General features: G+C 42.5%; 1 protein-coding gene and 2 long non-coding RNA genes across 13 annotated transcripts; 1 reads left to right on the top strand and 2 right to left on the bottom strand.

The window, feature by feature from the left end:
• Nucleotides 1-20,069: 20,069 nt before the first annotated feature.
• Nucleotides 20,070-23,185, bottom strand: LOC120249155. Its single transcript, XR_005532784.1, has 3 exons — nt 23,035-23,185; nt 22,262-22,499; nt 20,070-20,241 (listed from the first exon to the last, which is right to left on the bottom strand). It is a non-coding gene; the product is annotated as an uncharacterized LOC120249155 (long non-coding RNA).
• Nucleotides 23,186-24,545: 1,360 nt separating this feature from the next.
• On the bottom strand, nt 24,546-29,885 carry LOC120249158. Its single transcript, XR_005532785.1, has 3 exons — nt 29,825-29,885; nt 28,673-28,744; nt 24,546-24,613 (listed from the first exon to the last, which is right to left on the bottom strand). It is a non-coding gene; the product is annotated as an uncharacterized LOC120249158 (long non-coding RNA).
• Nucleotides 29,886-61,586: 31,701 nt separating this feature from the next.
• Nucleotides 61,587-201,145, top strand: TLE4 (TLE family member 4, transcriptional corepressor). Of its 11 annotated transcripts, none has more exons than XM_039257632.1 (20): nt 61,587-61,887; nt 62,746-62,843; nt 63,948-64,011; nt 65,210-65,254; nt 95,612-95,674; nt 107,246-107,320; nt 130,624-130,828; nt 132,088-132,104; nt 177,821-177,940; nt 179,599-179,652; nt 180,588-180,740; nt 181,994-182,126; nt 182,401-182,594; nt 183,099-183,175; nt 192,742-192,991; nt 194,051-194,298; nt 196,297-196,444; nt 196,817-196,967; nt 197,301-197,377; nt 199,445-201,145. In XM_039257632.1, exons 1-20 carry the CDS (start codon nt 61,843-61,845, stop codon nt 199,550-199,552), a joined length of 2,325 nt encoding a protein of 774 aa, XP_039113563.1. In that variant the 5' UTR covers nt 61,587-61,842; the 3' UTR covers nt 199,553-201,145. The 11 variants fall into 11 exon arrangements, with proteins under 11 accessions (XP_039113563.1, XP_039113564.1, XP_039113569.1 ...); XM_039257633.1 differs by having other exon boundaries at nt 130,627-130,828; XM_039257638.1 differs by lacking the exon at nt 107,246-107,320.
• The last annotated feature ends 87,213 nt before the right edge of the window (nt 201,146-288,358 follow it).

The raw sequence follows: 288,358 nt of genomic DNA on the forward strand, positions 1-288,358 counted from the left end.
TGTTCTCATTGTTTTCTGTCTTCTCTCAACTCCTACGATGCTGTGGACTGGTTGTAGTCCTCCTTCAGGACTTGTGTTTAATAACTGTATGTGAGTAATTCTCTCTTAGCAAGGATATTTTAACCCCCCTCCATAGAACCTAAGTTTCATAAGGCTGGGATCAAGCCCCAACATTTTGCATCTGTTGCCTAGAAAAGTGGCCTGATTATTGCAGGAAACCCAACAAATATCCTGTGGCTGATGCATCATGTCATCTTAATGCTATGCTGGGAAACTAGAAACTTCATCTGGTATCCTTATATGATACGTGCTCATGAGACAAGGATTTTAGCAAAGAACATAGACTATATTGGTTAGGATTAGCTTCGCTGTTAGGATTAACCAGAAACAAACAAGCTAAAGTCATCCCTAAAACAAGACGCAAGTTTACTTTGGTCTTGCACAAAAGCAGACTGGAGATCCATAAGGCAAGGCTGGCATGGTGTTTCCACAGTCAGAGACCCGACTTCTTTCAATGTTTCACTCTGCTATCCTTAGGCACACACATTCCAAATGGCTGCTGGAGATCCAGCCCTCATATCCACATTCCAAGGACCAGAAGAGCAGAAGGGGAAAAAAAAAAGACTTACCCTCTGCCTTTAAGGACAGTTTCCTCCACTTACATCTCATTGACCAGATCTCAAGCATATGGTCACACACAGATGCAAGGGAGACAGACAAATATGGTCTGTATTCAAGAAAGTGTGCCCACCTAAATGTGAGGTTAATTTGAGAGCAAGGTGAAGAATGGGGATTTAATGGGCATGGAGGTGTCTTTGACACAGATCTCTTCTGGCCTCAGACACGAATTCCATTACCACTTTTGACTTTGATGCCTCATTCTGAACGAAACCGGGAAAACAGACAGTAGATGAACCCTTGACCCCCATCGCAACAATTCAAATCTTATTTTTATGTGTTACCTCCTTCCCTCAGCCTCGTTTCGTCCTTTGTCTCCCTTATCCCCTTGTGAACTGTCCAAGCACTTTTACATACCTTTATTGGGTATTCACAATTTTGACCTTGCTTCATGGTTATTTCTGTGAATTCCCCTTCCCCCGGTAGACTGTGGGCATCTTGAGGACAGAGTCACTTATGAGACCTCTGTGGCCTCTGGATGCCTTGCACACAGTAGGAGTTTGCCTACTGGCTTCATAGGGGAAGACTGCCTCACACCTGACACAAGCAGGCAAGCCTTGGAGGGAAATGTTCGCCTTATCTTTAATGATGACAGAGATGATACATTGTGGAGATTACTTCATTGAGTTAAGCGGATCGGGTAAAGGGGAGAAATGAGTTTGTCTGGAGACGACAGGGAGCTTTTTAATATACCTGAAGTGAGAGTCTCAAGCTGTGAGCTAAAAATCCCACCCCAAACTGCTTGCAAAAAACAGCACCTCTGCAAAACTTGGCCATTACTGAATGCATTGGTGTAGGAAGGCCGTTAGTGGAAGCTAATGGCTATACAGATGGCGTAATGAAGAAATGGGAGGTTTAGGCACGGGAAACCACAGCTCCAACAGAAAGAGCTGAAGAGATATAGATAAGATTAGTGACATATGTAAAGGCCCAGATACTGTGTGACAAAGTCTACCCAGCTGAATAGGCTGAAGCCAGAAGTAATAGGAAGGCCATGTTCTCCCTAATCCGCCAAGATAAGCTGTTCCATCCAGAATTATCAGCCAACAATCTTCAGGGTATCAGGCTGAAAATGAAGTTTCAGACTGCTTTGATTCCTCATCCATAAATGAGAAAGTGCCTGAAGGATCTTTATTTATTCTCACTCCCACCGAAACACTCTTCAAAAAGTGCCAATATACTAGCAACAGATGCATAAAGCCGCCCTGCCTTTGATTGACAGAACATGATATAAAGCAACCCTCACTTGACATTTCCGTTTCATAAGTCTCCTAGCAGGGGGAGGGAAAAAAAAAAATCTTGAAAAAAATCCACTAGAAAATAAAGAGGATTTATGCAAATTCACATGAATGTTTTCAGAATCAAATTTAACAGTTTTATTTCTCTCCAGCCCTTACTTGATATTTCGGGTTGCAGATGAATCATTTCAGCAGAAGTAATTTCAGCCATGTGCTTATTAATGTTTATGGCTTATTAAAACAAAGTATTTACATGTTAATGTTTGTTGATTACTGGATGTTTAAGTTGCTTAGCTATAAATAATTGGGATACTCACTCTGGGGAGGAGATATTTAATTTGGTGCCGTGTGTGCTTTAATTTAGATTTCAAAATAAGTAACTGAGTGAGAAAATGTCACCCACACCTATGCATTTCAGTTTTGAAAGGTCATCCCGTGGTTAGTTTGTACATTTAAAAATTCTTGTCACATTGTTCAGTAAGATATTAAAGTCAACTGCACCCCTCTCCATAGTTCTTGCGATTGACATATAAATGTTTTGTTTGAAATAAGAACTAGATTTAATGCCTACATATTTCTTAAGGAAAAAGGGTTGAAAAATCTTCCAGATAAGCCTTTAAGGAAGATACTAATGCTTTTCATTTTATCCAAGGCATTTGCTTTGTATTGAATTCCTCTCTGAGTTTTTGCTGAGGTTATCTGGAACTGGAGTTGTTCATGTTCTGTGGCAACCCACTAGAACCCCAACATGCCAACATCTCCCCCACAAACATCAAAGCACTTTGGATCCCGGGGGAGGGCTGGCTTTACATCACTCAAAGAGCATTTCAAATGGTAATCTTCAGACTGCAGAGAAAACTCTGGGTGAATAAGAACAAGAGAAAGAATATACAGCACCTGACAAACCTTAGCTAGATGGAAGTCAGTTTGATTTCAAACATAATTTACTTACCTGTATCTCTTGCTTTCTCCAGTTGCCAACAAGCTGAACAAAACAGTAGAGAGCAAGCAAGTGTTGCTAAGAATTGTGTTATCACTTTTTGTTGTGCTTTGGACGATATTTGTGGGATAGGTGGCTTAAAATCTTGGTTATTTTGCCATAGGGAAGTGGGAACTTGAGCGAAGCAATTGGGGTAATAATATTCCTATTACGGACTGCATGTTTGTGTCCTGCCAAAATTCGTATGTTGGAGCTTAAGTAAGTACCTATCTAACGTGATGTATTTGAAGACAGGGCTTTGGGAGATGATTCGGTCAGAAGGGTGGAGCCCTCATAATAACATCAGCCCTTATAAGAAGAGACTCTCCCCCATCTCTTCCCCTCCCCCATCTTCTCCCCTACTTCCACCCTCTCTTCTGCTCTCTTCCTGTCCCTTGTGAGGACAGGGCAGAAAGAAGGTGGCCATCTACAAGCCAGGAAGTGGTCCTCATGAGACAGCAGATCTGTCTCACCTTGACCTTGGACTTCCCAGCCTCCAGGACTGTGGGAGATACATATCTGTCACTGAAACTACACAGTCTATGGTGTTTTTGTTATAGCGTCCTGAATGGACTAAAACGTACCTAATGATAGTATTTTTTTGCTGGCATAGAGATGCTCTTAGAGAAGCCAGGAGTAAGTTATTGAATTGCCCACCCCCCACCTTATTTTTTTGATTCGATGATTCTGTAATGTTTCCAGATTTCAAACAACAACCAAGGAAAACAGAAGAATTAGATTGAAAAGACTGAATAGAAAATATACAGATGGAAGTATTTGCATAAATTTAGGAGAATTCATTTTAAATGTAGACTTCTAGGGGTGGGTGACTCAGTCGGTTAAGCGTCTGACTCTTGATTTTGGCTCAGGTCATGATCTCACAGTTCTTGAGTTTGAACCCTATGTTGGGTACTGATAGCCCAGAGCCCAGTTGGGATTCTCTCTCTCCTTGTCCCTGCCCTGATCACTTGCCACCCCCCCCACCACCGCCACCTTCTCTCTCAAAATAAATAAACTTAAAAAACATAGATGCCTACTCCCCCATTCATTTAGGACCCAATATTCACCTTAGACACAATAGCTCAGATGATACATGCAAGTAGATGAAGAACATAGGATGGGATAGATTACTGGGACCCCAGAAAAAGTGATCTGAGTGAATTTTACATGTATGCTCAACCCTGAACCCTAAATCAAAAATAAATTGTTAAATTTTTCAAAATATAAAAATTGGCTCCTAAGAAGTTCCAGGCTTGACTCCCAAAGACATTGATAAGATGTATATTTTGATTAACTATATAGTTCGCAATGCCTGCATCTCCTTTAATCTATTTCATCATTTCACCTGGGTTTAAATATACTGTAGTATGGCACAAAACATCTTCTCTTTTCATTTAAAGTTTATTTGTCTATTTTTGAGAGAGAGAGAGAGAGAGAGGAGACAGAACGCAAGTCGGGGACAGACAGAGAGAGAGAGACACAGAATCTGAAGCAGGCTCCAGGTTCTGAGCTGTCAGCACAGAGCCTGATGTGGGGCTCAAATCCATGAGCTGTGAGATCATGACCTGAGCCCAATTTGGATGCTTAACTGACTGAGCCACCCAAGAGCCTCTCGTTTCTTTTCATTTAAACCTGAGGGGCGCCTGGGTGGCTTAGTCGGTTAAGTGTCCGACTTTCGCTTGGGTCATGATCTCGCAGTTCGTGGGTTCAAGCCCAGCGTCGGGCTCTGTGCTGACTGCCAGCTTGGAGCCTAGAGCCTGTTTCGGAGTCTGTGGCTCCCTCTCTCTATGACCCTCCCCTGCTCACGCTGTCTCTCTCTCTCTCTCTCTCCTAGAAATAAATAAAACATTAAAAAAAAATTTTTTTTTAAAAACCTCACAGAGACACCCAAGATGATACAGGCTAGGAGTCACTATGTGACAACAGAGACTTTCATCTTCTAGAGTAAATGTGAAAATGTCCTACAGCATTTTAGAGGTATTTCATCATAACTGGACCTTAAAGAAACCAAACACTTAAAATCAGCAGACAGTATTAAAATAAATTAGGGTGGCCTAGAAGTTTCTCCTAAAAATTAATAGTTGTTTTTTAAATGCAGATTATGAGACAGAAATTCTGTCTACTTTATCTCATTTAAATTTCCCAATAACCCTGTGAGATGAGTGCTATCAAAACCCCCATTTTACCTAGAAGGAAACTGAGGCTTCCTTTGGAGCCTAACTGGGCACAGTTCAGTCACATGGCCAGGACAGTATGGCTAGTGAACAGCTGAGTCCAGCTTCACCCTCACCTCGGTCTGATGGCAAGCCCAGCCCACATTCATTGCTTTATATTACTAGTTTTGATTCCTGTGGTTGGGAGTTGCTTCGACGCATCTATTACACATACTTTTTAATATTGTAATGATAAAAAAAAAAACACCTATAGTAAAACCCATCTATGTTTTACTTCTAACATCTCTGGAACCTCAGACATGAAAATATTTCAGAATATGCGATGTGTACAGGATTGCCACAATGTATCTATATGGTAACAATCTAGTACAATTGTGTGTGTGTGTGTGTGCGTGTGTGTGTGTGTAGGTATATGTGTGTATTTAAAAGAGTCATTCTGTTATTCTAAAATACGTTTTGCATACATAAGTGTACATCCTTTGCTAAAGGCAGCCTATCAGAATCACACTCACAATTTCGGGGTAAGCTCGAATTAAGTCGGCCACTTAAAGTACAAAAATCTCAGATATACAGACTTGATTCCAAAAATGGCCATTGAACACAGAAGTGTTGAATAATCCATTCCGTGCGATACAGGCAAGTCCTGCATTCAGTTGGCACTGGTACAGGTCACATATAAGCCGATGCATTTTACTATAATTCATGGCCACAATTTATGGTCCACATGTCTTACAAATGTGTAATGTTGCCTATAGGGAGACAAGATAAGAATGTGGATGACTCAATCAAGACTCCCTTACCACGTGTTCTATACAAGTCAGCAATAGATGAAGATTACAAAGACTACACTTTTTAGAAAAGTAAACAGAGAGACACCTGGATGGCTCAGTCAGAAGAGAGGGTCACTCCTGATCTCAGGGTTGGGAATTCAAGTGCCATGTTGGGTGTAGAGATTACTTAAAAGAATAAAATCTTTTAAAAAATGTTAAGTAAATATAGGCATATTCTCATCAGCCCAGGAAATGCATTCCTGTAAATAGGAATGCTAAGTGAATCAGTACCCTCCATGTTCAGTATGGCGTGGCCCTTGTTAAGATGTGGTCCCTAAGTGCCAATTGTTCAACCATTAACAGTGCCTGAAATAGTCCCTGTTCCAGAGCAGACACTCAATAAATATTTGTTGAATGAATGAATGGATGATCCATTCACTTCAGCTTCCCTGAAGTCATCACATACCTCTCAACATTGTTTCTTCTGGGTACGAGCCACACCACTGCCGTCTGTCTCCCTGTCTGCAGGGATGTTTATCTGTCTGAGGGCTTCTGCCCATGCTGGTGTGGTTTGAACTTTACCCTCTATTTTCCCACCTGGGAGCTCGTCCTTTGAAAATATCTCAATCCATTATCAACCTCGAATATGAAAACCCTCCTAAAAGTGCTGCTTGCTCTGTTGCCCCTCCTCTGGCACGTTTACAAATACATTTATTATTCGCTATTCTGAGTCAAAGTTGTTCAGCTAAATACGAAGCAACAGCAGAATTAGATACTCAAGAGAATCAACAAATTGCCTCACAAACACCATTCAAACTGAGCCAAGTATCTCATGGTTTGCTACCAGTCTTTGACAGAGCCTGGCTTCCTCATGCTCTCTTCTGTACCAGCTACCCTGTCATAAGAAAAGTAGCTATTAATTACATTATTCGCTATCTACATATTTAGCAAAAGTACTTCTGAGACAGAATAAAACAGCAAGTCAGTAGGATAGGAGGGAATCCCAAATGTATGCCTCCAGTCTTGTTAAAAAACAACAGATTTGTTTTGTTTTACTCCTCTATTACAGTGTAGCATACATACCAGAAAGTGTACAAATCTAAAGTATGCACTGTAATGAATTTTGCAAAAGAAACATAACCACCCCACAACCCTGATGAAAATCATTACCAGCAAATCAGAAGCCTCACTCATACTTTCTTCTAGCGACTACTTACCTCGTTCCCATCTCATGGCAAAGGAACTCTGAGCTCTATTACCAAAGGTCCATTTGTCCATGTTTTACTTCTTACAGATGTGTTAATACAGTGTAGACTCATCGGTGTCTGTCTTCTTTCACTCAGTCTTTTGTCTGTGAGATTCACTCACATTGTTGGTGGCCAGAATTCATTCATTCTTGTTGCTGTATGGTATTTCATTGTATTAGTATATCACATTTTATTTATCCATTCATTTTTATCCATTCATTTTTAATGGACATTTGAGTCTCCATCTGGGGCTGTTATGAAGATTCTTGTGCGTGTTTTTGGTGCACATATGTACCCTTTCTGTTGGGTATATAACTAGGAAGGAAATTATCAGGTTATAGGAAAAGTGCATTTTTGATTTTTAGGAAGTACTCCCATACCATTTCCCAAATGAGTTTCAGTCACTCTGCACACATAAAACACTTGATATATACTGGAGTGTTTTGGTTTGGGTTTATTTTAGTCATCCTTGTGAAGGGGTGGTATTGCTTCCGTGTGGTTCTCTTTGCATTTCCCAAATACCTACCAATGTTGAACATCTTTCCATATATATATATTTTTTATCATTTAGATATCTTTTTTGATACAATGCTTTTTCAAGTTATTGCTCATTTATATTGTGTTATCTATTTTTTCTTATTGATGCACATAGTTTTACATACGTAAACACATATATACATATATAAACATATATAATGTATACAATAATAATATACATGTGTGTATGTATATATGCATATAAAGAGAGAAAGATGGGGGGAGAGAAATTTTTTGTTGGACATACATTAATAGCAATTATCTTTGTCCACCATCTCCTGGTCTTTTTTACTGTCTGGATGATGTCATTTCATAAGTTATGATTCTGAATCGCAATACAGTCCAACTAATCCATCTTTCCTTTTATGGCTAGTGTTCTTTAAATTCTATTTAAGAAAACTGCCTAACTCAAGGTACAGAACCAAATCTGTATCTTCTAAGAAGCTATATGATTTTAACTTGTTCCTTTAGTTTCCGTGATGCTTGATTTTTGTGTATGGTGTGAGTTAATGGTCAAGAATCAGGTATTCTTTTAATAGGGATATCAAATTGATTTAGTACTGTTTTTTGAAAATACTTTGTTCTACATTACATTGAAGTGGCACATTTCTTATAAATCTTATTGTGTGAATTTATGTATGGACTCTTCTTTCCAGTGACCTCTTTGTCCATCTTTGTGTCAATACTATTTTCGTTAATTTAGTCTTAGTAAATACCTATACAAGACCTCTTTCTGCTTCTTCAAAATCATCTTTGCTAATTTGGGCCATTTGCACTTCATATAAATTTTAGAATCAGTTGTCAGATTCCACAAAAAAATATCTGGGATTTTGATCGGGATTTCATTGAATCTCTAGATAATTTTAGGGAGAATTCACATTTTAACAATAGTCAGTCTTGTAATATTTAAAAATGGCATGTCCTTTCATTTATATAGGTATTTAAATTTTTGTCTCAAAGAATTTTTTTAGCATCTATACAGAAATTTTTTGTTAAATTTCTTTGTTTATCTTTGTTAAATATATCCCTCAGTATTTGTTATTTTTCATGCTATTGTACATGTGCTTTTAAAAATTTTAATAACTAATCATTTATTGCTAACATATAGATATGCGATAGTTTCTTATTGAGCATGTTTTCAGATTTTCTATGGAACACAATCAGATCATCTGCAAATAAGATGGTTGCCTCCTCTTTTCAATCCTTCTACCTTCTTGTTGTTGTTGTTGGCTGACTAGGACCTCTGGTGCAATGCTGAATAAAAGAAATGATAACTGACATCTTTATGCTTTTCCCAAACTCAGGGTTAAAGATTTTAATATTTTAACCTTAGCGATTATTGGTTGCATGTTTTTGAAGATACCTATAATCAGGCCAAGGAAGTTCTTTTCTATTCCATGTTTACTGAGCTTTTATTATGAATCAATATTGAATTTTTATCAAATCTTAACACATCTATTGAGAAGATCATGTTCTTTTTCTCACTTATCATATAAATGAAGTAAGTGAATTTCACTGATTGATTTCTCAAATGTTAAACTGAACTTGTATTACTGGAAAACTCTAACTTTTAGAGTTAAGAAAAACAAAACTATTGCTAATTTGTTCATCAATCAAGTCAGCAAATAATTCTTGAATTCTGGGTTAGGCAAAATGCTAGATGTGAGGGATACAGCAGTAGGTAAGACAGGAAAACTGAAGAAGTTTATAGTCTAGTGAGGGAGAAGTCAGGTTAATATAAAGGGATAAATTACAAATTATTTGGTGGGTTAAGTTTCATAAAGAAAAACAAACAAAACAAAAGAGAGTTACTAAACTCCAGAACACTGAGAGCAGGGAATGCTTTACCTCAGAGAGAGTGTCAGGGAAAGCCTTTTAGGTGGTGACAATTGAAGAATGAGGAACCAGTGTCTACCCTTATTTAGTCTGAACCAGGGTACTTAATTTGATCATAATTTTATTCAGGTTTTTACAAATTTTTTAATGTTTTATTTATTTTTGAGAAAGAGAGAGAGAGAGAGAGCGTGAGCAGGGGAGGGTCAGAAAGAGAGGGAGACACAGAATCCGAAGACAGGCTCCAGGCTCTGAGCTAGCTGTTAGCACAAAGCCCGATGCGGGGCTCGAACCCACAAACCCATGAGATCATGACCTGAGTTGAAGTTGGACGCCTAACTGACTGAGCCACCCAGGCGCTCCAATTCAGGTTTTTTTTCAATGTTGGCAATTCTCAAAGAGGTGTCCAGAGATCAATAGGCCCCTCACTTTCAGAGGAGCTCTAAGGTCAAAACTGATACTAAGATCATAATACTTAAATTATCTTACCTCTTTCACTGTTAGTATTTCATGAGTTTACGTGGAGATTTCCGGAGACTACATGACATGTGATGTCACAATAGATTGAACAAAAAAACCTGTCTTTTATTAAATCAGACAGCACCTGGGAGGCTTAGTTGGTTAAGAGCCTGACTCTTGATTTTGGCTCAAGTCAAGATCTCATGGTTTGTGAGTTCAAACCACCATCAGGCTCTGCGCTGACAGTGTGGAGCCTGCTTCAGATTCTCTCTCTCCCTCTCTCTCTGCCCCTTTCCTGCTTGCACACTATCTCTCTCTCTCTCAAAATACATGAATAAACTTTTAAAAAATGTATAACAATACTACTTTTCTATGTTTCCAAACATTTTTATTTTAGACAATGTTGGTTTGTCGATTAAAATATGTGTTATTTATGTCACCCTGTAATGGGCTTATTATTACTGCTTTGTGATCATTTAATAAGTGCTTTTAAAACTTGAGAGTTTTAATTTCTAATATTGATAGCTAAAACCCACACACATAAGAGCTTTTTCAAGTTTGCAAACATTTTTCAGAGTATAAAGGGGTCTTGAGACCAAAATGTTTTGGAACTGCTGGTTTAAGCGTAAAAGTACATCAATAAAAGAAATATGATCAATAGATGAAATGAAGATACCCAATATGATATGTATCAAATGATCACTGCTAGCTTCCCCTCGTCCCCACAGGCAGCTCAGTACATTAAGCGTCTGACTCTTGATTTAAGCTCAGCTCATTATCTCAGTTTGTGAGACCCAGTCCCACATCAGGCTCTGCACTGATAGCTCAGAGCCCACTTGGGATTCCCTCTCTCCCACTCTCTGGCCCTCCCCCACTTGAATGCTCATGTGTTCTCTCTCTCTCTCTTTCTCCCAAAATAAATAAATCCACATTTTTAAAAATATTTTTTTAATTTATTTCTGAGAGAGAGAGAGAGAGAGAAACAGCGTGAACAGGGGAGGGTCAGAGAGAGAGGGAGACACAGAATCGGAAGCAGGCTCCAGGCTCTGAGATAGCTGTCAGCACAGAGCCCGATGCCGGGCTGGAACCCACAAACCATGTGATCATGACCTGAGCCGAAGTCGGACGCTCAACCGACTGAGCCACCCAGGCGCCCCTAAATCCACATTTTTTAAAAACAATCCCTGCTAACCTTCAACTTTGGACACAAAGGACAACATCTGCCTGAAAACTGTAGCATTCAGGCATCTCCAATGTTCCTAAAAGCCCAGTATTTAGCAGGTTATGAACAAAACATTTGGGATATTTGAGTGAATGTGGGCAGGACTCCACCGTGAGGAGGATTCTCACTCAATTATTTGGTGCCTCATAAACTCAGCCTGAGCATTTCCTATTCAATTGGGAAATTTTGCAGTCTCTTGTTTATAGCACAAGGGATAGGAAACCAGGCATCCTTAAGTGAAATAAAAATAGAACCAACTCCTCATTTGAAACTTGTGGAATCTTTTCCTAGAAATGCAGCCTCCAGGTCTCTCCCACCCAATTAGCTCTACCAAGACGGCTCAGTCACTGTCCAAGATGATCAAGCCCGACTCCATAAAATATTCAATCATGCTGTGTCTCCACCTGCGCCCCGGGCACTGTGGCACAGTCCCTCCATCATACTTTAATCTGATTTTCACTTTCTCTGGCAAAACAAAGAGTAATGAAACCGCCAACCATAAGAGATCAGTTATAGAGGAAACATTTCTTCGACGCTCACTAGAAAACAAACCAAACAAACAACAAATTAAACCCTCCCAAACATAATTTCAGTCTTTTGTCATTGCTAAGAAAAACTATATATTTCTCTTTGTAAAAGTCTTATACACTTCAACACTGTATCTGAAATTCCAACTGGAAGTCAATAGAACAAAGTACACCACCAAGGAAGGAAGGAAGGAAGGAAGGAAGGAAGGAAGGAAGGAAGGAAGGAAGGAAAGAAGGAAAAGAAGAAAAAAGTAGCAGAAATATTTTAAATCGGCAAACTTTTTTTTGCTATTCTTAGAGCCTTGTTCAATGTGCTATACCCTAAGAAACATTTATATCTGTACCAGATTTATAAGCAGAAATTATCATATTCTTCTGAAGATCCTTCTGTTTGAATTTAACCTTTCTAAGGTTCTGACTTTTCCTGTTGTAAATATGCAGACTTGCAGACTTATACAAAGTGATATATGAAATGTACATTACACTACAATGATATATATACTTATGTATTGGATTCCTACTGCAAGTAAAGAAAGCAAAATAGAAGTTATTGACACTATTCTATCTAATCCCCTCCACTGATCACTAAGAGTGTCTTTGTGCATCCAATGTGTCTTGTTTCATGACTAATGGAACATTTCTAGACTGACCCTTTCAAGTGTATGTGCCATCAAGTAATCAATCTGTAATCTGGAGCCCTCTTTCTTTAAAGATCTCCAAGTCTTTCCTGGATACTAATTAATTGATTCTTGAGAGAGTCTCTATTAGCTAAATTCTATAATATGCACTCCCTTATGTACCTGAATACTGAAACAAAATAATGATTTGTAAATGTTACGATAGGTGAAGACCAAACCATACCATTATCTTTATAATTACATACACAGATTTCTTTGAGTGCATTGGCACCTTCTCCAGAGCTAGATTTTCCAATTCAGAGAACTAAGAGGTTCTCAGAATATTAGGGGTAAAAATAAGATGAAAAAAATCAAGCATTAGAATAACAAACTCATGATAGTTGTCATTCCTGTTGTGAGGACTCAATTTATTTGAACAGATTTGACTAGAAAAATAGTATTCAGTGAATGTGAGGATGTGGGATCATTATTGTATTTCCCTGAAATCATTAATAATTGTTAAAAAGACATCATGACACTGTAAGATGAAACTACTTCCATGTAATTATTCTGCTGTTAAGGACTACGAACACATGAATACCAATTTTGTCAACAGAATTTTATAAAATCTTCCATAAAGTGATCATTTACTCTGAGGCCTTCAGTCATCGTATCACTTTAATGTTCTCTAGCTTTTTGGCATGCTATGACTATGATTTGGAAGGGGTGGATCTCCAGAAAATATTTACCTCACAGATTTTCTGGTGTGTGATATAATTCTTTATTTATCGAAGTTTCTATATACCATCTTTGTTTCCCTGTTAGTGTCACTCTAAAATGAAGAAAAGGGAAGGAAAAGATTGAAAATGCATTTTCTTCTTGAGTCTTCCACCATCCTTAGCAAAAACTGTGAGTAAGTGAGAGCCTCAACCCCAGTTATAAAAGAGAGAAACGCACCGAGCATATTTTGGAAGGTCCTAAAGAGATGCCACCTATTCTTAAGCACACCGCATGCTTTGAAAGAAAGACACCTTTGTGGGATTTTTGTTGTTTGCTTTGTTTTAATTGTTTTTTAATGTTTATTTATCTCCGAGAGAGAGATAGAGAGAGAGAGCAAAGAGAGACAGGGAGACACAGAAGCCAAAGCAGGCTCCAGGTTCTGAGCTGTCAGCACAGAGCCCAATGCAGGGCTGCAACTCATGAACCATGAGATCATGACCTGAGCTGAAGTTGGACACTTAACTGACTGAGCCACCAAGGTGCCCCAAGAAAGACACCTTTGTAAGGAGAGAAAAAAAAAAAGACACAAGGGTAGAATTTCAAGTTTCAGCTTTATGGTGTTAAGTATCTTTCCTTCAGAGGAGAAGGAAGAAGCAGGCAACTTTGACAGTTCTTACATATTTCTGGAAGGCAGTGAGATGCCCTACATTGCCCAGCATTCATAATCACTTACAACTCTGAAATCATAGTTTTTGCCCCCAAATAAGTCCATATGTCAATCATACATGAAAAAAAAATTGGATTGTAAAATTATTAGAATGAATTTAAATGTGTTTAAGTTGCCATTTATACTGCTAATGGAGATTACCTAAGTGTAGACTAGATCCAAAGCCTATATAACAAGGAAAATATCATGCTTTGCATAAATCAGGCAAAATATTTGGTTTAATATTTGATGCATCTGAACATTTTTTATTGGCATTTAGGCTTTTCTTCCTTTATCATCTTTCTACGTAAAGATATTAATGAATAATGTGGAAGGTATAAAGTTTCCAATCTCCCTTCCTGTTCTCCTTGGTTGGAGCTGAGCAATTACTTGGTGCATTCAGTGGGGCCGGGTTGGTTGTCATGGTAAGGGCCAAGGGAGAAGCCTATGAGATCAGAATATTGGCTATCTAGGGGTACTGACCAGATATATAAATAAATGAACTGAGGATAAAATGAACAGATTTCCCACTGTTGAAGAAGGGAATTGCCAATATAGCAAGGAAGAATGCTAGTGATAACACTGTAGTCCTAAACTGGAATTAGAATATTGGTGTGGACTCATGATTTTTAAATATACATAAATCAAAATAGATATAACTGTACATGGACGTGTGTGGGTGTGTGTAGACATACATACATCCCTTAGTTCGGTCTGCTAAAAGGGCCTAGATGCAATGACACCCTCGTAACAACAGCACGTAAGGTACTCAGATCTTGACTCCTAAGTAGCTTTCTCTACTTTAAAAGAAACCAAGGGTCCTGGGAGTTGGCTGTCTGTAAGGCTAGGACACGGAAACACAATGGGTATGGACTCTCTTATGCCAGAAAGTAAAATAACGTCCAAAAACTTATGTCCAAAGGACATAGGAGCCATATTGAAGGGGATTTTGTTGGCTAAGACAGACAATTTGATCATCAAGATATACTACTACTACTACTAATAATAATAATTAGTAATAATAAGAAGTGTAAAACATTGAGTAAAATGAGATTCTGAGTCAAACCTGGTATAGATAGTAGGTAGGGAGAGAGATGATAGATAGATAGATAGATAGATAGATAGATAGATAGATAGATAGATAGATAAATGATAGATCAATACAGATAAGTTGATTGATCTAGCTTTTATAGTGAAAGGAAAACTCTATCATACGTAGAATGACATACATGTTTTAAAAGAACAAATTTACAATGTCACCATCTGCTAGTCATTATAGAAATAATTGATTCAACAAGATTTATCAAGGATGCTAAACCTGATGGATACAGATTTGATGAGGAGCAAGATATTTACATGGTCTCAAACTTTTCTCCATGAATTACTTAATTACTTATCAATTAATAGGTACAAGACACATCTTAAGTGTTTCCACGGAGAAATCTGGAAGAAATCATCTAAGGCAAATGGTAAGAGTTCATAGCACTAAGAGTGGGGCATGGGAATCATGTACCTGCAGAAATGATGCACTGAGAAAACACTTCACGTCTATGCTGCCTCTGCCCAAAAGGTGTAAATCACAAGAAAACATAAGATAAACTGTGATTGTGGGATCTTCTACAAAACTTGGCTTGTGCTCTTCAAGCTTTTCAAGGTCATGAAAGATAAGTTAAGACTAAAGAGCTGTTACAGATAACAGAAGAAATATAAGGGCGCCTGAGTGGCTTAGTCCGTTAAGCGTCCGACTTTCGCTTAGGTCATGATCTCGCGGTTCGTGGGTTTGAGCCCCGCACCGGGCTCTGTGCTGACTGCCAGCTCAGAGCCTGGAGCCTATTTCAGAGTCTGTATCTCCCTCTCTCTCTGACCCTCCCCTGCTCACACTGTCTCTCTCTCCTAGAAATAAATAAAAACAAAGAAAGAAAGAAAGAAATATAACTAAATACAACATGTGATCTTAGATCAGGCTTTGTAGTTTATAAAGGAACTTAAGAGAGTTGGCAAAATTTGAATGGGCCTGCGGATTAGATGGTAATATTTTATCAATTTCAATTTCCTGATTTTAAAAGTTGGACTGTGATGATATGAGAGTATCCTCACTTTTAGAAAACATACGTTGAAGTAGTTTTTTAATGTTTATTCATTTGGTGGGGGGAAGGGGAGGAACAGAGAGAGAAACACACACACAGAATCATGAAGCAGGCTCCAGGCTCTGAGCTGTCAGCACAGAGCCCAGTGTGGGGCCCAAATGCATGAACCGTGAGATCATGACCTGAGCTGAAGTCAGACACCCAACAACTGAGCCTCCCAGGCGCCCTACATTGAAGTATTAAAGGGTAATGGGGTAACGTCTGAAACTTAATCTCAAATGCTACAGAAAAATATACAGTAATGTGCACATATATGTATAGTGCGTGTGTAAGAGAGAGAGAAAGGATGACAAAGTAAACACACTAAAATGTAAATATCTGGGAACTTGACTGAAGGGTATACCAGAGATCTTTGTACTGGTTTACACCTTTTCTGTAATTTTAAAATGATTTCAAAATGAAAAGTTAAGGAAAAAAACTCAGTTCTCTTGACTTCTCAATAAAAGGACATGAAACCATGACTTTAAAAAGCAAAACAAAACACATACACATATAAATACAAGTAGCAATGGTCCAAGAAAGCCTACAAAAAAATAATTCAGGGTTGTATTAAACTATGAAAACATAACAAGGAAAACCAGTTGTGTATTTTACCCAGTTCTGTCTCCAAGGAGATGTATGTCAAAATTTGGGTTCCAAATTTATGTTCACTTTTCTGTATCTCAATTTATTGATTTCTAGAATCTCAGAGAATCATTTTGGCAGTCTGAATCCCTTTCCAATATTTCTCAGTGAGGCTACCTTCCAAAAATCCATCTAAAGTTTTATAAATGTTCTCAATATGACCACACATCATATCTGTCCCCTCTAGGAAAACAGAAATTTTTTAATTCCTAGAAAATACCTACTATTTTAATTTGAGACACTGCACCTAAAAATTAGCTTTCCTCCCCTAGAGTTTGGACTTAAAGAAGGAGCCCTTAGATGGTAGGCAGAAGAGAGGAATTATATCAGAAGTGTCTCTTGTCAGCTTTGGAGTTTTGTAATACAGCCAGCTTCATGTTTTTCTATGATTTTCTCTAATTCTATATATTGATTTTCATGATTAAAGTTTAAGACTGTCTTTAAGTATGATTTTTTTAAGAGGGAATCTTGGTAAATTCCAATAACTTATTTGAGTTATAAACTATCATAAGCAATACTTTTTCTGTGTCACATTCTTTTAAGTTTTCAAATTCTTGATTAATTTGTAATTTTGTTTAAAGTTAAAAAAACCACTGGGCACCTAGGTGGCTCAGTTGGATAAGAGTCCAACTCTTGATATCATCTCAGGTTGTGATCTCCTGGCCATGAGATTGAGCCCCGGGTCGGGCTCTGTGCTAAGATTGGAGCCTGTTTGGGACCCTCTCTCTGTCTCTCTCTGCCCTTCTCCAACTCATACTGTCTGCCTCTTCAAAATAAATAAATAAACTTAAAAGAAGAGAGATATTAATAAAGTTAAAAACTTCTCTCCCAAAAGAAACTAAATAATGTTCTTGCTGTGTTGGGAAGATAAAGTAATTGAGTTTGGATAGAAATCTACGGTTACAGAAGTCAAGCTAGATCCAAAATGATGATGATGATGATGATGGTGGTGGTGGTGATGGTGGTGGTGGTGGTAATGATGATGATCATGGTGATTATGATGGTGAAAGTGGTGATGATGATGATGGTGATGATGATGGTGGGGAGGATTTTTCTTTTGGAATAATAAATAATACAAAGCTGCTTGAGAGACACGCTTTACATAATACTTAAAGGTGCAATGACATTTTATAATGAGAAGGCAAAAATGTGAGGATAAAAGCCAGCTTTCAAGAATGAGAAGCATGAAAAACCAAGCTCCAGCTGACATTGGCAGCCAGGTGGCATGAAAGCCCAGCTCTCAGCCACCAAGAGGGCCAGGCTGAGCAAGAAGTACAACCAAGCCGAGAAGAGAAGCAGGAAATGGTGTGCATTTCACACGAGCTCATCTTTCTTAGAAGCCTGAACTGAGACCCAAGACCACAGAAGGACTGAGTTTCTGTCTTTGAGGGGCAGAGGATCTTGAGTCCTGTAACTTAGGAATGAAGTCTTAAAGTGACTCATCCTCAGAGTCACACACTCTTGGCACCTGGGGCATCTGAGTTAACACTACTTTTTTTTTTTTTTTTAATTATTTCTAAGAGAGAGAGAGAGACAGCGTGAGCAGGGGAGGGGCAGAGAGAGAGGGAGACACAGAATCTGAAACAGGCCCCAGGCTCTGAGCTGTCAGCACAGAGCCCGACGCGGGGCTCAAACCCACGAGTCGTGAGATCATGACCTGAGCTGAAGCCAGTCGCTTAAACGACTGAGCCACCCAGGCGCCCCGAGTTAATACTACTGTGGAAGATACCACTCTGTTAGATCTGCTTTCTATCGTTAGGTTCTTAAAATCCCCACTTTTACTTTGTAACTTTCTGTTACAAAAGATGAAGTAGGAACAAACAAACAAATAAAATTCTGTGTATTTTCCTGACAACCTGTCCAGCCATCCGAATGTGAAAAACTGATGATTTGCTTTTACCTTTCACACTGCCCTTCCCAAATACTTAAAAGCTTGTTTGGACATTTTGGGGAGCCTGGGTGGCTTAGTCCGTTGAGCATCCGAGTTTTGCCTGGGTCATGATCTCGCGGTTCGTGGGTTCGAGACCCGCATCGGGCTCTGTGCTGACTGCCAGCTCAGAGCCTGGAGCCTGTTTCACAGTCTGTGTCTCCCTCTCTCTCTGACCCTCCCCTGCTCATGCTGTCTCTCTCTCTCTCCTGGAAATAAATAAAACATTAAAAAAAAAAAGCTTGTTTGGACATTTAGATGGATCTGGTACACTGCCATGACTTCATTCATTCACTTCTTCAGCAAACACCTGTTGAGTGCTTACTCTCTACCAAGTAGTTGATACATACAGTGAGCAGTGTTTAGAGTGGGGGGGGGAGAGATCAGTGCACAATTAATAAGTTAATGATTGGGGATGTTAGAAGACACAAGCATTATGGAGAAGGGAAGGAGAGTAGACTAAAGGGATCAGGGATGGCAGACAGGGGAAGAGAAGGAAGGTTTTTGTATTAACTGATATGCATAAGTTTAATGTTTAGCAATGGGAACAAGTCAGAATTGTTTAGTCTGACCCATTCCTAGGCTGCCTTCCAAATGTACTGCCAATAGTTGTCCAGATGAGACTTTTCAGTTGGAATAATTTAACTAGAATACTTTAAATTATTAAGTTTAATACTGTAACTCTGTATATGATGATATAATTGAATGATACATCATAGACTTGTATAGTTTTAGATTGGGGGGCGCCTGGGTAGTTCAGTCTGTGAAGCATCAGACTCTTGATTTTGGCTCAGGTCGTGATCTCACAGTTTGTGGAATCGAGCCCCAAGAGTCGGGCTCTGAGCTGCCAGCACAGAGCCTGCCTGGGATTCTCTTTCTCTCTCTCTCTCTCTACCTCTCCCCCATTAGCACTCTCTCTCTCTCAAAATAAATAATATTTTTAAGTATTTTTTGGAAACACAATTTTCAAATTTCCCATAACTTGGTTGTTCTTCTATTTCTTGTTTCTTTTTATCCTAATTCCCACATCATTCCCAATCTACCCTACCCCTCCCTGCCTTTCCCGTTGGTTATGTGGTCCTGTGCGTGTGCATCCTTTAGGTGCCTCTTTACATAAGTACACAAAATATATGAATACATTATTTAACCTCTTTTAAACACAAAAGTGTAACAGATAGACACTGACTCTGTACTTGCATTGACTTTATTGCTTTTTTAAAGAGATTCCCTTACCTAGTCCCCTAAATTCTCCAGTTCCTATCTTACACTGAAGGATATAATAGTAGCAGTTATCTTTTTTTTTTTTTTTTTTTAAAGAAGGGATTGGGACTATAGAACAGAGCTCTTTAATCAGTGTTTCAGTTAGAAAGGCTACAGTTTGCAGATAACAGAAACCTGATTTACAGAGACTCAAACACATAGGCATTTTATTCTTCTCTTTAACAAGAACCCCCAAGGTAGATGGTTGCTGGCATTGAGTCAGCAGTTCAACAATGAATCCGGGACCTGGATCTTGTTTTTTCATGGTTCCAATCTTGAAAGCTGGCTTTTATCCTCGCGCTGACGCCTTGCCGTTGTAGAAGGCCATTGCGCATTTCGATTGTATCTAAAGCTTGCCTCTCAAATAGCCTTGTATTATTTATTATTCAGAAAGGAAAATCCTCCGCGGCTGTCCCCCCGCTACACCCCATTGGCCAGAACCAAGTCACATGCCCATTCCCGAACGAATCACAGGCCAGGGGGAATATGGTTACTTGGCCCAAATAAACCAATCAGCTCTAGGGGATGAGGTAGGCTTCCATCCTCCCGGAGATCCAGGGATTTTTAATGCTGTACCTGAACCAAAAAAAAGGTTTTTTAGCAAGAAAGAAGGGCATCAGGAGTGATTGGTACATGGGTAACAGCCAACTGACACGCTAGGAACATGAGAAAGAGTGACCACCATGTGCAATATTAGGAAATCGTATATTCTGAGAAGTGTGAGGGTTCAGTTAGCTTTTCAGAGTACATCCCGGCTTCTCACATCCCCCCCCCCCCATTGTTTCATTGTGTGCCTTTGCTATAATACATTCTTTCAGGGACATGGATTTTAAAAAATAATAATAAAGGAAAATTCACATGAGAATAAGAAAATGAAAGAAGGAAGGGAGAGGGAACTAACTTCTGAGATACCACACAGAAAGAGAGGAGAGGAGACAGGGCCTCCATGCCTGGGTAGATAGAGGTTATGTTAGAATAAAAGACCTGTGCTCTGTTAAGGCTATCCCAAACTACACAATAAATAGAGATGTAAATATGCATTACAAATCCTAGCTCTATGCTTCTTAATGTTTACTAATTACAAAGGAAAAAATAACTTTACAGCAGAGAAATCTGACATTCATCACCTTAACCAAGGGATCAAAGTCAACATCACCAGTAATGAGATAAATTGAAACCCTGTGACACCTCATAGGAATGAATCACATGCCAAACATGTATAACTTATACCTAATCATGGGGAAGCATCAGGCAAGCCCAAATCAGGATATTCTACACAATGACTGGGCTGCAATCATCCAAGCTGTCAAGGCCAAAAAATTGAGAAGAGACAGAGAGGAACAGTTCTAAAATGAGAAAAGTGACTAAAGTGTCAACCTGTGATTGTGGACCGGATCCTTTTGCAACAAAGGACCTTCTTAGGACAATTAACAAAAACGGAAAGAAGCCTGAAGAGTAGATGTTGGGGACACACTGATGTTAAGTCCTGAGTTTGATGTTTATATTTGTAGTATGCTGAAATATTTGGAAGTGATGGAGGATGATGTCAGCAACTTACGCAGAAAAGACTCAGGAAACAAAAGATTTTTGTATTATCTATGGAAGCTTTCCATAACTTTGACTTTGTTTCAAAATAAAAACACATTTCTACTGTTTTCAGGTACTGATACAAGAGAGATGGCAACTCAGGGCATGGACGTTCCTACTTTTCTATTGACAGACACTTAGATTGTTTCAATCTTAGACTATAACACCCGATGCTGCAGTGAATATTTCTTAGAATTTTTCACATGTTCCATTTTATCTGTAAAATAAATATCTAGAGATGCCTGGATAATCCAGTCAGTTAAGTGTTCGAATCTTGATCTTGCTTGGGTCACGATCTCACGGTTTGTGGGTTTGAGCCTTGCGTCGGGCTCTGTGCTGACAACTCAGAACCTGGAGCCTGTTTCAGATTCTGTGTCTCCCTCTCTCTCTGCCCCTCCCCCACTCGTGCTGTGTTTCTCTCTGTCTCAATAATAATAAACATTAACAAATAAATAAAATGTTTCTATTTAAAAAATAAAATAAAATTTTAAAAAATATTGTATCTATTAATATTATCTTTGTTATGGTGATTTTGACTAAGCCCAGTTGGCAGTTTGACACACTGAGTCCTCTGGTTTTTTTCCTACATTTTAAGGTCTCACCGACCTTCCTTGCATGTCAACCATCTCCTGAGAGATGGAGAGTGATGGCCGGCCCATCTCTGCAAGAATGAAATACTACTCCCAAGGTTGTTTTTCCCACATATTTTCAAAAAAGAATTTAGAAGTAAGTGCATTCATAAAAAGTTTTCAAATATAAGTGGAGCCCACTAAAGACTTGCACTCCAGAAAATTGACACTTAACAGGACTGACAAATTGCATAAATGGCCTTTTATGGATATTGATACCAGCTGTGCAGACACAGGAGGCTCTCCATCAAAAATGTATCGAGGAGATTCCCCAAAATAAAGCACAGTGCAAATCCCAGAATATTTGTGGACAGCCTTGTTAAGGAATAAATAATAACAAACAATTAAGACTCTAATTTACGAGGAAATAGAGCTCTTACGGTCGAAAGAGTAATTCCTCTACATTGAGGACCTCCGTGACAAGGTTTGGATTTGGAGCTAGAGGTTTGTCCAAATTGGAAGTCAGCCTGTGGTTTTTAAAGGGCCGGGCAGAGCCCTGCATGTAGAACAGTGCAGTGGTCGGGAGCCTTGTGATGCTCGGGAGCGTACCCTCAGTATTTATAGAGTGAGAATTCCGTGGGTTGGTGATTTATCTTCTCTGAGTCTCAGCTTCTTTCGCTGTTTAGGGAGATAATAACACTTCTTACCCACGGCCGAAACCAAAGTAATCTAAGTCCAGCTAGCACTCTGTCTGCAACGCGTTGAAATTTGAGTGTGAGCATGCATGACTTTTGTTGGGCGTCTGAGTTAGCATGTGATTAAAGAGACACCCCAAGCCTGCTTTTCCAGCCTCACCTGTCTTCATACCTCCCCTCATAAATTACACTTTAGAAATAATCCCCATAATGCCACATTCCGGTTTCCCATGCTGTTGCACATGTCTGTTCTTTTAGCCTAGAATATTTTCTCTGCCTCTCATGGTGAGCTCAAGGGTAGAATCATTCAGGAAGCCTCTTCTTATCACTGGCTTTCCCACTTGGCCAAGTCCGGCATGTGTACCTGTGCCTGTACATGATGAAGAGGACTTGGGGTGGGGGGCGGGGACAGAGAGAGAGAGAGTGGACAGGAAGCGAGAGATGCATGGGGCTGAGGAGGTCCTTTGGGGCCAGACTGGGAAGGGCCTTACACGTTACACTCAAGAGTCTGGGCTTACCTTAAAGTCAAAATCTTATAGATGCTACAGAACGTTTGCCGGGAGGAGTGACATGATCAGATATCTTTGATTTAGGAAGATGATCTAGCTGCAGTGATGAGGACAGACTGGAGACGGAGGCAGTGTCACAAATCCACATGGGGTCTGCTGGAGGGTGAGAACAAGTCCCCTGGAAGCTTCTTTCTCCTCTCCTTCGAGGTTTCAGAGTTGGTTGGTTGGTGTATGAACCCAGAGTGGGTGACATTTGACGGGAGTCCCGGAGACTTACAGAGCATCAGAGGGTATCAGGGTCCCCAAGGTATGTGTCTGATTGTGGCAGCCCAGCCTTTCCCCACGTTCTGCTCTCAGCCCTCCTTTCCTTATAACAGAGAAAACCCAAGGTGGCACGAATATCTTCTAACAAGGAAAACTAGTTCCCACTTTAGCAAAGGAGCACTGGGCCGGGAGTATTTCCTAGTCAGTGGTTCTCAAAGCATTGTAATCACCTAGAGGGCTCATTAAGCCATAGAATCAGCAATTCTGATTCCACAGGGCTGGGATGGGGCCAGTAATCTGCAAGTCTACCAAGACCCCAGGCAAGGCTGATGCCATTGGTCCAGGTACCACACTTAGAGAATCGCTGGTCCTTTGTTATCTCCTTTGTTCCTCTCAAAAACGTGTTAAGATGGTATTGGTTCAACAGAAGAAACCGCTATTGGAGGACTTTGTAACCTGTCCCCTGCCCTAGGTCAACTAGTCAGTAGAAAACAAAGCTTTGGGCCCAGCTTGTGGTCAGCTCAAAAGCCCCTGTTTTTCGAGGCGCTGGGTGGCTCAGTCGGTTAAGCATCGGACTTCGGCTCAGGTCATGATCTCACGGTTCGTGGGTTCGAGCCCCACGTCGGGCTCTGTGCTGACAGCTAGCTCAGAGCCTGGAGCCTGCTTCGGATTCTGTGTCTCCCTCTCTCTCTGACCCTCCCCTGCTCACACTGTCTCTATCTCTCTCTGAAAAAAATAAAAAGCCCTGTTTTTTCTCACCTCAGCCCCCTTTCCCCCACAGCTGACTGTAAGCAAAAGAGGTAGCACTCCCAAGTGATTTTCTTCCTATCAGGGTCCTAAGTGCCCACAGCCCTCAAGTGTGAGGGTGACATTTAAAGGAACACGTGGTATGTCTGAGCACTTCTTTTTCTACAAAAACCGTTTTACCTCCTTAGGCTATGGTTCCCCACTCTGGCTCGAGCGGTGATACGGAGCGATTGCCTGTGCAGTGGCCCACGGAACATGTTCTTTGAGAGAGGTACAAAATGAACATCCATCTGTTCCACACACAGCATAATGCCTGGAAGTCTGCGATCTGCCCACATACATCTTGCCTTTGATGCCTTTTCCAGTAAGTTCCAGCCTCCCCCAGAACTTACATTATTAACCCTTAGCACAGCCACAACCGAGGGGTTTTATATGGAATTGCTCCCTGGGCTCTCTGCACGTCTTCGCTTTTTTTTTTTTTTTTTCCCCAATGTTTCTCCATGCTATGGATGTCGCATCAAACCCTGTTTCTGACTTCAGGTCATTTGCTTGAGCATCTTCACTTGCTGGTTGTCCACTATGAGCCAGAAAACAAGCAAAAACAAACACTCAGGGTAAGCATTCCCTTTGAATATACCTGCGCTTTGGAATTAAGTATTTTATCTATGGGTAATATGGGAAAAGCCAAGATGCCTGTTTTTGGCCAAAGGAAACATTTTAACCTGGTGTTTCATTGTTGCTGGGTTTTGGTTTTTTTAAGATTTCATTTTTTTTAAGTAACCTCTACACCCAACATGGGGTTCAAATCTACAACTCTGAGATCAAGAGTCAGATTGCCTTCGTTTTAGCTCAGGTCATGCCCTACAGCAGGCTCTATGCTGACAGTGTGGAGCCTGCTTGGGATTCTCTCTCCTCTCTCTCTCTCTGCTCCTCCCCAGTTCATTCACACTTTCTCTCAAAAAATAAATAAATAAACTTAAAAAAAAAAAGAGTCACATGCTTCCACTGACTGAGCCAGCCAGATGCCCCTTTATTGCTGTTTTATTTTTTAATGTTTTATTTATTTTTGAGAGCTAGAGAGACAGTGTACAAGAGGGGGAGGGGCAGAGAGAGAGACAGACTCCAAGGCAGACTCTAGGCTTCATGCTGTCAGCACAGAGCCCCATGTTGGGCTCGAACAGGTGATCTAGGAGATCATGACCTGAGCCAAAGTCAGACGCTTAATGACTGAGCCACCCAGGGCCCCATATTGTTACTTTTTTTAAACATAATATTCAGCCTATAAAGTAGCAAGTTTTGCTTGAGGAATTTGATAAATTCTTTCTTTCTATATTACTTACAAGGCACATGTTCCTTTACTGCAATAATCAAAAGAAGGCTATGGAGCACCTGGGTGGCTCAGTTGGTTGAGCATCTCACTTAGGCTCTGGTCATGATCTCACAGTTCGTGAGTTCAAGCCCTACACAGGGCTCCATGCTGATGGTGTGGAATCTGCTTGGGATTCTCTCTCTGTCTCTCTCTGTCTCTCTCTCTCCCTCTGTTCCTCTCCCTCTTGTGTGCTCTCTCTCTCTCTCCCTCAAAATAGATTTAAAAAAAAAAAAAGGCTAATTGCTCTGAGATTTCTTTTTCTGCATAAGACTTTTTTTTTTCCTAAGAGGTTGAAAGCACTAACAATAAATTTTGCCCACCTAATTTTGTACAAAGTAGGCCTTGATAATCCTCTTGAACTTTCAAATATACCTCATTGGTATAATTCTTGTTGACCTCATTAACTTAGTATTAGTCGATGTAGGATTAACACAGCTTTGTATTTCTTGACTGTAGGTAGCATTTTTGTTGATATGGGTTTTGTTTTTTAAAATTTTTAACGTTTTTTATTTATTTCTGAGAGAGATAGACAGCGTGAGCAGGGGAGGGTCAGAGAAAGAGGGAGACACAGAATCGGAAGCAGGCTCCAGGCTCTGAGCTAGCTGTCAGCACAGAGCCCGACATGGGGCTCGAACCCATGAACCGTGAGATCATGACCTGAGCCGAAGTCACCCACCCAACCAACTGAGCCACCCAGGTGCCCCTTTTAATTTTTTGTAACGTTTTTTATTTATTTCTGAGAGAGAGAGAGACAATGTGAGAAGGGGAGGGTCAGAGAGAGGGAGACACTGGGTTTTGTTTTTAAATCATTAGACTTTGAATAGTTTAGGCAAGTGAAAAACTTATTTTCATAAATGTAAATTTTCAAAGTTTAATATAGTCTTCCCTTTTTTTCTCTTGTCTCTTTTTCTTTTCCAGCTTCCCTTTTTCCCCTTTTCCTTCCTTTCCTTTCTCCTCCCTTTCTTTCCCAACAGTTCAGCCCAAAAGCTATTAGTTAGTGGGGGGAGGAGACAATCAACAAAAGGTGTTACAACTCCAGTGAAGTGAGGCAGGTTCTACACTGGGGGCTGGTTGTGCTGGGTGACCCAGCATGTGAGGTGGCCAAATTTAGCAAATAAAATTATGAGAAGCCTAGTTAGGCTTGAATTTCAGTGAAATACTGAATGTTTTTCTTTTAGTATAAGTATATCCCAACTATTGTATGGGATATACTTACACAATTTTTTTTTGTTTGTTTATCTGAAATTCAAATTTAACTGAATGTACTGTATTTTATCTGCCAACACTACCAGTGGGGGATGTCAGAACCTACGTAGATGAAGAGGGCATCCACATGGGGAAGGGGCAAGGGAACACAGGGTGTCAGAGCTAAGCAAAATAACATGGACATCCCTAAACTAGAGGGATGATGGCCCAAGGGATCATACATTTACAAGGTAGTTGTACAGGGAAATAGATTGAGGATAATGTTGGAGATGGGAAGTAAAATTTGGAGAAGGAGAAAACTAGAATGAGCCATGTCTTACGGGGTTAGGATTGGAGATATCAGTGTGAACTCATCGTTGATAATGTGCCAATGGTATATATACTTGCTTTGTTTCACAGACTGTCCTTAAAATATGCACGAGAGAGTCGTAAGGGTTTTTACCTATAGGGAGCACAACTGAGTGCCTGGGGCATGAAAGGGAAAAACAACTGTTCCTTATATTTCCTTTTGCTACTTTCTACATTTTGTGCCACAGACTCACATTACCTGCACTAGAGTATATTTTTTAAACACTGAAGAAATAGAATTGGCTCTATTTCAAAGCAGAATATTAGAGGTAGCAGGGACCTTAGAGGTTTTTCTGGGCCAAATTCCTGAATTTAAGATGTTATAACAGAAGATTAGTGACTTTAAGTGACCTTCAAGGTCAGAGGACCAACTAGAGTGTTACAATGGGAAGAAAGAGCTCTGGATTAAATCGTGATTCTATCCCATGGCGGCATGGTGCCCTTGGGCAAGTCACGCATCTCTCCGAACCTCAGATCCCCCCACAGTACAGAGCACAAAGTAAGGGCTCAAGCTCAGCTCGCTCAGGAATAGGTCCTGCTCAGTTTCACTTGTCACAGTGAATGATCTTGAGCAAGTCGACTGGCCTCTATAAACTGCAGAATCTTCATTTCTTACGATTGTATTAGCTTTACTTTATCAAATCTAAGAAACTTTAGATTGTTTAAAATGAGCCATTATTTTATGTTCCACAAAGAAAGTTTAAAAGTGCTGCAGTTAATTGTAAGATGACAATCTTACACTGTGAGATGCATGCTGATTTTAAAATATTAAAATGTGAAAAAAGTATACATCTTAGAATCAGCATAATATGATGGGGGAAAGGGAAAAAATTTATAATATAAAAAGTGGTCCAGTGGTAGATGAGAAATAAATGGATATAAGTGAAGAAAATCAGGTTGGCATTTAAAAATATTATGAGGATGGAAGAAAACAGAAAAAATAGTAAAGATACCATGGGAAGTAAATACTTCAATGTTTATACAATTTTTTTAAGTTTATTTACTTTGAAAGAGAGAGAACGAGCAGGGTAGAGGCAAAGTGAGAGGGAGAGAATCACAAGCAGGATCGCACTGTCAGCATGGAGCCCAACACGGGGCTTGAACTCACAAACTGCAAGATCACGACCTGAGCCGAAACCAAGGGTTGATGCTTACTGGACTGAGCACCTGGGTGAAGTCATAAGAGCAACATGGTTGGGTTCAGGCCCCGCGTCGGGCTCTGTGCTGACTGCCAGTTCAGAGCCTGGAGCCTGTTTCAGATTCTGTGTCTCCCTCTCTCTCTGACCCTCCCCTGCTCACGCTGCCTCTCTCTCTCTCTCTCTCTCTCTGAAATAAATAAAATATTTTTTAAAAGAAAGCAACAAGGTAAGAAAGGGATCTTGTGAGGTCTGTAAAATATATAAAAGCATGAATATCTAAATGTGAATGCTTGAGAACTTTGGAGAAACTGTGGACCTGTCTTATTGACCCTGGTAAGATCCAGAAATTGAAAAATAATGTGATTATTATCTTGGTTGCCTCACTCACCTCACCAACTAACCAGTACCACGTACTGGATCCGAGTCCCAGAAGGAGGGAGCCATGTGGGGGAAGGAGCAGAGGCTCACTGTAGAGCCTCCGTCTGGGATCAGTTGGTCAGGTCAGTCTGACCTTATAATCCCCCAGGAGGATGAGGTTGGAAAGTAGGGTGTTGAAGGGGAAGTAAACACTTACCTCATGAGGGTGTTACATGATTTCAATGACATTACCACATCTGGCACGTGGTAAGGGCTCAGTAACTGTTAGCTATTGTTAAATGGAAAAGAAAAAAGGTTTTGCAACCAGAAAATGCTATACAAATATTTATATCACTTAGATTTTTTACAAATATTTATATCACTTAGATTTTTTAAAGCACCATCAGGATCAGATCTTGATTCTTGAGGCTCACAATCTAGACCTCTTTGCAACATGCCACATTATACTTATTTCATGCATTATTACTTTAAATTGAACCCTTTCTCAATAAGCTGCATTACATACACTTGTTCATAAACAATAGTCGTGTGCATGGGGTGCTGTATATCTTTCAGATATTTCCATAATACATACACATGATGTAACATAGAAACATAGATTTTCCTTTTAAAGAGCAAAGCTTCAGCAGTTTCTCTTGAATTTTATTCTGTCATTTGACTACATTATATTTCTGATGTTCAATTTGCACTGAGTACATTATGGACTTCTCTAGGGAACAGAAAGAAATTTCTTTAAGTAAACATAAAATGCTTTGATAAATCAAAACATGTGACTGAAATTTCTGTTAGAAATGTTCCAATCTGTTTTGAGACTTAAAATAAACCTCTGTCTTTAACATACTAAAACCTGTTAACCCAAAGGCAACAACAAAGTAATAATAACTTGCTATAGGAGTAATGCATTAGGCTTATTTTAAAAGATTAGTTGTTATGGGGGCACCTGTGTGGCTCAGTCGGTTAAGCGATCGACTTCGGCTCAGGTCATGATCTCACAGTTTGTGGGTTCGAGCCCCACGTCTGGCTCTGTGATGACTGCTGGGAGCCTGGAGCTTGCTTCAGATTCTGTGTCTCCCTCTCTCTCTGCCCCTCCCCCACTTACAGTCTGCCTCTCTCTCTCTCTCAAAAATAAATAAACATTACAAAAAAGATTAGTTATTACATAAAATACAAAAGGAAATCTTGCTATAAATTAATTGTAATGAAACTTAAAAGCTGTAAAGTCTCTGTTTTCTGATTTGTGCTGGCAATAAGTGTTATACCCGAATCGCGAGTCCCCAGAGACCTCCAACGAGCCGGCACTGATGCAAGAACAAAAGGGTGTTTATTACAACCTCGAGCAGGGGCTCACCTGTCTCCCGGTGCAGCAGCAGCAAGGTGGGGCCCCGAACAGTGGCAAACAGGGTTTTTATGGGGGAAGGGCAGGGGTGTTACTGTGCACATGTTGTACGTTTTGCATCATTACATAAGCACCAATCATAATTGTATAATGCCCATAGTAACAGCATAGTAACAGTTTTCAGTTTCTGTGAGGTGTCCGTTACATTTGGCGGGACCAATCATGACCTTTGAGAGTCTTTTAAAAGGACCAATTATCATCAACGGATGAATGGATCCAGAAGATGTGGTTTATCTATACCATGGAATACTACATGGCAATGAGAAACAATGAAATCTGGCCATGTGTAGCAACATGGATGGACCTTGAGGGTGTTATGCTTAGTGAAATAAGTCAGGCAGAGAAGGGCAAATATCATATGTTTGCATGTATAGGAGGATTAGGAGGAACTTAACGGAGGACCATGGGGGAGAAGAAGGTGGGAAATGGTGGGGGAAAGGGAGAGAGGCAAACCATGAGAGACTCTTGAATGCTGAGAAACAAACTGAGGACTGATGGATGTGGGGGGGAGGGGGGAGATGGGCATAGAGGAGGGCACTTGTGGGGATGAGCACTGGGTGTTATATGGAAACCAATTTGACAATAAACTATTTGTAAAAAATAAAAAATAAAAATAAATAAATAAGTAAATAAAAATAAAAAAAATAAAATGACCAATTATGAGGTGGGTTCAGAGAATCTATGTGGGGCTTCTGCAAGCTGTGATTGATTGGCAAGTTTGTACAAAGTAACTACCTGCAGTTCCCAGTCCTGACTTGTCTCCAAGACTACAGGAATGTTACACATTTCTTTTGATTGGCAGATCCGAGGGCGGTCCGAGGGTGGCTTCACCTGAGGCTTTTCCTAGAACCTGGACTACATGCAGCCTGAGGTTGTTTCTAATGGAGGACTTAATTTCAGGCTCCTCATAAGAAGTATACATTGTTTGGAATCCATACATAACAGCTTATATCATAAATTAGTCATAATGCATCTCATACTGAAAAGTCAGCCATATTTTAAGCCATGGAGTATCACTCCAATAATAGTTCTGTGAGAATGAGACACCACCCACCCCTGCCCCCTGGCTCATCACAACAGGATTCTCAGTATTTAGAACAATGTCTATCTAGAATAGGGCCCAATAAACAGTTATTGAATGAATAAATGAAGGAACAGTTCAGGTAGACATTCAGTGATCTTATTTTAAGTGTATTTATTTATTCTGAGAGGGAGAGAGAGAGAGAGAGAGAGAGAGAGAATTCTAAGCAGGCTCCGCATTGTCAGGGCGGAGCTTGAGTTGGTGCTCAAACTCATGAAAACCATGTGACCTGAGCTGAATCAAGAGTCTGATGCTCAACCAACTGAACCACCCAGGTGCCCCATACATTCAGTGGTTTTAGAGATCTCAATAAACAAAATTCTAAATATATAAACCAAGTAATTGGGGAATTATAATTTAAAAAACCCCCCAAAAGGTGCTATGAGCTTGCCAGGTTGGTACAAATGAAAGGGCTGTAGAATAGAGATCTGAAAATCTTAGCTCAGCTAACGAGCTATATTTAGTAAGTCACATAGCTAAGACATTTAACTTCTGAGTTTCAGTTGCTTCACTCCTAAAGTGAAGGGGGGAGGCGTGGCTAGAAGAAATGATTCTAAAGGACCTTCCAATTTTAAGATTCAGTGATGCTGGAAATGCAAAGTCCCAGCCCCAGGAATGTTTGCTCATCTTTACTTGAGATAAAAATAGAGAAGCTTGTAGCTAAATCACTATCAAAATTGAATATGTAGAAGAGACTTCTGGGTAGCCTCCAAAACCCGCTCTCCCTTGCTCCTGGAGTGAGGCTACGTATCTCAAAGTTAGGCTACATATCTCAGAATTAAGCTACATATCTCGTCCTCTGCCGCAATGAGGCACGGCCATGTGTCCAAGTCCTAGTGATGGAACATTAAGAAGGAGTGTACGCCACTATGGACCTTACCTCATACCCCCCTCCCATGCATGCTCCTCCAAACCCCTCTCCTTCCAGCTGTCTGGGATGGTGGCATCCTCATTCGCTAGAGGAACTTTAGAGGCCACATACTGAACATAGCCAAGTCACCATCAGTCTGGATTTCTGAATACCTTTGTGCCGTACAACCCTTACCCCCTCCCTTTCCCCAGGAATGTTGGGTGGCAATTCTTGGGTCGCTCATGTTTCTGAAAGTCCTGTGAGCAGAGGCACTGGGTCTCTTTGTTTCAGACTATCTTTCCAAGGACGTCGGTATGGTGAATACAGCCTTGGAATATAGAGAGAGCATCTCCCTGAAGCAAAGGGCAGGTTTTTCTTTGTTGTCCGGTATGATAAAGGTCACATCTTCCCATGGGGGAAAGGGCAGTTTTGCTTGTAGCTCATTATAAAAAAGCCAGGCTCCCTAAGCTCAAGGACCCTTAGCTTTGACTCAAACTTGTTTTATATGCAGCGTTCACCCTGGACACTCCACGGCCTCCGGTGAGACTTGAAGGACATGGAGAAATGACATAAATGTGAAGCTCAGGCCACTTTATGTGGCATGAGTGATCAAGTCATTTGTCCAACCCACAAGTTGTGTCTTCTGCCAGCTTTCATGAAACTGGGGTAGACCAGCTAACCCACAAGCTTGTGAGTGGGGTAAGAGCTCAGATATTCACAGTTTTTGATACCCACTCTCTCTCTCATGCCACAAAAACCCTGTACTCTTATGTGAGCGAGCCATTAGTTTCAGGTCTCTTTCTTAGAGCTATAACTGATAGAATAGAAGTCACATTCCCATTGAAAAATCAATAAGAAATTAGAGTCACTTACCTTACCTTTGCCAAATAAGATGACGAAAAAAAAGAATATGAGTCTGTTACTCTAGGGGATTGAATTAGATAAATGTTTTCAAAATTATCAGGGCACACACTAGCGCTGTATCTGGTGAAAATAATGTTCCGTACTCAAATATGTAGACGATACAACTCACTGCATAAATCTTATTCACCCTCCCTCCCTAGAGAGTCACAAGGCACATAAGTTTATTAAAGACGTCGAGAAATCCTGTGGTAAAGAAAATTATTTGCATTATTTAACCAGCAGCATTTCCTAACTTTTTTCAGCATAACCTCTATTGACACTTTATGAAATGAGTGTTCCAGGAAATAAATACACAGGGGGGAAATGTAGAGCTAGATCATTTCTAACATCCCTGTATGCATCCACGATTCCACTGTCTGAAACTAAGTAAGAAACATATTTATTCATTTATTAGACTAATGTGAGTACACCCAGTGCTTCTTAAACTTTAATGCACACCTGGGAATCTTGCTAAACTACAGGTTTTGATTCTGTATGTTGATGAAGGACCCGATACCCTGCGTTTCTAATGAGTTGCCAGGTGACAGCAGACCACTGTTTGAGTAGCAGGGGTCTAGACAATACAAGATCTACAGAAAGATAATCACTCTATGATGATTGTGTTAAGGCTTGTAGCAAATTGGTAGGTAAGGATTTGTTACTGCAAATAAGTTTTTATTACATATTTAGGGACAAAAAATGATCCAAACTTCATATTGGACAACTTAGGGGTGATTTCAGAATTTTTCAGCATTAGCTGAATTTAGGGGCATGTTTACTAACCAGAAAAATGAATGGATATCAGTTTGGGGACTCTGTCTCATACAGCCTATTCCCAATTTAGAAGTCTAAACACAAGAGTCGGAATCTTCAATAAGAACACTGACAAATAGTTTGTGATTCAACCCAGCGAAAGGTATTAATCTGGCCAGATTGTTACCTATCCACTCTAGATTAAATATGGCTAAACTTATTTCTCTCCAGAAAAAAGGTTTTCTTTCTTTTGTTTCCTCCTAGCTCAAATGTGAACTTCTTTGGCTAATTTCTCGAGAAATAATTTTCCCCACTCTATCCTAACGGTTCTATAGCATAATTTTTCAACAAAGTATAAAGGCATGTGAGATCAGGTAGAAAGGTTGTAAGGAGATGAGCTTACGGGGGCATGAAAACTTAATATCACTGAAGTTACTTCCAACAATGAAAATAAGAGAAAGTTTGGCATGTGCTAATTAAGGAATTTGATATGTGTGAATTTGTTTCCAATTATGAGATCTGAATCCAATAATGAATTCTTTGAACCTGTTTCCAAAGTAACATATTTGGTTCTATAATAAAATCTCATAGCAATCCCTAAGTAAAAATAATTTGCAACCTTCGTGCTGGTGAGGAGAAATGTCAAAGAAGGCACACCACATGCTTTCAATTGATAAATAATTTTAAAAGACATTTAGCATTGTCATAATCTGAGAGAAATTCATGATATAGCCTTATGTGAATAAAAGAATATAAGAATATAAGAAAGTATATCTTTTCTATAAGTAGAAAATAAGGAAATAAAAGCAGTTTAGCAGGTGGGATGATAGAATCATGAATGCATTTTTTCCCTTGTTTTCACTTCTGTTAACATTGTATTTCCACTATCGGTAGACGTTATGAGATTGAAGATAAGTATTTGAAGATAGCTCATGCTGAGGGGTCTGTGGAAACAGTAGTAATTATGTCCACAAGAATTAGAAAAATATTTGTTTGGGTAATTCTTTTTTTAACCTGTTGGTGTGGGAGAGATATTGCTCGATCAGAACTCTCTGTCAATGGAATATATAAATCTAAGCAACACATAGGGAACAGGGGAGCGTCTCAGCAGAAAACAGATGGCAAACCCAACGTGAACCATTGAGAAGAGTTTAATAGACTATTTACAGAGGCGAGGGCAGGGCTTTTGCAGTCCAGGGGAGGAATAGCAGAGAAGGAGCCACTGTCATCGTTGGGTCTGAAGAAACAAGGACCTAGTAGTCACAGGGCCCCAGATTGGGCAGCTGAAGGGAAACGGCTACTGAAGGAGACAGACAACTAAACACAGCATCCTGGTGGGGAAGCCCGAGACAGAGACACCTTGACTTCACATTCCTCCTGCCCATCTCACCTCCTGCACCTGAATCCTGATCGCCTGCCCAGATGGATCGCAGCCACAGGACAAGGGAGCTAGTTGGTGCAGGTCAGCTTCCCAGGCCCAGAGTGGGACTAGAGAGGTGCGGACCGTTGATCTGGAGGGAGAAGTGGAAGAGAAGCTGAAGGAAGGGCCCGTAGCAGTGCAGAAAACACGATCTGCGTGTTTACACAAGGGGGCACAAGTAAGGGTTCGTGCTAAGTGCTTCAGGCTAACGCTAATGAAGAAAAATACGGCCAAAACCATTTCTGAAAACCTGGGGCATTGCATAAACATGTTTATTTCTCCTTATGGGCTATGGAGCACATGCTGTGTTTGCTTGGCTGAAATAAAATGTTCCATGGCTCCTGAGCTCTCCTTTGCATTAACAGCAAGAGCTAATGGAGCTTAAAACAAGAAGAATCTCAGACCTTTGTTTAAAAATATCTCCGAATCAGCTTTTCTATAATATACATTATATAAATTTCATAAATCACTATTATTCTCTCATTGAGCTCTCTTCCAAATTTCTCCCAGAATGATACCTTTTTTTTTTTTTTTTTTTTTGCTAGAAGTGTAAATTAGCGGGGATGGTAATGATTGTGATGGTGATGATGATAGCTCTCACTGAATGTTTACTAGGTGCCCAAGTACCTGGGCTATTATTGTCTCTGTTTATGGGGGAAGAATGATGGCTCAAGGAAGATCATTAACTTCTTCTGGTCACAACATCAGAAATAAATGACTAGGGTTTTGGAGACACCCAGACTACAGAGCCCAAATTTTAAACACTTTATTGTCTCCTGTCCAGAAACACTGTGTTACACAATTTTTTTTAATATTGGAAAAGATGATTGATGTTTTTAAAACTATTGCTTGAAAGGGCACTTGGGTGGCTCAGTTGGTTAAACGTCCAGCTCTTGACTTTGGCTCAGGTCATGATCTCACGGTTTGTGAGTTCAAGTCCCACATCGGACTCCACGCTGACAGTGCAGAGCCTGCTTGGGATTTTCTCATTCTCTCTCCCTCTCTCTCTTCCCCTCCCCTACCTGTGCTCTCTTTCTCTCTCAAGATAAATAAATAAACTTTAAAAAAACTTTTGCTTGAAAGCTAAGCAAATAAAATGCAAGATGGTAAAGAGGGAGGAAGAACTAAAGAAAAGGCATCAGAGGCAGAGTGAGCTGAGGGGAAATGTCAACTGAGGAAAGTTCTACACAGACCTCAGTCTACTTGCTGGCTCCTGCCATTCATGAATGTTCTCTTCTGCACCTTTCCATCTCAACTGGAATGTCTGTCCTTGCCTTTCCTAAATGGTCGCTTTGGACACTTGGGAGCTGAATTTGATCATTTTGTTGAATCTGTATTAAGGTCCTACATACAAAAGAATGGTTTTGCCATTGGCCTTAAACTTATCCCATGTCAGCTTTGTTCAGTGGAATTCTGAGAATCGTCATGAAATTGTGGAATGTGCATACAGCCACATTGCATCTATCAGTTTGAACAGCGTCACTACCATATTAAGCTGCTTTTGTAAAAGCATTCTGAGCAACCAACCCACGTGGATAACCAAATATAGACAACCAATGGCTATCCGTATTACTTCATAGGCTTCAATGCTCAAAACATTAAAACATTATAAAGAAATAAACAATTCTCATTCTACTTTGGAATATCAAGAGATAAATAGGCAATTATAGATTACTAAGGCTAGATCGTTCTCCATCTCTGCACAGCTTGTCTCATTTTTCTATTGATTGGATGATAGTCCTGAAAAATATGTAAAAATGGAACCCTTCCGTAAGTTAATTTAATGACTTGTTAACAGCTTTGACACAAAGGTTGGTGATGACATTAGAATATTTATGGAAGATGACATATTGAGGTTAACAGTAGGATTCAATTGTCCATGATCTCCGTTAGCATGGAAGGCTAATAAGTTGCTATAAATTTCCTAAAGCTTGGACTGCCCCATCGCACTGCAACTATATTCAGCAGAAAAGATGAGAAGGAAGTCATTGGCTCCAAACTGATCTGATTTGCCTGTGGCTGTGTGCCAGTAGGTACTAGTGTAGATGTGTAAATTGTAGGCTGCTGAAGATGGTCCGGTGATACTTCATGTCTTTGCTACATACTAGAAAAGACGATTTGGGCCAGACCTGGACTTCTGAAGTAGTTTCCTGTCATGGCCACTTGTTATTTTTGCCGTTCTGGTGTCTGTGTTCTTTTTCTCCATGTTACAATATTTCAGATTTCCTTTGGGAAGCTACTCCATCCCCAAACTCAGATCAAGTGGTTTGAGACAGATCACATGACTCAGCACTCAGTTTCCCTAGCCATACTAATTGGTTCAGATGTGGGCTCTTGAACCAGACCTGTGCTAGCAACAGAATTACATCCCTCTGGCACATTGACTGGTTTAGAGATAGGCATAAATGCAACTTGATCCAATCATAGTTAATTAGGAGTTTTGAGAAGGTATACCAGAAAAGTCTTTTCTGCTCAAATGACTAGCCAAACAATGATACAATCCTAGAACTATAGGGCATCTTCATGGAATTCAAGAATGAAGCCCATGAATTCAGAAAAAGCCAAGAAACTGACCCTTGATAAAGCCATTTGAGCCCCTAGATCAAACCATGCCTAAAAATATGAGTACTGAACTTCCAATAATATTAGTTAATTTATCCTTCTTTTTGCATAAATGAGTTTAAGCCAGATTTCTGTCACATGCAACAAGGGTGTTCTAAATAATATATCTTTTATCTACAATGATTCTCATCTTCTAGTTCTAGAAAAATCCTGCTATTGATCTTTCTTTTGATCTAGCACTCTCTTATTCAAGAACATTTAACAATGAGTCTTCAGTGCTTAGCCTAACAGCACAATCTGGTCTCTGCCTAACCTTGACCGGCTCAGGCACGTGGTTTAGCTGCATGAGGCCAGTTGAAAGGAAGAACAAACAGGTCTTAGTGGGAAGTGGTCAGAGGGCCAAGGTCTGCTTGGGAAAGGACAGTGTGGTGTCTGGGAGCAGTGCCCTGTGGTCATTTCTAGAATCCTGAGTCAAATAAATATGGACAATTGGAGACATAAAACAAATATTTCAGAGACATCATTCTGGGAAATGTGGCTCATCAAAAGGAGTAACGGTGACACTACAGCTCAAAGGCTAAGTGAACCAGTTTCCCCCAGTCCTTTGGCAGGCAGATGACTAGCCATTTGGTTGGGCCACCACAGCTTACTCTGGAGAGCAACCACGGTAAGCCGGGGAACACAGGTCACTACCAAATGCACTCACCTTGTCGATATTCACTCAAGAAGTCTGATGGGCCTGAGCCTGGCACATTAGCACTTCAGTACCTTTTACCTTCAGCTGGAGAAAATAGAGGCAGGGAAGACGGTGGCTGTCAACAGGTGCAACCAATAGATTCCAGCCCCGGACTGGGGTTGTAAGCATGGGCCTCGGCTTAAGTCCCAGAGCTACGCTAGTTGTGTGGCCTTAAGCAAGTGTATACATTGTCTATGCCTCAGTCTTCTCATCCACAAAATAATTCTTTCCCTCAGAAGGTGATTGTGAGGATTAATTGGGAAAGGAGTATAAAATGTTTTGAACAAGAGTAAATACTCAATAAACGCTGTCTCTCTTTACACTCCGATACAACTGATAAGCTGAATGTACCACGTACCATTTCTTATACATAGCCAGTGCTCCCCTCTGCCCACATTCCATTTTCTTCCCTGTGCTTCCCTACCGACATTCTGCCCATCCATTAAGATTTAATTCAAAAGTCATCACTTTCATGAAGGCTTCCTTCCAACTAGATGGGATCTTTCCTTTGGCTTTAGCTCTTTGTGACAGATAGAAACTACGTATAGGACAGTAGTTCTTAATCCTGGTTGCACATTAAAACCACTTGGAAATCTATTAAAAATATTGATGCCTGGGCCCCTATCCCAGAAATTCTGATTTAATTGGTCTGGGGTGAGGCTCAAGCATCGATATGTTTAAAAAGCTCCCTAGGTGACTCTAATGTGCAGCCAAGATTTAAAACTGATGGTTGAATGAGTATGTTCTTAAATAATGTTTATCAATGAATTCAAGCTAAGATATTAATGGCTTAAAGTTTTAATAGACTAACCTTTAGAAGACTTGCATTTTTATTAAAAGCAATGCAAAAATGCAAAGGTAAATAAGAGTTTTAAATAACATTTAGCCTAAAGAAAGGAATCATAATTTAACTAGGGATATGCCTATGGCACTATAAGCATAGAATATGATATATGAGTGCTATTCTAGAAATATATCTAAACTATTTGGGGAGCACAAACGGGAAATGTCCACTAATTTGGAATGGCAGCAAAAGAGGAAAAGAAGCTTTAAAATGTGGGCAGCATTGAGCTGAGTGTTGAAATGTGAAAACAGGTTTGCAAGGTAAGCCTTTCCAGGCCATATATGGAGGTGTCAAAGTGCATGGCTCATTATGGTTTATACACTTTCCTAACCCAAAGAATGAATTGTGAGCAAAGAAAATGCAACTCTGTCTGCCTAGGTCTTAGTTGTGAGGGGGTAAAAGAATGTTTCGGGGTAGAAGTATTTCCTAAATTACACCTATAGTAGACTACTCTGGTTGTAACGGACCAACTTCTAACTTGAGTTATTAAAAAACAAACCAAAACAAAAGAGTGGTCTTCCAAAGCCAACTCATAGGAAAGGTAAATATGATAGGGTGCAGGGATAACTGTACCAGGAACTGGAAAGCCCCCGACACTTCATTCTCCTCCTTTCCTTTCTGCTTCTTCCTGAATGTCAATTGCATTGCCACAGGCTTAATGTTTTCATGTTGCCATGGCTGACGTCACAGGTTCCTACATTCATAGGTGTTCAGCTCTCCCACCTGTGGAAGCATTTTGAGTAGCCTGAGTTAGGCCTTGTCCACAACTAGACCAAGCACTAAGGCAAGATACCGCATACTCTGATTAACCCAATTTGGAACAGGTGCCCAGCTCTGCCTAATCACTATGGCCAAGGAAGCAGGGTCAGTAGGAAGATGTCTGCATTCTCTTAAGTAAGTCTTATGGTTACAACAAGCATTTCTTTTTTTTTTTTTTAATTTTTTAATGTTTATTTATTCTTGAGAGAGAGAGAGAGAGAGAAACAGAGGGTGGGTAGGGGAAGGGCAGAGAGAGGAGACACAGGATCTGAAGCAGGCTCCAGGCTCTGAGCTGTCAGCACAGAGCCCGATGCAGAGCTCGAACTCATGAAACATGAGATAGTGACCTGAACCAAAATGGAAGGCTTAAGTGACTGAGCCACCTAGGTACCGCCCCTTTTTTTAAATGTTTATTTTATTTTTGAGACAGAGAAAGCCTGTGGGTGCACATGTGTATGCAAGTGGGGGAGAGGCAGAGACAGAGGGAGACAGAGGATCCCATGTGGGCTCTGCACTGACGCAGAGAGGCTGATGTGGGGCTCAAACCCAAGAACCAAGCCATGAGATCATGACCTGAGCTGGAGCTGGATGCTTAACTGACTGAGCCACCAAGGGGCCACAAAACAATTATTTCTTAGGAGACAAGAGGTGCAAGAACAGAAGAATGCTAGGCAGATCTTAGATACGAATTACTACCGACCACTGTCCATCTGGGCACCTAGCTTTCTCATATACTTTCTTCTTTCTATTTAAATAATTTCCTGCATAGCCTCTTTGGTTGACTGATTGCAAGCATGGCTCCCTTTGCCCTCTATCCACACTCTGCAGCAGCTTTCATCAGTAGGTGGGGTCTATTTCCCCATCCTTTGAACCCGAGCTGGCCCGTGACTTGCTCTGGCCAATAAAATAGGACAAGAGGTACAGTGGGTTAGTTCTGACTGTGGGCTTGAAAAGGCCCCATGTGTTTATGTTCTTTGTATTAGAACCTTCCACCAACAGGAAAGCAAGCCCCAGCTAGTCTGATGGAAGATGACAGACTTTGGAGGCAGAGCCAGATCATTGTAGGTGAGGACAGTTTAGACCAGGCATCCCCTGGCCAATCCACCAGCTGAGTCACAGACACAGGGGTAACCTCAGCCAAGGTCAGTCAAGCCTAGCCAAGACTGAAGAACTGCCCAACCTACAAACTCATAAACTAAATAAAACGGTTGTTGTTTTTAGCCACTGAATTTTGTGGCTTCATGTTAACAGATTTTTTGTGGAGATAGATAACCAATATAGCCTCTGGTTTACAAAGGCAGTAATCCCACATATAAACACAGATGTATTCGGCCCACCTCAATGCAAATAGCTGAATGTCCAGTATCACAAGGTGATGATGTGTCTGTTCTTATTTACTAAGTATAAATGTGACTTTTCTGATATCAATATTTAATGCTGGCAGAAAATTAAGATACTGCTAATCAAAACTTTCCACTTAGTGGATATAGAAACAACATGCAGGGGCAAATGCTACCTAGCATTGAGTGTTGCTATTGATCCTTGCCCAGAGTGCTCTAATTTCCTTTGGGAATTGCTCTCGGTCATTGTATGCATGTGGCCTTGGCAGGAGAGTGTTTCTAGCATTTTCATCCATATATATATATATATATATATATATATATCTCCTGCTGGTCAGGCATAATAAGGTAAGTGATGACTTCAGGAGGCCTCACTGGCATCTATGTGTTGCATCATTTCCCTGGCAGTATATTGAGTTCTTTAATTGGCCAATCTGATACCTCAGGTTCTGCCAGCTAAATAATTTCCCCCTTCCATCTTTGGCAGCAGGAACCCCAAGAGAGGGGAGAGAGGTTTGGGGGAGTTTGGACACCTCAACCATCTACCTCCCCTACAACTGGTACCCACCTAGAGGTGTAAGGATTTCTTGGTGCTTAGGCGATCACTGGCTTCTGCGTCCAGATTTGAAATTTGTCTGGCAACATCACAATGGCCCAGTCACCAAAGCCAGAACTGTGGTCCAGCCTGATAGTTGAACTAAACATCACCATCACTTTCTCCCCCTAGCCTCTGTCTGCCTAGATCTTAGTTTGAAGAGTTAGATCTCGGCCTCTGTCCTGTGGTCGGGAAGAGTGAGCAGAGAGGGGAGGCAAAAACTGTTTTCTCCCCTAACTTTAGCTAATGCTGGGGAGGGGCCTGGGAGATCAGATTCCTGGTTCCCCTGGGTTTTCATCAGTACCCCACTTTAGCTTAGGCTGAGAAACAGAATTTTGCAATGTATCAGTGTGTGAATACCAGACCTTCAGCAGTTATAGGCCTTCTGCTGAGGACAGAAAGGGATTCGCTTAGCAAAACCGTTTTGTTCTCGTGCTGCTCTGTCTTTAACAGGGGCAGAGCGTGTCTTTGCCGTGCCGAGTGCCATAAGAGGAAGCCCCACACTCCACTCTCATGACATCCTCTACCACATCCTCCAAAACTTTAGTCTTGATGGAGATGGGTTTCGAATTCCAAGAGACCACAGGCTGCAGTCTAACCAAACCTTCAAATCTGTGTGAAAGCCCAGGATTTGAATCACATACTTGGAAGACTTTTTTAGAGGAAGAAGTGTGCTCTTCCCAGAACATCAGTATTCTGGGCAAACAAAAGAAATCTCTACAACTCCATTTTGAATCCTGCTCCCATAGGGGATTGGTTGGTAGGTTGATTGGTAGAGACTGGTTTCAGGGCCAAGTTGAAAGGAATTCTGAGACCCTGCCTTGACTCTATGAGAGCAAATGCCATCATTAATTAGTTATGTCTGCGAAGGTCAAGAGATAGGAGAATAACAAGACATATGTCATGATTTGCCATCCTTGGTCTACACCACTTAAGTGTAAGATTAGGTCCGCCATGTGGCTTTGTCTTTACAAGATAAGAATTTGAGAATTTGATAAGCATTTGAGATAAACTTTGAGAAGAGTCTAATATGAAAAATAATTGCCTTAACTTCCAAAAAGAAGACCTTCACTTTTCAGAAAACTAGTTCAATTGTATATATAAATCAACCCTGTCGACGGAAGATTTTGTTTGCGCTCTAAATATGCTAAAGTCATCCGCAGTTGAAACTGTCACATACTTAAGGTTACACGTCTCTTTCTTTTAAAATAAATGTCAGATAATAACTGAACCCCTTATACTCTATAAAAACAATCTCATCTTTTCGAAGCTCAGATACAATGCCTGTTCTGCCTGCATCTCGGTCTTGTGAAGATCAGATGTACTTTGAAAACCTTAAAATAAGTGTATGAGAGCTATTTTTACTGTTTTCCACTTTGGAGACTATAAGACTCTACGTATATTATTTTTACCATCGTAAGCCTTTTTATTTTGGCTACCTGGCTTTGATCTTTCCTTCCAGTGTCCCAGGCTCCTTTGGGAGTTGCCTCCAGGCACTGTGAGTGTGGCCTCTTGCTGGAGGGTGATTCTAGTACTAATTGTCCACAAACAATAGGACAAGAGTGGGGGCATTGGATCCTGCTTCCACTCGTTTCTGAAATGGCCAGTGCGCAGGCATGTGAGAAAGCTCGGCAGAACCTGATGCTTGCTCCTGAGAAACTGGCTCTAGAATACAGGCAGAAGTCAGCAGCTCTGGTAGATGTGGTGACAATCTTAGTGGGGACTGTGAAGGTGACCACGCCTTGATTATGACTTGATCACTCCTGGGGACGACCGTGGCTGTGCCTCCTGATGCCCAGCCTCCCTCCTTGTCTTCTGTCCATTTTCCAAGTCACATTTTCCAGTCTTCCAGTGAAACTCTCGTTATCTAGTATTTTCTATGAATCCCCTCCACCATTTTATCTTATATTCTAAAGTATTTATTGCAATAAATCTATTGCAAACAGAAGCCATGGGTGATGCAATACCTGATCGAAGTCATGAATGAGGACCACAGACACGTGTCCGTGTCTTGTGCATCGAGCCTGAAGCATAGCAGGGACACAATAAATAATTGTTGAGGAAATGCAGGTATGGAATCCAACTGACCTCTGACCTCTGTGCTCTAATCAGCCACTAGAGATCCCAGTGCAGCTCCAGACAGCATGTCAAGAGTTCAAAGCTGAAAGAGCCATGCCCACAGTGTCTGTCCTCTTTGATGAGGTGGGTAATCTTTCTCAGAAGCCATTGTCCCAATATCTCCTGCTTCCTTCTCTTTCACCACCGCCCGCAGGGGCCATGGAGACAACCAGTGATGTCTGCCGGCAAGAAATCTAATACACACGAGCCTCGCGCCCCATGGTCCGTTCCCTCTGCCCCAGGCCAAGCAAGATATGCCTACAGAGGGTGTGCTAAGTCTGAAGATGGGGGGCTACTTTCAGACCCAAACATGGAAACTCTGTCTGGAGACGTGGACTCCTTTCTTCCGAGGAACCAGAATTACTATAGCGAATCGAGGTCTTCGAAGCCTGAAGGTTTCTACCTGGATGGCTCTAAGATGCCCAGAATGAAGGCACCCACCTGTGACGTGTCTTTCGGGATGCGACTATTCTGGTCAAACGCCGTGTGTTGTCAACAACCCTGCTGGACCCTTTCTGACAGCCTCACACGGGCTGCTGCAGACTCCTGACCCCACCCTGACCTGCCCCTTTAGGACAGATGGTCCCGGGGGACCCCACTAACCCAGCAATGACCCCTGCCACTCTGACCTCTCCTGGAGCCCTCCGCCTCTGACCGCAAGAACTAAACAGCCCCATAACTACACCCTGCGGAGGCCACAAACACTGGGCCCATGGAGTAGCTAATTGGTTTTTTACAAGCCTGAGATAATTCAGACATTTAAATATTGATGTTCATTTCTGGGCAGCTATAAACACAAAAGGGGGGGAATGAACATGTTTAACTGCTTCCTCTCATTTGTTCTCACCGTGATAATGGTTTTTAGTCAATAGGCCCAGCTTTCCAAAGAGGGGATTCATTTGCATTAAAAAGGATGTTCAGCGTGCCCCGTCTCACTGTGACAGAATGATCCGTCCACTGGGTGGCTACAGGGTTGGCCCAGCACCCTCACATTTTGGGGTGGCGGGAGAGCTATAGAAACCCGGAGTCCTGGGCTGAGAGAAGAACAAAGCAGGCTGTATTCGCTGCCCAAGGAAGCATTTCCCCGTTGCTGGTGAGACCCCCACGGAGGATGGAGGCCCAGCGTGGCAGGCCGAGGTGCTCCTGCCTGCCTCTCCCGGAAGCACAGCTGTGAGCGAGGACACGGGTGGGGACTTCAGATGCCCGGGGTAGGTCACTCGGCCACGCCATTTCCATCTCTCTCCCAGGCCCGCTGGCCTCCTCCCATTAAGTCCTTCTGTGCTGGTCCTCTCAGGGCCGCAAAACCACTTGTCTGGGTGTCCCTGACATCTGCTCGTTTTTCTTCTTGAACTAGTTTGTATTGTTTCTGGAAAAGGCCCAGCAACAGGAGGACAATAATCTGCTCCGATGCTGATACTAGGGTTTTCACGTGTATTTGACTATTATAATTCAAAGGATCTGCTGCTTTCTTTTTTTTTTTAATGTTTATTTATTTTTGAGAGAGAGAGAGAGGGAGGGAGGGCATGAGTGGGGGAAGGGCAGAGAGAGGGAGACAGCATCCAAAGTAGGCTCTGCACTATTAGCGCAAAGCCTGATGTGGGGCTCGAACCCACGAACTGTGGGTGACCTGAGCCGAAGTCAGACACTCACCTGAGCCGAAGTCAGACACTCACCTGACAGCCACCCAGGCTCCACAGATCTGCTGCTTTCTTAATCAGGTCAATAATATTAATATGCATAAACAGTTTTAATAATGAAACTGTACTTTGATTCCATTAAAACATCCTTAATATTGCAATACAGGTCATAGAATGACAATTTGCTAATTTTTGCATAATTGAAACATGATGTATCTCTCATAGAGTCTGATGTTACTGGGTCCCTCATGTTATGTGGGTTCCATATTATCCCTCCCTAGATTCTAGACTTCTGGAGGGTAGTGATGTCATTACGCTGGGGTTTTGGAGTCACATATTCACTCAGTATAGGTCACATGTTAATGGAAAGTCCGATTTCTTTTATTTTCCTGTTCACTGATCTCCTTTTGTAAATGCCCAACTGATCAGCAAGGAAAAAAGAGAAAAAAAAACAAATTTATTTTAACAACCAAGAAAATTTCATGCTCTTCCTTAATTTTGACATTCTCTCTACCTCCCGGCTCAGTCTGTTTTGGAAGAAATGCTCCACACCTTTCAGATTCCTGCTTCCTCTCCCTGTTTTCCCCAAGATGGCCTCTGGGTCCCTGCGGAGAGGTCCTGGGGCTAGTGGAGGTAAGGGGTGACAAGGTCCTCAGATCACAGAGTCTACCCTGGATCCCCAGGAGGTTTGCTAAAGAGGGACTGACAAGGAGTTCTCCAGGGAACGAATGACCATGGAGGGTTAGCGGCTCTCCTTCCAGGAGGTTCTACTGTGAAGCCATCCTGGAGCAGGGAGCTATGGCAACTGACAGTTTTCTCTTTCTTGATCTGGAGCTGACCACTCCCTGGTGACTTTGTCCCCCATTTGCTCTGCCAGTGCTGAGAACTCCCCCAAAACTCCTGGCCCAGCCAGTCCACGAGGCAGAACTCAATGGCTACCCCAGACACAGTGGCTGCCCTCCTTCAAGAGAGTTCCTGTCAGGCTCTCCCTTAACTTTTCAGACTCTCTCTCTTTGGTTCCTTTGGGTCTCATTCATGCCATGGAGAAACAGACAGTGGTTCAAGAGGTCTGCCCTCTGCCTCACTTTGGGGTATCGTGAGCACAAGCAGAAAGAAGGGCAGAAGCACCTCTCTTCACCTTTTCCTTCTACTTAGAACATGTCTTTAAATATACAGCGCCCCATGGATTTTACGATATAACAATGTTCTATATACCACTAAAAAAAGAAGAAAATAACAATGCTTTGGAAGAGATGACACATCCTGACGGGTCCTGATTCCAGAGATAAAAAGTGTGAAAATATGTGCATAGTCAGTGAATGCTTTATGTGTATGACATATGTTGCTGTCCACAGAACATTAGCCTAAGAACAAAGATGGAGTCATGGGCCTGACCACTACTAACCTTCCTCTCTCACTTCCTTCTCTCCACAACCCTCGGGCCAAGAGGATAAGCTTGGGACATTTTGTTTCTTGTCACTGCATTCTCCTACTGCCCGAGGGCAGTAAGCTTCACTCCCTGGCTTCCCCTCCCATGGATGAGACTCATGTATCCCACCATGCCTTGCTCTTGATAGAACTGTACAATGAAGAACTGTACAATGAATTTCCAAAGTCCTTTCTGTGTCGTCAAAGCCTGGCTTTCAAGCTTACATTGACCTGTGACAAAATTCACTTTCGGATATGAGAAATTGAATATTAGCTTTTTTTCCCCCTTTGTGAACAATTTCTATAATAATCCTAAACTTCTAGGAAGTGAGCTTTTGGGAACCCTGTGGCAACAGGGGAGGAGTTCCCTTAAGGGAAATAAAACAAACGAGAGGGGGGAAAATCAAAGCACATTAAAATAATACCAAAAAATTATGCTGTCTCATTTTTATATCCCTATAAGGCCCACCATGGAGTGATGGGCCACACTGATATGCAGTTAACCCTATCAGGAAAACAAAGAATGAAAATATATGCACTTGACCCCAAAGCTCTTTTTTATGACTACCTCTGAAGGCAGAATTTGTATCATTGACTTTCCTGGCAATTTCCCACAAAAAATTAAATTAGATCTCATGTTCAGGGGGACCCACAGTGGATGTTGACTCAGTAGTTGACCTCTTTAGCATTTCCAAACTGATAATATCTTTCCCACCAAAAATCACCCTGAGGCCCTATACACTTGTGTGCGTCTCTGGGCTGCCATCTTTGGATGAAGAGTGAACATTTGCTTCTTTTTGCTCTTCTAATATTGGTATCTCATAGGCGGAGTAGAATTTACACATGAGAAAATGGTTATTATTATATTGTATAAATATAATTTTTTTTTAATTTTGGAGGAGGCCCAAAGAGTAATTCCAGGGGCAAGACTTCTTGTCGTGGAGGGCTTTTGTACAGCTACTGAAGCTTTTTCTTCCTGACGTTCTTTAAAAGGAAACTTTATTGAGATGCCTGGTGAGGTAAGAAGAGTGAGGTAATAGGCAGGCCTTAGCTGGCTGCACAAGGAACAACTATCTTGAAGGTCCTGTCTCCTGGCTAGCCTGTCACAGGGGTGACAAAATCTAAATACAAACCTAAAGTGATTGCAGGTCAATGGTTTAAGAGTCCTACAAGTATACAAAAGAGATCACACTATGATTGCGTTGACTTTAAATAGGTAGCTGAACGAAGTAAAAACTTATAGAATCACATGGACTTTTTCCTTCGTATTTTCCTTCACAAAAGCCTCAATGATTATTTCTCATATTTTCAGTTGCAGTGTTTTAATCACGGAACTGCCATTTAAAATATAATTTAAGGAGAACTATCATATTTCATTAAATATGCATTTTGAAGCATGATCTTTACCATTAGGGCAAAAGTGTGTGTGTGTGTGTGTGAGTGTGCGCACGCGCGCGCGCAGCACTAAATCCCCTTACACTTGACTTTACTATGGAAGTCATCAAGAACAGAAGTGAGTGAATGTCCCTGAAATTCACATTACAGAAATTTCTTTGGGATACTGATGGTGAGCTAAGCTATCATTAATTATGCAAATTGATTTTTAGGATCCTGAAAATGAATGAAAACTTTTAGTTAGAAGAACTTCCCATATATTGGAGGGATTGCTTGAGGTGGGGGTAGGGAGAGAAATGTTTTTAATAGCAACTAACTGTTAATGGCTTTTTCCAGCTGCAGGTATGATCCAATATTTCCTCATCAGGTTTTTATTCTTTTTGTGATAGCTCCTGTGCCTAAGTTTCTGTCACATTTCCCACCAGCAGGTTAATAGGATGCAACACACAAAAAGGGCCCATGAATCTGTTTGTTACAATCCACTTGCTAAAGCTATGGCTACAATACTCTAGTGCTGAAGTCAGTGAAAAGGCATCATCCAAATACAATCCAAGGAAAATGCAAGCTGATACAGCACAAAGATGCTTTGTTTAAGAATGGCAGAAATTTCCAGCAACTATCTGGAAAGAAAAAAAATGCAGGATGGGAGGGAATGTAATCAAATAACAAAACAAACCCAAACTAAAAGAGAATCTTTATAAACCAGCACAAGGACACTTTGTTTTTAAGTGCACACAATGAATTTTAAAGATCTTTGTTCAGAAGGGAAATAAAGTATTATGAAGGACTGACACATTTGATGGATGGATGGTTTCTGAAAAAAAAAAAAAAAAAAAAACCACATTATCAATTACTTTTTCCTTGTTTGGCCCCAGTCCAGTAATTTTTATTTGAACAAGCCACATGCTAGCATGGTTTTGATTGCAGGAAGTAACTGGTTGTTGTTATAAAGGGCTACTATTTCACCCAGGAGCTTATCTCTTCCTCCCCCCTCCCCTTTCTGATGGGACTCTGATATGAAAGGCACAGCTTCAGTTGTTATAAACAGAGTCAGGGATTGTTTGATAGACCCACCCGTGTTTTGCTTTCAGCCTTCCGTGGTACAATCTGGACAATGTATTCAGCGGCGCTTCAGAAAACAAACACTTGAATTCGGCTATTTCTGCCCTCGGCTTTGATATGAAATTTTGATTTTTCTGACATCTATCTCTCTCATAAATTTAAGTTTGTTAACAAACAACAGTTATGAATATGATATTCTTTTTTCTTTCTTTCTGTCCTTCTTTCTTTTTTTTTTCAGCAAACTCAAATGAATCTTGCTGAGAAAAAAAGATCTTTATGAAACAGTTAACCTAAAATGGTTCGAGGATCTTCTTAGTCAATACAGTGCCTTGTTCTTGCTTTGCTTATTCTTTACCTAATCAAAACAAGTACATTAGAACACTGATTATTAGTCTAAATATAAGAAAGATAGCAAATTAAACCATATTATTAACTATTATCAGTTTTCCTCTATAATTAAATAAAGATTTGGGTGCAGTCATCAGCAGGCAGGAAATTATGTATGAAATCAACTGTTGAGACTCACGTGGATATGTGTGTCTGTGTTAGTATCCGCTATTCATGATAACTTCCTTTATGACTGGATTTTTTTGCATGTTATCATGCCTGGAACTTAAAATATTTCAAAATTCCCAGAGTAGCATGTTGACAATAGGCTTTGATGATTACTTAAGTATGGTTCCTAGTTCTATATTTTAAACACTAATTTTAATGATTATTCCTTTGCCAAGAATTAAAAAAAAATGATGGGCTTAGAAAATGGGTCATTTGATTATTCATTGGAACATCAAAACAATTTGAATAAATTAGGATTTAATCTTGTTCAATTGAGGAAATAAAAACTTAGCAAACATTTGTTGACTCATTGGTTCATATCAAAATTCTTCTAAAGAAGATCGCACAGTACAGAAAGAAACATAAAATGCATTATTAGCCACAAATTATTCCCTGAGAACAAAATGAAGAAAACAAAAGATATTTGATATCAAAATTATGTATTTAAATGTCTTACTCCTTTCTGACCTAGAAAAGGGTAGTTCGGAAGCAGCAGAAAGTAAAACAACCCAAAACCCTGAAAAAATGTCTGGAGAAACAGTCTTGAGTTTGAATCTTTCTGTGCGATTTGCAGGTGGGATGAACTTATGCAAGTTAGAGAATTTGTTCAAGAGTCCATGGCCTCACCTTTAAAATAGATATGAGATGCAGTTGAAGGTATTGTATTAGATCATTTATATGAGTGTTGGGCACACTTCATGCAACTTCTCAAAGAATACGGGTTGAGAAGTAAACATTAGCTACCAGTGGGGTCGATTACATGTAGCTCAGCTGTGGAATAAATAACAGGTCCTTCCTAAGATATAACAGAAGGCCATGACAAGGTTCATAAGAGAAATAAGTAAGTCTTCAGCACCAGAAATCTTTTTTTTTTTTTTAATGTTTTATTTATTTCTAGGAGAGAGAGAGATACAGCGTGAGCAGGGGAGGGTCAGAGAGAGAGGGAGTCACAGACTGAAACAGGATCCAGGCTCAGAGCTGGCAGTCAGCACAGAGCCCAAAGCGGGGCTCGAACCCAAGAACCGCGAGATCATGACCTAAGCGAAAGTCGGACGCTTAACCGACTAAGCCACCCAGGCGCCCCTACAGCACCAGAAATCTTGATACTCCAGATCTCAAAAACAAAATACACATCCCTTTTGATCACTCTTTGGATTTTCAGTTGAATTGACTAGTGAGTATTTTATTTGGCTATTCTTCATCTCTAAGCCATGATTTTGTATATGTTTGGTTTTAATAATTAGTCAGGTTCTAGTTGTGCATGCAGTAGCTTTACAGATAATGAAAATTTAATTACAGTTACTTTGATGCAACTTTGATTATAAATTTTCCTAAGCATTGCATAAATAATTCAAAAATCTATGTGACTAACATACTTCATTCAACAGAAAGCAAATTTTCAAAAGCTGAATGCTAAATCTGGTTGTTTATGTTAGGCTATTGTAAACATTTTGCTTGAGAATTGGTGGGAACTCTACCATTCGCATACCTTTTGCCAGTACAGTTATTACTATCCAGTGTTTTAGTAGCTTAGAGTTGATTCCTGAAGCTGACTAATTTTTATGACATGATTCATGTGTTTACTGTTTTTGGAGCAAGTTGTTAGGGAACAGGGCTGCATAGCGATCTAAATGTTATAAAAATGCTTCTAGACACAATTTGTAATAAATATTTGACAATTCTATAGTTTACATTTTCAGTGTTTTATTAAACTATACTTAAACATGACAATTACCATCATAATAAATCATTTTCCACATGATTAATTATCCATCTTAAAATTTTCACAGAATATAAAGTCCTCCAAGGAATTAAAAACAAACTGTTTCCTTTCAAGAAAGCATTGAGTAACAAATTTCGTAAGCCCGTAAAGGAGAAACAGTTTATGCTTCGGTTTAAATCCTTGATGAATGTCATTCCTAGAGATTATAAGATTATTTCCAGCATGGCTTCCCTTTCAGAAGCCTTAACTTTGCTTTAAATTCTCGCTGGATGAATTATTTTAAAAGAAAGTTCCCTCGGTTTGGGTTACAAATCAAGAGGAGAATGAGTGAGTTATTTCTACGCACCTCTCTTTCTTACATAGATGTTGCAACAATTAGATTCAGAAATCAATCCTCCACAATGAAAATGCTGCACAGTGGTGACTGTCCTGGGGAAAGGTATGCAGTCATGCTGTCAGTGCCTGTCCTATGAACCGAGGCAGGAGGAAGGAAGGAGAGTCACTAGACTGAACAATAGTCAGATGGCGTCTGCAATTGAGCTGGACAAGGGGGTAGAGATAACCAAGGGCAGGGATGGTTAATACTCTACTTTCATTTGTTTGCCCTCCTGAGTTGTTAACTCCCTCTGTCACCCAAACCTTCAGTAAAAGTGTTCATCATAGACTGCTTGTGTCAAGGGTACTTCAGAAGACTAAAGGATGTCCAAAAAGATAGCCTGGTGTGGAAAAGGGACAGATGAGCAGGAGGCATCGCGTACAGATCAAGCTTTCAGTGTGATAAAGAGAAACAGAGACCCTCCAGCATCCTTGGCGCTACTGAGAAGGATGCTGGATTTTTTACTCTACATGGATTGGTGGTGACTTGTTCCTGTTGAAAGCTATAAGAGTGAGGAATCCAGCAGTCTGGAAGATGAGGACCTCGGTTAGGTGATGCATAGGTTATACAGGTAACATCTTTCTATATATTTTCTTTCTTTTTTTTTTTTTTAAGTTTATTTATGTATTTTGAGGCGGGATGGGCAGAGAGAGAGAGGGAGAGGGAGAGAATCCTGAGCAGGGCATCCCAAGCTGTTAGCACGGAGCCTGATGCAGGGCTCAAACTCACAAACCATGAGATCACGACCCAAGCCAAAATCAAGAGTCGGACACTTAACATACTGAGCCACCCAGCCACCCCTATCTATTTTCTAACTGTATATATTTTAGGATATTAACTGTTATTATATACAGCTGTACATATAAATTGAGATGTAGAGTTGGTGTGTACCTACAGCTAGACACGTATGAGTCAGGCCAGTCACTTTTCTCTGAGTTACAGTTTTCACATGCGTAAGGTCATCACAATACCTGCCCTCCTTACCTACCAGCATTTTGTCAGGAAGGAAGAGGCACATGGGAGCACTTTGGAAACCACAAAGCCTTATAATTAACCTATGATATTGAAAGGCAGCTCCTGTGGAGTGGGAAGGATGAGACTCTTTGAGTCGCATGTGCTTACTAGTTGTATAATTTTCAAGACCCTGTTGGTTTTTCTGAACAGCAGTTTCCTAGTCTGTAAAATGGAGGTTTTAATACCCATTCTTCCCACCTCTGTGTCTTTACATATCACCAGATATAATAACGTGTGACCACACTGTGTAAACACTTGTGGCCCATACAGAAATAAGGTATCCAATAATCTGTCTCATGGACATATTTAATAAAAACCCATAATAAAAGCATTTAAATCTTGTTCTATATCAAGCCAAGCAGTGGCGGTGTATGTATAGGGTGTCTCCATGAATGAAAATTTCCCAGAATTAGAGTCTTTCCTAAAAGTAGTCATGCACTGGACTAGATACTACACTATGAATGATGGCTCCTTCACACTATTTTACAAGGACTTCTATTAAAGGAAGTCATGTGACTTACCAGAATTGTCCCAGGCTCCATAATATTGAGGACAAGTCCTGAATTAATATATAGCAACAGGAGCCAACATACTGGCATTAAGATTCTAGACCCTTACAGTTTTGATCACTTTACAAGACAACTAATCAATTCTCAACAAAACGTGTCGGCTTCCACTTCCCCCCAAACACATTCCCTCCAGAAGTTCATTTCTTTGAAAGTATTAACAAAGGGGAAAGAAAAAGTGATCATGCTTAGCAGGGGATCCTGAACCCAAATCCACTCTGTATGATCTGTGCAACTCCCAAAGGAGCAAAGAAGACATTTTGGGGGACTGCAAATATGTTTGCATTTAGTTGGGAGAAGTTTACCTGCATTATGTAGGAGACGGTGTATGGATGGAATCAGAAAGGTGGAAAGGACTCACCAAAGTTGACCAGATCACAGTAGATTGTAAACTGAGCCCTGGTTTGTGAAAAGAACACTGGATTTTCATGAATGATTTTCTAATACAAAGTAGTATGGTATCTAGTTATACTTTCCTACCCCTACCTCATTCCCATACCACCCACTTCAGAAAGTAAACCCGGTTTCTGTCTGGAATAGCAGCATTCAGGCTGTTGTGATAGCATGGGTGGGGCCTGTGGGAAGGCTGTGGGAGTGGCTGAGTGGGAGTGAACCCTGCTGTTGTGCGAGTGTAGAAGCACTTGTGTCTGAGGATAGTCCATCCCTCTCTAATTGCGCTTCTCAAGCCTGCAGAGACTCTGAGGTTGGGGGCTGGAGGAAAGGAGGGACAAGGTTTGCCTCATGCATCCATGGGAAGCCTCAGGTTCAAGTTTTGCCCACTGGCAGCGGCAACATGGTCTTCTCCCTGATTCACCCCTCCACCTCCAGTTTAGCAATAAAACCTCTGCTTGAAAAGGAGTAAACCATGCAGGTGAGTTGGGTAGTGCTTAAATCACATACCCACTTATGGAAAACAGGTTTTAGAGAGGTGTGAAATAAGGAGGCAGGAGATAGTTTTGATCTCTGCTTCTGTACCTGTATAACCTCAGGCAAGTAACTTCTTTCTGAGCCTCAGTTGCTTAATCTTTAAAATGGGGATAATAATACCCCATTTGCTTAAAGGCAGGGGTATGGAAGAGATAAAGGTCTCTTCTAGATTCCAGGAAAGTAAATATAATGTGAATTTTTCTTGAGCAAGAGGGTCACTAAAAAAATTTTTTTTAATGTTCATTTATTTTGAGAGAGAGAGTGAGCGAGCACGTGTGCAAGTAGGGGAGGGGCAAAGAGAGGGAGAGAGAGAGAATCCAAAGCAGTCTTTGCACTGTCAGCACAGAGCCTGATTTGGTGCTTGGTCTCACATGAGATCATGACCTGAGCCAAAATTAAGAGTTGGATGCTTAATGGACTGAGCCACCCAGGCGCCCCAGGATGGTCATTTTTAATTGTGTATTTCTTTTTTTTTTTAATTTTTAAAACGTTTTTATTTATCGAGAGACAGAGAGAGACACAGTAGGAGCATGGGAGGGGCAGAGAGAGGGGGAGACACAGAATCTGAAGGAGGCTTCAGGCTCTGAGCTGTCAGCACAGAGCCCGAGGTGGGGCTCGAACTTACAAACGATGAGATCATGACCTGAGCCGAAGTCAGATGCTTAACTTACTGAGCCACCCAGGTGCCTCTAATAATGTATTTCTTAAATATAGTTTGCTTTCTCAGCTTGGAATATAAATAAATTCACAGCTCCTCTTAAATAGTCAGACAAATGGTCAGTTGTTCATAGTTCAGACTAGTCAAAAGTCCGGGATTTCTCTCAGAACTCGGGACTGTTGCTGACATACGGTGTAACTGTTGAAGGCAGGGAGGTCTTCTTCAGATTTTCATCATCCTCATACAGCCATTTATCGCAGAGCCTGCCATTAGTGCGAGCATGAGCAGGCCGAAGGGGATTCCTATCTTTAACCCAGGCTTCTTTCAGAATGAGAAAAACCCATACCCCCTGCTTCTGTAGCTACTGATGCCAAACCTAGGTCACTGGTCCCTTCTCCTGCAGACTTCATGGTGAGTCCTGGACAACCCCCCACACCCCGCTGTGTCTGTGCCCCAACCCATGGGAGGGAAGAGAAAGGCTTCAGTGTTTCTTCTTGCCAGTAGACTTAATCAGGGACCATCTGAAGGGGTTCAAACAATGTAGCATTTCAATAAGAATTCTTTGCTTCCAGAAACCTCCTTAGCCCTATACACATTTGACCACCCTACTCCCACGCTGAGTGCTACCCTTCCCCCAAAAGCAATGGGTGCCCACTTGCCTTTTAACCAAGTTGAGGAAAGACATCTCAGCACAAAGGTGGCTTGGCAATCTCTACCATTAAACCTGGAGGCAGCTGCCAAAGGTAAGGCTCTGCCTCACCAGGCAAGTTCAGAAGTTTGGTGTTCTCTTTGACATTGAGAGACTCCATCTTTGCACATAAGGAGTACACTATACAGTCATGGCCATCTTATCATAGATGGGAGGGTGGTGACAAGTCAGGTACAAGGCAAATCAGTTGCTGATCTAGAAATAAATCTCTATGTCTTTGATTCTCTATGATGACTGCTGTTCTGTTTGACATTTCTGAATTGCATCAATTGCCTCTATTCAAATTAAAATGTACTCATCACTCAGTAGTGGGGGGAGCAGCACCAGTGTCAAGGGGATGTGTATCTCCAGAGTCCCTATTAGCTGCCATAAATAAAGTAGTAGATATTCTTTCCTATGGAAAAGGATGTTTTCTCAATCTTAGGCTAAGAGTGAATCAGGGCACTTACAGACCACTTTCCCATTTGTCATGATCCTGTCACTCCCTCCCTACAAGCCTCCTCCTCCTACAATGCTTTCCATTACACTCAGAATACAAAACAAATGCCTTTACCAGATGTCAAAAGTCCCATGTGATCTGGACCCATAGACGTGGCTGTGACCTGATCTTACACTATTTTTACCCTGGCACATACCAGCCTTTCCAAAATCCTAACAAATTCACCGACACTTCCCCAGCTGGGGCCTTTGTATTCCCCGTGAAAAGCGCTTGGTGATCTATGCCATGGCAGGCTCCTTCTTGGCATTCAGGCCTTGGCTTAACTGCCTCCTCTGGGAAGCCTCGCCGATCCAGCTGTTCCACCACTACAGTCACCCCTCTCTGCCCACCTTGCTTTATTTCTCTCCATCGCACACACTGCGACTTTCATAACACGCTGCTACTCCTTCAACTGTTTGCCTCTCTCAGTCAGAACGTAAGACTCCAAAGGGGAGGGACTTCGCATATGTCATTTACTGCATCAGCCTGAGTCCAATTACACAGTAATTTGAACAAAAGGAGTTCAATATAAAGACTTATTAATTATGACAGGGCACAGGAGTAAAGAGGGTGTGGTAAGAGGTCAAAGGAACCCTAAAGAATATAGGAATAACAGATAGAAGGAACAGCCAGTACCTCGATGGCTGAGGTAGAAGACTCAGGAAAGAGCCTCCCCATGACCCACACACACTATGGCTGAAATCCAGACCTTGCTCCAGAGGGCACAGCTGGAATGGGTAGACCCTGATGGAAGTCTGCTTTCTGGAACTTTCCAGAGATTCACACTCCAGAACTTACTAGAAATCCATCCTCTGGGGTGCCAAAGAAAGCTGTTTCAAGGAACGTCTCGCCAGAGCTCTCCGGTCCAAAACTACATGAGGAGGGTCCTGGAGGAAGCTACTGGCTGCTGGGTGCGATGAATGGTAATCTGCCTGCCTGCACACCAGAATCAGGAAGCAAAACCCTTTCCTCTTGTAATGTCTTCCCCACCCACTATAGACAAAGCTTTGGTGCCAGCAGGTAAAGGAAACTGTTTAAAAGGCCCAGATCTATTTTCACACAGCAGGCAAAGAGGATGAATTTAAGCCCAGAGACAATACATTTAAAAATACCCACGTTTATTGCTCAATTCCCTTATCTTGGTACATATTAGGTAAAAAAATTTTTTTCAATAAATACTTGAAGGAGGAATACATAATTGATAGCATGTAACATAAGAGAAAATAACGTGCTTGCTTTGCATACATCACTTTAAGATTGGAACCTCCAGGCCCAGCTTTGCACAGGAATGCTGTGCTCAAGCCCCGCCCACACCAACATTCTGGAGCTCCCCACTGCGTGGAAGGCAAGCCCCCAGGTGACTTCACAGCTTGCTTAACAGCTTGTGAAAAAAGTAGAATCAAGGGAAGCACAGGGGGGCCTGGCTGGCTCAGGGTGGAAGAGCATGTGACTCTTGATCTCAGGGTTGTGCGTTCAAGCCCCACACTGGGTGGACAGATTACTAAACAAATAAAAATAAATAAATAAATAAATAAATAAATAACCTTAAAGAGAGAGAGAGAGAGAGAGAAGCACAAGCAGAGAGCAGAAGAGACAAAAGCAGCTGCTTGCCCCGCCTGCTTTCTGTGTTCTGCTGGGTCGCCAGTTGTTTCATTTGGCATATTTCTGAGACATCGCTGTCATGTAGATCTGCCAAGTGAGCAAAACGTGAAACACATCCAAGGGTAGTATTCTAAAACTGCACTTAATAAAAAGTAAAGAAACATCCTGATTTCTTATCAGCCTTCTGTTGACACAAGCTATTGAGAGAGTTTAGGAGAGAGGTCCCTGCCATAAGGTATTTGATATTTCCTAAGAGAGCAGCTTCCCCCCTTTGTCCGCTGACCCTTTGAATAGCTCTTCAGTTTCCATTATTAGGATTCTCATTCCTTGTACCAGGAAATAACCGCACAGAATCTCACTAAGTACAGCCGAAAAGATACAGAAGCTTTCTATGCTGACACAACTTGGTGTTCGCTCATTAATGCCATTAACAAATCTTTACTGAGCACCAACTGTGTGCCAGACAGCGTCTGGAGTGTGGCCATGAACGTAACCAAATTTATGTCCTTATGGAATTCGCTAACGTTCTGGCAAGAACAGATAGCACGGAACTTCCTACTAAGGCGCTGTGGGTGATTTAACCAACTATTGAAAAGCTCGACTGGGAGCAAATAACCAACCCTAGGATGAAACGTGATTGTTGCTGGTGTTCCTAGAAAATTCACTGTCCTAGTGTAGAAATTGCATCACTTGAGTCTTCCAACTTTGGGTTCTTACAAATGTTTCAAACACAGTGCTGTCCAGCGGAAATACGTCAGCTCCATCAAGTACTTGAAACTTTCCCACTATCTGGGTTAAAAAAGTAAAAAAGGAAACAGACAAAAATTAATGATAGCAACATGTTTTGTTTAAGCAGTTATATTCAAAATATTGGGATTTCAACACGTAATCGTAAATTATTAAGCTATTTCACTTTACTTTTTTTTTTTTTAATTAACTCTTCAGAATTAGTGTGTGTATGTTCTTACAGCACATCTCATTTTGAACTGGACACATTGGACAGAGGAGGTTCAGAAAACTGCCCATCTTATTTTGGGGATGGAGAAAAGTATTTGCTGAATTGAATTGCCGAAAGTATTTGGGGACGGAGTTTACATTGTGAAGACCATCACAGCCTTCCTTTGCACCAGGGAGAGAAGCCCATAGAATGTGCTAGGTTGGACATTAAGTCATTGATTTGTCCACTGAGGCGCGGGATATCATTAAGAAGATTGGTTTTCCACTAACGCTGAACCATCTTTGCCAACGTCTCAAGACAGAGGAGGCAAACGATACTTAGAAATGAACGTCCAAAACAGACCCTTAAATTAGTCAACCCGCAACCTGACTCTTCCTGAATTCCTGCATGCCCCCCAAAAGGTTGGAGAGTCACTAGGAAAGGCTACCAGCGCACCGACGATCCTTCAACCAGGGAGCTACCCCAGCTGGATGAGGACTAAGGGAGAAGGCGCTGTCTGCCTCGGGCCGCTCTTTCTTGTCACACAGCTGTCCCCACCTCCTCAGTCCCCTCCCTAAAAATGCCCCTCCCCCGGCCTCTGCCCCTGCACCCCCCACCCTCACTTTCCCCCAAGTCCCGGGGGGGGGTGGGGGGGGGAAGGACCCACCCTCTCTCGTGGTCCGCTTCGCTCTAGTCTGTTTCAACCGCGTCAAACTTGACTTGCTCCTCCCAAGACCAGGAAAAAGAGGGGCATCTTCCTACTGATCCGGGGGGAAGGAGCATCCCAGGGGCGCAGGGGCGTTTTCTCACCAGTACCTGCGTCTGGTACCCCGTTGGCACTGCCATAGTGATGACCGACTGTAGTCTGCGGAGTGCGGGTGGCCCTCTCGACAAAGTTTCTTTGGGAATCGGGCGACCCTTGCCCCCGGGCCTCCAGCCCCAGCCCGGGGCTCCACGGCTGAACCCGCGCGGCTCCCGAGGGGAGCGACTTGGGGTGCTTCCTCGCATAGTTGCTTGAGGAAACCGGCCCCCCACTTCGGGGTTAAACGACAATCACAGCCCGCTCGGGCCTCGGAGGGGCCCCCCGCCCCAGTAAGCGGCTCGCATCTCCGTCTCCGGCTCTAAACAAGAACAGGGGCCGGAGTCTGCGTTCACACGGAAAATTATGCCGGCTCCAGCGGCGCGTAAAATTGATGTGAACCGAACGAAGTGGGATCGGCGTGATCCTCCCTCTCTCGTCTCAACAGGGGTTTCGGCGCGTTACACAAGGCCGAGCTTGTCTCTTTAAGGAGACATTGGACCCTAATTAGTCCGCATTCCTGGCGCGGCGGAGGAGCAAGGGGCCGAGGGTGTTTGGATTGGACGGGGGAGGACGGGAGGACTAGACTCGGAAGGAGATCTTCTGACCAGCCTCTAGTCTTACCGCCCCCTCCACCCTCTTTATTTTGCCGCCACCACCGCCACCAACCCCCAGTTCTGAAGATGCAGCCAGGGCAGCAGTCACAGCAGCAGCCGCCGCAGCCGCCGCCGCCGCCGCCGCTGCTCCCAGGCCCACGTTACTTTGATTGACAGCTGAACAAATGTTTCCCCGGTTCGAACGCTCGCGCTAAGGAACGTCAGCCAAGGCGAAGCTCCGCCTTGGGCGGGCCGTCTCCGCTCCGCCTCCGCTAACCCCATCCCGTTCCGTTCATTGGTCCGAACCACAGACGACGCCCGGCCCCCACGTGGGCTCCAGCCCGGCCAGCTCCGCCCCTCTGGCTCGCCATTTGTCAGCAGTGAAATGATGGGCAGTAACACAGAACGGCGATTAATGTTCAGCCACCTCTGATTGGTTGCTGGAGACGCCTACCGCGCCGAGGGTGGGCGGGGCGCTTGAAGAGCGCCCCAGAGCGGTCGCGTGGCGGGCTGGTGGTTGTAGTCAATCTGGCCGAATCCTCAACCGAGGTCGCAGGGGGTGGACTACATCTCCCGGGATGCTCCGCGGTCCCTCCACGGACGGTTGTGAATATGTATCAGAATGTTAATGATTAGCTGCTGCTAAATTTGGTCAAAGAAGTCACCTACACAGAGCGTGTTGTTAGAGCTGTTCTGAGCGGGTGTTTGGGCTGTTGGCTGCTTTCTTCCCCCTCTCACACACTTGTATATTATTTTGAGGTGGTGTTCGCAGAGTTTGAAAGGAGAGAGAATTAAAAAAAAAAAAGCCGCAAGCGTTTCAGTCTTTTATTTTTATAATCCCCTTCAATTTGGGGTTAAAAAAAAAAAGACAAGAAAACAGGAAGGAAGAAAAATAAGGAAATGAGATGTGGTAAAAGAAGCTAAAAGGTGCCTTTTAAAAGATCGTTGCTGTGAAGTGAAAAAATCTCCAGAGGAACCAAAAAGCACCGCCGAGACCTCTTCCGAACCAAAGGAGTTTGTGTTTGCTTTTAGGAAAGAAGAGAGAGATCATTCATTCGGAGGAATAACAACCAATTAAAAGACAAATAAAAAAAAGTTTGGAGTGGGACGAGCGAGCGAGCGAGCGGGCGCGCGGCGCTGCCGGCGGGCGCTGGTGCGCGGAGCTCGCACTTTGCCGGCCCCGGGGAGCGGCGCGGCGGCGGCGCCGGGCTCGGCGGGCGCGCCTCGGCGGAGCGAACGTCGGAGCGTTGCCGCGGGAGACGCGCGCCGGACAATGCCCGCGGCGGGCCAGTGACGCCCGCGAGGAATGCCGAGCGGCCCGGCCGCCCGCACCCAGCCGCCGCCGCCGCCGCCGCCGCCGCAGCGCGTTCCTGCCGCCCGCGTCACGCGAGACCCGGCGGGGGCCGGGACCGCCCGAGCCGCCCCTCGGACCTGGCCGGCCGCCTCCGCCGCCGCCGCCTCCTCCTCCTCCTCCTCCTCCTCTTCGGGGCCATTAAAGCCAATGAGCCGCGCGCCTCTGCCCAGCGCAGCCAACTAAATCGGTTTGGATGATTCGCGACCTGAGCAAGATGTACCCGCAGACCAGACACCCGGTGAGTGCGGGCGGCGGGGCGCTAGCTCGCCGAGCGCGGGGGGATTCCCCGCGTCGCCCCCTGCGCGCCGAGTTGTGTCTGGGGCCGGAGGGGCGGGGAGGGCGGCCCGCACCCCGCGGCCCGCTCTGGGAGCCGCCCGCCGTCACCCGCCTCCCCACCCCCCGGCGCGGTGGCACTCTCGGAGGGGGTGCGGAGAGGCAATTGAGTTGTAGCCATTTTCTTATTGTTGTCTTTGAAGCCCCTGGAAGCCGCACCGAGCGGTTCGCCGTCCCCGCGACTCCTCCGGGGGAGGGGGGGGGCGAGCGATGGAGGAGGCGCGACTCCGCGGCGGGGCGGGGAGGGCGCCCTCGGCGGCGGCGCGGCTGGTCCGGCTTGCGGCTCGGGAGTGCGGGGCGCCGGCCCCTCGCGCCGCGGGCCCCGGGGACGCACGAGCGAGCCCGCCAGCCGGCTGTGGAGGGTGGCGGCCGCGTCCCCCCCTCCCCCGACCTGACCGCGGCCAGACGCCATGGCGCGAGTCCCCCCGACGGGCCAGTTTCGATTCCGGGTGGGGAGGGAGTGGGCGCGGCGCGCCGGCCCCCGGGCGTCCTCGGTGGGCGAGGGAGCGGAGCAGGGTCTCGAACCCGCAGGGTCTGGGGCGGGCCGGCGGACGCAGGGGCCCGGGGCCACCCCGAACCGGCCTCTGCCGGGCTGTGCGGCGAGGCGGGGGGGGGGGGGGGGCGCTAGATGAGTTTTAATCGCTCTTTGCCTGCCTGCGCGATGACCCCCCCCCACCCCCCGCTAGCGCCGCGTGGTATGTTTTCTCCATCTCTGCCTCGCCTGTGATGTGGGCTAATTAAATATTTTATTGTTGTTCTTTAGGCACCGCATCAGCCTGCTCAACCCTTTAAATTTACAATTTCCGAGTCCTGTGATCGGATTAAGGAAGAGTTTCAGTTTTTACAGGCTCAATACCACAGGTAACGATATTGACTTTAGCTGATCCTCCTGTTTGCTTAGCTCTTGTCTTTCACCCCCCCCACATACACACACAAGCCCCCCCCCCTTTTTTTTTGGCCGCCGCGGAGACTATATTATCATTTTTACTTGTGGCCCGAAAGGGCAAGGCAAGGCCTCTTACCCTTAGGCAGGTGTAGAGAAATTAATAAGCATTTTTCCCTTCTGCAAATAAATAAAACGGAGGCAGAACAATCGAAACTGGGGAGACTTGGAAAATGCTGAGGCCAAACTTTCGATATTGATTTATTGGGGCCTGGAGAATGGAAGGTTGGGATGATTCTGGGGCCTTTTGACTTCCTTGGTTCTTTATTACCCCGGGCTTGATTCCGTCTCACTTTTTTCTGCCATTCCGCTGAAATACCAAGAGCCGAGAGCCCTGGGAAGTCGCAAGTGAGCGATTTCATTAGTTTTATGCTGAAAAAATGTTTTCTTCTTAGAGATGACCGTCGGACTTGGAGTGCCTTTGAAATATTTTTCTTTCGCTGGCTTTCTAAGGACGTGGAATTCTTATTTCTTAAATGCAAGCACCTAAGCAGGCCACTGAACCCGATCCACACTTTGCCCCTGGGTGGTGGTATTCAACTTGTCTCTGTTTTGGAGGGAACAAATAAGATCTCATTCATAATACATGCTTGATTCATATTTTCGTTAATCTCTTCCCGGCACATGAAAGAAAAAAACTCCCCTGTGACCTTTTGGGGGACTTAAATTTATGTTTGGGTATGTAGATGTTATCGATGTTTATTTTCTTGTTCTTTTTTCATTAAATGTATTTAGTGAGTGCTCATTTCTGGATGCGGTTCTGGAATGAAATGGGCTAGAGGATTTTTTTTCTTTCACAAAACCCCCACATTTGGGCCTTCTTGAAAGGGCAAGTCCAGGCTGGTTCTAGTCACCCCTTTCCCTCCCTCCCACCCCTCTCCCCTTCTGTAATGAGGGCGGTGTTTAAGATCCTTGATTTGGCGTTTTGTAGGTGATGATTTAGAGGAGGGGATGTGTGTTTACCTTTGAAGAATGTAAGTCGAGGTCTGCATTGTACTTAGATTTCACTATGTCTTGAACAGCCTGAAGCTGGAATGTGAGAAACTGGCCAGTGAGAAGACCGAGATGCAGCGGCATTATGTCATGGTAAGAAAACTGTGTCACAGATTCAAAGTGCCTATTTAGTTGAGGATACCAAAAGCGAGGGTATGTTCAGATTGCCTGAGGCTGTAGCATAGATCGGTCCCAGCGCCAGCGTAGTTGAGGTTGTGGGAATGTGACCATTAGCAACCTGTAATTCCAGGATGTTAGAACTTGCCTCTGACAACCAGCTTTGATTTCAGTTTTCAAAAAGTTCAGCCGCGTGGGGTATAATCCTCTGTGCTTTGTTTTTATAGACTGGGGGCGGGGGGGATCAACAACAACAAACCCAAACCTCATTTATGTTTTGTTTAGAGTCACAAGCAAAATGATTTTGTGTTAGTGGTTTTCTTTGTTGTTTTATTGCTCTCGTTCCAAACAGCCCTAACCAGTTTTTCTGTGTGCGGTTATATTTTTAATGTTTTATTTCTCTCAGTGATGGATCTCAAGACACCTGACACCTTTTCAGATTTTTCCCACTCTTTAGGTTACTAGTTTTGTGTCTTTGCATGTGTTTTGTGTGTTTTCCGTTTCTGTGGTGTTGCGTTGGTTTGAGGAGTGTTGTCGTCTCCTGTGTAACCGATTTGTTCCGCCAGAATTTCTGTCATGACAGTTATGCTACACGTCCAAAAAAAAAAAAAAAAAAAATCGTATCTACTTTTTCAGAAGTCTTACCAAGCATGTTTTTATGCGTGTTCATAAAGGCGTCAGAGTACCTCATTCATTTCCTACCAAGCCTTTTTCCTTGGAGTGTATGAACAGGAGCAGTCCACTACACATGAGAACCAGAACTCTGAAGTAGCGTCACCTTTCTAAACAGTTCTTTCAGAGCGTCAGCATTTGTAGGAGACTCTTGCCATGAACTTGCCCAGTGTGCCTAGGAATTAGAGTCCATAGGGTACCAAATTTGCATCAGACCTTTTCGATTCATTTGTTTGTGACGTTTAAAGAGAACTGCAGATGTTAAGAATGCTATGTGTGAACTTGATTTTCTCCGTTTTGTGAGTTATTTTCCTAGAATCTATGTATTAGGGTGGCTCCTAGTTTATGAAACTAAGGGTTCCTCTTTAGCAGCAGAGGTATTATGGTTATTTTGGTTTAGGTGAGGCTTTTATGTTTGTTTTAAAACATACTTGGGGCATTTGGAACAAACTAGGGAGACTGATGAAAGGCACGAAATTAATTGCTTTCCCTTCTTTGACAGTATTATGAGATGTCCTATGGGTTGAATATAGAAATGCACAAGCAGGTAAGTTACTTCTTTATAACCATTTGAAATGACCGTAATACTGTGCACTTTAGAAAGAATTGTATGTTTTGCAATTTTATTCTGCACATTTTTGTGGCTACCTATATTTTAAAAGACTGTACGGGAGATAGCGCTCTCTTTTCAGGTGTGGTTCCCCATCCTTTTTGCATATTATCCTAATTTTAATCATTTGAGAATATGACTTAAAATGTCTGAATTTGGATTAAACTTCGTACACTTTCAAAGGTAGGGTGCTAAATTTTAAAAGAGGTCTTGTTTTCCTTTTGAAAGAGTTTATGTATTTCAGGCATTGCAAACTTGTCCTAGGAGAGGGCTTTTCTTAGAGAATATTAAAAAGAAAACTGTAAATGGTGTGGAACCTTCCTTGGCTTGGTGTGCAAGAATGGAAGAGAGGGTGAGCTGGGAAGATCAAAATGAAATCTGGAGCTACAAAAGAAATTGATGTAAAATAAAATCCGTGTACCAGTCCCTCGAGGCTATTTAGTTGGGTCTTACCAGGAATTGTAACTGTACTTCCAAAATTTGTGCAGAGTAAATTGAGCCGGATAGGATAGGAGATTGCGGTAAGGTTCAACACTGAGTCTTCAAATCAAGTAATTAGTTCAGCCGAAAAAGAAAAGGAAACAAAACAAAAACCGTAAGGATTAGTCAGGAAGTGTTGAGAGGTATGACTCAAAGGGCTTTTTTTTTTTTTTTTTTTAAATTAAATCCAGGAAACTGAATTAAATGGTTTACGGTTTAAATTTTCTAGGTAGAAAAATAGCATATGTGTGAAAAATATTGTCTGGTAGTAATCATTTATTTTTAGTGATCTCCGGGTAAAAGTGCTTCAGGTCTGTTTCATCAGCTACTTTAGAGTAGGTGTGTATGTGTTTACCTGCTGGGAAGAGATGAGGGAAAACTTAATGCTTTTCATTTCTTATTTGTGCTCACGGTAGATATCCTGATTTTCTAAGTTTATGACATAGAAAATGGTCACATATTATTAGGCTTTTAGTACTTATGGATTCCTTTCTGGTTATAATTACCACATGCTTACAGATAGTGGATTTTAAAAAGATGCCTGTTTTAAAAAAGCCATCGGATAAATAGTATTTGAAAACAAAGTTGGAAAAGGGGATTCATTAGGCTGAGGACTTTTGATTTCAGATACTTTTTTTTCATATGCTGTTTAAGTGTCAACATTAACAAATTGTAGTTTGCTGCATATTCGAATATGTCCTCAAAAAAACCCGTCAAGCTTATGGATGGACTTTACCTTATAGGAGTAAATTATGTGAGAGATACTGTTTCTTAATTATGCTCATTACATGTCATTTTAGGTCTGGATCTTGTACATCTTATTTTTTTTGTCCTCACCCCACCATTCCAGGATTAATTAGTGTCTTTTTAAAGATTGAACCAGATGATTAATGCTCCTTTATTTCTCCTCCTGTGTCTTATTTACCGTAACACTTAGTTTGTAGATCTCTTTATACCTAACATTTATAGTTCTGAGAGGCACAGACAGAGCTTGTGTTTGATTGTATGCATTTCTTTGTGGGGGGGGATAGTGTGTGAGATCCCTTAATTTTACACATTTTGTACCTCTGTAATTCTGTCATCGTCTCGTCCAGGTGGCCTCACATGCCGTCCATTTCAAATTGAGAATGGAGTACATTTTCCCTTTTTTTTCCACCTTGCTTTTAAATTCAATCATACCAAGAATCCTGAGGGCAGTTTATCACATTATGAAATACAGACAGCCCTGCAAACCACCTACTTATTATATTTTCTTTCTTTTCCCCCTTAAGCACAGAGGCATATCTGTCTTTATTTGTTTTCCTAGGCAGACAGCCTTGGTTCCTCTTGGCCTCTCTTCCAGATGCACTCGCTGGATACCCTCGTAATGGAAAGCAGCAATAATGCAGGGAAGTTGCCCTGCGGCATAATTGGGCCTAGTTCTCAAGATCGGGTTAGGCTTATTCACTTATTAGATTTGTGTCTCTGAAGGGTTCAAGAGTAGGAGTCCCCGGAGTCCTTGGAAGTACCCTGGTAATTGGTGGCCCTGATATTTGAAACCTTTGTGTATTTTTTGGTTAACGCTCCTGTTCTTCTTGGCTGCTGCCAGCCACAGAGTATTTATTTTTAGAGAAATTTTTCATTGGAACAGAAAATGATGGCTGTGATGGAGTCATGACTCTGTGACTTAGCAAATTGATAAAAGGATAAAAGCGGGGGGGGGGCGCCCCACACAGGGTGGTGTCTGGTATTATTGCCCCTCCCCTTTCTGTATGATGTTCATCGCCAGTCACCCTGTGTTGATTCTGACAGAAGACTATAGAGTGAAATCTACAGGGAATTTGTCATTCTGAAATGAAAGCTAATGTAATTAGTACCAATTAAAGTACATTTAGTAAATTGGATTTAATCTTAATTAAGCCTGCATAATGTTGCCAATTTTTAACAATTATGTTTGAGAACATAATTAATTTAAATTTTGGTAACTGAGTAAATAGCATTAGTCTGGTAGAATTAGTTGATTTTTTTTTTTTTAAAGGAGAACTGGGTGACATGACATGGAATTAGAGCATAAAATATGAATCTAATTTCTGGTACTCCTTAGTAGGATCGATAGAGCTGAGCCAAGGAAGCTGGAAAAAAAAAAAACCCAGAAAAGTTAGAATGGAGCATTCTAGGCCGTAATGTGAATTAATGCTTAACCACTGTCTCAGGTTCCAGCATGAATACGAAGACAAATGGGACATAGAAATGGCACACGTTTTACTGTGATGTGTGCATAATGGAATTTTTTAAAATGAAAGAACATTACCTTTGTTCCCTAATGATTTCCCTAAGTGGGGTTTTTGGTTTTTTGTTTGTTTGGTTTTGGGGGGGGAATGGGACAGTTGGCCCACGGTTTAGTTGCTACTATTTTTGATGATTTTTTTTTTAAGTTTTATTTATTTTGTGAGAGAGACAGCATGTGTGTGGGGGGGTGACAGAGAGAGAGGGAGAGAAAGAATCCCAAGCAGGCTCTGAGCTGCCAGCACGGAGCCCGATGTGGTGCTAAGCCACGAAGCCGTGGGATCATGACCTGAGCTGAAACCTAGAGTCGGACGGTTAACGACTGAACCACCCAGGCGGCCCGCCGATTGTTACTCTTTATAAATACAGTGTGGATTCTAAATGGGTCAGTGACCCGTGGGCATAGCAGGGGTGATGCATGCAGTTGATAACGTTGCTAAATGCTGCTGGTTTCCATCCTTCACTGGTACTGCTGTAATTAAAGAAGACCTCCCTGATGTAATCTGACAGCAGCAGTTACCTCTTTCAAGAGTGAATATTGGATGTTGATCAGGAACAGTAGGTATGTGAATTCCACCGATAGGAGCTGCGAGTGGAGGTGGATATACCACATTTTGAGGACATCTTGTGACTTTCTCATAGTCTGTCTTCAGAACTCTGGACGTCTTTTTGCTTCTAAAAAAAGTTTAGGTTAGTATTTGAATTTTAGAATTAGAAAAGTTTGGAAATCTACAACACTTGGAACCTAAAAAAGTAAATACCGCACTCTTATATACACGTTTGTATGTTTATGTGAGCAAGTATGTATATGTGTGTATGTATATATTTTTCTATGTAGCTATAATTATTTTTAATCAGAGCAGGAGAATTTCTGTTTCACTCCAAGCCATGTAAATTTTATTACGAGACTTGGGCCACAACCATTTGAGTGCTGCTAAAATATTAATTGAATAGAAATGAAAGGGCCTTGCCAGCTGATAGGATATCATAATCATAGCCTCTCTGGTCGATGGTAAATGATGATAAATGACATTAGGAACCTTTTAGCAAACTGTAATAACTACAAGGAGGGAAGCAGTATGGATTTGCATTATATCTGATACCCTCTAGTACCAAGTGGATTGCCAATACTGCTTGTTTAGCATTTTCTAAGGGCAATAGGATATTGATTTCTGACTTACAAGGAACAGCTCTATTTTCACCATTGAAAAGTATTGCAGGTTGTTAAGAAGAAATTGACTTGAAGAGGCCGACTGCTGCCCATCATGGAGCAAATAAAGCAAAACTGCCGAAGCATGGTGGAGCTGCGAGACGGGCCCTCAGCAATTTGTTGCTATTAATTTACCATGCTCGACAGCAAATCAATCGGCATCTACTTCATCTGCTGGAGAAAATGCTGTCCAGGGCAGATAAAAGGCTCGGCATGGTACAGAGAATAGACTGGATTGGCCAAAAGGAGGCTGCAGTTAATGTGTAAATAAGTGAAATGAAGGCTACTGTTGCAGAGGAAGCTGTTGTTAATTAGGTTGGTGCTTTTCCGCGAACTATTTGAGAAAAGTAGCCCAGGATTTGAAGACTAAAAAGAGATTTATTGAGGTTGAAGCAATATATGACTGGCATGACATTCCAGCCTTGAGTGGACTCGATTCGAGGGTGCAGTAAATTTCTTGGGGAACAGTGCTTGTGATGGAAGTCCATTTGTTTAAAGTTCCGCTTCGACCAGATTTCCCATAAGAACACTTACTATTTTTAAAAAATATTACTAGCTTCTTCCACACCTCCTGTCTTGGACACTAAGCACTTGGATTAGGGGCGGGAGTAGGTGTTTGAGAGTGTAGGCAAAAATGTGTCTTGCGTTCCCACACAGTGACTATTTTTTTCAGAAATGGATGATCGAACTACTGAAGGTGGGATATTCTAGCCAGAAGGAGTAAACTGATGAAATTTTTGCTGACAGAACTTTCTTTTGCTGTGTCAACATTAGGGAATAGTCTAGAGGTTGGTGAACAGTGGATGGATGCTGTGGTGCTGGAAAATCTCAAAGAGATTACAAGTGAAATTTGATGACAGTGCAGAAAACCTCCAGATAACAATTAGAAGGGCATGTGCACGCTTGGGTGGGGGAGGGGCTTCTTGTGCTTTTGTGTGTGTTTTTCATTGAGGTTTAAAGCCACCTCTTCTTCTTTTTTTTTTTTTAATGTTTTATTTATTTTTGAGAGAGACATAGAGACAGCATGAGCAGAAGAAGGTGAGAGAGAGAGGGAGATCCAGAATCCAAAGCAGGCTCTGAGCTACCTGTCAGCACAGAGGCCGACACGGAGCTCAAACCCTCCTGGAACTGTGAGATCATGACCTGAGCTGAAATTGGATGCTTAACCGACTGAGCCACCCAGGCTCCCCTAAAGCCACCTCTTCTAATTTAGGATTACTGAGCCTTCAGTAATACTTCAATAATACTTCACAATTAATATTAACCAGATAGTGGTGTTTTCGTACCCCTTGCCTTTCTGATCTGGACATTTTGGGATAGGGACCCAACGTCAGTCCTATTTAGTAAATCTATATATCTGTAGGTTTTAAGTTATCTATTTTTTTCCAAAACTCATAGAGGGTCTAACATTAGGATAGTTGATACCAAGTGGCAGTACCTTGGGGCAGGACCCCATGAGCTGTCATTTTACTTCTCATAGGACTTGGAAGAGAAGCAAATGTGTGAGAAGAAAATTTAACTGTCAGGATAGGTGTGTAATGAAGGGTGTTTTCTGGATGGTGTGGATGTCCCCTTCTTCTCTCCTCACATGTTGAAGTATGACTTTTCTCTTTTTTGAGGTCTTCTAGAATATCTGAAGGTTATTCACCTAAAACAGTGAGTGTTGAGTGGAACTGGAATTTCCTCTCAGTGGAAGTGAATGTTTATTATATGTCCGGCGTGTGCACTTCTCTGGGCACACTGCCAGAATTCTTTAATGCTCAAAGTGATCCTAAGAAAGGGATTATGTCCAATCAAAGGGTGATTAAACAGGATCACATCCGCACAAGGTGATACAGTTATTTGGTAGTGGATTCAGGACTTCACATGAGTTTACCTGGAGATAGGTCTGCTCTGGGTTGGAGATTCAGGTCTCAGTTTCTTCTGGGAATGGAGAGCCCCTGGGAGGTTGGCATAGTCCTGGGGTTTGTCCTTAAATCACTGAACTTCCAGGCGCGTGCCCAGGGCCCCTGGAGTGTCCTTCAGTCTCGGTGAGGGGGTGAGAGTAGCGTTCCCTCTGAATCTCTCCCACAGATGGAGCGAAGAGAGCTGCCAGCTTATCGAGACTGAGTTTGCTTCCTCCATGGGCAACCTATTTCTCATTTGTTTATAGACTTGCTCTTCCATTTGACTTTTATCTTTTCCTTGTGGCTTCTAAAACTATGCCTGAAGACAAGGGGCTGTTTGTTAATCACCATCTTGTGGGTTTCTGAAGGGGAAAACGGGGAGGGGAAAATGTGATGTTTTGTGGCCTCTTTGTAGTTCAGAAAGAGGTTCTTAGATGCAGGAAATCACATACAACTCAAACTTTTAAATGAAAGTAAATATTTTGCTTTTACTGGTAAGAGATTTTCTTTAGAGCATTCAAACATAAGGATATTTCCTTCTCACTGCCCCTTAATCCCTCTTGGATATTGATTTTATGTTTTTATCTGGGCAAAGTTCTTTGTAACTTAAGTAATAATACCTCTGAGCTGGGTTGAACTATCTCATGTGTTTAGGTGCTGTAGCAGCCGTAGTGAAGTCAGAGCGTGCTGGCGACAGCCATGGTGTTCACACCTGTCTCACTTTTTCTCTCCTAGAATTTTTCCTTTTTTTTCTTTTTGTGTTACAAAGTAGGTAAAGTAAGTTGGGAATTAAGTGTTTAAAACGTGGGCTTAGAAGTTATTTGTGGGGTTTTTTTTGGTTTTTTAACGAGGACTTTTCACTACCTTTGATGTGACTGGATAGTCTGGTTATTAATGTCAGGACAGCGGTCATGTATTCAATGGTGGTGGAGCGAGTGATTTTTAGAAGGTTCTTTCCCTTGATCTCCTTTCACACCTCCACTTAAAAAGCCCCAGTGCTGCAGCAGGGGTGGCACATCCAGTAGTCTTGGGGCTGGGTTATCACTTTGGTGAGCTGGGCCACTGGTCAGGAGCAGGAGACAGCATATTGGGGTTGGGGGGGCGACTCTATAAATCAAAGTGTTTATACTGATAAGGACAGTTTGTGAGGCTTAGGACTTGGCTCTTTCCGCCCTCAGTGCACTGCAGATGGGATTCATGAAATTAACGTTGCTCTCCTTTTAAGCGAAAAGGGCTTCGCAAGTTTCACTCAAAAGCAAAAGTCAGAGCTGTTCTGACTTTGCCTCAGTGGCAGCTGTCAGTGGTAGTTGCTTTCTGACTGTAAAGAGGGATTTAGCCAGCGTTCGTCAACACAAATCTATATATGCTATTTTCATTGGAATTGACCCAGTGTTTGTGCCAGGCTCTTGCAAATTCGCTCCCCCTGGGCCAAAACTTTGTTCAGAGAGCACCATTGTGTAACCTGTGCTCCGTCCAGCTGGTGGGTGAAGGGCACGGTGCGGGGTTTCTTAACTGGACTGTCAGAGAAACAGAAGACACATGCTCCCAAACGCCCCTTTTACCTGTTCTTCTGGTGAGTTGGGTCCCTTCGCCATTAGTTTTGAGGATTTTGCTCCCAGGTACTTCAGGATTTGTGTTGTGGAGGGAGCGTCTCCATTTCAGGGAAAGAGAGCGTGGCTGCTGTCGCGGCCCAGGACGCCGGCTCTGTCTGTGGCCTGGTACGCCTCGGGTCCCTGTGGGGACGTGGCCTGTGCAGCAGCTCTGGCACGGAGAGGCCGAGGAGACGAAGATGGATATCTGCTTCCTGATTTCTTAGCAAGCTTACTCCACTTAGTGGTATTCTAATCAGGATACTGCTCTTATTTTCTCATCGTGTATTCTGCGTTTCTGGGTTTGTGGATGATTTCGGTTAAGGAATTTGAAAATGCAAGGAAATATAACTGGAAAGAAGAGTAATTGTAGAAATTACGAGCACTAGTACCCCGTAACACCCTCTCTTTACAGAGAGCTTAAGGCATTTTATACATTCTCCTTAATCTTCCTGATGTTCCTGTAAAGCAAGTAGCAAGCTTTGGATCCATGTATTTATTTAAATAGCTTCTGTCAGTGGAGTACTCGACAGTTTGCCAAGCGGTGTCATTCTGCTGGCCTCCTTGAACAGATGACACTGAGGCTTAAGGGCTTAAGAGACTAGCCCAGTGTCACAGTACAGGAGGATCAGCATGCGGGCGGGGAGCCTAGGGGTCACGGAGGTCGATGAACATGAACATGCCCGAGGTTGCATAGCGAGAGTAACTGGCAGAAAAGGAAGTCGGTTTCTTGACTTCCCTTCCAGGGCTTCCTTCACTGACCGTGCTGTTTCCAGACAGCAGACGGGGTGCTGCTCCTGTGATGTTCTTGGCGGCACGCAGCGGGAAGGGTGCTGTTGGTGCCAGGGGGTGGTAGGGGGTCCTCTTGACCTAGAGATCTGATCAGGGTGTTTGTGTATGTCCGTACAGAGCCTTCCTCTTTTCTTTTCTACCCTTCCAGTGCTTGGGCCCTGCCCAAAGGGAGGCTTACGATCCACAAATTAAAGTATGAAGCCTAGATCCACTTGTAGCAAAGTGCTTAATAAAACTGGCTTTTCCTGCATTCCTAGGCACACATGCTATACTAGATACAACCTTGTTTCTCGCCCATGTCCCCTGTCCCACTGGCATGTAAGCTTCATGGGAACAGTGTGTTTATTCTCTGAGGTGCCCCTCATACTGAGAACTGTGCCTGTCATACAGAAGGTGCTCAAGAAATATCTGGTGATGAGGGAATTGCTCACATTCAGACTGAGCTAGCAGAGAATATGTGTGATCTCCTATGTTTAAGGCCTAATAGATTGCAGGATAACAAAAACAGGAGTTTCCAAGCCTAGATAGGCCTGTGGTACCTACTTGTTAAGTTTGTGGAAAAAATGACAGATGGAAACGAAAGTAAAAGTGGCCTAGCTCAGTGTGCCTTTCGGGAGTGAGTTAGGATAAAGTAGAATATATGTATTTCAGCATGTGGAATCTGCTTTTTAAAGATGAAAACATGCATGCATCCTCACTGAATTTAAAATTCAGTTTGAACATCACTGTATCACTAGTCAGTGTTAATCTGAAGAATTCTTTTACTATTAATAAGTCTGTGCACATGTGGTTTGAATGAGTGTGGGGAGATACTGATCTGAACTATAACTGTGGTGCTATAACTATAACTATCCTCCAAGTCAGTAAAAATACCAGTGTCCAGTTCTTTCCAAGGGACAAGGAACTTTAACGATATCTTCGTTTTTTGTTAGCAGAGATGGTATAGTGTTACAGAAAGAGTAATGATCGTAACAGTAAGTGATTTTAGAGAGCTTATTATTGTGTGAGTACCATTTCATTAATCTCACAATAATCTTATGAGATTATAGTATATTATTATTTCCATTTTATATATGAAGAGGCTGAGATACAGAAGTTAAATAACTTAAGATCAGCCAGCTAGTGAAATAGGTCCTTGGTTTGACTCAGTTTTCAGATCATTGGTGTAACATATTTCTGCCATATTCCAAACGCTGGGTTTGGAATACTCTATTACCAGCATTCTCTCCCATCTCCCCCGCCCCCCCAAATACTTGACTGACTCAGGGGCTTCAGGTTCTTGTGCTTGCCTTAGCAGTGACCAGCTGTGTGATATTGCTGAGTACCTTAACTTGTCAGAACTACACTTTTCTCAGTTTCAATTAGTATAAAAGAACATTGAGATCCCTTTTAGCTCCTTTGGTCTAAAATTACCCTTTGATTTTGGTTTGTTATTTTCTGTCACCAAAGGCTAGAAATTGAGGTTTACTATTACTTCTTTTTAGTTTTAGCAAGTCTCTTTAAACAACTATTCTCTGAGGGTTTTTTTTTTTTTTTTTTTTGTTAAGCCCAAAATTAACCTTATGAGACTAGGAGTAGAAATGGATATTTAAATTCATATAATATTTTATGGATGCTTTCTCCTTTATTTAAGTCAGTCATGTTTGCTAAAGCATTTTCCCTATCCTGTGGATGAATAAAATGAGATGCAGATGTTAAATAATTAAGTCCCACAGTTAATTAGTGGATGGTTCAGAATTCACTGATTCATGTAATATTACTATTACACGTAATATAAAACTACACAACACCAGTGATTGGTTTTTTGGGAGTTTTTTTGTTGGTTTTTTTTTTTTTTTGAGTTTATTTATTTTGAGAGAGAGAGAGTATGAGCAGGGGAGGGGCAGAGAGTGAGAATCCCAAGTAGACTCCATGTTGGCAGCACAGAGCCCGGCACTTGGCTAGATCTCATGAACCATATGATCGTGACCTTAGCCAAAATCAAGAGTCAGACGCTTAACCGACTGAGCCACTGAGGCGCTCCTACAATTCTTTTTTTTTTTTTTTTTCTTTTTATGAACACATGCACTGGGCTAGCAAACCAAGTGGTTCATTCTTATTGCAGATTTTCATTGCTGGCTCATGGACTGATGACCATAGGCCTATGGATATTTTTGTACTTCTAACTATGAAGTATAGAACAGGCATAGTACCTTTTACAACCACATGGGAGTGTCCAGAGAACTAAAACACTCAGAGCCAGTTTGGAGTGAAAATGGGATGGAGAGTCTTTGGCTGGATTTGAAAGGATCCACATGGTCCTTGAATTTCTTTGCAGAATCGTGTGCCTTTTTCTGTGGGAGAAGATATTACATGGTCTTCTGTGAATCTTTCTCTTAGCTTTTTTTTTTCTTAGAAGGGAGGCTTTTTCACTGGAACTATTGGACTAGTAGAAGTTTATTGGCTTTGGGTGAGGCCCATGTGTCCTGACTACCTATTGAGGGCCCCAGAAGTAGTGTTAGTCCTTTTCACTAATAGTTTTGTCCTTTGTGAGCCTTCATTTGTTCACGCTGAACGTTGTCGTTCATCTCAGCCATTCTCTTGCACGCCTGTCTGGTTGGTGCCCAGATATACATGGTGGACTGGACCACGTGGGAACGGAGCGTGATCCCTTGGCTTCATGTGTGCCAGGGCAGGGATCCGGCACAGCAGGGTCTCTTGCTATAAAATAGTCCTTTTGCACTTTGACTTTGTCTCTTGTCAAGGTCAAAGGGCATTGTCTTATCTTTGTCTAGTCCTGTTCACATTGTAATAAACAAAATGGAACCCAGAGTTTTCTCAGTATCCTGTGAGTCCAGAACAGGGTTTATTTTTCAATGCATCAGCACTGGTCAGTGAGCCTGTTTTACTTTCCACATTTCTGTTTTATGTCCACATTCTGTTGAGCTGTGCTGTGAATGTGGGTAACTATTTTAAAGGCTTTTGATGTTTTTGGGACATAGAATTGTTTTGGAGTGTGGCTTCTTACCGCTAAGTACATCTACGTTGGTTAACCTCAAAAAATATTACAGTTAACCTAAAGTGGCCAATAAGAAACATGGTGGCAATTCCACAGTTACTTGCTTGAGTATTTTTTGGTGCATTTAGAGAACACAAAATGCTTGTTTGGGCTTCTTCATGGAGAAATTGTGTCCTGAGAAATTCCATAATGTCCTTCTGAAGCTTTCACCTTTATGTAGTTTCCAGGAATGTGGAGGTGACAGCTTGGCAGCTCTATGTCCTCGTGAGCCTTCCATTTACAAAGTGGCAGATTTAGTAGAGGCTGGGTCAGGCATAATACATTGATGTACAGATACCTGGCTTTTTAGTATGGCTGCTTATTTCCAAATGCTCATAGATGGCTCATAGTTTGGACCTATTTTAACCAGATTTAGCAGAACTGATAGGATTTTCTTATAATTGAAGCAAGGATTCAGGCAGGATGTTTTGCATCAATTTTGGATGCATATAGAAAAAATTCTGGTAAGATCTTTGTTGCATTTGGGTTGTTAGACAGGATTCGTGCCAGCTTCCCAGCCTAGAGGTATGCATCCCACTTTTTTCTTTGATTCAGGCGCTTCTTGGAGGTATTGGCAGGTTCAGTTCCAGACCATTACAAGAAAGCAAATACTGAAATAAAAACAAGTCAGATGAGTTTTTTGGTTTCCCAGTGCATATAAAAATTATGCTTCTACTATACTGTAGTCTATTAAGTGTGTAGTAGCATTATGTGTAAAAAACCATGCACATACTTAGTTGAAAAACACCTTTGCTGAAAAATGCTAGCTATCATCTGTGCTTTCAGTGAGTTGTAATCACTGATTGCAGATCACCATAAGAAATAGAATGATAATGAAAAAGTTTGAAATATTGGGAGAAGTAACAAAATGTGACGCAGAGGCATAAAACAAGCCACTGGTGTTGGGAAAATGGCGCTGATAGACTTTGCTGATGGGTTGGTGCAAACGTTCACTTCGTAAAAAACTACAGTATCTGCGAAGCTCAGGAAACCGAAGCACAGTAAAATGGTAAAATGAGGTATGCCTGTATTTGATTTTCCAGTTTGGAGGTATGCTTTTGCCACATTTGTTTGTTTGAGGCTCACCCCAAGCTGTAATTCTCTAAAATGGAAATATGTAGCTTTTCAAATTGAAATATCTAGAACTGGACCTACAGAGGTTAAGAAGATGATGATCTAAGGACTCAAACCTGAGCAAGAACTTAGCCCTCTTGAGGTTGTTTTATTCCTCTTACTTTGAGAAGAGCTACTTGGTCAAGAGACCTGAGAAGTAAGACAAAAGCCCTGATGCTTTTAATTGTTATTTGAGCAAATGCTACTTGACCTCACACTGAGTGTGTGCCTGTGCGTGCCTGCGGGGCAGACTTTGAGGCCTGACGAGTTAGAAGAGATCGGCTTGCCTCTGTGGGCATTCTAATCTCTATGGCGTTTGGACCATGTGAACAGGACGAGGCATGGTGTATGGGTAGCCCCCTGACAGAGATGGAAGAGGGGAAGTCAGGAGTGATTAAGGATGCTGTTTCTGAGATAGAGTCAGGGACATTTTGTGGGACCTCAGGACAGCGAGGGGAGCACTTAGGAAGAAAGGGAAGGGGAATGTTTCCAAGTGGAAGCCATATACATAGATGGGAAAGGGCTGTGTGTGTATTCAGGTTCTGGTTAGCATTTCTAGCTTGGTTGGATAGGGGAGAGAATGGTTGAGAAGGCAGTCTTGGGATTCATCTGTAGAAGGCCTTGAATGGTAGTATAGTATGTGGGCTATTGAAGGCAAAAAGCAGTTTTGAATCAGACAGGAGAGCAAGGCCTTAGCAGCTAGCATGGGCCCTGACGCCAGATGTTCAGTGAATGTTTGCTGAAATGATTTGTGTGGAGAGGGACAGGGTTGAGGAGGGCTGTGGGACTGGCAGGGAGGAACCCAAGTGACCCAGCAATTCATTGGATGAAGGGTGTGTAAATGCATTCCAGAGAGTTCTGAAACAATGATCACTGCAGCCTGGCAGAATCATGGTACCACTGATAGAAAAGGAAGCCTCAGGGAGGGGGAGGGGGAGGAGGAGGGGAATTGCTCTTGATTGTTCCGGGCGTCTGGTACCTAGGGAGGAGGGAGCGCTAGAAGGAAGAGGAGGAAAGAAAAGCGAGTTTGTTGCTTCTCTGGCCTTCCATGTCTTCACAGCGGCGTCTTCCCTTCATCTCCTGCCAATCTATATTCCTGCCAAGAACCTCAAGGATTCTTTTTCATAAGACTTGTATTTGTGCCTTATTATTCTATACCCAGGCCACGATGGGCTTTGCCAGGCAGCTCTGTGTGGACAGTGGGTTTAGGAACTCGCCATTCTAAGGAACGCGTTTGACCCTTTGTGTCAGTGTACAAGAGCGAGAGTCGCTCCTCGTCATTTTGCTCGATTACTGGCATTACCTTTATATAGACGTAACAGTGGGAGTTTGCAAATTATCTGATTTTTGACTTTTTTTAAAGTGTTTTTTTTTTAACATTAAAAATAGGCACAGAATCTTTTAAATTATGCATCAGCTATGGAAACTTTGCTCCAGTCATTCTTTTTTTTTTTTTAATTCTGTTTCCTTTCAATTTTTATATCAGTTGGCCAACAACTGGATAGGTCAGCAATTCCATATCCTTTTTGTCTTGAGAAATTTCGTGTAAATGAGGCTGAGTCTGTAATTGTCTTGAGAAACTCCTGTATTTCAAAACAAGTAATTATCCCCATTGTTTATTATGTATGAGCTAAATACTGAAATTACAATGGATGCTTTTAGTCAGTGCAAATTAATGTGCGTGGTTAATTTTCTTCTTTTTTTCCTAATGCGGCGTATTCTGTAGTAAACTCCCCTCCCCCCTGCAGACACTTGTCTTAAACTGCTGTAGTTGAGTGAGAACAGCAATGATAGTAAGGAAAGTTAAGTAAACATGAAATTAAAAAGGCCATAGTGTACATTTTGGTAAACCAAAATATTGCTTGGTGGCATAAAACCACAGATCCATTCCAAAAAAAAAAACAAAACAAAACATGCGGAAATGTGGTTTTGCTGTCTGTCATGCAGTCTGTTTTCAACTGTCAGAAACATACGTTGCTTTTCTGGGGTAATTTTTTTTCAAGTCTGACCACAGCTTTTAATTTCCTTTGCTCCACCCACACCTCCCACCACACCTCTACATATCTGGTGCTAATTTATAGGTGATTGAAATGTAATGCCATAATCATCAGCCACCAGAAGGGTCAGCAGTTGTGGCAAGAGTGTCTTGTCTCCAATGTGCCCAGAGCCAATGCTGTGCTTTTGGAAACTTTTAAAACCAGCACACAGTGATTGTCCTTGTTTCTCAAGGACTTTTCAATGTAAGTAAAATTAAGGCCTTGAAAAGGCAGTTTTGAAGGGTTTTTTTTTTTTTTTTTTGCTAAAAAAGTAGTATATTCATATTAAAGAAATTTTAGAAAGAGAAAGGATCACCCATGATCCTTCCACTCTGAAGCTAACCACTGACCTAGTACCGGTTATGCTGTGGCTGATGGAAAGTTACATCTGCCTACCCCTCATCGAAAAATACGGAGCAGTGTTCAAAGGGTGGTACATAAAACAGACAGGTGTATGTTCTGTTTCTTTTAAAAGTACAAAAAAGTTGGGGTGCCTGGGTGGCTCAGTCGGTTGAGTGTCCCAACTTCGGCATACGTCATGATCTTGTGGTTCATGAGTTCAAGGCCCACATCAGGCTCGCTGCTGTCAACGCAGAGCCCGTTTCAGATTCTTTGTCCACCTCTCTCTCTACACCTCCCCCATTTGTGCCCTCTCTCCCTCTCTCTCTTTCTCTCTCTCTGTCTCTCAAAAATAAACATTAAAAAAATTAAAGAATAAAAGTACAAGAAAGTATATGTGTAGTAAAGTAAAACCTTAGTTCTTTAAAATTAGTTTTGATTTATTGCTGGCTTAATGGTGTCTTCATCTTTTTTGTGGGCAGCACGATCCTAAGTATTTTTTTAGGTTCTCTTAATTCAACTGGTAACTTCCTGTGATCTTGGTAAATTACCTAACTTTTCTGAGTCTCAGTTCTCGTCCATATCTATAAAATGAGGGGATAGGACTGGATCGCTATGCTTTATAAAAGGCTGGGACCCGGGCATCGGCATTTTTCTAAAAGCGCCAGGGTGATTCTGATGTGATTCTGATGTGCTGCAGGGTTGAGAACCAGGGAACCACTGCGGTGCTTCCCGCACTTCAGTGTGGGCACCAGTCACTGAGGAAGGAGCCTGTTACAGTCAGAGTCTATTTCTGCAGGTTTGCAGTGGTGCCTCATAGTCACCGTTTGTAGTGCCCAGGTACTGCCCAAGTCGCTGGTCCACTATGATTGAGTAGCAAGGAACCAAAGAATTTTTAAAATTTCTTTTGTTTCGTCATTATTCTTTCCATGACGTATAGTTTATACAGTATGTGGAGGAGTCCATGTCCTGCTTGAATGACACCCCCAATTTCAGATGTCAAGATTCATAGGTAGTGTGGTCTCTGCGTAACCTGTCATTGCTTACATTCCGCACGTGTGCCTCTCGAACAGTTGAGCAAACTGAAGTAGTTTTAATAGTACCTTGCTATAGGTGGCCTGACTGAACTCCAGCTGGTCGCTGGTGGGGTCGCTGGTGGGGTTGGTACCTTGTTACAGAGAAGGGAGACACTTCCATTTCTCCCTCTGCTTGCTGAGACCCCACTGTGACAGGTACTTATGCTTTCATATTCTGTCTTTTTTCTTCTCATCCTCTAGTGGCTGCCCTGCTCATATTGACCTCTAATTCCTGAGCAGTATTTCAGGGAAATGGGCACAAAAAATCATAAAGTAGTACATTTTGTTTTAACTTGACTTGTCATGTGAGCACATTCTGTGCAGGACACTTATTTATTTACTTTTTAATGTTTATTTTTTGAGAGACCAAGCGCAAGCAGGGGAGGGACAGAGAGAGAGGCAGACATAGACTCAAGGCTCTGAGCTGTCAGCGCAGAGGCCGACAAGGGGACCGAACCCACAAACTGGGAGATCATGACCTGAGCTTAAATCAGACGCTTAACCAACAGAGCCCTCCAGACACCCCCATAAAATGTATTAAACTTAAGTTAAACCAAGCACAACTCCCGATTTTGAAGTGTCTTTTGTTGTTGAAGAAGCACAAACATCCTTAAGTGTTTGCCATGGTCCCTTCTTTAACCCTATCCTCTAGAAAGAAAAAAAGTACTGTTTATAACTGTAGTCCTTTGCAATTGGTTGTAGCCTAGCATCAGGCAGCGTGAGGTAGTGCGAAGACCCCAATGAGGACTAGGGCAACTGCAGAACTGGTTTCTAGGCCATCACCTGCCCTTAAACAGTTAAGTGTGCCTGTGGACACTTAGCTTCTCCAAGTAAACCAGGCAGGGATCAAGGAATGCTCTGTTTCCCAGGGCTCTGTTGGAGAATTTTGTTGCCTTGAAGGAGTATACTTAGCACCTTTTCTAAAGTCCCAGGCAGTAAGAAATTATAGTTGCGATGTGAGAGTGTTGCTTTAGAGCAGTGGTCACTCGGTGCGGCCTATGGACTGGCGCGTTGTCTGCGGACAGTGTGCGGTAGGTAGGTGGTCACGCTACGGAGCTCATTACCTGGGCTGTAAATCAGCGCACTGCTGATGGGGAATGTCTTCACGGTTCCAAAACAAAACCAAAGAACAAAGAAAAAAACCCCACCTAGTTGAGCTGAGCTCAACTCTGAGTTGATTTAATCCTGACACAAGACCATCGTCTTCTTGCTGATGATGGACAACAATTTGAGGATTGGCTACTTTTCATTAGCACTGCTTTAGAATACTTAATCAGAAGGTTTATCAGGGTTGTTTTATTAGGAATGGAAAATTGGAGTTCATAAAATGAAGGAAGGTGTAACCTGAAAAATAAAAACAAGTAAATTTAAAAGCAAGTTAGATTAAAGGTAAACTCAAGTTCAAGCTGGTTAGGGACCTGTGCAAAAATAGCAAGTTAAGTCAAGGCAGCTGACACAGATTCGCAAGTGGAGAGCCGTTCAGAGTCCCTGCAGTTCGTGCTTTGGTTAATGCAAAACTCATTTAAATTCTTCAGAGTACTTCTGAATTCTTATTCAATAACAGAATTTTTGTTTTTCATTTTCATCATCTACCTAATGGAAAGAACATATTTCTATAAATCTCACATAACTGTTTTCTGTAGTCTTTAATTACAAGCAGCTTTGAAATTAAGCCTGACTTCCCCTCTACCTCCCCTCCTCTCCCCGCAGGCTGCTGTTCTTTACTCTTTACTACTATATATAAAATTTACTGCATCCAGGGCAAGTATCTGTTTACCAAGAAAAGAGGAAGAGAGATCCTTTGCCAGTAGCGAAACATAAATACTGAGAATGTCTTTTCTGGGTCATAGTGCAAGAAAGTGGAGAAACAGCAAATTTTCTGGGGCTGGGCTTGTGACCTCTGTCCTCTTCCCGATCAATTGGGTGGCAGTGTTCTCTTATTACTGTGCCATTGAGTCTGCCCCCCAACCCTGCCCCTTTAGATCCGAAGTCCTTCCCTGGTGTAGTGTAAATTAGTGAGGGATGGCTTCTTAATTGAGAGACAGGAAGAGCCTAAGCTTGAATCGATACCTAACAACACAGCTATTCAATTTGTAGCACTATCTAATCTCAGTTCTGTTTTAGAACAGAACTACTTACCTTAAGGGATTTATTCGTAAGTGTATCCTCATAAATATTTCTGCCCACCAGATACGGGCAGCTAGTATTCTTCCCATTTCATGGGTGTAGACATGGAGTTCCAAATCACTTAGGGGTTTTCTTAAAAGTCATGGTTCAGCTGGATAGTAAATACAGTCATATTGGGATTTGGGACTCCATAGTTATATCATTCACAGTCTCTGGTGTGCTTTTCAGAATGTTTTTGTCATTTGAGTTAAGCTTTTTCCCCTTACCTTTCATAACTGTCCCCCACAACAAACCCTGAAACTAGCCTTGTGACTTTCCTACCCTAATGAGTGGTAGTGCCATACCCAGGCTTTACCTGTTGGGGTCACGGATTCCATACTTCTTCTCATGGTCCAGGTCTAGGGCAGTCACAGCATGCTGCTGATTATCCCTGTGCGGTGGGTCTCCTTTCCTGACTTCCTCCGTCACCAAGCCTTATGGGGGCTTCTGGGAACTCAGGAGCACTTCCATGTCTATCCATTCATATTAGACTCTTTCTTTCTTTCTTTCTTTCTTTCTTTCTTTCTTTCTTTCTTCCTTCCTTCCTTCCTTCCTTCCTTTCTTTCCTTTCCTTCCTTTCCTTCCTTTCCTTCCTTTCTTTCCTTTCCTTCCTTTCCTTCCTTTCCTTCCTTTCCTTTCTTTTCTTTCTTTTCTTTTCTTTCTTTCTTTCTGGAGTACTTCTGTGTCTATCCATTCATATTAGATCGTCTTTCTTTCTGGAGCATATTAGATCATTTTTTCTTCTTTTTTTTCTTTCCTTCCTTCCTTCCTTCTTGGAGAGCACATGCACGTGAGCTAGAGAGGGGGAGAGAGAATATCTTTAAGCAGGTTCTATGTTCAGTGCAGAACCCAACTTGAGGCTTGATCCCACAGCACTGGGATCATGACCGGAGCTGAAATCAAGAGTCAGACGCTCAACCGAGTTGAGCCACCCACATGTGCCCCTGTACTTGGTTATTCTTTAGAGGCCCTTCTCCACTCCCGGATATCCAGCCAGTATTCCCATCGTGGCAGTATCCTCTCTTTTGCTAATTTTCCCCTTTACCTTGGTGACCTTGTCCACTCTGCTTAGTAGATGAATCCCAAAGGTTTTCTACAGCCTGGATCTCTCCTCTGAGGCTGTTGTATGTAACCAAGTCCTCATTTCCCTTCAGTGTCTCACAAGTACTTAAACTCAACATGTCCACAAATGACATCCCAACCAGCCTGCTCGTGGTCCAGTGATCTCTATCTATCTCAGGAAATGCCAGAACCATTCACCCAGTTTCCCAAGCCAGAAACCTGGACGCAGGTGATGACTGCCTTTCCTTCTTGCTCATTAGCCACACCCGGTCAGTTTCTGGGAATCTCCTCTTGTTCCTGCATTTGTTTATTTCTCTCCAGCTATCGGATCACGGTAAATTACTTGCCCAAGTTGCTCTTTGGCTTTATCTGTGAAACGAGGACAGAGTAATTCTCTCAGAATTGTTCTGCACTTACATGAAATATCTGCTGCAGGGGAAACTCCGTGAATGTTAGGATGATGATGGTGATCGCGATCGGCATGTCTAACCACCATATATGACTTCCAGGGTGGTCTAACCTGGGTGGAGATAGTCTCCGAACACTGGGCTGTTGTGGATCTGCTTCTTCAGCCTCGTCTTGTGCCGCTGCTGCCCCCTTTCTTTCACTTGTCCTGCTTGTTGAGTATGAACGTCCCACATCCGTGCGGCAGGCTGATCCTTTTTGGAATGCTTTCGCCCTTTTCCCTGCCTCTCTCTCTTTTCTAAGACTCATTTCACCCTCAGTTACTCAGGGAAACACAGTCCTCTGTTAAGCATTTTTAAATACCCTGCATTTTGTATTTTTTCAATGTCTGTTTCATTTGCTAGATGATGGGCCCTGTAAATCCTGCCTTGTTTTGCTCCTGTTTTTCTCAGACTGTGTATATGACGCAGTGCCTGGTAGGCTCGTAGACCAGCAGTGAGAGCTGTGGAATTAGCATGGCTCACATGTAGCTCTTTCCGCAAAGCCGTCAGCCGGAAGGGATTTCTTCCACCCTCACCCCTGCATTTCAGGGCTTTTTTTTTCCCATACCCCTAGGTGCCGCATGCTGTCCGCGACTGTGTTTATTTCCATTTGGCCTTTGCCTGTACCGGGTTTTAAACGCTTGAGTCCAGATTAATTCGGCATTCTCTGCTGTTTCTACCATAACTGCCTGCTTCGAGTAGGAGTGAATGAATGAGCTGGTATCTGAAAATGTCTTTTTGAGTTTCCTCAGTTTGTGGTGCTATGGGAATTCGTATTGTTCCTATTCTGAAGTTATCTTTCATCCTCCATCTTTCCTTTTGCGGTATGTTTTGTGGTTATAAATCTCTTCTATCCTTCCACAGCCACTTATATATAATCAGTAGCAAGAAAGGGGTGGAGGGCTGAAATGCACTGGAGTGTCTTGACCTCCTGTCTGGTATTTATCATAGCTTTCCTAGGAAATGCCCTTGGTAGGTCCTTGCTGCTTTGCAAATAAAGTTAAGGCTCTTTAGCGTGGCATTCAAGACCTTCCACGGTCTGACCTCACAAGCCCTTTCTGTCCTTTTTTTCCACTGTTTTTTATTGCATGCATCCTGTGCTCTTGCTTAATGGTATTCAATTCTGCCTGTACATTAGAATCATCTGGGGAGCTTTAAAATAATATACGGAAGAATGGGTTCTACCCCTCCAAGAGCGTGAGTTGATTGGCCTAGGGTGAGGCCTGGGCGTTGGTGTTTGTGAAGGATCCACTTGTAATGCTAGTGTAAAGTCAGGCCTGGAAACCATTGACCAGCTCAGTGTTTCCCACAAAATGTGATCCCCTCTAAGAGCTTTGAGAAGAAAGGATTCTGCAAGGCAAGTCTGATTAATGCCGCATTTTCTGTCCTCCTTTCCAAAGTTTTGTAACTGAACACTATCAAATAAAAGGTCTGAGATGTCTACCAGCAAAGGAACCTGTTTCCCTCTGTTTGAGCTCCGGGTGGTGGTGGTGGTGGTGATCTGGTCAGGGAGTGCTTTATGTATACAGCACATGTTAATAACATCTGCCAAACCTGGTGTGCAACCTGCTTTGGGCCATGCTGCTTCCAGCCATATCTCCACTCTTAAGTCTGGTCTGTATTTGTCCTTCATCATCTTATCCAAATCAGATCCATGTCCCGCCCCAGGCTTCTCTCTAAGACCCCCCATTTCATCTTCTTCAGCACTTCTTGTTTCTCAAATTCCCCTCCATATACTTGTATGTTTGCTTCTGTCTCCCAGCCTTGCAGCGGGAACTCTATGACAGCAGGAACCTACTTGTTTTGTTCACCCCCGTGTCTCCATTCAGCACCTAAAATAGGCCTGACAAATAGTAGGTGCCTAACAAATACTTGTTGAATGGACAGAAAGGCAGCCATACATTTGTGGGTTTGGCTTTTTCTAAGGTACACATTTAAATGTTTAAACTGCCTGCACAATTTAATTAAAAGCAGCTTGAAATACATTTGAAAAGTAACTAGGGATACAGGAGCAAAAGGGGATGGTAGGAGTTTCCTATACTTGTAATTTTCTCAACCTGTCTAGTGAAGTATTAAAAAAAAAAAAAAAAAGGAGGGGTGCTTGGGTGGCTCAGTCGGTTGAGTTTCCGGCTTTGGCTCAGGTCACAATCACGGTTCGTGAGTTCGAGCACTGTGTGAGGGTCTGTGCTGACAGCTCAGAGCCTGGAGCCTGCTTCAGATTCTGTGTCTCCCTCTCTCTCTGCCCTCCTCTGCTCACGCTGTCTGTCTCTCTTTCTCTCTCAAAAGTTAAAAAAAAAAAAAGACATTAAAAAAAAGTAAATGTAGGCGTGAGCCTGACTGTAGAGATAATGCTATTTTTCTGATTATAGAGAGACAACAGTCTGTGGTCTGGGACTCCTTTTTCTTCTTTAATTTCTTAACTAGCTTGCCACAGTGGCTTCTCGCAGCCTGTGGGGTTCACACCTCTGTGAGTCACTAGGAGAGTTTGGGTGAGGAGTCATTGACTGGTGGTGGACTTCAGTGTCCACATTGCACGAAGGACAAAACCACACAAAACCCGTCAGGAATTAGTAGGTTCTAGGGGAAAAACCTCCCCCTACAGTGAGAGTCTTCAAACAGGCTTTTCAGGGAAAGGTGGGGAGGGAGTTTGCATATTTGAATCTACAGATGGATCCCAGTGATTTCTGGCCCCTGTTTGGAAGGGATCCCATTGGTATGTTCCCTGTAGGAGTCCTCGGGCTGCAGGTCTGATGGTCCACATTCGGAGTGGGCTCGGCATGTGTGGGAGGGTGCGTGTGACCCACTAAGCCTCGATGACCAGGAACTGCTCTTTTACTTCCTTGGAGAGTGTGGATGCTGCGGCCTGACCGGGGCCGGGCCCTTCCTTGGGCTCTGCGAGTTACCACACTGGTGTACTCTGAAGATGCCACTGTGGAGATCTGTCTTCAGCCTGTATGCAGGGCTCCCCCTGTATGCTGTCTAACAGATGGACCAGTTCAGCTGGGTGAGGGGATCAGCAGTCTGGTGTGAGTAATCTCAGGAGGCTGGAGTGGCATCTTATCATATTTCCCAAATACCTTTTAAAACACGTATCCTGCTAAGGTTTCGGAATGGAAGTTGTAGTCATTTAATTATGAGTCAGGAATTTTCCAGAGTGAATTTGCATTTCCTTTTGTTACCTGCCGAGATTAGATTACTTGTTATTCGTTGAGCCTCAGGCATCCTAAATGCCAGAAAAGGTGTGTGTTAGGAAGGTAAACAAACCAAATGGGAGTATGAGCAGGACCTCCGGGATGGATCTTCCTTTCTGGTTGAAGTGCTCTAACTATTCTCAGCCTGAGTGCGCTTGTGGAAGATCGTAGGAGCTTCCAACCACCTGACTGAACTGAGGTTGCTTCTGTCCATCCGGGAGATACTTGTGAGTGCCTTTTGCTTAGCCCACACGGGGGCTGTAGACCGAGATCTCTGCCTTTGCTGAGCCTGCTGCCCATTTGCAGACTGCACCCCAGAGAGCCTGGCCACCCAGCGCCTGTGTTGCTTTGCAGCTTGTTAGAAGTGTAGAGACCTGGCCTTGTGTAGCAACATGGATGGACCTTGAGGGTGTTATGCTGAGCGAAATAAGTCAGGCAGAGAAGGACAAATATCATATGTTTGCACGTATAGGAGGATTAGGAGGAACTTAACGGAGGACCATGGGGGAGAAGGAGGGGGGAAATAGTGGGGGAAAGGGAGAGAGGCAAACCATGAGAGACTCTTGAATGCTGACAAAAACTGAGGACTGATGGATGTGGGGGGGGAGAGGGAGGTGGGCACGGAGAGGGGCACTTGTGGAGATGAGCACTGGGTGTTATATGGAAACCAACTTGACAATAAACTATTTGTAAAAAATAAACAAACAAACAAACAATAAAAGAAGTGTAGAGACCGTCAGGCCCCACTCCAGGCTGGATATTAACAAGATTTCTGGGTTATTGGTCTGCACATTCAAGTTTGAGAAGCACTGTTCTCATCCATGTAAACAAGAACACATGAGATTGTTTCAGATGATTCTAAATGCAGTGAAGAAAGGGCTGTAATAGGCCAGAGGATGACTGGGAGAAGGAGTCCGAGGATGGGGAGTGAAGATGTCTGAGGTGACCTTGGGCTGAGACAGAAAAGGTGAGTTGGCAGCAAGCCTTGGGAAGATCAGGCACAGGGACTCTCCCTCATGCTTGCATGGGTTATTTACCCCCATTTGGAGATTCTGTTCTTTTCTGCTCTAGCCAAGTAGGGGCGCATAGACTCCATTGCCTGCTATGCCTAGACCCAGTTTGTAGCGGGAGTATTTGGCTGATCAGTGTGAGTGCAGACAGCAGAGGAGCACACCCGTGGTTCTGATAAGAGCTGGCTATTTATCAAGGCAAGGAAAGAGTAAGGGGATGGAAGGGTATCTTGACAGCAATGGCTTCAGAGACTTGAAAGTTTATATGATTGGGAGGCGCGAGGGGAAGCCAGTAGAGGCCGTGCTAGAATTGAAAGGATGAGAGGAAAAGAAGTGCTGAAGAATGTGGATATAGACATATATTTTATGCAAAATGGAGATAAAAAGAAAACAGAAAAGAACACCTTTAGTCTAATGTGAGAGGAGAGACTGAGAAACAGAGCATGGCTCTCAGTGTACGAAAGGCGGTTTATTGCTTTCTTGGAGGTAAGTATCCTTGATGAGAACGTTTAAGAACCATTAGTGTTTTTATTTGTCTTGCTGGTTTTATTCCAGTATCCAAAGTTCCTGTGTCTTTAGATCTTTTCTACATACAGTTTAATCACATAGATCATATGGGGAAAAACCAAGGTAAATGATACTCCCCTACCATGGGCATAAGGAATATTTGTCCCTTTTTGTACTATTGCTAAGTGTGAGAATACTTAGTTGTAAATTAGCTTTCAAAGGCATTTGTGCATTTATGTCAGTAGGAAACAGTAAAGTGAAAAGAGAGTTAGTGAGAGATTGATTCAGAAACAGGAAGAGAGAAAAAAGAAATCAGAAAGTAGCAAGCAGGTCTTTGTAATGACACACTGACATGAGTGTCTTAGGATTCAGAGTAATCAGGTTCTCTGACCAGCACCACCATGTTCCGTGAAGGCTAAGGTTAAACTCACCAGAGAAGGTCATTTTCTCTCCCTGCTCCTGACATCCCACTTTTCCCTCCCATCTTTTTCCCCATTTTCCCCTCCACTCCCCTCTGGTGGAATGGAACATAGTCACGATAACATTGGTCACAGTGTTTTTCAGACTTGAGAACCGAAATGATTTGACCTTGTAGGAGCAGTTGGATGTCTGGCACAACCATCATTGTTCTTAACCTTGATAATATATCACTCTCAACACTTGGAGCAGTATTTAAACAATAATGAGAGCCCAGAAGGTAGAGTAAGGATAATAGGCAACTATCTGGGATTTCCCTTAAAGACCTGGAAAGCTCAAGAGATGAGAGGAAAGGGCACTTTTTTCTAATCATTGCAAAAACACTTCAGTAAAACACAGCCTTACCTTTGGGGGGCGGATTGGAACAGTTTCCATGAAATGTAGGCATCCCTCCATACTCTTCAGGAAAGGCATCGTCCTGAGTATTCTTGCACTAGCGCCACAAACGGTAGCACCTGTATATCTTGGTAGGACAAACAAATGAGTTACTTCATTGTATGCAATTAACTGAACTACATATTGGGTACTTTATAGCATTTTTAGGGCTCAGTAAATTACCATAAACATGAGTTCGAAACACAAAGCAGATCGACACCGCTTTGCGGTATTCCTGTCAGTATAATCATTGCTTTAGTTCAACTCCCTGGGGGAGGCGGAGGTTGGGTGGTGGCTAAAAATTAGTTGAATATTGGCACTTTCATATCATTCAAGGGAAGACTAATTGAGTACTCCTGGACAGTATGTCTTTCTTATTAGAGGAAGTGGGGATGATGGGATGATGAGCGCTTTTAAAAGTCTTAATACTTGCACCAAAAAAAAAAAAAAAGTCTTAGTAATTTGAATCAGTCCTTTATGGAAACTGATAGATGTTTTACTATTAACTTGATTCTTACAATGGTATCACTTCATTTATTGCTCTATTAAGCAATATAAAATATTTTGTGCAAGATAAGTACCTGAACTAAAATAAAACTGAGGTATCTTGTTTACCAGCTTGCCATCAATGCAGACTGTACCTTTGATCTGAATGTCTATGCCTTATTCCAATCTGGCTTTTCTTTTTTTAATACATAAAATTAGTTTTGTCCATTATATGTTCTTTCTTTTGTAAAGTTGAATTTTGATGACAAGATAAAATCTGGGTTGTCCGTTTTGAGAAATAGTCCTACTTGAGTATTTTTCCTTATGTTTAGTCTGGATTTTTAGTAGATCTGAAAGAATTTCTGATTACTCCTCTGATGTTTTAATATAGGGGCAAGCTGGATCAGTTCTAGATGTTAGGCCACTTCTCAGAAAATTTGGAACAGATCAATGAACAAATGAAGATAATTTTCTGATTAAAATTAAAAAATTACAATCTTTGGTTCTGGGTGAAGGAGAGGCTTGCAAGGTTGTACTTCAGAAAGGATTTCAGATGCAATAAGAACTTTTTCATCACTTTTTAAAAGTGTTTTATATAATTGGTGAATGTATGTTCGTGATAAAAACTGAAAAAAAATAGTCTGTCTTGAAAATGGTTTTGGCAAAGAAGCTACTGTAAAAAGCAAATTAATTGTGAAATGTTATTCTTCAAGAATGTTTTTCTGAAACTGTAATTGTTCATGTTTTGTTGTTTTCTTACTGGCTGCTGAAATGGTTTTTTATTTCAACAGTACTGTGTAGTAAGGTGGCTCCTATTTTGATGAGAGACTAAAACTCCAAGAAATATTTTTTTAAACCAATAATTGCTTCTGATACATCTTTTTGATTACTAAAATAAAGTTATCTATACTTTCTTTCAAGTTAATTATGTCATAAAAATAAAATTTGTTTAATTTTTTAAGGAAATCATCTAGGCGGAAGTAATCTAAATAAAAAATTAGATTTTTATTATATTACAACTATTTGAGGGGATGTAATTCAATTCAGGGGTAGGCTTAACCAGTGTTTTGTCTTATTTAAATGACTCATGTCATTTGTTGTAAGTGATAAAGAAAATATGTATTTGATACCGTGTTCTCCAGGATTTGTTACTTTTTTAATCTAGTGATTGATATGTGGCATTCTTTTCAGTGCCTGATGTTGCTTTCCCATGTTGCAAGGTAGTAGTTAATAAATTTTCCAATAGCTCTTGAGTTCGAGTGTGAAGAAAAAAGGGATGAAAGCTTTTTGCCTGTATTTTTTCTGTTCCATGATGAACTAGTGCTGCTAGGCCACTGGCCATTTCTGTTTAGAGTTGCTTAGACTTTCAGCATTCATGTGCCAAGTGTTGGGTGCACAGCCAAGGCATTTTCATAGAATGCCCTTTTCTGAACCATTTTGCCCAGTTTGGGGGGTGTGTGTGTGTATGTGTGTTGGGGGGGGTGGTCATTTGTTCTTTTTTTTTGGATGGTTGCATAAAGGTGGGAAATTACAGGAGCAGTTCATAGAATGGTAGTGAATTGAGGGAAGGAAAATATTATATGTGAAACTTACTTTTAAATGACCATCTTGATGGCTAGAGGAAGACATATAGAAGTATCAAAGATTATTAATGGATTTGGCAAATTATGGCTGTGAAAACAAATTACTTTGTTATGTTTTGGCACAAACAATTGTCCTTTCACTGGGGCCATTAATGCCATTTTGGAATATCATGGGCATCTACTGACAGGAGTCTGGCGGCGTCCTGTAAGGCCCCAAATACCACGGGAACAGCCAGCAGCTCTGACAGCAGTATTTCAGAAGCCTTGCTCGTTGAAATGGGTGATCTGTGAATGTACTTGCTCAGGGAAGCATGAGCCACATCGCCTATCAATCTGATTGGAAGCTGCAGTCCTGGCATAGGCTGATGGATAGCAGATTAGAGCCCTGATTAACCATGTGATTCGAAGACCGGGGATATATTGTCTAAGCAAGATTCATCAGACGCAATCAGAATTTCAAGTGGTCAGATGAAATTCAAATGGGTATTGTGGCTTTTCCTCCCCTAGTGCTTTTCCTCCTGGGTTGCCTTTTTCCCCCCTCTCTTTCCCCAAAGCTGAAAAATACTTCTTTGATGAATCTGCTCCTTACCCTAAAGCTGTCTGTCTGTTATTCATCAGAAAGCAGGTCGCAGTTCAGTGAGCAGAAGAAAAGATTTTAATAGAAGCTGTGCCAAGGGCTGTAATGCATCATTTTAGGGCCCTAATTACATTACAATGACAAATATCAATGGTGACAACAGCAATAACCTACATCCTTTAATGGCTGTGCTGGAAAAGGAGTTTGGGCCCCTCGCCATTAGATTAGACTCAGTTTCAAAACACAGGCCATTAGAAGTGTGTGTCCACAGCATTATTGGCTGATCACTGAAGCCCAGTGGAAAGGCCTGTAAATAAATGATGCCTCCCGAAAGCCGGGTCCTGTGGGACAAAAGAGACAAAATGAGTTGACCATGGAAGCAGCAGTGTTTCCGAGGCAACTTCAGCTTTCAAAGTGAGGAATGACCTGCTTAATTTTATGAAATCACACACACATCCCACCCCCCCTGCTGCCAATTAGCCAGACCATGAAAAATCCATTGGCATGACAACTTAAAGAAATTAAGAAGTCTTTTAAACAAAAGGAGACCTATAAAGAAAAAGTTTGGAAGATCCTCCCCTTTTTCTGTTTTGTATGTTAATATACATGAATAAATGAACTTTTTTACATTTAGTCTTAAGAATATGCAGTGTGCTTCCCCCCCCCCCCCCCCCCCGTGCTTAGACTTAAAATAGCCTGGTCCAAAATTGAAGAGGCCAAATAAATACCTTTGGCCTCTATTTTGCCTGATGAGTAAGTTTCCTTAGAGTAGTCTTTATTGCCTAGATTATGTAGGCAAACTAAAGAACTCCGTTTTCTTATGTGCCCACACATTTTTAAACCTTCCTAGCAAGGGACTATTTTATTTATGTAAACAACATAATGAGGAAAATATGCTTGGCAGATGGTTCTAAGCATTAGAATCATCAGTTTGGTCTGCCCCAAAGTGTCTCATTATCTTTTATTCTCTCCCCCTCCACCTCTCCCTACAAAAAGCTTAACAACTAAATGCCTTTGAGATGCAGTGCTTTCGGTCTGGTGAATGCTACTCTATTTTCTTGGCTCACACAGGAATTTCACCCCATAACCACTGTGGTATGTCCGTCCAGGTGGAGAGTGGTTTGGTGATTCCCAATGCAGCTTTTCATGGTGGTTTAAGCATTCTTAAAGGATCCCTAAATGCTCCATGGGGCCAGTGCAGTAAATTAAATCAGGTCAGCGCAGTTGGGTCCTTATTCACTGCTGCATATTGGTGCTGGGGTTTTGTCCATTCTGTTAGGAATGCAGACTGGGATGGAAAGCTTAGGTTTGAAACTTCCTTCATGGTGAATTTGTGTTTTGGCTGGCAGTTTTTAAGGTGCTGGCATTTAAAAGATTGCATAGCTGCAAAGTCAAAAGGTTTGCTGATGAAAGAAGGGAACCTAGATTGCACAAGTAGAGTGTCGCTGTCATTCTGGTAATGACTTTGCAAGAAAAAGAGCATTTTTGTCTGCTTACAAAATGAGAAACTGACCCTGGATGGACTTGATTTTAAGAATGTCTCAGGAATAGTAATTGCTTTACATTTTCTTCCTCTCAACACTTCTGTGCTGTCTTTCACCCCACCCCATCATTAAAATGTAAGCTGTTTTGTATGTATGTGTATAGAAAAATTCGGTGCTTACGTGTCCCATACCGAAGTATATAAACAACCATCTGATAATACAAATTAAGATGAACATCAGTGAAGCTCTGGGTAGATTTTTAAAGAAAAGTTAGTGGGGATATGTCTTTTTTTTTTTCTTTTAAACTTACTGTACTATCCTATTGATAGAAAATTTCTATATTTGAAAACATTATTAGAGAATAGACTCTATTACCAGATATTGCTGCGACCTCGCAGATCTGTAGTACAGGAATAAATAACGTTCCCAGCGTTAGTTTTCATATACATACAAATTGCTTTCTGCTAAGTCGAGGAAAATTTTACCATGTTCTACACCTCTGCACAGTGAAAACCCTGGTGGGACGCGTGTGGAAATTTTCATGATTGAAGAAAATGCACTGTTTCTCAACAATTTATAACTAAGTGTCTGAATTCATCCACTTATTTGAGTTGGTTGGGTGCTATCTTTTGGGAGGTTGGGGACTTGAAAGCAAAGACCCCAGCTGTAGGAATCCAGTGAGTTACTAATCGAGAGAAATTGGGATGGTGGGAAGAATGTATCTGTACTATCAAAACTCTAAAAACTCCAGGTTTTATGAAAAAAAAAAACACATCAGAATGAACAAGGGTCCTATTGAAGGCTTTTGAAGACTGATTCGCAGTCATGAAAATTAAATTCCTTCTTATGTTGTCCTGGTGCTTGAAGGTTGACTTTTTAAGATGAATGCTGGTTAATAAATCGTACTATTAATGTGGCACTGTTGTCACTGCCTCTTTTTAATGGGCTTGCTGATGAGAGTTTTCCTCTTCCTAAGGAAATATGCCAGCCAGAATATAAAGTGTGTTTTAATATCATCCTGTTAATATTTCTGGAATTTGTAACCAGCTGACTGTTCTCTTTATTGCTTTCCTTTCCTTTTTATTTTTTATTTTTATTTTTATACAGGCTGAGATTGTCAAGAGGCTGAATGCTATCTGTGCACAAGTCATTCCCTTCCTGTCCCAAGAGGTAAGGCGGTTGGTTTGAGGCGCTGCGCCAGAAGGTGCCATTTTAGTGGTTTTGCAGAAAAGAGATTGCGGAACTGTCTCTTTGGCCTTGTCCGTCTCTTGGTGTTTGTATGGCCCATTTCTAAGATACAGTGTTCACATTCCAATGTCTACACCTTATTAACATTCAGCGGAATATAATTGTGTTCATATAATGGAACATTTTCTAATGTGTGAAGCAAAATCCAATTGTTAAAATGTTTTGCTGTCATTGGACGATGTAGTGTTGCTAGAATTGTGACTGGTTTTCATAATGGCATCTAACAGGGTTGATTGAAAACTTACCCAGAAGGGCTTGTCCTACATTTTTGTCACTGGGCTTTAAGCGCTGGCAGAAGACCTATCCATAGGAAGTGCTTTATATTGTAAACGGTAACTAATGTAACCTTTGGCCGCCTACTTTACAAAGGTTACCTCTTACTTGATGAATTAACCTGATGAAGCCTTAGCACCCTGTGCCCTTGGAAAAAGACATGGGGGTGGGGTGGGCTCCGTGCTCTGCGTATCGCAGACCTTGTGCATGGCCACGACCTGTTGTGTAGCTCACACACTTCCTCTTGCTCCCCACCAGTGGAAGTGCACACTATCTGCACACGCACTCGTGTTGGAACAAGAAGGTGCAGTTCTAATGTGTGGTGGCTTCCTTGTGGCTTTCTTCCTCTCCTCTGGTTTGCTTGCTTGCTTTTGGTAGATACAGAGTTTAGGTGAAAGTGCTAGAAAGAGATCATTGTCACTTCGGGATTACTGAATCCTTCCTTTGCTCAGGTCAGATGAGCCGTCAGAAGGCAAGCAGCTCACTCGTGGACTTGCACCGCAGAGCTCTATGCCGCGGGCGAGGAGCACTCTCCTCCCAGCCTTCGCCTCTCTGGATGTGTGGTGGCATTGCTTTCCAGGAGAGCGGTCCATGTGCCCACCGCAAGCGTGCAGCGGGTATTCGAGCACGGGCGTGTATCAGATATGCGGATTCCTCTGCGACTTTTTATTTGGTTTGAACTAGGTTAGACCTTGGTAACCGTGGGTACCCTTCGTCGGATATATATCTCACGGAGGTGCTCATATTCACACACCGTGAACCCGAGTTAACATGCTGATTTCAAATGCTCTTCTGGACCACAAACAACAAAGGATGAGCTGTCTTTCTCCCCTGTTAGCTGCGACCACAAAACCACGGCCCACTGTATCCCCATTTACCCACTTCTACTCAGGGTTTGCTTTTGTGACTGGATTGGGTGGAGTGGGAGGGAGAGTTAAGAGGCCTGTTGCATTTCTTTAGGAAGCAGAGCCACGCTTGGCCCAGTCCAGACCAGTGTGTATTTCTTTCTAGTTGAGGCGGCTCTGCTTCATGGAGGTAGAGGAGGGGAAAGATGTGTAGCCCACAGAGCCGTAACCATGCTGAGGTGTTCTATCCCAAGGTGGAGGGGAGAGTTTGCACGACCCCCGAGGTAGGATTAGACTTGAGGCCTTTGCAGGCATACATCCTCTATATATAATCAGTGGAAGAGCTTATTCCCAAGGCATTTTTGCAGGATCTGTGGGGTTACACACAGAAGTGCTAGGAGGTTGTGGGGGTGTTAGTGGAGCTGATTGACAGAGAGGTTGCTTTTCCACATGAGTTATGTTGTTTGTGCAAGCAGGTCCAGCCGGGAGGGAGTGTGTAATGGTAGTGGTGCTGAGCAAGACTGGACTGGAATTAATTGGCTAAGGAAGTTGGACCCCTCAGAGGAAAGCCAAGGGGAGATACTCGCAACTCCTTTCCTCTGCATTAGGCCGGGAAGAGGGCATCATGATCTCACCACTTACTGTTTATTTCCCTGAAACTTTTGACATTTCTTGGTTGCAGTCCTTGATTTGTGTGTAATGAATGACCTGTGTCATAAATTTTCTGACTCCTGATTCTGTGTATATCTTTTCTTTTGCTTACTTTGGACTTAATTGGCTCTTCTTTTTTCAGTTCCGTAAGGTGTGTTGTCTATCTTTCAATGTGTGGGCCGCAGACATGTTTGTTCCTGTCTAACCCAGGCCTCTCTGATGTTTTGTGTCTGAGCATTGCCCACCTTGTTTCATCTTCTGGGCATTCTGCGAGCATCAGACTCCTCGCTTCTATCCCGAGGCCAGATGGACCGTAATCTGGAGGGAGGGGAGGAGGCAGGTTATTAGAGGAAGATGAATTCTATTTCCTGTCTCTTCAGAGGCATGGAAAATCACTCTTGCATGGCTGTGAGCGTCACTTGGTGCCAGGACTGAAGGCTCTTAATCTGATCTTTTAACACCGGCTCTCTGTGTGACAGTCCCACTGCCAAGTGGGCAGCTGTGGCATTAGAATTTATTTTAAAACGTTTTTATTTAAAAATTAAGTGATTGTATTTAGAAAAAAAGAAAAACATTCCCTGAAGACTAGTACATAAGCTATAGGACGGTGGCTGAGGGATTTTTTTTTTTTTGAGTTTGACAGCAACAAGAGGTAAATTCACATACTTTGAGAAGTCTGCTTTTAATTTAGCCCCCATGTGCTCATCAGTGTACCTGCTGAATATTGCTTGTGACTAGTGTACCCTTTCTTCTAAAATTTAGAAACACTACCTATAATACTGAGTGGTAGTTATTAAATACCCGTAACGCAAGTTTTAACGCAGGTCTTTTTTTTTTTTTTTTAAATCAGTTGTGTAAGTGTAGTTCAGAAGTACTTGAAACGTGCTGACGTATCTCAGGAAACAGTCACGGAAAAAAAAATTTTCCTGTCAGATTTCACAAAAACATTTTTTAGAGTTACGGCCAATATGTATTTTAACGATGTGCTTGTTGCAGTCATATACAACTGCTTCCGAAGTCCCAGACATTAGACAAAAAATATTGCCAAGTTTTGTCATTAAAGTGAGTCCGTATCACATACGATTCTAAAAATTTTATAGGATCCCTAATGCCAGAATTTAAGGAAAGCTTATGAGGTTTTTTCCGTTTTTTTTCCTCCTACTTTCTTTTGGCTTTTAGGAATGGGTAAGACTGATGTCTTTTCTCAAATCTGCCCTCAAATTTCCTCTTTAAAAGGCAGATCTCAGTGTAGTAAGTGGGAAATTCTTCCCTCTCCTGCTTCGGGTCTCCTTTGCAGGGGAGGAGCTATAAATAATCAAGTCCCCGTTGGCAGTCCATAAGCGGGAGATGCCAGAATGATGACAGTTGGATCTGGGTCGAGTCCTGGCCTCCCTGTTACAACAAATTGCAAAGCTTACTCTAACCAAGTAAAGCTGGGTGACCTTTAGCAAGTGGTTTGCCTCTCTAAGCCTCAGTTTCCTTATCTGTACATGAGGTTAATAATAGCATGGGATGCATGCTGTCACCGCGAGGATTACTTGGGATTACCCACGTGCAGCTTAGCACGCATAGCCCTGCCGGCTGCCGGGCGGCAGTAGGGCCGGTGCAGTGGAGCAGCAAAGCTCTGAGTTTCCTTTTCGAGAAGACCTGGAACCAGCCCTCCCTCCCCTTGTCAGTCACTGCCTTTTGGAAGAATGAATTAGTTATCTTCCTCTCTAATGTCCTTCTTAGAGAGGAAAAAAAATGTAAATTAAAACTGAACCCAGGGCTGTGAACTAGCTAAAAATCTCAGTGAGGCATATTAGGTAGCCCCAAGGGTAATTCTCTTCTAGCTCCAAAAATTAATTTTCCAGTTTAGCAACGCCCGAATCTTCCCAGGCTGCAAGATCCAAACGGTGTTCAACCTGTAGAGCTCACCTCCAGAGACGCAGTGGTTTTGGACGGTGTCTGTGCTTTACCCACAACACTATCTAGAAAAACAGACTTCTCAGTCCAGTTGGGGACTGGCTGTTCTCAAAATACCTGGTTGCTTTGCTCAAGTTGGTTTTGTTTTTACGAGTAGCTTGTAGATGGACTCTCTCTCCATCAGTGATTTCAGGAGCTGTCTTATAGACCTATAGACTTTATGGGTGCTAGTAAGTTCGGATTTACCTCCAGTACTCGCCCCTCAGCACCCGTTTCTCATTTCTTGAGTGACTTAAGTGGAAGGAGAACTGCTTAGGAGGCTGGTAGAGGAGCCCTGTAGACTCGTCTCCAGGCTGAGGCCAAGTCATGGCAGAGCCCGGCTTTGGGGGCTGGGCATACTAGCAACTGGCTGTTTCTTTCCTTGTGTGTGAAAGTTTTGATTTAGTAAATGAAGTAAAGAATTTAAGCCATTCTTTTGACCACATTTGACATAGTTCTCTGGTCATTGGAAATTTTAGGGCATAAAAGGGAAATTAAGAGTGAAATTTTTTCAGTCTTTTATTTTTATTTTTCTCTTAGGGACAAGAGACCATTCCAAATTGAATGCTTTCTGGCACAAATTTAATTTTAACTAAAAACTTGGTTTTTGTTACCCTGTTAGCCCATCTAATGAGTAGAACCAAATAGTGTTTTCCTCTAGAATTCTGTAGATTTATTTGGGTGCTCTACATTGCACATAGATAGTAGAAAACAGTCCACAATTACATGGTAGTGATAATACATGTTGATTTAAGTTCCAATTCCAAAAGGCAAGAATAGCCCTGATGCATCAATTTCTATTTTGCACATGCCATAGATTTGGTCCTTCTGATTTGATGGAAAACATACGCCTACTGCAATATGAAATAGGAGTGTATCTCAGATGCTGTCTTGTTGGTACCTGGGCTAAGAGGGGACTGAATTACTCTGAACCACATTTTGCATGTGTAGAATAATTGTAAAATGGAAGTTGAAAAATGTGATCAGTCACTTTCATATTGTGCCTCAGGGAGGAAATGAACAAAATACAGTGGTTACATGCACTGGTGGCGGTGTTCTCGCCTCACAATGGCACCAGGTTAACTCATCTTATTGCTTGTTAACTTTGTAAGGAATCAATGGCTTGTGATAACATGGTTTGATGTAGGTGAGCTTGGCTGAAATCACCAGAGAGCCCCTGATAAGTACGCAGTGACACCTGTAAGACCATCTTCAGAGTTGGTTCCCTTAAATGCCAGCAGCCTTCACAGGACACATCTGTTCTGCAGTCAGGGCTGTTTTGTCAGTGCTGGTAATGTGTTACCACAATGCTATATATCTAAGGAATGTTCTCAAATGACTAATATACCTAGATTGGGACTTTAATGGATTTTGTCTCATTTTCTGATTACTCACGTTGGCTAGCCTTTCACTTAAATCTGGTTTGTGTTGTTATTTTTTCTTCCACACGCTACTGAATGAGGCATCAGGGAATATAATCCTGTCCCATGTGCCCTGGTTTGACCAGTTGGCTTGTTCTGTGTGATTGACCGTGCATTTTGGTGACAGTTGGATATTTGGTGAGATCCTTATTACTTGCTGAGGGCAAGCGGCATTATGCCCTGCTTGCCCTCAGCAAGTAAATGATTTTCAGGAGGAAAAACTTTTCTGCAAGTTTTCATGTTGGCCTCCTTTCAAAGGCAGCAATGCCAAGCGCTGTGTCTGTATGTGTCTAAAAAAATTAAGGTGCATTTGAGGAACCTCCTCATTTCTTTGACTTTCAGTTAGATAGTGATTGGGTTGTTACCGGAGCTAAGCTTTAGAATAGTTTAAATAGATTTAAAATACTTTAAATAGAACTTGAAATGTCTAATATAGTAGCCAAAGCCATATGTGGCTATTTAGATTTAAATTAAAATTAATCAAAGTTAAGTAAGGTTACAGGTTAAGTCACATTAGCCCTATTTCAAGTGCTCAGTATCCACCTGTATGTGACTAGTGGCTACCATGTTATTAGCACAGATTTAGAATGTTTCCAACATTGCAGAAAGTTCTGGTGGAAAGTACGGGCTCTAGAACTTACTGGACAAGTCTGTGAAGAATGCTCTGTCCTTAATGTGGCTGAGAATGGAGATGGTGAGACTAAATGGTCCGTAGGAAAAAGCCTTGGGTGGCATTACCCAAGCTTTAATACCACGTTCCACAGCCAAAATTGTTTGGAAAACCCTGCATATAGGTTCACTCTCTTTGAGATTTGAAGCTCAGGGAATATCTGCCGTTTACCAGGTATCAGCCAAATTAAACCCAGTGGGTTTTGTTTTTGTTAAGTAACACCTAATTTCTTGTCAGACTAACATTTCTTAGGCTACCACTGAGGAAAAGCTGATTCGAAGTTAAAGCTTATTTGTGCTAGTAAACTTGGTAGAGTTGCTGAAAAGGCTTAGTAGGATTTTAGCCTGACTTACTGGACACAGAGTGACCCTTTCGCTCAGATTTGACTCACTTAGCCATACCGAATATTCTGTCTTGTCACCTAGAGTGCAAGAGGCGTGGTCAGAGGATGAGTGGCCTAGAGCCAGTGGCCTGGGGTTATTTAACCTGGAGTAGAGAAGGTGAAAATATATGTTAATGATAATGTCATTTTCATGTTCTTGAAGTGCACTCCAGGGGAGGAGGATGTGGAGGCAAAATTGGGTCCCATGGAAGAAGTTCTGATTTCTAATCAGGATTAGAGCCCATTATCCCCAAGTGGGAGAAGCTTGTACATGAGGTAGTGAGGTCCCTTCCAGAGGATACGATGAAGCAGAGACTACTTGTTGGGTGTGACAGAGGAAACGCTTTTGGCCTGTGGTTGATACTGTGAGGCCACCACCCTGATGCCCTCTGCCGGGGCAGCCTTTAGAAATCTATAGGCATTGGGAAAGGTGCTCGGTTTGTTGTTACAGTGCCTGGGGCACTCCTGCCGCCTGGGTCCATGATTACTGAGGGCCTTTCTCGTTCTGAGTGAGTGGCTTTTTAGTACATGTGGCTGATGAGTCTGGTGAGCGGGAGGGGCATTTGGTCCAAGTTCAGGCTTCTATTTCACCCTAGAATCTGGCTTTAGCTTTCTACGTGTTCTCCCTCCTGTCTGGTTCACCTCCCTGTCATCCAGCTCCTTTACTCTGCCAGGTCCGTCTTCCTAAAATGCAGAACTGATAGCACTCAGCTGCTTTAAAATTTGTAACAACAAGTGGCTTCGCCCGGATAAAGTCCCACCAAGTGTTTTGCATGTCATGCAAAGCCCATCAGCGTTGGGCTGCTCCCGCCTTACACGTGTCCCTTACACGAGTACATGATTTGGTCGGGTGTGCCCATGCCCTGCTCACGGGACTCCGCGTGCTGTCCTCTTTTCTTTCTGTGGATGCGTCTTCCATGTGCAAGTTTTGCACGTGTGTCTTGTCAGGCTCTAGAAGGCTGTCAGAATCCTATCTTGCGTTTGTCTCTCTCAACTTTTCCCCTTCCCTACTCTTCTCTCGCAGCCACCCATTCATTCTCTTCCTTGACAGAAAAAACCCTTTCTCCTTCGGGAGCTTCTCCAGGGCTCTTCTCACTGCCGGGGGTTCTCTTCTTGCTTCACCCACAGAACTCCTGCACATCCTTCATGTCTTGGTTAGGGTCAGCTTCCATCCGGATCCTGCCCCCAGCCGTGAATTCCACGAGATATTTCCCCACTAAGTGATTGCGTAGCATCCTGTAAGTTTCTTCATGGAAATTACCCTCCAGTTGTAATTACCAAGCCTCGTGAGTATTACTCGTTCACTGAGTGTCTTGTTCGTGACTCAAGTCGTAGTTCCTACCACAGTTGTCTGGTGCACGGTAGGTTCTTAATAAATAATTGAATGAGTGAATAAGAATGCAGACCTTTCCCCATGCTCCAGAAAGTATGCTGGGCATTCCTTCCTACAACCTCCCCGAATATTTTCTGCGCTGGGTTCTGTGTAGTAGAAGATGCTCAATGTCTGGGAGTGCTCCCCGCAGTAGTGAGGCCATGTTCTCAGCTGCTCACTCTTGCATCCCCACATGTCAGGAACGTCAGTGGTTTATTGGAAAAAATCCTACTTCATTTTATACCTCTGCCTTTAACTCCCCACTACCCCTATCGATAAGGGAGGTAAGGAAGGGGGTATTTAAAAAAAAAAATCTAAGTTGTAACATAGAGGGTTTTTTTTTCTTGTTGTTATTCAAAGTACTGCATCTATTGCCATACCCAACAGCATTGGCCTGGCAGGCATTGTCATTGTATTCTCTTCCCAGAAACATACATTAAATACCTGTCACACATGTCGGTGGTTTGTTAAGGTCTGTTTCTCAGCTGGCTTTGTTGGACTTAGGACTTACATTGTTTCTGCCTCTTTCTTGTTAAAAAAAAAATTATTCTCAGTACTTTCTGGAACAAATGCAAAAAAAGATTTTATGATGAAAGTTAAGTAGGTGGTTGACTTAATGTATAGAATTTCATTTTTGTGGCCTTCCCCTCCCCCCCAGTCCATGCTTGTATTTCTTAAATCACAGTATTTAATTGAGATATAACTTACACATCATAAAATTCATTTGTTCTAAGTGTACAATTCAGTGAGCTTTTAGTAAACTTAGGGTCATGTAGCCATAATCACGTTATTTTTTTTCCCTTAAGAATTTCTTTTCCAAAACTATAAATCACAGTATTGCAAAGAATAAATAAAAACTGCGCATTTTTTTCTCTTGCAAATCCCAGTTAGAGGCCCCCTTCTCTTGCCTTAGGCTTTATCGATGTATTCTTAGTAGCATCTTATTTGTTGATGTTGGTAGAGAGCTCAGACAGGAGCGCCCCTGTGAGTGAGCAGCTTGGGCTGTAAGAGGAGGCCTTGGCAAGGTTGCCTTCTTCAGGCCGACCCGGGGCTGGAGGGCCTGCCATCACTTGTGGTGAGGTGGCAGAGGGGAAGCGGGTGGTGGGAGAGGAAATGAGATGCTGGGTGGAGTGGGAGGGAGAGGGACAGACGGGGAAGGGGAAGCAAAGGGGGAGAGATGATGGCGCACAGAATGGGAAAGCCATCAGGGCTCTAAGATGTGAAAGCTTGCTCTATTTTCTGAGTCAGAGAGCTTGTTTGTTAAAATTTGGAAACGGAAAACACAGTGCCATCTCTGGGTCGGTTTCTGAGAGTATTTTAGGCATCTTCCTCCAGTGTTCATTTTTTTTTCTTTTATGATCACTTGCGCCTTCTTTCCTGAGATTTAATTTTCTCACCTTACCTGACGTTATGATGTGGCTGAGTGAGACACGTCTTGGTGGCCAGGTGTTTCTGGTGCTTTCAGAGCACATCGGGAGGAGCTGTTCTTTGCCTTAGGGAGCTTCTGTTCAAAAGGTCCTTTAACAGCAGATGATTCACAGTTGTAAGCTGAAATAGGGAGGTAAAATCCTGAATGGCAGGTAAGGTTCAGATGTTGTATTAGCCCATGGCCACTGTCATGAGAGAAAACGAAGGAGCTGAATCATGACTTCCATTGTCATTTTAGCTTTTTAGCAAGAGTTTCTACAGGAGCATCAGATGTCAGTGTTACGGTTCACTGCTGTGTTTCTGGTTTTCTCACTAAATGCGTTGATATTTTAATGCTGAGCCAGAAAGATACCCCCACTGCCTAAGGCCTCTTTGCCCATCATGGCAGTTGGAATCTAGTTTATGAAGCAAGAGTTGAACAATCTTCTTGGTAGAAAGGCCCCTAAATAGATACATTTTCTGCATATCTTACGGAACTGTTCTTTGAATGCTTAACATAAAGTAGATGACCTTTCACTAATATGGAAATATTTCAGCAATATATAGAAATTGCACAGAGTAAGAGCTTTAAAGAGGCTTTTGTTGAGTGGATGGTTCCACGAGTGGAATGAATGATACGTGGTTGGATGTGTGTTCATGTGGTCCTTTGGTTTTCAGTTTCTTGGAAGTTTGGAGCATCTGTTGTTGAATGTTGGAAAGTAAAAAGTGGAAAATCCCATAATAGTTTCAGCCCGTATGCTCATTTTGAGTATTAGAAAAATCCTAGAGTTGTCTTACATGTCTTTTTTCTCTGTTTTCCAAGTACTGCCATTTTTCCTGACACCAACACCTAGATTGCTTTAAACCTAAACCTGAACTCGTTGGTTAGCATACTGCGTAGGCCAGCTTCAAGGGAAAACTGCTATTACTCGTCTTTTTATTGAGTATGCCTCTCTGTTCCTTCCCGCGTCTTATAAATCTTTAGGACTTTCACTTTCTTCAAAGAAAGAAGGAAATGAAATATTTCACTTTGGCAGACATTTTATTCCCAAAGTAAGAGAATGGACAGAGATATCTAGAAAGACTTTGGGATTGTTTCTGAAGCCCTTGCTTTGAAACTTACAATTAAAAAAAAAAAAAAATCAAAGGCACATAGTTTAATGTTCAGAGTTTAAGTAAAAGCTTAAAATGCAGTGATCTGTTTGACATTTTTCTTTCCATTAGATGATAGGCATAAAGTACACATCTCTGATAGGAAAGCAAGGGTGAAAACACTACACGTGGATAACTAAGGCAGTTTCCTTTCCCACACTCCACACTCCCCTTTACCCTGCACAGCTGGGAGGTGGAAATATTGGCCACCCTCGTTAGTCTCAGTAACTGCATCTTTGAGAGTTTTGTAATGTCAAGACAGGTAGCTCAAAGGGAATTTCATATATAATTGATGGCTTACCTCTTTGTGTGTATTAAGCAATAGGTTAGCTAAGCTATGTATTCACTTCAGTTACATTTCTCACCTGGGGTCCTGCAAGACCAGATTCTCACTAGCCACACAGAGGAGGGCCTGTCTCATAGCGCAGTCTTTTTGGCTCTTCATTCAGTAAACCTAGTTGAAAATAATCCAAGGAGACCTGTTCGAGTGGATTGATACTAGACTGTTGAGGTGCATTCGGTGGCGAATAGTATTTATATATGGGGTACTTGTGCCAGCACTCGTGAATGTCCAGATGCGAGTGAGCGCTGCGTGCAGGGACTCCTGTGCTACTTAATTTTTTTTTTTTTTTTTTTAAGGTATTACAAAACTTACCAATACTCCGTTCCAGCTCCTTCTCTTTAGAACTGAATCAGGGGTAGAGGGAAGGATTTTCCTCACCTCGCCATCGTGGTTTTCCTAAAGAAGAATATAACTGAGACTTGTAGGTTTTAGTTTTTCTGTTGCAGGTGAAAGCAACCCCCAAAGTCCTTAAACTTGACTGCTAGTCGAAGCTGTATATTTTTCATCTCTTTTCAAAATATGCAGCCCTTCACGATAGGAATTAGAGCATGAACACTTTTACATTTCCAGAAGAAAATACACGTTTAATTCTGAGTGGCCTTCTAGTGCTTACTGTAACAAATACCAGGAGAAATTTTAAAAATAAGTACTGCTAGGAAATGTTTTCAGACTTCTTATGCAGAGGGCGGAGAACAGGGGGTACAAAGAAAGCAGGTGGGACGGACGGGGGTGTGTTTTGTTTGTCAGCGTCAGTGGGAGACGGGTCACAGTGCACCTCTGATGCCAGAGAGAAATCGGAGCTGCTTCTCCTCATCGTAGGGCGCAGTCAGGTGCCCGGTTCCTGCTCTGCAGTAGAGACCCAACTTGCCCTTGCCAGTCTGCCCGCCCCCCACCAGGGGGCTTCTGTGTGAAGTACAGAGACCCCCTAAAGCCTGTTTGCATGTAACTGAAGTTAGAGGACGCGTTAGGAAAAGCTGTTCTTGACTGACTAGAAAGCAAATAATTGTATTCTGTTTCTGATCTTCATTTATAGCACCAGCAACAAGTGGTGCAGGCTGTGGAACGGGCCAAGCAGGTGACCATGGCCGAGCTGAACGCCATCATTGGGGTACGTGGCCTTTCCATTTTAGCTCTGATCTTAGTGTGTGTCATCGGCTCGCTTGCTCTCTTTAAATTTTGTGCCATCAAAAGGGCAGAAGGCAATAGAGGACCACAAAGGGAAATTAAGCACTTTGCCTTCTGTCTCCTGTGAAATTGGATGGCTGCCTCAGAAACTCTGGATCACAGTCTCACCAATTCCAGTGGACATGTTCGCGGAAATTCTCCCTACGGAGCCTAGATAGTTCTTTTTGTCATAATATTTCTTTACTTTGCAATCAGTTCCTGTTGCCGGGCTAGGCCTGAAAAGAGGTGGACATTGCCCTGATGTTAAAATGACCTGATTTCTTTGATCTTTCCACAAATATAGAGTACCTTGATACCATTTTTTGGTGAAATGTACTTTTTTTTTTAATCTCCCCACTCCTCTTCCTCCCCTGTGAAGAGCGGTTCTTAAGGGCTTGTGGCCGTTTGTAGTACGAATAGTAGGTGAAAGGTGCACCTTTTGGCAGAATCAGAGGCCCCGTTAGAAAGTCCTTCCTGGCGAATGTAACATTCATGTTGCATAGAAATCCTCCTGGAATTCATGGGTTTGGGCAGTCACTCCGACTCCACTTAGATTTTTCTTTTCTCAGACTAAGGTAACAATTAATAAATAAGGTGCTAAAAAGCAGAAGGGATAATAAAGCTGAAAAATCTTAGTTGAAGAGCACACAGTATCCATATCATTTATGCCTTTGGGTACAAACCATGCCTTAGATTATTCTAATGAAGACAATACAACTATCCTTTCCTTTCTCTGCCCCTCCCAAACACTTCTTTTGTGTATCGGTTATACACAAAAGTCTTTTCACTTTTTTTTTTCTCTCCCCCTCAGTGTATCAAACACACTTTGAAATGCTAATTATTCCATTTACTTTCATTAAAATTCAAATTGCTGAGTGAAGATGCGGATAAGGGTCGCTTGATAATCAATCTGGAGTGAAGATATTGCTTCAATTATGCCTCTGTCTTTTAATAAGGAAATCAGAACTCTGGGCCCAGTGGCCATGGTGGCAGAGCAGTAGTCTGATTGGAGCTTGTTTTTTAATCGCCAATTTTGAGCTCTTATTTTGTGTCCCTCTGACCACAAGCAAATACGGATAGTAAATTGGGAGACAGTGGGAAGGGGTAACCTTTATTTCCTCGGAAGTGCCCTCTTGGAAACAAGGCCAAATCAGAACAAGCCATGGAGACTCTTTTGTAGTACGTTTTCTAGCTCCAGGGATGGGAGAAGAAATGAATACGTTTCACAATTAATTTTTATTTCCAACAACTCCAGGAAATAGCAGTATGTTACAGTTTTTTAAAAAGTTGAAAAAGCATGAAAGTTAGGTGCATATGTATATTCCAGAGGGAATTGTGTTCGCTTGAAGCCCGTGTGGTATTCCCATTGGGATGTATTTTGGTCACCTGACCCCATAAGGTCACTGGGGATGGAGAACCTGCATTTCTCAGTGCTTCACCTGTCTGCTTTTGAAGGAGAGAATGCCTGTAGAGAGACTGGGGGGCGGGGGCGTGCTGTGTCATTTCTGGTTTAGTTAGTGTTCATTGTTCCCGTGAACTGCTAAAAGGCAAGTAGCCATCTTACCTTAGGACTGGTTGGCCTCTGCTGTTTCTGGCTGTTTTGTTTCTTTTTCGAGTCTTCTTAGTTACTGTCTGTACAGTGGAGAGATGAATCTGCATCAAAAACCCATTGTTTTATGTTGGATATTATTTAAAAATACGAGGAAAGATCTAAAAGTCAGAACAAGTTCCCGTCCCTTCACTGAAACATCAAGTATAGTTTTAATATTGTTTCCTATCTATTTCACTTTACATACTTTGTTTTGAATGGGATGGCAGATTGCCTTTTCTCAGGGAAAGGATGATTTATTAGACTCTAGTCAAGTTACTGACAGACATGTTGTATATATGTGGATTTTATTATTAAAACACAGCAAATTTAATTCTGTGACCTAAAAACTTACTTGGAGAGCTAACTCAGTAGAGTGGCAAGCTATCAAAAGCAGCACGTGCTGTTTGTGAATCTGGGGGGCGGGGAGGATTCCAGATTATTCGTGTCTGACCAGAAAATGGAGTCACAGTCCCATAATCTGACTATTCTGAAAAATAGATTGCAGAAATAGAGAAACAAACCCAGCAGTTTTAGGGAGCCACAACGCAAGTTACAAGGAAGAGCCCCATTACAAACTCACTTGATACATTGCTACTTCTGGTGTTCTCTGTAGTGTGTGGTCTTTGTCTGTTTCAGTCCTGATGGTGCCTTCAGTGGGGTAGTTTTCAGTTTTGTAACATTGTGGAATTCTCCTTCCCTTTTGTAACATTGTGCACCTTCCCTTCACAGGGTGTGTGTTGTGAGGTGGTATTTTGACTTGCTACCAAAAGTAATGGGGGGGAAGGTCAGTCTTCAGACTTTTGTACTTGGTTTTAGGAATGTGGTCAGCAGTGATTTTCTCCACTGAGGGAATGAAAATTTTCCTCCCAAGAGGCAAAGAAAGACCCACTGAAAGCCCCTGCAGACAGGCCTTCATTTGTTTATCACTACATATGTATCTGTTTTATATGTATGCGCACCATCCAGACAAGCGCAAATGTGCCCAGATTTAATGAAATCTGATGAAGCACCTTTTTAACTCTGCAATATTATTCTACCTTCATTGGTAAATGAGCCAAACCAGTGATCCATGCAGTTTAAATGCAAAATGCTGAAGTGAGCCCAAAACCTGGAGAGGCGGCTTGTTCTCTTGACAATAAGCTAGTTGTGTTTAATGGAATGAAACACAGTTATAATGATTTCTTTCACAGGTCATGTTCAGTTTAAAACTGTTGATAGATTGAAGTAAGTCAAATATCATTTATCTTTTATTTATAAGCAAAAACCCAGGAAAACTCCTGCGTTGTATTCTACAGTCAATATTTTGTGTTTTGTTTTGAATTCGTCATATCTCACATTTCCCTGACGCTTTCCCGGAGTTCCCCTAAATGGGCTGAGGGAATGTTATGTATCTAGTTTGATCTTGTCATGTGTCCTACTAGCCACTGTGTTTTTAAATTAGAATCTCTGCGAGATCACACTGTTGGAACAGCACACAAATTGTAGTTTTAAATCAGTAATATGATCTAATTAGAAATGATGTTTTCATTTCCTGTATTATTAAATTGAGTCATCTGACTGTCTTAAAATGCTTTTTAAATCCATTACACTATATAATCAGCACATGCTGTGTAAATGTGGTTATGCTTAATAAAGGAGACTGGCTTGGAACCTCAGAAGAATTTCACTAAAGAAGTTACCATTAGGAAAAGAAAAAAGTTTTGTTAGCATGAACATGGGAGAAGAAAATGTTTGGTTTGTATAAATAGAAATTGGGGTTCCTTTGGATTTCCCTCCACCCTCTTTTTTAACCTAACTCTTTGAGGGGGGAAAAATATAGAAATATGCATTTAAAAAAAGCCCCACCTCCTTAAAAAATTTCTTAAGAACAGGTATGCCATGGTGTTTGTAGGAAAATGCAGTTTAGCACAAGAAATGCTGAACCTCAATTTTTAGCAGTGACATTTTAATGATAGGAAGTCTGCAAAATTATTTGCCATCAATTGTGAAGGCAATAACAAGCCTTGGTGGTTTTTCACACTCTCTGTGTTAAGTGCTTTCAGAATGACAGCGTAAACTGTGTTAGAGAACTCCAAGGAAGTAAAACTGATTAAAATGTTCATGCTTGAATGGTGCTGATGGAATAGTTCATTTGGACTTTCTCTACCTCCTGCAGCTCAAGCTGAAATATTAAAATTCAGTGGATTTAAATCTCTCTCCTCTCAGCTCAGGAAAAAAACATTACATTTTAATAGGTTTTAAACCCATAATTCATTGGTTTGGAGCAGCACTATTAAATCTATTTAAATATTACTTGTATTACTAAGGAAATGATTTAAATGACTTTGCCTTTACCATCCTATGTGTTTGAGTTAGTTTAAAAAAAAGGAAGACAATACCTTCGGGGGTTTTTTCTTCCTCTTAGCATTTTGTTTTATTGTCCTTGTCATATGATTGGCCCTTAAATTATACACATGTGCATGCACACACACATACACATACATATACACACACATACATATTCCAGATTGGCATTTTGGCAGAGGGTCTTGCAGTATGGCAGTTTTAAAATGTATGTCCCTCTTTTTCCATTGTAGATTTCAAAACTGCCATTTTAAGTTCCAGACGTTTAGATATGCTGTTGTAATTTTTCTTGTTCCTTTTTTTTTTTAAGTGCTTACTTGTTTTTGAGAGAGAGGTAGAACATGAGCATGGGAGGGGCAGAAAGAGAGACAGACAGACACAGAACCCAAAGCAGGCCCCAAGCTCTGAGCTGTCAGCACAGAGCCTGATGCGGGGCTTGAACTCTGGAATGATGAGATCATGACCTGAGCCGAAATCTGAAGGTTAACCAGCTGAGCCACCCAGGTGCCCCTCTTGTTGTCTTTTTAAACTAATTAGTCATTAGGCAAAAAACTGAATGATATAAATATGTCAGTTAGATGTGTGCATGTGTTCCTGCCCAGTATATCACAGCCTCCAATAACATAAATTTCAAATAAAATTAAACATCACTTTCTTAACAAAAGCAAAACTGTATTAAGTATCAGGAGCCATATTTTCACCTTGTCTCTGTTTTTGCCCAGTAAAGGTCTTTCTAGAGGTACTGCCAGTTGTGCTGTTGGCTTCTTTTGGATGCAGATGTCCCCATAGTCTGAAGCAGTGGCTCCTGGGCTATAGCATTCCCCTCTTCTGCCTTCCTCTCTGGCATTTGCATTGCCATTGCCATTACCACCACAGACTTCCCTGGGTTTGGCAGCGCCTCCCCTCAACCGCACTGCAGAGCTCTTGCATTGCACAGTGCTTTTTGTGGGGAATCCACTCTTCACTTACGCCTGTGCAGTGTGAGAGGGTGAGGTGTTTATACCTACCCCTGTGGGGTAATCCTGCACCCACAGTCAAACAGCCTGTGAGGTGACCCCCCTCCTGCCCCATTGGTGGGCAACTTTGAGGCGCTGTCTACACTGCTCCTTAAAGGGTCCCGCTGGGATGGAGTTTCAGCCAGGTAGTCATCGACTCAAGAATACAGCTCTAGTTGTGAGTTTCTGTTCTTCCCTGATTCACTTGCCCTAGTCCTCTCCTTTTCTGGGATAATTTCTTAGAATTACCTGCAGCCAAAGCCCTGTCTGTACACTCTCCCAGATGAACTAGGGAACACAGGGTTTTACTTCATAGGCCCCCTGCTCTTCCAGGGGTCTTTCTGCTACAGGTAGGCAGATGTTCTCAGGTGCCAGAGTCCTGCTTTGTATTCTGATGTGAGTTCTGTGCTTAACAACTTAGCTTTTACATTTTTTTAAAAAAATACTTTCCCGTAAGTTTATAGACGAGCTTCCCTTTCTTCTCCCAGCTGATTGCTGCTGCTACTTTCTAAATGTATGTAATAGGGAATAAAGTTAAAAACAAGCTCTAAAGTAGATTGGTGTTTCATCAGAGATTGTCACTCCCCCCTCTGTTATTGTCTTTACCAGAGAGTGTGCCTGGAGTTTGAAGACATGATAAAATATGCTGGCTGCTGGCTGCATGATAGACAGGACTTGCTGGGCCTAGGGGTGAGGAGGAGAGAGGGATGGGAAGGGAAGGGGAAGAGGCCGGGTTTCTGCAGTTGGAGGGCTTTGCTCCCCTGCTCTCACAAGTGTGATAAACCCACGATTGCACATAAGCAACTTTTATTAAGTCTGTACATTCCTCTGTATCTTAAGGTGGTATGCTTGCCCCTAACCCCCCCCCCTTTTTAAACTGATTCATTTACTGTGGATTAGGGGGGTTACATTATTGAGCGATGCAGTCATAATCTAATCTTTGTGCTACAATTTGATGAGGCTCTAAGAGGCAGTAATTTCCCTTCTCTGATAGCAAAGACTCTCATATATTTAAGCAATTTTTTTTTTTTTTTTTGCTCTGTCTCCACTTCAGAACTCCCTAAGAAACCTGGATAAAGAACAAGGTTTCTAATTTGTATTTATGGTGTATACTTTGTTAATTTCTGTTACTGGGAGAAATTTCTAGAAGCTAGTCAGTTTTTCCTTTTGTCTTTTCTTCATTGTTGTCAACCTGAAGGGCTACTCTTTTTCTTTCTCGCTCCCTCCTTCCTGTTAATATGTGTATTTCCACCACTCAAGGCAGAGCCCAGCAAAAGTGTGACAAGAGTTGCAGAATGTGTCTGAGTGGGTGCATCCCCTCTTAGTTTAAGGCCTGTGGGCTTTGCACTTCCACTACTCAGGGGAAAGTGGAGCTCCCCAGATCCTGGAGACCGCATTTCATTCGCATTTCATTCACACCTGAGCTCTGCAGGCTGAACCTGTGCAGGGGTCCAGGGGTTTGGGGAAAGTGTTATACAGGGAAGCAGGCCTCACTCAAGGCAGCTTGCGAGCTTACATTTTGTTATCCCTGTTCATTGGCTGGGGGTTTGTGTCATTTTTCTGTTTTGCATCCCTTTTTCTGATTCTGTTATCTTCCCAGTAGTGACCCTACAGGCAGCGTCGTCAACTCCCACGTAGCCTGAAATTGTGCCTTCGGAGCTGGGCGGAGAGAGGAGGCAGGCTCACCCCCCCCCCCAACAGGCACCTCAGGGGTTTAAGGACTATTGCTATGTGTCCTCCTCAAAACTCCCTGGGAAATCCTTTTCGGAATCTTCCGCCAAAGAATGCATTTGTGAACTTAATTGTTCTCCTAAATAAAGGTTAGAACCTTTTATCGAATGGTAAGAATAATCTAATGATTACATCTGCTCCTCCATTCATTTAGCAAATATTTGAGTACATTCACCAAATCGTATCAAAGGGGCACATTTTAAGTTCTCTTTGAATGATACTGTTCAACGTTTTCTGAAGTGTATTTTGAAATGGTCCTCAAATTACATTTGAATCCTCCTTATTAAGAAGGTTTTGGTAGTTGTAAGCTTTTTTGGTTTTACATTTTACTACACATAATCAACTTTTAATTTACACGTTTGAATTTTAATGGCACTTTAGTTTCCAAGGACAACAGAATAAAGAGAAACAGAATAGAGAACATAATAAAAATGAGATTGTGTACATTTATAAGTTTATATTTTTTTATGTTTGGAATTAGGAATCTAGCAATACACGTTCATTATTGATAAATCTTTTCAGGATCTCATTTATATAAAGTGAAGTTGACCCTTTCTCGCATACAGTTCTATGGGTTTAGACAGCCGAATACAGTCATGTAACTCCCCCACTATTGAAATAAGAGAATATTTCCCTACCACCCTGCTCCCAAAATCCCTTGCTCTGTATATATAGCCAGTTCTTTTCCATACCCCAGACCCTGGCATGTGCCCATGACCTTTTTTTTCCCCCAGAGTGAACCTTTTGAGAATGTCCTATCCATGGAATTAATGTCAGTACGCTGTGTGGTCCTCTCCATTTTCATCTTCATTTAGCATAACGGACCGGACTGGTCTGTGTGCTTGCAGTGTCCATAGTTCTTCATACGGCTGAACGGTGATCTATTTATTGTACGGATTGACTAGTTTGCCTGGCCATTTATGCCATGAAAGATAGTTGAGTTAGCTGTGGGTTTTTTGTGACTGTGAACAAAGTCCCAATAAATATTAACATGCAGATTTTTTTTTTTAAGTTTTGGTAAGTGAATAGAAGATTTCTTTCCTCTCTACTAGGTAACTACTTAAAAGTGGGATTGCTGAGTTAACACGGTTAGTGGGTTTTCAAAGTGACTGACCCGATGTTTTCCAAAGTGCCCATACAGCCTTGCAGTCTCACTAGTACATGATGTGAGAGAAGTTTTGCTCTGCATCTTCAGCAGCACGAGGAATTGTAGCCTTTGGGAGGCTGTTAGCCAATTCTGATAGGATGGTGGTACTCCTGTTTTTATGCATTCCTGTAACACCTAATGACGTATTTGCAATCTCTAGATCTTCTTTGAGGAGTTTCTGCTCATATCTTGCCATGCTTTTTCCTTGAGTCGGTTTTTTTTCTTTTCTTTTTTTTTTTTATTAAGCTCTGAGAGTATTTAAAAAAATATTCCAGGTATACATCGTTTATATATTTTGCAAATATTTTCTCCCAATCTGCAATTATCCTTTAATCATTTTCAACAGCATCTTTTGAAGAGTAGAAATTTTTAACACTGGTGAAGTCTGATTTATGATTTTTTTTTCATGACTCTTGACTTTTGGTGTCCTCTCTCTGTAATCTTTGTCTCACCAAAGACCATAAGAAATGTTCTAGGTTTTCTTCTAAAAGTTACATGTTTAGGCCTGTGATCCAGTTTGAGTTAATTTTGAGTATGGTATGAGATATAGGTAGAGTTTGTTTTCTTTCTTTTTGATGGACACTTAATTCAATTGTTCAGCAAATTTTTGTTAAAATAACTCTTTTCTCCATTGAATTGCCTTTGTACCGTTGTTGATCTGCTGCCTGTACGTGTGTGGGTCCACTCCTGGACTCGTTTGCGTATCTGTCTGTCTATACTCCATTCTATACGCAGCACAGAGTGATCTTCTGAAATGTAGCTTGCTGCCCTGTTAAAACCTGTCTGTGAGGGCTGCTGGTTTTGCTTAGAATGAAGTCGGAGTGTCCTACCGCGGCCCACAAAGCACTGCGTGAGCCGACTCTGCCCACCTCTCTGGCTTCATGTAGCGCTCATGCTCTCATTTGACTCTCACCCACGTTCCCACATTGGCCTCGTCTGTCCCTGGGTCACCCCAGGCTGCTTCGTGACTGAGGGTTTGTGCCTCAGCCCTTTTACCCCCTAGAAGGCTTGCCTTCCACATCTTGCCATGGTCGTCCTCAGGCTCCTTAAAGTCCGAGCTCGGAGATCTCCTGAAAAAGGACTTCCCTGCCCGGCAGGCTGTAGTAGCTCTTTTACCCAGTTCATTTTCTGGCCCGTTAGCCTGGTCCGTTTTTGTCCCAGCATTTACCGTGTGTTTGTTCACGAATGCGTCACTCTCCCTTCACCAGCAAGTGAGATCTTGTTCACGTCTCCTGCCATGGGGCCCGGGACAGACGTAGCTCATTGTGTTCCATAAATATTTGCACAGTAAGTACTCAGTAACTATTTGTTCACTAAACACGCGGCAGTTTATTATGTTTAATAAATATCTGGTTAATAAATATTTGTTAAGTGAACAATACTCCATTTTGAGCAATTTTTGCATTTTGACCCCCATCTCTCCCTGCCCCCGCCCCACCACACACAGTTTTGAGAGGAAGCTTCTTGGACTGGTAGAAAGTACACAGTCCCGAGTGTCACTTATACTATGTATGATCTTAGGAATTTCACTTAATAGTTTTCTCACCTGTAGGCTGCATGGTGGGAGCAGATAGCCACTAAAACACGATCTGGTTTTCTAAATATGGTTTCTAAGCTTAGTTATTTTGGCAACTATGGATTTTTTTATTTTAAAACTAGAGAGCCTTTAGTGTTACCATTATTTCTCTAGATTTATGTCCCTAGGCTTATATTCTTTTCTCCAAAAAGGCAAGTAAAAATAGCAAATGTTTCTTACTTATTTTGTGTTAGTACTGTGTTAAGGATTCACATGCATGACTTTGTTTAATCTTCACATTAACCCCGTGTGAGAGATAGTATTACCCTCTTAGGTTTACAAAAAGTGAAAGCAAGGCTCTGAAGGGGTGAGTAGTTTTCTATAGGTCGCACAAGGAGGAAGTGGCGGAAGTGGGCTTCAAAGTTAGACCAACTTCAGAGCTCACACGTCTAAGCATTCTGTTACACTTGTCCCTTAATTGTTCCCTCGACTCTGTGTTCTTCTTCCTTTTACACTGGGATCAATAGTCTCTTTCTCCCAAGATCCACTATAGGGTTGTCCAGTGTTCAGTGCCTGGAGTTCAGTGAGGGAAATGGAAGTGGGTGTGCCTGATGCACATACTAACTGGTTAGCCTAAGTTGTCTGAAGTGCAGAAGTTGCATAGATCATTTGGTTACTCCTGCCTCATCCTGTGTTTCTCCTTGTCTGTTGTAACTTACTCTCACACGTAAGAATCAAAGTTGTTATAAACACCACCACCAAATCAGGTCTTTTAAACCAAGTCCTTGGATCTTCTTGGATATAGGCTGTCCATTAGCTCCCTGAAATTTTGTCACAATTCTGGGTGGGTGAATGGGATAGATGTACATTTTTGAGAGGAGAAATTTTGGACTTATTTTCACAGAAGGCCCATGACACAAAAGTGTGTGAGCCTGTTTTATGGGAGTGGAGCTGCACAGGATCCTGATGTGATTGTGATCATAAAGTAGCAGGTGGGATGCATGTAGCTGAAAGCGGATGCTTGTAGCAGGAAAGGGAGACGTTGCTAGAGAGTCGATCAGAAGCCTGGAGAGCAGGAGTTTGTACTGAATTGTTTCTAATATTCCCCAGTGGTGGGGGGGGTGGGAGTGGGGGCAGGGGGTTTGAACTGTTGATGGTTTAAAAAAACAAAAAGGAGTGCTTGGGCATCTCAGTCGGTTGAGCATCTGGCTCTTGATTTGGCTCAGGTCATGATCTCACAGTTCATGGGATCGAGTCCTGTGTCGGGCTCCACACTGAGCGTGGTGCCTGGTTGGGATATTATTTTCTCTCTCTCTCTCTCTCTCTCTCTCTCTCCCCCCCTCCTTCCTCTCTGCCCCTCCCCCGCTCATGCTTTCTCCCTCTCTCAGAATAAATTTTAAAAACAATAACAACAAAAATCAAAGCTACATTTTGTTGATATCATCATAGGGATTATGGAAAACAAGTTTGCCATGTTAAACATTTTAGCTTTAACTGACAGTTCATGACAATGACTGCTTGGAATATTGTTTATATTAAGAGGCATTAACTGGAGCTAGCAGCTCCCTTCATATAGTCTTATTTAAAAAAAAAATCCAGGCAAGTAAATATTCCCTCAGAATACTGTATTTGTTTCCTGTTCATACAAGCGCCCTTGCAAGTTTTGGGGCACAGTGATGGTTAAAAACTGGTCCCTGCTTCTTCTGTGCTCGTGATTTCATGGGAGGGGCAGATCCAAAGATGGATAAACCATGTTAATCTTGGGTAATGAACCAAGCATCGGGGTAGCAGTTACCCAGTGAAAGCAGATGTGTGAGGCTAGGCAAACTACAGGCAGCAGTGGGTGAGTGGGGAAGGGGATCCCAGTGGAGGAGGGCCAGGCATAGGGACAGAAGAACCTATAGGGATTGCCTATATTTGGGAGAGTCCTATTTTTGAAAATTTTTCATTGTTTTATGATAAATGGTGTTCTTTATTTTCTGCTTCCGTTTCTCCATCAGGAGAAAGTCATAATTATCCATTCTGCTTTGTAAAAAGCAACTGCTTCATGAGGTATAGTAGTAATATTACACACTGAAAAAATCATGTTGCTCTAATAAGTGTTAGCACTGACCCTTACATGCAAACTCTTTAAAGAAGACTCAAAAAGTACATTCTTGAACCCTTTTTAAGGCAGCTCCACAGCTATTCTGTGTCCCTTGTGATTTTTATACATCATTTTTTCTTAGTAGGTTTATAAAAAGGCAACAGTTTATCCAGGCACCCAAATTATCTTCTGTGACCAGCAGGGGCAGTGCCGCTGTGGCTCCGAAGCAAAGCTGCAGTGTTTTACCCCCCGGGTGTTTCTGGGTTGTAGGCACATCTCTGTACAAATGAGTGTCTGGGAGAAGGAACTGTTGCAAGGAGAAGTTTCACCTGGTTTGGGGTCTCTTTCAGCTAATAGCTGCAGACTGGCCTGTGAGGGAAGGAGAGATGTGAAGGCAGGTTTTGTTGGCTGTTTCTTTAAGGTTCAGCCTACCTGCTGCTGTGGAGGCTGCACCGTCCAGGTGCTCTGTCCAGCTGTGGGCCAGTGACCCTGTCCAAGTCCAGCCGTGGGATGTAGGGAGATCTCTTTTCTCCTTAATAGAAAGACCCAGGAAGGGAAAACTGTCCTCTTTCTGCATTTGAACATGGTTGTGTGAGGATGAGAGCATCCTGGGGCTTTGGCCGTCATCTTGGTGTGGAAATGGGATACGAGAGAGGCCGTGAGAATCAGAGACGTGTTGACTCAGAACCTTGATATTGCCAGGTCACCCAACTAACCTTGGGCTTGCTAAGTGAGAAATAAAAACCTGTGTTACTCAGACCGCTTTGATTTGGGTATTCCATAACTTATAGAGGAACTGTCTTAACTGATAGATTGTAATACCATGGTGACTCCGTGTATACAATCAAAACTGGAAACCGCTAAAACTTTAACCAAACAAATGAGGATCACTAAAGTGAACTCTTTCCTGAAGCTATGCAATGACATGTACCATGCGGCCATTACAAATGATGCAGTCAAAACATTAAGTGGGGATATGGGAAAAAGTTCTTTGATACACACTAAATAGGAAAAGAAGAACTTTAAATTTTCAGATAGCACAGTGTTATTTGTGTTTTAAAATGCTTATATGTGCATTCACAGAAATACTGGATGGATTCATGATTACATTAGTCATAATTTGGCTGGTAGGATTTTGAATGACTTTTTATGTTTTTATATCTTCGTTACACATAAAAACTCTCCTAATCTTCAGAAGTTATAACTTCTGTGAACCTAAATCTGCTCTGAAAATGAGGTAATTGAAAAGAATACATTGCAAAAATGTATTTATGGGCCTGTTCCTTGTCACTTCTGTCCTGTCTGAGTGAAGAGTAGAATCGTGTACGCAGTTACTGGGGGTCTGGCGTTAGCGAGGTACCCTGGATTCCTTCAGTTATTCTTGTGTCCTTCTCCTTCCATAACCACATCTTTTCAGTGCTGCCTCACTAACATTGTCTTAACTTTTACTCTTATAGAAGAGGAGAACTTACACTGCCACCACGCTCATTGTTTTTTTACCTGAACACCCATATTCCCTCCCAGCTAGTTTCTCTCCTTTCATTGTGGCCACTCTCACAGTCTCACAGAAGCCTTCTGAACTTCTGACATTTTCAAATTATTTAATACTCTAGCTCACAGTATCGATTAGTCTGTCTAGAGCAATGGAATAAAGTACTCAGAGATAGATCCAGTTATGTAGGTCAGAGGGCCACACAGATCCGTGGGGGGGAAACATGGCCGCTAGCAAGTATTCCTGAGGGGTTAGTGGTTCTCCTTGTGGAAGAAATGAACTTGGATCCACTTATCATTTGCAGTGTCAATCCAAAAAGCATATTAAAGGCAGAACCTTAAAACTTTCAGGAAAAAAAACAAGACAAGAAGAATCTTTATCTTGGGGTAGAAAAGTGTTTCTTAATGGGTCACAGAAAGCTCAAACCAGAAGAAAAAAAGGTTGATAATATTACCCAGTTAAAATTAAAAACATCTGTTTATTAAAAGGTGTCTTAAAATGGAAAGACAGGCCCTAGAAACAGAAGATACAGGCAGCACATGCAGCCACCAAATGATTACAAGCCAGTTTATACTCATTAAGGACAAACTAAAAGTTCCGTTTGGAAGACAAAACAAAATGAAAAAAAAAACTTATAGCCTCAAGTTCATCTTATTTTTACGTGAAAGTCTGAAGTCCTTTCTGTCTATGGTCTGATTCCCATATTTACGCTCTATTCTACTTCTCCCTTGCTCTCTGGGCTCCCCGACCAGACTTCATTTTCTTCCTTGGTCACTGAAGTCTACTGACACTTACCTTGAGCCTCGTGTGTGGGTGTTGGCTTGTAAAATTCTATACCCCATTCCAAGCGATTCTCTAACAATTCAACTCCCTCCTGACACCGTCTACCTGGAGATGGCCTCCAGCCCTGCAGGACATCTTCCTCCCCCACCCCCTATCCAGGTTGTCACCTGTGTTTCCGAGAGTTCCCTTCTTGAGTTCCATTACTTTGCTACAGCAGCTCACAGAACTCACAGAAACGTTTTACCTAACTAGACCACCTGTGCGTTATAAAGGACAGAACTCAGCAACAGGAAGATAGAAGAGATGCGTAAGACAAAGTACAGGGAAAGGGTGTGGAGGTTCCGTGCCCTCCTAGTGCACATTCTTTCCAACTCTCCATGTGTTCATCAGCTGGGGAGCTTTTACAACCCCATCCTTTTGACTTTTTACAGAAGCTTTGTCATGATTGATTAGATCATTGGCCGCCTGTGAGAGTGAGGCTGAAAGTTCAGACCTGATCGCATGGTTGGTTCTCTTAGCAACCACCCCATCCATCCTTAGGTGGTTTCCAGAAGTCACCTCATTAACATAACAAAAGGCGCCTTTGCTGCTCTCCTTGCTTAGGAAATCTCTCAAGGATTCTCTGTGCCGGAAATAGTGGACAGAGACCAAATATATCATTCTTATTATAATCACAACATCACATATACCACAGCCTGGTCCAGTGATTTTCGAATTGTGAGTCAGACTTGTGAGTGTGTAGTGAAATCAATTCAGTGAGCTACGGTCAACATTTTCTATTAGGAAGTAGAAGAGAATAGAAAATGTTATGGTGAGCTATACATACTATTTGATATCATTTGTTAAAATTTTGTTTACATGTATACTCCCTGCACATACGCGTGTGTGCACATGTAAATAGCACACATGAGCTTTGGTCAAGATCTTAGAGAGCAGCACATTCTGTTTCAAAAGTAGAGATTCATTCTACTTTGGAAGGTCAGTTGCATGATTACTTGAAGAACCTAAAGCGTATTGCTTTTTAAACACAGCTTGACTTCTTAAAAGTATGCTGAAATAACTAAAGAAAACTTGTCTGAGCAAGGTCCCCTACCTTGGTGACTTTAATGACTAGAATACAAAATAGAAGCATCCGTTTCAGTGAGATAGTATGTTAAAAATCTCTAAAAAAAAATTATTTCAAAAGCTTAAACAAGTCTCCAGGAAATTATATTTCCCTTATTAATTTGCTTAGAATTACTTTTCCTAGTCAACTATGGACCAATTCAGAAAAAATTCTTGACAGGATCTTGTATGAGAAAGTTAACATAATAAGTCAGATTTGGGAGATTCTCCCCCTCCTTTTCTTGCCATTCTGTGAGTGAAAGTGCAGGGTAAGCCAATAGAGTCCTCAGCACGGGAGTCACCAGATGACACATCTTGTTACATATCTTCCCCTTAAAGACCAGCCCAGGGACTATGAGGCTATCCCCACAGCGATAACCTTTCTTGGGTTGCTCTCTGTACAGGTCTTTCCCCTGCAGTAAATCTCGTTCATTTTTACATCGTTGGAGTGAGTTATGGACAAACTTTGGGTTGAAAAGTTCTTTTCTTTGTTCTTTTTATTCTTGCTTCTTTCCATATATTCACTTATAAGCTTTTGCTACAAATACTTGTTGAGAGCAAGAATGGCCCATCTTTTGGCCAGAAGGGCACATCATCCTTTCCCACCCCAGCAACTACACGGAAGTGGAAAGAATAGTGAAAGCAACACTGTGTACTCACCATGTACACTTGGCAGTGACCGTTTTGCCTTTAGTGCGTGTGCCAAACGGCACCAGGAAGGTTTACCTGGTGATATGTCAGCAGGCACCTTCTGTGAACGAGGGTGTTTTCCTGTAGAAGGACGATACCATTAGCACATCTGTATATCTCGTGTATCATTTGTATTCCTTATTCTGAGTCCACAAAATGGACTGTCTGTGGTAGCACATTTTCTGCCTAGGAGATTTCCTCCAGTCTATGACTCAGCACTCACAGATGTCTTTGTTACTAGGCCTCTGTCATCTTCTCTAGGGGACAACAGTCCCCAAATCATTTACTTTGTGACCATGGCATTTTGGAAGATTCTAGACCAGTCTTGTGGCATGTCTCATAATCTGGATTAGTCTGATTGTTTCCTCATGTTTAGATTCAGGTAAAGCATTTTTAGTAAAAATACTACCTAGGGGCTGTTGTGTACTTACAGTTGTATCATTTTATTGGGGAAGCTCACTGATCTGTGGCTGATGCTTGACCCTTGAATCACTTGGCCCCCAACAGCTTTTTATTCTTTCGTTTTAGCCTCTGTTGATGCCATCGATACAGTGGAATGGTAAAATGGTAAATTTTAAATTCTTTCTCCTTGTAAATTAATATTTTGTAAAGAAGAATCCCTTTCACCCCACTGTGTGTCTGTGTCTGTGTGTGTTTCTGTGTGCGTGCGTGCGTGTGAATGTGGACTTCTGGAGACCTTTTTCCAGCAGTAGCAGTCACCATTTATTGAGTGTTTATTATTTGCCAAACACTGTGCTAAAGGTTTTATGTGCATGACCTCATGGAATTGTCCCAGCACCCTCGGGGGATAGATTTTAAAACTGCTTCCACTTTTTTACGTGAAGAAACTAAGGCCCGGACACGTTAAGTGGCTGGCTCTTGCTTCCATGGGTGGCCCTGAAGCCTCCTCGTTGTGGCGCATCGCCGAATGTCATTCCAGATCTCCTTTCGCGGACTCAGCCCAGCCCCACAGGCAGTGTCCTCACAGAAGGGCTGCTTCACAGTTCAGAGAGTGAGGACACCAGCCCAGTCCTGGGCTCCTCCCCTGGAACCCCTCCCCTGCCCTGGACTCCCTGCTCCATTTCAGAGTCTGCTGCCTTCTCTTTCCAGGCTTCTCTTAAGGTCACGGGGTCCCCCATTACTTCTCTCAGCCCAGTGTCTCCTGGTTGGCTCAAGGCCCACAGGCTCCGTGCACACACCTTGGCCAGCTGGAGGAAGGATGTTGTGAATTTAGGAGCCATTCCCTAGTCCCTGGCCCCAGAATGCCCCCAGCCCCACCTGTTTTCTTTGGGTGCCGTGGCCCCCACGCCTGGAAACTTTCTTAAAATGTATTATAATCTATTACACTTCTTAATCTTTATAATGCTCAATGTACCTCAAGTTTTGCCAGCCAAACAAAACCTCCTAGTTGGTTCATTGTCCCAGTTGTTACTCCCCGTTAATTTAGATCGCTTTCTTAGTCCTCTCCATAGTGGGCTCGCCATTCGCTTTTTTTTTTTTTTTTTTTTTTTTTTTTTTAAAAAAGGAAGGTATGGCACTAAGTTTGCTCGATAGCATGAGCAGGGGAGGGCCAAAGAGAGAGGGACTGCATATATGATCTAAAATCACCTTTGTAGTGCCTGGAATTTGACTTGGAAGATAATTAGCCACTTTACATTTCCCNGGATTTTTCTGTGGTCGATAGCATAGTAGAGATGAGAGGTGGTGACTAAGAAAACCCTTAAAGGTCTCCAGTCAGAGTTGTCCGGGATTGCTAGGGGTTTGTGTTCTACTAAGGCTCTGCATTTACCTGCTCCTGCTTGGTCACTGGCCTGTCAGTGCTGGTGCTCAATAGCTGGAGAAATTTGATTAAAAATAACCCCCCTTTTTTTGCAGGACAACATTTCAAAAGAAGTTTCCTGTGAACTTGATTCGCTTGTGGGTCCCTTTCTATCCTTCATTCCATACTTGAAACTGCAGGGAAATAATTCTTTGTTACAGAAACTCCAGTAAAAAGCTATTAACGGAATTGAGGCTATGTCTACCCCCTCATTGCTGTATATTTTCAGAAGTAATTACTGGCTGTTTTTCAAAATTAAATTAATTATCTTAATGGAATGCTTACTTGTCTAAGTTTAAAGTTCACTCCATTTTAATGTTTATTCTCTCCAATGGCCCATCAAGGGAACCGAAAAAAGGATTTTTATTTTGTATTGTGGTTTGAGATAAGAGAGTGTTTTGGGATTCCCCCCCCCCCCTTAAATAAGCAACTGAAAGATAGTAACAGTCTAGGGAGCTCAGTGCGAGGAATTTTTCCAAGATATGTCTTTCTCAGTATGTTTTTCTCACTTATGGTTACACAGAGTGTATTTTATTTTAATATTTAATTGGTACTATAGTCTATGCCCTTCTCTTTGATTTTTGACTGTTTTTTATCTAAGAAAATCATTTTTTCAACTTGTTTGTAATTAGAATGGTGATTTATCTTAAATTATTTTAGCGACAAGTCAAGTCATTGTTGAACTATGTACTCTTAAAACATTTCCTTTCATTCTGTGTTTAAAAAAGCAGGAAGTTTTGCTTTTCTTAGCATGACTGTTAGGATAAAGTAGTAAACCTTGCAGGTGAATTGCTCTGTAATTAACACGGATGGGGCAGCGATCAGAGGACAGAGGACACAGGACACCGTAGATTGATTCCCCATTGGTGGCTTTCTTCCTGTTATAGGGCAGGCCATTAGGTTATGTGACTCTTAGCTTCTGGAACAGTATGCAGGGAAACCTGGGTCCTCTTCCTGGGAATCTTTGGGTTTTCTCCTGTTGATGAGAAGACTTGACAGAGAGTCTTTTTTGTATTGAATTCTTGAATGTTATTTGAAATATGACAGATTGAAGCCATTTTATTTTTAATCGAGGAAAAGGGTAGGGTTCAGTTGATTTGTTGGTGACTCAGTGCTTTTATTTAAAGAAGATGGTGTCTTGTGTGTTTGTTTTATTGACTAATGCCAGTGTGCACTGCAGCTCCACCAGTAGGGTGGTTTCTAAGTGTGAACTCATAAAGAAGCTTCCAAAATGACTGCTTAATACAGAAAGTGGTCTGTTTCCTTGATGTGAGGATTTTAAGATGTACTATATTATTTCTGTATATGTCTTACATTTTTGTCATATATCTTTGGGTGACTTATTTAATCTCCTTTTTATCTTATAATTCTGCATTTTAAACACTTGCTAAAAATCACTCCTTTCTACAGGGTGCCCTACTGAGTGTGCTTTTTTGTTTGATGTTTTGTATGGATAGTGGATCACTTGTGTAATGGGTTCACGGTAGCCCTTTCTCATTCTTTTTTATCTCTCCTAAGCTCAAGCCATAGTCTATTCAACAATGTGACTGTAATTTGAATGTTGCCATTCTTAAGATCTCTGAAAGGGCTTTGTAATTTGGTATAATAACATGTGAAAAGTTACAACTTCTCAGTGCAATGTGGCATCCTAGAACAGAACAATGGCATTTAGTGGAAAAACTAGAGCAATCTGAATCAAGTCTGTAGTTTGAGTAATTGTAATGCGGTACAATGTTACGTTTTTAGTTTTGATCATTTCTGTGGTTATGTAAGTTACTAACTTTAGTGGAAGCCAGGTAAAGGGCATATAGGAAGTCTTTTCCTATTTAGGGGAAATTTAATGTATCAAAGGCGTTACGTGTATGGTCGTATGACTAATTGGGGTGAGTTAGGTGTTCTTCTCTGCAGAACTTCTCAGTCTCCCTGGCAAGCCCGACTTCGTCTTAGCCATAAAATGATGAATATCAGTGCCTTTTCAAGGCAGCCCATCCAGTGAAGGATACAGGGGATGTTTGAGAGGCCTTTGCAGGACAGGGAGAACAGGAGGTGAGCTGGATGGGTGACTGCAACTTGGTGAGATGAGGGAGAGGTTGTTTTCAGAGATGAGAGATGACATGAATGGAGGGGAAGAACATGCCAGTGGTGTTGCAGGAAGAATTCACTGGAATTCAAGTGAGCTAATGGAGGCTTGCTGTTATCAGGGTATGATAAGGGTCTGACGGGTATGATGGTGTTAGAAATACAAGGAATTATTTGAGAATTCATAGGATTTGGTGATAATGGATATAGGACCGCAGAAGAAAAACACATTGATGGTGGCCGATGAACTTGAGCCAGCAGAAGTTACCTAGGGGGTTTGTGTTCAACATTTTCATTTTGGGGGAATATTGGACTGCCAAGTAGAGTTGTCTGGCAGGAAGTTAGAGCAGGGCTAACAGAGCATGGGAAAGGAGCAGATGCTTGCAGACTGTTCCTGTTTAGTGAGAAGGAATAGGAAAAGCCAAGAAGGAAATCTAATGGCAGAGTATTGAGAGCGGGAAGGAGAGGCCTTGGGAGTCGTTGGAGGATTCCTGAAGCAGGTAGAGGAAGGCTTCAGCAAGGAGGGTGTGCGGTCTGTGGCTGCATGTATGTCAGAGAGAAAATTGTAAAATTTTGAAATAATTGCTGTCTGGGCGGTGAGTTTTATGAGAAGGGTGGGTCTGGAATCCAAATTATAGGGGGTTAAAGAGGAAGAGGGTGTGTGTGTGTGTGTGTGTGTGTAGGAGGGGGTTGCTCAGAAGTGGAGAGAGCAAATATACGCTAGTTTTTAGAGAAGTTTGGCTGTGCAAAGCCGAGGATACACGCGCGCGCGTGCACACACACACACACACACACACACACACACACAGAGGCAGGCCAGCAGCTTAAGAGGGCAAAAGAAGGTTATTTTAATTAAATTTAACAAACGTTTATCAAGTGCCAATTATGTGCAGGGCACTGTGTTAGGGGCAGTGGAGGACACAAAAAGTGATTAAAATCTAGTGTTTTTTTTTTTCCCTCCTGAAAAAGTGCTACCTCAAGTTCTTTCTGCATGTTCACCGGGCAATTCATCTTACACTGAATGCTCGGGATGCTGGCACCCAGCTTGCTAGCAGGACAAAATCCTGAGAGAACAGCCGGAGGGCGGGGAGGGAGCTGGATAATAGACAGCAATGGAGGGAAGACCTCCTGAGGAGGGCAGGGAAGGGTGTCACCCTTGGAAGGGAAAAGGACCCCTCCTTCCTCTCTGATGGACAGATGGACAGGGAGGAGCAAGGATCCAGTGGTATTAGAGCTGCTTTGAGGTAGAATAGTGAGTGGCATGTGCGCCAGGCTCTAGGGGTAAAGTTTTCTGCCTTTGAACAGTGTCTGGCTGAATGGAAAAATGAAGATGATGGTGTCTATATTTTGTCCTACCAGAAGAAAATAACAGTGAAACACCTTGGATCTTTGAAGGTTTGTTTTTGACCGAGGCTTTTTTTTTTTAAAACATCTAATGAAAAAGACGTACATACTTTGAAATTGCCCAGGTATTCCGGGTCCAGATGCCTGCAGTGAGCCAGGACTTGTGTCAGATGTAGACTCCCAGAGCTTAGAGTCCAGGGAAGGTGATAAGAGAGACACATTTGCAGGGTTTTGTTTTTTTTTGTTAATTTTTTTTAAACATTTATTCGTTTTTGAGAGAGAGATAGACTGTGAGTGGAGGAGGGGCAGAGAGAGAGAGAGACATAGAGAATCAAAAGCAGGCTCCAGGCTCTGTCAGCACAGAGCCCGATGCAGGGCTCGAACCCACAAGCGGTGAGATCATGACCTGACTCGAAGTCGGACACTTAGCCGACTGAGCCACCCAGGCGCCCCTGCAGGCTCTTAATAAATGCTCGCCAGTTGAACTCTGATCTGAGGTAGAAAGTAGCTATGTGCCCGAGCCACACACACGAAGTATTGGGGATTTAGAGCAGAAAGGGAGTTGGAGCATTGTCTGTTTATTTCAGGGGAGTGAGGTTTTGAAATAAATTTGCCATATATTTGCCTTGTTTTCGTCATAGACCTTGTTTTCGGCACATTCAGAACAATGATCCTGGGTTCGTACATTTTGGTCACAACTAAGTAACAGTATATAAAGAATTATGAACATGATCTTGGCTACTCAGATGAAAACATGTTACTTTGAACTCTTCCATCAGGTAGTGTTTGCAAGATCACAGGGTGGGCGTGAGTTGGTGGAATGTCTGGATTGCTGCTCCGGTTTTTCCATTTTATGTATGTAAACGTGCTTTAAAAATGGCAGTGCTTTATTGATTATATTTTAACTGCATGTAGCCAGAAAATAGTTGCGGGTCAGTTTGATAAAAGAGCTAACTAGTGCTATACTTTGACTCTTATAGTCAGACACAGGCAGACACGTTAGAGGGGAAGACGAAGGAAATGAGTCATTTGGGAAGGAGAAAATAGTCACTTTTTTCATTGAAGTATTTTCTTTTATATGTATTTTTTAATTTTTTAAATATCTATGTCTTTGAGAGAGAGAGAACACACGAGCAGGGAAGGGGCAGAGAGAGAGAGGGAGACAGAATCTGAAGCAGGCTCCAGGCACTGAGCTGTCAGTACAGAGCCCGATGTGGGGCTTGAACTTGTGAACTACAAGATCATGACCTGAGCCAAAGTCGGCCTCTTAACCAACTGAACTACCCAGGTGCTCCTAAATACATATTTTAAAAAAAGCATTTCAGGATCCTTTTTGCCAGTGAAGGGCAGCAGCAGACACCACCCACACATTGTTTTAGAAGCTATTTTGTGCAGTCCTGCTTGGAAAGATTATAGAAGCCTCTTCGGCTGTCATAGGATAGACCCGACAAGTATCTGTTTAGAGGTATTAATAAAAATGCGATCGCTACAGAAGCGAGTCGGAGAATTTCGCAGCACTGGTTCTCCTCCAGCACTGTTAAGCAGGGTCTCCGGTGGAAGGGGACTCCTTCTGAGGGACATGTTTCACTTGACGCCCTCCTCCTGCCCTCTCCTGGGAGGCAGCAGGGCCTGCCCAGAGCCGCTCCTGTGCCCGAGCTGGATGTGGCCCCTGCCGGGGTCCAGCGCTATCCCCAGCCTCTCAAGGGCTTACTCCATGTGTTGCCAGCGTGCTGGTGAAAATGACTTAAACTCTTGTCAGCACAGTTACGGGTGCGTGCATCACAGTCCCCCTCAGATAAACCTGTCACAACACGGAGGCGGCCGCTGGGGAAGAGTACAAGGGCAAGCCTCTAGCTTTCCATTCGAGCATCACTAAACGTGCGCAGAGTGCCCAATTATTTCAGCATTATTGAGCAAGCCTACGGGAGGACCCAGGCCTTGCTACATTAGATTTTCTTTAGTAATTTGCTCAAGTACCGCTGAGGACACTTAAAGGGCTTAAAACGGTGGCTGCAACCAGTTTCCTTTTCTGGGTTGTTAATTCAGGTTTTCTCTTTCAAATTAACTCTCGCTGCATGCTGTGCAGCGGTTCTGGGAGAACTGTTTAACACTAATTTTCTCAATTTTCAGCTTTTTTTTTGTTCAACATAACTGCTTTAACAGTTAGTCACGTATATGTTTTGATTAGAAATGTATGATAGCAAGGCCTTCTGTTTTGGAGAACAAAATATGAACATTTTCAAGAAATCTGCCTCTCTGCTATTAAAAGTTACTTGGCTAATTTCACTATTTAAAAATTAAGTTCTTCACAGTGCAGTGCAAAACCCCCCAGTCAAAAAAAGAGCATTTCTCCATTATACATCTCCCTCCCTCCCCTTCTAAAAAATAGGTATACGAAAGAGGAATCTTTCCCTCATGGGTGCTGGGTTTTCCACAGTCTGTTGGCAGTCCTTTTGTTTTTCCGGGGGGGAGGGGGTGGGAGCGGATGTAGGGAACAATTTCAATATCTTTGTCTCATTTCTCACAGCAGCAACAACTCCAGGCCCAGCATTTGTCACACGGACATGGTCTGCCGGTGCCTCTGACCCCACACCCCTCGGGGCTTCAGCCCCCCGCCATTCCACCCATCGGGAGCAGTGCTGGCCTTCTGGCCCTCTCCAGCGCCCTGGGAGGCCAGTCCCACCTTCCAATTAAAGATGAGAAGAAGCACCATGACAATGATCACCAAAGAGGTGAGTGATTCTGTGTCAGTCTGTTGTTACCTACCTGCTAGTAAGGGTAGGTTCCAGATACCATTGTGTATTCTGGCACCGGATTCAACTTTCCCAGTGACTCCACAAAGGATTTCTGCTGAAAGGGAAATCAATGATTGGAAGCAGCCAGCCTCTTTCCAGATGCTACCCTAGCGGTTAGCAGGAGTTAATGCAGCCCCCGAAGGCAAGGGGTCCAGTTTCCTGGTTCCTGCCTTTGTCCTGTGCCACCACTGACGGTCCCCCAGTCTCAATCAGTAATGACATCCCACAGTGCTCCATGTTTGACATAGTGTGTGGCATTAATAGCTCATTTTGACCTATTTTGTTTTGGGGAAAGACTTGCTGATAAAGACTCAACTTGGTAATTTGACAGAGCCATTTATTATTTATAAATCAGATCAGCCGATCTGGTGCGGTAAAAATCGTGCAGGTGAGAAAACAATTTTAGTAGTCTTAGTACTTGAGAAAGTGCAGCCCAAATTAATGAAATGTTGGTTTAACTACCTCTCTCATACTGGCTAGAAGCATGAAATGAACTCCTTCCTTCCTCTTTTCCTAGAAGAACAGCACATTGTTTATGCAGATAATTGACTTAAAGGACAGTTGTGCTCCTTCTACATTGGTTTCTTCCCTCCATTAAAATATATGAGATACTTTGACGTGACCGTATGTTTGTATGGTGCTTACTAATCATTTCTATTAGTCAGTGGCCAAAAAGCAAATGAAGATGTTTCTCTCAGCGTTACTTTGTGGGAATTTAGTTAGCACAAGGGCGGTTCATTCGTTAGAAGGGTGTGGTTGTAATTAAAACTTCATATCTACTCCTGTTTCAGTGTTGTTACCGTGAGTTACAATCTTGGCTGAATGATTTTTATCACCTAAACATAAATTTCCCATCTCTGATGTTGGAAACACAGTCCTATTTGTCAGCTGGTCACATTAACGCTGTGATGCAGAGCCCCGAGGCATGGCTGTAAACACCTTTATAAGTGGACAGGTCAAGAAGGAGTATAGATAATCTGAATATCCAGCTTTGGTTTCTGAAATTGTGTCAAAGGTAGATTGGCACTTTGTGTGTGGATCTGGTCAGATAGCATTAATAATTAATGCAAAGTAGACATCTGTGCCATTTATTATTCAGAGATCAAGTTTAATAAATGCATGGTTTTATGTAAACTAACTGGTACTTTTCTTTTCCCTTCTTCCCACCACCTGTGTTGCGGCTGTTTTGCCTATAGACAGAGACTCCATCAAGGTAGGACTCAAACCCACAGTTTGAGGAATGGCTTATAAGGTCTCTACATGATTTGAATAAATCTAGTAATGGATTCTTTGGAATTTGCAGAATGATTTGGTGGGCTTTACCAAATAATGGTCAGCTGCATTTTTTTGACTACTTACAGTTTTGAAAATATTGGTCTTATTTTTCTAACACAGTCTGGTTTATAGACCAAGATCGGCCCACGGGAAGATCTGGCTTGCATTGCTCATTTTATTACGTTTTGCTGTGTGAGGAAGAATACTTTTTTTCATGTAGGCTTTGGCTGTTAAGATAAATAATCATGAAAAGTAAATAATTTATAAGAAATATACCTTCGTCTCATTTTAGAAAACAATTCCATCCTATAAAACTCCTTAACAAAACATTTGTTTAAAAGCATTTTTCATCGGGGCACCTGAAGTGGCTCAGTCGGTTAAGCATCCGATTCTCAATTTTGGCTCAGGCCGTGATCCCAGGGTTGTGGGATCGAGCCCTGTTTTCAACTGAGTGTGGAGTCTGCTTGCGATTCTCTCTCTCTCTCTGACTTTTTCTCTCTCTCTCAAAATAAATAAATAAACTTAAAAAAATTTTTGTTTAGATCTAAAAGGAATGACACCATTAAAAAAACATTTTTCTTTGCCAGAAATTTATTTATTTAATAATGACTTGTTTTCCAGTGTCATAAGTTATTCTTTGTAGGTTTTGCATCTTATTGGCCTCTGTATCTCTTTATAGACAAGTTGTAGGGAAAGGGAAAAAGCGTTTGGGGCCTAATGATTTGGATGTGATTGGCTATCCCCAGAATGGGATGTGCTCAGGATGCTAGAACTTCTGTAGGAAGCAAACAAGAAAAACAGACCACCGTGGCAGGACAGGAGTAAAATATGAAAATTGCTCGATCACTTTTGAGCCAGGCACGGTGTACATATGCCTCTGATTTATGCATAATTGTATATATAATATGCACCGTATTTTGTCAAGAATAGAAGGAAAGGATAGTTCTCAAGCCTTGGCCAATGCACAGAGGCTGTCAGTTCCTTTCCTTTTATTTTCCAACAGTTGATTGTTTTGGATCATCTGTAGTTCCATCTCTTGTAGTTTTTAATGAAGCTACGTTGACAAAGACTAAAATCATCCCCCAAATCACCTGTGCTATCCCTTGGAACGCCTCTTGACTTCTTGTCTTTTTTCCCAAAACCCTTACCTAATGGAAAATAAAAATTAAGTGCATTGGGGCACCTGGGTGGCTCGGTCGGCTAGGCATCCGACTTCAGCTCGGGTCATGATCTCACAGTTTGTGGGTTCGAGCCCCAAGTCGGGCTCTCTGCTGACAGCCAGCTCAGAGCCTGGAGCCTGTTTCGGATTCTGTGTCTCCCTCTCTGACCCTCCCCTGCTTGCTCATGCGCTCTCTCTCTGTCTCTCAAAAATGAATAAAAAAAAAAAAAGTGCATCTGTTTTACCCTTCAAGAAAGGGCATCTGTACACCCATAGAAATGTCAACGTTTACAATGGAAACTGCACACGCTGAATTATTTACTTATGCTTTTATAGTTGTGTGTTTTGTTGGAGACTATGCATATCAATACGTAGATTTTAAAAGAGCAGTTTTAATCTGAAGTGTAGTAAGCGTTCCACACATGCGGGTTTAGGAAGTAGTGAGTAAATGCAGCGACCGGGATTAGCTGATAGCAGCCCTTGGAAAGCCTGTCTGGCAATTCTGAGGCCAAGCATATAAATACTCCCCGACTTCTCATGATAAATACACACCTTTGGGCAGGCCAGCGGACTAAACAAAAGCTCCTGTCCCGCCTCCCCCCGTCCCCCAAGAAGCCTATGAAAATATTTATATTCCAGTGCACACTTTTGCGTCAATTACATTTTATATTCCCTTGTGCCAGAGTAGGGTGTATTTCGAAATCATCTATAATCATTCAGGAGAGTCTGGGAGTGAGTGTCTATATAGCCAGAAGCCAGGGGGAAAACAAAAAGCAAATAGAAGTGGATGATTTGCCCTGATTTATTATGGAATGGTAGCTATAAATAGATGCTGCTTGTTGGTTCGCTCTCAGATTTGAAGTTGTGTCAGCTTTGGGGCTGTGCTGTGGCTTTGCAAGGTGAAACAAGTTTGCTAATTTTCCTAAATGTGTTCTGTGATGCTCAGAGAAGCAGTTAGTTGCCTGTTCCATTGATCGTCCTCACCCTCCCTTAAGTGGCTGCTGGTTAAGAGGGGCTTTTTATGATTGTCTGCTGTGTGACTCGAGATGGTTTTTATCAGTCGGAGCGTGCCAGTTGCCTGCAGCTGGAGTCAGGCTTGTATGAAATAATTTATTCATGCAGGATAATGCTCCTTAACATTTAACAGGTAATGAACGTGACATAAATTTCCTTCTTGCTTTTAATTTTTCCCTTTCCTCTTCTAATGTGCAAACAGGCAGCTCTGGTACTCTAAATAATAAGTAATTTTTGGCCATCTGTCAAAAGGAAATTTCAATACAAATTTAAATTAATGGTGCCTGAAATTTTTTATAGCTCCTCTAAAAGCCTCTAATGTGCAGAAAATTCTGAATCTGCTGGTAGTAATTAGTGTTGCATGTAATGAGGATGTGGGCAATGTTACACAGCCCCAGTGTAACATTTTGATATGGTAGCAAAATTTTGATTTATACAAGGTTGTGGATGGGTTTAATTGTGAGAGACACTTTAAAATGTTTTCTTGACGTTACAGATTATTAAACAGGGCAGATTTCAGAACAGCTCATAAAATGTAATTTAAACTTACTGTAAAGATTCAGATAATTAAGGTGCTTTACCATTTTAGGTGTTAGGTAACACGAGAGAAATTCACTTGCTAAAGTGTTGGGCCTTTTCCTTCCTTTTCCTTTCTCTCCTTGGAGATTCTGTGGCCACTAAACCCATGCTATTGGCTTTATTGATCTCATTTTCTATAGCTCCAGTAGCCAAGTTCATTCCTAAGCCTTTTATTTACAGATCTGTATCTGAAGTTTCTCAACGAGGGTGGAGAAGGTAAATATAGACCTAAAGGAGAAAGCCCTGTAGAAGCCCAAGCATTGGCTTATTTGGTGGCAAGAAACCAGAACGGTGTGTATTCTAGGGCTGTCAACGCGAGGGTCCAGGCACCCGCTTTTCATTTGGCTGTCTGGTAACTCCATATGCCCAAGATGAGGTCCCAGAAACACGGACCATGGTCCACTCTTGTCCTTCGTGGTAGGTTGGAAGGCCCAAATGTAGCTCTCCAAGAGGCCCTTGAAATGAGGCCCCTCCTTTTCTCTCCTGACCGGGGGCTTTCTCACCATCTTCTGGCACATATGGTACCATTGCTCTCAGGCCTTGAAACGTCATAAGCAAAACCAAGGAAACATTTTCTGGTGTGGTGGAACCTTGCCTCCTAAGGGTAAAGGGATAAGAATTGGTTGGCTCCAAAGTGGGGACAGAGCAGACATTCCCATATAGTGCTGGAACCTGCCCCAGTTGCTGGTGGCCCCAATTGATGAAGAGAAGTCATTACGGCTCCTCACGTCACTCTCCCATTTTTATCTGAGCGGCTGATGTGAGGCCAACTTACCCAAAACCTGGTAGGAAGTTGAGGTTGAGAAGTTAGTCTTATTACCCCCCGAGTGTCTACACAACTCTCCTACCTTCTAGCAAATAATAGATACCCAAATCAAGACCAGCTTGAACAGAAATAGAAAAACCGCAAAATTCACTGTCACCAACTGTTGGTAAACTCCGGCCCCTCTCAAACTGATACTGTGCAAACTTTGTTACTTTATAGTTCCTTTGCATGTATATTATGTGTCCTATTTTGTATCCCAAATGCAGCAACCTCCTCAAGTCAGACCTGTGAAGGATTTGCCATTTTTTTGGGTAAACTATAGCACAAGTACATTTTTTTCCCTCCAAAGCGGTGGTGGTTTTATTTTATTATTCTCATTGGATTGTTTTCCCCCAAATGCTATGTTCATCACCAGAGTCTGATCCTCTTTAGTGACTTGTACATTGCCAGGTCAATCACCAGAAACGGCATACCATCTTTAAATGCCGTGTTTACATTTCCAATGTGGCACTTACAGTTGTTGTAATTTTTGCTAATATAAGTATGGATGGTGCACTTTATTTTTCTAAACTTACATACAGTTGGTTCCTCAAGCAAAATGCTTTTCTGTGAGTGCATGTACTGCATTTCCCCCCATCTCCTACGTGAGTTCTTTTGTTTGTTTCAGGATTTTCAGAATGATCTGCTCATTAGTTGCATCTAAGTCAATGCCTGTGTATTCTTCCTCTGCTGTGTTTGGGTGTTTATTCTTTGTAGGTGATTGAAACCTCATACGTTGCTTTTCTTCTTGTTTCCGATTCTTTTCTGTTGGCTATAAAGGTTTGTCAATGGAGAATTAGACTAAGACTGTTTTTACATAAACATTTAAGTGTATGATTCAGGCCAAGAAAGCACTTTTACCTCATTAGTTGGGTGTTACAGGTGAAAGTGGGATTTTAGCCTGAATTAACAGAATGATTACTTCTGTTTGCCACTTTACTTTGTACAAGACTTAATGGTTAAGGTTCTGTTCCAGGATCTTGTGTGACCTGTGTGATTTGATGCTGTTTTGTTTCCTGTCTCAAAGGAGTATCAGTCTGAAAAGAGTGTTACCTTTTATATATTTAACCCTTTGGCATGTTTTTTGGGGGGGAAAATGGGGAAGAAGCCACTTGAGAGAGAAAGGAGGAGCCAATGCGAGAGGGGATAACCAAAAGGACCAGTCGGTTTTGTTTTTAACGCTACGCTCCCCCCCCCCCCACCCCGCCTGCCCCCATGCACCTGTTAAAGATAGGAATGTTTGTCATTTTACCGTGTGGGAGAAAGCTTCATGGGATTGATTTTCATTACTGTAGACTTTAGAAGAACATGTTACAGAAAGGCAAAGGAATAAATAGGAGACTAGATTAAAAAGAGGAATAGATTAAATCTATAATACAGTAGCAAGAGGGTATAGACAAAACCCCACCATCACTAAACCAAACTGTATTGGAGCTTGCATTATCTCCTGTTTTCCCCTTAGCCATCAGTACTCTGAGAACAAAAAGGATCTAAATAAGGACTGTAACTTGGACACTGTAGCTTATCCACTCTAACCTAGGGAAAACCAAGGTGGATTCTTACTCAGTCCCACTGCTGCATGTGCAACTCCGTGTTTAGATTTCAACCGCGAAGGTGGGTGGCTGTCATATGCTTAGTGTTTCAGACATGAGGAAAGGCCCGGAAGTGTTAAGGCCCTGTCCAAGGTCACATAGGCAGTGCCATCCTCAAAAAAAAAAAAACAAAAAACTTTGGGTGACTCAGTCTTCTTTTTTGCTAATAAAAATTTGAAAAACTTGTAAATAGAAGTAATAGTGCAAAGATCTTCCATGTACTGAACATTGAGGTATAAGAGCTATCAGTTTATAGCCACATTTAAATCTGTTCCTTTACTTCTTTGCAGAAGTAGGTAAAAGCAAATCCCAGATAGCATGCATTTGCCTCTACGTACTTAAGCATGTAAAGTGAACACATCTCTTTAAATAATGGCCATTTTTTTTGTAACTGTAATGCCTTTAATCACTCAGTAAAGATAATTATTTGATAGCTTCTAATATCCAGCCTACAAGCAAACTTCTTTGATGATTTCCAGTAATTAATTTGCTTGAAATGAGGTCCAAATAGGATCCGTTTTCATTTTGTTGTAATACCTCTCGGGTTTCTTTTAATCTGTGTTTCCTTCACTTTTAAAATTTTCCCTCTGCCGCTGACTGGTTGACGAGCCTGGGCTGGCCCAGGTAGAACAGCCCATATTCTAGATGTCTCTTTGTGCTTCCTGGCGGTGGCAAGAATGCTTTCTCCTGAATCATACTGGGAAATGTCTTTTTCTTATGGGAGAATGGCTAGAAGAATGACCCCTAGGTTTGCTTGTACAGGTTGGTGATGAACTGTTTAATGAGGTTTGTTAATGAACAAAGGTGTAAAACATCTACAGATGATGGTGATCGTTGATAAATAGAATTCTCTTGCTGCCTTTTAACCTTCACACATAGACTGTGTTGTATATGAAAGTCAACTCCACTTTCCACAGAATATGGCTCCACAAAGGCTTTCAAAAATCGGTATTTAAGTAGGATTTAAAAAATATGTTAAGTACATCTATTTCCTTGTGCTTGGTGTCTTAGATGCCCTGTGCTTCAACAGAATAAGGTTCTCTCCCACTAAATTTCCTTGAGGGCAAAAGTCTTAATCTTCTTTGTGGAACTGTATGGGATGACACATCAGAAGGGAATTGTAATAGAGTTAGGAAAACGCTGACACCGCCGGGAATCCTCTCTCCCTCTAGGTAAGCTGTGTGGCATTGGCAGAGTCTCTGGATCCAAAGCTCTTCCTCGAGGTATTTTTTCCAAGCATTTGGAAAGTGATGTTTTCTTATATAATTTAATTCCACCCTACAAGTGAACTTTAACAACAAAAATCTTAATGCCAGAGCTTATGTTTCATCAATAAAGTTGGCCGTATCATTGGCCAAGTAAATACAGTGGTAATTTTATTCATTTTGGGGGTGGGGTGCCTAGGGAATAGTTTAGTGTTTTTTAAAGTATGCTTCTCAAGCATTTAATGTCTAACTCTTCAATTTTCCAGACTAAGATGGTAATTTGTCATGAAATGTTTGAGTATTGTTGTTGCTTTTTTGTTCTTTGTAGAAGTGTTTGTTTCTAATGTGCATTTTACTATGTAGAGTTACCTTATCAAAGGACAACTGGGAACTTTTGTTCTGTGGGTTTATGATGCAGTAATTTGTTCAGTATTAATTGATACCTGCCTTGAGGCATGTAAGCTGTGTGAAATGTAACAGGTGCCCTAATTCCAGAAAATATGTTGTAATTGTTTGTTTGTCGAACGGATGACTAAATATCTTTAGGGCATAGCTGGTCCTCAGGTGGCTGGCACGAATGGATTAATGATGTGACTGGGGGAGCCGTGCCGCCTGTTTGCTGTGCCCTTCTCCCCCGATCACCCAAGCAGAACAAATAGTAATTAACAGGGGCGGGCTGGTGGTGGGGCCGCCTTCCCCAGCTGATTTTTGGCAAGGGGGGTTTCTTTTCCTCCATGAACCATCCCCCTTCGTTGTTAGACATTTTTGTCCTGATGTTTAATGTGTCTCATTTGCTTAATGAGAATGCATTTCGTCTCCTGAAAAGTTAATATCTAACACTTTTCAGTTTTGTGGAGGGGCCTGGAATTAATTTAAATGTTTAAACATTTTAATTGGCCCTCGAATTTCAAAAGTACTTGTTTCTTCAAATGTGGATAATTCTTCCAAAAGAATTTTTCCAAAGAATTGTTCACCATCCTTTTTGTGTTCTCACAGTAACACTATAACCTCCTCTGGCAAAATTAAAAAACCACGCAGGGTGGCTAGGCACGGTCACTTCTCAGGCTCTTGAATCATTTTTCGCTGGTAATCATTGTATTTACCTGTATCCAACTTACATATTTTACTCTGTGGTGGTTTAAAGGAATTCATGTATCATTGGGGTTAAAGACTCCCTACACCAGAGGGCCATCACGACTAAGGGTTTTAATGTCCGGTGTAAAGAGGAATTATATCTAATTAGGGCCATGCCAGCCACCTTGAGGGCAGGATTGAACACCATTTAGGTGTCATGACTGAAGGCTAGAAAGGAATGGTGTTGAGGCCTGAGTAGTAGTGCTTTCTCCAAGAGTTTTAGATTCTTTTAAATAAGCTTGTCATGAAATGAAAGTGATAAAAATCATATTTCAAGACTAAATGCTGCTTATTAGATCTGTCAAATCAAAACTTTAAATGTTGGAGTTGAATTACTTCGTCGTTTTACTTGGAATTTAAAAATTGAACAAAAGTACCGTTACTTTAACTTTATCAGATGCATTACTCAGAACCAGTCCACTGATTCCTATATGCTTTAGAAAGCATTTTCGGCTTCCATTATTAGTAGTTAAGCACCCCCCCCCCCCCACTTTCAGTGACTCTTATAGTTCAGCTTCAGGCACATGCTGAAAACAACAGCATGCACTTGCATGAAACCCACCCCTGCATCATCTACCTTTCTTCTCTAGGTGTTTAATATTCCATCCCCTCCTCAGCCTCTGAATGTTCAAGAAAAGCTTACACTTTCCTGTCCTTCACACCCCTCGCCCTTGTACTGAATTACATTGAGGTGGAAGTTAAAATGTCTTAAGTATTATTGTTGTAAGTGAGCTTTCTAAGATGGTGATAGGGTTGAACAAGAGGAATTCTTTTTCATGGAAATGGACTCATTATTTAATTGTATCACACCCTAAGGAGTCTTGAATCTGTCTTTCAAAATTGGTACTTTCCAAGTTGCTGAGTATTCAGATTTTTAAGGGGAACAGGATAGGGGAGGGGGAGGTAAACAGGTTTGTGATGCCACCCAATGAGAGAGGCTAGGAGGCGATGTAATGACACCTCATTTTTAATTACTCTTTCTTGTGGTCATTTTCATTCGGGAAATTTTTGAGGAGCCTCTTCATTTATCTTTCTTTAAACTTCTGTTTTCTTGAGTGACATTTGGCCTTTTGAACAACAAAATAAAATTGGAAATGCTAATGTTTTGAGCCAACTAAAGGCGGAAAATAAAAATGTCACCATGGTAACAAAGCTGCTTTCTAGATGGTTTCCTAAGATATGCCTGAACTAGAAGCAGATGTCTGATTTGAGAATCTTGCCTCCTTCAATGTAAACAAATAACTTCTGGGCAGGTGTTGGAAATAATATGGAAATCCTATTAAGGGGCCCTGGGTTCCTGTCAGTCAGGAAGCCCGTGCCACAAAAGGGCTGGTTGTCACATAAAGGGGCAGAGTAAATTCTCATTAGGCTTGAGCTTTTCCCAGGAAATGATTGTCTCGGTGTGTTCTTTCTCCTGTGAATCTGAATGTAAGCTGTTGCTTCTATTGATCTATTCACTGGCTTTATTTTTCTCCTCTTCATTCCAGATCCTCCCTCGCCCAGCCAGCCCGTATTCTCCCCCTCACCCACCCCTTCCCTTTAGATTAACACTTGATCTGTGCTACTGCTCTGAGAGTTGTGACATTTGTGATTTTAACCTCCCACCCTGGGGTGGGGTGGGGGAGGAGGGGAAGTCAGTCTCCATCCCTGGGCCTGATGGACAAAGAACGGGGCTGATTAGGCCATCGCCAACGGCTGTTTGGAGCTAGCACAGTGAGCCATAGCGAGTCCCGAATACTGTGCTGTGTACGTTGACTTGGAGTTATATTTGTGTTCATTAAGCAGAAACTAAAAGCGTGAAGAGACAGCGTTTTGTGAACTTTTTAAAACCTACCTAGTTGTTTCGGCAAGCCTCTAAAACTGCCTGCAAACGGTAGCCACAGGCCATGTGAAGCATTTCAAATTTAAATTTGTTGAAATGAAATAAATCTGAAAAACTAGTTTCTTCGTCACAGTAGCTAGCCACACGTCATGCGCTTGGTAGCCACTTGCGGGTGCCGTTACTGCCTTACCAGTGCAGGTGTGGAATGGTCCCATCGCTGCAGAAAGTTTTGTCCCGTGGGAAGAGACTTCGGCCTGATAAGGCTTGCTGGTTCTGCTGCGCCCTCTGGTTAAAACCGACTGTGGTATTCAGAAGCAAGGTTCTTGCCCATGCATAGAAAATAAGGGGCGTAGGCATGTTTTGGTTTTGTAGTAGTTTCCGTGCCGCTCAGAAATCATTGGTGTGGTCAGCGGCACTAATAGAGTGATTTTTAAATGGTTGTAGGTCGTTCCCTAGTGGAACTGGTTGAGCAGTTTAACATGGATCTTCCCAAAATGGACCCCCAGGAGATGCATTTTAATGTCTCGAGATAGAAAGTTGGGGCAGTTTGGTGGTGGTGGGAGGGTTTGAAGGCCTTGCAGAACGATGCCTCTTTATAATACTGCGAAGGTTAAATGTGGATAAGCACAAAACAAGGCTTCAGAAAAGCCACACTATTATTATGCAGCATTTCTCGGACTATAGTCCCCGAGACGCACTTCATAAAGCCAATAAAGCTCGCACTGGTGGTCTCCCGTTGCCCTAGCAACGGACCATGGGGTACAGTGTATGTGAAATGCATGAACATCTGTGAATTAAGCTTTTTTAGTTTGTTCTTTTCTTGACACTGATTGGGCCACTCTGGCTTGTGCCTGTGACACTGTGTGTGGAGGGGTAATCTGGAGCCGTCCCCAGGGCCTTGCCCCGAAGTGGATGGTGGAATGGCAAGTGAAGGGAGATTGATCCTGCTAGCGCATTCAGCAGCAGAGGGATTTGGCCTGACAGCACTCTCGCTGGGATGCTATTAGCTTACTTTCTGGTGCATGGGGAAATGAATAAAAATTTTTCTAGTAAATCTGGGCATTATTGGGTTTATTGGGCTGCCCTGAAAAAATAATCTGTGGAGAAAATTGAAATAATCGCTTGTGTTCATACCACAGTGATCAGGACTTGACCGGTCTTAGAGCTGTCTCATGCCCTTGCCCCAGACTCGCGCCCAGCCTCTGCCTGGGGATTATAACCACACCATATTGGGCCGGTTGGAGGAAGGCTCCCGAACTAGGTGCCTAGGCTGGAATCTGTTTTCATAATAAAATCTGGTCGTAATCTAGTCTGCGCTTATTTAGGAAATTTTAAAGTAAGCTGGTGACATTTTTGCCCTTGGGAAAATCAAGCAAACTGTGACTAATAGAGGATTAAAGAGTGAGGCATCCAGGAATAATACTTTGGTTAGATAAGGTACACCCCAGTCCTAACAGGATTGTCTTCAACTCTTCCCATTTTTATCCAGACTCTAGCATGTTCTGCAGACTCTGTGCTCGGTTCCTCCTGTCAGTGTCAGATGCCCACTTGTGAACTGCTTTGCTCACCCTTGTCATTTTCAGTTCCCTTCTTCTCTTCCTTTTTTCTTCTTCTCCCACTCTTTGGTCTCCCTCGATTCTTCTTTATGGGCCCACCCTGTTTCCTTCCTGGGGAGGAATGAAAGAAGAGGACGTGTGAAAGGTGTCCCAGGTTGGATGTAGTAGGTGTTTCGTACATAGGGTAGGAATTGCTTTAATAGTGTGTTAAGATGAAAGGCCATGGGACGCGCTAGTCCAGATGATTTGCTTGATGGTTGTTCATATTGAGGGTCACTTAAGTCGGAAGAGCCACCCTTGTGTACGTTTGCCTTTGGATATTAAAAAGGCACAATGGAGCCTCTGTAGCTGAGGCTTTCCTGATTTCTTTTGACAGCTTACCCCAAATTATCATCTTCATGGTTCCTGACTTTGAAACCTGTTGGTGTTGATAGATATGCTTGAAAATTGAGCAATGTGGTCTAAATAAAATATTTAAAGTTTGTTGGTAGCTATCGATTTGGCAGCTGGAGGGCAAATAGACCTGCCCTGGGTCCGTGGGGGCACCTGGTGGAGATGAGATACAATCCCTTCCCCTCAAATTGTTTTCCTGTTAAAGTATGGAACTGAGATGTGATGCCTTCCGAGTAGAAGAAAATATATTGATGGATGGTTCCCCTTTGTTTCTCTGAGCTTCCGGTTAGTCCTGAATTCTTTTTAAATGTGCATATAAAACTAGTTTACAACGATTTGCGGACAGCTTTTGAAGGCAGTCTTCCCAGGAAGCTGCCTGGGCTGATGTGCAAATGCATGCAAACGTGGAACCTTCCCACAGACACTGACAACAAGGCCCGGGGCCAGTACTCTATAGACTCCCAGCCTTGATGATGGTGCCTTTTTACTGGTGTTCAGATAAATAGCAAAACAATCAGAGTGAAGCGCTAAAACAGTGTACCGTCAGACTTGTGGGTGGTGGAGCCCCCTCAGCTTGCTTTTCAGGTGGTTTCTCTGATAAAAAACAAGAGTTTTCTCTTGCTGCTCCCAATAACTAGCCCCATTTCAGGTCCGGTGAAATGGTCTTCTTTCAGCAATCTTTTAAAGTTACCAACTTTCTAGTTGATACTGGAAACCAGAATACAGAAATATATAACAGTTACCAGGGGTTATTAAAGACCTTTAGAAGGAAGTAGAATTCTCCAGTTGTCTTTCATATCCTGGACTAGTATTTGTTTTTCGAAAGCACAATTCTTTATGCCAAGAACTAAGAATTCTTAGACACTCCTGGTAAGAAGTGAGAACCCCACAATAAAGTAATAAATGGCAGTAAGAGCTCTGGCTGGTGTGAGCAGAAGACACAATTTTGAATCTCCGTTGTTCCCTTCACCTGTGTTTAACCAAGTGTGTTAAAAGTAGTAATTTTATTATCTGGGTGTTTGAAGGCTGCAAAAAGAAGGCGAATACAAATAATCTAGAGGAGAAAAAGGGTCTCCTCGCTGTATGGACTAGCCTAGCAAACAATAGCAGTCCTTGAGTTTTATTTTTAATTCTTCAACTTTTTGTGTTTTAAAAGTGTTTATAGAAGCAAAATCAGTACGTTCATTCCTGTTGTGGATTATTCCTGGAGCTGTAGGTTTTTAAGGGAAAAAATTCTCACATGGTTTTCTGATGCATCGCAGTGAAATATTTGGTGGTAGAAGTGATCTCAAAAGATGGGGTTCCCCAGACTACATGCTAACTTCTGTTGGGCCTACCCTGAACATTTGTGGGGCCTGGGAAAAGGTGCAGTTGGAGGTCCTCATGTCTAAGTATCTATGAGTCATAAATCCAGCTTATAAATACACCTTCATGCTTATCTGAAAGGCCAGGATTGGAGTTAAAGTCCTCAGGCCTCCTGCAGTCCCTTGCTGGGGCCACGTGGGCCCCTTGAGCGTTCTTTTCTAGTAGACATCCCAGCTCTCGCTTCAAAACCTTGTTGCATCTCAGTGGCTGCCCTCCGGTCCACGTGTGCTCAGACCCACACTTTAGTCTACCTACCCTTGAGGGGCTCCAGGAAGAAGACTTGGGTAAAAGCTGTATGAGGGTCTGGAATTTCCGGGTCCTCCCAGCTCAGGGCCAGGGAGGGCGGGAGAGGGGGGTGTGGGGGGAGGTCCAGGAGTGTGTGGAGGTGCGTCCCTTTGGTCCTGGGGGAGGTGTTGGGCTGGACGAGGGCCCCGACCCCAGGTCAGGGCTCCCTCTTGCCAGGCTGTTTGGTTTCTGTGTGATTTCACAAGCCATGCGTTTAAGAGGAAAGAAAAGAAAGTGGGGATTTGGAACGGTTACGTCTCAAAGTAATTCTTTGTTAAATAAATGTTAACTTTTTTTAATCAAAATTAAGCCAGGGCATTGATGGTCTAAAATGCAACCTTTAGGAACAGGTACTTTTAAACTGTGCTCTGTAGCTTGTTAATACATCTCTAATTATGCTTTCAGAACACTCCATTAAAAGTCATAAATGCACATTGCACCTTTTGGCAGTGGTTATGAAAGGCAGGGGGGAAACTTGTAAAGTTGAACAAGGTGAAGGATAGTGGAGCGCCACAGTCCGTGGTGGGTTGCCCGGAATGGCTGAGTAAGTGGCTCTCTGCTCGGCTCCGCCCCCAGTCTGGGTCCTAGTGAAGCGTAGGCCTGTAGTGACAATGCCCGGCAAGGTTAGACCCGAAAGGATTAGTTGTAAAGACTTGGCTTTCTTAGACTAGAGATTATCACTGGGAACTCACCCGGGTCATGATTTCCGTTTTCATCCACTTTTGTTCCTTTTCTGTGCTTCTGCGGTCGGACAGCTGAAAGTGCCACAGAAATATTTGAAGAGCCCTGTTTAGTAGTTTACGTGGGAAGTCACTGAATAATTCACATAACAAATGATTAGAAAAGCACTTGTCCATCCAACTGAATTATTCTCCATGTTTGCTGAAGCAGCAAAGGAGGAGCACAGCGTCTCCTCCCCCAGAGGCTGCACAGTGGCCATATTGACCCATCTGGTTATTGGGTTTCAGCCTTTTGTTGACATTGTTGTAAATGAAAGCGGCCCGGAAGAGCTTTGGAGCAGCTGGGCTGGATAATTGTGAAGGATTCATGCTTGTTGCTGTTACCCCCAGTGTTTGCAGTGGGTTGTTTGCTTTGACTTTTGTTGAACTGTTGACAAAAGCATTAGATACAAATGGGAACAAATAAAGTGGTGAGATGCCAGGAGGGCTTGGCAGGAGTAGAGGTTTTCATTCCGACTTAAATGGGGGCTGTCGGAACTTATCTAGATGCGAAATGGAAGGTGTGTGTGCGCGCGCGCGTGTGCTTGTGTGTGTGTGTGTGTGTGTGTGTGTGTGTGTGTGTGTGGTTTTCTTTTCAGATCCCAAACTGGAAAATAGTTTGCTGCTTATGTACCTTGGCTTACAGAGGTGAGAGATTTAAGGAGGCCCCTGTGTCTTAGAAAACCTTAAAGCCCTACTTAGACCGCTGCCCTTCAGATGCTTTGCTGGTCAGGAATCCCATAACGCAAATAGTCAGTTTCTGGACTCCCCCTTTCCCAACTTGGAAAAAAAAAAGACTTTTCATAGAGGAAGTATATTGGATTGGGGAGATGACAGACATGACGTCGAGGTGGGGAGGATTAAGAAGAACTGTATAGGCTAAAATAGTATAGCCAGCAAAATGGAAGTCATTTACTGGAACGCTTTTAATTTGGTTTAAACAAAATACTCTTTTGTATATTCAAATGGGGAGTAGCTCAGCTGTTGTGAAGCCAGGAAATTAATGGTATTTTTAGTGAAATAGCAAAAGCATGTCAACAACATAGCTGCAGATGATAATGCTGGCATTTTATTCATGAGGAATTATCAATGCAGGTTACTGGACAACATAGTGTGACTGGAAATGATTGAGTGTTGGAGAAGCCGCTGTCCTTCTGCTCGATGATTTCATTTTGCATTTAGTCTTCCTCAGGCTTCATTTGTGCATGTTATTTTCCCTACCACAAACCAAAATACAAAGTCTTCTTGGCTGAGGACTGTATACATATTCTCCCTTAAAAATATCTGAATGTGAAAGTTTCCTTTGAGTATTGATTTAAAAAGCTGCGGACTGCGTTTTCAGTGGCCAGATGGTCAGGTCAGTGGAGGTGGGTGTGCTTGGGAGAAAGGTCTCTCTGAAGAATTCATCTAAGCAGGTCTCTGGGGGTTGTCTAAAAGCACCACCGGCAAACCTGACCGCAGTACGGCTGACGGATAACCGCCGCCGAATTTGCCTTCCCTGGCAGGGAAAGGATTTGGACTACATAGTGGGGCCAGTAAAATGTCTATAAAACATGAGCAGGGAGAGACAGAAACTGTATTTAGGAAGTTCAGATGCCCTCTGAGACAGTGTGTTTCAGTGATAGGATGATTGAAAAGTTCACTAAAAATGTATGTGAAAGGCCAGAAAAACTAAGCCATGCCTTTATGTGTTTGGTCCTTCATTTTGGTCGGAAGTGCTCTGGGCACATTGAGTTAAGACCTAAGACCTTCTTGTGTTGGTACTGCTTCACCCGCTGTTGGGGCCAGGAGAATGGGGGTTCCTCCTCTGGGTTCTGTTCTCCTGATTTCCCTCCCCTGCTAGTGATGAGAAGGACGGATTCACCTTTGTGTGATTGTTCCAGTACCTCATGATCCAATCTTAAGGAATTCTGGTGGGAAAGAATAGGGAAGTACTGAGTTTATGGTAAAAGAGGGAATGTTAGGTCGTTTTCATCTTTGCAGCATGTCTGGTCCTGGACACCGGTTATCACCCGAGAAGCGGAGGGGACTTGCTGAGTAAGGGGGACCGGACCGGTGGCGTGCATCACGTGACGGTGCTCTGCAGTGGGTGAAAGAGCACTGCAACGCGCTCTCCAGATTCCACCTCCTGAGGGCTGTGTGGTTATTTCAGTACGAGATGATCAAAGGTGGGGACCTAGATGTGAAATTCATAAGGAAGAAATCCTGAAAGGACTGGCATTGAGCAGGGATAAATGCCTACATGGGACTGAGCAGCTGAGGTTTCTGACAGAGGTTAGTCCTCAGGGGAGGAGGCGGGGACTTCACGCAGGTTAGAAAACTTGAAAAGACCATAAGGCAAGAAGTTTACCATCGTTCACAAGCTGGAAGAAGAAAAGAGAGAGACGTAGACTCCACAGACTTGACTCAACAAGACTCCAAAATTATAAGAGACCTCGGCAGAAACACAATAAAAGACTCACAAGTGAAAGGAGTTCAAGAGAAATGGACTTAGGCTGAGACAGATAGGTTGATGCCCTGTGCCCCTCGGGCAGTAACCAAGGGGCCCAGGGGTGAGCATATTTTGGGAGAGACCTATTTTACAGACAGGTCTGCTCCGGTCTTCCCTCCTCCTCCTCTTCCTTTCCCACCCGTCGCTCATGTCTGTTGTGCTCTTAAAGCTGAAATAACATCCTCATAAAGGGTGACTCTTTGTACGCTGTTTGAACCACACTTCTTCCTGTTGGGAAGCCAGTGTGTGTTGGGACCTGTTGACATCTGTGCGTGTGACACCCCGTGACCTCCAACCAGCCCGCAGGTGAAAAGCAGTGTTAGGGATACTGGTCAGAAACTTAAGCTCTGGGGTCGGATACCTGGCTTCAAACACTGCCGTCTGCCATTTACCAACCTTGTGACTTGGGGCACCCTCCTTCTCTCTCTTCTACTTACTGTAACAGAAAGGGGGGCGTAGTGGTGAAGGTTCATGGGTGCCTAACACCTAGTAGATGCCCAGGGAATCTTACTGTTAATGTTTTTTTAGTGCATGATACAGATACTTTGAAAATGACTTGGTTTCATTTATTCTTTTGGGATTTAATATTTAAATCAACTTGCATTCCACAGGCAAACACCAGACTGACAGCAGAAAGCAGCAAACTAGAAATGTGTTAGGCTGTGGGGGAAATTACTCTGGGATTAAAATTTTGCTGCAAAAAATCTACAAAATGGATCTTGTACGTGCAGATGGTTGAGAATTAACTTCAGCTGATCTGAGCACACATTTAATTCCAAAGGGGATTTCGTGTTTCGGTAGAGTTCAGCCTCAGCCGAGAGCGTGACTTTTATGTATTTCACGGCAAAAACCGCTTGCCGCTCATAATAGATGAAGTTGGAGACCAAATGGGGGCGAGCCTCGTGGGTTCCCGTCAGTCCGAATCCTCACTGGAAAGGCCTTCCCCTGCTGCGTCTCCGCTGGCGTTACCAGCCAGCCTTATGGGCAGCGAAGGACTGGCCTGACAGCGGTGGTCCCGAGCTCTACCTTGCATTTTGTAGACAGCCTCTTTTTACTTTCATGTCAGATTATCTGTAAAATGGACCTCTCCCTCCAGTGTTGTAAACCGTAACAGTTCGGGTGTTCCTCTAATTGAGTGGGGAGAGGGAGAATACCCAACAGATGCACGTGGAACAGGAGAGACTCTTGCTGCTTTTCATTATTTTACTACTCATACACCTAATCCCTGTCAATAAGGTTGGCTGTTTGGGGAAGGAACACACATCCCTGCGCTATAATACTGATTTATTTGCAGCTCCTTGTCTTCAGGCTGAGTTAACAGAGCAGTCTCACGAGGCAGCAAGAGTCAGCCTCGGTATGGGCTTTGGCAGGGGTGCACCTGAGAAAAGAAGGATGTTCTCAGCGTTCGGGATGCTGGGGGGGGGGGTTGACGGACGGCAGGCCTGGGTCGGGCAAGGGAGGCCCAGGACTGCCACCACCTGTATCTGAGCTCTCATAATGGTGAATGTTGAGAAGAGAAAGGTTCAGCGTACTACCTGGTTGCTGTGTCTTCAGTAGAGAGATTAGATTGACCTCAGTTTCTCTAGAATGTTAGTCTAGAAGCTTTCCTATGGCCTGTGCGTTTTAGGCTATTGAAACAATATTTTGCCTTCCTTTGCTTATTTTTTGGTCTGTGCCCTTTCCATGATGCTACACGTGTCCGGTGTCCTCCTGAACCCACAGAAATGAGGGACCCCTCCCGTTGGGGGGAAAGGGCGCCCAGACTGCAAATTCAGATTACTCAGAGAGTCATACCAGAATTCAAGCAAAATTCCAATTTTCTTAATAGGAATGACAAAAGAGCCAGAGTTTTGGAAAACAAGATAACAACCGGGCACGGGGTGGTGCTTGCCCTGCTGAGGAGAGTTTTGGTATCACCAGGTCCCCCCCTGGGAATGGAGGTGAGGGGCACCTCAGCAGACAGGATTTCAGCTCCCCACAGGGTCCACGGCTAGTCTCACAGAGCCTTAGAAGGTGTCTGTCAGATGACTCTTTTCTAGAGAATTACCTCACCTGGATGTTTAGAACCATCTTCTTGGACAATGTGTTTTCTCTGAGGCAGAGGACACGGGTACCATCAGGCAGTCCATTCTTCCTAATTCCCAGCCTTTAGTTTTAGGAAAGTCATGTCTCCACGAAGCCTCAAGAAATCAACTATGCTTGAGAACTCTTGAGTCTTTTTACCTTCTCCGCCCTGAAATGCCACTTTTGAGTGCTTATTATTAGCTCAGGTTTGAAATTTGATTAAGAAGGATTCACATCTCTCTGGTTATCAAAACTGAACACCAACTGTGTTTCTGTGAAGAGATTTATTTTATTTAAAAGATAAGAAACTGGAATATACTCGACGAAGAAGGACTCGATTAAGTGGAAACTTTCTACAGCCACATTAGACTTCTGTTACAGAAACAAGTGCAAGTGAGGGCAGGTGGGGTGTAGAACACTCTTAGCCCAGAAACTCAATTAAAAATGCTTTGAAAATGTAATTCCAGTCAATTTGGAGAGTCTTAGAACATAGCAGGATGTGTGAAAACATGCTTTAAATGCCAGCAACCAGTGAAAAGGGCACGTTTCAGAAGCCCTGCTATAAATTATGTGCCGTTGGCTTTCAAAAACGTGCAGGTACATCACTGAAATATTCAGAATAAATATCAGAGAGAATTGTACAGTCTGCATCCAACAAGGAAGGAAATTTTTATAAAGAGCTGGTTTTGTTGGGCTGAGATCCTGGAATTTTTTTTTTTTTTTTTTTTTTGTGGTTGTCACAACATTTGCTTTGGGAGATGTACTAATCAGATCAGATGGTTAACAACTATCATTACAACAAAAATATCCTTACAAGCAAACAATTTCTAGACTCCAACCAATAGTCTACTTACTTAAAACAATATTAAATGTAACCCAATTCCATTAAGGCAAAATACTGTGGGTGAGTCTTGGGAGGCTTTTACTTCATGATTTACCTCCTGGAATCCAGTATGTAAATTGGCAGTGAGTGATTTCAGAAATGTTTGTTTACTTTTGGAATATAGTACGTGATTTTTTAAAGTGTGATTTCCCTTTCAGATAACTTTACAAAGCATTTGCTTTTGTGGGAGGATTCCACCTCAACTGAAGTTTTTCTGTCAGATTCCCCTCTTTGCATATTTTAGTATTTTATTTTTATTTCTAGAAAAGTTGTCATGAATAACTTTCCCCTACAAGAATTAAAGTTGCAGTATAATTAATTCATGTTTTACTCATTGTCAGCCACCAAAACCACAGGCTGCAACTCGCTCCAAACTAGTGAATGTGAAAAAAAACATAGGCTGAAAATGCATTTATCGTGAATGGTCATTGTCACACAGGAGTGGTTTTCGCCTCTGGGCCCTGGTGGCAGTTACTTCCAATCCTGGCCCGGGCTACCTTCTCCAGTGAGATGGCCTTGGAGATGGGCAGCTCTGGTCGGTGGCTCTTGCCTCTGGCTGTCCCTGGGCCTGTCACCCCTGGAATCTTCCTCTTCATTGCCCTCACCTTCTCTAGTCCCCTCCTCTGACACATGCTTCAGGCTTCCTTTCCTGCTGAGGGAGGTGGCCTGTTGCTTTCCTCCATGTTTATGAAAATTGCCGGAAGGCTGCTTAGTATAGAGCGAAGCAGCCCGGGCTTTGTAGCCACTCTCATTGGTTCTAGAGGCAAGTCTGCACCTGCTAGCTTTGTGACCTTGGACAAAAATAATAAAAGTAATCGGCATTGAGGGTACATTTATCCCATGCTGGCCGAGTCCTTCTCTTGCAGCCATCCTTTGCTTTAAACCTAACAGGCTGAGTAAAATGGGACACAACAGGCTAAGAGACTCGCCCACGGTCACCTGGAATGTCATCTGCCCAGTGAGCTGATTAGAACTAGGCTAGTGTCCAGGGCCCATCCTCTTCATCTCTACCCCAGGGTCAGTTTCAATCTCATGTGGGTGTACCTTGCTTGGTGTAGGATTTTAAGTGTGAGTATTAGATGTGTATGAGGAGACCCAGCGAAGTGCCCACCCCTTAGGAAGACAGCCATGCTCACACCTGCACTGCTTCCCTTCTTTGTGTGCCACGTGCACGGAAATACTCCATAGATGCTCTGGTGATGTGTCGCTCGTGTGGCTTATCTGTCAACTCTTCATCGGGGGAAAGTATGTGCTTGCAGTAATGGTGATTTGAGGCCATTTTTGTTTCTCAGCATTTTGGAGTGTTATCACACACTCCCGTGTGTGTTTTTCTGTTAAATTTCTCGTATTCAGCAGATGTATCCTCCTCCTCTTACAGCTCAGAATCTGTTGTCTGATTAATTAAAATTTATGCAGATGAAAATTTGACAAAGAGTTTAACTTGTCGCCTCATCTCCGTGTTGGGAGTTAATAGGAATATTCTTAATGGCATAGAATTCCCTAATTTGGGTTGTATAGTTTGGTGTCATTTTTCTTTCGTAGAGAACCAAGGGTGGTTTGGCTTTTTTTTTTTTTTTTTTTTTTTTTTAATATAACCACTAACTGTATTTAATGATAATAGAGTACTTCCTAACTTAAATGTCTGCAATCATTTGTAGTTTGTAATTTTTTTTTAATGTTCATCTTTGAAAGAGAGACAGAGCACAAGCAGGGGAGGGGCAGAGAGAGAGAAGGAGACACAGAAGCTAAAGCAGGCTCCAGGCTCTGAGCTATCAGCACAGTGCCCGACGCGGGGCTCGAATTCAGGAACCATGAGAGGAACCTGAGCCAAAGTCTGACAATTAACCGACTGAGCCACCCAGGCATCTCAGTAATTTGTAATTTTGAAATCTATTTATGCTTACTTCTCTGCCTTAATTGATGCACAAATGCTCAAGCTTTCACTGTTTTGGCTGTTATTTTCATCAGCTGGCTTGGAGATATACAACCCAAATTGAGGAGGGACCGCTTGTATTTCACAACTTAGAGGCCCATTTGGACTGTTCGGAGTCATCCTTTCCAGTCCCTTCCTTCCCTCCAGGAAAGGACAACTTAGTATCTTTGGGTCAGAATACATGGGACACTTGGGAGGAGCCACGGGGGAATGAATGCTTGACTGTGGTGCTGTATCAGTTGTTGAGGATAATGTGGAGAATTAAGTTGGGGGGTGCCATGATGGTGATTTCTACTTTTTTTTTTTTTAATGGTTTTTATTTTTTTTATTTCTGAGAGAGAGAGAGAGAGAGACAGCGTGAGCAGGGGAGGGTCAGAGAGAGAGGTAGAAATTCTCTTCGGAGAGAATCCGAAGCAGGTTCCAGGCTCTGAGCTGGCTGTCAGCACAGAGCCCGACGTGGGATTTGAACCCGTGAACCATGAGCTCATGACCTGAGCTGAAGTTGGACGCTTAACCAACTGAGCTACCCAGGCGCCCTGGTGATTTCTACATTTAAACACCAAACCGGGACCCATGGTTTGGCAAGAGCAATTTTGTGTCGATTTGTGAATCCACTTGAAAAGAATTAAGAGAGAGAAATGGAATCCCCTTTATTCTACATTTATTATTATTTTTTTAAATGAAAATAAAGCATGATACAAGGCTGTCCTGTCAGTCCACAGCGGGGGGCTCATTAACAGCTGTTTATGACTGGGGGCTTTAGTCATTTTCAGGATCCCTCTATCGTTTATGTAGCACTGTTAGTGCCACCCTGATTAGTCATTCGAATGCTTCTCTCTCTTTTTTTTTAAATGTTTTATTTATTTTTGAGAGAGAGAGAGAGAGAGAGACACCATGAGCAAGGGAGGGTCAGAGACAGAGGGAGACACAGAATCTGAAACAGGCTCCAGGCTCTGAGGTGTCAGCACAGAGCCCGACACGGGGCTCGAACCCACAAACCGTGAGATCATGACCTGAGCTGAAGTTGGATGCTTAACTGACTGAGCCCCCCAGGCGCCCCTCTGCTTCTCTTTTAAACAGGAACCTTGGCGTTCCATGGTGCCTGAGAGTCCTACGCCAGCCACTTTGGTCTGATTGGGTCCCAGGCATCTTGCAAGATGCTTAAAGCTAGTGTGCCCTGGTGGAGTGGTGGTAAAGGAACACTATTTTATGCTCATTTTATTCTACTGCCATATTTGATGGGCTGTTAATTGCCACTGATGTTTGTTTTAGAGACTCTAATTAGTGGGATTCTTCACTGTTTTTGCTCCCCAAGGTCCTTTCCAGCAAAGGATACAACAGAGAAAGTAAATAAATTACTGCTTTTGTCGGCACTGAAATTCTTTTGGTTCAGAAGTCTAACTCCTTGAGTATACTTTATTATTTTTTAAAATAAAATATGTAGACAGGAAAAAAAGGCCAACTGGTGATACAGTAGAAAGCACTGGACTGCGGTTCAGGGACTCTGCTCCTGTTAGCTGACCTTGAGTGTGACCTCCATTTTTTCCTCAGCCTCAGTTTTCCCATCACATTGCATGACTGCGTGGCTACTTCAGGACCTAGAGTTTATGGTGTTTTATATGATGAATCTGAGCTGTTATGTGATATGTCTATATGGTAAATAATGAGGTACTGTGAAGTTTGTTTATTGTATATGTGGAAGTATCTTGTTTATTCAAATTTGCTTATTCAGTTTCCTGGCAGTAATTCATGGTGTAGAAGCCGTTTACTGGTGGGCCACCTTCTCCTGCTTTATCCCGTTTTAGGGTGTCCTTTCTTTTTCCTTCAAGAAGTTAATTTTAATTACCTATAAGGACTAGACTATGGTAACAGCAGGGAGAAGATGACATGGCAGGAACCTTGAAAAAATTTTTCCAGTTGAGAATCACAGTTCTGATAACCTGATTTCTTCATTAAGCTTTTTGTAAAAACGCTGCTGTATTTTGAATTTAAATATGACCAGTGCCAGATTTAACTTTTTACTTTCTTTTCTGGAAACAAATTTACACCGGACCTCTACTATCCCCAAACTTTTAAGATGTGGGTGTGGCGTCCTCATAGTTAAACTCCCTCTGGAGTCTGTAGGCTTGTGGTTAGTTTCACATCCATACTGATGTGGTCCAGCGGGCACTCTTTCTGCCAGTAGACTCAGAAGTGGACAGTGTAGGAGGAGCTTTACATTTGCCAAACTCAGAAACTTCAGGAGGAAGATTAAGGAGAGATTAACCTTATCCCAGGTGCTCTTGGTAAAACTTCTTTCTTCTCTTCTGAATGCCTGCTTGTATTTAAAGGTGAAGATCAAATCAGAAGCTTGTTAGCAAAGCAAGGAGTAGGGTGCCCTTGCTGCACAGGTTCTGAGAACTATTTTACATTCTATAAAGTCCTCGTGTTTGTTAGAGAGATTAGCAGGAGATGATGTTAGCCGTATTCTGAAGTACATGAAATGAGGCAGGAAAGACAGTGGGCACAGCCTTGCCCAGGATCAGGAGGCTTCAGTTCCGGGTGACGGAAGAGCTTCATCAGTTGTGTGTGGACCTTCCTCTCTGGTAATTAGAAGCTTTGTTTCCTCATAATCTTGCCTCTGTGAGCCTAATGTAATACGGCCAGCACTAATGTGTAGGCTTTAATCTGTACACATTGTCTCGGGTAAACATCCTTGGTTATCAGCAGATTTTCATTACTTGAATCCAAAACCACATGCAGACCTCATTCTGCCCTGGCTTCTCCTCTTACTAGTTATAGGCCCCCAGACAAGTCCCTCTCCCTGCTTTTATCTCAGTATTAAAACCAGAGTTGTGGGGCCAGGAGTTCTCTAAATCTGTTGTCTGCATTGAAAAAACCATATTCAATCTGGGGAAAATAATGTATTGATGTATTTAGAATGAGTCTTGGATATACTCTCTGTCCACTGTGGTGAAAAGAACTCACCATCTGCCAGTTTAATGAACAGTGTAGTTTGTTTTTCATGTGTAGGTGAACAAATGAAAATCGCTTTGATAGATTTGTTAGGTTTTGACGAAGAGCTTGATTCATACAGGGTGCTGTAGCAGAAGCAAAGGCCATCTGGGCACAGGCTCTTTCCTCACAGGTTGACGGGACGTACATACTGAGAAGGTCAGAAGATCTCTAGCTTTCCTGTTATTGGGTGTTGGAGCAAGTTCTCTTGGGAATTGGAGATCTAATGTCCACGTCACAGTGGCCCCATTCTAGAAGCATATTACCTTTCCTAGTCATAGCCACAGGTATTTCATGATTTGATGGATAATTTATTAAGAAAATCTTATTCTTTCCTTAATGACCTCCTAGGGGATATTTTATGTATTTTTTCAGTCTGACTTTTTTAGTGACTTTTGGGTACCCAAGAAACGTTACCAAGAGTAAAATCTTGATGAGCTTGAAGTCCCCTCATGTGTACCTCAGGTAACTTGTCGTTGCAAAGATCTAGTGCCTTGACGAAGGCCGTGCTGGCGCAGCAGAGATTGACGGCTGCTTAGAGTTTGGGTCTGGAGCCACCATATTCTATAGTTTTCTTAAGTTCAAACTTTATTTCCAAAGGAAGAGAAAGAGAAACTGTGTTTACCGACTCTTCTGGAATTGGGCAGGCCTCATCTTCCCCTTCCCCGCTACAACCCCATACCCACTGCCCTGAAATCCAGAGAGCTCTGAAAACAGTGTTTCTTTGCGTCTCATTTGGTGACAAAGCTGAGTTGACCCTGGGCTGTACCCAGAGCACTTACAGAAAGTGTGTGATACTGCCTTTCTCAAGTTCCCCAGATACTGACTTCCGAAAGCACATCTGGCTCCAAGGGTTTCCTGACATGCAGAATCTCGAGGGCAGCCCCAAAATGTGTGTGCTTATCTTATCTCCAGCTTTTCCAGGGGCAAAATGCTCTGAGGGCCAAGACCTTGTCCTTTTCAGCTTGGAGCATTCCTGGATTGCTGTCAGGCTGCCTCTGTCACAGCAGCCCTTTCTTTGTTACCCTCCTGAATAAACCAGCGAAGGGAGGGAGGCATGTGCAGGTGACTCGGCTCATTCTCCTCCAGACCCGTCAGCCAGCACTCTCCTGTCCAGTGTCCCAGCCACAGTGAGGGAAGCCACGTGACTGAGATGACTGGTAACTGAAGCTATTAACATGACAACCTGTGACCTTCCTCTTGGATTTAAAATAACAAATACCCACATGGCCAGGCATCTCAGAGTGGCGGGATGGCCTGGGTGCGGCGGCCTCAGGTCCTGTTGGGTGCACCCCGGGGAGGGGTGCACCCCAGGGAGGGAAGACTGGAAACTTGATAGGATCATTGTGGCAATACTTTAGGTTATAAAAAATGTAGGAATACACCACATTCTCTTGCGGTTATATACATGAGGGTACGGGCAAACTATGGCCAAATTCACTTCTTATTTTTCTTTTCCCTTTTTTTGTGGCCTATGAACTCAGACTGGTTTTTACTTTTTTAATAACATGCAGCAGAGACCTTACGTGGTCCGCAGAGCCTAAAATGATTACTAGCAACCCCTTTACAGAAAACGCTGGCCAACCTTTGTTATAGACCATTAATCAAACTCCCAGCTCACCTCTTTCGTCTTTCAGATGAATCCTTTCCTTCTCTTGGTCTCTTTTTTAGGTTTTAGGAGTCCGTGGACTCGATGGTCATTCTTCTGAGGGCTTATGTGGTACTTTTTGTGTGTGTGAAATGATAACTCTAGAAGTACCATTTATTTCCTTTTGAAAATCTCCTCAGAAGGAAATTTAAATGAAGATGAGATATAGAAGTAAGCTGAGCATAAACTTGAAGTTGAGAGTTGTTTTAATATTCAGCTGTGGAGAGAACCAATTATAGAGCTTCCATGGTGCCTGTCCTGACTAGTTTTATGGAGGTATCATTACTCAGGTCCCTTTATCTTCAGAACTCCTTTGATTCACAAAATTGTGTGCACAATTTGAATACTGAGAGCTATTTCAAAAATAATGACTTGGGAAAATATTTATTGCTGTTAAAAGAAATGGCATTTGAATACATATCTAACTTCTGTAATCGTGGAATATCAATGTAATTTAGGATTTAAACTGAACCATTCTGGTTTTTTCTAAATTATTTCAGTTACCTCAATACCTAGTTTTTTATATCTTGCCTTTTTTTACTCTATGAATTGATCAAGTGTGAGTGATCTCATTGACCTTGTCTTGTTCTCCTGACTTCGTGTCAGGGTATTAGTGAAAATCATTTCCGGTCTAGAGTCAGAAGTCCTATGTTCCAGCTCTGGCTGTACTTCTGTCGAGCTGTGTGACCTCAAGCAGTCCCTTAGTCTCACTAGAGCTGTTTGCTCATCACTAACATGGTGGTGATACTACCCTAACAAAGTTTTGGAGAGGGCAAACACGATGGTATATGTGGAAATGATTTGAAAATTATAGAGTGATTTTCAAATGTCAGTTGGTATTGGTGAAACAATAATGACTCTATGAGCGTTTACCATTTATACATATGTTGATTCATTTCTTAAGGTATTAGAAGTGATACGGCTGGGAACCAGAAAGGAATGAGCTTGCTTTTTAATTTACATTATTTCCTCTATTTTTAAAGAGGGAGAGGGGCGTATATTCTTATGGTGCTTATTCTTAAGTGGTTATATCCATTAGCAATTGCTGTGTAATAATCTTTTCCAAAACTTAGTGGTATGAAGTGAAAACTACTTGGCATTTCTCTTGAACTTAGTTTTTGTGTTAGCTGTGGGAAAAGTTATGCCACCTTGGCCAGGCTTGGCTCATCTGATGAGCTCATCTGAATTCGCTCATAGGTCTGAAGTCAGCTGGGTGGTCCAGAATGTCTTCCCTGAGATAACCTGGCGCTCCCTCGTGTCTCCTGTAGCCATCCAGGAGGCCAGCCAAGCCTTGTTCTTTTTCTTTTTTTGGCAGTAGTAGAGTTCAGGAGAGCCTTTCTTTGCATCAAGTTTTGGTACTATGCGCTTGGCCAAAGCAATTCACATGACTGAGTCTAGCATCAGTATGACAAGGCACTACCAATTGTGGACACAAGGAGGTGTGAAAAATTGTGGCCACTGTTGCAGTCAATCTGCACAATGGTCTTCGAGGTGAAGGGAAATCTTCCCAAGTAGGAACTGAGAGTATAGCCTATTGTGTGAGTCCTGGCAGTCCTCTATCCTTTTGAGCATCTTACATAATTTCAGTGCTTACACACTCCTCTTCCTCATCACTGTACTAGAAACTTGGCAGCCTCACAATCTGACGGCTTCGTGAAATAGCCCACGCCCAAATGTGCACCTCGCGTGTTTTAAATAATACAAAGAATATTGTTTCCAAGACAACTTTGATGAAATGTCAGCTTTCTCGAGGTTCTAAACCCACATAAGAAGCATTGTTATCCTCCTCCCTGCTGGGTAATTTGTATACTGCAGGAGTTTGTTTGGAAACATGCCTGTTGTTCTTTAAAATATGCTTAATGCTAGATTAGAGAACAGATTTTTTTTTTTCTGTTTATGCAAGCTCATTTCTAAAGCATTTAAAGTAAAGAGCTTGGGCATGTATGGTATTTAAAAACCCTTCACATGATGTTTTTTAAACAGATCAATTTCAGCATTAAAATGTTAGGAATTCAGCCAAGGAAAATTCAACTTGGATTGTATGGCTGTAATGATAATGTATTATAACCATCTTCTTTGAAAGTGATTGTACCAGCAGAGTTGAACCTGGTGAATTACATAATTTAAAAGTGTTTGCCAGAACACTGTTGTAAGGGTATTATTCAAGCCTTTCCTAAACAAAAGCAAAATGAAAGATGGATTTTATTAGGAGGTACTTAAATCACAAGAATAGTCATCACAAAACATCTAAAGATAACTTACTTGAACTGAACAGAAGGTCATATGTCTGAATGTCAGTTATCACACTTAACTACTTGGCAGCATATTAGGATGTAAGAGAGCGTGATTTCTGTTTTTTTGCTTCTTTGGCTTGAATCAGAAATGAGTTTGCTTATTACTTACCAAAAAGTATTTTCAAGTCCAAAGGATCTCAGAGATTGAGACTTTACTGAGTTGAGCTATTGGCTTCCAAGTTGTTAGGAAGTTTATACATCAGTCGGTTATTAGGCATATCATTAATCTTTTAAAAACTTTGTTTAAAGGAAAAAGCTCATATATTCTTAGTTCACCCTCAACCCAGTAGCCCTGTGTCTGCATCGCATGAGGAGTGTTCTAGTGGGTCTGTCGCATCTTGTCTGCTGCTGCCTCATATCATTCCAAGTTATTGAGTAAGAGAATGTTTTAGAGCGTCAATTTCATCATTTTGCAATATAAATATTGTTCCTTTGGAGAAATGCTACAGGTTGCAATTCCTTAGTGCTTTTCAGTGATGGAGATGAGGCAAAACCCTGAAAGAATAAGGAGGAGGTGGGGAAACGTTTAAACAGCCAGTGCCTCTGCCTTGACACTGAGACCATGTGGATGTGGTAAGAAAACCATCTAGACAGGATAGTTCCTGAGACATTTTAGGAACATTGTCACTGTTCCAGAGGGTAGGGGCAGGGAAGTCCATAAACAGAGAGAAGAAGGCCACACGAAGACAAGCAGAGATTGGAGTTATGCAGCCACACGCCGAGCAGGACCAAGGATTGCCAGCAACCACCAGACGCTGGAGAGGCAAAGGATTCCTGCTTAGAGACTTCATTGGGAACATAGCTCTACTGAACACCTTGACCATGACTTCTAGCCTCCCTCCCTATGAGAGAAGACATCTCTGTTGTTTTAAGCCACTCGGTTTGTGGGAATTTGTACGGCAGCCCTAGGAAGCTAATGTAGCTCCCAAGAGTTAAGTTTATCTGTCGGTTTTGTCCTGTCACTCAGTATAGCAACTGCTATATGATGCTTAATACAGTGAGCACCTCCATCTAATAAGCCTCAGGACCTTCTTTGGTAAATGCTGTTAAAATTGTGCTCTGCAGGGGCTAGACACGGACAGGCGCCGTACTGAAGCTCTGTGGGTACGGTGGTGAAAAAGACCAACGTCGCCCGCGTGGAGCTCACATTTTGTTGGGGAGAGAGACACTCATTATACATACGATTAACAGTTCTGATGAAATTGCCTCAGTGACTTCTATGTAGCCTGCCTTCTTCTTCCTTTTTTTGTCATTGTCTAGAATCCTAATTGACCTTTAGGTGCAGCCTTAGGTGATGTGACAGGCTGCCCATGCTTGACATCGTCTTGTGAGTACATGTGGCCACGCACATGCAGTCGTGCTGGAGCACAATTCATGGTGCCCAGGGTTGCCCGTCTGCTTCCTGTGTGGTGGCCCTGCAGGTGCCACATTTCTTCTCATGTCTCCGTCTCCCTTCAAAAAAATAAAGTGGAGACTCCACAGCCTTTTCTTTTTTAGAGTTTTCTTTCTCAGTACACATTTTAATGTTCATTTCATCTTTTATATTTCAAGAATTTGTAAATTTAAATTTCTAGAATTTGTAAATTTTACTTCATACTTATTTCATAGACTTCTTGGCCTGAGTTGAATAGATTTGAACCCAGATCTGTCCTAGCTAATGAAGCAGTCCCCTTTGTCATTCTCTAAACTCCTTTTGTCCTCTCGTATTGGTGATGCCTAGTTGCTATGTATACAGGTTGGTTTTTTCTGACAACGGCACTCAGGCACCATTTCCTGGGCCTCCTGTAAAAATCAGAGGGTCTTCTTTCAGCATCTGCCCTGTTAGCTTGAGTTTCTTCATCTTTGGGATTCAAGTTTCTTCCTGTACAAAAGGGGGAGGTTGAAGTAGACAGGTGCTTGCCAAACATTTCATGAGTCTAAAAACACATGTGAGTTAACTGCAGACTTAGTTAGATATGGGGCAAGGCCTTCAGGGGTGCGTTTCTGACAGACCCTCAGAGGGGAGCTCCATGGAGTAGCAGGGGACTAGATGATGTCCCTAAAGAGGAGCACTTTCCAACCTTGTTGGGTAGAGCCTGTCGCAGCCGTGAGCTTCATGCTGAGAAGGCCTACACCAGACTTCACGTTCCAGCATTGCCAGCCCCACTCACTGTGTTCCGCCCCCAAGGGCAAAGGACATGAGATGCCTCTCAGGGGCTCTTGGAAGAACCCGCTGGCTGCACATCTCGTTCGGTAGCCTGATCCCTTGTCCAGACCCACTGTCTGCTGCATAGTTAGCATCTGCCTTCAGGTCGTGTAGTTCTTCGTGTGGCTGTTTGCCTTGGGTTTCCCCATTCCTCCATCTCACGGTAATGGTAGATTTATAACCGTCCTCATAACTATGATTAAATGTCTCAATTCTTTTGCTTTACGTGGCATTCTTGGCCACTTAATTACACTACATTAAATGGCATGTTGTTGCTGTCAGTGCAGTTGGATTGCATTGTGGATAGCATCTTTGGATATTTTGAAAAATGTTCCTATCATACAATTGGAGCTTGTGAACAGAAGTGCTGAGCATGCATAAATGCGCTTGAAGAAATTATTTCTTTATTACTGTTTAGTTGAACTGCTGGTGACACTAAACATCAAGACTTTGATGTTTTATACAGCATTCTTCCCCAGTAATTAACTGGACTAATGAAGTTAATTAGTGGGGAAGAACGCCGTATAAAACATCAAAGTCTTGATGTTTAATCACAGCTTAAAAAAGAAGTTTTATATTCTTCGATTGACAAACACATTCCAATTAGCCAAAGGAAGGTCACACATTCTGTTTTCCCTCTTCTGGTCTTCCAGGCTTTTCCTGACTTCGGGTTGACCATTGGTTGCTTGAGCCTGAGTGTTAACCTACTAGGCAAGATGACAGTGGTATGCGGAGGGTAGAATACCTTCCCACAAGCTCTCAGCCTGCGTACCTGTGAGATTCAGTTTCTGCAAAAGTCAGTGAAGACTTTCTGTAACATGCCGAGGCAGGAAAATTACTCAAGGAGTAATGGGTATTTGTTTTTCTCTTGTACTGTCTCATTTTATTATCGATTCAGAGCCACTCTGTCTTCCTATATGCTACTGTTCTGAACCATCTAACATCTGATAGGCATATTTCCTTAATGAACTCAGACTGCAGGTGTGGTTTAAAGGGATAGAGTGTAAGTGGGGACCCCACAAAGTTGATTATACGGATTCTTCAGTGACTGATAGGCAACAAGAACTCCTTCTCTGGTCATTTCCCTGTGGTGTGTGTTAGGTCAGTTTTTATTGGAGTGTGTGTGTGTGTGTTCAAATCAAGCGGGGGGTTACAATAGCATAATGTAATTCAGATTAGCAATTATTGTAATTGACCTTGGCGATGAGTATCCTTGGTTTTTACCAGTTTACTTAATACCTGAGGATGGCCAATTATCTCATAATGCCCACTTTATTGAGATTATCGTTTTAATTATGGCACTCAAAATATATCACTTTGTCAGCACCATAGAGTCCCGAATGGGCACACCACGTTCAGGCATTCAGAAATGTGTAAAGAGTGTGTCGCCTCATCTGTGACATGGTAGTGCTTGTTTTCTTTCTCCCAGCTCCAAACTATGATTTTGCAATATGTTATTTCTTACCGGTTAAATGTGGGTCATCCCAGTGAGAACAACCACAGACAGGGAGATAAAGCCTGGGATGCTTTCACTGCCGCTGGGCTAATTGTGGCCTCTGAAAGGGCTGGAGGTGACTTGGTACTAACAGGTAGGTGGCTCTAGTTGATTAGGAGTTCTAACTGACAGCAGTCACATTGACTGCGGAGTATCTGAATACGCCTGAGGTCAGAGATTCACCCATCTGGGGGCTTGTAACATTGGCAAGCCCACTCCCCAGTCTGACTCTTTTGCTCCAGGGCAGGGCTGAGAACCACTGCCTAGTCCACCTGCTTGTCTCATCCTGTGACACTACCCTAGAGAAAGGACACCTATCTGTCTTTGCTGCTCTGTGTCTTACTCTCCTCCTCTTTCTCCCAGACTTAGCCTTTCCTTCCCCCTGCCTGAAATCCCCTCAGCCCAGGCTTGGAGCCTGGCAGCACTTTCTCCTCCTTCCCGTGCTGGCCTATCTCTCCCATAGGAAGTCTTTCTCGGTGGGTAGATCTCACCCTTGCTGAAACGTCTCACGAGCTCTTAGAATCTGTTCATCACAGATTCATGTCTTCCCTTCTTCTAAGTTTCTTTGCGTGGGGATGAGTGTCTCTGCTCTGTAGCATCGCTGACATAACTAGTATACCACTCTGTGGAAATGTAATTCTGGTTGATTGGATCAATTTGGTCACCCCCCCACCCCCTTCTGTGATCAGCCTGGAAAATGCCATTCACATATTGTCACGTAGTCCCGTGCACACCTTAAGGTTAAGAACATTCTTGTGGGGTCCCTAGGAAAGGACAGGAGCCCTTTCTTTTTCCAATACAAACCTATATCACAGTGAAGGTGAGTGAAGTATGTGGACAAGCTAGATTCCATTCTTACTATATAAGTACGTACATCTGTACCTCCACCCTGCAATATATGTATACTTCTGCACGCCACACATACGCGACTGTGTGAAGTAAGTTGCCGGGTCCACCTCCCCATCTCTCTCAAATCCATTCTCTTCTCCCCTTCTCCAGCACCCCCTCCAGTCTGGGCTGCCAGCATCTGCCCTGGATCCCTGTTTCCCTGCCATGCTCCCGCAGCCTCTGACCTGCTTAAGCCCTGCTAACGGGGGTGGTAAAAGCAGGGACACCAAAAGGGGAGGAAAGCTCAGCTTTGATCATCTGAATCAAAATTCTGTTGTCTTAATTTTTGCATAATGCAAGGCTTGTGTTGTACACTTAGTATTGTTTTTATTTTTAATTACCGGGCGGTGGAGGTAAGCAAGGTAGTCTTTTCTGGTTTTAAGTGCTTTGAAGAGTCTTGACTCTGGTCCCCCTCTAACAGAACTTTCCAGAGATCTCTTGACTGATTTTGAGAACATAGGTCCTCTTATCATCCCCTTGAGTGGCACTCAGAATAAAACAGACTTCCCCACGGCCTGCCGAGCCCCGCACAGCCTGCACCCCCCACTGCCCAGCACCAGCCTTCCGTGGAAGGCACCCACCCCCCTTGCCCCCCTGTCTGCAGCATCCTCCTGGACATCTGCATGGTTGGCTCCAGCTTTTGCTCCCGCTGTCAGCTGCATGTCCTTTCTCTGAGAAGCAGTCCCTGCCCCCCACCCCCCAGTCAGGGCGCTGAATCTCAGCCTCCTGTCTGTCTCCTTTGTAACAGGTTGCCATTGGCACTTATTAAATAGTTTATTTTGATGCCCCCTCACCACAACAAGGGTGCTCTGAGGGGGACTATGTGCCGAGTCAGTGCCTTACAGCCCAGCAGAGTGCCCGGCCCATAGTTGGTACTTGGTCCAATAAGACCAATACAGGATACAGTTGACAGCATACAGTTCTTTGCAGGGGGATACATGCTGCGCCCCCACCCCCCACCCCATTAGTTCTGATACCTTCCTCACCCTAGAGTCATGTGTCAAACTTCAGTGAGGTTGGGGTTGCAAGTGGAGACTTCATTCTGCTACCCCAGCTCTACGTCCTGTCAGAAGGTGTGCTCAACGTGAATGCTATGAATAAGGAAAAAGGGCAGAACTTCTGAAGAGGGCACCAAGCCAGCAGGGCAGGTAGATGCCCAAACCAGAGAATCCGCTGTCTGTAATGTTTGAATCTGGACAGATAGTAGGGTGGCCTTTGCCCAGAACCCGAAGGACAGCCCATTTGCCACTGTCAAAGGCAGCCAGCAGGAGACAGTGCGGCAGCGCTCCAGGCCTCCTGTGGCCCGCTTGAGGTGCTGGCGAAGCCTTGGCCTTTGGCTTCTCGGGCAGATGCCAGAGACATGCACGAAAGAAAGGGCAGTGCGCTTGCCATTTCATGCAGCTATCTCGTTGTATTTTCATTATGGTCTGGTAGGACAGGTATCCTTATTTCTACAGGGATGAAAATTGAGGCCTTGGGGTGAATTTTCCAGAATCACACAGCTAATAATTGCTGGAGCTGAGATTTGAAACCAGAGTACTCTCACTGTCGGGCTTGCGATTATTCCATCCCAGCCCCTTCCCTCTAGACTCGATGGCACCGAAGCCCTGGGGCCGTATTCACTTTGTGTCCCCAGTGTATAACATACCACCAGTACAGAAGTAGCATTCGGTTACGTTGTGGGGTTTTACTGGCATCTCTCTAGGAGGCTGTGCATGTGAAGTCGTTGTCATGCTTTAGATAGAGGAGCAGAGCTGCATGGTTGCATCCGCCGACCAGTATTGAAAACAACTTCTGCAGTCACCCTCCATCCCTCCAGTCTGGCCGGCTCTGTCAGGGCTGCTAACGGCTTCTCTGACCTACTCTCCATTCCCAGTGGAAGTCCCTGGCCATGTATTCTAGCAAACTTTCAGTGGCTTGAGGTCTATGACATGACATTTGGCTAATCTAGGACTGGATGCTTTGATGTATACACAGAGTTCTAGGACATTCTGCTTCTGATTCCTGTGCCCTAGATTTTTACAAACCCAGACAGACACTAACAAGAGGATAGACCATTGGCTGTTGTTAGCAGAGGGCTTTCCTCCGACAGGACAAGTGTGCTTGAGTGTATGCGTGGGCACATGTGGGGAGGGAGACAGAAGGCAACACATCCGTACCACGAAAGTCATGCCCACACTTGGAGTTAACTTTCGTCATCCAGGCAGTCGGCAAGCACTAAGCACTTACTGGACCATCCGTACATTACAAAGTGCAGGATTCCTTCAGGCCGTATTTAGCATTAAATAGCAAAAGCATACCACTGGGCTGGTGTTCTTTTTAATAAAGTAGTGATCAAATGGCGTCCACCTCGTTTCTCACCGCAGTGAGTGAGAGCTCTTTCCTTCAGTCCATTTTCAGCACGCTGCTATTACCGCGCCGTTTAGCTCGGTGCCAAATTGCAGTTGGCTCCATTCACTTCTGTTTACCCGAGTAGCGCCGTAGTGATTAAATGTCACCGGGTACACCGAGTATACAAAAGTAATTAACCTAAAAGGACATGTTAGAATAAGGGTCAACAACCTCTTTAGCCCATGCTGCCACCAGCAAGACTAAGTATTGACAGAGGTGTTGCTGGCAGGGCAGGGGCCTGGTGAGGAGCGGGAGGGAGGGAAACGGCAAGGTCAGAGGGCTGGAGCCGCAAACCAGCACTCCCAGTTGTTCGGGGTGGCAGGTGGACAGCTCTGAGACGTGTTCTCTGAGGTCCCTTATAATTTCGCTCTCTGACCTATGGTCGAGTGGCGGGAAGGGGTGGGGTTAGGCCAGCCGCTCAGCGCTGGTTGGTGGAAGCGATGCGGTTTCCTGGTTAGACTGGACTCCCCTTGCTTGGCACACACCGGGGGAGCCGACCAGTTCCTCCAGCGTTGTCTGTATTTTGTCAGCCCTGCATCTTTACATCTGCTTGTCAAATGAAAGCTGCCACTTGAAATCATTTCTTGGGAAAGATTGGAAATTGTATCTCTGAGTGTCTGTGTCTCTTTTGTTTTCATTCCTCCATATCCTCAAGTCACTTTGTTAAGCTGACTGATACTCATGCAGTATGTGGCTTTACATACTAAAAATTTACATAAAACTCTAGTCATCTGTGACTTAACAGTCAGCCATTGTAAAGCTCTTTTAAACAAAAAAACAGGTATTACGTCTGTCTGCCCTCTACTTGGCTTTTTCTTTCATCACCTGTGTGTGGTGGCTTACTATCCATTAAAAAAACATGAGTACTGAAGATTTTTTTCCCCCTTTTACCACATCCCTCCTTGGGAGATAAACATTTCTAGGAGATCCCCAGGGATCACTGTTCTCTAAATGAGCAGCCACAGAAAAACTGCTGATGCCTGCATTCTTCATGTGGTCGGCCTGTCAGGCAGGATTCATTTAAATCCTGCCTTTTCAGTGGTCAGACTTGAGTAAGATTTGTTTCTCCCTGGTCACAGACAGGTGATGAGTACATGATGAAAGAGGAAGGAGAGCCAGTTGAAAAATGTCTCCCTTATGGAGAAGATTTATCTCTTTCAGAAGAAGAAAAAATGGGTAGCCTTGACAGTCTCACACTTGTGCAACAACAGATGCTTCTATGTGTCCACCTAGAGGTCGGAGCCTGTGGCCGACCTTGGGGGAGGGAGCCTGTGTCCTTGCTGGTGGGGAACAAGCAGGGTAAAGCCACCACCTTTGACCCTCTCTTCCACCTGGCATCATTTCAACCTCTGTTCCAGTTTTAGTTTTTGTACTGCTTCCTCTTAATGGCTTTACAGCATAATCCTGAAAATTGTCTTGTCACTGTATCACTTTCAGAATTACCACTTTTGACTTTTGAAGCCTGCCTCCTTCCTTTGGTGTGCCTACACACACCTGCACTCGCGTCCCCCGCCTCCCCCCGCCCGCCCCAGGCAGCTGCTCTTCTGGCTGTGACAGTCATTACACCGAGTGCTGAGAATACAGCGTAATAAGGCACAGTAGTTTTGCCCTTTGGTAATGCACACCCTCTTCTCTCCACGTAACGAAAATAACACGGGAATGAGTAAACGTATGCGTAAGTGTTGATGCATGAGCAGATCAAGTTTTGTATTCGCTGATTTGTTCAGCAGCTATTAATTGAGGCTCCAAACCAGGGAGATGGTCTCTGCCTTCGTGGAACTTCGTGGAAAATAATGGCTGCGATATAAATGCTAGGATGGAAGTAAATAAGGGGCCATGATAGAGGTTTCCAGGAGAGATCTTCTTGGGTAATGTCACCAACAAGACCTTTCAGTGAAAGTGGTGTTTAAGCTGAGACATAAAAGGTGAAAAATGCGAGCCACTCAGAGACTGGGGAAGAGTCTGTGCAGAAGCCCACGCATGGGGTGAAAGAGCACGAGGTGTCCAGCTCTCTGTCGAAGAGACTTTGAACTTGGGTTGGAGAAGGTAGGCAGCAGCCAGGTCAGGCCTGTTCTTCTGTAAAGTGCCAGATGCTTGTGTTAGTGGCCGTGATTCCTGTTACTGCTTTAGGATCTCTGAGACCTATGTCATCCAGTGTGGTAGCCACAAGCCACATGTGGCTGTGAAGGCACTGGAAATGTGGCCAGTCCAAATAGAGACTTGGTGCAAGTGTGAAATGCGTGCCAGATTTTGCAGAACTGGTACTAAAAAAATCATGTAAATTGTCTCAGTGCTAGTTTTGCTATTGATTATATGTTGATACGGTATTTTGGATACAGTGGTTTCACCAAGGCTACGACTAAAATTAATTTTACTGTTCCCAGTTTTTCAAAATCTGTCTACTAGAAAAAATTTAAATACGCATGTGGCTCACATGATGTTTATGTTTGTCAGTTCTGTTCCGGAGCACATACTTAAGACCAGATTGAGCCATCACTGAACACTGTTTTGCCATATTGAGGTGGTACGAAGAAGACCTGGAGTTTATTAGCCACCCCAAAACTGTTAGGCAGCCTACCTGAGAAGTGATACACCGTTGTTTCCTTCTGTGTGCCTGCTGAATTACCCTCTGATGTTGTAGAGTATGTTTGCATACATAATACATAAGTATATATACGAGGCTCTGTGGAGTTAACACTCTTTGGAAGAAAAAAATGTTTAGCCTTTCAAATAGATTAAAACAGTTTACTGGAAAAAATAGCAACGTGAAAAGACTTTCTTTTCCAATAAATTTTAATATTTACTAAAATGAGGATTCTGGTCCATTAAGATACAGCTTGCCAAGTCTTCAAGCTGAGTCACTTACTTTCTCAGAGCAGCTACCCTTCTTCAGCTTCTTTCAAAGTAGCTGGTAGAAGTAGGTTGATATTTTGATTCAGGAACAGAACACAGTGCAAGTATAGGCTAAAGTCAACCACGTTCCCAGAAAATACAGGAAGGAAATTTTTGCTAGTCCCCCCTTTTTGTTTTTAGGGCAGTCAGACTCCTGTACTGTGTTGTATTTGTCAGTGCGACTTAGTAACATTGATTATAAGGCGGCAAGTGAACGAATGATCTAGGGTGTATTTTATAGGAGGTGCTATAAAAAAAAAAAAAAAAGAAAAAAAGAAAGTCCTAGAAGAAGAAGGTGGTGGGTGCTTGTGGCTGTAGTTTACAAAGTGCAGACAAGATTTATAGAGTCTGTACGAGGGAAGGGAACTCTGGGTGGAGGTCAGACGCACGTAGGAATGTTAGGTCTTGTGAACTCTGAGGAGGCCTGTTGGGTTGAAGGGCATGAGATGGCTTTGGGTGAGCAGCCAGGTTAAAAAAGATGGGACTTCGATGCAGTATCTGCGGGCTCACTTCTCTGTCAGTGGGAAGGGGATGTACCTGTCCCCTCTCATTCTCCCAGTTGTTTCCTCCTGTAACCCACACTTCTGCCCATGGGCAGATGGTGGCTGTCCAGAGAGAGAGAGAAGCTGAGGTGGCCACGCAAGGATCATACCCGTATCTCTGGTGTCAAAACATCACGTTCCAGCAGCTCAGCTCACCAGCTAAAAAGTGACTGTGTTTAAAGAAATTTCTGGGGCGGAGCCAACAGCTTTATTCCAGGAAGAGGAAATAACATTCAAGAAAACCCAGGAGGACATTAAGATAATGTTCTAATTTAAAATCAATTTTATTGATACCTTATAAATTATTATAGCATTTTGTCCTGCCCAAGTAATACATAATGCTGAGGCCACAGAAACAAAGCACAAATGACTGAATATTGAGGTGTTGTGTATTTTACTGCTATGAAGGAAGGAAAAGGTGTGTAGGACCTTTGTGTTCTGAGTATTTTTAACTCCGGAGCCTTACTGGAGGGCAAGGTGTAGATTTTCATTCATCTTTGTGTGTGTCTCAGTACCTAGTGGGTATTCAGTAAACACTTGGTGGAAGAGTCCCGGAGTAGACTGACATTGTGCGGCGGTTCCACAGTAGCAGAGGTGTCGCGGCTCTTCGCGCAGCCAACTACTATGTTCGTGACGCGCACTCTCCTCTCATCTTTGCGGCCACCTTCCCGGCAAGGACTCCACCCAGCCTTGGTTTGCCCACTGGGATCTGGAGGTTTGGAGAGGTTCATTAACTTGGCCAAGGTTACACAGCGGGTGGTACGGCCTAGTTTGGCCGACCTGCGCTGTCTGATGCTTGTACCCATACCATGCCCATCGTGGACACTACCTGTCTTCTTAATCATTCCTCCTTCAGCTTCTCTTGTTTGATGGAGTTTTGATGATCTGCCAGAGACATTTATCTTGGCCCAGGCATCCCTTACCAGGAGAGAAACAGAAAGGCACAGACAACAATAGAACATTTTACGGAACACGTTCCTCTTGTCGTATTGTGAAAGGTGAAACATTTATTAAGAACAGACTCATTACTTTATATGGAGATTATATTTTAACAAGGTCAGTTCTTCAGAAAGTCCCAGTCATTTTTGAAGGTGAATTTTGATTTATGCTAATTTGAAAAAAGCAAGTTCTGTGAGGGTTATATACAGATTGTGTTTTTAATGACTTCCTTAATCAAGCAGGTTATTTTAAAAAAAGTCTTACTATAATGAGCAGTAAACTGACACCAGTGACTGGCTTAGAGCCCTACCATATTCAGTTTTACACCAGCAGCATGCTATAAGTTTTAAGCTAATTTACATAAATTTGCATGTGTTATGAGTCAGTATGTAAGATGTGTATATTTTAGTCAAATAATTTTATTTTTTAAATTTTTTCCCAATTGAGGTTTGTTTTCTCCATCTCTTCTGGTTATTTTTCTGTTAGGTGGGATAATAAATGTTACAGTGTTTTATCCATTTTAAAGAGCTGTGTGAATGGAAATATAAACATTTTGTGTAATGCTGTACAGTAAAACCTCAGTCAGAAATGCAGCGGGGTATGGTACTGTGTTTGTCTGGAAAATACAGGTTATTCAGGATACTACTCTTACTTCTGATCTTGTTGAAAGTATTTCATAACTCTGAAATGCTCCGAGAACTAGTGAACATGTTGACGGCAGGGTGCCTCATGATTGAAGGGCTCCTCCTGAAGGCCCTTCTACTTAGGACGCGGAGTGGGCAGGGGCCCTGCTGACTGTGAGCAGCCCCTTGGCCTCCCTAAGCTCAAGAAAGTCAACAATACTCATTTCTGTGTTAGTCATCTGGGGTTTTGTTTTGTTGTTGTTGTTGGGTTTGGTTTTTTTTTTTTTTTTTTTTTTCCCAGAGGAAATGATGTTTGAGGACTTTAGTTATGGCATCAGTGAAGGGTCAGCAGGCCCCTTGAGCCTGCCTTCTCTGTCCTCCCCTGCCCCACTACTGTTAACAGTCTCCCTCCGACTTGTCCCTGACCCAAACTAATTCCCCGCACTGAATGAACTACAGTTAGACTAACAATATAATCAATGGTCTAAACTGGGCTGCTTTTGAGAGTACAGCAGGCCCGGACAACAGTTGTAAGGTAGGGGCAAAACCCTGGCCAGATTCTCATGGTACCCTCTTGTCCCATCGTTATCCCCTTTATCTGATGGTTCTACCCTTTGGTACCAAGTAGATGGGGGTGTTTGAAGGCTGTAGCTAATGAACAAACAAACCATAACAAATGAGTTTGAGAGTTTTGATCATGGTTGCTCAACCATTCCTTCTGGTTGGCATCTTGTAGGCGGGCAGGGACATATGAACACTGCACTTACGTGAGTGACAAGCAGCATTCGCTTGGTGTGCATTTGAAATCAAATTAGAAAGTCCAATGTGACGGTGGTATTTCTAGTCCTGCCTGTGGTATTGAACCAAAACCTTACTTTGTTGGAAGGAGATGTGTTTTGGTTGATAGCAGTCTTTTGAAAGCCTATCATTACGGGCCATCTGTACATCTGTGCCGAGGGCTAGTGCTACACAGATGCCCAGAATAGTCCTTATGTGAGGCTTAGAAGAGAAGGTCTACACTAGCTCTGTAGTAAATAGCATGCAGTTCTCAGTCACCATGCCAAGTTGCTATTGCTGAGAGACTCTTATCTGTCCTGGGCCGTGCCTTGTACTTCTTCCTGTAGGTGCTTTCTCCTAGTCCTCCACACAGCCCTGTGAGGGAATGGGCGGGGTGTTCTTTGTCCCAGACCACAGAGAGACTGAAACTGAGCAACATCCCCAGGGCTACACAGCTATTAAGATCCAGACAGGCAATCTGACTCCAGACAGATGCTATTGCCTGCTAGTAAAAGCTGTGCTACCTGTTATTAAAATTAGCTATTTGTAACAACACTACCTCTTATTTTTGGTGTATGTGTGGGGGATTGGTGTACTGTATAGAACTCTTTGTCCTACGTGGCCATCTTTGTTCTTGAAGTGGCAGAGGAGTAAAGGTAAAGGGAGGGGCCGTCCATTTCAATTGCTAGAGGTGTCTGTTTTCCATCTGACTTGGTCAGTAATAACCTTAGTAAAGCCTTGGTTGGGTTTCAAACCAGGATCTATAATCTTTCTCATTTGGAGGTCAAATATGATTTGTAATGTTAGGAGTAACTCTTTTAAAGCTTATCTTTTGCTTCCAAAGTAATTGGGATTACCATTATCATAAGACTTACAGATTTTTATTATTTTTGCCCCTGAATTTTTGTTTGCCTCCCTCCTTTTCTTTCTTCCGTTAAACCTCTACTTTGTTCTTTTTCATATCCCAATATATAAGGGTTTTGTTTTTGAAAATACAGGGCTTTTTAGTAAACATTCATATTTAAGGTGTTTTGCCTTCTCTGGATTGGCCACTGCTTCTGCTTGTTATGATACTCCTTTCTTAATGAATTTGCTGATATATTCACATGATCAAACAGTAATGAGAAAATGTTTCTGAGTTTGTCGATTTATACAGAGTCACGATGCAGCTCCAATAAGTTTCCTGTGTAGCAAGCTAGGGGGAAATCTAATGTAGGGAAGCTTTTAAAATAGTGATAGAGAAATAGAAGTATTTTCTAGCGAGAGCATGACTTTGTCTTTACAAGTATTTATTTAATTCCTCCTGTTCACGTCCTCAGCAAAGATCCAAGTGGCCTTCCAATGGCAGAATGGTGGACTTGTAAGATTCATGATGAGAGTCTGTGCCAAGTCCAATTTGATTCCAGAGCAATTATGTTATTAGAACATTGCTGATTGCCCCAGTGCCCGTTGTGTAGCTTAACCTTTAAATGCTAGTGATAATTAACTACTTTATCATTCTACCAGGAGACTCCAACATATAACTCTGTTCTGCAGTAAAATTCACAAATAAAATACTGCCCACAGAGCCAGGAACCGGCCAGTTAAGAAAAGCTGTTTGTACATGTATGTGAATAAGTAAGCATAAAGCATGAAGAAAAATGAACATTACCATTTAATATTGATTTTTGAGAAAGTATTCCATCATTTTTTATAAATCAGTTTTTCCTTTGGGACCAAGTGGAAATGACTTTATCAGTAGAGTCTCTCAGAATCAAAAGGCTCAGATTGTTGTCAGTCATGCACACAGAGAGTTTTTGCTCCTCTTTCTAAAATGGCACTGAGTCAGGTGAAGGCATGGGGAGCAGGTAGAGGAGCAAAGGTGGAGACCCAGAATTGCCCTGCTGAGGATGCCAAGGGGTGCCACTGCTCAGGCCTGGTTTCTTGTGGAACTGTTCAGCCTTGTGACCTTCTGAAAGGGAATATATCACCTGAATTTTAGGTTAAGATTGAGGAGCTCAAAAGTGATGTTTGCTCACTTAAGTTCAAAAACATTTCTGGGCAGGTCGCTGCTGCTTGCTGTGCCGGGGCCCCCCACCCCCAAGTAACTCACAGACTGGCGGGAAGTAGCCTTGTCAACAAATCCCCACATATTGATTGCGAGTTCTCTACTCACTGGGTAAACCAAGTGTTAAGGGAACAAAGAGGAATTGAGTGGTTAATTCTGCCTGACAGTGTCTGAGCGAGCTTTAAAAGGTGACATTAGAGCTGGTCCTTAAGATTGAGGATTTCAGCAGAAAGACACTGAGGGAAAATGGGCATTCTCATAAGCCAGCAAAAAAGGCTACAGATACCACGAACATGCACAGAGCACTGGGCAGCCACACGCTCATCGCGCTGAACTCTTAAGGCCAGGGCTCCAGTTTAGGGCATGGACTGAAGGACTTTGGAAACAGCCACTTTCAGATATGTGATTTTTTTCCCCCTAATGATAGTGGGAAACCAGTTGTTGTTTTTGAGGAATATTGAGCGGTGGTCGAATCTCTCTTTGGGGAAATATGGACCCCAGAAATGTGGAGGACAGACTGGAGAGGGGGAAACGAGATAATAGAGGTCTGACATTAAATATAGTAGGAAGTAGCTCACAGATGATGTTTGCAGGCATGATTTCAGTGGAGTGATGGTCATAAAAACCTACTCACGGTGTGAAAATAAACTAGAAGCATTGAACCAAGTCTTAGGAATGAGGATTGGAACTGATAGAAATACATGAAAATGAAACAGTTCAGTTTTAAAAATGATTTGGCTTCTAATGTTTTTCTTCAGTCTTGCACCTAACTGAGTAACGCCTGCCATCTTTTATGCTGTTAAGCTTCAGGGTGAATGAGTAGGCATAGTTACAGGGTTTGATGCCTACAATTATTGCGTTCATTGAAAACTCTGAGAGAGAATGCTACAGGAAGGAAGGGTTTAGAGATACCCCACCCTGTCGTTGGGAACTCACTCACTGTCCTTCTCATCTTCCTCTGCCACCAATTGCCTACCCCCTCCTTCCTGCCTTTGGGGCTGGTGGTAGAGTTGCCATCACCACAGCTGGCCACTAGGGGGTGGTGTCTTGGTAGAGATACTCACAGGGGGGGCGGGCGGGGGGGGGGCGGGCAATGGTGGCACAAAGCTTTGAAAGTTAAGCCACAAAAGAAAATGTGGCATTAAGGTTCAGTGGAAGTGAAATGGAATACAGAGCCAAAAGTTCTGGATATCACACTGCCTCCTCCATAGTTAATTTAAAAGCCCTTATAAATGTGTATCTTTTTTTTTTTTAAGTTTATTTATTTATTTTGGGAGAGTGCATGAACTGGAGGGAGGCAAAGAGAGAATCCCAAGCAGGCTCCACACTGCTGACAAGTGCCCCAACATTGTGTATCTTTATAAATGTTATTAACCATCAGACTAAGATAAAGGGGAAAAAAATTACAAGGGCTAAGTTTTACATGACAAGAACAAAGTTATCAATGAGGAAAGGCTTTATGGAACAGTTTCCTGAGTTGATTTAGATACAAGGCAGAGAGATTCTGGTGGAGATTCTTTGCTCTTCCTAAACCTTGTTTACTTAACTCCCAAGCGTTCTTTCCACTGCCCAGCCTGGGTCAGTCTAGCACACAGAGCCCTCCTCTGGTGCCCTGCGGAAGGACTTAGTTTCTCAGGCCTTTACGACCTACCTTCCACAGGTCAGCCCCGAGAACTCCTATTTGGTCCGTCTAGAACTGAGTCACTAGCCAGTTTGTAAGGTTGCTTCCAGATTCCATTGACTCCTTCTTCATTTCTTCATATATGGTTTTAGGCTAAAATGTGCCTTTCCGCAGCCACCTGGCCTCAGTGGCAGACAGATTCATTCTCTGTGCTTTCAGTGCTTATTTTCGGCCGGTGGGCCTCCTCCACTCGGGAGCTCTTTGGAAGAGCAGAAATGACAGACATCGTCTGACCCCATATGAGTCACTCCTGACTGTGATCCCAAGAGGGAGGGACTGTCTTTCTCTGTTACCTCCCCCTAATAGGAGTTCTGAGGTTTCCAGAGATACAAAGGAGCAAGCTTATGAAAACTGTAGGAGTCAGAAAGGAATAAAGTGAATTTTTGCAGATGTTATGTTTCTGTTCTTACTACTCTGAATCTTCCATGCCTTCAAGACAAGTGACTAAGCAAAATTCTGTAAATATGACCTTTGTGTTACATGATCACCATTTTTGGTTGCTTAAATTCCCAAAGAGACTTTTCTTCCTTGTTCTTTGAAGATTTACTAATTTTTCGCAGAGTTGAACTCTAATGTATTCAGTCTTTCTGTAATGGCTTAAGATACTTGCTTCTCATCAGCCAGCAAACTTGGTGGTGGGTATGGGCGGGGCCTTGCCTTTTTCTTCTTTCCTTTTCTCCTCCTCCTCCTCTTCCTTCTCCTTCTTTGATGTTTTATTTATTTATTTTTGAGAAAGAGAGAGAGTGCAAGTAGGGGAGGGACACAGAGAGAAGGAGACAGAGAATCCCAAGCAGGCTCCTGGCTGTCAGCACAGAGCCCAGTGTGGGGCTTGAGCTCAGGAACTGTGAGATCATGACCTGAGCTGAAATCAAGAGTCGGATGCTTAACCAACTGAGCCGCCCAGGCGCTCCATCCTTTTTTTTTTTTTTTTTCTTCTATCCGCTTCCTTTCTCACCTCTCTTAAAGATGCTTCTGGATTTGCTATTTCTTGCCTCCTTTTTTATTCCTTGGCTCCTTCCGCTCACTTCCTCTTTTCAGTTCATTCCTTTTATCCCTCATTCCCCTTTCCATTTCTCCTTGGTTTTCTCTCTACACCTCAGTTGCCCTCTCCCTTTCATCTCCTGCCTTCTCTTCTGTCTCCTCCTAACAGTTTGACAAGTGGGCACTAATGAAGAAGGACGTTAAGTCTCAGGTGACTGAAGAACTCACTGTTAAAGGGATGGTCATTTCTCAACCCTGCTTTCTTTTCTAAATTCCAGAGTTCTTCAGTATCCCCGTCAGCCAGTTTCCGAGGTGCCGAGAAGCACAGAAACTCCACTGACTACTCCTCCGATAGCAAAAAGCAGAAAACTGAAGAAAAGGAAATTGCAGCTCGTTACGTAGGTTCTTTCGCCTTTGCTCTGGGGGAGGCCCGTTTACTACTGTTTTTTTTTTTCAGCAGCCGTTTTACCCTTTGACTGTTGTCAACCAGAATTAGAACACAGGAGGAAAAACTATCTACTTGGAGAAAAAACTAGTGATTGCATTTATAGGTGGGTCTCAGTCGGCTAGCTGAAGTCCTCTGTGCGTGCAGGTTAGTGCGCATGTGTCGTGAGTGAACAGGGAACTTTATCTGACAGCCAGGAGAAGGCGTCTTAGGCATTCCATGATATCCATTTTATAGATGTATTTACTTCCCTTGGTGTATTTCAGGGTGCTGGATTTTCTGTGGTCAACTAGAAATGTTCAGGAAAAATGTAAAATCATGGAAAACCTGTTAAAATGCCTAAAATGGATTTGTGCTGAGGAATAAAGTAGGTTTTGTTGACTATAACTGGCAGAGGCACCCAGATGTGTCACTAGCATGGGTGAAGCTCATTTTCCTTTGATGACTGGCCCTCCAGGGCACATAGTGAGGGGAACAAGCCGGATGGGACTGGGGCCGAGGCAGGCAGCCCTGCTCTGCTCACTGTGGGGCTGCCCTGCCAAGACTGCAGGCCTCAAAAAAAGGCTGAAAGCGTGAATTTTTGTGTGATGGCTACCAATTTTATTTATTTATTTTAATACAATTTGTTGTCAGGTTGGCTAACATACAACATGTACAGTATGCCCTTGGTTTCAGTGGTAGATTCCTGTGATTCATCGCTTACATTCAACACCCAGTGTTCCTCCCAACAAGTGCCCTCCTCCATGCCCATCACCCATTTTCCCCTCTCCCCTGCCTGCCCCCCTCAACAACCGTCAGATTGTTCTCTGTATTTAAGAGTCTCTTGTGGTTTGCCTCCCTCCTTCTCTGTTTGTAACTATTTTTCCCCCTTCCCTTCCCCCATGGTCTTCTGTTCAGTTTCTCAAGTTCACATATGAGTGAAAAATATATATCTTTCTCTGACTTATTTCACTTAGCATAATACCCTCCAGTTGCATCCAAGTATGGAGGTTCCTCAAAAAACTTAAAAATAGTCCTACCCTACAACCAAGCAATAGCACTGCTAGGAATTTATCCAGAGGATATAGGAGTGCTGATGCATAGGGGCACATTGACCCCAATGTTCATAGCAGCGCTTCTAACACTAGCCAAATCATGGAAAGAGCCTAAATGTCCATCCACTGATAAAGAAGGTATGGTTTATACATATGATGGAATACTACTTGACAATGAGAAAGAATGAAATCCCAATTTTAAAAGGGTAGCTACTTACCCACAAAAACACTGAGAAAACAAACCACACCCAACTAGAGGCTGGATTTAGCCAGTCATGCTAACTTCTGTTCTGGAATAACAGGCAGGCCATAAGCTTCAGGGTTTTTTGTTTTTTTGGGGTTTTTTTGTTTGTTTGTTTTGTTTTTTAAAACTGTGAAGCGGGAATCATCGTATTATCTCGCTTATAACATCACCATGGGGATTAAAGAACATAGTAGGTTGTTACGTGTTTAGCACTGTTTGGCACAGTTCATTTTTATAAGATGTGAGGAATTACTCTGGACTTCTCTCGGGTAAATCTGCCCTTCGTGCATGTGCGCTGGAGAAGGAGATGACGCTTGTCCATTGTCAATGCAGGACAGTGACGCTGAGAAGAGTGACGACAACTTGGTGGTGGACGTTTCCAATGAGGTACGTAAACATCCTGCTCTCACCCGCTGTCACAGTGGCTCGTGTCCAGGCAGTTAGTGTGCAAAGAGTGTGCCTCATTTCTAAAGGGACCCACTTTTTGTTTACATGAAAAATGTATGTATTACTGCTTTTATGTCTTCTCTTTTTTAATTGCTACTCTTTTCTATGAAGTACTGGTGCGTTTTGCTGTCACCGTGAACGCACACCAGACCTCTGGGGTCAGCCTGCAGGTCTCACGGACAGGCAACTTGCAGATGTATAGGGTTCTGATTCTTGTTTTCAATGATTACAGTTGGCCCTTGGACAGTGGAGGTGGTGGAGGGGATGTTTTGGGGTGCCAGCCTCCCACGTATTAAAAATCCACACATAACTTTCCTTTTTTTCTTTTTTTAATTTAAGTGTATAGTTAGCACACAGTGTTGTATTAGTTTCATGTGTACCACATAGTGATTCAGCTAGTCTACACCTTATGCTGCCATATATAACTTTAGTTCCCCCAGAACTTCGCCTGGTTTTGACCTGCAGCCTTACTGATAAGATGAGCAGTTGGTTAACGCATATTTTGTGTACTATATGTGTTACATACTGTATTCCTACAATAAAGAAGCTAGAGAAAGAAAATGTTACTAAGAAAGTCATAAGGAAGAAAAGATGCTTTTATAGTACTGTACTGTATTTATCAAAAAAGAAAAATATCTGCACGTAAGTGGCCCCGCACAGGTCTACCCCATATTGTCCAAGGGGTGACTGTACTATAAATACTGTATTTTCTTTGACCTCAATACCACATATTGAGCAACTTGATGAGTCTTATTATTATCTGTCACAGAACATTTTGCACTGCTCCATGCCCTCCGCTAGAAACATCCACAACCAAGTGCTCCGGCGTTGTGAATGTGCCGTGCTGCATTAATGCCCTTGATGTTCCTTTGCAGGACCCATCTTCCCCTCGAGGGAGCCCAGCACATTCCCCGAGAGAGAACGGTCTGGACAAGACGCGCCTGCTCAAGAAAGATGCCCCCATCAGTCCAGCCTCTATCGCATCCTCCAGCAGCACTCCTTCCTCCAAATCCAAAGAGCTTAGCCTTGTAAGCTGGTCTTCGTCCTCTCTCTTAGTGTTGCCTGTTTTGAGATGGTTGGCTTTGATTATTTTGTAAATTTTGTATTTTGTATTTTTCACATTTTCTATAGGACTCTTATTTCAATAGATAGATAGATAGATAGATATAGATATAGATATTCAGTATTCATGGTTAATTGACAAAAGTACTTTTGGAACAGAATGGGTTCACTGACTTAACCAGTGATAGATGTATGTTTTATGAGTCTTTTTGCAAGGAAAAGGGAGAGATGTGGGAAAATTGAGTGAAATGTGTCTTAGCAAAGATGAAGAAATACACTCTGGAGTTACAGAGATGGCTTTGTCACCTATGGTTTACAGTAAATTTTGTTTTGGGCTTAGATGTGATTTTGTTGCTAGCTTTGTTTGAATTACCGAGCTATATACGACTGCAATAATTTTCCCTTCCTATCTAAGAAGTAATCTGTCATTTACAAAAGTCTACCTTGACTCACACCACAAATCACAGATGCAAAAATGAAACTGCTTGCAAATCAGGGTAATCTCCCCATACCCCCTTCTTCTGTGGCTGTGTGGTTAATTGCATTTTTGTGTACTATATCTTCCTTTTTCCTCGCCAGTTATTTCCTTGTAACATAACTTAAAAAAAAAAGAAAAGACAAATTCAGTTTTCATCTACCCTTCTGAGTTCACAGCTAAACGAAAGAAAACTCCTCCATTTGTCCGCAGCTGAGGGGCTGTGTCGGGCACAGGTCTACATTAAGTTCTTTTTTTCTGTTGTTTCCTCTTGGCCTTCTGGCCTTCTCGTATTGGCAACTCCTCTGTGCTGATCTCTGTGACAATTCAGGCTCGGGTCTGTCCTAATGGGACCCGTTAACCAGGAGACCTTGTGACATGACCAGTCCACCAGGAACCCAGCTCAACCAGCTTTAAATCAGAGCAGCCAGCAAGTGGTCGGTCACAGTCAGGCCATCATGATTTGTCAGCCTCTGTCTGACTGAGACCAGTTTGCTAGAAATCATCTACTCTACACTGAATTCGGCTTCAACTTATACACTCCTGAACACTGGTTTTGTGATCTCCGGGAGCTCTTTTTGTTTGTAGGTTTGTTCTTTTTAGGAAAATAAAGGTCCAAGCTGAAGAATCTTTTCCATTTCTTTTTTTTTTTCTTTTCCCTTCTGATTTGTCCTTTTAAATGTTTAACACCAGTCTTAAAACTGTGCTCTAATTGCTGCTGTATTCTCTTCCATCTCTTGTTAGAATGAAAAATCTACCACTCCTGTTTCAAAATCCAATACTCCTACTCCACGAACTGATGCACCCACCCCAGGCAGCAACTCCACTCCTGGATTGAGGCCTGTACCCGGAAAACCACCAGGAGTTGACCCCCTGGGTCAGTAAGAAGAAAGATTTTCTGTATATTTATGCTTTTTGTTTTTAAAGAAGTTAAAGCAGTGTAAAGAGTGCAATACCTTAAGAGTACTAATGACTAGCATTGTAAGGCTGTTAGAATTATTTGATCTAAACCTTGATGCTTTTTGGGTTTTGAGACTACCACAGTAAGCTCATCTGAACCCTGGCTTCTTAAACATATATGTTAGCATCTTCCTAACTTAGTTTCCTGTGTTCTTGGTTTTTCTCTTCCCTCCTTCCCGTTTGGTCTGTAGCCTCCAGCCTGAGGACCCCGATGGCAGTCCCTTGTCCATACCCAACCCCGTTTGGGATCGTGCCCCATGCCGGGATGAACGGGGAGCTGACCAGCCCGGGCGCCGCCTACGCTGGGCTACACAACATTTCTCCGCAGATGAGCGCAGCCGCCGCCGCCGCTGCCGCCGCCGCCGCCTACGGGAGATCACCAGTGGTATGCGTGTGGTCCTTACAGAATCAGGCTCGTCCACAGCCCACGGGACTGCCAGGCAGATTTGTGAACACAGCCTATATAAGTGGAGGTATTTGTAGGGGAACCTGTCATATTTGTAAATTAAACTCCATGCAGTTCTGTCGTGAGAACCATTTTCTTTTCTAAGGTGAGAAACTGTCCTTGTTATTTTATGTTTGCTTTTCATTTTAAGCCCATTAGAGCAGAGCAAATAATAATGAGTGCAATGAACCCTTTGTTTCCATCCTAAGCTTCAACACTTATACATATCATTTTTTTTTTCATGTATGGTTCACCCCCCCTGGTATCTTACCACTAAAATCATAAACATCCTATCTTTCCCCCCAGTAGATGGTTCTGTAAATATATTTCTAAAACCCTATTTTAAAGGCTGTGTTCTCCCAGGATTTAGAGAGGTAGCAAGTTGGCCAAGATGAGTTCATGTAACTGTGCTTGTTTTTGTTGTCTTGCTTGGGGAAATCGTAGGTTGGATTTGACCCACACCATCACATGCGCGTGCCAGCAATACCTCCAAACCTGACAGGCATTCCTGGAGGAAAACCGTGAGTACCCCTATGCCCTTTGCCAGCCGGGCCCCGGGACACGGCCGGCCCTTCAGACCGAGCGCTGCTAGGCGGTGTGGGGGAGTTCCCGAGGCTCATGCTGTTGCCTCGCGAAGAATTTTCCATTTTCTCTTCGCACAAGGAAAGAAGTAATGAGGTGGGGTTTTGTATTTTCAATTTAAAATCTTGAGCTTCTAATATGGAAATGCAAATTACTGAGGCATCTCCTGCAGTCAGGTCTTCTCTACGTCTGTTACTGAATTCTTTTGTTGCCTTGGGAGGAAAAAAAAAAAACCGTCTTCTGTGCAAACCTGGATGCTCACAATTTGAGTGTGTTGGGTAAAGACGTGCCAAACTTCAAAGGCTGTGAAAAGAAAGAAGTGTGGTCTTATGCTCAATTGTGCTTGTGGAAAAGGTGAATTGCTCATTTGGCTTCTTGTCCCGTGAGCGAGTATTTGGAGCATCTGTATTCACAGCCTCCTTGAATTATGAAGGCAAAACGCACACATCAGTTTTTCCAACCTCTTGCACATTCCAGTCTCTCACCTTATCTCGTTCTGCATCCTTCATTTCAGTCCAGTGTGCCTTTTTATTACTACCTGTGCACGGTTCTCTCTGCTCTCTGGCTTCCTCTTCCCAGATACAAAGACTTTACAATAAAATAATACGGGCTCGTCCCCTAAAATCGCAGGCTGCTTCCTCCGTCCCCTCTTTGGGAAGCCTCCCCGCCGACCCTCCCGCCTTATTAGTCATGTGTGTGCATCTGTTCCCACAGCCCTTCCTGCTGGCCTCCTCTCTGGCCCTACACATGCCGTACACGTTGCTTCCCCCGGCTGGTGCTTTCTCACCTCCCTCTCCTGTCCACACTTGACCCTCAGTAGCAGCCAAGTCCCTTCTCTCAGAGGCCTCCCTGGTGGCTTGCCGGCTTTGGGGCGTTTGCTCTTACTGGAAGGCCTACAGTACCTTTTCTGGGGCTTATGGTCTCAACTTCAAGTGTCTGCTAAAATGTCACTTATTAGAGCACTCTGCCCTGACAGCCCTATCTAAAATAGCATCCTTCTCTCCTTTACTCTCCCCATCACTGTTCTTTTCAACCGCTTGCCTTTTTTATGCTTGTCTATAGGCATTATCTGCCTCTCCCTGCTTGAATGGAAGTTTTGTGAGAGCAGAACAGAACGCTTTGCTATTCAGTTGTGGAAGTAACTCCAGTGCCTAGAATGGTACCTGGTTCATAGTCAGTGCTCACGAGATACACTTTTTAAATGAGTGAATGAATGTGGGGGAGAGGGGAGTGGGGGAGAGAGAGCGTGCAAGTGAGCCAGCCAGTCTCTTTCTTCTCTGATCTCCCATTGGTTCTTTATTCACTCCTGTGAACTCAGGCACTTAGTTATCACTGTGTTGTTTCCTGTGTGTAGCTTGTGTCTGTACTGATCTATGCTAAACTTCCCTGTTGCATCAGACACAATGCTGGCTCCATAGCCAAGTTGCTCCGTAAATATTTGACTGATTAATAAGGGAGGCAAAGCAAATTAGACTTTGAGTTCCCTGAGAATCGAAGGTATAAATACCCATTACCATAAAATTCTGTGTGCCTGCGTGTTCTGCAAATAGTTGTTGACTGACTTAGAAGTCTTGTTGACTGAGAACTCTGATGGATTTGAAGGTGAAAGTTTGGTCTCTTTCAAGCAGTGACTAAATAACAAGGTCATAGGATTAATCAAATAACTCCAGTACCTATGAGTTCCATGTGATCCCATGGAGATGGAGAGGGTTTTTGTTTTTTTTGTTTGTTTTTTTTTTTTGTTTTTTGTTTTTTTTTTTTATTTTTTATTTTTTCTAAGGTTCTATTTATTTCTGAGAGAGAGAGACAGCATGAGCAGGGGAGGGTCAGAGAGAGAGGGAGATACAGAATCTGAAGCAGGCTCCAGGCTCTGAGCTATCAGCACAGAGCCCGACACGGGACTTGAACCCACGAACCATGAGATCATGACCTGAGTCGAAGTCAGACGCTTAACCGACTGAGCCACCCAGGCTCCCTGATGGAGAGGTTTTTTTTTAGGGAAAAGGTATCATCCCAGGTTCAAGTACTGCATAGTCACCACTTAGCTAACTAGCTATTCCACCAAACTGGAGTTTAACCATGGGAACGAAAGAGCTGGTGCTTCTTGGCCCAGCTGCTGCCCAGGAGTGAGGGGGACAGAGGTGTGGCAGGTGTATAAGAAGAAGAAGAATGACCATCCTGGTGTAGGTTTGGGCCATTGGAACCACTGTCAAGTTAGAGCTAATCTGATTCAGGAGACACTTCCAAGCCTTGAGCTAGGCTCCTTTCCTTGCCATTGTCTTGATTCTTAGCATTATACAACTGTTTGGATCCTTTGGGGAAGATTGATGGGTTTGAGGATGGCTGCGAATTTTTGTTCCTGGGGGTAGTAGAGCCACATCTAATGCAATGGGCAGATGACATTAGGAATCCTAAATACAGCAAGGTGTGGTCGACAGAGTGAGTTCTGGAGTGTGACAGATCAAAATTCGAATTCTTACTCTGCCAGTGGACAATCTTAGGACAGTTTCTTAACTTTGTGAGCTGCAGCTGGCTCATCTATAAACCAGGGACAGCACCTCCCTGACAGGTAGGGCGTAAACATGGAATAAGATAAGATGTTATATATTTAGTACCATGTTTGGTATAGGGCGGCTACTCAGTCAACGGCAGCATTTCCTGGTTAGCTTTGCTCCAGGGCATTATCAGTTTTTCAGTGGCTTATGCAATAGAACATATTGTAGTGGGCAGCGATGGCCCAAGTAGATTAGATTGAGTAAATTAGACTCCATATCCCTGTCAGTTGGTGCATCTTTATACAGGAGGGTGTCAAGACCTGTAAATTCACATTCATGTATGCATATAGAGATAATATATTTTTATTACAGTTTTTTACAGAAAAAAATGATTATAACAATTAGGTGACTCTTCAGATCTTAAGATGCAGAATTCTGAAACTTTATCTTGTGTATGTTTTTTAACAGAAGCAACTATACTTTTGTGTGAGAACATAAAACATAATAAATCACCTAAACGCTTTTCCCTTACCACACACACAAAGTAAACTGCCTTTCTCCAGAAAGACTTAAAACAGTTGTGTATCTCTATCCTAATTATTTTTACAGAATGAGTCGCTTGATGTTATCAAAAGTTATAATTAAATGCATGTTTCAAACTAATGAATAAAGCAGCTCTTCTTTAATAATTCACATTGGGTCCTCTTGTATTCTAGTGAACTCGCAAGAGTTCCACTCAATGTGTAATTGGAATGATAACATAGTTTAATTTCAGCATAAGCCTAAAATGGACTTTTCCCCTCACCTGCTACTTGAATGAGAGACATCTCTAAATAGTAGAAAACTATTCAATCAAAACCGTAGTACTAATTCTATCCTGAGGGATGGCCTGTGAATGTAGCCACGACAGAAGATCTCAGGTTTATGGGCCGTAGGCTGCTCACAACTCACAGATTTTTCCCTGTTGTATTTATTTGGTTTTATAAAAGCAGGATTTTTTCATAGGAACAATGCTTGACACACAGTAAGCCTCCAACAAGTATTTGTTGGTCGGCTAACTTGCTAGTGGGTTTGTGTGCCACTTAGAACCTGATTTTCTTTCCTACTTCATAAAGCGCAGCGGCCAGACCTTTTATTTTGTATTCAAGGCCAAGTCCCGTCTTGTGAGACCATGAAAACTTGAAGTGTTGAGAAGTATGAGAAAGTAAGTGCACCATTACAGAACTGGGCCTTTTAGAGAGGGTCAATGAGATAGGGGTAGGAAGGCCAAGGACCTTCTTTAAATATGCTGCGTTTTCCTAGAAGGATGGTGATTCAGATTAAATAGCATCTTCAGCACGCAAGTTTTAAAAAGAGCCATTTGCAGAGGCCTTGATTGTTTGAAGTATATAGTTCTGTCAGAAAGTCCCAGCAGCTTCTGTTCTCTTTACCATCTTCCTCAGAGAGCCATTCTTAGCTCTTAGTGCTTTCGCCTGCTGCACACACACGTGCATGTGTGTGTGTACGTGTTTTGGAAGAGTGCAGATCACAGTATTCTCTGGTTCCCTGTACCCTCTCCCTCTGGCCCTGTGGTTCTACATGATGGCTGGACATCCAGACGCCATGTGTTTGTTACTCACACTTCTAATTCATCATATCACGGTGCTTCCCCAGACTGGGTCCTCCTCCCAGATTGCCCATCAGGACCACTGGCATTCTGATTCTTGTTTCCTAAGCTCAGAAACGCAGTTATTGGCTCCTCCCTCACATCTCATTCATTATGTCCTACAGAATTTTATATCCGCTGTTACTTTTAGTGTGGCTCCCTTATCCTAGTCTAGTTCAGGTCCCCCACCGCCTGACGTCTAGATTATTGGAGTATTTGTCTCTTGCTCCTCCTACCCAGGTATTCCTTGCTATCAAATTTATTCTGTCAGTTGCCCTAGGGATGCCTGTTCTCTATCCAAAAGCCCTGTGGTGAGGGGTGCCTGGGTCACTCTGTTGGTTAAGTGTACAACTCTTGATTTTGGCTCAGGTCATGATTCCATGGTGGTTGAGATCAAGCCATGTGTTGGGCTCAGAGTGGAGCATGGAGCCTGCTTGGGATTTTCTCTCTCCCTCCCTCTCAAAATAAATAGACTTTAAAAAAACACACAAAACCTCTTTAATGAACTCTGTTGTCAAGTTGTCAAGCTGGCATTCTAGGCCTTCCATTTTACAGCCCTCCTCTTTATGGCATTAGGTGTCAATATGTTGAGTTTCTCTCTATATAGATACATATCAGTATATATACATGTATGTACATCTGGTACATTTGACCAGACTGTACTTGGGCCAGCTCCCCCAACCACTCATCTGTGGAATCGTTATTGAATAAGTGAATCCTTGGATTAAAACCAGTCCAGGAATTTCCATCATTGGACCTCATCTGTTTAGAGCCTTTGCATTCTGTTATTTCTGCCCCCTGGAATTGTCGGTCTGTCTTCCTCCCTCTTAGGTGAGATCCTTCCATTCCACAAAACCTATCTCTACTACCATGTCACTATTGAAAAATAAGCTTTTGTCTTTTCTTTTTGAACCAGCACAGAACTTCATACTTCTTTTCTCATCCTACTTACTAGATTAGAAGCCACTAGTGGGCAAGACCAGTAGCTTCCCTGATTTTGTATTCTTAGCACAATGTCTGTATCTGAGGATGTGGCATGATGCATTTAATGAGATAGAGAAAGAATAGCTTTTCAAGCCTGTGTTTCTCTGATTTTTAGAAAGGTTGGCTTTCATTACACATTTTAGTACAGTTTGCCAGCTACACATCAATCGAAGAGTTTGCTGAAATCTGATAAGTGTGTACTAGAGTTTTATCGCTTCCAGTCTTGAGTGTCTTACATGTGCTAACAGCAAACAGGACCACATTATATCCTTAATGCAAGTAGTCTCTTGAAATTCTTAAAGGGGTTCCAAAACATGGTAGGTGCTCACAGAGTGGTTGTGGTTGAGTTGAAGAATGTCCTATCAAAAAACCTCGAAAGAAATTGTGTGCCTAGTTTCTTAACTTTAATTCTCAAAGCTTTTTAAAAGCCATTCAGTGATACTAGAGAGGAGAGAAGGGATGGCTTTTCAAGTAAATTACCATTAAGAATGTATAACACCATCTAAACTTGGAATAACCTTCCTCCCCCTTCCTTTACGATTTAGTCTTCATGACCTCTTTAATTGCTAAATCAATTAGCCTTTTTCTCCTTCGTCATCCCTCAGAATCTCAGCCTTGCTCTGCAAGTATTGCCGCCTCTCCCTCCTTGCCTGATGGACGCCAGGCTCTCTCCCAAGGGGACCCTTCCACTTGCAGCTCTCTGAGGGGGTGCCCCTCCATTTGTTAAATACCCCAGAATCCTCAGGGTGGGGGTGATAAAGGTGGTGGGGTGATAAAGGCTGTGTCATCGACCCTGCACCTCTGCCTCACAGTCTCTTCTGAACTCCTTTACCTTTCTGGGAAAACTCTGACCCTTTTAGGCTTGTGCCATTGGATTGTACCCACTCTCCCACCTTGTTGGGGAATTTCCCAACTTACTACAGACTTGACACTTGGCTTAGGGTCTTCCTCCACTTGGAACCTGCCATCATCCCGGGTGACTCTGGTGTTCACGGGGCCAACCCTCAGTAACCTGGTCTCATGTCTTGGACCACGTCCCCTCTAGCTGGACCACGTCCCTTGAGTTCAGTTACTTACAGGGTCACAGGGACGATCTCATCCCCGCCCCTCCCTGTGTCACCTCCGGAGTCCCAGTGTCCCATCCAGCACACCCTCCTCTACCTCCACCCAGCCAGAGTGATCTTTTGGGTTGCAAAGCCGTCCCCAGCTGTCCCAGTCTCCCAAACCCTAGCCACTGGCTGCTCCCCTCAGTCACTGCACAGACCTCCTGTCTGGTTTCCCTTTCTCCATTGCGCCCCCTACAGTCTGCTCCTCACCCAGCAGCCAGCGCTGCACTGGAAAACATGAACTGAATCCTGTCACTCCCTGCCCCACAGTCTCTGTGACTTCCCCTTCTCCCCAGAATCACACCCACACTCCTCATCACCACCTGCCAGGCCCTGTGTAATGTCTTCAGCCTGCCCCTCACCACCAAGTGCGCGCGAGCATTCCTGCTCGGCTCTGCTTCAGGCCTGCTTCCTGGCTCGCTCCCCCCTCAATGTGTGCAGGGCCTGTGTCTTTCCTCCATGTCTGTGCTCATACGCTGCCCCACCCCTGGGCAGCTCGTGTGTGTGTGTGTGTGTGTGTGTGTGTGTGTGTGTGTGAGAGAGCATCTGATGGAGTCTGAGGTTCCTTATTTATCTGCTTATATATGAGTCTCTTTCCCCTTCTAGATGTGGGTGTGGAGGATAGGGACTTTGTCTACTCTGTTCACCTCTGATTCCCCAGGACCTGATAGTGCCTGGTTCATCTGAGGCATTTAATTAGTAGTTTCCGAGTGGATAAGAAGCATTCTGTCTCACTCTGGCCTTCATGTCTGTCACACACCTCCTCACACCATCTTCTTTATGCCATTTTCCTCACTCTCAAATTCTCACTCTCACAGTACCGTGCACTTCCACTGTTCATAGCATTGACCGTTTAACATTTTAATATTTATTTATGTGACTATCTCATTAATGAATCTCCCCCCTGCCCACCTGCCGCCCACTCCCCACAGGCTGTGACTTCAGGAGAACTGGGGATATGGCTTTTTTCTTCCTATTACAACCTCAGTCCTGCAATCGTAGCACTTGGCACACTGGGATACCCAAGAAGTACAAGTTGAGGGGCCCCTGGGTGGCTCAGTTGGTTAAGCATCCAGCTCTTAATCTCGGCTCAGGTCGTGATCTTGTGGGTCATGAGTTCAAGCCCGCATTGGGCTCCACGTTGATGGTGCCGAGCCTGCATGGAATTCTGTCTGCTGTTTGTCTCTCTGTCCCTCCCCTGCTCGCTCGCTCGCTCTCTCTCTCTCTCTCTCTCTCTCTCAAGATAAAATAAACCTAAAAAGTCCATGTTGAATGGATGAATCTCTTAGTAAGTTGCCATGTGATTGGCCATCCTCTCCTCCACCACCATGATCATACCTCTGAGTCATCCACATCTCTGACTGGCCTTGCTGGTCAGGGTTCCGTAACCGGTCCCTTAGATCCTGCATGTAGTCTGTTCACTGCGTAACCTGCTACACGATTATTGTTTCTGCTCCCTTAGCTTCAGCTGTCACTTTTAGTCGATAGGCACACACAGGGGCACCGGGGTGGCTCGGTCAGTTAAGCTTCTGACTTTGGCTCAGGTCGTGATCTCACTGCTCGTGGGTTTGAGCCCTGCATCGGGCTCTGTGCTGGCAGCTCAGAGCCGGAGCCTGCTTCAGATTCTGTGCCTCCCTCTCTCTCTCTCTCTGCCCCTGCCCTACTTGCGCTCTGTCTCCCTCAAAAATAAACATTCAAAAAAAATCAACACCTTGTCCTTCTAACCTAACCTCTCTCCAGAACCACATAACTCGACTTCATTCTAACTTGTTCAGGTTCCTGAGTGTGCTTACATTGAAGAAAACCAAGCCGTTTTCCTCCCTGCACCTCTTGGTCACGCTTCCCTCACTTGACTGATGTACCGTGGGCTACCCACCTGGGTTCCAAGCCTTAGCGCCCTCCTCGGTACCTCTCTCTTGGGTCGCACATCCAGTGTGTCTCCCAAGTCCTTTTGATTTGACCAAGGAAATGTCTTTTGTCTCTTGTCTTCCTAGTTTCCTGCCTCCCTCCCCCTCAGCAATCGGACCTCCTACTTTTCTTCTCCAACCCAGTCCTGTGCCTTTCTCTGTTGTTTACAGAGAAAGAAAAAGCCCTCCGCTACCTAGCATCATGCCTTCCACAGCCACACGTTTCCATCATCCTTTCTGAGGACATCCATGTCCTCAGTAATGGGCTGAGTTTTGATGAATGTGGCTAACCTGTAGATTTTTGCATTAAGGAACCAAAGCCTGTCTTGATTCTAAAACTTCCCTGATTGAGCCAAGCTCCAATCTTTTGTGTACCCACAGACGCTTTCCCTTGGTATGTCTTTCATAAACTTTTTCCTATAAACGGAGAGCATTCCAGAGCTTCATGCCAAAGCAGAACGACACAGTTTCCAAAATGGACCATTGCCTGTGGTAGAAGACAAGCCCAGCTCACTGCCCCGACCCCCTGCCTCACAGTAGCCTCACTGATGGGCCCTTCCTGACCTCCGCGCCCTTAGAATAGGGGTCTGCTGAGGGAGATGTTCTACCTTAAGTTGCATTTTAGAACCAAATGCTTTCCTATGTAGAGCTTTTCCTTAAAATGAACTAGAGATGAAGCTGCTGATAGGTGCTCACAGGTAGGGCTCTGCAGTGGTCACCCACGGTGCCTTTCCAGGTTCCAATTTCATTGGGAATTACTTGAATTAGTGATGGTCAAGTCTTTGGTGTGTGTGTGTGTGTGTGTGTGTGTGTGTGTGTGTGTGTGTCACATCTGTCATTTCACGATGTAAGCCTAGACACTCTTACCTCCTTAAAGCTTGATAATTTCGGTTTATTGATCCCCATTAGTAAACCACTTGATCAAATCGAGGGACAGGCAGAATCTTATCACAGGCTTCTGAATCCCCCAGAGCAGAAAGCAGTGCAGGCTTGCTGAACGCCATGAGGGAGTAGGTGTTATACTAGACATTGGCTGTCTTGTTTAATTCTGCATGAAGTGTGGGTAGCATGCTCCCCCTTTTGAAGGTTAGAACTGAGGTTCAGAGAGGCTAAGTAACTACTTAGGTCACACAGCAGCTAATAAGGAGTCAGCCTGAGATTTGATCGTAAATCTAGCTCCATGACTGAAAATTATGTTCTTTCTACTGTACTAGGTATATGTGATCTATTTGCAAATAGATCAAGAATTTGCATGTCAGTGCAAGTAGCACTAAAAATATTTTATTTTTCATCCTGTTAACGCCAATCAGTTAAGGAACATTTTTTACATTCCCCTCTTCCTGTGTCCTCTCCTCCCCGCCACCTTAGAGCATACTCCTTCCACGTCACTGCAGACGGCCAGATGCAGCCCGTCCCTTTCCCACCAGACGCCCTCATCGGACCCGGCATCCCCCGCCACGCGCGCCAGATCAACACCCTGAACCACGGGGAGGTGGTGTGCGCGGTGACCATCAGCAACCCCACAAGACACGTGTACACGGGCGGGAAGGGCTGCGTCAAGGTCTGGGACATCAGCCACCCCGGCAACAAGAGCCCCGTCTCTCAGCTTGACTGTCTGGTGAGTGAACTTCATGCAGAAATAGGATGGGCCAGTGAGACTCGGGTGTACAGGCCACACAGGGAATTGATCCCAGGAGGGTAGTTGTCCCTGCCGCGTGGTGGCATGTCGCGTGGAGACTCAGCATGCCGCCAAAGAAGCACGTCTTCCTTCAGTTCCTCGGGGTGGAAGTTCCCGGGTCTTCGTGGACACGCCCCAGCGCAGCTTTTGTTCACCGGTCTGGCGCATGGGCACAGACAAACCACCCGTCTTCCTGTCTGATGAGGGAGTTGGAGAAAAGTCGAAGCCCAAGAGGGCTTCTGTGCATGAGCGCCTGGCCCTCACGGTCCGTTGCATTGTGAGACCAGACTAGAATACCCCCTTCGCTGTTTCTCAGCCCCCTGACCCTGTGCTGTGTGTGAAACCTCACTTAGACGGTCTTCCTCAGTCCAGCCGTGGAGCTTTTGCTGCAGTGCAGTGTTAAGTCCGCATAACGAACTTGACACACACAACATTCCCAGAGCCTAATGAGCTGGAAGGGGCCCTTTTCTCCTGTCCCTTAGCCATCGTTGATCAAGTCTTGCCTCCGGTCGATGCAGCTTGATTAGCCCCTGCTGCCCGTCAGCCCATAATGCAGGCCAGAAAGGAGGGGCCTCCAGGTCTCTGACCCCTGACCCTCTGACAGTGGCAGGAGGACCTCTCACCAGCCAGGTCCGGTGAGCCAGGTCCCCAGACGTAGCCGCCCCAGGATTGTGGGGCCCCTGCATTGTGTGTGTGTATCTGTGTGTGCAAATGACTCAAGCGGCTGGGTGATTTGGTGGTGGTGGGAGTTGGGTCTAGATCTTTGCATTTTTGTGCTAATTAAGATTAAATATCTCAGCACTAAATTTGTAGATCAAGTTTAAGTACTTCCCTAATTTCATGTAATTTTCTAGCATTAATCCACTTTATCATTGTCATAAGTAAAAATGGCTCATTAAAACCAGGAGGGAACACAATACTTTTATGGATTTCTGCTCTCATGTTAATGCTGTTTTCCTTTCCTCATGAGTGATCTCTTGATGGCTTTTGTCTCTACAGAACAGGGATAACTACATCCGTTCCTGCCGATTGCTCCCTGACGGTCGCACCCTCATCGTGGGAGGGGAAGCCAGCACTCTGTCCATCTGGGACCTGGCGGCTCCCACCCCGCGCATCAAGGCGGAGCTGACGTCCTCAGCCCCTGCGTGCTACGCCCTGGCCATCAGCCCTGACTCCAAGGTCTGCTTCTCGTGCTGCAGTGACGGCAACATCGCGGTCTGGGACCTGCACAACCAGACGCTGGTGAGGTGGGTCGGCAAGGTCCCTGACCGGGGCCCGAAGGGAGCCGGTTTGACTGCCCTGTGCCAGGGAGCTGTGTGTGTCCAGAAAGAGGAAGTAACAGTTCCCATACTAAAAAGTGTTAGGAACAGGCCTCTTGTAAGATTTAAGATGCTAAAACAAATTACTAATGTAGACTCTTATTTTCTACACTTTTGATCTTATCAAATGAGGACTTGTTTTCTTTCTCTGCTTTTTTTTGGACATTATCCCAAACATCAGCAAGTTAGGTTTTTAAATAATGAGGTCATTTGTACATAATTAATGTACATAATGTTCCCGTGACCTCATGAGCTCGTTAGACGTCTGTAAATTTGCCATCTGTGCTCGCAAACCAGCTATTACTGTGGAGAGTTACTCCCTCAGAAGGCACGTGTAGCCACACATTCTTTCGTTCCGCAGATCGTCATCCAACACCTGCCGCGGGCCCAGGCTTTGTGCTGCTTACTCTGACGTGGTCTAGACTGTCTGTAGCCCCGCCTTTAGGGGTGGATAGATGTACTGCGAGGTCTGTTAAGAAGGGAAATTGTATAGGATCGGCGTTGATGGTAACGCCCTGAAATGGTCTCCGGATGTCAGCACCCGCGAGAGCTGTGATCTGCCGGAGGCCATGACAGGATTGCCATCACGCCTCGTTGTACGTCGGTGGGGGGGCTACGTCAGGAGAGGCCTCTGCTGTCAGGTATTTGGCAGGACTGAGCTCTATGTATGAGACCAAAAACAAAGTAGTCGTCATTGTTTCATCTTGGGTAGGGCTCTCGACAAGAAATTGCTTCTAATCCCTCCCTCCTGCAGTGTCTTGTACATTCCACCAGCTCTTGGGGCAGCTGAGCCACGCTGCGTTTCTTCCCAGGAGGTGCCTTACCTGAGAGCACAGCTGCTTTGTCTTCCACAGCCTCCTACAGTTGCATTGTTGTGCACTGGCAAAATCTGCTCTGCTACTCCCATGCCCATCATAGCTTTTGTAGAAGGGAAGTTATTCCTGACCTCTTCTTAAATTCTTTCCTTCATATCACAGTGATGCAATAGGTCTTAAATACATTTTTGGTTAGTGCATATACGTGTAGCTGTGTGTTTTATTTCTGTTGGAGATTTTTTTTTTCTCGTTATATTAATCGTTTTTTGGTATGAAGAGTACTTCCTAAGTGTTCAGAAATAAAAAGTGCAGGAAATACATCTCCTCTAAACTTGAATATCTCTCTCTGAATATGCTTTATTATTACTTTGAATAATTAGAAAATACAGCAAACCCAAATGAAATCTACAAATAAGACTGGCAATGATTATCGATCCCTGAGGAATTCTAAATTTTTTTTTGAAGTGTAATTAACATTCAGTGTTATATTAGTTTCAAAATGCAAAATAATGATTCAACAATTACATAGTGCTTATCATGTAAGTGTACTCTTAACCCTCTCTATCTGTCCCCCACCCACCTCTCCTGGCAAACACCAGTTTGTTTTCTAGGAGTCTGTTTATTTATTCGTCTTTTTATTCTTTGTTTATTCATTTGTTTCTTAAATTCTGCATATGAGTAAAATCATATGTTGTTGATCTGTCTTTGACTTATTTCACTTCGCATTATACTCTAGCTCCATCCATGTTGTTGCAAATGGCAAGGACTTTTTTAATGGCAGAAGAATATTCCTCTGTGTGTGTGTGTGTGTGTGTGTGTGTGTATACAATATAAATACATGTACCACGTCTATCCATTTATCAGTGGACACTTGGGCTGCTTCTATCTCTTGGGTATTATAAATAACATAGGGGCGCATACATCTTTTTGAATTAGTGTTTCCTTGGATAAATATGATTAGTGGAAGTACTGGCTCATATGCTATTTGTACTTCTGATCTTTTGAGGAAGCTCCATACTGTTTTCCACAGTGGCTGCACTGATGAACTCTGAGTTGAGTTCACCTAAAAACTAACTTTTCAAGGGTTTTCACTCCATTTTGACATTTCCAGGCAATTCCAGGGCCACACAGACGGGGCCAGCTGCATTGACATTTCTAACGATGGCACCAAGCTCTGGACGGGCGGCCTGGACAACACGGTCAGGTCCTGGGACCTACGCGAAGGGCGGCAGCTGCAGCAGCATGACTTCACCTCGCAGGTCTGGTCTTGTGCCCGTGATGTTTTAGATGACATGGTCTTGTGAATTATAGGACATGCTTAAGGTTTAAGTCATTTATCAAGTGATGGAGTCACTTTTGAGTCTAGGTTAGATAACCGAAAATTTCATTGTTTCCTGTCAAAATGCAATAGTTTATATTTTACTAAAGGATTAATATATTGGATTTTACATAAATGGCCACTAAATTCTGTTGTGGAGGTGTATCATGCTACCTTCGGATTTGGCTGTGATTTCTTCCCGTACAATTCAAACTATTTTGACTTCTTTCATAACTGAAGTCCGATCCCCAGAAGAAACAGGACCTTCTGGTTATTCCATATTCACCATCACTATCACCTGTTTTAATTCTAGATCTTTTCTCTGGGCTACTGCCCAACCGGAGAGTGGCTCGCAGTGGGGATGGAGAACAGTAACGTGGAAGTGCTGCATGTCACCAAGCCGGACAAATATCAGCTACACCTCCATGAGAGCTGTGTGCTGTCGCTCAAGTTTGCCCACTGTGGTGAGTGGTCCCCTCCTGACCACTCCTGTCCGCCAGAATCCCTCCTTCTGCCCTCGTGCTGCAGCGTTTAGACCTGCCCCTTCAGTTTATTAATGTAAATTACATTACTTCCTTACACATACGTGCTGTATCTCTAATGCCGTGTCCTAATCCACTTTACCCTCCTTGTAAGTATAAATGACTCACTAAATCTAGGAGAGCGACCTTTATTTTTCCCGTGAAAAGAAACTTTTGTTACAAATGAGATGGGTCTTCTGTGAATAGCGGGGTGCTCTGTAAAGCACATCCTGGCTATCTGATAAAGTCACCCGAACAAAACCCCTCTTTCTGTAGGCAAATGGTTTGTAAGCACTGGAAAGGACAACCTTCTGAACGCCTGGAGAACACCTTATGGAGCCAGTATATTCCAGGTAACGTTAACTTGTTTGGCTTCCTGTGTGCTCACTCGCGGCGGGGGGTCATGCAGGCTCTCTCTGCGTTCTGTCACCTTCATAAGGCTCCTGAGTGCCCTAGAGGCAGGTGCTGATGGTGTGCCTATTTTACAGCCAGGGACACTCCGCCTGAGGGAGGCTGGTGTCCTCGCCACAAGCCGCACAGGGTGGGGGTGGGGAGCCCAGACACTGGCCCGATGTATTATCTCTCCATGCCTCAGTCCCGTTTATACAGTAGAGCAGATATTGGGGCTCCTGGGTAGTTCAGTCGGTTAAGCATCCGACTTGAGCTCAGGTCATGATCTCATGGTTCGAGGGTTCGAGCCCCGCTTCGGGCTCTGTGCTGACAGCTCAGAGCCTGGAGCCTCTTTCAGATTCTGTGTCTCCCTCTCTCTCTGACCCTCCCCTGCTAACACGCTCTCTCTCTCTCTCTCAGAAATAAATAAAAATTAAAAAAAATTATACAGTGGAGCAGAGGCTTTATATCTTTGGTGATTTTCATGTGTGGGTTACAGCTTTAAAATGCTTATATTTAAAAAGTTTGAGCATGTTGCTTGAATACTTTTATTAGTATTGTTATTTCTTGGATTTTTTTTTACCCAAAGAAGAGTGTTACGGAAAAATTTAGTAAATCTTGTTTAATTTCATAAATGTGTGTTCGTATTGACTCAGTGGTACTGTGTGTAGAGTGTGAAATTATTTAACGGAGGACCAAATGGTAGATGTGGTACACGTGTGTGCGCACAGTCTCGCTGCTCTCTGGCCATTACGTGTGAATTTCATCGACAAGTTGGAGAAGACCTCCTTTCTTAACCTGTACTTAGGATGGGTTTTGTTTTTTAGGAATAAAACAGATTTGCCGTTTTCTTGAATGAGTAGTATTAAGTCATCACAGAGTAGATCAATGCAGTTGAATCAGAAAATATATATATTGAGTGAAAATACTGTGCAAGACAACCAGTAGGACAAAAATAGCTAATTCCTGCTGTTGTGAAGTTTATAATTTAATACAATGAGGGTTTTTTTTGTATTCTGGGTTACAGCCTTTCTGGTGAAACACTAGTAGTGGGTTAACATCTGCATATCAGATATTTTTTGTGTGTGTTCAAAGTTCCAGTTAAAATCCTGTGGGCTTTAAGGGTGCCTGTGTGGCTCAGTCGGTTAAGCCTCTTAACTCTTGATTTCGGCTCAGGTCATGATCTCACAGTTGATGAGACTGAGCCCCCTATGAGGCTTCGCACTGACACCACAGAGCCTGCTTGGGATTCTCTCTCTCCACCTCCTCTCTGCCCCTCTCTTCCTTCCCCCCACTCACACTCTCCCTATCTCTCTCTCTCAAAATAAACTTTAAAAACAAAAAATAAAATCTTGTGGGGTTTTGTTTATTGAGCACAGTTCAGTTAAAACTTGACATTGAACCCCTTGAAGGTAGTGTAGTTGAACATGGTATCCAGGGCTCTTAAGTATGTCCATTTCTAACTGGTGAACATCTCCTCACTTGGAGGTTTGCGTTCTTTTTTTTCACACAGGAGAAAATTGGACTTTCTATTAGAAATATTTTTACATTCCCAGTTTGAAAAGATGTAGTGTTTTTGATACCATTTTCCACTCGAACTCTGAGGTGGCAGGCAGGTGAGATGTCTTTACCTGTTTGTCTGGGAAGGAGGCTCGGACGGGTCGAGTGAGTGTGTGGTGTTCCACAGCTCGCCCTGAGTCCAGGCCATCTGAGCTGGGGCTTTTTCCGCTCTTTACCGTGTGGGGAGCAGGATCGGGAACCGGGCGTTGCTTCTTCAGCCCCGTGGCTCGTACCCCTGGCCTGCTGGCTGCCTCGCATCCCCAGTGCCGGAGCCTGTAGACAGCGCGGGCGGCGTCCTGAGAAGTGCCCCCCCACCCCCCCGGCGCGCCATTGAAGGAGGTGTCGGGCCTGTCTGTCCCTGCCTCGGCGCTCTGTCGGGACATCGGTACCTGTGTCAGCTGTGTGCTTTCCAGTCCTGCCTCACGGGTGTGTCCTTCAGTGCCTCACCTTTGTGTCTGTTTCCTTCCCAGTCCAAAGAATCCTCATCGGTGCTTAGCTGTGACATCTCTGTGGATGACAAATACATTGTCACTGGCTCTGGGGACAAGAAGGCCACGGTTTATGAAGTTATTTATTAAGGACAAATCTTCATGCTAACTGGACCCCTTCTCCCCGTAGCACTTTGTTCTGCCCTTCTCCTCCCCTGCATCTAAAACCAACGATGCCACATGCTCACCGTAGCTGTGGGGCCTCACCCCATCCTCACCCCCCAACTTCCTCCTCGCTGTTGAATTGTGAATACTCATTAAGAACCTGTGATACCAAATCTTCAGCTCTCGACTGGAAGAACATGGAGTAACCATACTTAACCGTGACGGAATCTTGAATTATGTATTATATCTGTAATATATTTATTTTGTTTAAAGAAGGCTTTCTAACTTTGACTGAATAAAGCTGTCTGCTCCTGCATTGATAATGAAGATGCGTTGTATTTGATACCCCTCCCCCCCCTTTTTTTGGCAAAGGAGGGGAAAGGAAGGTTTAAAATAATTGATTAAAAATGTCACTAAATGTAGACTAAGGACTGTATAGAGATGTGTAATGTATAATTACATATGGAAGCAATATGTTGCTGTGTTGTTAGATTTTTGTTTCTGTTTTTGTTTTCTGCTTACTTTAAATGTTCAGAAATTTGAACAATTAGAACATGACAGGCCACGTTGCATTCATTTGAGTCTGTTTGGACAACTTTAACCAATATATCTGTAGCTTTAGATGCTCTTTGATAAACGTAATGGGACTTTTTCCTTTTTCCTTTTCAACTTGTTGACAAGTGTCTTTGTAATAAGTTTTTAATTCCTTTTTTTATTGTATTATAGACAGATGAACAAATTAAATCTGGCCTAAAGAGAGAACTTAATCCCTTCCGGATATTTTTGCCACGTTTCTTTGCAAAGGGAGCTGAATACCTTCGGGCAATGTTGTCATTAGCGAGAAATGATGGGCTGTTTTTTGGCATGTTCTTTGGGAACCGCACAGACTCACGGGAGGGGACTCCTCTTGCTGTGCAAGGCAAGTCTTTTACAGAACAAGGACGGCAGAGAAGATTTGCAAGGACCTCCCTCTGGAAACCAGAAGGAACGGACTCTCACCTGGGAGGAGGACTTGCTTTCTTTACCTCCAGTTCTTTCCCTGTCTCGGTTGGATGTCCCCGAAATGGACGCAGGCTGTGCCGTTGTGCCAGAAACATTGTGTTCTCTTTTATGTTGTTGTTGTTGCTGTTCAACTATGATATGTGACTCCTTTTGTTTTTTATTATTATTATTATGTTTTGTTTGAATGCTTTAAAAATCCTTTAAGTCTGTGGATCTGCTGATGTACAGTGCCTTCGCTGCTATGGATCAAAATCAAGAGAACTGTGTAGATAAACTTTATTGTACAAGTAGAAAATTACTTAATTTCATACTAGAAATGGATGGATGCTGCAAGTTGAAATGGACTGTCCATTGACGTTCCTAATGTGGTAGCAGAAAAAAAAAATGGTGTCTTAAGTGCTTAGTGTTTGATGTCATTAACGGTTTCGTAAAACTCTACAGTGTAGAAAGATTTTGATACTAAACTGTGCATTGTACATAGTTCTAATGCATTGTATTGACCACCAGTACTTCTATAACGGTAGATTGTTTGTGCGTTCAGACTTTTAAGCATTAAACATAAAATAACTTCTAGTACGCTCATTTCTAATTCTTTGTTCTGCTGGCTCTGGTTTATGTTCTGTCTGTGGCTTTGCCACTCCTATACACTGAACATTACTGGTTTTATTCAAGGGAGGCTGGCGTCATGTGGCCTTTATCGTTACTGCCATTTTAGTTTCGTGTTTAATTTCACTTGACAAGACCTAGAGGGGAGAGCGGATGGACGTTCTTAACGGACGTGTTGCTACCGAACATATAACAAGGTGCCTCCTTGGTTTATACAAATATGGTCTTTGGAAATGTCGATATTCAGATGCCTTAGAGCTGCGCTGTTCCGTATGGTTCCACTAGCCATTTGTGGCTCAGTTTAACTCCATTAATTTTTTTTAAGAAAAGTCAGTTTATTAGTCACACTAACTGCATTTCAAGTATCCAGTAGCTGCATGTGGCTAACGGCTACCATATTGGACTACTCAAATTTATAGAACATTTTCATCATCACAGAAAGTTCCATGGGACCAGCGCTACTTTAGAATTAGATCCCACATGCCATTTCTGGCCATTAGGGCTTGGGAAACCTTTCCAGTGTGACACACTGGAGTCGTTGAAAGCACGAGGCCCTTCGGGCCCCTGCTGGTAGGCTGTGTGAAGATTGGACATAAGGAGGTGCTTAGAGAATTCTAAATTCCTGAGACTCCAAACCCTGGCATTTTAAGGATCTACTGGGTAGAAAGAAGGCTGGGCTTGGGGGCCCCCACTGTGGTCTGGAGTGTGCTCTGTGATCCGCTGTGAGAGATATGGACAAAGTATAGAGATTTGGAGTTTTAAAAAAAATCCCTTTAGTACAAGGAATATGACACTCAGGTACCATGGTTGCACCTCTAGAAGGAGAAAGTGCCTGCCTCAACAAGCTGGAGTTCCCCTTGAGTATCTGGGGATCAAGTCTCTGATGCCCTTCCATTGTCTCTTTAGGGAGACCCACAACACTGGCTGTTCTACGGGGTTAAAAGTTGAGCTGAATGCATATATACAGACCTAGCATTTTAAGATTAATGAACATCAGTTTCCTCTCTCTGTCCAGGTTTTATTAGATTTTTATGTCTTGGACAGAACTCTCAGGCCTGGACTAATCTACACAAAAATCTTGATGTTGTCATTATAACTTGGTTTACCATAGTTTTTGCCCCAAGTGTGGTCTGGGAGAGCCTGGAACTACCGAGATAGGAATCACCTGAAACCAGAGAAAACTTGGTTCCAGAGAAGGAACAGTGGTGTGGGACTGGAAGGCTGACTTACCTAGAAATACCGAGAAACAGAGACTCAGGACTGAAGAGGCCATCAAGACTTTTCTCCTAAGATAGATAAAACATGGTGACAAACTCCAAGACCTTTCAAATTTTTACAGATAAACCCCTCGCTCTTGGGCCACTAGTTAGCAGTGTGGTTTTGTGTCCAACAACCTGCTAAAGGTCCTGGAGGGTATATGCTGACGCTAACTGCAGCCCCTTAACCCGTGAGATCTCGAGAAACTCAGCTTTATACCATCTCACGTAGCCACGAAATAGCTGGGATGTCACAGCCACGAGCAGGGGAAATTGACGTCCTGTAGTCAGACGGCAACATTCTGGGCAGAGACACAGCCAGGCCACCCGTGATCCCCTCTGTTACCAGCTGGCCCTTCTGCACCCTCAATCTGGATGGTCTTTTGCTGGGGCTGTAGAACCTGGACACAAAATACCCAACTTAGAGTGTGTGTCTTTTGGTACTTTGGGCAACTGTAAGGAAATGTGTGGAATTCCTTGCCCAGCATTAAGTAAGAAATTGCTAAGTTAGACATCGGTACCAAAACAACAATAAAATGTCTTGATACTTCTGGAGGCCCATTTCTATAGCTCTCCAGCTCCTGGGCAAGCTGTAGAGTGCGTCCCGCAATCAGCTCTGGGTCTTGTCTCTCACCGGGGGCGTCGGCAGTAGCAGCAACAGCTCACAACAACCCCTGTTCTTCTGAGCTAACGCTCTTTCTTTGCCTTTCCGTTCCAGCTTTGATTCAGGACTGACCATGGAAATGGCTCAGTTTTGGTAACCCGAGCACATCAGAAAACCTCTCACATATTACATTTTAACAGCAATGCTGTCTTAATGGTAGGAACTAACTCTATAAGCTGCTGTCAACACCTTAGTTTACTTTTGTTTGGGTTTTTGGCAGCAAGTGACAGAATCTTTTGGGTCCCCAGATAGAAATTAGTAGGGAAATGTCTCTGGTTCACCTCTCCCCGGGGAAGGAAATTCTCCTCTGGATCTTACATGAGGAGAAGTCCTAGGGCTGCCTTTAGTCCAGAGGAAAACCAAGAGTACAAGCATTTTCACAAAAATTGTCCCTTTTGATCTCACAACAGCCTAGACGGGCTGGGTGCCAGAGTACTGAATTTACACAAAAGCGCACAGAGAATCAGAAGAAAACAATTTGTCTAAATCCTCTATCTCCCAGGAGAGAGGGTGGGCCAACCTCAACCCCAAGGCTCCAGATGTGGGGTTCGAAATCTGTGCCGTCTGCCCAGCATGGCAGATTTGGGGTCTTCCACCCACCTTGCTGCTTTCTGCCCTCCAAGCTTCCTATAAGCCAGCTGGCTTGGGATTTAGGCATCGCAGAACCTATTGAAAACTTAATCACACGGGCACCTGGGTGGCTCAATCAGTTAAGCAGTTAAGCATGTGACTTTGGCTCAGGTCATGATCTCGCGGTTCCGTAGTTGGAGCCCTGTGTTGGGCTCTGTGCTGACAGAGTCTGGAGCCTGCTTCGGATTCTGTCTCTCTCTCTGTCCCTCCCCTGCTCACGCTCTTTCTCTCTCTCCCTCCCTTCCTCCCTCTCTCTAAAATAAAAACATTTAAAATAATCGCACATCGTCCCTGGAGTCCCTAGGACTTGTGTGCCCACTGTAGAGAGGGGTGCATACAAGACAAAAGCCCACTTGGGGCCGAGTAGACTTTCCCAAGGGCAATCCTCATGACCTTGGTGAGCCTGGGTGTCACCTTTAAGGTGACATCGTGGCTTAATGCGAATACTCTAACAAGCTTTATGTTACTTTGGAAGAAGACATAAACTCACCTGAAATGTCATGCTTTAGTTGACTTGAGCCCAGCAACACTAACGCACGCACCAGAAGGTACTGGTGAGCTCTATTTGAATTCTGAGAATTTAGGCAGTAAATGTTTGGACTCTACTGAAGTGGAGTTCAAACTAATGGCCAAATGGTTTTTAGCGGCCCAGCATTTCTCCACAGACCTAGGTAGACCTCACTGGCCATCGTCAGGGATGGAGCGAAACCCCCAGATCACCATGCATCCAACAAAGGAGTTTTCTTTAGGACAACTTCCTATTATTGGAAGAGCTTCATTTGGATGCCTCTTTGCCTCAGGAGTTTAGCTTAAACAAATACTATTCACTTCAACGTCTTTGGAGTCAAGTTTAGCATCATGTGCCTAATGCGGAGAAGCCTGGTGCTGCTGAGAAGGAAGCTCCTTTCCCCAAAGCCTGTTGGTCTTTCTCAGGTGAATGAAATCAAGCCGGTCTGTGGAGTAATTGAAGAAATCATCTGTTAAGCTTTGCTCTTAAATCTCCTTCAGATATTAATAGCCCCTTGTGTTTTTCCTCCAAGTAGACAATCACTGTTAGCGAAATGGGATTTCAGGCTTTACGGCTGAGTCAGAAATTCAGTTTCCACACTCAGGACCAGTCAACGCCACTGGGCACAACATCTGTAGGCCTCAACGTTTTAATGGAACACGAACAGCCTCCTGGGCATGTATTGGCTGTGAAGGTTACTCTGAGGACAAAGGTCCTGGTTCACTTGTTCCTGAGCTGAGGTCTTCAAAAACAAAGCATTAAGTGCCCCTCATGGGAACTTTAGTGGTGACTCAGGCTGACTAAAAGTGAAGGATTTGGCGATAATCCCTCAGCGGTGGACTTGCTTGCCCATTGAGAGGCTTGGCTGAGGCGGTTGGTCTGGGCCCACATGGCTCTGCAGACAAACCCCTGTGTGGACAGCTTTGGGCTGAAGTACCAAACAGACCTGAGTTCAACTCCTCCAGACCTTCAGCAGATGACATCTCCACCTCACAACATTTTGTGTTTGCTTGAATATGTGCTTTTCATGCTGAAGATTTGTTTTCATCGGAGTTACAGAGAACAGTGTTATTGTGGAGTCTTTCATACACCGATTGCTGTTAAGTTGTAGAGTCATGTGAGCTTGTAACCTGACCACAGAGCTGCAGGGTCGAATAAGATAAGGCAGATTGGTGTTTGAGCTTCTATAGGTGTATATATTATATTGAGATATAATTGACATATTACATTGTGTAAAATGAAGATCTACGACTTGATGATTTGATACATGCATATGTTGGGGGATGATTACCACAATAAGGTTAGTTAACACATCACCTCACATAATTACGGTTTGTGTGTGTGTGAAAACATTTAAGATCTACTCTCATACAAATTTTCAAGCATACAATGCAGTGTTGTTACCTATAATCACCATGATCCCCAGAACTTCTTCACCTTTTAATTAGTTGTTTGTACCCTTTGGCCAGTATCTCCCCATTTCCCCCAACACCCTGCCCTCGGCCCCTGGCAATCACTATTCTACACTGTTTTCATGAGTTTGGCTTTTGGGAAATTCCACACACAACAGAGATCATTCAGCATTTGTTTTCCTCCATCTGACTGATTTCACTTAGAATAATGCCCTCGAGGCCCATCCATGTTGTTGCAAATAGCAGAATTTCCTTCTTTGTAAAGACCGAATAATACTCCATTGTGTTTATAAACCACAACTTTTATCCATTCATGTGTGGATGGACAGACACTTGGGTTGTGTCTATTTCTTGGGTATTGTAAATAGTGCTGCAATGAGAATGGGGTTGCAGATGTCTCTTCAAGATAGTAATTCATCTCAAGGTGCCTGGGTGGCTCAGTAGGTTAAGCATCTGACTTCGCTCAGCTCATGATCTCATGGTTCGTGAGTTCGAGCCCTGCCTCAGGCTCTGTGCTGATGGCTCAGAGCCTGGAGCCTGCTTCATATTCTGTGTCTCCCTCTCTCTCTCTGCCCCTCTGTCTCTCAAAAATAAATAGTTAAAAAAATTTTTTAAAAAAGATAGTGATTCATCTCCTTTGGACATATACCGAGGAGTAGGCTTGCTGGATCCTATGGAAGTTTTGTATTTCTTTCAGGGGTGCAGCTGGACTGTTCATGCAGCCCAGCTCCAGGGCCCTTGCAGAGCCTACAAAGTTGGGTGGGCTTCTCTCCAAGGGTTCCTGCGCTTCAGCCAAGCAACTGGAGCTGGTTCACAGGCCGCTTCCAAGTCCACGGTTGGCCAGCGGTCTACGTGCCTATCAGGGATGCACAGGTGGGCGTAACTCCTCCCGGATCCCTTGCTGTATAAGCCAATGGGGCTGTTGCTGCTGCTGCCAGGAACCCCCACGGGCTGGTCAGTCCCCTGGGGGCGAGCCTGTCTTCTCAAGATGGCTCTCTCCAGGCTTGGGCTGCTCCGGGATTTCCCAGGCTCCTACCTGGACCCCAAAGGCCCCCACAAAGGCACTTCTGTCCGGGAGTAGATGCCTGGCCATTGCTGCTGAGCATGGGACACAAACGCAAGACTCACTCGGCCACCTCGCTGACCTCGCTCTCCCAAGGTTTATCTTTTCAAAAATTTTAACGTTCTCCCCTCCCCCCGTTGTTTTTGTGTTTTTGTTTTTTGCTGTGAATGATTTAATTGCATCATGATTTACCTGGAATTTTTAGAAAATTAAAGAGTCCATGCTGTTTAATTTTCCAAATAACTGAAGTTTACTCGAGAACCAAAACTTAAAAGAAAAACCTTTTCGACAGAAAAATGTCCAAAAGTATTGAACCTCTCTTTTGCCTTGAATTCCCTTCAAAAGATGTTATAAACTTTACTTTTTTAATGTTTATTTATTGAGAGAGAGAGACAAAGGGCACATGTTCTAATGGGGGGGGGGGCAGAGAGAGGCGGGACAGAGAATCCCAAGCAGGCTTTGTGCTGTCAGCACAGAAGTTGATGTGGGGCTCCATCCCATGAGTGAAGAAGAGTCGGACACTTAACTGAGTGATCCTGGCACCCCAAAAATTCTATACACTTTCCTGATGCCAAAAAGTCAAAAGAACACTTGCTTTGCTGTGTTGTATATAACACCTGGGCTTTTATTAGTATTTTCTTTACTGAAAACTAGAGGAAGAGCCATGAAGCTAACTGCTTTATTCCCATCTTTATTTGCAGAACATCCCCATGAAATAAAGGCCTGAGTTCTCAAAACTTCCTTGAAATCCTTGGGTCCACGTATATTTGAGACTAGAGATTGGTTTTGGATTTTGAAAAGGTCAGATGTTACATGCGCCATACAGGACCTCATATCAGCAGCGCTCACAGCAAGCACACTCATATTTCTAAGCATGACGTGAATGCTCCTACTAAGCAGAGGTTAAGTGAGGACCGTGAACACCCCACAACTCTGTTTATGGCAGTTTTGCCCCAAATGCATCACAAAAAAAAAAACTTCCGATGTTCTTCAAATGTTCCATCTTGGAATTGTGAAGAAGGGATTTGTGGGCCTGTTATGCCCATTTCACAGATGAGAAATCAGATCCACAGAGGTGGAGTGACTTGAATGACACCAGGGCCAGTGTCTTTCATGTCTCTCCACTGTTAGCACATCAGGGTCTGGAACAAGGTTGCCCAGAATGTTCCCTGGGTTATGCAACTTCTACAAGCTCTCTGCATCCTTCTTCACATCAGTTACTGATAATTAGTTTCATTAAGCCCAAGGAAAATCCCATACCTTTTCTAAAAAAAAAAAAAAAACAAAACAAAAAGGTGGAGAGAGGCCTAGACATCTATCTCTGAGAAGTTTGTTCTTGGTTTGATGATATTTTCTATGTGACTAAAAGTCTGATCTTTAGACAAGAGGCATTACACTTTAATGGTCACAAAAACATCAGCAAAAAGCATGTGGCATCAAAAGTATCTTTCAAATTTTCTGAATGAAAGTGTCCTAAACCATGTTTGGGTTTTTTTCTCTTCCAAACTTTAAACTTTTCTTTTTTTACTTTTGATATTACTCTTATGTATCACTCTTGATAGAATAGCATGGGATGTTCCTTTTGGGGGGGGGGCTTGTTTCTTTTATTTTTAAAAAATTTTTTAAATGTTTATTTTAAGAGAGAGAGAGCAGGGGATGGGCAAAGAGAGAGGGACACACAGAATCTGAAGCAGGCTCCAGGCTCTGAGCTGTCAGCACAGAGCCTGATGCGGGGCTCAAACTCACAAACCATGAGATCATGACCTGAGTTGAAGTTGGAGGCTTAACCGACTGAGCCACCCAGGTGTCCCTCTTTTATTTTTGAAAAGCACTTTGTGGTATGTGCAATAGCCTTGTTTGAAAGATGGGCCACATGGGAAGATTTTCTTTGATTACTAGCGTGGGTTTTGACTCATGAGCTCATAAAGGCTCAACCATAGTAGTTAAAACAGAATCGTTTACAGTTGTGTTAAAACTAGACTGAGATAACAGAAGTCCTGCTCACAGGACGGATTGAGCTGCGGGGCAAAGGACACAGATTGCTTGAAATCCTAGGAACCGCTGTTCTAGATCCCAAAAGGCATTTTGATCTATTGCTGTAGTTCAGGACGGTTTGATTACATACTCTGAGTGCTTATATATCACACACCTGTATTAAAAAGGTCACTTCTCTGGACCCCCAAGAAAAGAATTCTTGGGGAATTCGGAGAGATGTTTGTGTCATTTTAATTAAGATTTCAGCGCAGAGCTTGGACCACTTAGGTTACCATCTGAATTGCTTTGCTGTGAAACACAAGAGTTGCCAGAGAGTCAGTGGAGAAATGCACAGCTATTTGGACAAGGCCATAATTGGTTCCCTAGAAGAGAATGGGGGCAACTAGGAGTGTTTTAAGCATATTCAGGATCATCTTTTAGGGATGTTACAAAACTATAATCCTCTTCATCTGTGGTCTCTCAAAAATCTTCCCTGAAACCTCCAACAGTCCAGGGAGCAATCACTGTGTCGGGAATTGAACCCGGATCCCTGGCTCACTTGCCTCTTTGGAGACAATATGTTGTATCCATTGCCAGTGACTGGCGCGGCAGGCAGCAGGAAATGTTAGCTCTGCCCTTGCTTCACCCGACTTCCCTCGTGCTGTGACAAGACAGCATTTTCAGTGGATGTTTTCTTTCAGGATTTTTATGTGATTAATTTATCCGTATAGAAGTGGCCATGTAAAAATGTGGCAATAATCAAGGAGTTTAGTAACTGTATTGAAAAAAATCTATTTGTACAACTTTTTATAATGCAGATGGAGGGAAGTTTTTTAAAAGAACACTTGATTCGGGGCACCTGGGTGGCTCCGTTGGTTGAGGGTCCAACTTCAGTTCAGGTTATGATCTTGCGATTTGTGGGTTTGAGCCCCACATGGGACTTTGCACTGGTAGCACAGAGCCCGCTTCGGATTCTCTGTCTCCCTCTCTCTGTGCCCCTCCCCCACTAGCAGACTTTTTCTCTCCCTCAAAAAACAAATAAAAAAATTTTTAAAATGAAAACGGGTTCTATTCCACTAGGATCATACCTTAATGTCCAAGCAAATGCACCCCCTCATCCGATGTGTGTGGCTCCCAATATTAAAGGGATATTGATGGAAAAATTTGTGTCTTTCACTCAGAGGCCACCTTCTTTGCTACATATCTTTGCAAGAGATGCTTCTGTCTTTTAGCATTATGTTTGTGGCTCAAATTACATCTTACTTTAAAGCATAAAGTTTGCTGAAAGTGCAAACAAACTATTGCACATGTATTCAACAAATGCTTATTACATAGCTCCACTGTGTTTCAAGGAACTGAGCTAGACACTGGAAATATAGAAATGGACAGAAGAGAGATGGCCCCTGACCTCACAGAGTTTAGGAATGAAATAGGACTTCATGTAAGTCATTATGTGATTACCACATAGTTGGGTGCATCGAATGCTGGGGGCATTCAGAACACTCTAGGACCACATGGAAGGGAGCATAGCCCAGACTTGTAGACTCAGGGTAGAATTCTGGAAGTTAGGATCAGCATAGGCTTCCAGAAGAAGTGAAAAGGCTAAACCTGAAGAACTCAGATGGGGAATTCATATATATGGGCGACCACTCAATGCAGAAGAAACAAGTGGAAATCCCTAGAGGTGACATCTTCAAAGAACTTAGAAGCCCTTTGGCATGGCTGCTGGTTGGAGTGTAGTCAGCTGGGCTTAAAGTCCAAGGGCAGTCAGACCATGAAGACCCTTATGAGCCTTGTAAGCTTTTAGAACTTTCCACTAAAGGCAATGAGGATCTATGGCATGTAGAGAATAGACAAGAAAGATGGCAGACTGTAGTCAGGGATGACTTTGGAAGAAAGTGGAGCAATTCAAGTGAGAGACAATGGTGACCTGAACAGAGGGCGTGACAATGGAGATGTGAGTGGGCCCTAGAGACACAGAAGATGCCATGAATAGAGCTGACCAGCACTGGGCGGCTCCATGCATGCTGAATGGAGGTTTTTGTGTTTGTTGTTCTCTTCTACTGGGCAAGCAACAGACAGTATCTTTGACCAACTTAAGCAAAAATGGGATTTCTTGGAAGGCTATCAGCATAGGTCACAAAATCGACAAGTAAGCTAGATAAGCAGTCTGGGGATCCAAGAAACAGAGCGCTTTGACTCTTCAGAGTATTCAAAAGCCCAAGGAGCCATTTTTGTTTTTGGAGTGCTGCCATAAAATGGGTTGGTTCCAATCTTCTCTGACTTATCAAGTATATTCACTCAGAATTCAAAGGCTCAGATCCAGATGGCCAACAGATACGTGAAAAGATGCTCAACATCGCTCATCATCAGGGAGATACAAATCAAATCACATTGAGATACCACTTCACACCAGTCAGAGTGGCTAAAATTAACAACTCAGGAAACAACAGATGCTGGCGAGGATGTGGAGAAATGGGAACCCTCTTGCACTGTTGGTGAGATTGCAAACTGGTGCAGCCACTCTGGAAAACAGTGAGGAGGTTCCTCAAAAAATTAAAAATAGAACTACCCTGTGATCCGGCAATAGCACTGCTAGGAATTTATCCAGAGGACACAGGAGTGCTGAGGCATAGGGGCACATGTACCCCAATGTTCATAGCAGGGCTTTCAACAATAGCCAAATTATGGAAAGAGCCCAAACGCCCATCAACTGATGAATGGATAAAGAAGATGTGGTTTATATATGCCATGGAATACTACTCGGCAATGAGAAAGAATAAAATCATGCTATTTGCACCAACGAGGATGGAACTGGAGGGTATTATGCTAAGTTAAATAAGCCAGTCAGAGAAAGACAGATATCATATATTTTCACTCATATGTGGAACTTGAGAAACTTAACAGAAGACCATGGGGGAAGGGAAGGGAAAAAAAGAGCTACAGAGAGGGAGGGAGGCAACCCATAGAGACTCTTAAATACAAAGAACAAACTGAAGGTTGATGGGGAAGGGTGGGGGAGAGAGGAAAATGGGTGATGGGCATTGAGGAGGGCATTTGTTGGGATGAGCACTGGGTGTTTTATATAAACGATGAGTCATGGGAATCTGCCCCCAAAACCAAGAGCACACTGTATACACTGTATGTTAGCCAACTTGACAATAATTATATTTTAAAAAAGGAATTCAAAGTCTCAGGAAAGAAAATCTGAGTGGGCCAGCATAGACCCCATCTCCAAATCCCTAGCAGCCAGGGTTGGTATGTTCTTTTACCAGTGACCTGGAAGAAGGAGGAAGGTCAACCAGAGCAGTAGCCTCAATGATACGGAGAGGGGCGGGGAGAGAAGTCAAACTTTAGGCCCAGGTCTGCAACCTGGGCAACTGGTTGGATGAGAGCATCGTCCCCTGAGACAGGAAAAGGCGCAGGTTTGAAGCGTGGAGTGGCATTTCGTATCGAACACACGCATGAAGAAGTCTTGCCGGAAAGTGAAAATACATGCCTGGAACCAAGAGAACAATATCTAGGCTGAGGAGAGAGTCCTCAGTACTCACATGGTCGTAGAATCCATAGGGATTGGAGGAGAGGGTGTAAGGAGAGTGTATAGTATGGGGGGGAAGACAGGCTGAGACAGAACGCTTAGAATTAACACGGGCGGATCTAAGAGGTAATAGAGGTAGAATAAGTTTAATCCAGGCTGGTGTTGCCAGCCTTGGAGATGGTGGCCAATTATTCCCACCTTCTGGTATTCACACCAGTGTGTGGTCTCCCTCCCCCGTGGTACTGGAATTGATGTGTGTTACCAATAGAATGTGCAGACATGACACCATTTTAGGTTATAGGACACAATGCCTTTTGTTTTGCTCTCTCTTTCCTGGATCTTCCCCTCTGCCCTCTGCCATGCTGTGAGTACCCTCTGGAGAGGCCCATGCGATGAGCAGTTCAGGCCTTTGGTCACTGTCATGTGAGTGAGCTCGGAGGCCAATGCTCCAGCCCTGGGTAAGCCCAGGCGACTACAGCCCCTGGTCACACGTTGTTGGTGGATTCCTGACAGATTCCGCAGCAAAATCACCTGGTTGAGCTGCTCCCAGATTTATGACCACAGATAGGGTGAGATGATAACTTTTTGCTGTTTTAAACCACAGAGTTTTGAGGTAACCTGTCATACAGCCAGAGATATTAAGCACAAAGCTCCCTGTAACCTGGATTTTTAAACAAATTAAATTCCAGCATAGTTAACACACAGTGTTATATTAGTTTCAGGTGTGCTCGTCAAGGTACGTGTACCTTTTTTTAAGTTTATTTATTTTGAGAGCGAGCATGAGGGGGTGAGGGGCAGAGAGAGAGGGAGAAAGAGAACCCCAAGCAGGCTCCATGCTGTCAGCCCAGAGCCCCACACAGGCCCAAACCCACAAACTGTGAGATCATGACCTGAGCTAAACCCAAGAGTCAGGCACTTAACCAGCTGAGACACCCACACACCCCAAGGTAGGTGTACTCTTAATCCCCTTCATTTATTTCACTCACCTGCCCCCACCCCTCCCTTCTGGAAACTATCTGTTCTCCATAGTTAAGAGTCTGGGGATTTGTCCCCTTTTTCTCTTTTGTTCATTTGTTTTGTTTCTTAAAGTCTACATATGAGTGAAATCATCAGGTATTTGTTTTCCTCTGACTTATTTCATTTAACATTATATTCTCTAGTTCCATCCATGCAAATGGCAAGATCTCATTCTTTTTTTTATGGCTGAATAATATTCCATTGTATATATTATATCACATATTTATCCATTCATCTATCCATGGACACTTAAGTTGCTTCCATAATTTGGCTATTGTAAATAATGCTGCAATAAATATAGTGCTTGTACCCTTTTGAATTAGTGCTTCTGTGTTCCTTGGGTAAATACCCAGTAGTGGAATTACTGGATCCTAGGATAGCTCTATTTTCAGTTTTTTTGAGGAACCTCCATACTGTTTTCTAAAGTGGCTGCACCAGTTTGCATTCCCACCAACAGTGCATGAAGGTTCCTTTTTCTCCACATCCTTTCCAACACTTGTTGTTTCTTGTGTTTTGATTTTAGCCATTCTGACAATATTGAGGTAGGGAACTTGGATCTTGTCGATGTTTTTCCTCTGACATTAATTCAACTCTGTTATTCAGTTTTCTTCACATACATTTTATTTCTAATCTCCCTGCAAATTGTTATTACACCACTTTCAGGGTCATTGTTCGTTTCTAGCCATATTTATTCATTTTCTCTCTATAACGTTATGGTCCTATAACTGTACTTCCTGGAATTTTTATTGGTTAAATAGATTTTTTTACATTGAAGGACTAAACTATACAAAAAAGACTTTCTTTATTTACAATGCAGAAAGAGGGCCAAAGAAATTGACCTGCTAGAAAGAAGAAAGAACAATTGTCTAGAAGGAAAGATGTCAAGATTGGATAGAGAGCTTTTCCTTTATGCAAAAATGGTCAGCTCTTAAAGGGCAACTGCATTATTTTTTTCCCTGGGATAGTGGAAGTGAAAAGAAATCTGTACATTGAAAGTGGTTAACAAAAACTTCAGGGTGCTGATTATATTCTGATCATTTTCAAATAATTTAAAGATAATCAGGGACACCTGGATGGCTCAGTCAGTTAAGCCTCCGACCCTTGATCTCACCAGGTCTTGATCTCAGTGTCGTAAGTTCGAGCCTCTCACTGTAGTCCATGCTGGGTGTGAAGCCTACTTTTTAAAAAAATTAAAAATTAATTAATTGATTAATATATTTAAAAATGGTGGGTATCCTTGCTTTGGAGAAGCCCCTGAAAGAGCAATTATAGGACTATTCTTCAAAAAAGGAGTATTGTAGGTCTTTATTTAACCTTCAACTCACACTTAATGGAGAAAAGCACAGGCATCCAGGCAAATAACAAAATAGCAGGGCATGCTTGTCACATATATGGCAAAGTTTTAATATTTTTCTATATAACTGGTTTTTACAAATCAGTTAGAGAGTGTACTGATAGAAAATTGGGCAAATGACACAAATGAACGTTCAGGAAAGATGAGAAGTAAATAACTATTGTTAGAACTTATAACAACAAATAAAAATCAAACAAAGATGCAATTTTTCACCTTTTAATCTTGCAAAGCTATTTTTTTTTCAATCTATTGGTAGGAACGTGTAGGTAACAGATATCCTCATATACTGCAGAGGGAGGTTGAAATTAATGAAACTTTTCCAAAAGACTTTTTGGAAATGTGCTTTAGTAATCTTCGTAGTATATATAAACCTTGACTCAAAAATACAATTTCTTTGATTTTACTTTACATAAATATCTGAGGTATAATGAAAAATTTCTTAAAAAAGGATTTTAGTTACAGTGATTTTTGAAATCCGGTTCCAAAGTGACAGAAACCCAACCTAAAAAGGCATAAGCAGAAACAGGGAGCTTATTGGCTAAGGGAATCCAAAAGTTTGAAGAACCGAGGCAGGGATACAACAGCAATAACCAGAATCAGGGTTTGAATGTTGATGGGTCTTGTCCTCTCAGTCTTCTTTGCTGTTCTCAGAGTGTTCTTTTATTTTTAGGACAGACCGGATTTTTCTTGTGGTGGGAAACACCTCCATTGGTCCAACAGACATCATCAACAAAGAAGAGGCTGATTAATCTCAAATTCTTTGAGTTCTAGTTCAAATCCAATTCTACAGAAAGATTCTGAAGACCCATTCAGAACCTCACCTATGGAATTGTCAATTGTGGTGGCAAGGATTAGCCTGTGTTGATGCATGTGCCCAATTCAGATGGGTTGGTGTGGTCAAGATGGTGAGGATGTGAGAACACATAGACGTTTCTGTCATGGTCATTCGGCTTTGGAGAAAGGGGAGGGGTATAGTGACTGAGTGGGCAACTCAATAGATATCCATTGGAAATTTGGGGTTTTTTCCATATGGTAAGCCAAACACTAGGTGGAGTATGTAATCTAAAATATGGAAACTGGGGGTGAAGAATGAAAGTCATGGGGTAAACATCAGATGATTTCAGATTGATAGCAGAAGATAAGAAGTTGATATGTGTATCACTGAATCTACTACTGTAAGTTGCTTTCTTGAGGTGGATTATGCAGCGTGTGAATGGAAGTGAAGAAGTAATATTTATTACATGCCTCCGGTATGCCTAACTCTGGAGAAAGTACCTATATACCTAAATATCTAAATACTATATACCTAAATATCTAAATACATTGTAAATATGAATATATATGACATATATTCATATCTTGTATATATAAATATATATAATATAACATTTCATTTCTGATTTCCAGTCTGGAAGATTTAGGAAGCCTGTTTTACATATAAGGACATGGAAGGCTGAGAAAGATTAAATAACTTACCCAACATTGTATAACTAGTAAATAGCCAAGTCAGTTCTCAAACCCTGACTGCTTTTGTCCTGGCAACTTAAATCACCTCTTTCTCAAAATTTTACCCTAGAGATATTTTAAGAATACGGCATGTTTTTCACTTACCCTGCATTTCATATACCACTCCTTCTGCATTTTATAAAGCTTGACTTTACATAGGTTGGTCTCCAAAATGAAATGTATACCATTATTTTTGCATATTTATAAACCCTTCAAAGTAATTTGTAATGAAATCTTTCTCAACGAATGTCAATCCCTTACCTAATATTGTTCTTAGGGAAACGGCTCTTTGTGGGGAGAAGGAAATACTCTTCTCTAATACACTGGTCTCTGACCATCCATTCCTTTGAGAGTCATGTAAATTCACCAAGCAGCAGCCATGAGACTCGCCCTTCCTCCATCATGCAGGTGTGAGGGCTGTGTTTGGGATGGGCGAGCAATATTAAAGTGTCCAGGAGCCACTCAATCCAGGTGCCCAACACCTCCCACCCCAAATCCACCCACCCCTTCGATGCAGAAACACTAAGAGTTGTGCTTTTTTAGTAAACCTGTGCAGCACTTTTCTTCTGGTTTGAAGTCATCTGTGATGAGTGTATCATGGGAGACAGAATCAAGAGCTTTGTGAAATTCAAGCTCTCTTACAATGATTTCATCCCTCCAATCCAACAGGCCTGTCACTCTGTTTTAGAGGGAAATTAGATGGTTCTGACAAGATTGTTCTTTACAAAGCAATGTTGATTATTACCTAGTATTCTGTGATCCAATAGGTGTTTGCAAATTGATTTTTTGATGATTTGGTCTAGTATTTTTCCAGGTATGAACACTAAGCTGACTACTCTGTGATTTTCAGGGCTGTCCCTTTCTCAGTGTCAAATATAGATTGGATCTCTCCTTTTTTTTTTTTTTCTACTGTTTAATGTCCTCACTGATCCCTGTTGAATTTTTTAAATTGCTTTTGAAAAACATCATTAAGCTTGCTTAGTAGTTATGTAAGGGGAAACGCTTAAAGGACATGATGACTTGAACGTTTACAGTTAATTTTTAAAAAAGAAAACACGGTAACAAAGAAGTGAAATCTGGAGTTTCTTACAAGTAGGCAGAAGATTTGCTAGGGCATCTTCTGCAGCCCTCAGGTTGACCTTAAACAGAACTTAGGATTTATAAGGTTACCATTACAGGGCCATAACAATAAGTAATGCTTAGTGAAATAGTTAAAGATTTTTAAGGCCAATTGATTCAAATATTTATTCCCCTTGGCAAACTTGCTTTATGAAAGATATATGCAGATGACCAGATAATATATACTTTTGAGATAGGAAGAGACTGGTTTAGCCCTTCAGAGGGAATAATCATTGACAGAGATCAGTATAACTGCTTTTCCTGCCATTAAAGTATGTTCAGCATCAGGCACCTGGATGGCTCAGTTAGGTGAGTGTCTGACTCTTGATTTCAGTTCTTGTCATATTCCCAGGGTTGTGGGATCAAGCCCCCATCAGGTTCTACGCTGAGCATGGAGCCTGCTTAAGATCCTTCTCTCTATCTCCCTCTTCCTCTGCTCCTCTCCACCACTAGCGTGTGTGTGCATGCTCACTCTCTCAAATTAAAAAAAATGATTTCATCGTCATATTAGAAGCACAGGTGAGATCGTCTTGTAATGCACTCACTAGGAAAATGTGGTCAGTAGCCAGCTTACTCTTACTGTGTGGAAATGATGTTAGGACGCGAGCTTTTGAGGTTTGTACTAGACTCCCTTTAGGAAAACCAAAGAACAGCTGTGAAATGGTCTTCTCTAAACATCTGGGGATAAAAATGAAGTGCACATACCTGGATGTGCTCCAGATGGAGAAACAACAGGACTGTCTTTATTCTCTAGGCACCTTCTCGGCACCGTCGCAGGCTCCCTGGTACACTTGGCTTTGGAGCCTCGAAGCAATAGTTCAGTAAAGAGAGCTCTGTGACTCTAAGGCAGACAGAACCATTTTTCAATCGCAGAAGCACTTAATTCTTTCTCACTTTCAGTGTGAAAGCCATTTGGGCGATAGCCCAGGCAGGGTATTGCAGACCGAGAGTGAAAAACTCTTGGCCTCTAAGAAGAAACAGTAGGGGGAAAAAAAAACCCTCAGTTACCATTTACTAAGAGACCAAGAAAAAAAAAGTATTGCATCTAGAAAAAATTGCTTTTGGCAACTGTGCTTCAGACTCTCAGATTTGGAAGTTAAACATGGGAAAATGTTATAAACGGGCTGCACCATATCTGTCTATCACTCTCTTTTTGAAGTGGCAATCTGGGTGACTGGAAAGTATGAACACATCTCTATTCTGGTGCAGCTTGCTGAGAACCGCAAGTTACAGAATGAAGCCTGCCTGTGGGGCCGCTGCTTATAAATAGAAGGAATCTGGTTCATGCCGTAGAGGCGGGGGCTTCCGTTAGATTTTTCATAGGGTCTGAAGGCGGTCACTGCATATTTGATGGGACATCTCAGCTGTCATGAGCTGGCAAGTAGCAACAGAGGAAAGGTAGGGGCCAAGCAAATAGCCATTCTTTGAATGTGCTCCCTGAAGAGCTGGGATGTGCCCCGTGGCAATATTCCTCACCCTTGGGCTAGGATTCTGGGGTTGGCGGAGTGTCGGGGAGGAGGCCTGGGAGTTCTGGAATGTCACAGGGCTTCAGAGCTGTCCCCGTTAGCTATTTGACAACAACTCATCCACCCAGTAGGCAAGCATTCTCTTCCTCCTCCTTATTTTTTGCTGATGGTAGCCATTTAATGGGATGATGGGCCGATAGAAATATGGGGAGAATTATGAGATGCTCATAGTGAGGTAGAAAACTAATATCATTAAAAAAGAGGTAACAGGGTCTGTTGAAGAGGTTACTGCATTTACAATGTTTTACTGAATTCCCACCATAACACAGTCCTATAGGCGGTATCAGCCCAGCTGAAATGCATGGAAATGGAGCTTCGGGGAAGTGAAGTGATCAGCCCAAGTTTATAGCCAGGAGATGGTGTGACCATTCTACCCAACTTGAGTGTGCCAGCCCATGGTCAGCACCCCTGTGGGTTGCCCTGAGAGTCTAATCATCCTAGGGGACCCGTGAACCTTTGTCATGTAGCCTGGGGTATGGCTTTTTCCCTGCACTTGTACAGAGAAGCAGCGGATGCGCCAGCCAGCCGCTCACTGGCAATTGTCGAGAGCCACACGCTGTATAGTTGGGCATCGGCTCCGCTGTACAGAGGGGATTGAAGCTATTTGTAAATCCTGTGTGAGCCTTTCAGTGTTCAGGGTGAGCAGAAAGTTTGTATTTATTCTTCTGGGACACCTGTCACCCAGCTCTCATTTGGGCGCTTCGAGGGCCAGAGTCTGTGCTATTCCCCTGGCCATATTTTCAAAGCGACTGCTGTGTGTGTGTCTTCTCTGGTCTCAGGTTCCATTTAGATGGCTACACTGCTGCTTTTCTTATGCTTAAAGTCATATCTTGATGGCTTCATGTTTCAGGACCGCCATCATGGGGATGTTTCAAAGCCACCGCCATGAATAATATTGAGTGATTTCCAGACTTCGATAAGTTTGGCAATAATCTCACCAACCTGTGCCCAGACAGTGTGCCCTGTCGTACCTCTGCCGGGTCTTTCCGTGGAGATCTAGCAAGAGATTCGCTCATTCAGCTCGTGTGGACACAGGTAGGTGCTGGATTCCAAAAGTTGGTCTGAGGACCAGCTCATCTTCCTGAAAAAGCTTCCACCAGATCTTGAACACACAAAGAGACAAATACACAGATGCAATAAATAAGTTTTAAAAAAACCTAACCAATTTAAAGACGTAGTCTTATGTCTAAGTGTGTGTTCTTCATGCCTGTGTCTATCTGTGTTAGAAATGTCTTTCTCAGGGCAACTGTGTGGCTCAGTCAGTTAAGCTTCCCACGTTGGCTCAGGACATGATCTCACAGTTCCTGAGTTCAAGTCCCGTATGGGACTTGTTGCTGTCAGCACAGAGCCTGCTTCAGATCCTCCATTTCCCTCTTTCTCTGCCTCTCTTCCACTTGTGCATGTGCTCTCACTCTCTCAAAAATAAATAAACATTAAAATTTTTTTTAAAAAAGATGTCTTTCTCATGAATCAATAGACATTACAGATGGCCGATATTTATTTTTAAAGGCCCATTTTACCCTTCCCCACCAGCAAATGGTCAAATTCCTGCTGTTCCCTGAAATCCTAAATCTGGCAACCAGTAATGCCATGTATGATGTTTTATGTCTCCACCACCCTACACCTGCCTCTCCCAAACTCCATCAGTGTTGAGACTTTTAGAAGGAAGGGGAAAGCAGAAAAAAAATTAGGAAGAAGAAAATAACCCCACTTGCTATAGAAAAACAAGAAGAAAATATATCGTATATATTACAGGTAATTTGTAAAAATTACATAGAATCTGTATTTATATATTTATGTACATTTGTTTATAGAGGCTCTTGAATGGAGGTGAGCTGAAGAATTTTCATTGGATGCTCTAGTGCCTAGGAGTATTTTTGACCGAGACTGTTAAGGGTCAGAGGCTTTAATTTCTTGAGGATGAGAGAGGTGGTCTTGTCTATTTTCTCACATATTTTCCTTTCTTTCTCATCTCCTTCCCTCTCTTCATTCCCTGGTCTCCTTCTCAGTACTGAGCTTACACCAGACTAAAGTACTCCTTCCCTGCTTCACACTTTAGAAAGCCCTACTTGTCACAAAGAGACGTAAGTGAATTAAAGAACACGGGGGCACCTCTGTCACCTGGGATCCAGTGTCCGGTGCTGAGACAGCTTAACCCTGAACATCCACCCTCGGTATTAACACCATTCAGACTATGGGAAAATACTTCTCCATCTTTGTCTTTTGTCCTTAAAATTATAAACATGACTTTATCCAAATGCCATAAAGACGTCCAGGCTGTACTACAGATACATCAGAAACAAACATTGCTTTGGAGCTAGTGACAAGATTTGAATGGCAGAAGCACTTAGGTAAGAGAAAAGACAAATTAATTAACTTGTCAAATCATTGTTCTCTGATAGCATAAGTGTGATAGCGTCTCGTGTGATCAAATATCATTTCCCATTAGTGCTGAATATCCACTCTCTTATTCCTCTTTGTGGTTCCAGAGGTATTTACAAATTAGCACAGCACATGGAGTCTGCAGAACATTTTCTAAAATTAAATGATCTAAATTACTACTACGTCTGTATAGACATGGAGGTAGATAAATTGTGAGAAGTATTTTTCTTTGTTTTAGTACCTGGTTCTAGATATGGCTTTAAAAGATGGTGAAAATAATGATATTATGATTAATATGTTGAAATTAAAGTATTTTATAGTTTTTGGGACACCTGGGTGGCTCAGTCGGTCGAGCAACTGACTTTAGCTCAGGTCATGATCTCATGGTGTGTGGACTTGAGCCTCACATCGGGCTTGCTACTGCCTGCCTTGCACAGAGCCGCTTCAGATCCTCTCTCTCCCTCTCTCTCTGCCTCTCCCCACCTTGCACCCTCCCAGAAATAAATAAATATTAAAAAATGAAATATTTTCTGATTTTTGTAATAATAACAATCTATTTATTATACACAATCCAAATGTCACGTGTTAAGATTAAAGAATTTTGTTAACAACTCCAGTTACTACCGCTCTAGCAGAGCGAATATTCTCCAAACAGAAATTTAAGAATAAAGAAGTTACTTTAGAACTATAATATTTTAAGAAATGTACCTATTTTAGCATTACTGTCAACAGAATACAAACACATAAAAGTGTTGATTATAATACAATCAGTGTTTTAGCAAGAAAGCAAGTTTTATGGAATATATTTGTGAATTAATGAGAGTTATTTTATTACTTATCAAACATCACTAGCCCATCAAGGAAACACTCAGACGTGTACAATATAATTAAATTTTTTAATAGTTTATTTATTTTTGAGACACAGAGAGACAGAGCATGAGCGGGGGAGGGGCAGAGAGAGAGGGAGATACAGAATCTGAAACAGGCTCCAGGCTCTGAGCTGCCAGCACAGAACCCTAAGTGGGACACGAACCCATGAACTGCAAGACTATGACCTGAGCTGAAGTCAGACGCGTAACTGACTGAGCCACCCAGGTGTTGTGTACAATATAATTAAATCCAATTTGAGAGTTTGTTGACTTTTAATCATGTAAAAACCATAGCTTCAAAAAGAGTTTTCATTCTATCATTGTGAATACTTATTTGTCACGGAAGAGGATAGAATATGTATTCCATAATAGTTCGTTAACTTGCTTTATATCTTATAATTATTGAGATCTACGACATATGGGCTTTCATTTGAACTCTTGCCATATTTTGCCTTCCGTCCCCTCATTTTCTCCCTTCTTTTCTGTTCTCCTCCCTTTGATATAGCCTAATTTCTGCCTCTCATTCCTCTCTTCTCTCCTCTTTGTCCTTAGAAATCCTATGCACAATCTCAAGTGCTTAAAAAGTGCAGTCTTCTTTTATTTTTTTACTTTTATTAAAAAAAATTTTTTATAGTTTATTTTTGAGACATAGACAGAGCATGAGTGGAGGAGGGGCCGAGAGAGAGGGAGACACAGAATCTGAAACAGGCTCCAGGCTCTGAGCTACCAGCACAGAGCCTGATGAGGGGCTCAAACCCACGGACCTCAAGATCATGACCTGAACTGAAGTCGGACGCTTAACCGAATGAGCCACCCAGGCACCCCTTTATTTGTTTTTTTGAAAGCAAATTAAATGCACTCCTGAATCTTCATCCCTCCCAAGGACAAGAAATCTAATCTTTGTCATCACAGAGAAGGGTGTGAGGATGGAATGTTCTTCCACCTTCTCTTTCTCTAGGGCCATATAACAAATCAGAAAGCTTACAAAGCAGTCAGAGGGCCTTCTGACTCAGACATCACATTGACCACGGATGTCCGGTGACCCAAGCTAGGTGACTCTCTGGAGGCGGGCAGTTCTACAGCTTCTTCCTTGCAAAGTGGGGACCTGGTGTTAGCACTGCTCTTGGGAGCCTGGTGGTTGGAGTCCAGGTTCTCCAGGGCACCACGGTCTTTCTCTTCTGGGGTACTGTCCCCTCCTGGGTGCTGGGACAGCTGGATGTGGGTCACACTCTTTGAGGGGTCTACCAACCCCAACTCCTTTCCAGTCTGGGGGAAATATCTCTGCTTCATTTAGCAACATTCCAAAATACCCCCTCCCTCCCCACCCCTAGAGGACTCCTTTAGAAATTTGATGCTACTGGAAAAGCAAACCAGAGAGTCAAGATATCTATTTTAGTAAGATACTATTTTTTTAATGTTTTATTTATTTCTGAGAGAGACAGAGAGACAGCATGAGCAGGGAAGGGTCAGAGAGAGAGGGAGATACAGAATCCGAAACAGGCTCCAGGCTCTGAACTAGCTTTCAGCATGGGAGCCAGACGCGGGGCTCGAACCCACGAACCATGAGATCATGACCTGAGCCAAAATCAGGCACTTAACCGACTGAGCCACCCAGGCGCCCCTGAGAGTCAAGATATCTAAAGGCAATGTCTGCTTTTACAAATCACAAACTCCTCTAAAGCAAGGAACTGAACACACCATCCCAGCTATCTGCTTGGAAGAGGGGGAAGATAAATACAAGAATGGCAAATCAAATTAATATTTTAAAAAAATTATCTCACAAAGTTGGACTTGGGGCATGAGGAAAAACGTGCAGCATCTGCCTAATTCTGGAGTCCTATGGAGGCTTGGAAAATAAAAGCAAGGGCCCAGATAATTATGACTGATTTTAGATTTTAAGGGGAGTTTCAGAATATCCTTTCTGGTCACTGGAGAAGGGATGGAGACAGGGATTCAAGGTCATACTGATGAGGGACCATAAGGCAAGTTGAGGGCCAAGCATAAGCTAGCACTTCCTCCCCCCAAACCCCCCACCCTCCACAGAGGGGATGTGTGTGACATTCCTCGGGTACTCCTGGCTGCCTAAGAACAAAGGAAAGGACAGAAAACAAATGATTAAATTCCAGAGTGTCCATCAGTTTACAAATATCTTGGTAATATTACAAGAAAGAGGCAATCTTATCAATAGCCTAATCTCCAGAACTCCTTACTATCTTAATGATAATGCTTTGCTAGGGGAAAAATAGCCTTAGCTTGACAATAGCTAGGCCTCCAGTAATCTGTGAGTCTTCTTTAGCATATGGACATCCCTTTAAGAAACTTCCTCTTGACTTTATCCCCCTCAACTCCACAGTATATAAGCAGTCAACTCTTCACAACCCAAGTGCAGCTCTTTCTGCCCACGGGCTCTGTTCCAGTGCTTTAATAAAATCACCGTTTTGTACCAAAGATGTCTTCAAGGCTTCTTTCTTGACCATCAGCTCCTGAGCCCGTATCATCACTCCAAAACCCCATCAATACTTCTGGCCAGGAATGGAGTCAGTACCCTTGGCTGGAATATTCCCTGAGGTGTGTTTCTTGGAAATTAGTGTTTTCCTTAAGCTTCAGCCTTCACCCCCTATAACACCTGTCTACTGTCCCATATATACTTAACATATAGACTAGATTAAACAGGCTTAAAGGGAAATTCCTTCTTTATATATTCACTTACTCATTCAAACCATATTTGTTGAGGGCCTTCTGATTACCAGGTATTGTACCAAGTGCTGGGTGTACACAGGTGCATAAGAACTTACAGCTCTTTAGGGGAGAAAACAAATACATATGAATTACAAATTGTGCCGAAAGAGTGAACACAAGAGAATGGCCAGGACATGAAAAGAACCGAAAACATTATTATACAAAGAATTGGAGGAATTAAGAATGTTTTGCCTTCTCCATAGAAGGCTCAGACCTCCCAACTATACATACATTTTAAAGGAGGTCATATGAAGAAGGCTGTCTTTCATGAAGTTTAAGGGGCTGAGCTAGCATCAAAAGCTGAAAGCCTCAGAGAGGCTCATGTTGAATTGAGAGGATGTAGACTTTTTTTTTTTTTTTTAGTTGTAAAGGAAGGAAACGATTTGCTTGGAGAAGTGGGTCAGGTCCAGAGCTCTCATAATTAAAAGTAGCCACAATTAGTACTCAGTAATGAAAAGGAGTAAATATATAATGATGTGGATGAATCTCAGAAACATTATACTACATGAAAGAAGCCTTACACAAGACTGTGTCTTGTATGGCTGAAATTCTAGATTAGGCAAAACTAATCTGTAGGCCATACCCTGAACAATGATTGCCTGGGAAGGGGAGCAGGACAGGAAGGGCTTGGATTAACGAGGAAGGGGTGTGAGGAATCTTCTGAGATGATGAACATGTTCTCTATCTTGATAGTGATTTGTTTTCCACAGGTATATATATGCATTGTCAATATTCATTCAACGGTTCATTTACTATTTGTGCATTTCACTATGTGTATTTTTACCTAAAAATAAATAAGGCAGGAAGACAGGAAGTCAAAGAAAAAGGAAGGAAGAGAGGGAGGGAGGAAAGACAAAATATTGAACTTTAGTTAATGATACGCAAGCTGGAGTTCTAGGATGGAATATACTGATGTCTGCATTGACTTTGAAATACATGAGAAGTCAGACTGATGGATGAATGCATAGGTAGATGTAGTGGGAGCACAGGGGTGCAAGGACATGTCGCTCCGGGGTCCCAAACAGACCAAGTTTGGCCAATCGCTGCTGACAAAACCCAAAGGCAGAGAGATAGTGCTGGCGAAACAGGAAAGGAATTTATTTCAGTGAGGCCAACACTGGGAAGACAGCAGACTAACGTTTCAAAGACCATCTCCAAAGCACTAAAAATACGTCTAAGTTTATGTAAGGAGAATGGGCAGCAATGGTTGGTCAGTGTGTAGGTGGGCAGTAAAGGTCAGGTTGATCATTGTCCTGGGGTTAATAACACGGGGGTTTGCTGGCTTGGGGCAGTCCCTGTTGCTGGAGGGAGTAGTTCTGGTTCCCATCAGGGGATGCTTTTGCCTGTACGGGTGCCTGAGTTAAGAGATAAGCTGGAAAGTACTTACTCAACTAGAAAGTTTGAGGTCAAAATGGAGGTAGTTGAAGTCATCTCTCAGAAACATGTGATAAAGCAACATAACCAGATGTTAACAATTAATAGAATCTAGGTCGTGGGTATGTGGGGATTCACTGTACTATTTTAGCTTTGCTCACATTTCAATTTTTTCTTAATAAAATGTTAAGGAAAAAATAGTATCTATTCGCTGAAGATCTATTACAGTCTGTCAGTATGCCATGTGTTTTAGATATATTACCTCTAGTACTAAAGAGAACTAATGTATTAATATATTTATTTATTATATTTTCTTATATTGTACAGTAGTAGATTTGTACATTGTAAATCAGGAAACTGGGGCCAAGGAAAGTCCTATAACTTTTCCAGGACCGTATCATGAAGTGGCAGACCTGTTTGTTTTCAAAGTGTATACCCGTGTGATCTAAAATGGTACCTACTCACCACACGTAGCTTGTGAGCATTTGAAATATGGCTAGTGTGACTGAGGAACTTTAATTTAAACTTAAAAAACTGATATTTAATTCAGCGATTGGAAAACTCCCTTCAGTTATTGGAAAAGTTTCAACTATATTTGTAACAACTTGGGTAAGTGAAGCCACTTTTTCAACTGTACATTTGATAAATCTACATACTTAGCAAATACTCCCAATGAAAATGTAGCATTCAAGCTGAAATATGCTTTAAGTGTAAAGGTAGACACATTTTAAAGACTTACTGTGGGAAAAAAAAAAGAATGTCAAGGATCTCATTAATCATTTTTATATTGATGAAATGTTGAAATAATCATGTTTTGGAATGTATTGGGTTATACTGTTAAAGATTAAAATGAGTTCCACCTCTTTTTGCTTTTAAAAAATATTACCATTACATTTAGGACTCATATTTCTTTTTTTAACTTTTTTTTAATGTTTGTTATTTATTTCTGAGAAAGAGAGACAGTGCGAGCAGGGGAGGGTCAGAGAGAGGGAAACACAGAATCCGAAACAGGCTCCAGGCCCTGAGCTAGCTGTCATCACAGAGCTCAATGCGGGGCTCAACCCCATGAACCGTGAGATCATGACCTGAGATGAAGTCGGATGCTTAACCGACTGAGACCCGAAACCCCCCAAGTGCTTCATATTTATATTTCTGTTGGACAGAGTTGGTCTCTGGTCTTACCAGTGTACACCAGGCTGTATAATATCGGTATTTAAGCTAGGGCATGTGAGTTACCAGGAGTGGGGGGTGGGGTGGGGTGGGCTGAGGTCAAAGTGCACCAAGTTATTGAGACCCTGTATAATGGTGAGATCCTGGGAAATGTTATGCAGCCTTTGCTCGGTACCAGGGACTATTTTCAAGTCTTGACATTTGTTAATTCACTTAATCCTTGCCACAACCCTGCAGCGAAGGAACTACCATTATCCCCATTTGACAGATGAGATGAAAGCACAGAAGGGCATCAGTGGATATTTAGTAGCAGCTATGTCAAAGTAAAGAAACTGTCATAATTGGGATATACTCAGAATTTAAACTGTGCTCTTTCAGAACTTCCTTTAAATAGCTGCTATTTACAGATTTGCTTTCCATCTCTCAGACTCTGGAGAGCGTCTTCTTCTAAGGACGCTGCCCCCTTCTGCAGGCACATCTTTCGCAGAATTCTAAAGGATCTGTTCAGACAATGGGAATCAAGCTAAATAATTGGCCAATAGGAGTAAACGTAACTGAGCAAATGGGTTTTTATTACTGGGGTCCCATTTGAGAATTCATCGTTTTCTTCCAGTAGAAAGGGTAGTTTAATCTCTCTAAAAGCCTGCCACACCCTGTGATAATTGTCTGAGCTGTGGAACTGCATTGCAGAAAAGCTCTGCATGTCTACGGCAGAGATGCTGATGGAGGTCTTGAAGAGGCCCGGGAAGGGCTCCCAGTTGTTCTTCCTATAAATTTACGGGAGAAAAAGTGACCACTGCCTTTTTGGAGACAATTTCCTAAGTGCTAGGCTTTGTTCATGTGGAAGAGAACTTGGATTGGCTGATGCTCTAGAAGCAGCAGCCAAGAAACTCAGATGAGTCCTCAAAGGTTACTTGAGGAGCTTGGGTGGTAGGCACTGTGGGTTTTCAACACTGGAGATGGAGCCTTTCCCTTCTTTTATGAGCCTGCCTTAAAATTCAGGTCAGTAACCGATGCCAGTTATAATCCTTATTTCCAGAAGGCATTGCCTGCTCTGGTTATGAGACCCAGCATGTGTATGCTGTTAACACATTGGCAAAGCTTTCAAACAGTGAGAGAGGAAGCTCTGAAAATTCAGGAGAATGTCACCGGAGTGCCAGTTCTGAGAGGGTAGAAGGGGATGACATGGAAAAGTCCTGAAGAGCAGAACATCTGAGTGTGACAAACGGTATCTCCCACACTCTCCGAAAGACACAGAAGGTGCCAAATATAAACATCTGAAATGTCTTACCTTCTGGGACCACAACATTAAAATGTCCAGGTTTGTGAGTCAGCAGTGACAGACAGTGGGGAACAGTTGGTGTTAAGTGTGATAGAGACCATTGCCACATAAAATGTGGTCCTGACCACCGGCATCAGCGCCCCCCCCCCGAATCTCATTAGAAATGCAGACACACAAATCTCACCTCAAATCACGGAATCAGAATCACTGGGATCAAGAGTCTGAGTTTTAACAATACCCTGAGACTGATGCTTCTCAAACTATCTATGATGAACGGCAAGTGCTTTGTTTTTTCTATTCTTAGAAATTTGTCACTAGCCCATTATTTTGTAAAACATCTTGTTCTGCAAGACAAATTCAGCTCTCCCTGCAGAGCTGTTGCGGGGGCGTCCATTGCTGTACAAGTATTAGAGGCTTACTTTCAAATTCTCTATCTTCCTTATTGGAGTCTGCTCACAGGCGGTGCGTGGGGTCACACCCATCCACAGACCACATTTTTGAGTATCACTCATGTTAACCAGTACACTGGCCTTCCTCAGTCCACAATTGGTCGCTGTTACTGCCTGGACCTCACTGATCTCTGCCACGGAATACCTCCGAGCCTGTAAGAAGGGAACAGAATCCTAGAGAGGAGAGCTAGCCAGAAACCCTTGCTTCTACCTAGGCTGGTCAGTTACTAAGCTCGCTTTCACAGAACACTTTCCAGCTAAAACAGATCAGGCAAAATTTTAGTCTTGGAGGGATTGCCTTCTTACATTATTGGATTAAGATGGTGAATTACAAAGGTTTGTTTTTCGTGCATTACTGTTGTGGTTCATGAAACTCACAGTTGCCCTGAGTCCGTAGATATGGAGCAAAGTAAATTTATTTTCATGTCCGTCTTCCAAATAGGGCCGAGTTTCTAATTTTCTGCTTAAAGGCTATGTTACAGAACTTGGCTGGTCAGACAGCATTTGGAGTTCATCAAATTCTAACTGATGAGTAAACACAGGGACAATGTTTCTCTCCTGGACTTAACTTATAGAGTTGTCAATGTCAAATGAGCTTGAGGTGTTATAAAAATTTTGCTTTACTTTGCACCCCATTTGGTTATCGTCATCGCACAGCCACATCTCTTAAAATCTTGTTAAAGTACATTAGGGCTTATTACATCTCTTGTTTATATTAGGGATTCAGTAAGAGGAGGTGTCAATGATGTAAACATTACATAAAAGTAAAGGATTCAGAGATGAAAAAAGCGCTTAATGGAGATGCTTTGCTAGCGGGAAATGAATTCTGATGTTATCCAGAACCGGCTCTTATTCTGAGATGCTCCACACTTACAAAGAGTGTCAAACAGCCTTTTAGCAACCTTCAAAAAAAATTTATTATTGTTTACATAAAAGTGTTTCAAACTCTTCATCTGCTATAAATTGTGTACAGCCAAGTGGGTGCATTAGGATTTATACTAAATCTCTTTATCTGGTAAGATAAAAGAAGTGTTTATAATTTCCCTGCAATGTATTTGCTTTTTCCATGGCTTTAGATAATACTGTTAGCCCCCCAAAAAGGAGCCATTTAAGAAATAGCTGTTTAATCTACAATGCAAACAGTAGCATAAACCCTTTGGTATTTTCTAATGTCCAAAAATGAATGATTGTGCCTTTTCCAACCATTTGACCCCTTCTATAAGAAGGGGCCTGATTTGTGAAGTTTATCCAATTTTTCTGCATACCTATAGTGGGGCGCCTGGGTGGCTCAGTCGGCTAAGCATCCAACTCTTGGTTTTGGCTCAGGTCATAACCTTTCGGTTGGCGGGATGGAGCCCCATGTCGGGCACTGTGCTGACAGCCTGGAGTCTGTTTGGGATTCTGACTCTCCCCCTCTGCACTTCTCCACTCTCTCTCTCTTTCTTTCAGAATAAATAAACTTAGAAAACAAATCTCTCTCTCTCTGTGTGTATGCATATAAAAACATATCTATGATAAGCTGTTTTGAAGTTTCCCATCTTGGTTTCTTGAATTCACCTGTGGTGAAAATATGTCTTACAGAAAATTAAAACCATGATAAGATACAATTTTGCACCCACCACAGTGCCCAAACAAAGAAAAAGGCCATCAGTAACAAGCATTGTGGAGGATGTCACGCATGGAGCCCTCACACAAGCTGGTGGTGGTTGTGAATTGGAACAGCTACTTTGGAAAACAATTCGATCTTATGGAGTAGAGGGTTCTCCTTCCTGGGGTCCACCACACAGAGGATTTTGCACATGCGCACTGGGATATTCACGAGAATATTCTTATTAGTATAGTTTCTAATAGCAAAAATTCCCAGCAGGACATTCAAAGCCATCTTCTAGGAGAAGGAGTAAATTCATATTGTTATGTTTGCACAACTGCAGCAAAAATGAATAAAATAGAGCTACCTGCATCTGCATGAATGAATCTTAAACACATAACACTGAGCAAAACAGCATTTCCAGAAAACTTCTGCCAATAAGAATTCAGTTGAACAAAGTTACCTAATGTGTAAAGCTAAGCCATACACACAAGAGACAGAATGATCAAGAAAGTCGAGTGAGGGGTGCCTGGTGGCTTAGTCAATTGGGCGTCCGACTTTGCCTAGGTCTTGATCTCACAGTTCGTGGGTTCAAGCCCCACATTGGGCACTGTGCTGACAGCTAGCTCAGAGCCTGGAGCCTGCTTCGGATCCTGTGTCTCCCTCTCTCTCTGACCCTCCCCTGCTCATGCTGCCTCTCTCTCTCTCAGAAATAAATAAATCATTAAAAAAAAAAAGAAACTCAAGTGAATTATTAACAGAAAAAAAGATAATTGTCATCTTTTGAGGGGGGAAGAAGGGAGTAATCCATGGAGAGTCACATAGTGGAGGTGGAAGGAACTGGTCATGTTTTATTTCTGAAACTGGATGGTGTTCACACGAGTGCATTTAAAACATCAGACAGATGTGGTGCATATAATTTGCAAGCATGAAATTTTTCATAATACAATAAAAGTAAATGGAGAAAGGTTATGTCCTAGAAAGAAGTCACGAGCACTGTATCTGTTAGGTCCCATTAGGTTATTCTGGGTAACAAGCCATCTCGAATTCACACTGGCTTAGTGAAGCAACGGTTATTTCTCTTTCACGGCTACGTGTCCAACAAAAGTCATCAGTCGCCTCCGATTATTGTGGTAACTGAGGGACCCAGGCTGACAGAGCTACTATGGGAAGAGCCTGATGAGTAATGTATTTGGGAAAAATTGTCCCGCGATGATCGCCGACAGAGGGGATGGGGGAGGGGAGAAGGAACACAATAGGTCACACACGCAGCGGCTTCTCCAATTCCTACCTGGAAGCGGTGTGTCACTTCTACTCACACTTTATTGACCAAGTGAAGGCCTGTGGCCCCGCCAACACCCATCGAAGTTGTTAGGAAAGTGCAATCGTACTATTTGTGAAGAACCTGGCAAGAGAACCTGGGTATTTGTGAGAAGACCCGGTGACCATAATGACTTCCATATGGCAGACAGCAGCCAACTTTTGAGTTCGTTGCTGCCTCTCCTATCTGAAGCTCCAGAAGAACACACACTTAGGCCTAGTTGCCATTCCACCTCTGATAAAGATACAAAGTGCTGAATCAGGAAACGTTCTTTCCTTCTTCTTCTTTTTTTTTTTTATGTTTATTTGTTTATTTATTTATTTTTAAATGTTTATTTATTTTTGACAGAGAGAGAGAGCATGAGTGAGGGAAGGGCAGAGACAGGGAGTCACAGAATCCAAAGCAGGCTCCAGGCTCCGAGTTGTCAGTACAGAGCCTGATGCAGGGTTCAAACTCACAAACAGTAAGATTGCGACCTGAGCTGAAGTCAGACGCTTAACCGAGCTAGATACCCAGGTGCTCCTATTTATTTCTTTATTGAAAGTTTTTATTTATTAGAGAGAGGGCACAAGCAAGGGAGGGGCAGAGAGAGAGGGAGAAAGAGAATCCCAAGCAGGCTCCACACTGTCAGCACAGACGCCAATGTGGGGCTCGAACTCAAAAACCATGAGATTATGACCTGAGCAGAAGCTGGACCTTTAACAGACTAAACCGCCCAGGTGCCCCAGGAAAGGGTTCTTTCTCGATAGTCTTGAGAGAGAATCCCTTCTGGAGATAGGATGCTTTCATTTCCAAACAAAAGCAATATACTTGGAGTGAAAGCTTCTCCTTACCAGGATAAATATGTGTGGGTGTTCTCTGCTTGCTGTGGAGGCGGAAGGAAAAGACAGTCAGCATTCCATTCCCAAGAACTGGGAAAAGTCAGGCTGTGGTGGCAGTGAATGTGGGTAGAGGATGGTGGGCAGATTACCAACAGAAATCCATGCTTATTTGAAAAGGTAGCCACTAGAAATTACAAATTTATGGCCAAGATCTGCCCCTCCCTTTGTGTCAGAATTCCAGTGCCTCGTTGACGGCAGACACACCGGCATCCAGCAATCGGGGGGGTGAGAAAACACATACCAACCACGTGACATGGGTGGTGAAGCCATCCACCAAACCCTTGCCCCCAAGGGTGGGCCAGAGACGGGCTCTTCACTCTCCCATCCAATTCCTTGTTGAACACACACTGGAAGACTACATTTCCCAACCTCCCCTGCAGTTAGGTTTGGGCCATGGAATCCAGATTCTGGATAATGGATCACGGTGGACATGATGTGATGTCCAGACCCGGCCACAAAAGAGCAGCAAAGTGTCTCGTAGTTTGTCACCTCCCTTGTCTTTGGGCCCAAAGCAGAGGAACCGTTCCGAGGAGCCAAGCAGATGGTAGGAGCCCGGGTCCTCAGATCACCTCAGTGAAGGCTGGCCACTGAAAACCCGAGGGAATGATGATACAAGAAATAAATAAGCCTTTACTTTGTGAAGCCAGCAAGATCTGAGGGTTTTTAGTTTCATCAGCTAGTGTTCCTTCACTATAAATAATATAAGAGACCACAGCCCCTTTCTGCAAAGCTACTGCTGGCAAAGACCGCTGCTGGGCTGAATTCAGATACTTCTCTGGAATGAGCTCTCCTGGTACATAAGAGAGGCTTGCCATCTTTTTTTACTACTCTCAAAACGGGTAGGCAAGCCAGGCCTTGCTCATGTGTAGGTGATCATTCAGAGTTAAAATTATAATTTGAGCCCATATAAGTGCTCCAACTGAGTTTAACATTTTTCTTCCCATTCAGACTTTATGGTTGCCTGGGATTTTGAACCTTGGCTTACCTCTGCAAATGATTTAAGAGCTGGGTGTTTTTTTAGCAGAAGGTGTGATATGATTTAAGAGATGATATAATAATTCTGTAAGTGTCTGGACAGGCTACTTTCGATGCTTTAGGGTCAGTTAGGCATAAGAAGCCCATTGAATGAAGGAGGATACAGATTCCAAATGCTGTTTTATGTAGGTGGAATGTGGAGAGAGAAATGCCCAGAACGAAAAGGGCTGGAGTCCAAAGTAGATAAGCAGGCAAAAGGATGGTCAGAAGGGAAGGTGTCCATTGAATTTTTTTTTCCAACAAGAAAAGGAAATGCGGATTGTAGTCATTGTGATAGGACCTGTAAGGTGACACTTTTGTGCCCATGACGTAGGTGTAAACATCATCATGTTTAAGTGGCTTACTCTTCCTTGCCAGTAGGGGAAGATTCAGCCTGTGTTTATTCAGTGTTCCGTAGGAACCTTGGAAAAACTGTAATGGCTGCCGGCCTCCCAAGAAGAGTGAGGGACACATCAGGTGCAGCATCTGAAGTGCTTGGCCCTTGTCACACGGAGCCTTGCATTCCTGCTTCACATATACATGTCCTTGAAGCAGCCTGGTGACTGCCTGACTGAAGAGTCAGGAGCCTAAACCTAAATCTCGATCCCGTTGTGTGTTACAAGTGCAGCTCTGGGCAACATTCCAGCGCCTTCAGCTTCAGTACCCACATCTACAATATGAGGACTCCACAGAAATTTTGTTAGGGGCAGGCGAAGTGATCAACAATAAGACAATGTTCCTAGCATTCGATACTATTTGCTCCTTTAAATACTGACCTCCCCCCCCCACCCCTCCCCGACCCCCATGAAAGATGGGTGTATTAGGCGGCTGTTAGTGTCATCAGCATTTAAGAGACTCAAATGACAGGCTGGAAAGAGAAAATTTACTTCTCTCATGTAAAAATCTTAATGGGCAGTGCAAGGCTGGGATAGTGGCGCCATTGTGTGTCCCAGTGGCCTCTGACATCGTGTCCAAGATGGAGGAAAGGGCACCACCAGGATGTCTCACGCACCTCCTCTTCTCCCCTCCCATTAGCCCAAAGTCCCAGCTGCAACGGGCCTGAGGATGGACTTTCTATCTCAGAGGGACCTGCAGCTTCCATTACCTGCAAAGGGAGATTAGATATTACGTCGTATAATACTTGGTGGACAGTGGAATGACAGCTGGTCCCTCACACTGGCCCGTGAGAATGGTAGCCACTTCCCAGTGATGCTGTAGAGAAAGTCTGCAAACATCCTGAGTCCCAGATAAATCAAAAGCTGCCAGACAATTTTTTTTTCAATTTTAATGTTTATTTATTTTTGAGAGACAGAGGGAGAGAGAGACAGAGGGCTAGCAGGGGAAGAGCAGAGAGAGGGAGACACAGAAGCCAAAGCAGGCTCCAGGCTCTGAGGTGTCAGCACAGAGCCTGACGCAGGGCTCAACCTCACAAACTGTGAGATCATGACCTGAACCGAAGTCGAGCACTTAACCGACTGAGCCACCCAGCTTCTGCCAGACAGTCTTGATTACCCGTCTATGTGTGAGAAATAAATTTCTTTCTTAAAATGCCTATTATTTGGGGTCTTTGTTATCTCTAAGTAAATCTGTATCCTAAAGGATGCAATCCGCTTGGTGTGCATGGGTGTCTGTGTGGCCATGTGTAAGCTGGAAGAACTTTTACCCTCTGCCCATATTACCACCCATTGGGGAGTGAGTGTTCCCTCCCTCCTGACTCAGCCATTAGGCTGACTGACAGGAGACCATTGTCTCCACCCAGCTGTGACTTCATTCTAATAGGCTAAAATTTAGATCAGGGGTGAGTTAATATACCAAGTTGTACCCCAGTGGCTTCCAATTTATTCTCTTCTCACTTAATAGGGTCAGGCCCCATATACTTACATCTTATACTAGCAATCCAAATTGTACAAGACTTAAAAAATATCAGGCCTATCAGAAGTAGTGAGATGATAAAACACAGTCCTGCCTTGCTGTAGGAAATCTCGGTATGTAAAAATTCAGATATATTTAAAGTGATAATGCTGTACAAAAAAATCAACCCCTTTATGAAATAAGCAGAATAAGAGGTGGGTCCACCTAATAATTTGCTGAATATCTAAATACTTCTAAATAGCGACATTGCCTTACACATCTATATTTTTTTAATGTTCATTTATTTTTGAGAGAGAGAGAGTGAGAGAGACAAAGGGTAAGCGGGAGAGGGGCAGAGAGAGAAAGAGGGAGACACAGAATCCGAAGCAGGCTCCAGGCTTCTGGCTGTCGGTCCAGAGTCCGATGTGGGATTCGAACTCACAAACCATGAGATCATGACCTAAGCTGAAGTCGGGTGCTTAATCGACTGATTATGCGCCCCTCCTTCCACATTTATAATAGTGTGCCCACAGTTACCTCAGAGGTTCATATATTCCATCTGTTACACAAAATGAGATAACCAACTCAAACGCCTATGGTGGGTCCAAATAAAATAGTTGGAAATTCATCCACGTGATAATGTTTTTCCAATGTTAGTGCTCGGACATTAACAGCAAGAATGTAAAACAGGAAGGAACAAGAAGGAAGCATTACCTAATGGCATAGTGAAGGAATTAAGATGGTGGTCCCGCCTGTACAAGAGCAAGCCTTCACATGTCTTCCTGTTACATTTTATCACAGTTTGGACACTTCACTGCCCCCTGCCCGCCCCCCCAGAGTTTGTACTGTCTGTGCTTGGTAGTTTATACTTTGTATATTTTTAACGTCACTTAAAAAGTCTTAACTCTAGGCATTTTCCCTTCTCACACAGTAGCTGTGATACCACAGAAGGGTGGAACTAACTTAATTGTGATCCTTTAAGGCAAGACCTCCAGCTTTTGAAGCAATCCAGCTTTCATATCCACCAGCTTGAATCTCTAATAACACGGAGAAAGAAATAGAAAAAAGTGCCTAGAAGGGGAAACCACGATTTTCGTCTGGGCTGCTTTTCATTATGAGTGTTTAGAAACAAACAAACAAGCAAGCAAGCAAACATAAAAAACTGCTTTAAGGGCACCTGGGTGGCTGAGCAGCTTAACTCTTGATTTCTGCTCAGGTTGTTATCCCAGGGTTGTGGGATTGAGCTCTGCGTCTGGCTCTGCACTGAGCACGGAGTCTGCTTAAGATTCTCTCTGTCTCTGTCTCTCTCTTCCCCTCTGCCTCTCCCCCATCTGTTCCCTCCTCCTTCTGTCTCTTTCTCAAAATAAATAAATAAACTCAACAACAGCAACAAGAACAAAGAAACAAAAACCCTCTTTAATGATCTCATTTTTTCTTCAGGAAGAAGGTTTTCTGGATGTGAATGCCGCGTCTTTTTACACTCATGAATCCTGGAGAAGTCCACTTTTCGTGAGCAATTATGTAACTCATCAGCTTTGTAGCCACGGTTCCATTTATTTGCAGCTCCAGCTGCCACTTCGTGGGGGAGGGAAGGCGTCGAAGGGCACACAGCAAGCAAGAAAATCAAAGTTTGCAAAGAGCGTTGAGTACCATCTCCACTGGATTATGCCAGGAGAAGTGAACCGTTTCCGAACGGCTCTCTGGTTTATTACCTTCCCTCCCATTCCCAGGGAGCATCTGCCACAGATAGGCAGGGACGGGAAAACCTACCAGCACTCTAAATGCAAGTTTATAGAAGGAGATGCAATTAGCAGAGGGAAAACCATATGTAGATACAATGTATGCCTATGCCAACAACTCTTACAACTATAAGCTCTTTTCTGCCTAGAATATCTGACCTAAGTCCCGTTCCCCTCTCTCTCCCTCTGGGCAGCAGGCAACTCCCCTCTTTCTAGGCCTCCTCCCCCGGGGCTGCGTCACTTAGGGTTCTACACTTTCTTTTACTTTTTTATAAAAATAAAAATTTTTAATGTTTTATTTATTTTTCTTTTCTTTAATATTTTTATTTATTTCTGAGAGAGGGAGAGACAGAGAAAGCATGAGCAGGGGAGGGTCAGAGAGAGAGGGAGACACAGAATCTGAAGCAGGCTCCAGACTCTGAGCTGTCAGCACAGAGCCCAACAGGGGCCTCGAACCCACAAACCGCGAGATCATGACCTGAGCCACAGTTGGACGCTTAACTAACTGAGCCACCCAGGCGCCCCTTAGGGGTCTACACTTTCAGTGTTACCCTGGCCAGACCCCCCCGGAGACTTCTCCAAGGCTCCAGCGGGGACGTCCGCATCGGGGTTTTGCTCCCCTGGTTTCTGGGTTTCCCATGTCGCTTGCTGACTTCCAGTGCACTCAGCAGAGAACCCTCGTTCAGGTTCACTTCTGAAGACTTGCTCTGCTGCTTTGTCTTGCCGGTGAGTGGCTGGCTCCTCCCCTGTCTCCGTCTATCTTTACAGGGGCCAAGCAGACATGAGAGAACTTCAAACAATTCCTCTCTTTGCTTCAGAAGTGACCACCTAACCATAGGCCAGGTGCTTCCGGCCGGCATTCTTCTGCCTGGCAGACCCCTGGACACGAGTTCTGGTAGCCACTTTCTGTTTTGCCTTCTTTTACTTCCTGCCCGCACCGTAGACACTTGTTGAGAGTGGAGAACAGAGGAGTGGGATGGAGAGAGCTTTGAACTTGAAGTCATAGCAGTTTTAATCCTTCAGACCCGAGGCCTTATTGTCTTTGTGATCTTTGGTTGCCATTAAACCTCACGGAGACTCAGTTTCTTCATCTGTAAAATGGACACACTTCTGCTCAGTCAGCAGGAGCCAACACACTCCTTCCCCAGAGATTCCCCTCAGACTTTGTTTCCATATATATTTTAAAGATTCGTCGCATGTGTTCTGTTTAATAGCTAAAAGCCAGACTCCTCTAAGAAAGCAGAAATAGGGAAGACTGGGTGACTCATTTGGGTCAGGCTCTGACTCTTGATTTCGACTCTGCCATGATCTCACAGTTTGTGAGACTGAGCTCTGCACTGACAGTGAGGAGCCTGCTTGGGATTCTATCTCTCCCTCTCTCTCTCTGCCCCTCCCCTGCTTGCTCTCTCTCTCTCTCTCTCTCAAAATAAATAAACTTAAAAAAAAAAAGAAAGTAGAAATTGAAGTTAGCACAAAAATCTGGAGAATTTCTAGTAATGTGGTGTGCAGTTTAGTTGAATTACTTGATAGCAAACAATTCAGCAGAGCTGGCTGAGTGGTGGAGGACCCACGGGTAAGCCTGCTTCTCTCTTCCTCCTAACACATTTGCATCTCCAGAGCTGGGACGGAAGCTTCTAGGAAATCAGGGAAGAGAGAGTGAAAAGTATCAAATGCTCATGAAGACATTGAGAATATTGGGTTTTCTTTCCTTTTTTTTTTTTTAAATGTTTATTTTTTTTTTTTTTGAGACAGGGAGAGAGACAGACAGACAGACAGACAGACAGACAGAACATGAGCAGGGGAGAGTCAGAGAGGGAGAATCTGAAGCAGGCTCCAGGCTCTGAGCTGTCAGCACAGAGCCTGACACAGGGCTCAAACTCACAAACCGTGAGATCATGACCTGAGCCGAAGTCAGATGCTTAACCAACTGAGCCACCCAGGCACCCCATGCATTTTCTTTTACAAAACAGACTTCTTGATATGTGTTCCCTTGAAGCAGAAAAGGTAAAGCCAAATCCCCCTGATCTCATTCTGTTCAGGAGTGACCATAGCAGGTGCGCAAGTGGATCAACATGCAGCTTCTCCAAACTTCCTGTGTCTCTTTATCCACTGCGATCCCAGGCAAGGGAGCATGGGCTCACATAAGGCGCCTCTTGTGCCGAGGAGAAGATAGGTGTGACCTGTGGTCATTTGCAAAGCCACATGACCATACCTGTGATTGCGACTGCAAGGGCTCTGAGGGGTGGCTGCGGGTGGAAAGGGGAGCCTGTGCCATGACTACAGAGGAGTTGCTTCTTTAGAAAGCCTTCCCGGTTCTCTCGGTGTGTGCTTTGGGTTAGCAGCCGAGAGGTGGGAGCTGGGTCCTGCTCAGCACCCCCTCCCCAGGCCACCCAGGCAGGCCATTCTGCAGTGTGCTGGGTATTCATTCTGAATCAAAGGCTGCCACAGAGAAACGGATGGCTGGCCTCTTACCATCCATCCTGCGTGTATGTTTACTGAGCGCTTACGATGTGCCTCACACTATTTTTTAGCACTCTACTGGTCTTAACTCATTTATGCCTCATGGCTCCTCTACAGGTGAGCACCACTTTGATCCCTGCTGCACAAAGGAAGAAACTGAGGCAAAGGGAGGCGAAGCTTTCTTTGTGCCCTCTTTACTAGGAATTGGTTTTGGTTTATAGTCATTGACTTAAAGGTGGTAATTTCCAGAGAAAACTATTTTTTCATTTTTTAATAGTTTATTGTCAAGTTAGTTTCCATATAACACCCAGTGCTCATCCCAACAAGTAATTTATTTTAACTTTATTTATTTATTTTTGAGAGACAGAGAGAGAGAGAGAGAGAGAGAACACAAGCGAGGGGGGTGGGGATGACAAGAAAGACAGCAGCACAGAATCTGAAGTAGACTCCAGGCTCTGAGGTGCCAGTGCAGAGCCTGACTCGGGGCTCGAACCTAACAATCGTGAGATCATGACCTGAGCTGAAGTCGGATGCTTAACCAGCTGAGCCATCCAGGTGCCCCTCTAGAGAATTTTTCTTAAATGATCTATTCCTGAACCACTCGCTCACTGAGCAATTAATGTGTTTGTTTCGGACAATGACACATGGTCCAGACGGAACGAGGGCGTGGTATCGCTGATATTAGACCCTTCTGCACCACGGAGCAGGTGTCCTGGATGATCATGCTTGGAGGAGATGCTTGTAACTTTCCCGTCTTTTGTCGGCCTCTGATCGTAGGCTGGTGGTTTTCTAAAACATCTCACATTTCCTTCCAAACACTCACGTGACTGTTCAAAGGAGTTTCGATCGCCTGTTCCATGGGCATACCTCAGGGGAGCACATTCCCAACTGCACGTTGCATCGTTTCTCATGGCTACCTTAAAACACATAAAGAGAGCTTAAAAATGGAGTGTAGTCCTAGTTACTCCGTTGGCAATGAGGAGTACTTTGGGCAGGCTGGTAGCAGCTCTTGTACTGCTTGTGAGGTCCAATCCTGCACTTTGAACTGAGTACAATCACGTGTGAAATTTGACTGCAAGCGTGATGTGGGAGGAGGCCCTGGATGAACCCAGTGGAATGGTAAACTGAGGTTGCCAAGAGATTACTGGCAGACACTAGTGGAAGACTAAAGTGAGAAAAAAATGTGGGGGGGGCAGGTGAAATTGACTCAGGGAATTGGTTGCAAACTTAGGTCATTAAACCCATGAGTTGTCATCGTGTTTTCTTCCTAGTAGCTGGCACCTGGCGTCACTGGGAAACCAAGCTGGACAGCGCGGGATTAGCTCATCAGGCACCGAAAAAGTGCTTAGTTATCCATGACAGCCAGCATTTATAAGGGTGGAGAAGGAGCAGGGCCGAGTCTCCATTTTGTTCTAATCTGTGACCCTAGTGAGAACACACTATGTGTTCCCAAGTACCCCCCAACCCCAAGACCATGATCTTCGGGCATTCTGTCCATTTGACCTCTTATGATGGGATAGGCCAACAGATGTGGGAAATGGTGGTATGTTAATTAACCTTGGGCAATCAATCTGACAGGCTCTCCCATCCTGCTTCCCTCTCTCCGCCTCCTCCAATCCTTCACACCCTTCAATGCGCATCTCAGAGGCTGCTCTGTCTACTAACCTTCCCCAATGTTGTCTGGAGCCAGATTTAATCTTGTTCTCCTGGGTGCAGTCTGTTATGATAGCATGCACAAAAAATCCGTCTTGTATTTATCTTTATTATTTGTGTTCATGTCTCACCATGACCGGAAGCTCCCTGAAGGTAGGATTCGTGTTTTCTTCCTCATCGCTGCACCCATATCACCTTGCTTGGTACAAAGCACATGCTTAGTAACTCCTTGTTGAATTAAAGTAAATGAAAGATCTTCCACACTCCAGGTTGCACTGAGAATATCAAACGTTTCTACAAACACGAGGATCTGTGCAATGGATCAGGGCGGCGGTGAATAAGCCCTCTGAGGGAGGAGAGACATTTTGGGACTGAATGCCTGTAAACTGAGCTGGTCCAGATCTGTTTTCTCCCTAAGCAATCCCCCCTTCCCATGTTTTCTCCTGGAGTGTCTCTGTCCTTCTCCCTTTTCAGAGATTAAATAAATTACTTCCCCCGCCACCCCCCCCACCTCAGGCATGCTCTGAAGACCTCACTAGTATCTCCTTTGCTTGTTTTTCAGAGAGCTTAGTTTGTAGCAGAGGGGAGGGCCTCTCTGGGTCCCAGCACGGTGATTCTCCTAGTCTCTCCTCTCTGCTAGTCTCAGTCTGGAGTAGGGAGGGGAACTCTCTGCCAGGGTGGTCCACCAGGCTTGAACTTGAGTAGCCCCAGGAGGTGATGGGGTAATGTCAAGCAACAACTGACCTTTAATATCAGCTGGTAGACGATTAGCCTCACCAGCCCAAAGGCAAATCTTGCTTATTGTTTTATTTATTTATTTATTTATAATAAAAAATGTTCTTATTTATTTTTGAGACAGAGTGGGGGAGGGGCGCACGTGCGCGCACGCACACACACACACACACACACACACACACACAGAATCCGAAGCAGGCTCCAGGCTCTGAGCTGTCAGCACAGAGCCCGATGCGAGGCTTATAGTCACCAACCACGAGATCATGAGCTGGGCCAAAGTCAGACACGAAACTGACTGAGCCACCCAGGTGCCCCTAAAGTGTTTACTTTTTAAAAAACACATTTGAATCTGCAGTTACATAATTCAGGTAGGTTAGCCATGTTATTAAGGTTTCCATTTATAAAGGGACCCATAGATAAAGTAGAATTTTCCTTTCTTCTCCTTAATTTTAAAAAAGTAAGATAAATATCTGACGTACTATATAATGCACATATGCCTTTTATGGTGAGCTGCCACAGATTTATTTTGGAAAGTGTAGGATTCAAGTAAAACTCTTTTTTGTGTTTATTTATTTTGAGAGACAGAAAGAGAGAGAATCCCAGGCAAGTGCTGTTGCTGTCAGCACAGAGCCTGAGGCACGGCTCAAACCTACAGACCATGAGATCATGACTTGAGCTTAAGTCAGGACGCTCAACTGACTGAGCCACCCAGACGCCCCTCATTGCTGTTTTAAAACACTAACCTATGATCGTCAAAAATAAGTGAAGTTGGTGATTCTTCTCTTTCTATCTTAATATTCTCATTATTATTATTCTTGGCCATTTGTTTTAAGATCTATGAACTGTTCTATATCTGGAAGTGCTCCTAGTTAATTAAAAGACAGTCTATAGATCTGGATACCAATTTTCATCTCCTCTTTCTGAGGAAAGCCTGACTGTTGGCCATTCAACAGAATTCTTTGTAGTATGTAAATCTTATAAAAATACATGGAGATGAAATAGAAGATCCTGGGTGAAAGGGTTTTTCCTCAGGTGCTGGGGACTCAGCTGGACCACGTGGGTTGTGGAAGACACAGAGGAGAGGCCTTTGGAGATAGGTGGCCAGAATGGATACATCTCATTCAATCCACATGGTCAGTAGACACCTGCGAGGACGTGTGAGATGTCCCTCAGTCCTTACAGCCCACTGTGTACATTTTAGATCCCAACAACGATCTTCTACAGGCTCTTTCTGATCATAGCCCAGATCCAGGGACTGGAAGGAAAGGCATTTCACTTTCCTTCTGCACTGAAAGTGCAGGCAAGACACGGGCAAGAGCGTGTGTAAATCATCAAGAGTAGAAAACGCAGCTTCAACCCTATGTAACAAGAGCGCTTGTGACGTAAACAAAGCACAACATTACAGCCTTTCCTCCAACCCTTTGAGCTTGATTCAGTGGGATTAATTGTCTCTTGCCCAGGGATGTCAACTCTGGCACATCTTACCGCTTTTGCCTTCAATCTTATATAAAAGATACTCCAAGGTCACTTTAGGTTGCGAACACAATCTCCATTCAGTAATTAGAATGTCATGGTGCGGATGTTAATCAAAACTTTGAACGCGAAGGCATCTAATTGTCGGGCTTCCTCCAGCTCTGACCTGCTTCAGTCATGGTCCTCTGGTCTCCACCCCTCCCTGTTCATCCCCTCCCTCTCCTCCCTTCTCACCCCCTCCCTACTCAAGCTCCTGCTCACTCCCCTCCCTGCTTATCTCCCTCCCTCTTTCCTCCCCATCCCTCTTCACCCCCTCCCTCCTTCTTCCCTTCCGTCCTCCCTCCCCTTTCTACTCATCCCCTGCTCACTTCCCTACCTCTCACACCCCTTCTTCCTTCCTCACTGCCCTCCCTCCTCACTCCCTCCCTATTCAACCCCCTGTTCACTCATCTCTCTGCTCACCTCCCAGCCCTCCCTCCCCCATCCTTCCTCCCCTCCCTACCCATTCCCCTCCTTACCCTCTCCCTGTTCAACCCCTTGGCCACTCACCTCTCTGATCACCTCCCAGACTCCTTCCTCTCTCCCTTCCCTCCCCATCCTGCATCCCCTCCCTACTCACCCCTTGCTCACCTTCTTCCCTTCTCAGTCTCCTCCCTCCTCACTTCTACCTTCCTTTCTCCCCTCCCTGTTTACCCCCTTCTCACTCACCTCCTTCCTCACCCTGCTCACTCCCCTCCTTGGTCACTCTTATCCCTCCACAGCCCTCTATTCACCCCTCCCTCCTCCCTCTTCCTTCCTGTCTCTCCTCATTATTTTTCCTCCTCCTCAATTACTCCCCTGCTTCCGCCCCTCCCTCTTGACCCCCTCTTTGCTCCCCACCCTCCTCTCCTCTGGTCTTATCTCCTCCCTCTTCATCTCAACTGCCTCACCCCTTCCCTGCTCACCTACCTTGCTCACCTTGCCCTCCTTGCTCACCTCTTCCTCCATGTATACTTTTCCTCCCCTGCTGGACCCTTGCAAACACTAAGGAGAGGAGAGGAGAAGAGAGAGGAGGGGAGGGGAGGGGAGGAGAGCTTAGTTATCCCTGGGCCTGAAGCTACTCCTTAGTTAGGTTGCCGATGATTAAAACAGAACTTTCCTCCGTGGCTGCTTCTTTGGGCTCTTTGAAATACTCTGCTGGGCTCTTCCTCCACCGCTTCCATTACCCACGTGGGTTCACCTGTCTCAGCTGACCATTTGTAATCTCCCCTTAGCCACTGGGTACCCAGTGAACTCCTGCTAGGATGTTCTCCCGTAGGTAGACGAGATGAGCTGGGGCTCTCTCTGGCATGCCTCACATCAGCTCCCAGGATCCTTTGCCCCTCCAGCCATGAAGATGCAGGGCACCCCACCACAGAGCACTCTCCAGGTTAGCACCAAAGGAGTGAGGCAACTCCTTGCTCATTGGACGCTTTGCCCCTGCAGAACACAGGCCTTAGATGACACTTCAGTCTCACGCGCTTAGTCACGAGTTGGAAACTGGTCCTTGGTGTACAGGAATTGCATTTCAACATTTTCTGAGGAGTCCCTGAAGCTCTCTCTACCAGCCTTTCGCTCGACACCCTTGAGGGTAGAAGGCAGTACTCCTCTTATTCTCCCAGATAAAGAGGATGGGGGTTCACATGACAGTAGCACTTCTTGCAAAAAAGAAAAGAAAAACGAAAAGAGAAGGAAAAAACGCTTTGCTAATTTCCTTTGTCCACCCTTTCTGACCTTTTATATTTCTGGTCTGATCCAAAGCTTCAAGGTTCATGGGACAAATTTTCAAGGCCTTTCCAAATGGCTGTGTCTGAAGCTGAAGTCTTACCTCGCTCCCACTTTGGCATATTACATCGTTGTATCATGTAGAGGCAGAGGCTGGAAGAATTCAATGCTAACACGCTGCTGCTCATATTATCCCAGGTAGCTCTGATCAACTAGATACGTGCCTCTTTTCTGCCCTGGCCCAGGGACGTCAGGTGCACGATTTGGGCTTGCCGACTTCAGAGCCGCAGAAGAAGAAGCCTGTTGGGAACCAGTCCTTTTTTATTATATTTATATTGCCCTAGACTATGCCAGCGCTTCTCCTGAGTTGAGTAATGGACAGGTTGGGGGGGAGGTTCAGCTCGTTGAGGGGAGGAATAGAAATTAATTTTTTTTCCAAGTGTTTGAATGTACAGGATAAGGTGGGAAGGGAGAGGTGCGTGTTCCTTGGCATTTAGAGGGACTCACTGGTCACCCTGGTAACGAGTCACAACCCCCAGTCAGCAAGGTCACAAGTCTCACTGGGGTGTACTTCACTTTCTGGGCTCCCACGCTAGCTGTCAACGCCATCGCACTACATTAGAAACAACTGCAAGCTCGGGGGCCTCTGGGAAGCCATGTTTGTGGTTTATGTATATGTGAGAGGGCTCCCTCGGGGGTCGACCAGATGGTTCTGCTGATCTGGCTGGGCTCACTCCCCTTGAATGGAGGTTGAGTGAGTGCTGGCTGATCTAGGCTGACCTGGCTGGGAGTGATGGAGAGATCTGGTTCTGCTCCACATGAATCTTCTCCCATAACAGGCTTGCTCGGGCAGGTAAACGTGCAACAGTGGGTAGAAATCTTCAGGAACTCTTGAGGCCGAGTTCTTGGAACTGACACTCTTTTCTTTCCTTTAAAAATTTTTAATGTTTATTTATCTTTGAAAGAGAGAGAAACAGAGTGTGAGTGGGCAAAGGGCAGAGAGAGAGGGAGAAACAGAATCGGAAGCAGGCCCCAGGCTCTGAGCTGTCAGCACAGAGCCCGACATGGGACTTGAACCGATGAACTGAGAGATCATGGCCTGAGCTAAAGTCAGATGCTTAACCATTTGAGCCACCCACATGCCTTTTCTTTTTTCTTTTCTTTCTTTTCTAAGTTAATTATTTTTGAGAGAGAGAAAAAGAGAGAGAGAAAGAAGAGAGACAGGGAGGCAGAAAGAGAGAAGGAGAGAGATGAAATCCCAAGCAGGCTCCACACTGCCAGCACAGAGCCTGACGAAGGGCTTGAACTCATGAACTCTACATCATGATCTGAGCCAAAGTCAGACGCTTAACCGACTGAGCCGCCCAGGTGCTCGGCACACTTAGTTTCAACTTGGACGTCCTGTATTTCTTATTTGCCAAATCTGGCAACCCTATATTTCATTTTACTGGCCCAAACAAGTCCTGTGGCCAAGCCCAAAGTGTAGGGGCAGGGCAGATAGCCCGCCCACAGAAGAATGCCTTGCAGTTACCTGGCAAAGGGTAAGGGTCTAGGGATGGCTAGTAATGCAATCAACCTACCTCCCTGGGCTTTTCTATAAACTTCTATCTCTCTGGCTAAGGAGAGTCATATTTATAGTGGTCTCCCTCACGGTTTTTTCACCTGCACTGCTTGCAATAGACATTGACTTTGTAAGTGGCCATACTCCCTTGCTAAAGTGACTCCTGCCCTCGCAAAGCTTTGCAAACAGATGCTTTGAAGCCCTGCTTTAGCACCGTGATGAATTCCATTGCCTTTGGCCCTCTATAGTCCCAAAGAGTCAAAATGGTAAATGTGAACTCTGACAATATCAGGGCATTATCTTGCCAGGATCACTGGTAAGAATGACAAGTGAGTGGGAAGAAAGAGGCACAGAGCCAAATAGGGGCTAGAGACTTTGGAAGACAGAGCCAGAGGGTGGCAGGAAAAAGCTGGCAATGGGATTGTAACTCAGTTCACGGTTTCCAAGCCTGCTCAGCCACCCGAATCACCTGGCAATATTCTACATTCCTTAGGTCCCTGTGAAGACTGGGCACTCCTAGCCTTTATCAACCTTCGAGGCAGAAATCCCCTTCCTCACCTTGTTTCCTTACAAGCTTAGATGCATGTCAGCGTGAGTGGGATCACACCCTTTGATGGATTTAAGATTGGTTGGAAACCTCCCTCAGCAAAAACTAATTGCACATAAATCTTAGTTAATCTCTATTTTTCTCAGCTATCTTTCATTAATTTTATGACCAATATCTCTCTGCATTAGAGATAATGAATACAAAAGTTGTATTTGACTTTTCATATATCTGCTTACATTTTTTTGCTTGCATATTCCCCCAAGGAGAAATTATACCAGTTAGGTGTTAGTGTGGAATATTCAGAATTTGATTCCTGCTTTGGTGAAATGCTGCAACGTCACAATTTTTCTGATATTTCAGTATTTGTTTTGTTAAAATAGCACACTTTGAGGACTGGAAGAAGAGGGAGTAGCTATTAGCATGATTTAATTTTATTGTTTTTGAAGTAGCAAATGTTCATTGACTTGCAGACAAATTATTTTATTTCTCTAAAAGAGTGTAGTATACAATGAATGATGGTTGACGATGTGTTTTCTTGGCAAGTATACTTTTAAGAAGCCTCCTTGTGATCATGCCTCTGCCAGCCATTTATTTGCAATCATTTTTATTTATTTATTTATTTATTTTTTACAAATAGTTTATTGTCAAATTAGTTTCCACGTAACACTCAGTGCTCATCCCCACAAGTGTCCTCCTCCATGCCCATCTCCCCCCTCCCCCCCACATCCATCAGTCCTCAGTTTTTGTCAGCATTCAAGAGTCTCTCTTGGGGCGCCTGGGTGGCTTAGTCGGTTAAGCATCCGACTTTTGCTTAGGTCATGATCTCGCGGTTCGTGGGTTCGAGCCCAGTGTCGGGCTCTGTGCTGACTGCCAGCTCAGAGCCTGGAGCCTATTTCAGTCTGTGACTCCCTCTGTCTCTGATCCTCCCCTGCTCACACTGTCTCTCTCTCTCTCTCCTAGAAATAAATAAAAAACATTAAAAAATTAAAAAAAAAAAAGAGTCTCTCATGGTTTGCTTCTCTCCCTTTCCCCCACCATTTCCGCCCTTCTTCTCCCCCTTGTTCCTCCGTCAAGTTCCTCCTAATCCTCCTATACGTGCAAACATATGATATTTGTCCTTCTCTGCCTGACTTATTTCGCTCAGCATAACACCCTCAAGGTCCATCCATGTTGCTACACATGGCCAGATTTCATTGTTTCTCATTGCCATGTAGTATTCCATGGTATAGATAAACCACATCTTCTTGATCCATTCATCTGTTGATGGACACTTAGGCTCTTTCCATGTTTTAGCTATTGTGGAGAGTGCTGCTATGAACATTGGGGTACATGTGCTCCTATGCCTCAGCATTTCTGTATCCCTTGGGTAAATTCCTAGCAGTGCTATTGCTGGGTCATAGGGGAGTTCTATTGTTAGTTTCCTGAGGAACCTCCACACTGTTTTCCAGAGGGGCTGTACCAGTTTACATTCCCACCAACAGTGTAGGAGGGTGCCCGTTTCTCCACATCCTCGCCAGCATCTAGAGTTCTCTGATTTGCTCATTTTAGCCACTCTGACTGGCGTGAGGTGGTATCTCAGTGTGGTTTTGATTTGTATTTCCCTGATGAGGAGGGATGCTGAGCATCGTTTCATGTGTCTGTTGGCCATCTGGATGTCCTCTTTGGAGAAGTGTCTGTTCATGTCTTCTGCCCATTTCTTCACTGGGTTGTTTGTTTTTCGGGCGTGTAGTTTGGTGAGTTCCTTATAGATTCTGGATATTAACCCTTTATCTGATATGTCATTTGCAACTATCTTTTCCCATTCCGTTGGTTGCCTATTAATTTTCTGGGTTGTTTCCTTGGCTGTGCAGAAGCTTTTAATCTTGATGAGGTCCCAACAGTTTATTTTTGCTCTTGATTCCCTTGCTTTTGGGGATGTGTCAAGTAAGAAGTTGCTGCGGTGGAGGTCAAGGAGGTTGTTTCCTGCTTTCTCCTCTAGGGTGTTGATAGTTTCCTGTCTCACGTTCAGGTCCTTTATCCATTTTGAGTTGATTTTTGTGCATGGTGTGAGAAAATGATCTAGTTTCATTCTTCTGCATGTTGCTGTCCAGTTCTCCCAACACCATCTGTTAAAAAGGCTGTCTTTTTTCCATTGGATATTCTTTCCTGCTTTGTCAAAGATCAGTTGGCTGTATACTTTTGGGTCCACTTCTGAGTTCTCAATTCTGTTCCATTGGTCTATGTGTCTGTTTTTGTGCCAATACCATACTGTCTTGAGGATGACAGCTTTGTAGTAGAGGCTGAAGTCTGGGATGGTGATACCTCCCGTTTTGGTTTTATTTTTCAGTATTACTTTGGCTATTCGGGGTCTTTTGTGGTTCCATACAAATTTTTGGATAGTTTGTTCTAGTTTTGAGAAGTATGCTGGTGCAATTTTGATTGGAATTGCATTGAATGTGTAGAGTGCTTTAGGTAGTAATGACATCTTAACTATATTTATTCTTCCTATCCATGAGCATGGAATGTTTTTCCATTTCTTTGTGTCTTCTTCAATTTCCTTCATAAGTTTTCTATAGTTTTCATCATACAGGTCTCTTGTATCCTTGGTTAGGTTTATTCCGAGGTATTTTATGGTTTTTTGTGCAATTGTGAATGGGATCAGTTTCTTGATTTCTCTTTCTGTTGCTTCATTGTTGGTGTATAAAAATGTAACCGATTTCTGTATGTTGATTTTGTACCCTGCAACTTGGCTGAATTCTTGGATCAGTTCTAGTAGGCTTCTGGTGGAGTCTGTCGGGTTTTCGATGTAGAGTATCATGGAAGACTTTCTTTTCTTTAAAAACAATTTTTTTTAACGTTTAGTTTTTGAGAGACAGAGGACAAGCGGGGGATGGGAGAGAGAGAGGAAGACACAGAATCTGAACCAGGCCCCAGGCTCTGAGCTGTCAGCACAGAGCCTGATGCTAGGTTTGAATTGACAAACTGTGAGATCGTGACCTGAGTCGAAGTCGGACGCTCAGCCAACTGAGCCACCCAGGAGCTCTTAAGAAGACTATTTCTAAATGCAAAACGGCAAGCAAATTCTTAGGAAGAAGTTGCATATTTCTTCAGTGAGTTCACAGTGATCCACTGTATCGTTTTCATTTTGTCTCTGCTCCTTAGAAATCCTGTATCTATTTATAGATAGAAATCCTCTATCTATTTTTCTTTTTCCTGCTTTGAATGGAAATACTCTGTGGAGCAACCACTTTAAATATCTGTTTTAAACTCTTGATTGGTTCATTAAAATTCATTTCTAAGAGTTTTGCATACCTTAGATTTATGACCCTAAATACTCTAAGTCAACAGTATGTCAAGTCTGGTATGGTTGATGGAGACTAGTTAGTGCAAAGTGCTGAAATTTTATAAGCTTTGACAATAAAGTGTAAAGACTTATCTTCATTTAGAAACTAATATTGGAAAATAATGGTTGTAATTTTATAGCGTATCATCTTAGTTGATTCTCAGAATAACCCTTGTGTAATATAGGCGGTGAGGTAGCTATATCCCCACGTCAACGATGAGAAAACTGAAGCTCAGAGAGGTTGAGTGGATTGGCCGGTGTCATCCTGGTATATTGAAGAACTAGGATAGGAATCCCAGTTTTCTGTCTCGAAGTCTTGACTTTTTACATTACAGCATTATAACTTGTAAGACAGGAGTGGTTTGTTAGGGTGAGGCCTGGACATGCAAAGATGAAGGAGACACCATCTCTATTTTCAAGGGCTCGTTGGGAAATTCACCAGGAGACCGACAAATCAGAGTGTGCTTTGCAGTCCAGTTTGGTAAAGACAAGGATAGAAGCTGAAGAATGAGGGTGTAAGGGAAAGAGGGGCCAATTCTGTCAAGATTGGGAGCTGGGAAGAGCTTAAGCTCCCATCATTACGAGAAAGAGTTTCAGTCCACAGCAGTATTTCTCTTCCACAAGACTTGCACATGGAGGAGAAAGTGTTTTTGTTTTTGTGTTTGTTTCGCCCGTGGTCAGGAACCTGAGTGACTGGGGAACTGAATAGATGGTATCGAACACAGCCTCTTCAGGTGAGTAAGAAAGTCTGTGGCAATTGAAGAATTCTTGTTCTGGGTGTAAGGGGTGCTCCCCATGAAAGGCAGGAGGGGTAAAGCCGGTGGAGGTAATGATGACTCCAGCACTTTGCCCCCTCCTGAAGCTTCAGACAGTCATGATGGCAGATGGTATTTTCCAGACATGGCCACAGCAATGTCCTTCGTCTCCATGCTCCTTAACACCATGACCTTCTGTTCCTCGATCGAGTCTAATTCTTCCCTTGGATCTGGGTGAACTTGGGACAGCTTTAACCAGTAGAGTACGCAACAAGGATGCTGTGTGATTTCCAGGACTGGCTGCAAAAGAGGAGGCAGCATTGTTCGCTGGGACACTTTTGCTTTACTCAGGCTACTTTCTATAAAAATAAAATCAATACTCCAAGGATGAACCATATATGTATCTCTTCTCTCTCATTATCTCTATCTATCTATCTATCTATCTATCTATCTACCTATCTATCTAATCATTTAACCATCTCTCATACATCTCTCTTAATGTGGGAGAAAAATGTTTCTACTGCAATTAGTTCTATTTTACTATCTCTTTCTTCTTCTTTATTTTACTATTGGAGTCAAATTATGGATATGTAAAATTTGTTTATATGCAGGGTCAGAAATAAAAGTTGACATTGAAAATAGATGTTTGTTTATTAAGAAGATTCTACAGGGGCTTCTGGGTGGCTCAATCTGCTAAGCATCCAACTCTCGATTTTGGCTTGGTTAGTGGTGTCACAGTTTGTGAGCTGGAGCCCACATCCTGCTCTACACTTACAGCGTGGAGCCTGCTTGAGATTCTCTGTCTCTCTCTCTTTCTCTGCCCCTCCCCGGTTTTTTCTCTCTCTCTCTCAAAAGAAATAAGCATTAAAAAGGGGGGGGGGAAGACTGTACAGAAAGAAAAAGACTGGTGGACAAGGGCAATGTTGTGTCCCATTCTAAATGAAGCTAATGTTTACTCTCCCACAACCTTGTGCTTTGAGGCTTTTCTCTATCTCTCTGGTTTCTCCAGCTCAGATTTTTTTATTGCCACTTTTTGCTCTGTCCATCCCTTACTTATTGCTGGTTTCCATGGTTACTCCCTAGGCCCTCTTTTCCTTCCTTTTTATTCCCTTTTTCCCATATTTTCCCTTTCTCCCTCCCCACACGCCAAGAGTGCTCTTATTCTCCCTTTGGCTTAATTACTATTTATTGTGGATAGTCATTAACTCCATAAGCATTTATTGAGTGCCTTCTATGTGCCAGGCATTCTTCTGAGAGCCGGGGATACAGTTATAGCTTAACATTTTTGGTGGTTTTATGCCTGTGAATTTTATTTTCAACTGGCAATGATCATCGCAGAAACTCAAATATTATTGTATAAATTTACATTAACATAAAATATGTGTTCTGAGACTATGAATGTTTAGGAAAAAACGAGAAACTGGTTAGCAGCTTGAGCCAGCACACTTTCCTACCTCTTAACTTGGAAAGAGTATCTATTTATCCTTGGTATTAAGGTAGCATGATTGATGAGAAAATAATTTTCCCTTTTTGACACATATTGCACTGGGTAGGATGCAGTTGGGAAGTCCCCTGTGATGACAGCTATTAATGGCAGAAAACCTGTTTGAGGCAGATGCCACGAGGGAAAGAGCTAGGAAGTGTCACCTTACTCTGGTCTACTTGGCTCTCACAAGCTGTGGATTGTACTGGCTCCCTGTAAGCCAGGTTTCTGGACTTTCGATTATCTTGATTGACTTCTTTCTTGGACTGGAATTATTTGGTAACATTCCTAGGGACTTTCCAGAGGAATAACTAGGAAAAATAGCATAAAGCCATTCATGCAGTTGAAAGCCGACAACTTTGGTGATATTTATATTGGGCAGAGAGACTGTGCCTTATTTTGGGTTATGTATAAAGACATTCTTGGCTTCCAGAATTCTAACCCTAATGTAATTTGCAAAATTATTTGGTTTGGAAAGATGTCGAAAAGCAAATTTTAAATTGTCACGTAGGTCTTACTTTCAATCCATTGGGGAGCTTAAAAATCAATGTGACGTTAAGAAAACGCAATATAGTTCATCTTTTAAAAAAAAAAAGTCTGTTTAAATCAAAACAAACAGGCAACATCTTTTCCTAGACTATTTGCTTCTAGATATTTTGGGTGTTTTTTTATTTTTATGGGATTTTTTTTTTAGCTTATTTATCTATTTAGAGAGAGAGGGAGAGGGAGCATGTACAGGAGGGGCAGAGAGAGGGGGACAGAGAAAATCTCAAGCAGGCTGTGCGCTGTCAGCACAGAGTCTGATATGGGGCTTGAACCCACGAGCCATGAGATCACGACCCGGGCCGAAATCAAGAGTCAGACGCTTAACTGACTGAGCCACCTGGGAGCCGCTGTTTTATATTTTTTATTGGCATGCTGTTTAGGACTCTTTCATTTGAATGCAAGACACCAAAAGGCTTTGTGCTGAAATTATTTTCCACCAAAGCAGCTGGTGGTCTGTTAAACACAAATCGGTGCTTAACTTTTACAAAGCTTAGTCTCCTCTTCTATCCCCATTCTGCTGTTCCCTAATGCCAGTCAGTACCAATCATCGTCAACTGGGTCTCCTGAGGTGCTCTCTGGTATTTCAGTACCAAAGACCGTTAGTCCAATTATTAAATTACACCCCACTGTAGTGATGGGTTTTATTGCAGGCAGCTACTTTGAGTTTCCTTTTACTTTGCGTGGTCAAGAGGTTTCCAGTTAAACTGACGAGAAGCACAAATGCATCTGTGACAGTTATGGGGTAGAAAAGAGGCAGGAGAAATTAATAAGACAGTGGAGTGCACGTTTGGGTAGGAGCAATATCAAAACTCATAAAAATTTCTCCGAGGCACGGTAACTGAGTAAAGCACAGTGGCGTGGAAAGGAGGGAACACATGGAAATACCTAGCATGTGTCAGGCCCTGTGCAAAGGTTTTCCTAACCTTTCTTATTCCAATCTCACAACGAAATTAGGGAGTGACTATTATCCCTAACTTAACAGAAGAGAAAATGCAAGTTCAAGACGTGAGACCATCTCCACCAGATCACACAGCTGGGAAATGGCAGAGTCAGAATTTGAACCCAGATCTGAAGCCAGGAGCCTTGTATTTTTTCCAGTACATCAAGAACACCAAATGATATATGCTACCCATTGACTATTTTATTTCAAGAAAGAGTGGGCCAGCGTGTCCTCATGATTGCTGGAAATGTGACATCTCACCTCCCTACATGAAAACACAGGAGGAATGACCTTCACCGAAAACAAGGAAAACCATTTACACTCTCCAGGCATCAGCCCAGAGAACAGTCTTACTACTCACTTAGATTGACAGTCCTTCTCTGTGGCATCAGACAACCCGCTGAAAACTGGAGTCTCTTATTGTCTTGGTAGAACTACGGAAATGAGCCAAAGAATGAAGTGAAATTGTAAGGATGTGGCATCTCGGTGGTGAGGTCTACTCCTCACCTTCCACTCATTGGCTTCTGAATTCTTTCCCTCCAAGACCTACTTAGGGACATATTACCTGGTGCCTTAGCAAGATGAAAATTTTTTTCTGTTGTGGGTAGGCAGAGTTTTTTCTTTTTCTTTTTCTTTTTTTTTTTTTTTTTAAAGAAGGAAACTTAATTCAAAGTTTAGTTTCAATATGCTTGAATTTTAATCTCATATTTCTTAGCTCAGGCACATTTTTTTCTTTTGGATCAGAAAGCACTCCTGGCTGCTAGCAAGAGTAAGAAATACCGTCCTGAGACAGATGTCTGTTTCCACTGCCAGGCTGGTGTGGAAGCCGACCCGGGTTTCCTTCCCCATCTGAGCGGCGGCAGGGAGGCAGCAAGGAGATATCAAACATTCTGCCTAAAACATTTTTTTCTCACCCCAATGCTCTTGCTGCATCCAGTGGCTTTTTTTCTTTTTTAACTTTTATTTTTATGTCTTTATTTTATTTTGAGAGACAGAGAAAGAGACTGAGCGGAGGAGGGACAGAGAGAGAGGGAGACACAGAATCCAAAGCAGGCTCCAGGCTCTGAGCTGTCAGCACAGAACCCATCATGGGGCTCGAACCCACGGACTGTGAGATCATGACCTGAGCCGAAGACGGATGCCCAACCAACTGAGCCACCCAGATGGCCCAGTGGCTTTTAAAATAACAGCAAAATAGCTCTGGAAGTAGATGGCATGGACTCTAAGCTTGTGAGCCATGTCTATCCCAGGGGGAGAGCAAGCTTGGGGCTGGGCTGGACCTGGATTTGAATCTCAGCCATAATGGTTTATAAGCAGCTTTATCTTTGGATACATATGGGACACAACTTGTTCTATATCACCTTTCTTGTGATCTTGATATTTTAATTAAGGTTCACAAATTGAAGACGATGGGTACCCATGCTTTGTAAGGATGGTCGAGACATTTCTTTGTAGACATTTTTAGGAAGTACTAAAACCAGTCTTTGAACTCCATCTCCCTTGCCCGGCGCCAGTCTATGCAAGAGAAAACGAGATGATGTGGTAGAGAACAGGAGAATTTTCTGAAGGGTCCACACAGGATTAGAAAATGCTGGGGTTTTCTCCCATGCTTCCTTCTTGGCCTCAAACCCTGAAACATCATTGTTAAAGACTGGGGCCATCTGATGGAAGTGGAAATCGACATTTCACAATCCTGCTATTTGCCTGCTGATCTAGGACAGCAATGGGCACATTTTTTCTATGCGGAACCAAATAGTAAATATTTTAGGCATTACAGGCCCCGTGGTCCTTGTTGCAACAATTCAATTCTGCCATTATAGAGAGACAGGAGTCCTAGACAATAGGTAAATGTGGCTGTACTCCAATAAAACTTTACCTTTAAACATCTACTGGTCAGATTTGGCCTGTGGGGTGTAGTGTGTGGACCCTGATTTAGAGATCTACCCATTTGTTGCCTGGGTTGGGTCACAAGTCAATTTCTGGAAGAGTGTCTGATGGGCATATAAGAAAATAAAGACTAGGGTATCCCAGAGTGGCCTAGTCAAGAAAAGTTGTGAAAGACTTAAAATGGGCAGAAAAGGTAAGTGGGTCTTCTAAAATGGAAGTCAGCCATTTCTGAAACACCCTCCCTGGTTATATGATTCTCTGGGATCTGTAGTTTTCGTTCTCTTTAAGTTATAAAGAGATCATTTCTCTTTATGATTTAATTTATATTATATATTTATGTTCTCATTGAATTCTATAGTTTCTGTCAATTACAGAGAATTGACTGGTAGTAATGCAAATTATTTCTGTCCATAGAGATGCAAGTCAATTTTGTCTGATGGGCATTCAATTGGTTCCCTCCTCTTTTCCTCCAAAGAAATCAGTTTTATAACTTTTCTGCAAATTCCTTTCATTCCAGATTTCTGGGGGCCTACATATGGAACTGCACTTTGGATTCTCCTTTGAACTGCTTCTAACATTTTAATTGTTCCCTCATTACTTAATGAGTTAAGGACCACTCTTGACAAATGCTCATTTTCCACTGGAGTAAGAGTGGTGATGTTGTCCTTTAACATCCAAGAAAGGAGAGAGAGAGCATTAGAGGAAGTGTGCTGAGCACCTTTCATGCATCACTTCCAAATTCTGTTGGCCACTTATGTCTGGCATCTTGCGTCAGTCTTCTCTGTTTTCTGCAGGTCGTGGGAGACAAGGCCTGGCCTCAGGCTCGCCCCCAGAGCCCTCTCTTCCAGCCCTGGTGCTTCTCTTGTATAATGGGCTTGAATTCATTGTGCTCAGCTTGGAATCCCGGAGAGTTAATACCAGTGGGGTGGCACTTGGCCAATGGGCGATGAGAGACAATAGATAAATGCTTTCTAATTTCCTCAGTTTCCCCCACCCCCAGCTCTGAGATGCATTTCATAAAGGTCCATAAAAATCTGTCCTCACAGGATGCGCATTTTTGTCCTTCACGGGAGTCAAGTTGATAAACCGCGCCTATATATGCTTTGTCTCCCTCTGTTTGTCTCTTCTCCTCCCCTCTGGTTCCCTGGCCTCATAATCGCACATGAAGCACCTGCATGCAAGCCTTTGGGTCTGGCCCTCCTTTTTTGGGAACCCAGGCTAAGACAGGGAGAGACTTCTACTGTCATCGTTTGCTGGACAAGCATCCAAAGGTTTTTGGAGGTGAAGATGGCTCAGCAGGCCAGGAGTGAGCTCTGCTGGATGGACCCTGTCCTAGAGGATTATTTGCTGTGGTGAAGCAGCCCTGACAGAAAGAGATCGCATGAGGCGCCCAGACAGAGGGTGGGAACAGAGCTAGAGTAAAAGAGGTGAGCCTGCAATTGCATCCCCTGCCCTGAGGATTGGTCCAGTGGGAGGCTTCCCTGAGGAGGATCTCAAAAAATTGACAGGGAGCCTCATAGAAGAGTCGGCATTTGATGACTGCTTTGCAAAGGTCGTTAAACGTAAAAGACAGCCATAAAAAGCATCAATTTAAAAAAATGAAGCTTTTCATCCCTTACCACATATTCTACTTATTTCTCTTGACCTTGGAAGAGGTAAGGAGACCATGAATGAGTGGCTCAGTCGGTTAAGCGTCTGACTTCGGCTCACGTCATGATGTCACGTTTCATGGGTTTGAGCCCCGTGTCGGACTGCGTGCTGACAGCCAGCTCAGAGCCTGGAGCCTGGAGCCTGTCTTTAGATTCTGTGACAGAATCTGTGACCCTCTCTCTCTGACCCTCCCCTGCTCTCTCTCTCTCTCTCTCTCAAAAATAAAGTAAAAAGTAAATAAATAAAATTAAAAAAATAGTTTCTTTGTATTCTGCGCTGGGAGAAAGATCGAGTTGGGAGAATAAGAATGAAATGAAGAATTTAAACTGACACCCAAATGAAAGCCTGTGTGCTGGGAGAAGCATTCAAATAATTTTTTAATGAACTGGTTCCTTTGACTTATTTTAAGATCTATATGTAAGGGGAAATAAAAGCATGACAGGAATAGAATAGATGAAAAAAAAATTAAGCAAGATTCTGCCCCATTAGTTATGACTGACAAGGAAAAGATAATAGCCAAAAAGCAAATGGAGTTTGTTAGCAGAGGGAGATAATGATAATGGGACTTTCACAAATATATCAGGGAGGAAGTAGATAAAAGTTTTTAAAAAGTTCAGTCATTGGTAGAGATAGGCATCCTATGAATGACTCTATAATGGTGGAAATATTGGTGTTTAAATCCTGTCATTACTGAGAGAAATAAAGAAGGGAATTTTAGATCACTAATAAATAACAAAGTTGCAAGCATGGCTACTAAAAATGCAGGTAAGTGACTGTATTTGGAAAATTTGAAGTTAGATATATCAGCACATCTGGTTGACATGCTTCCTCTTGAGTGATGTGAGAATCAGCTAATGTGCTTACCAAACCACTTCTGATGCATAATTTTTATAAGATAATTGTGCTGATTTAATGTGAACTAAATCTCTAAATGCATTGAACTCCAGAGTTGCCACTTTTCAAAGAAGGAAAGCAGGGAAGCTGGAATGACAAGAAAATAAGGTTTCTATGATTTTATTCTTCAGATTGGCCATCCCTCTCCTGTAGCTCAGAAGGCCCGTAGTTACAAAAACTATGCACAATCCTTTATCTTTTTTTTAAAAAATTTTTTAATGTTTTATTTATTTCTAGGAGAGAGAGAGAGAGAGGCAGCATGAGCAGGGGAGGGTCAGAGAGAGGAGGAGACACAGAATCTGAAACAGGCTCCAGGCTCTGAGCTGTCAGCACAGAGCCCGACACGGGGCTCGAACCCACAAACTGGGAGATCATGACCTGAGCCGAAGCTGGATGCTTAACCAACTGAGCCACCCAGGTGATCCCACAATCCCTTATCTTAAAGGTATCTTAAATGTAAATGTAAGCTAACAAAATGTAAGCACACATACCACACCATTTCCTCCTCACCTTTATTCCCTCCCCCAAATAATCCAAGAGAATAAAAAATAATTGTTCATATATTGACCAAACTCTGTGAAATAATATAGTAGAATGTCTAGTCTATAAAGATGTCTCCACAGAAGTATCTATTGAGATGGGGGGGAATATTAGAATTTCTATTTATTTACTAATCTTCTAATTCTACAAACATATTATCTAAAGTGAGAAATAAATTGGCCTTATGAATATTTAATTGATTGATTGACCCTGGAGTCCTTATTTTGGAGTGTTCCCCTCCAAAATGATTGGTTGTTGGTAGATGGTTGACCATTTGCTTGTTTTCAAGCTTCCTGCAAACATTTTTAACCTATATGGGTCTGTTTGTGTGGTTTTATAGAAGGTAGTATCTTGCTTGAGTCTCGATCTTTTATGGAAAGTGAACTAAAAAGATTCCTGGAAAGACTCTATAGATAAAATAATATTGATGATTAAGCAGAGGCAAACATCGAGAACACGGCATAGCCAACCCACCCCCAATGTGAGTGTGTGGTTAGCCATTTAAGAGGTAAAAACAATGGCAATGTTTTTACTGATCTAGTGGATATAATCAACCGACTAGTGGATATAATGCTTGAAATTTACCAATTTTCACATATGAACTCACAGTATAGGGATTAGCTACTGACAGTGTGAAGTCTTCATGATTCAGAGAATTAAAAAACATTATTTATTTTGAGAGAGAGAACACATGCATGAGCAGGGCAGGGGCAGAGAGAGGGAAGAGAGAATCCTAAGCAGGCTCTGTGCTGACAGTGCAGAGGCTCGAACTCATGAACTGTGAGATCATGACCTGAGCTGAAATCAAGAGTTGAACACTTAACCAACTGAGCCACCCAGGTGCCCCTCACAGAATGTTTAAAAGTAGTTTTATTTCGTGTAATCTCATCCTTCAAATTGTCTAAATTTTCTACATGTATAAAATACAAAAATAGGTGTCTACGTTTTGGGAACGCTTGCAAAAGTTTATTAATGGTGTACAGAATTAAGAATGCTTGGAGATCACTGCGTGTGAGGAGGTGTATTAGAAAAAGATGCCATGGAGGTTCTCGAAGGGGGTGTTCCTTAATGCTTAGCTGCTTATTTTCCCTGTTCTTTCATGGTGTGGAAATTAATGAAGAGCAATCAGATGAGAAGAGCCGAGGCATGTTTTAGCAAGGGAGTCAACCACCACCACTTGTGTTTGGCAGAGACTCGAAGGCAGGCAGAGGAGTGGGAATGCTTTAGAGTGGAAAAAAGAAAAGGCGTTGGGTGTGCCCTGCTTGGAGGCTGCTGGCACCGGGGAGCCGGAGGCAGGATAATCAGAAGGTGGGCATCCTATGTGACCGGTTAGGGGTGCATATTTGACTTTCTCTGGTTGTTCCTAAGTTGGAAACAGGGACAACAACCACGGAAGCTGTCAGTTACTAATCAACATCTGGCCATTTGGGGCTTATTGTTACAGCAGTTATTGTTTAGTTTCCTGGATTATTAGAGGGAACAGTCTGACTTCCTGCCAGTCTCATAATGGGCTGGTGTCCTGGGCTGATTTCTGGGGATGAGGCTTGGTTTCCTGGTCAGGTTTCTGAAGGTTGTGGGTCAGAGTTCAGAGTACCATTTTTACGTATGGTCCAGCCACTGTCCTTTTGCATATTTAGTCTCGTACTGGCTATTTAGAACATTCCTTTTACCACTCCTCTTAAAAATGCACTCTGGGCTATTGCACTAATGCTTGCTATTCCGACAACTTACTGAAAATTCTATGACATGACTTAAGATAATTAGAGGATCCTTCCATTCTGTCCCCTGAATGTTGCAAAATAAAAACAATAGTGCAGGGGTGCCTGGGTGGCTCAGTCGGTTAAGCGTCCGACTTAGGCTCAGGTCATGATCTCTGTGGTTCGTGGGTTTGAGCCCCGCATTGGGCTCTGTGCTGGCAGCTCAGAGCCTGTAGCCTGTTTCAGATTCTGTATCTCCCTCTCCCTGACCCTCCCCTGCTCACACTGTCTCTCTCTCTCTCTCTCTCAGAAATAAACAAAACATTAAAAAAAGATTAAAAAAAAAACAATTATGCTGAAATCACTGCTCTGGATACTTCCGGGTGTATGCTATTCTTTCCAGCCTTCCAGAGAGTGTATCTACATGAAAAAGGGAGAGGCTATGCTCCAGGGGGTCTCTGGGATCTTTCTAAAAAACCTTTCTTTTTTCTCTCTCATTAAAGAAAAATATGCTTTCCTTTATTGAATCCCCTTAACACCTCCAATAATTAAAATTACACCAAGAAGAACAAAAAAAAACTTAAGGCAAAGCCAATGTACAATCTCGGGGCCAAATATAGCATTACATTAGGATTCTAGAGATTGGTTATTTACTATGCTGCCTATAACGAGCTGTGAAAAGCATTTGTCCCCACGAACAGTGACACCTGAACAACATACGGGTCATGACTCCTGGTGGTTGCACTCTTAAGAACATTCTGTGACTGGGGCGCCTGGGTGGCTCAGTTGTTTAAGCATCTGACTCTTGATGTTGGCTCAGGTCATGATCTCCTGGTTTATGAGTTGTGGAGTCTGCTTAAGATTCTGTCTCTCCTTCTCTCACTGCCCCTCTCCCCACTTCTCTCTCTCTTTCTTTCAAAAAAAAAAAAAAAAAAGAACATTCTATGGTGAAGCTGTGGGATTTCATGAGTAGGCTCACTGTCACTATTTGTCTGTAAGACCATTAAAATCCCTCTTACACTTTTATTCTCAGAAAAGACCCTTGCTCATGTAATTCAAGCAACTACCCTTTCACTATATTGCATTATGTATGAACTAGAACAAGGTTGCTAAAAAAATTCAGTATTTTATGTTCAGAAGTGCCCAGTTGAAACTGCAAAGGTGTTCATTTCAAGAGGCAGAATTGTTCTCAGAGTAAATGTATGAAATTGTGATGAAAATGAAATTGCTTATTTAGAAAGAAGAACTTATTTTTGAGACTAGGCAGAGGGTGAGAGAGAATCCCAAGCAGGCTCTGTGCTCAGCGCAGAGCCTGATGTGTGGCTTGATCTCATGAACCATGAGATCATGACGTGAGCAGAAACCAAGAGTTGGATGCTTAACTGACTGAGCCACTCAGGCATCTGAAAGAAAAACACGTTTAAAAATACCAATATTAAAAGACTGTGGAGGTGCTTAGGTGTTTCAGCTAGTTGAGTGTCTGACTTTTGATTTCAGCTTAGGTCATGATACCAAGCTTGTGGGATCGAGCTCTCTGTCGGGCTCCATGCTAAGTATGGAACCTGCTTAAGATTCTCTGTCTCTTTCCATCTGCCCTTCTCCCCTGCTCACATGTGCTCTCGATCTCTCTCTCTCTCAAAAAAGAAATTAAAAATACTGTGGAAAGCACCACATAGGCTAGTTTCTAAACAAGTGTTTATTACATTTTATTAAATATACTAAATGCTTTGAGTAAGCCTTGGTCATCATAGGGAATTTAAGACAGAAAGAACAATGAAAAGAAGACATAAAGGTCACCCAGAGTCCTTAAACACAAAGAAATCCCCAAAGAAAACCAGTGTTATTTGGTGGTATTTCCTTCCTGTCTTTATTCTTTCTAGGTAAAGAATTTTAAAATAATATGTAGATAGAGCCATACTGTTTTTCTGAGATGTGTTTTTTGTCTTCTTGCTCATTTTTTGTTCACGCTTAAACAGAGTGGTTTCTTTAAAAAGTAAAAAACAAAACAAAACAAAATTGTGAGGAGCTCCCTAAAATCCTGCTGTATTTATTTTATATCCTAATCTGTCTCAAGTAGTAAAATGAAGGGAAATGGTGGTAGTTCACCTACTGGAAAATCACATCAAATTCTGCTGTTATACTTCTTACATTGTTTTAAAAAATATTTATTTCTGAGAGAGACAGTGAGTGAGTGCTAGTGGGGGGGGGCAGAGAAAGAGGGAGTCACAGAATCTGAAGCAGGCTCCAGGCTCAGAGCTATCAGCACAGAGCCCGAAGTGGGGCTCGAACCCACAAACTGCAAGATCGTGAACTGAGCTGCAGTTGGACGCCCAACTGACTGAGCCACCCAGGAGCCCTGCTGCTATACTTCTATTCCCCAACATTTAGACTCTGAAGAAATTAAGGGGAAATGGCACAACTAACCAACTAACCATTTCGTTGTATAGGTCAACAAAGATACATACACATTCTTTTAGGCCTTCTGGGTCCTATCTTCTCCCCCAGCATCTCCTCAGTGGCACTGACCATGAAGCTGAGTAGCCTGACGTTCCACAAAAGAAAAGAGAATGAATTGTGCACTGATACAAGAAGGGTGTACCTGAAAAATACTTTTGTTACATGGGAAGACATACCATGCTTATACGTAAACTTATCGTGCTATTTGATTGAACCCGATGTCTTTGAACAGTATGCATTTTGTTTTGTTGGCATTTGTAATTCATCTAGTCTCCTGCCCCCTTTTGTCCTTCAGGGTTATTTCTAGCTATTGAGTTACGAAGATGTGGTAAGTAGGAGTTCAGAAATATTGCATTTGCTGTATTTGCTGCAGGGTTTGCCTATCGACCATGGATAAAGACTTCTCAACACCCACAGAACTGTTAAGTCTTCACAGAAATGAACACCTCTCCACGGCTGTGGTTAACATCTATCTGTTGCCATGGAGAAAGGGGACCATTCTTCTCCATGGGCCAGATATTTCCTCATCAGCATGCCCCCCAAAGCAGTGATTTAGTTAGTAATTACTGAAGCCCTAGAGAGACTGAGTGGGGCAGGATGAAGGTGGATGACACCCTAATCTAGGTACCCTGTACAACACAAGACCCTTAGTACTAAAGAACTAGATGGAAAGACTGGATGGGAGAGCGAGTGAAAATTCCAGAAGTGAACTGCACAAAAAATTTGATCTTCTGTTATGCACAGATCCAGAAGGACCTTCTGACTTATGTTTGTCAGCTGAGTCAGTAAACAGCTGGCCTCTATTCAATGTGGGTCATTAGTCTTAATACCAAAAAGGCAAGTGTCACCTCAAGGCCACAGCTAATAAAACATCCCACAGGCCCCCGTACTTTTCTTCTCTGAGTTTGCCCCATTCGCTCCTTTGTTTTCTCCAACCGGTGGTGGCTCATTTGTGGCGTCTCTCCCCGTCTCCTGTGTTTCCCAGTACAGACTGCTCCTTGATACAGAAATAGCGATGTTCAGAGAATTCTCTTGTACTTTGCCAATTTTACAAGCTGTACCTGCCCAATGAATGTCAAAACTCCCCCACCTCTACTGGTTTCTGCTAGCTCCGCAGAGGGCTTGAGGAGGGCAGTGATGAAAAGGAAGAGTTTTTGACTCTTTGGACTATTGTCAGAATTTATTTAATTTTCAAAACTTCCCTAGGGTCTACTTGGAAAATTTTCTTTCCTCTTTTTCAATACTTTTACTTATTTCAATGTGAACTAATAATCCTGACCTTGATCTTACTGTGATAAGAGAGCATTTGCACTCTCCCTGCCCCAAGATTTTATAGAACAAATCTTTCCTACATGGACAGACCACAAAGTGTGCCCTGTCTAAATCAGTTTCTCATTTTTACCAAGTCATGGAAGGTTCTAGAATGCTGCTTTAGCCTGGTAATTCTGAAAAGAGGGTCCACGAGGTTTTAGGAAGATTATCCCACAAATAGAGCACCGATTGTATTTTATAGGTTAGAATATAAGTAAGATATGTTTTCCGCTTAAATTCCATTCCATCTATGTTAAATAATTTGCTAAACGTTTCAAGCCACAGCTAATATTTAGGTTGGAGTCAAATTATTATAAATAAGACTGCTATGAACATCTTGGTACATAGTTTTTCTGAATTTAAGATTAAGAAGAAGAGTTTCCTACAAAAAGAAGCTCTATGAACACATAGTCCTTTTATCATTTCCTTTCCGTTGATTAAAAAAAACACACAAATCTTTTTTTGGTGTTATGATATTAAAAGTAATCCAACTAATATTTGCTTCATTATAACACTTAAGGCTAATGAATACTTATTCCTTTCATTTTCTTTTTTTGTTTGTGTATTGTGTTACTATTTAATAGAGCATGCTGGTGAAGCTGAATTTCTTGTTTGTTCAATTAAAAATGCATTCTTTTAATTGAAGATTAATAAGTTAGGTAATATGGGACTTCAATAGCAAAATGCCTTAATTTGAAGAAATAAGCTGAATTATGTGATCCCTGATCACTTTATTGAATATAATTTCTGAACTGCTAACAAACTAACAGATATCAGGTTAAATGTTTTTTCCAAAGATCACTACATCTATCAGTAATTTCAAATATAAACCGATTTGTATGAAAAGAAACATAAAGGGGCACCTGGGTGGCTCAGTCAGTGAAGCACCTGACTTCAGCTCAGGTCGTGATCTCATGGTTCGTGAGTTCGAGCCCCAAGTTGGGGTCTGTGCTGACCACCAGCTCAGAGCCTGGAGCCTGCTTCGGATTCTGTGTCTTCCTCTCTTTCTGACCCTCTCCTGCTCACGCTGTCTCTCCCTTCTCTCAGAAATAAATAAAACATTAAAAAAAGAGAAAAGAAACATAAAGATTGTATTTTGAATTATCTATAAAATAAAAAGAATTATTATTTCAGTATTTCAGAATTTGTTGATATCATGAATATTTTGAGTAAAAATGCTTTAATCTCTTTATATTACTTTTAAAAAATTAGCTAAGTTTTTGATAAATCTTTCAAACCATAAATAACTCTAGGGTGTAGGAAATCACTGGGAAAGTAGATTTTTCCTAGGTTTTAATTTGACATTTCCTATATTATAGAATGATCATCTGCATTGTATGGGATATAAAGAAATACAAAGTTAAGTTCACTGTATTCAAAGAATAATTTAAAGGAAAGTACAGGGTATAAACATAAAAATTTGAATCTTGTATCTGAACCCCGATTGATTGATTGTTTTTTTTTTTTAAAGTGTATAATCTTTTTATGTTTATTTACTTTTGAGAGAGAGAGAGATGTGTGGGCTTGAGTCTGGAAGGGGCAGAGAGAGGGGACAGAGGGCCCTAAGTGGACTCTGTGCTGACAGCAGTGAGCCCAACGTGGGGCTCTGAACTCACAAACTGAGATCGTGACACGAGCCGAGGTCACACACTCAACTGACTGAACCACCCAGGTGTCCCTTGATTGATTTATTTTTTTTTAACTCTGATATAATTGTGAGGCAGTGGACCATTTGAGTGTCACAAGTAATACTACATAAGTTCCAAATTTTTAATCAAATTTCTGTGATAAGATGTAATTTGATAAAGAAATTATACATTCAGAGAAATTTTTCCAGAGACTATTTGTGAGAGAAAACCCTAATTGCTTTGAGAGTGGGTAAGTCAGAGAAAATTCCTGAAAGGAAAGAGATTTTTATCCTATCAAAACTTCCCTAATCAGTGGCTAAGTGCAGAATTTCTGGGAGGAATGTATAGAACAAAACTGTTTTATGTGGAGGGACCATGAAAGGTGTTCTGCCCAAATTACTTTTTGTTTTACGTGGCCATGGATGGTTCTAGAACATTTCTGTAGTCTGGTAATTCTGAAATGAGGTTACAAGTATTCAGGAAGATTATCCCATGAATATCACACCAGTCACAAGTATTTTAGGATTTGCAGTTTCTTCAAATCAGAGTTTGAAGTGCAGGGGCCTAGTTAGTGGGTAATACAAATGGTAGGCCACCTTCACAGAAAGAGCCTGTTGCAATTTAGACAGAAGTACCACGAAATTTGTGAGACAAAGATATGCAATGGTAAAAGGCAGACTTCATCTTCGCTGGGTGTGCTGGTTTGAATCCTCTGAGAAGCAGACACTAAGGCAGAATTGGAGGCACTGGGGACCTGGAGGGGGAGATGTTGTGAATGGTGAAAGGATAGGAAGCAGATGAGGTGGAGAAGCCTCCAGACCATAATAAAGTTTGACACTTATGATGGAGAAAAGGAGGGAAAGAAGATTGGTTTGGAAGAGAGCCCCAGACCCAGCACACCTCTGAGCAGATCCGGTTCCAACCACAGTAAGATTATAGTAAATTACATGTGAAAGTGTGCTTGAATTTGCAGTAGCAAAAGATTATAAAGGGAAGCGGTATATTATATTATATTATATTATATTATATTATATTATATTATATTTTTAGTTTTAGACAAAGAGAGCATGTAAGTGCAGGCAGGAGAGAGGGACAGAGGGAGTGGGAAAGAGAGAGAGAGAGAGAGAGAGAATCCCAAGCAAGCACAAACTCAGGTCATGAGATCATGACCTGAGCTGAAGTCAAGAGTTGGGCATTTAATTTACTGAACCACCCAGTGATCCCAGGTATATTATATTTTAAAGAGAAGTGTCTGGGATTTCAATCTCTGGCAATATATGGCAGACTGATGGCACTAAACAACAAAATCTTGGCTGAAACAAAACAGCTGAATTGGCTTAGTAAAATGTAACAGACACATTTCTAAATGGAGAGCTGAACATTCAGGATACTTAAAAAAATCCTAGGGATGGAGAGGAAGCTGAGAACTTAAGCTGAATGTGGGAGTTAAATTGTATCTGCCTTGTGATGGAGGTGGGTGCTGGCTCTGAAGACTGTGGGCAAATAGTTAATGGTCATCAGGCAGAAAATAGAAATGGAATCTCTGGTCTAGGTAATGAGAAGACTTGGAAAAGAAACTGACTCTATCCCAACCCCCCTATATAGGATCCTAAAAGAAATGACCCTAACTGACATTAGTATGAGGCACATGGATACAAACAAGTGAACATCGTACCACAAAGCCACTTATTGGTACAGGGAGAGGCGGGAAAAACCACTTATCTGACTCTTTGACTTGGGTTCCAGGTGAGAGAAAAAGCCTTCCCAGTGAAACAATAATTATGAGTCTGAGCTTACACGAGTTTGTTATACTACTCGTATAATTTGGTAATCTGTAAGCCAAGAATTTTATAAGGTAGAATCCTCTCCAAAATTTGCTTTGTTTCTGGTAATTTCTCTGGGAGGCCTGACAGAAGCAACAGAAACTAGTTCCAGAGTGATATAGTATCAACCTATCTTCTCACAAGTCCCACCTATAAAGTCTAAGTGAACATGCATTTATGATTCAAAATTATCAAACGTGAAAGGAAAACCCACCCCCAAACAAAGAATCAGCAGATTCAACAAACAGCTGAATTAAACAAAAGAATTTAAGGGAATGGAATCAGCAAAGGGAGACGTTAAAATAAGTAACTTTAGAATGACTAAAATATAATCCACACCAGGATAGTTCATAATGAAACACTGTAAGACACACAAAACATGAACTTCAAAGGAAAGATCTTAAAAGCAGCCAGAAAGAAAAGACATATTACGTAAAAAGTAGTGACACAAGGTCAGCAAACTTTTTGAAAAGCACCAGCAGAAGACATTCAGGAAAGCATTATAGATAGAAATCACACATGCAAAAAAAAACAAAAAAAAACAAAAAAAAACCCAAATATAATAGTAAATGAATGTAAGTGGTTTGATTTTAATTAAAAGTCAAATTTTATGATTGCATTAAAAATATCAAATTAGGTATGAGCTGGTTACAAATGGTCTTTAAAACTTAAGGGAGGTGGACGGGGGCGTGAAATAGGACGTGAAATGATTAAGGAATACGTTTGTGATGAGCATTGGGTGATGTATGGAAGTGTTGAATCACTATATTGCATATCTGAAACTAATATTACACTGAAATTTAAATAAAAGATTTTTAAAAAATACGGTGAATGGAAACAATGGGAGAAATTATGTCACAGCAATATTAATACTTAATGTGTTCATGGAAAGCAAGGGGGCCAGTGTGATAAGAGTGGAGTGAACAATGGAGAAAGTGGCAGGAAATGATGTCAGAAAGGTAATAATTAGTCCGATCATGCAGACCTTGATGGCTATTGCAGTGACTGGGATTTGTTTTTCAGGGTGAGATCAGATACCCTTGAACAGATCTGTGACATGATAAACTTTTGTTTTAAAAGGATTGCTCTGGGGGCACCTGGATGGCTCCCTGAGTTAAGTGTCTGACTCTTGATTTTGGCTCAGGTCAAGATCTCACAGTCCCTGGGATCAAGACCAATGTCAGACGCTCTGCACTGATAGCACGGAGCCTGCTTGGGATTCTCTCTCTCTCTCTCTCTCTCTCTCTCTCGCACACACACACACACACACACACACACACATACAATAAAAAAACCTTAAAAAAAATAAAAGTGTGACTCAGACTGTGGTACAGAGTTTAGACTGTGGGAGAGCAAGGAAATAAACAGAAAACCCAGTTTATATGCTGTTGCAGTAATCCACATGCAAGGTGACTATGGTTTGGACCACTAGGGAGGATGAGGATGAGTCAGATTCTGTGTAGTTTCTTATTTTTTTTTAAATTTTTAACATTTATTTATTTTTGAGAGACAGAGAGAGACAGATCATGAGCAGGGGAGGGGCAGAGAGAGAGGGACACACAGAATCAGAAGCAGGTTCCAGGCTCTGAGCTGTCAGCACAGAACCTGACATGGGGTTTGAACCCACGAACTGTAAGATCAGGACCTGAGCGGAAGTCCATGCTCAAATGACTGAGCCACTCAGGTGCCCCTGGTGTAATTTCAAAAACAGAGCCCATGGGATCTGATGCAGGAGAAAAAAGAGTCAAAAACAACCCCATGTTTTCCAGTTTGAGAAGAGGAAAAATAAATGTTGTCAGTTGCTGAGATGGGAAGACCACAGTAGAAGCAGGCATGGGAATTTGGAAGTTGGACGTTGGTATCTAATAGAGAAGAAATGAAATAATTTCAAGGAGCAGGGGAGAATTTAATAGGCATTATGTCACTGGTAATATGATTCCCCAATACATCAATGGATTGACTGACTAGACAAAAAATGGGGTATAAAAGATTTAAACAATGCAGTTTAAAAGTTTTATTTCATGCTCCTTCTCTCTCTTCCCCTCCCCTACTCACACTCTGTCTCTCAAAAATAAATACATGAAAAAAAAATAAAGAATAAAGGGAGCACTTGGGTGGCTCAGTCAGTTAAGTGTCCCACTTTAGCTCAGGTCATGATCTCACAGTTTGTGGGTTCTGGTCCCACGTCAGGCTCTGTGCTGACAGCTCAGAGCCAGAATCTGCTCTGGTTTCGGTGTCTCCTTCTCTCTCTGCCCTTCCCCTGCTCATGCTCTGTCTCACTCTGTCTCTCAAAAATAAATAAATGTAATACAATTTTTTTAAAAGTTTTATTTCATGGAAATATATAGACTCCTGCATGTCATGCAACATTTATAAAAACTGTCCAATTTCTGGACTGTAAAACAAGTCTCAATGGACTTTGAGAACTGGTCATCCACAGACCACATACTTTAAGCACAACACAATCAAGGACTATATCCTTGGCTAAGGATAGCTAAAGGATAGCTAAAAGAAAGGTAGCCAGGCTGGAAAGAAAAGAATTTTGGAGAAAGATCAACTAACAGTATTCCCAAGAAGCCGTAGCTGCTACATCTAGACAAGCTCAGTGTCTTTGGTTTCATTTGTGGGACAGTCTTTACATCTTGCCTGGTTCTTAAGAGTTCTAGGATAATTTCAGGCTTTTCCAAGCAACTTCCCAGGATTCCCTGGAACCTGGGCAAATTACTTAAGGGTGACTCTTTCCTTGGAATGTCTAAATCTCAAGATATTCTTTTCGTTTTTTAGTTGTCCTAAAATCTCTATCATTTTAGCACCCCCAAAGTAGCTATGGCTGGTGGGCCCACAAAGCTTGTTATGGTAACACCTGAATCTGGTGGTGGAGGTCTCCTTGGGAGGCTAGATCTGCCATGAATTTAATGTATGACAGGGGACAGGGAGGTCCTTGGGTTATCCTGGTCTAGGAGTCAATGACTTGTACTTCCTTATCGTGTGGCTGGTTCACGTGACTGTGTTAGGGATCGAGAACTGAGCAGAATCTGCAACGTTTGTCCTCTTTCTGAACTTATGTTCACTCTGCTTCATCTCTCTTCTTTTCCGCTCTTTCAGGCTACAGGCTTTGCTCCACGTATCCCATGAGGTAGATACTACTGTGTTCCCACATACGCTCTTTCCACATCCATCAGTTGACTTCATTTGTTTTTCTGGCTCTTTTGGCAATGACTTCCATGTTGCTTTATATCGTGCGTTTCCTCAGTTCCCTCAAGCTTCATTTCAATCCAGCTTGAGAACGGATCTCCAGTCCTGCTATGACCTGGGCTGTGGAAGTATATTGCTCACGATGGATGCTGGAGATGGGGATTGGTGCAGCTGCGACAGCTGGTTAGTTATCCCATAGTTTTCTAATAATGGTTATTTTATTTTTCATGACTATAAACATATATTGAATTGTAGAAAGCTTAAAAAGTACAAAGAGTATAAAGAAAAAAAATGCCACTCATAATCCTACCATTGAGGGCTTATCTTTGTTAATATTTTGGTACATTTACTACCTGAAATTTATATGCATATAAATGACTAAATGAATAAATTTTTAAAAAAGAAGTGAATTATACTTTACACTCAGATTTTATGCGGCTTTATCCCTTGACATAAATAAACATTATTCTAGGCCCATAAAAGTATAATTTTAAATGATTGCATAATATTTCACCATATGTGTGGTCTTTAAACTTAATATTTTATTCCATTTTTAATTTGTGTTGTTTTTTCCCCCTCTAAAACCTTGTATTCTTCCCGATAAAACAATGACATTTACTAGAATGGTTTATTTCTTGATATCATTACATTTTCTAAAGTCAGCATCTTGTGTTTCAAATTATTATTATTTTAAGAGAAGAATTATAAATGCTGAGATTCTTAAAGGCAATATAATTTTATACTTGTGAAAGGATTCAATTTAAAAAATTTTCCTTTTATAAGTGAATTAGCTTTGGGAATTTTTGAAGATATAAGGTTTTATTGAACTAATGAAGTAACAACTAAATCTCCAAATTCTTTAGGAATACAAGTTATAATGTCAGCAAACCAGCAAACTAGAATGTCAGGCTCACATTCCATTTCCAGGAAACGGAAAGATTATACTTTGAAAAATGTCCCCATGCCTCTAGGCCAATGATCTCCTTTTATAAACTATTAGAAACCAGAGGAACAAAATTATCTTCTTTTTTTAAAAAATTTTAATATTTATTTATTTTTGAGAGAGAGCAGGAGAGGGGCACACAAAGACACACACACACACAGACACACACACACACACACACACAGAATCTGTCAGCAGAGGGCCTGATGCGGGTCTCGAACTCACAAACCATGAGATCATGACTTGAACTGAAGTCAGACAGTCAGACAGTCAGACAGTTAACCAACTGAGCCACCCAGGTCCCCTGAAACAGAATTATTTTCTATTTCATCTCTTCACCTCCACAGTATCTAGCTCAAGCTTCACCACTGGCTGGCTTTGTGAGTTTTTGGACAAATGACTGAAACTTCCTAATCCTCAGTTTTCTCGTGTGTAAAATGGGGATGACAATTGGATCTTTTTCACTGGGTTGTGGTAAGGATTAAATATAACAGGCACAGTGTCTAGTATGGCTCATTAAACTTTGGGGGCTATTCATATTGTTATTATGTTGCTGGTAGAGATAGCATGACATGGTGGTTAATATCATGGACTCTGGAGTAAGGCTGACTAGATTCAATCCTGGACTGTCATGAGGTCTGTGGTCTTGTGAAATCACTTATGTTCTTGTGCCTCAGTTTTCTCACCTATAAAAATATAATAATAGTATCTACCTGATGGGATTAAAAAATTTTTTTATATCTTTATTTTATTTTGAGAGAGAGAGAGAGACAGAGAGCGAGCAGAGGAGGGGCAGACACAGATCTGAAGCAGACTCCAGGCTCTCTGCTGTCAGCACAGAGCCCAATGCGGGGCTCCAACTCTCTGACAGCCAGATCATGACCTGAGCCGAAGTTGGATGCTTAACCAACTGCACCACCCGGGCACCCCTACCTGATGTGATTTTTATGAGGATGAAATACTTTAACGTATATGAAAGTACTGAGAACAATATCTAGCACATACTAAGTGCTATGCAAGTGGTTATTTGAATTAAACAAAGTATTTAATCCATATTTTAAGTAATAGGTGGATGGACTGCTTACAGAATAAAACTAAACATGTTACTTTTGTGTCCTCACATTTGTCGATATTTTGTTTTCTCTGAAGTGTTCTGTTCAGTATCCAGAAGAATTGCATGTTCTGATATTGTTGGTCCAAAGCATGCTCAATTTGACGAATCCCCAAAGAGGTACTTGCCAGATTACTAGGATGGAAGGTTAATGCTTCAGAATCATCAACACCTGAGATGAGTTAGCGGATGCCTACTCTTCTTTTTTTTTTTTTTAATTTTTTAATTTTTTTATTTATTTCTAGGAGAGAGAGAGAGAGACAGCGTGAGCAGGGGAGGGTCAGAGAGACAGGGAGACACAGACTCTGAAATAGGCTCCAGGCTCTGAGCTGGCAGTCAGCACAGAGCCCGACGCGGGGCTCGAACCCACGAACCGCGAGATCATGACCTAAGCGAAAGTCGGACGCTTAACCGACTAAGCCACCCAGGCGCCCCCTACTCTTCAATTCTTCAGTAGGGTCCAAGAACATGAAAGAAGTATTATGAATACATATACTTCTCTATACATGTGTATGGGACCATTGCCATCCTTTCAAATATAGAAAAGTAGTTGTAGACTAAAGAGGCTAATATGCTTTTAGAGATTAAATGTCCTGACTGTCCCTGGGCAAAAAGGAGTTCACACAGAATGGAAAAAACATAAACAGTGTTACCCTATTCCTTCTTCCATCGACTCTGCATAAAGAAGGGCTGGATAGTCTAGAAGACTTTCAAGCAAATCAAAATAATTTCTCACAAGGCAAATGAGAATTTTGATTGCCTTCCGATGTTTTAGAAGTACTAAGAGTTTTTCAAATGAGGTCCGAAGTGCAGCAAAACATAATCATCCAACTTGGCGGGCAGCCATGGAATGGGATGATTGAATAAATATTACCATCTAGTATCATTTATCTCCAGCTCTAGTGGGAATGGGAGAGAGGTTGGGGAGGAATTTCCTGCCAAAATCCAAGGTTAAACCCAAAGAGAAATTAGTACCCTCCAGGGGCCATTGTTTCCCCATTATGAGCCTTGAATATGATTTCATTCCAATGATTATTTATAAAAAATTGTATTCTGAAGGGGGTATGCAGAGCTGGTTTTGAACTTGAAAACTCACCAGGAAATAGGATGATCGCTTTGCATGGATAGGAATACACCTTTGCTGCTGGCCTTTTTCAACATATATATTTTTTCTACTGACAAATTAGGGCCACTAAATATTCCTTGCGGTACAGGCATTTGATTATTCAAAGTGAGATGTGGACACCTCCATCAGCCTTTGTCAGGCGACACAAACCATAAGCTGGAAATCATAATGTAAACCTTGAGACAATGGAGTAACTGAACAGACCTGAATCAAGCATAAACAATGAAGTGGTTTGAAAGGATTGGTCTCCCCAAAATGTCACGTTCCACGGAAGAATGCTTTCTCTATTTGATCTGTCACTAGAGCTCTCAAAACATGACACTCCTTGAACATAATATACTTTGATGATAAACTAGATTAACTTTCCCAGTACAAGTGAAAGGCCACCTGTTGCCAGAATGGCCATATTCCTCGTTGGCTGTCTTGTAGCTGTCATCACTTCAATGCAATCTGCAGCCGACATGCTGGAATATAATGAATATGTCAGAAGTTGGAGGTCAGCCATCCAAGTACATGAAAACTTGGCTCGCCTACAGTGTCAGCATGGAGGCCTTCCCTATCATCTTGTGCAAAGGATTTCTGCACCACTTGATTTGTTTGCACAGGGTTTGTTGCTATTGGATGGGGCGTATTTCTGTCTTTTTGACAGCCCATTCAAATATTTTCAGTGTGGAAAAATAGGGCTTCTGGTTTCAAGCTCTAATAAATGATAGGTGGTGTGAAATGCCATGGTAGCTGATGGTGGTGGGGGTCTCTTGTTGGTTGTTAGTGGAGAAATATCCACAGAGACTGTTAGAAGTGTTTTGATTGGAGTGGAGAGGAGGGTTGGTTGGAAGATGAGAGCTACTGAAGAAATCTTATAGGGGCTCAATTGCTACCTTCTCCTTTCCACCCTTAACATACAATGGTGGTGGGTCGGTTGATCCACAGACTCTTGGTATAGGGAAGTATAAGATGGTGCATCCTAATTATTTCTGTCATATATATTTATAACATATACAATAAAATACGTATCAGTTTTTCCAGGTCACAATAATGAGGAAAAATATGAGATTTTTGCTTATTTGTGACATATCTGTTCTTTTCTTCTTTCTTCTCAAGAAGTAAAGTCTGTTTTAATTAACAGCATCAGGAAGAGGCCTTCTGAAATCTTGGTCAGTATGATTAAAGAATCATGAGTATTTCAGCCATCTTAACTATTATTAAATACTTGCTCCAAACCTTGAAAAGCCGGCTAAAAGAACAACTCTGTTCTTGGCTTTAGCTAGGGTGGAGTTTCTCAACCTTGGCACTTTTGACATTTTGGATAATTCTTCGGGGTGGTGGTGGAGGCGGGGCTGTCCTGTGCATTGTACGATGTTCAGTAGCACTCCTGGTCTCCACCCACGGGATGCTGGCAACATATTCCCACTCATGAGAATAAAGAGTGTCTTTAGATGTCCCAAATTGCTAGTTGTCCCAGGGGACCCACAGAGGGGAACAATTGCCCCCAGCTGAAGACCACTGAATTAGGGGTATACTGAGATCCTAGTAGTAGTATGTAATTACATGCATAAACCCATCCTCCTAACTTCCCTCCACCCAATTTTAACATCTAAATATCAACTGGAAAGGAGTAGGTTTATTGCATTCTATACCATAAGTCACATTCACACATCCTAAGACTATGAGTTTGGGTGGCCATGGGTCTAAGCTTATACCCTTAGTAAGTAACAGAGCTTGCATTTAAATCCAGGTGGTCCCACCAAGAATTTGTACGTCGAACTACTTATATACAGTTTCTCCCTGTATGGACTGGATCACAATAGAAGGGAATCTGCACCCAAGGACTAAACTGTTCCTCGTCCCCAAGAGCTGATGCTCAGCAGATTTCTTTCTAGCACATTCACATAATTTAGGCCTCAGTGAGTCACATCCTATAATCATTTTATGAGAACAAAGTGGCAAATAGCTAATTCAAAATTATCCCTGTCAAAAGAAGATAAGAAAATTGCGCGTGGGTTTGATAAAAAACATTTTATATCTCTTCTAAAACACTTGTTAAATTTTATCGAGATGTGACCTTATAAACTTAAGACGAATGTATCGGCAAAGCCGCATGATCAGTAGGAATTCAATTCCCCCTCCATATTTAATTTGTGTTAATTAACTTAATGTTTAAGCTTTGCTATTTGTTTCCATCACCTCTAACATCTTCTACATGTGTTGACAAGGGGAATATCCGAATGGTGCATTACGTGTTTTTCTTTTTTTCCCTTTTGCCCCTGCTGATAGAGATTTAAGAACTAATGTAATAGTTAAAAGTCAGGCAGACTGAACAAAACAAAACAAAACAAGAGCAGAGACACCAATTAATGCTCAGCCTAGGAAATGAACTAACAAATTTGCCTTCATCTTTGTTTTCTTAGTCCCATGCCAGAGCTCCTCCCCCCACTCTGACCCCTTCTTTATTTACATATCCTTTTAATCACCACTTACCTTCATTTATGTTGTTGCCATTTTTCAAATTGATCACAAATGTAAGAAGAGTCTTTGAGTTTTGTGGGTTTTTTTTTCAATTGGTGCTTTAGGTCTTTTCTTCATTATTTAAATATTTACTGTCTTATGGAGCCCAGTAGACAAATCAGAGTAGGAAACATATCATAACAGAAGATATAGACAAAGCCTAGCCATATGGAAAATATCTGTATTGCCATTAAGTGGTAGAAGACAGGAAAGGCAATGAATTGTTATTACCATATTTCACTGATTACTTTTGAAGTACTCATTGTTATGGAGAATTTCAAACATATGCAAGAGTAGAAAGAATAAAAAGTGAACCTCTGTACACTTTTCACTCCCCAAATCATCAGACCATGGCCACTCTTGTAGCATACTATATTATCCATTGGGATAAAATGAATTACCCTAAATTCAGTGGCCTAAAACACCGTGTATTTATTATCTCACAGTTTCTGTGGATTAGGTCTCCAGATAGGGCTTATTGGGATCCTCTGGCTTATCTGACAAGGCTGCAGTCACCTCAAATCCCATGTGGGAAGGACTCATTTCCTAGTTTACTCGAGTGGTTGTTGACAGGAGTCATTGACTCATGAGCTGTTGAAGAGATGCCTCTCTCTGTTCCTTTCCATGTGGACATCTCTATAGAGCATCTCACAACATGACAGGTTGTGAGCAAGAAGGGAAGTCATTGTTTTGTAACCTAATCATAAAAGAGGCATCTTACCATCCTTGACAAATTCTGTTCCTTAGGAATAAGTCATTAGGTCCAGCCCACACTCAAGGAGAGGGAATTATATAAGGGTGTAACTACCAAGGTGAAGGTCATTGGGAACTATTTTAGAAGTCTGCCTGTCACACACACATACCCCCCTTCACTTCTACCCTCCTACATTATTTCAAAGCAAATTCCAGATTTCATATTATTTTTTCTGTAAATATTTCAACATGTATCCATCAAAGATAAGGGCTATTATATCATCATGGTATTAATATTACACCTAAAATTCTAAATGATAAAAATGTACTTTTATCAGTTTACTGGTAGGGTTTTTTCCTTAGCGACTTTTAAAATAATTGTGTTTTTCAACTAAATTATTAAATTTGATGAAATATATTACCAACAATGACACTGGGGGAAATAAACTTAAAAAACTGTTCTCTAGAGCTGAGTTTAGGAGATACAGAGATTTGTCTCTCTTCTCTCCTCATACAGCCCTTCTTATTAATAAAGGTATCCCCTGGTTTTCAAAAGTGCACTGTACACCACTTCGTTTTTATGAAAGACCTACATTAGTACCTCTTTTTCGCTAAGCGAAAGAACTTTGAAGAGTTCTTCAAATTTCCTTAGATCAAAGATTTTTGATTTAAGGAAAAAAGCCATTACCATACTAATGCAAGTCTTTTGGATAAGCAAAGTGGCAAAATGTGGAAAGGGGAAGGATAATCTTTTAATGCCATTTCAACTTACCAAAGGTTTCATAGAAATGTTTTATTTTTGGATGGTGGGCGAAACATGTAATCCCACATTTCCTTGATACCAGACACCATAGGTTGTTAGATACACCATGAATTTTTATAACAACTTTTCAGGAAAAAGAAGCACCTACAAATTTACACAGCCTTTTCTCTTTTTTTAATGTTTATTTGTTTGTTTGTTTATTGAGAGAGAGAGAGAGAGAATGTGAGCAGGGGAGGGGCAGAGTGAGAAGGAAAGAGAGAATCCCATGCAAGCTCCATGCTGTTAGTGCGAAACCCAACACAGGGGCTTGAACTGTTCAGCAGTGAGATCATGACCTGAACCAAAGTCAAACAATCAACTGAGCCACAGGTGCCCCTTTCTTTTTCTGTTAGACATATGTTCTTCAATATATGTATATATATATTTAATGTTCATTTATTTTGAGAGAGAGAGAAAGAGAGAGAGAGTAAGCATGAGTCAGGGAGGGGTAGAGAGTGGGGGACAGAAGATCTGAAGCAGACTCTGCTGATACCAGAGAGCCTGATGTGGGGCTCAAACTCACTGTGAGATCATGACCTGAGCCAAAGATGGATGCTTAACCAACTGAGTCACCTAGGTGCCCCAGACCTATTCCTCAATTCATAAGTTTGATTTGAACGTATGCTTTTTCACATTCAAAATCCAAACGTTCTTCTAGGTGTATTTTGGCTACCTTCCATAGTGTCATGTGACCCCCTCCACTCCACCTCATGCCCTTCTTTTTAAATGTTTCTCTGTAGCATATTTCAGAACAAAAGAGTAATTTCAAGGCCTATCACAGTATTCCAGGCTTGATTAACAGTTCTTATGTGGTTAAAATCATGATTATAAGTTCCGCCTTCACCCAACTATATATTGGACATTAAAGAGTTCTTAAGAATCAACTGGGGATTTCTGGGGCACCTGGGTGGCTCAGTTGGTTAAGTGTTTGACTTCAGCTCAGATCATGATCTTGTGGCCCGGGAGTTCGAGCCCTGCATCGGGCTCTGTGCTGATGGCTCCGAGCCTGGAGTCTACTTCAGATTCTGTGTCTCCCTCTCTCTCTCTTTGCCTCTCTCCTACTTGCTCTCTGCCTCTCTTTCTCTCTCTCTCAAAATTAAATAAACATTAAAAAGTGTTTAAAAAATTAAAAAAAGAATCAACTGAGGATTTCTGATAGATGGGTGCTGGTACCAGAGTGGTAGCTGTTTGGGATTCAAGAATAGACACCATTGAATATTTACAGTTTTGAGAAAGCCATGCCCATTCCGAAACATTTGGCAATTTTTTGTTACCTTTAATTGTATTGTGTAGAGCATGACAATATTCTGCAAGGATGATTATTATTTGTTTCTCTGTTAAATTTTAATATGTCCTTTTAAAAGACATCTTAAATGACAATTAGGGCCCAAATTTAAAATGAGGTTCAGCTACATGTCATGCTAACAAGGCTCATATCTCAGCTTAGGTGAGACTCAGATGAATCTGTAACCTCCTATCCACATGCTAATTTGCACATGTGCAGGCACTGACATCTATGTCACAACTCACTCCTCTGCCAAATATGTTTTGGCACTGACTATAAATTACATATGAATTTGAGATATGTTAAAATGTGAAAAGTTCTGCATCTCAGACTTGATGAAATACAGTAATAAATAACATTTGTGGAGTGTGTGTGATATGCTACTTTACCTATACGATTTCACTTAACTTTCAGTTACTCAATCAAACTGTACTATTATTGTCCCCATTTTACAGATGAAGAAAAGTGAGTCTTAGGGGAGTTTAAGCCTTTTGCCTAAGAAAAGACACAGTTGAGTCAAAGCTTGAACTTGAAAGCACAGGCTATCTTTACTTCTCCACTTCCGTTCAAGTAAAGCCTTACATTTTTTGCGCTCTAATAGCACTGTCCAGTAGAACTTTCTGTGATGCAAATGTTCTCTACACGTGCTAACCAATATTGTAGCCACCAGCCACCTAGGGCTATCGAGCGCTTAAAATGCAGTCAGTATGACTGAGCAGTTAAAGGCTTAATGTTATTTAATTTTAATTAATTTCCATTTAAATTGGCACACGTGGCTGGTGGCTCCCATACTGGAGAATGCAAAGTCACTATAGTTGCAGGAAAATACCAAAGAGTTAAGGGAATTCACTTTTACTTTTGTAAAAGTCATGTCTACAACAAGTGCGAGTTTTCTGAAGTAATTACTTCCCTGAGACAATCTGACTATTCTCACAGTCGTTTGGAAGCTGGTCAGCAAATTCCTGCTTAACTGCAAAAGAACAGCTGAAAGACTATCTAAATCATTGGTGGGGTATTTACTCATGATATAGAAAGGTCCCTTATGGGATTCTTCTTAGGTTCACTGTGACATATTTTTGTTGATGTTGGTATTAATACTTTACGTATTAATAACTGCCTTACCTTTTACCTATCAGTTTCCAATTATCTTATGAAACTTTCCCAAACCTTCTACAAGGTAAGTAGAATTGGTTATACTAGCCCAGTTTTACAGATAAGGACATGGAGACTCAGAGAGGTTATGTGATTTGCCTAGGGTCACACAGGGAAGGAATGACTTCCCTGGGGCTGGGATCCAGATCTTTGGACTTCCGATCAGTTGTGCTTTCCATCACGAGGAACTATCTTCCCACTTTTGCATTCAAGCATATTTTATTCAAAAACGAATAGACACAGAATAAACTTTGCCAGTAGAAACTCTGGCCTTGGGTGGAGATGATTTCATGCAAGCTGATGGAACAAGGTGTCACCCAGTGCAGCATGTGGCTGTCCTAAAAGAAGCCTTTAACAATGCTTTGAATGATGTCACTGTTTTCAGGTTGACTGGCTTCAGGCCGACTGACTGTGATGAAAGAGCCAAAGCTGGGACACTAACTCAGTCGCTCTTCAAAGTTGGCCGCACAAGCAAGCGTTAGATTTGCACTTTGCAGAGAAAATGAATACGTCATAATCTCAGTTCCTCTCTGGGTATTTTAGCTGGCTTCATGTACCATTCTTTTTGTAATTAAGTGGGAAAGGGAAAACAGATGGTCACCTTGTCAAATCTTGTTTTCAAGTTAAATACACACAGCCCTCTCTCCTAAGTAGGATAATTCCCTTTTAATGGTAATGCTTTCCGACTGGGAAGTGCTGGTGAATTTGCGGAGGATCCAGGGAATGTGCGTGTAAGGTCCACCTGCTTAAATAGCACACTTGGGGGAAAAATCCTTAATTTTTATGGAAGCAGCACCTGTCATCTTCAGTGTTGTCTAGAACAATAATCATTTAACTTCTCTGTATGTTAGTCTCCTCAGGATTACACCTTCAAGCCATAATATTTATCTGGCCACTATAAGGTGCCAGTCAATGGAAGATTAAAGGTACAGTGGAGCATTCTCCAGATGGGCCCCCTGTCACTCCATTTTGTTTACTTTTTGGATATTAAGGAGAATCAGGAGAGGTGAAAGAATTGATGATTACTCAAAATTGGAAGCCCTGTGTTTCTTCCCCCACCTGCTTCCTAGAACAATGAGGACCAATTGATTAGGGAGATTGTAGGCCATCCCCAAATTTATTCTCCGTGTCTGGTCTTCTGGTCTTTGCCAATTTCGTCTCTTCCCTGCTCACTTCCTGGCCCTTTTAATGATATACTCTGTGCATCCCTTGCCTTTTAATGATACACTCTGTGCATCCCTTGCATTACCCAGGATAAGTGTGGACTTCCAGACAAAGAGAAAATCTTGATCCATTCCCTATTTCTATAAAGATATGAGATTTTTGTCATTGCTTTTCTATCAATCCACAATGATTTATTGAGTGCCTACTGTGTACTTAGAGCCGTGTTGCAATTCTTTCCCTTGCCCTGAAGCAGAGCACATTGATTTTTAGAACCACTTTTAGTTAAGACTTTAATTTAAAATCCAATATTATTTTTAAAATATGTGTCATTTCTCTTGGATTTTGGAGGCCTTTTGCTTTCTGCCTAGATGTTGACTTGGAGGCCTTTCTTTTTTCTTGGTTTATTGCCATTAGCCAGAAGTAAAGGAGACAACTTATGTTAATGGTTTCTTTTAAAGTGTTTTGACATTGTGGCTGCTGGTCTGGCTCATTCATAAAATATTTGTAGTTATTATACATGCTTACAATCTAAATACACACAGTTTGGGAGATCATCTAACACCATGTGCACACCTTAAACATATGAGTATAGTAGTGCCCGGGTGGCTCAGTCGGTTAACTTCGGCTCAGGTCATGATCTTATAGTTCCTGAGTTCAAGCCCCGCTTTGGATTCTGTGCTGTTAGCTCAGAGCCTGGAGCCTGCTTTGGATTCTGTGTCTCCCTCTCTTCTCTGCCCCTCCCCCTGACTCTCTCCCTCTCTCTGAAAAATAAATTAAAAAAAAAATTAAAAATATGACTACATACAGCATGAATAGATTGAGACTCAGTTTATTGAAATATCCTTTTAACTAGAACATAAACATCCCATATCAGTTTTACATACTTCTCCCAACCCTTATGCTTAAGTGTTGGTCAACAGAGGGAGCAATAAAAGATACATATGTAAATATCTATTTGATAATCATTTTTTATTCTTGTAAACATACTGTAAAAGCTACATACATTTAAACTAAAACACCTGTATTTTACCATTTACTGAACAAATATGGTTACCAGCTCAGAAGTGAAAACCTGAACACCAATTCATTGATCTTTAATACCATTTATTATTAATGAATTAATTGGCCAAAAGACAAGTGTGGGCCACATGAGTTCTTGCTGTAAATGGGGCTATGCTGCAAAACAAGTAACTTTTTCACTGGATTTTATCTTCCTCTGTGGTTCTTAAGGAGGGTCCTCTTTGCCTTATTCAAGGTTTTTGACTTATTTATCATTCTCAGAGGAAACGTTGTACAAAACCACAAATATTTCAAATGTCACCGTTATCACTGAATTACTCATTCAGACTGCAAATGAAAGCAGGGATGTTTCTGCCATTTAAAACTTCCAGTGCAAGAGGAAACATAACGGTGAGCCTCCAAGGTTAAGCAGATGAGGTAAAAGCACATTCATTTGTGTTTTGTTGTTTATTTGTTTTGCTAATAAAAGTGAAAGCATAATATATGTTACAGATTTCTCTTTCTCTTTTGTTAAATTTTACTTGGTTATCCTGTTTTTATAAAGTTTATTTATTTGCTTAGAGAGAGAGAGAGAGAGAGAGCATATGCCTGAGTGTGTGTGTGGCGGGGGGATGTTCACAGAGCCGGAGAGAGAGAATCCCAAGCAGGTTCAACACTGTCATTGTGGAACCTGACACAGGGCTCGAACTCATGAACTGTGAGATCATGACCTGAGCTAAAATCAAGAGTCAGATGTTCAACTGATTGAGCCACCCAGGCACCCAGTTATCATGTTTTAAAAAAAGGACATAATGAGAATAGATTCTTCTTGAGCAGCTAGCCTTGATTAGGTGAAATGTATCTTTTATTTTTTAAATTAATATGGCTATGTGGTATTGGAATTTAGGAGTTATGTTTTATTGAAAATACGTTTTTAATAGTTTTAACTTATTTGCTAAGCTCAGACAGCTTAATGAGCTCAACTTTATATGTAAGAAAACCACGTTCAAGTTCCTCAGAACTGATTTTAAGTCTGAGGTCTCCTTGGGAATCCTTATTCACCCTTGGCCTTTATTCTTGACCTTTAGTTCATAAAATAAGACTTTTCTCATGTCTTGTATCTTAACTTCTTACTTTCTTTATGTACACACGTGGGGGGATTTGGAGTTGGTCACTAGGATTCATTTTTCCTCCTTTTTGCATTTCAAAGATGCAAAGGAAATTATCTGTGCATAGTTTAAACTCCTAGATTATTACTTGGTGTAATAATAACAGCATGTGCTATTTACCTGAAAAGATGATTAAAATTAAGAAAAAATGATTGCTGATTCCTTAATGGTACTGATTTTGGGTTTAGAAAAATGTCTGGGAGCATCCTCTGTGGATGGTGGGCTTCACACTGTTGTTGTCCACTGATTTCTGGCATTGACAACTCAATTTCCTTTCTGTTCCCCTGCTTTGCCTTCCTCTTATTGTCAGAGACTACCAGCCTGTGGTTACTTCCTGCTTTCCCTCCCCAGACAGGGGCACATGTTAGTTCACACTCAGTACTGAATCCTGCAGTCTGCTATTAGTTCAAATTCTCACTATGAAAGATGACTCTCCATCGGAAAGTTAAAGCATGCTGTGGGAACTCTCCCTCCCCACTCCAGGGTGACAACTTGAAACCAACATTTGTATCCCCTTAGGAACAATTATTGTGGACATTTCTAGAATATCTCTGCACTCCCTATTTGAATTTAAATGGTAATATAATCAATCCAAGAAAGGAAATCACCCTAAAATTTCATATTATGATTAGAAGTATAACCTTGCTGATGGAGAAAGTTTCTTTTTATTTATTTATTTTTTATTTTTTTGAGAGCAGGTGAGAGTATGAGAGAGGGGTAGAAGGAGAGAGAGAGAGAGAGAGAGAGAGAGAGAGAATCCTAAGCAGCCTCCACAATCAGCATGGAACACAACATGGGGCTCTATCCCATGACTCTGGGATCATGACCTGAGCCCACATCAAGAATCAGATGCTCAACTGACTGAGCCACCCAGACACCATGAAGTAGAAATTTTCTAATTATTAGCTTAGAAGAGTCACATCTCTCCAAGCGAAGATTAAGAACACTGCATCCTTGGATTAAATGGCTATTTTGGGTGGAAAAGAACATTTGACAAAGTGCTCACCATGTGGCAAATGGTCAAGACACATTTGCTACCTAAAATTTACAAGTTGGCCCCCTCCTAAAACCATAGAAAGTGTTTCCAATTATTCTTTTGCCATTTTCAAGCAGCACACTGATTTCTTTCTATTACGAAAAGAAAATTTTCCTTCTAAGCCTAGCTAAAAAATTTAATTATGAGAGAGTACGAGAAGAGGAAAGACTGAAAAAAAAAAAAAAGGCGTTGAAAGAAGAGAAAGAGGAAGAAAAGTAAAGGAAGGAAGGAAACGAAGAGTGTCTGTTTTCATATTTGGTTGCTGTCCTGAGATTAAGCCCGACCACACAAAAACCCAAAGGAAGCAAGCCTCATTTCACATTCAACTTGCAATTCATTTTGTGACTCTATCATTATGCCAGCTCATTTGTCTGCAGTTTAAAATGTGTTATAAAGTCAAAACTTAGAAGTAAAATTCTTTCACTTCCTGATACTAGAGGGAGCGTGGTACATCTGCGTGTTTTGGATCATTTCTAAGCATTTCTCAAAGGTTAGTTCCACGTTGCCTGAAAGATGGTGTTTTGAGCCACCGAAAACCGTTTCCTCAAAACTTATCAGAGCACAATTTCTTTTTTTAAAACTCTCTATTGGCAGATATCACTATTCAAACAGTTTACCGTTAGTCACCTTGCCCTATTAATTTTATTTCTGAAATGTCTCTTGAAAATGTCCCTTTATGTCCAGGCTCCTGACACAGTCTTATGTCACGAACACCTCCCTACCAGTCCTGTTACTGGGTCCTGGGTTGACTTCTGATCCAATCTTTCCTGATTTAATTATCTCTTTGGGCTCTTCTCAGGATTATTCACCAAGAAATAGGATAGATCATGAAGGTTTTTTTCTTTCTCTTCTACAGCCTTCAATGGCTTTTATTTGCTGATGTAATATGGTCTGAACTACTTCAAGATCTTTAACATCTAGCTTCCAAATACCTCCCAGGGTCAACTTCCCCTTCATCCCTCTGCATATATTAGATTTTGAACCAGTGAGTTCCACAAATACACCAGATGCTTTCACATTTCTTTGTCTTTTTTCACTCTAATTCCTCATCCCCAATGTCTTTACTCTGCTTTTCTAGTTATGGAAACCCTATCTCAACTCAAATATCATCCCTTAATGAAGCCTCGGGTACATCTGAAGGTAACTATTCTTTCCTCTCTCCTCCCATAGCAACCTGGAGTAAATTAATACATTGAAGATGGAGAAAGTTTTACAGTTCAGTCAAAGTCTATTCAGGGATCATTTTGGTGTTAGATGAGTTAGTTTTCGATGAGAGAAATACCAAACAAATTGGGATAAAAGACCTATTTATTGGTTCACGTAACTGAAAATCTAGTAGTTGAGCCGGCTGAATGTGGGGCCCAGCTAATGGTTTCACGGATCTGTCCTTCATTGTATTTCCTGGCTCTAATTTCCTTCATGTTGACCTCAGTCTTCAGCAGACCCTTCACTCATGCATGGTAGGAAAGTAGCTCTAACAAGCCCCAGATTTGCATGCTGTTTTCAGCTCTTAATCTCAAAAGGAGAGAAATCCTCTTCCATAATATTTATATCAATAGCCAGCAGCCCCAGCCCAGCCCCCAGCCCGCAGCTCCCACAGGACACCAATTGTCCTTATTTGGGTCCTGTGTCCACCCTGACTCTATCACTGTTTATGGGAAGTTGGGGTTTTCCGATTGGCCAGCATAGATCATATGCTGGCTCCCATGGTGAAGGTAGTGGGGCCACATGACAGACAGGCACACTAGACTATTATAGAGTGAGGAAGGGACCATCTCCAAGAGTAAAGTGATTTTATTCATTATATTTTATTTTGGGTTCTTTCATTTTGCTCTCCATTACAGCTCACTCTTCATGTATATCTTACCTTTTTAATTCTAAACATCTTGAGGGCATGTATCTATCCATTTTATAAACGTTTGCAGAATTCAATAAACGTTAGTTGGTTGAGTGAAGGACTTACCAAGCAGATGACAAATGAACTGGCACCCCAAGTTATCATTTTAATGGGTTAAGGATCTTTTTGACCTTTCCAGAGCCTTATTAGTGAGACGATATTTTCCGATGATTAAGGAAGATTAGCACTCACAGAAAATGGGGGAGGGCTTACTATTTAAGATAACAATCCATTTATTTATATCAGACCGTGAACACTTCCATCTATGATTTGGCTAGCAAAAACCATTTACATTAAACATTTTTTACTTGGAAAAATGCTTACTTTTAGTAGAGAAAATATTGATATAATCACTAAAACAATGATACTTAAAAGCTGCATTTTTAATTTCTCACCATTTGGCAGTCAGTTTTGTTTTATCCTCTTAGAAAGTAAGAGGCCTTGCCAACTAGAGGTTTAAAGTCTTCAAAATGGAAAATTAAACAGTAGTTCCGCATTTCTTCCCTTTTCTTAGTAACTTTAAATAAATCTAAGAAAATGACCCTGCTTTGCATATTTTTGCTCTAAATACTCTTAAAGTGCTTCATTTAAACTAGTTATTTCATTAGCATGATGCTACTCAAGACAGTTGCCCACACTTGGCCATGACATGAACAGTACTATATCGTGAATACTTAATTTGTGTTGTTTCTTTCAATGAGCTTTTTTTTTTTTTTTTTTTTAAATTTCTGAGAGAGAGACGGCATGAGCAAGAGAGGGTCAGAGTGAGAGGGAG

This window comes from Hyaena hyaena, unplaced genomic scaffold, assembly GCF_003009895.1.
Source record: "Hyaena hyaena isolate Hyena2069 unplaced genomic scaffold, ASM300989v1 scaffold_629, whole genome shotgun sequence".
In the NCBI taxonomy this organism is placed as follows: Eukaryota; Metazoa; Chordata; class Mammalia; order Carnivora; family Hyaenidae; genus Hyaena; species Hyaena hyaena.

Excerpts from the sequence above, each read along its gene's own strand:
- TLE4 (XM_039257632.1), top strand. The coding sequence starts at position 61,843 with ATGATTCGCGACCTGAGCAAGATGTACCCGCAGACCAGACACCCG. Across the intron at positions 182,127-182,400 it reads ACCAGGAGTTGACCCCCTGG|CCTCCAGCCTGAGGACCCCG; the intron begins GTCAGTAAGAAG and ends TTTGGTCTGTAG. Across the intron at positions 196,445-196,816 it reads AGCATGACTTCACCTCGCAG|ATCTTTTCTCTGGGCTACTG; the intron begins GTCTGGTCTTGT and ends TTTTAATTCTAG.